The sequence below is a fragment of the Onychomys torridus genome, chromosome 6 (genome assembly GCF_903995425.1).
Source record: "Onychomys torridus chromosome 6, mOncTor1.1, whole genome shotgun sequence".
Taxonomy (NCBI): domain Eukaryota; kingdom Metazoa; phylum Chordata; class Mammalia; order Rodentia; family Cricetidae; genus Onychomys; species Onychomys torridus.
The window spans coordinates 58,108,105-58,396,462 of record NC_050448.1 but is presented as its reverse complement, the minus strand read 5'-3'; the positions used below and the strand labels follow the sequence as shown (position 1 = coordinate 58,396,462).

Below are 288,358 nucleotides of genomic sequence, written 5' to 3'. Positions count from 1 at the left end.
CACACAGTGGGATTCTATTTAGCACTAAAGAAAAGTGAAACTTACAGGAAACTGAGGAGAAGCAGAAAATATTATACTCATCAAGTAACCCATATCCAGAAGGGCAAATGCTGTATGCTTTTTTTTCCATAAGCAAATTTCAGCATTGAAATAAGATTGTGTTTAAGTTAGAATACGTAGTTGTCGAGACAAGAAAATAAGAAAGCAGCCACGAGAGGCAGAGGAGTGTTTTCATGAATGGTGAGAGCAAAACATATCTGCTGCAAAAGTAGGGGGAGGTACTAGGTGTGGAAACATTTTCATGGCGAAGGAAGCAGAGATTTCTGGGAAAGTAGGAAGTGAGCAAACAGCCACTCAATTTAAGGATGTATGGAAAAACCCAATGGGAAACTATTTATAAACTAAAATTATAATTCAAAATAAAAGCATGTGAACAGAGGTATACTCCCAGAATCCATAGAGTTTTTTGTGTTGTTGTTTTTTGTTTTTTTTTTAGTTAAAAGGGAGGTTTATTTTGTGGGGTAACTTACAAATGAAGGGATAGGTTGTAGGGTCTGGCAAAGGTATGGCGCAGTCTGGCGGTGTTCTCTGGAGAACTCTGCTCAGTCTACCTCCTGCGTCCAGCGTCCCAGAACCAAGAGAGAGCCCTTCTCCCAATCCTAGGTCTTCCGCTTCCTCCTCCGCCCCACCTTGTGGGAGTGACCATTACCGAAGCCTCAGTGGGGGTTGGAACTTCCGGCCAATGCTGGGATGGCTACCCACTACATCTCTCCCTTTTGTCTAAATAAGAAAGTTCTAACCTAATACAAGACTATATACAAAGAGATGGTTATCAAATATTGTCCAGGAGTAATGAGGGATAATGACCTAGATAAGTTGGAATTACAATAAGTGCAAACAATATCAAGCAAAAAACACATAGTAAAATCCAGGGAAGTCTAGAGCGTGGGTAGGTGGCATGTTACAAAGATCATTCCAAAAGGTGTCCTATCCTAAAGAACCTGAGTCTAATACTTAATATATTCTATCTAAGATATTATATATGTATATATACTAAGTTGTAACTATAACTGCTAGTCTTCAACCTCATCAAAGACCTGAGAAGGAATATAATAATACCTGAGAAATGGGAGAAGGATGCAAGCAACTTTCAGGAGTCTTTCAAGAGTAGACAGAGACAGCTGGCAGCCTGGACAGTCACCTAATGTTTCTCAGCATCATTGGTACATTCAAATTGGCTACAGGCCTAGAGTATCTGACAGACCTTTTTCAGAAGCAGGAATTCTGAAAGACCATCTTACCCTGTCTTGGCAAAGTATGGTGGTCGCTTTCCTTGTGTCCCACTTGTCCAAAAAGGACGGCATTTGTACTGTCAGCAGGATGTGAGGGTGATCTGGCTGCGACATCTGTCACCCCATTGATCGCCAGGGTTGATTCAGCTGATCTGGCTGGCTAGGCGGGTGTCCCCTTCCTCCCTCACCACTCCATGTGCGTCCCTCCCTAAGCTGCGCGCTTGGTTGAAGAGAACGACCTTCCCCAAATAGAGGAGGACCGGTCTTCGGTCAAGGGTATACGAGTAGCTGCGCTCCCCTGCTAGAACCTCCAAACAAGCTTTCCATAGAGATTTTTATCTTCCCTTATTTTAGAGATTATACTTTGATCATAATATTTTTCCCCACTAAACCCTCCCATATCCACTTCTCCTCTCTCCTTCAAATTCATGACTCTACTTTTTATAAATTGTTACTGTATGCATAGAATTATATGTCTAGAAACAAATATTCCTAAATATAACCTGTTAAGTCCATAGAATGCTGCCTGTATGAATGTTTACAGGACTAAAAATTTGGAACTGGACACCCAGTTGGTCTGCTCTTCCTTGGGGGAAGGCCACCTCTCCTAGTCCCAGCTCCTCTCAGTTGCCTATAGTTCTTTGGGTAGGGTTAGGTAAAACAAACAAACAAACAAACAAAAAACCTTACCGTGGGCATGGGGGGTTCTCAGTTCAGTTTGCTTGTGTCGTCCTTGTTCAGCTCATATTTGGGGGGTCATATAGGTGAGACTTTGTAAGTACTTCTTATATCTATATCTGTAGGAGATACAATCTCACAGCAAAGTCCCTGATCACAGATCCTTAAAATTTCTTTGTTCCTTCTTCTGCAATGTTCCCTGAGCCCTAAGTGTGGGAGTTTTCTGTAGATGTATCCATTGGGACTGTGTTTCACAACTCTGTATTTTGGTTCATTGTGGTTTTCTGTAATGATTCTTGTTTGTTGAAAAGAGAAGCTTCTTTTGTGAGCAGTGAAGACTATATTTATCTGTCTGTACAAAAGACAAATGTTTATAGATTGTTGTTAGGGATTATGCTGGTTTAGTAACTCAGGAGTTGGAGATTCTTCTCCAGTAATCATGACTTCACTAGCACTCAGTAGCCAGGTATTTGATACTTCCTTATAAGTTGGTGGCCAGAGGGCCCTCAGAGGCTCCCAGAGCAATGTAGAATATTACCATTGCTTTTGGTTTGGTATCAGAAATAGAGGGTAAGACCTTTTGCTGAAGACTACACAGCATTTGGAAAAAGGGCAAAGAGCTGGCATGCTGAAACTGAGCTAGAAGTTTCCTCCCTGCTGGCTACCATTTGTGATTTGGAAGATGCTATGCAGGCACTGAGGATCACATCAGTGATCCTTCCTGGCTATCAATTCTCAGTGCTGCAATTGCAACTTGACAGGAAGGATATGTCCACTGGTTCAATAATGCAAAATGTTTAAGAAATTAATTAAGCATTCCTTAATAACATTTGGGGGGCATTGTGGTGGTATTGTGTTCCCCAAAAGTATTGTGCACCCTAATAAACTTCTCTGGGGTCAGAGTACAGAACAGCCACAATATTAAACATAGAGGATAGGCAGTGGTAGCACACGCCTTTAATCCTAGCATTTCAGAGGCAGAAATCTATCTGTTCAAGGATACAACCAAGTGTGGCGACTCACTCCTTTAATCCCAGAAAATGAGCCTTTAATCCCAGGAAGCAATGGCAGGAGGCAGGAAGTATAAAAAGCATGAAAACCAGGAACCAGAGCTAGTTAAGCATTTGGCTGGTTAAGCTTTTAGGCTTTTGAGCAACAGTTCAGCTGAGACCCATTCTAGATGAGGACTCAGAGACTTCCAGTCTGAGGAAACAGGATCAGGTGAGGAACTGGCAAGGTGAGGTAGCTGTGGCTTATTCTGCTTCTCTGATCTTCCAGCATCCACCCCAAAAACTGGCCTCAGGTTTGATTTTATTAATAAGAACTGTTAAGATTCCTGCTACAGGGCATGCTCCATGAGAGTAGACACATACTTGGTCCTATAACATTTGGTAAAAGCCTATGACTCCAGATATCAAAGACCCTAGGGGAGTATACACTAGTGATATTTTTCTAAATGAAAAGATAGCCAAACTTTCTCCTAAACATTTATGTTTATGACCATAAACTTGTGCTTCTCTTAGCCTGAGTCAAAGGTGTGTTTAAAAATAGTAGAGGATGACAGTTAATGCAGAGTCTTACAGTGGTCAAAGTGATGAGAATTAGTGACTATTCGGTGTATATCCCTAAAGAAGGCATCTACATCAGTCCCTTCAAAGCCCAGGGAACATCATGAAAGAGGGGGCAGAAAAGTTATAAGAGCTGAGGGGTGGAGAACAGTGCTACACAATGCTATTTTTTGGTTATGGCATAGCTCTCACAGTTGCAAACCCACAAGTGTGGCTTCCGACATAAGACTGCCACACAGTCACAAAGAGCCATGGGAGAGAGAGGGAGAATAGTTTGGGAAGAGAACCCAGCAAGGATGGGGCACACATAAGAGAGGGTCATGGTTAATGTAATCAGAATATATTCTAGAAATGTATGGAGTCATAAAAAAATAAATTTTAGAAGAGAATCTTGTATCCTATCAGGACTTGCATTAGAAAGTGGTATTAACTTTATCCTGTTACATGAATTTGGCAATTTATGCAATAAATATAAAGATAGAAAATGCAATTATCACTTTTTATAATTTTATATAGTTAAGTATGTTGTGGGACAGTCTTTCTGTACGCTGTGAATATGTTTTGCTCTCATTGGTTGATAATTAAAGCTGATTTGGCCTATAGCCAGGCAGAGTATAGATAGGTGGGAAAGCCAAACAGAAGACAGGGAGAAAAAAGGATGGAGTCGAGGCAGACACCAGCCATCCATCCAAGAAGCAACATACCAGCAGACTGGTAATGTCACAGCCATGTGGCAATACATAGACTAATAGAAATGGGTTAATTTAAGAGGTAAGTGCTAGCCAGTAATAAGCCTGAGCTATTGGCCAAATCATTAATAATAATACTTATTACTACTTAATAAGTAATATTAAACCTTAGAGTCAATTATTTGGGAAGCAGCTATGGTATTTGGGAGTTGGTTGCTGGCAGGACAGAAACTTCCATCTACATAAACATTCTAGAATTATCCAACATCAATTCAAGTGTCAGATATTTTATTATATTTAACCAATCCAATTTTAAATATTCTTAGCTACTTTCAGGAAGTATGCAGTTTAAATCTAACTCTTTGATAAAAAGGAAAATGTCAGTACTATGTAAAGAAAGGGAGCATGATAATTCAGAACTGAGCTTGGTAGCACACACCTGTAATCCGGCACTTGGGAGACAGAGGCTTTATGTTACAGCTCCAGACTTGAAGTCCTCTGAGATGGTAGGTGGCCTATGGTGTTTATAACACACACACACACACACACACACACACACACACACACACACACACACTGAATAATTAATGCAGTAATGGATATGATAATTTATTTATAGCATCATTGCACATATCTGCATATCAAAACATCAAGGTACATACCTTGACTTACAAAATTTTATTTTGTTATTCATTACTCTATAAAACTAAAAAGGTAAAGTAAAAATAAAAGTAACAACACTCAGTCTCTTGATATGCTGCTGATAAAATGCCTATTAAAGAAAATAACTTATTTCAATGCTAACGTGAGTAGAATAAAATGTCCCAACACCTCCTCACAAAGGAAAAATAAATAAATAACAGTCAAAGAATCCTTATGTTCACAGCTTTTGCAGTTGAACATCAGCTTATAAGTGGTAAAATCCACAACACAACAGTCTAGAGAAGTTTAAAAGCTGAGGGCTAAAAAATTAAAGACTATGTCATGTTTGGAGACTCGGACTAAGTAGAATGTGAAGACAGGCCTTCTCTATGTACACAGCACCAGACAGGAGAGCAGTAGTCATGCAAACAACATGGTTTTTGTTATCCTTTCTTTCAAAAGCCTTGGTTACATGTATGAGAAAGAAAGAGTTTGATGATGAATCACTAACCAATTGATGTATCAATATCAATCCTTTCCATATAAATCTTGTAAATTTATATCAGTAATTCCTACAGAATAAAATATCCCTGCTAATGTATTTTATCTCCAAAAAAGAACTAGTCAAGGAAACAGATTTAGTACACTGTAGTAGTTAGTTTTCTAATAGGTACATCGATTTAGATTAACTGGTATTTGATTAAGGCAGTTACTAAAATACTAACAAAATACTCAAACAGCTAAAATATATTTATATGCTATTTTAAACTTAACATAAATTATTAGTATATGTTTATAAAAATGTAAATATGCAATAAACATACATTGTTCAATTTAAATCTATGATGATTAAATTAGCCTGTTGTTTCCAAAGAAAACTCTATACACATAATGACTTCATCAATGTTGTGTGACTGTGATACAGTGCTGTATGACTGTTATGTTCTCAGATGACCTAACAAAATACATCTTTTGGATCTAGGAAATAACAGGGATGTGTCAGAGGGAAACAAATTGTTTTATACGCTACTAGTCATTTTCTCATTTAAGATGGAGGCAGATGTTACTTGGGTAGTAGTCACTGTGAAGGCCTAAGTATTTTTTAACAACAAATAAAAACAAAAACAAAACAAACAAACAAACAAACAAACAAAAAACAATGACTCAGAGTTGCCTGATTCTGAGAACTAACAGCAAAGGTAAGTGCTATGCTCTTCCTCTCCATTACCTGACCCACGGAATACAGACATGTGACTGGCAAAGGGCTTGGGGGCTGTAAGAGGTTCCCTCTAGCTTTGCAGGCTCTATGTGTATACATAAATATTCTTCAAAAAATGATTTACTACTTAAAACATAAAATAAAAGAGATGTACATCTTGATGACTTAGAACTCTCTAGAGGTGCAACTTCCACAAAAAAATAGAACATTAATACCAGAATACAATATAACCAAAGACACACACTCTTTCTACATATGCACTTACATTATTTTGACTCTGCAGTGATTGCTATGGTTATCACATCTTAAGAAATCATCAAATGGAAAATCTTAGGTTCAAGCCACAGCAACTTGAACCCTATGCCATGTTTATGAACACCTGCAACTTATATGACATCACATCCATTTGAACCATTCTGATCCATCTATAATTTATTATAGTATGGTCTCAGGCTGTTGTCCCATGAGTACACATTTGATCTGGGTCCGTGGGGAACACTAATTTACGTGAACTGAAGCAACAGCTGTAAATGCACTGCTAATACTGTAAGAGTGTTGAATTTCCCTTTATTTTCTATCAGAATTCAGATGGTTTATTTGCCCTGTGCTTTGATGATTGTGAGGTTTCAGAGCCATCTTCTAAGGGTCACTCCCTGAAAGCCATGCCCATCAGGTTCTATGAGAATGAGAACAAATTCCTTGTTTTCAACTGATAAAGGGAATTGGATATTGCTAGTAAATCCATCTGTCTTTAATCTCTACACCAGTGGCTGTAACTCATAGCTGTTCAGAATTAATGAAGTGTGGAAAAAAGGATGAACTTGTCCCCAAAAGTAACTGTCTCCATAGCACTGAACAGGAAAATAAAGAGATACAGAGAAAGGACACTAAGTAGAAAACCAATGAATTGATCCATGGACTCGTGTACACACACACACACACACACACACACACACACACACACACACACACACGCTGGTGTCTTGGGGGTCAGGAGTGTATCTATGATGCTGTTTTTACACTCTCTCTCTCTCATCATTGCTCTTTTTCCAGAGTCCTCTAACTGGAGAGCCAGACATTTCTAGCTTCATGACTTATTCTTCACTGCCACTCTTCTGCTGCTGGTCTAACTAAATCTGTCAAACCAATATGTGTGCCTTCATTCTTTCCATCTTTCAGTCCACACACATTACTGTATAAGACGCTTCTGCCAATTCAGTTGAAATGTTCATATGTTGGACATGATGGTCCTCAAAACACAGGACATTTTAAAAAATTGTTTTCACAGCTAACCCATGGGAAATCAAGACTTAAGCTCATCGCCCTGTCTTGGGTTCTACAACATCATGCTTGAGCAAGTCACTACCTCTCTCCCTTTTTTTTTTGGTCAGACTCCTTAAACCCCTGGCAGGCTTTGCTGCTCAAAGTATGCATTGTGTATGTCACAGAAGGAACAGCATCAGTAGCAGGAGCAGCAACAATGTGTGGGAGCTTATGAGATTAGAAGAGTTCCAGACCCAACCCATATCTGCTGCATCCAGCAGCAGCTCTTTGTTTTCCATGCCTGTGATGCACATGCAAGCTCCAGAAGCACCAAGATAAAGGAAAGGTTCCCAGTCTTGCTCTTAATTTTGCTGTTACTGTACTGATTATCTCTGCCTCCTAGTCATCCACTATATTCTCATCAATTCACTATTACCCAAATCTCTAGCCAGCAACTGCCAATTCCTTATCATACATATAGGAGAGTGTTTTTCTAGAGAACGGGAGCAAAACACACTGATGGCTCAGTTTACACCCTTCTGAGAGAATGACTGGTCTCTAGAAATGAAAAACCCATCAACCAAACAAAAACAACAAGAAAAACAATAAGAAAATTACCTGAACAGGAGATATAGATGTAGGTGAAATTCAGTTGATGTTTCCTCTAAACCTTTGTAGACTTGCTCTTGCTTTTATCATTTCTTCTAATTGTTAATATGGAAAGGCTTCCATATTTTCTAGATTAACAGAGTGGTTTTGTGTATGCCCCAGTAAGGGACCCACAGAACCAGTCCCTATTCTTCCAATAGGGAAAATAACATAAGGATTGCCAGGGTAGTAGCAGAGATGTCCATTGAACTCTTAAGTGTTTGTCCTTGACATTTTCCAGACGGAAAACTCTTGGAGCTGAAAAACTAATAAGAACATCAGGATGTATTCCTTTAGTGACTATTTAAAGTTGATCCTTATTATAAAACATCTACTTGAGAATGCACTGCACTACAAAGCTAAGTGGTGTTGATATTTTTGCCATTGTAAAACTCATAGAGACATAGTCTGGTCAACCCTGAACATTATACCAAATTACTCACAGTGACCTGAGTCCTAGGTTTAATCACTAAAAGAAAAATAGAGAGAGAGAGTGATAAAAATATTTATATTACCAGAGTTGACATTAAACTTTTTCTATATAACTTGTGTGTAAAATATTGATGGTCAGCTCATGTCATTTAACACTTTTATTTCAGTAGAACTGATATCTAGTGAAACTTAGAGTTATTCAGTTTAGAAAAACCCCAATACCCAACAATTACCCCATAACATTTGAATTAGAATCTCTAGAGTTATGGGGAATTTATTTACTAAGTTCCCCAAGTGATTCTGAAGATATCAAGTTTGGAAGTCATAGCAAATGTATCAACAATTGACTAAGATAGTATAACAGGAGAGGATGATGAGTGGTATGGAAGGGGGTAATGTTGGTTTTCATTAGGATTTTAATAATTGAACATTTTCATTTTCCAGTACCACTTTGATTTAGAGTGTCTTAAAATTCATCTGTCTAGCCTCTGTGTCTTGAGGCCTCAAAGATGTCTGTAAATGTGGAAGAATACCTTTTATTTCTATTTGAGTAGGGTATATTCAGAATTTAAAACTAAGACTTTCCTTTCACCATAAATGTTTTAAGAAGAGCAGTGAAACATTAACTAGATTGAGTCAGACAAAACAGGAACTGCAGATGTTATGTGAGCAGCAGGAGGATGTGGGCCTCCCACAGCAGCTCACAATTCCCAGGCAAAAGCACGTTTGTGGCACATAATTATCATTGGTATATTAGTTTCTAACACATATGATATTACCAGAAAGAATTTACTGCAACTATGAGCCAGAAATTTCAGCCATAGAGATGCATGATAATGATATTTTGGTTTTGTATGAAGAATTATTTAAAGGGGGTGCATGGATTATGCTATGCATTTTAGAGAAAATAAGTGACTTACATCAAAAAAAGTTACAGTTTGAGTTAACATGTGTGAAAGATGGCAAGATTATACATTAATTTAGTTAATCACTCATCAACTAGCACAATCATTCCTAATATTATTCTGTAAGAGAGACAGGCTCATGGCAGTGTGTCTGCTTTCACTGTTAGTGAGAATGTCGTAGGTAGCAACATGGCTTCATAAATGAAATGTGACATCACCAATCTGTACGGACAGCTGGTTATTAAAAAATGGTCTTTGAAACTGTTACTGAACAGTGTATTTTTCTAGTCACATGAACAGATTATACCCTGTTCAAATTATGTAAGTACTCACTCATTTATAAATAGAGGAACCTGAGACTGGATAAAACTCAATAGTGCATGTATGAGCCCTGGATTCTACTCGCAGAACTAGAAGAGAAAGATGGGGCAGTGTGGTGGTAGTGTGTTCCCCGAAATATTGTGCACACTAATAAACTTATGTGGGGTCAGAGAACAGGATGACCACAATATTAAACATAGAGGATAGGCTGTGGTAGCACATGCCTTTAAACTTAGCATTCCAGAGGCAGAGATCTACCTGAATCTCTGTGTGTTCAAGGATACAGTCAAGCATGGTGACTTTAATCCCAGAAAGTGAGCCTTAAATTCCAGGGAGTGATGGCAGAAAGCAGAACGGTATATAAGGCATGAAGACGAGAAACTAGAAGCTTTTAGTTGGTTAAGCTTTCAGGCTTTGGAGCAGCAGTTCAGCTGAGATTCATTTGGATGAGGACTCAGAGGCTTCCAGTCTGAGGAAACAGGATCAGTTGAGGAACTGGCAAGGTGAGGTAGCTGTGGCTTGTTCTGCTTCTCTGATCTTCTAGCATTCTCCCCAATAAATGGCCTCAGGTTTGATTTTATTAATAAGAACTTTTAAGATTCCTGCTATGGGGTGGGGGGGATAGATGAGTAGTTACAGAAAGTTTTCATTTTACAGGATTCAAAATATGTGGTATGTGGCTCTAAGTTTATTGCTCAAAACCTTCTCCAAGTTATGCCAGCTAACTTGTCATAAAAGAGTCGAATGTTATCTCCACCTGCTTAAAATGAGGTCCGTGGAAACATTATCTGAGATGAAAGAAGATTGGTATTGGAGTGTAGTCTCAGCAAAGTACCCAGAAAACAGTGAGGAAGGCAGAAGCAGGAACAGAGAGGGGCTGAGTAACAAGCAGTGTTAAAGGGGACTTCAGACAACTCTACTCGGAATGCTGGGCCTTTAATTGACATTTTTGACTTGATCCAAATAAGCAGGAGCAGGCTTTGTCTGCACACTTAAGTCAGGCAACACCGAGCCACTGCCAAGATGGGGTAGGTTTAGGAGAAAAGCAGTTTCTCGAAAGATCTAATTGTGAGAACCCATCGGTGTACATACCAGTGTGTGCACTAGCCATAGTGAGAGAATCTGTACCACTCTCTTATGTACTGATCATCCCTCATCCCACTTCAAGGGAAGTGTAGAAAGACTGGCAGACCTTCCTAAAGTACTGAAAGGGTCAGTGGAGTAAATTTTTCTCAATGTTAGAGTTTATCTCAGGATTTAACTGCTGTTTAGACCATACAATTTCAATTATCTTCATGCTTAGCTTGTGATTTTTGTGTTCTTGTCAAGAGATATAACCCAGATCCTAATCTCAGTGAATACTAGTCCTTTTGTAAATCATGCCTATTCTACAATCTGTTTACTATTAAAATAATTTTAAAAATTAAAAGATGTAGCCTGAGAACCATCTGACAACAACTATATATTTATGGCTGTATACATATACATGAAAACACATACACATACATACACCCATATATATGTATATATCACTTAGTTTTTCATTATACTTGCATTGGATTGCCATTGCTACTAATATTAATTCACTCTGTTCCCGCTGATCTCTTGGCACAAGGAATTAGGCAGCATATGGGACTCTTACTGTGCTCTCTCACAAAAATGTTCGCCTTGGGAGCAAGAGTCTTTTTATCATAAATCACAAGGCTGCAAGATACAAATCATCACAAAACAATTCACTAAGAATCATACTAGTTATACATGCTTGTGGTGGTGGTGCACACGTTTAATCCCAGCACTTGGGAGGCAGAGCCAGGTGGATCTCTGAGTTCAAGGCCACTTTAGAAACAGCTAAGTGTGGTGACTCATGCCTTTAATCCCAGAAACCCAACCTTTAATCCCAGGGAGTGGAGGCAGAAAGGGAAAGATTATATAAGGCGTGAGGACCAGGAACTAAGTTAGTTAAGCATTTAGTCAGTTAAGCATTTGGCTGGTTTAGCATTCAGGCTTTGGAGCAGCACAGTTCAGCTGAGAGCCATCGGGATGAGGACTCAGAAGCTTCCAGTCTGAGGAAATAGGATCACCTGAGGAACTAGCAAGATGAGATAGCTGTGGTTTGTTCTGCTTCTCTGATCTTCCAGCATTCACCCCAATAACTGGCCTTGGGTTTGATTTTATTAATAAGAACTTCTAACAATTCTGCTATACATGCTAGGCTCATCTACTCACTGCTATAATTTCTTCACTAGTGTAAATTCCTTGTGTTATAAGCTTTATAGTGCTCCACTTTAATCCATATAGTAAATCCCTCACTACTAGTACTCAAACTTATGGTAATATATGGACTCAAGGCTTCAAAAAGGAGTTTAATTTAAAATGAAGTCATCTGGGTAGTTCTTAACCTAGTCAGATTGGTGACCTCATAAAAACAGGGACTGGATTACACACAGAAGTATCATGATGTGCATATACAGATAAAGAAAGGACTATGTGAGTATACAGGAGAAAAAAACCCTTCTACAAGGCAGTGAGAAGGTTCTCTGAAGACATGAACCTACGTGTTAGTTGATCTTGGAATTCTTATGTCTGCATTCCAGGCTGTCAGAAGATAAATTGTTATTGTTTTAGCCACTTAGTCATTATTATACAGAGCATTGCACACAAACTAATACACTTGTTATATTATACTGTTTTGATTATTCTTTTGCTTGATGTCTTGTTATACATCTTGGATAGTAGAGTCTACAAGCCCTCTAGTACTAGTGCTGGCAAAGACTTTATGTACAAAAGGCAAATGCACATACATAATGGGTGTCAATTCCACTTAAAATGGTCTGTGTTTAAGGATCCCTAATTTCTGTTGACATCACTTGCTATATGCTCAGGTGATTTTATGTTTGGTTATTCAGGATTGATGTCTGGTGCTAGCAAGATAATTGGATAAGCACCAGGACAACAGCTAGATAACATGTAATAAATAGGAGTCCATATTATAAAGCCCATTCATAGGCCCTTCCACATATCCTCATGTATTCAGAACTTTGACACTGGGCAGTCAGTATAGAGTCAAGCTGAGACATACTAGCCAAGTATACAAGCCAGTCTGTTCGAGATATATATATATATATATATATATATATATATATATATATATATATATATATTAGATGCAATAGATGCCTTTTGTTGGGAATTTACATACCATAGTACCAAAACAGCAATCTTTCAGTCTTTTGCCTTAAAGGTTGTGATTGGCAATAATAGCCATGAGTCAATGTATATTTTTATCCTGGTTTATTTTCCTACTTACACCAACTCTGATTAAGACTGATTGACAGTTCATCTTTATCTTTCATCAATGTCCTGGGCAAACCAACAAGCTGGCCTTTTATAGACCAGTATCTATTTTGTGTTAGAGAAGATGGTAGAGAGAAACTGTATCATCATTTACATAGGTTAGTAGTGCCCTCTGGTTCTGCCTGTACCTGGGATTACCTCTGCTTTATACAGTTTCACTGTTTGACCTGCCTGACATCTGGCATGACCTGTCAACAACACCGTTGCAGATGAATATTTATGAGCAACCAGGCTAATCATTTGGTGCTTCCTAGGCCTGTACAGAATAGCGGTTGCTGCTTTCTGAATTATGTGTCATTTGCTTCTAGAGCTTCTTTATCTTAATATAGCAGGTTTTGCTGTTCTAGGCCCAAATTAAATCAATCAGTCAGCCTTACACTCCACCAAGCACACAAGTTTGGAAAATCATTCATTTATACAATTAAAAGATATTTTCCCCATTACATGAAAAAAATCTCCTAAATTGAATTAATTTCATATGTAGAAGGCAATATATACTAGAATTTGTCTCTTACATTGGAGAAGGTATCTTGAAATTCCTCGGAACAGGACTTCCTCATTATTCTATTAATGAAAAAAAGCCCTCAGTGGGCTTTATGTTCCATTCTGTGTGATGCATGAATCTTGACACAGCATGTGCATCTATACCATTTAGTTATATTACCATGATGCCTTCAGTATTTCTGAACAATGTAACTTGTCAAATGGACAAATGCCTACAGAACAATCCACTGAGCTCTGACCACTTGATAGTGTTTCCAATTCAAAATTCAAATGCCACCACAATCCTCCTAAAAAAATACATGGTCAGGTCTATCATAGTAATACTCCAAGAAACTGGTACCAAGTCCTATCTTAGAGTTTCTGTGGCTGTAATAGGACATCAGGACAAAAGGCCACCTGAGGAGAAGGGGGTTTATTTCATCTTCCAATTCCATATCATGAATTTTCCTGTATTTCCAGTTAGCAGATGTTGAACCTTTGTGGTTTCCCATCTGAGGTCCCAGAAAGTATAGAGCAGAGACAAGGGAACCACTCTCCATAAGCAAATTTAAATACTTTCTTAAGTCTTTGATAATGCACGGCAGAGCAAATGTAAAGGAAATACAGATCCATAAGTGGAAAGTTTCAACAGCAAGACTTATAACACACATCTCTGACTGTGTACTTGTAATGACACTTCCTCCTTGCCAATAAAGGCTTCGTCTTTCTTAGAAATGGGATAGTCATTCATATGACCCAATAGCTGAGTAGCCCCCAACTGGATCAGGCCCTCTGGATAAGTCAGACAGTTGATTAGCTTGAACTATTTGGGAGGCCCCCAGTCAGTGGGACTGGGACCTGTCCTTAGTTCATGAGCTGTCTGTTTGGAGCCTGGGGCCTATGCAGGGACACTTTGCTCAGACTGGGTGAAGGGAGGAGGGGACTGGACCTGTCTCAACTGAATCTACCAGGCTGAGCTAAATCCCCAGGGGAGTCCTTGCCCTGGAAGAGATAGGAATGGGGGGTGGACTGAGGGGAGAGGGTGCGGGAGGAGGGAGGACAGGGGAATCTGTGGCTGATATGTAAAATTAAATTAAATTATAAAAGAAAAGAAAAGAAAAGAAATGGGATAGTCATTTGGTTGTGCTGTGGAACAGAGTTGCTTGGGAGGTATCCTCCGAGATATTTCAAATCATCTCGTGGATTTCAAGATTCTAGAAAAATCAAAAGCCAAACCTAAACCAAGTAGGCTGTAAGAAGTACAGAGAAATAAGAATTAGAACAGAAACTAATAAAACATAGATGTGAAGAATAATATATAGAAGCAATCAAAGAGTTGGTTCTTTATGAAGATAAACAAGCTTGACAATCTATAAATGTCTTAGTTAGGGTTTCTATTGCTGCGAAGAGACACCATAACCAAAGCAACTCTTATAAAGGAAACATTTAATTGAGGTGGCCGCATACAGTTCAGATGTTCAGTCTGTTATCATCACGGCAGGGAGCATGGCAGCTAGGAGCAAGGCATGCAGGCAGACATGGTGCTAGCTACATATTCATCAGCTGGCAACAGGAAGTGGACTCTGACACTGGCAGTAGCTTGAACATAGGAAAACCTCCTAATAGTGCTGTTCCCTTTGGGTTATTTCAAAACACCACATTCTACTACATGGTATCCAAGATCTTATAGACATATTATAATGTAAAAATGCACTCACTCCAACTTCAAAAGTCTCCACAGTCTGAAACAGTCTCAAACTTATTTCAAAGTCCAAAGTGCCTTCTGAGACTCATGGCAATCTCTTAACTGTAATCCCCTGTAAAATCAAAATAAAAAAGCAGATCACACACTTCCAACATTTAAGGGCATAGGATATACATCACCCTTCTAAAACATAGGGAAGGGAGTATAGTGAGGAATTATTGGATCAAAGCAAGACTAAAAACTAGCTGGGCAAACTGCAAACTCTGTGTCTTCATGTCTGATGTCAAAACACTCTTCAGCTCTCCAGCTCCTTTCAGCACTATTGGCTACAGTACACTTCTTTCTCTTGGACTGGTTCCACTTGCTGTTAGCCGCTCCCCATGGCAGGTATCCCACAGCTCTGGCATCTCTAACATTTTGGACTCTTCAAGGCAATCCAGGCTTCAGCTTCACAGCTTTATGCAATGGCATCTTTGGGCCTCCATTCAGGGACACCCTGATACATGCCCAGCCTCAGCAGCTTCCCTCATTCTCTGAGGCAAAGTCCACAGCCCCTATCTTCTACCCTAAACTTTAGAATCATGTGGTAGAAGCTACCAAGTTCTGCAGCTTACTGGGGCTGGAACATGGCCCCTTGTTCAGTTATATCTTTACCACCTTTCTGTCCTTCACTGCCCAGGTTTGGCTGTCCTGAAACTGGATCTGTAGACCAGGCTGACCTCAAATTCAGAGATGCACCAGCCTCTGTCTTCCCAGTGCTGGTATTAAAGGTGTGTACCATCATAACTGGCTTTAAGCTTAACTTTACTTACCTTTCACAAGTTGGAAATTTAGCTGGGTGGGATCTTGCCCAGAAGTTATTCCCCACTTTATTCCATTTCTTTTTTTTCTCCTTTTTTTATTTATTATATTTGTGTTTTAATTTTACACATCAGCCATGGGTTCCCCTGTCCTCCCCCCCCTGCCCCCACCCCCACCTTCCCCCCAGCCCCTCCCCTCCATTCCCATGTCCTCCAGGGCCAAGGGTGGATTCAGTACAGGCAGGTCCAGTCCCCTCCTTCCAGGCTGAGCAAAGTGTCCCTGTGTAAGCCCCAGGTTCCAAACAGCCAGTTCTTGCAAAAGATTCCATTTCTTAATCTGTTCATCTCCTTGAACACATGATTTAGCTCTGTTCCACTTCCTGGTGCCCCCTTTCTCAACCTGTACATTTTTAGTTTTATTTACTCAGCTTGCTCTTTTTCATTATAAATCTTCATTAGAGTTACCACTAATAACCACATAGCAGAGTCCACACTAGACTGTTCTGAGATTTCCTTTGCCAAAGGAAACTAATCCAAAACTTTGCACTTTAAGAGGTAAACCTCAGGCAGACTCTTCTGACATGGGCAAAAAGCCATTACATTCACCAATGTACCACAAGAATGATCTCAAGAAAACATACTAAAATTATTCTCCTCTGAAACCTCAAGTGAGCCCCTACAGTTCAAGTAAGTCTTAGCACCACTGTCTTGTATAGTCATTTAAGCAGTGCTTAAAGCATTCCACTGCTTTTATAATCCAAAGTGCTAAAGATTACATTCCTCCAAACAGTAACATGGTCAGGTATAACACAGCAATACCTCAGTCCCTGGTTCCAACTTCTGTTTTAGTTAGGGTTTCTTTTGCTGTGAAGAGACACCATGACTATGGCAACCCTTATAAGGAGATCATTTAATTGAGGCAGTAGCTTACAGTTTCAATGGTCTAGTCCATTATGTTCATGGCAGGGAGCATGGCAGTGTGTAGGCAGACAGGTGATGGCTACATCTTGGTCAGAAGGCGACAAGAAGTCAACTCTGATAATGGGAATATCTTTAGCATAGGAGAACTCAAAGCCCACCCTCCCCCCCACACAGTGATACACAGCATCCAACAAGGCCACACCTCTTAATACTGCTGTTCCCTTTGGGGGCCATTTTCTTTCAAACCACCACATTAAAGTATCAAATTAATGAAAAGATACAACATAAATAAATAAAATTAGAAATGAAACTACAGCTGTAACAACAGGCTCCAAAGAATTACAAAGAGGATATTTTAGAAATTTATATTTCAAGAACCTTGAAAATCTAGGAGAAATAGATAATTCCTATAGACATGTAATCTACAAAATCTAAATCAGGAAGAAATAAACAATGGAAGCAGACTCTTAACAAACAAACAAATGAAGGCAGTATTGAAATCTCCCGACAAAGGAAACACAGGGCTGAATGGATTCACTACTAAAGTCTACCAAACTTTTAAAGAAGACCTAAGTGATAAAAACTTACCAAATGCTTCCAAAGAGTAGAAGTAGAAGGAACACTAATAAACTCACTCTATGAAGCCATCATACGTTGGTACCAAAACTAGATAAGGATACAACAGGAAAATAAACCCTACAAATCAACTTTCCTGGTGAACATAGATGCAAAAATTCTAATGAAATGTTTGAAAAATGAATTCATTATCCCATTAGGATCATGCTGTCCATGGTTTCTTCCCAGGGATGTGAGGTTGGTCCAGTACACACCAATCAATAAACGTAGTACAACATATAAATATGTTAAGAACAGAATTCACATGTACATTTCAATAGATAAGGAAAATGCATTTAATAAAATTTGACATGATTTCATGAAAAAATTCTGAATAATCTAACAATAAAATAAAATATTTTAATAAATACCATCTATGACAATCCATTTGTCCACATTATACCAAATGGCTAAAACTGGGAGCTTTTTCTTCAAAATTTGGAACAATACAAGAATGCCCACTTTCTCTATTCTTATTTGACCTAGTATTAATATTAGTATTATTATTAATATTATTTGACATACTCTTAGTTCAATCAATTAGTAAGGAAACAGAAGGAACTATGAGAACACAAACCAGTGAGAAAGAAGTCATAGTACCTCTGTTTGTAGATGACAGGACCCAATACATAAGAGATTCTATTGGAAAAATCTTAGAACTAATAATCCCTTTCTGCAAAATACCAAGATCTAAAACTAACACATATAAATCAATAGTTTCTATGCATTTCAATAATGTACTTCACAATAAGTAAAGTTAGAAAATATCCCATTCATAAAAGATTTAAAAATCTAACAAGAGAGATGGAAATCTTTATAATATTTAATGCTGAAATAAAAGAAATTGAAGAAGTTATAGAAGCTGGAAAGACCTCTTCTCACCAATTGACAGAATTTATAATGAAAATAAATGGCTAAGTTATGAATTTAAACAAAATTGTCATCAAAGTTCCAATGATATTCTTCTTAACAGTAGAGAAAACAACTCTAAAATTAATTTGTAAATATGCTGATCGCCAAATCATTGCTAAAGACAGAGAGTAGTGCTGGATCACAGTGTCTGATCTCAAATTGGATGGCAGAACCACAGTAATCAAGATGGCACCACAAATGGAAAAACAAAAGGCATGTGGACCAATGGAATATAGTAGAAGACTTACAAATATCTCCACAAAACTATAGCCAACATTTTTTAAAAAAATAAAGTATGTAAAACATATATTGGTCAAAAGGTAATCTCTTCAACAAATGGCATAGGGAAATTGTATTCTCTTGTAGAATGATTTTTGTCCCATTTATAAAAATGGATGAAATACTTAATATAAGACTTGAAATTGAGGGCTTCACAGCTTTTGGTTCATAATTCATGTGTTTCTATTAGTTTGGCTATTTGTCCCTGTGCTTTTTCCAATCTTGGTCTCAACAATTCTCACTATTACAATCTCTCCTCTTTCTCACCAGTTGGACTCCTGGAGCTCCATCTGGGGCCTGGCCAAGGATCTCTGCATCCACTTCCATCAGTTATTGGATGAGAGTTCTAGCACGGCAGTTAGGAGGAAACTGGACCTGCCTGTACTGAAACTATCAGGTTGAGCTGAATCCCCAGGGGAATATTTGCCCTGGAGGAGATGGGAATGGGGGGGAGGGCCTGGGGTGAAGGCAGGAGCTGGGGCGGGAGTGGGGAGGACAGGGGAACCCATGGCTGATAAGTAAAATTGAAACACAAATATCTGTATAAAAAATAAAATTTGAAATAAAAAAAAGAAAGTTACCTTATTTTTTTAATATCACTGAGAACCATTTTAGTGGTTTATTTCCATAGTCTTGATGTTTAGTTTTTAAAATATATTTCAAATTGTGGTGACTTCATACTACCATTAGCCAAGTTCTAAGGGAGAAATACATTTTTGTGGTTAAATTAGTGGTTGGCAATAATGGATATTAAACCATTTTACCATCTTAAAAAAATGACTTCAAATTGAAATTACTAGAATAAAATATAGTGAGAAAAACCTTAAAATATATAAGCAAGAGCGTTCTTTAAAGGGGTTCCACAGCAGAGCAAATTACTCAAGAATGCGCACATGTGATTACATGAAAATAGTTTTTCACATGAAAGCCAGCTAAAAGAAGCATTTTTTTTGAGACAGGGTTTCTCTGTGTAGCTTTGCACCTTTCCTGGAACTCACATGGTAGCCCAGGCTGGCCATGAACTTACAGAGATCCACCTGGCTCTGCCACCCAAGTGCTGGGATTAAAGGCGTGCACTATCACCACCCAGCTGAAAGAAGCATTTTAAAGAATACAAGGGAAAAGTTTGCTATCTATATTTCAGAGAGCTCACTAATATTTAAAACTTGTGAAGAAATGAAAAAATTGATGCTAAAGAAACTAAATCTGCAATTATCAAATGAGCTGATGAGATGATCTGAACAGATGGCTCTCCAAAGGGAAAAAAAATTACAGATGGTGGCTAATGACTTTGAAAAAGTGTTCAGCATCCTTAGCGATAGGAAAAACAAAAACAAAACAAAACAAAACAAAAGCTAAAGCACTTTAAGATTCTATCCACCCCAGTGTGAATGACTAACACAAGCAAATGGAAGACCAGTGTTGACTAGAGTGTGGGAAAGAGAAATACACATTCCCTTCAGGGGTAATAAAAACTGATGTAGCCATTGAGGAGCTCAGTATGCAGATTCCTCAAGTCTAAACAGAACTACCCTGTAGAGTACTCTAAATCCTACCATACTTGCATACCTAAATTCATTGATGTTCAATTCACAATGGTATGAAAATAGCACTCAAATATGCACCTATCAACATGTGAATTAAAAAGGAAAATATGATACATATGCACAATTGAATTTTATTCTAGTTGTAAAAAAAACAACATGACATTTGCAGAAAATCAATGTAACTATCATATATGTTGGCACTCTATTTTAAAATTTATACATGTGCATAGAAGTTTGTATGTAGAGTAAACATAGGTCAGAGATAAAAGAGCACAATGGGAAATATCTTAAGGGAGGACTGGGGACAAAAAAGAGAGTAATAGGATCTGTTACACAAACACAGAAGGGACAGTCTTGTGGCAATAAATTGAGGGGTGAATGGAAGGGGTAATGGAGGAGAAGAATAAAAAATGCTGTGTATATGAAAATGCCATAATGAAACTCATTACTTTATATGCTAATCTAAAAACTTAAAGGAAGAACCTTAGTGTATTTCTAACTTATCTTTGTGAGTCTAAAGTTTTGTGCCTAATTTGCCTTTTATCATTACTAAGGAAAACTTTAATTATCTAGTCTTTAATTCCACCAAAGACCACAGAAGGATGTAATATTACCTAATGACAGGAATATCTAGCTGCCAGGAGTGTCACCAAAAGTTCTTCTGTAATGTTGGGGCATCCATCTTTGACAGGCAGTCCTAGTATATCTGACAGACATTTCTGAGCAACAAAAGATTTTGAAGGACTGTCCTACCTTGTCTTGGTGAAGTTTGGTAGTTGCTTTATTTTGCATCTTGATGGTCCAGTTTGGACAGTATACTGTCAGCAATTTGGGGAAAGGGCATATTCTTTACTCAGTACCTAGTTTTTGCCACAAAGAATGCAAACTCTATATGGTGTTTCTTTCATGCCTACCATCTTCTATGAAGTAAATTGGGTCTTCCAGGAGCCGACTAGTCATGAAAAGCCTTATGTTATTAAAGCATTCTAAATGCCATATTCTGTAGGTCTTTGAAGTGTTTGAAGACTATCTCTATCTATCTCTCTATCTTTCTCTATCTATCTATCTATTTATCTATCTATCTATCTATCTATCTATCTATCTAAATATATCTGTTTAACCTTGAAAACATACCTGATATGACTACAAATTTATAAGTGACTAATTATTAACCTATATTTCTTAATTATACATTACATTTTTCAATGAGCTTCATAAGCACAATGTGCCAAACAAGAGTAGAAACATACATACAGTATAACAAAAATAACTTTAAATTTATATCAATAAATCAAAATCCTTACCAATATAAAATATTTAAGATTAATAGTTGATATTTGGATTAAAGTAGAGTCAATAATCTACTCTTTTATCTCATCATTTCTATATTATATCGCCATTTTTTCCTTTAGAAAGAGATCTTTGGATTTAACTCCTTTGTTTAGCATTTTTTTTAGCATGACCAATAACAACTTGTAACCACCTCCCCTCCCCTAAATGATAACGAACATCCATAACCCATTTTGTGGGTTCCTTTGAGAAACACTAGGATAGGACACGTATACCAGATGAGTTAGCATTCCAATTGCTATTGGAAAACACCTGGTAGAAGCATCTTGAGAGAGGCAAAGTTAGTAGTCTTAAGGAAGCATCAAGACATCATGGCAGGGAAGGTGGATGATGGCTGGTCTGTCTATGTTGGGTCACATCTGTCATATCACCTCAGACGTAAGGAAGCAGCAAGAACAGAAAATGGGGTCTGGCTATCAGCCAGAAAGAAATCCACTCTCTCCAGCTAGGCCTCACCTTTTGAAGGTCTACAACCTCCTAAAACAGCACCCCCTGCTGAGAACCAAATGTTCAATCACATGAAAGTATGGAGGATGCCATATACTCAGACAAAAATTGTATCTGCTGACTTCAGGTTGAAAAGGAAGCTAAGGAGTTCAATTTTAAGTACTTTGAGGTGTTTTCTCTAACTTTTATCCAAGAAAATACCATCACATTGAAATTTCTTGTTTAAATCACAAAGTAAAACCAGTAGGGGAAAAGTATCAGTCAGTGGCAGAGCATACAACCACATTGCCTTCCCATTTCCAGTATTTAAAAAGGATAAATATTTTCCATTGCTAAAATTACTACAGAATTTTATAGAGAATAATTTCCTTGAAGAGCTCCTCAAGTTCTCAGATGTGCTGGAAAGGTAGCAAAATTTGACAGAGGGAATCTGCATTAGGGAAGGAAAGGCACTTTTATGGCAAGAGTTGAGGTACCCTTAAAATGAATGCATGCATTCAGAGAACAATAACATTAACAAGTACTGTATGTTGTGGGTAGAGTAATCATGGGTCTTTTTTTTTTTCTTGAGCTAAACATTTGGGGTATCATAGAAATTATAAGCTTAAGAATTTGCTTAGGTCATCTTTTCACTATGGCAGCTACTTTAAGTTTATTCTGAGTGGATTACAATACCAAATATTTCCCTGTTTTGAGTGTATGCTGTCAGTCTCATAGTAGAAGTATGGTAAAAGTCTGTAGAGTATTAGGGTATCACTGTAAAATGTAACTGTCTAAATCAACTAGGTGGGAATAGGATAAGTAACATCTTCTACAGAGTTGTTTTACGTTATCCCATAATAATGTAGCTAGAATTTTCTTGCCTGGCCAATAGTCAGGACAAATCTCTCTTACCCACCAGTCCCACAGTTGCTCAGATCCAACCAAGAAAGCACACAGAAACTTATATTGCTTATAAACTGTATGGCCATGGCAGGCTGTTTGTTATCTACCTTTTTATCTTAAATCAACCCATTTCTGTAAATCTATCAGTGTCTTTACATGTTGCTTCTCATAGCAGTGGCTGGCAGTGTCTCCTCCCAGCCTTCCTGTTCCCAGCCTCCTCCTCTGCCTTGTCCCGCCTACCCTATCCTTCCTGCCTGGTTACTGGCCAATCAGCACTTTATTTTAACCAATCAGAGCAACACATTTGACATACAGAACATCCCACAGCACTTCCCCTTTTCTTTTTTGTTAAAAAAGGAGGGTTAACTTTTACATAGTAAAATTCCATGCTCCAACTTTACAAAAGAACATTGGGTGACTGTCCAGGCTGCCAGCTGTCTCTGTCTACCCTGCAAGACTCCCGAAAGTTACTTACATCCTTCTCCTGTTTCTCAGGTAATAATATATCCTTCTGAGGTCTTTGATATGATTAAAGACTAGATATTTATAATTTATATTTATAATTTCCTCAGTTATGATAAAAGATAAGTTAGATATAAAAACCTTAGACTCACAAGTATATGATAGATAAAATATTTTGTTTAATTTTGCCAAAACAAATAGACTAAATATTGTAACTATAATTCTTGCTTGATAATTGTTTTGTTATATGTAATTTTACTATGTAAAAGTTAAAACCTTCCTTTAAAAAAAAAAAAGAAAAGGGGAAGTGCTGTGGATATCACTCTGTATAAATAAAATGCTGTTTGGCCAGTGGCCAGGCAGGAAGTATAGGTGGGACAAGAGAGAAGAGAATTCTGGAAGGTGGAAGGCTGGGGCAAAGAGACGCTGCCAACCACCACCATGACAAGATGTAAGGTACAGGTAAGTCACGAACCAAGTGGCAAAGTATAGATTAATAGAAATGGGCTAAATATAAAAGTAAGAGCTAGACAGTGGTAGGCCTGAGCTAATGGCCAAGCAGTTTAAATAATATGAATGTCTGTGTGTTTATTTTATAAATGGGTTGTTAGACTAATAGGGCTTGGCGGGGGCTGGAGAGAAGCTCTCCAACTACATAATAATGTAAATATGATAAGAAAAATTATTAGAAGCACCTTTGGTAAAAATCAGTAGACTCTGTTTGCTCAGTTTATTTTAGTTTTTGAGGTTGTAAAGAAATTACAATATATTGTCCCTCTCTGTCCACCCTCCAAACCCTCCCAGATACTATTTCCAGCTCTTTTTCAATTTCATGGCCTCTTTTTTCAGTATTTTTTTCTTGCATGCATGTATGTATTTTTATGTACATACATATTCCTAAATATAGACATGTAATGCTACTTGTATGTATATTTTCAGAGCCAACAGTTTAGCAATGAATAGTGTGTACTTATTTCATTTGCTTATTTTAGCTTGAACTTACCCCAAAATAAAAAGCACAGAGAGAGTTTAATTAAATTAACTTCATAAAGAAACTTGTGGCCCTCTCTAGCCAGGCAGGTTGAATGCAGAACTTCATCTCTCCCTCCATTCCTTCAAATCCAATCCCCCAGGCTAACTTATCCCAGCTCTACCACCTATGCCAACCTTCCCCCTTCAAAGCCCCCATCTCTACAGGGTCACACAGATCTTCTGCATATTTCTCCCCCAAAACTCATTGCTTTATCTATTGCCCAACCCCAATAATCATTCCCCGAGGACCCACTGACCACTCTGGCCAGTGAAGCAAGCAGACTAACAGCAGATCTTCACCTCTCCCTCCCTTCTTTCAAGCCCTTTCCAAGTTCTCACGCCCAGCTCTATAGCAGACCTTCTGCTGTGACTTCTTCTCACTCTCTAGCCTTATTCCCAATTGACTAAACAGGTATTTGTGGAACAACCTGCTTTCCTCCATTCTGTATGCTCTCTTAGTCCCTGCATCCTAGCACATCCCAATTCCTAAGTGTTAGCACTGAATACCTAGAAATTCATTTTACCTGGAGCCCCCAGTGGCCACACTTATCAGGATACCAGAAGAGTTTCCTACCAGGCAAGATATAGCCATGACACACTTGTAAGAACCAGAGAGAGTAATAAAAACCAAGGAAGAAATATCCATGCAACAAATATAAGACCATATGTCAGCACAGATAATTACAATCTTTTCAAGATTAGATGCCTAGACATCAGCATAAAACAACAATAAAAAACAAAACAAAACAAAAAAGAACATAAACAGACAGAATAATATGTCTCCACTCTAATAAAGTCCAGCAAGCCTACTGCAGTTGGTCTTGAGTGAGGCCATTAAGCGGCATACCTGAAATTTAAGACAAAGATCTTGACACCTTTTATGAATATGTTAGATTCTTAGAGGGAAACTGAATAAATCCCTTAAAGAAATCAAAACTAGCAGTGTAAAGAAATGAATAAAGTAGTCCAAGACCTGAAAGTGAAAATAGAATCAGTCCAGAAAACCCAGTATGAGGGAAATAAGAAAATGAAAACATAGGAACTTGAACAAGAACCTCAGAGGAAAGACTCACCAATCAAATAGAAGTGATGAAAGAAAGAATCTGAGGTACTGAAGACAAAATAGAAGAAATTGATACTTGGTTCAAAGAAAATGTTAAATCTGAAAAAAAAAAAGGGACACTATGAAAAGACCAAATCTAAGAATAATGGTAATAAGAGAAGAAGAAACTCAGGTCAAAGGCACACAAAATATTTTCAACAAAATCACGGGAGAAAAATTTCCTAAACTAAAAAAGGAGATGCCTATCAAGGTACGGGAAGCTTACATAACACCAAATAGATTAGAGCAGAAAGAAAAGCCCTTGGTACATAATAATAACAACACTAAACATATCAAAAAAACAATATTAATAACTGAAAGGAAAAAATATCAAATGATGTATAAAGGCAGAACTATTAAGATAGCACCTGACTTCTCAATGCAAACTCTGAAAGTTAGAAGGTCCTGGAAAGATGTTCTACATATTGTAAGAGAGTACTGACGTCAGTTCAGACCACTATACCCAGAAAAACTTTAAACACACTAGATGCAGAAAATTGACTTTTCATGAACAACCAAATGTAACCAGTATCTATCTATAAATCCATTCCTAACAGAAGACTTTAAAAGGAAAAGCCCAACATAAATAAGTTAATCATACCTAACAGAACATGAGGAATAAATAATCCCTGCCCAGCAAATCAAAAGAGGAAACACATACACACACACACACACACACACACACACACACACACACACACACACCAATAAAATGACAGGAATCAAAAAAGAAAACAGTGCATTTATATCTCCCAACATCAAGAATTTCAATGCCCCTATATAATGACACAGACTAAGAGGACAGATGCCAAAAACAGGATCCAAATTCTACTGCATCCAAGAAACACACCTTAGCATAAAGGATAGCTGTCACCTCCAAGTCAAAGGATGGAAGAAGATATTTCAAGCAAAAGGACCTAAGAAAGAAGCAGGTGCAGCCATTTTAATATCTGACAAAATAGACTTGAGACCAAACCAATCAGAAGGGAGAGAAAAGGACACTAAATACTTTTCAGATGAAAATACCACCAAGAGGACATTTCAACTCTTAACATCTATGCACCAAACACAAAGGCACTCAAGTTTATAAAATCAAAGCTAGTACAGTTTACAGCTTAAATCACATATTAACACCCACACAGTGATACTGGGGGATGTCAACACCCGGCTCTCACCAATAAACAAGTCATTCAGACAAAAACTAACCAGAGAAATGTGGGAGCCAACTCACATTATAAACCAAAGGGACTTAATAGATATTTACAGAATATTTCACCTAAACACACACACAAAAATACCTCTTCTAAGCACCTCATGGAACTTTCTCCAAAGTTGTTCACATACTTAGATACAAGGCAAGTCTCAACAGATACAAGGAAATTGACAAAACATGGAACACAAAGAAATGGTTCTATGAAGCAAGTTCATAGCACTAAGCACCTTCATAAAAGAACTGGAGAGACCTTGTATATCATATAATGTCACACCCAAAAGATCAAGAACAAAAAGCAGAAATTATGCCCCAAATGAGTAGACAGCAAACAAACAAAACAAAGCAAACAAAAAGAAAAAATAAAAGCATCAATAAAACAGAGGGTTTTTTTAATGAGAAAATCAATAACATTGACAAAACTGTATCCAAATTAACTAAAAGACAGAGAGAATACCCAAATTAACAAAATCAGAAATGAAGAGGGGGACGTAACAACAGGCCCTAAGGAAATCCAGAGAATTATAAGGACATAGTTTCAAAACCTTTATTCTTCCCAAATTGGAAAATCTAAAAGAAATGGATCATTTTTTCCATACCTACAACTTACCAAAGTTCAATCAAAATCATGTAAATAACTTAAACAGAATTATAAACTCCTAGTGAAATAGAAGCAATATTTTAAAGTATGCTAACAAAAAAGTCCTAGAGTAGTTGGCACAAAATCTGTCATATTTTCAAAAAGTTAATGCCAATACTTCTTAAAAATTATTTCACAAAACAGACACAGAAGGAACATTGGCCAATTTGTTTTTACAAAGCCAGCGTTACCAATACCCAAACCACATAAAGACTCACAAAGAGAGAAAATTACAGACCAATTTCCTTTATGACCATCGATGCAAAAATTATTAATAAAAACATTGTAACCTGAACCAATACTATACCAAAAAGATCATATACCATGAGCAAATGGGCTTCATCCTAGAGATGCAGAGATGGTTCAACACACATACAACAACAAATGTAATCCTTCATATAAACAAACTGAAAGACAAAATCCACAAGATCATCTCATTAGATACAGAAAGAGCCTTTAATAAAATCTAACTCCCTTTTACATTAAAAGTCCTGGAGTGATTACGGATCCAAGGAACCTACCTCAATTTACTAAAGGCAGTTTATTGCAAGGCATAGCCAATATCCACATAAATAGAGAGCAGCATATATCAATTCTAATAAAATTAGGAACAAAACAATGTTACCCACCCTTTTCATATCTGTTCATTATAGTACTTAAAGTCTTAGCTAGACCAATAAGATAGCTGAAGGAGATGAAGGAGATGCAATTTGGAAAGGAAAAAGTCAAAGTAACTTCATCTGCAGATTGTATGACCATATACATAAGTGATCCTAAATATTCCACTTGGCAAAGTGCTGAGATTAAAAGCATGCACTACCACTGCCTAGCCAAATAATATAAAATAAAATTATATATATTATTATTATTATTATTATTATTATTGTTATTATTATTATTATTATGTTTTCTCCTGAGCAATTTGCCCCACATTTATAATCAGTGGACATGCTTTTCCTACACACCTCTGACCTGAATTTTTAAAAAGCTGATCATTTGGACAAAGTAAGCAAGAATGTGGAGTTCTAGGGCAGCTGGGCAGCACTGACTGGGAGATTTCTTTCATCTCCTGGCATTTGTTTCTGTGATTTGGTAAATAAAGCAGTGAATTTAACAAAGGGCTTACTTACACTCAGGGTACTGGTGGTTTGTCAGCATACCTGTGTAAGGAGTCATCTCATAATTAGGTTTACATAGACTATCTAAATGTATATGCTCTCTGCTCTTGGTGCTCTGAGGGTATAAATACACCAGAGAACAGGTATGGCTCTTTAATTCTCTCCTTTGATGGAATTCCAGAGATTTGATGCAATCCCTGATGGAAAAGAAGGCTGAAGCTGGAGTATTCTTTTGTCTCTTTTTTGTTTTTGTTTCAAATGAATTTTTCTTTCAAAGTGTTGGTGGGGATTGAACCTAGAGGATAGGTTATGTATACTGTTTATGGATGCTTGTTAATGGATGCATTTTTCAAGTGTAGATCCGGGACAGAATTTGATCTGCAGTCCACACATAACAGTCTGAAAGCAGAATGGAACATCTGGCTTCTCCCATTTCAAAGTCACCTCTGGCTACTGCTGTCTACTGAGAACGCAGAAACGGGCTGAATCAACTCTTTGAATTTTGAATGGCAGGACAGGAGGCTAGTTTCAAATGAAGAAATTAACTGAATAAGAACACAGAGGGAAGTTAATAACAAACAGGTGGTTTGATGCAAAGGAGGTGGGAGATTCTCCAAGGAACAGGAAGAGTGTAGGATGAAAGTAGGGTGTTGCAGGGTTTTCCTCCCAGACCACGAGGGTCCAGATTGTAAAACAGCTAATTCAGTTATTTTCAGCTTGTGAAAACATCCACTCACTTTCTTTCTGTTTGAGGTAAAGTTTTTAGGGGTGTCTCTGAGAGAGTTATTTCCTTTTAAGACTCTGGTGACTGGATAGTTGCCAGAATGCCTTGTTTTCCCAGCTCATTTGAGGATCCCCGTTGCCTATCAGAGTTTGTCTCTGGCATAGCTCAGCCATCACCGTTTAAAGCAGCTGCTTCTCCATCTGCTTCATTGACTTTTTTTAGTAGCCAGAGAGTGAATGTTCCCTCAATCTGAAACCTGAGGTGTTTGAAGGGATCTCTTTGTCCACCCTAGTCTGCAGCAAGCTTATTTAAACAACATTCCCTTCTGCAGGGCATCTAAAGGCAGGTAACCACAGGGCGGTGTTAACCTTTCATCCTTCATTCAGATTTTTTTCTTTTAATGGGAAAAGTGACTCCTGAATGAATGAGAGTTCCTTTCTGTGACCTCAGTGGAGGAGGAATGTGGGCAGATTGTGGTTAGTTTTGAACATTAACGAGTTTAGACTTGATCCTGTGTAGCTGTAGATCTCCAGGGAGGGCTAGGAGCAAACACCCACTTCAGATAGTCACAGCCCTAGGACGGGTGTCTGGGGGAGCTGAAAAATGGAGAGGCCAGGGTTCTTTCAACAGTGATAGAGGCCTGAACAAGCACTACAGAAAATTCAAATGTGTGAGATTCATTTTCCAGTAGTCGCCCCTGGCTCTTCTTCTCACTGAAGTAGAACAGGAGAAGCCAGAGAATAGTGAAGTCGGGGACAGGAATGAGCCAGCTTCTTCTCTGCTGAGAAAGGGCCACAAATGACACATGTATGTGCAAAAACAGCCCTTGGTGTCTAGAAGTGCAGTTCTAGTTAAGTGGACAAGAGCTGAATTGAAGCAGAAGATGAATTTCTTTTCATTAAAACAATTATGTCCTATTCGGCTCAGAATAGAGTATTTTTATCTTAGGAATACTCAAGAAAGTCATCAAGCCAATCTTCCATGTTTTTAAATGTTTGTGTCAAATGTTGTAGAATGTCCCCTAGGAGTAAGGGAATGTCAGTCTGATCTTATCAGGGTCATTTACATTATTAAAATATTTAGGATAAAAATGTTTTTGAACCTAAGTAATGCTTTAGTATCAGAACTTTGAGCAAAACAAGCCAGCAGGATCAGACCTTTAATTCTCCTTGGTGGAATTTAATCATTCTCTACTTAACTTTTCTTATTTTTCATCACAGATAGGAAAAGCAATCTAAATTTCTTAGATTTCTTGGAAGATGTTTCATGACCTGCTTCCTGTCTATGGTTCTGATTTCTTCGCTCAGAAATTAACTGAATATTAATCACATACTCTCGTCTCAAATATGAAGTTGTCACACTCATTATAGGTTTTTACTTCTTCAGTGGCTTTTCTCAGCCTGAAAAGCATATTGAGAGAGAGGGGCTTTGAAAAAATGAAGGATGAAAGAAAATTCATCCAGAAAAATGGTGAAGTGTGATTGTATCACTCAGCTATCAACCAGCAAGAAGGAACTGAATTGTCACAACTGAAAAATGAGATTGGCCTCCAACAACTAAAGATAACCACCCCAGAATTACACTCCCTCACTCTGGACAGAAGGCACCATCTCTATTTCCACTCACTTCTATTGGAGAATATGAGAGTGTCAGCTGGAGAGATGGCTCAGAGGTTAAGAGCACTGGCTGCTCTTCCAGAGGTTCTGAGTTCAATTCCTATTTCATGCTGGTTCACAACCATTTATAACTGTAGTCCCATGGGATCTGATATCATTTTCTGGTGTGCAGACATACATGTAGACAAGACACATATACATAAAAAGTAAATACATACATCTTTTTTAAAAGATGAACAATTAGAAAAATCTCTAGTTCTGGCTCCACTCCTCATTTGCCATATGGAAGCCTGGTGGTGAAGAGAGCCCCCCACCACACACACACACTTTGCTCAATGCCTGAGGAGGGTGGGGAAGCTGGTCCTGAGGTCGTAAGAGCTGTAGAGCTGCTCCTGCCCCTCACCAGCTACGGCACTGGGGAAAGCAGGTCTTGCATCTCACTGGGGCAGCATAGTAGAGATGATGTGTTGGCAGAGGTATGTATGAGTCAGCAAGCTCTGAAGTTGAGAACATGGGAGACCAGTCCCCAGTACTATCTGTTATGGGAGGGAGAAAGATGTTCCTTTTTATTCATCTCTGCCTGTGACAGACAGGGCTAACCAGCTGCAGTACTCAGGAGAGCGAGCCCTGCTCCTCACCTGGGCAGCACAGTAGAACTGACTCTGTTGGTGGCGGTAGAGGTGAGCTAGCCCTCAGGGATTGAGAGCGGAATAGCTGGCCACACTACCCTCATCTGCCGTGTGGTGGAGAGGGCAAGGGAAAGATGCCCTCCCTGACTTGTCCCTTCCACCTGTGGTGAGGGAGCTGATGCCCCCCCCCCAACCAGCTGCAGCACAGCAGAGCTGACCCTATTGACAGGGGTACAGGTGAACCAACCCAGAGAATGTGAGCTTAGGAGATCTGGCCTGGCCTCTCATCTGCCATATGGTGGTGGGCAGGGGAGAGATGTCTGTGCAGGTCCTGCCTCCTCGCTCCCTCCCCCCACCCAGCTCCCTGTGGGTGGAAGAGCTGACCCTGAGATAAGAGCTGGAGAACTGTCCCTGCCCCTCAACAGCCACAGCACTCAGTAGAGTGGCCCCTATGCCTTGCCTGGGGAACACAGTAGAGCTGTCACTGATGGTATAGGTATGGGACAGCTGACCTCAGGGCCATGAAAGCAGGAGAACTGGTCATACCCATTGCTCATTTCTGCAAGGGGTGGACTAGCCTGTAGCCTGGGCAATGCTGGAGAATTCACTGGGGTGTTGTGGACAGGGGAGAGCTGGGAGGCTGACCAACTCTGCAACTACCCAGATCCAGAACCACGGTTATGAGTTGGCCCACCCCAATATCTACCTCATCTATGATATATGGGAGCACATGAAAAGGCCAGTCCTGCACGCCCAAAGCTACAGGATCTTTATGACACAGGGAAACAACAGGATGTCCAAGAGGAATCCCAGTGATGGCCCAGCACCGATAGTGTAGTAGAAACCAGAGGCTTTGAACTAGACCAATGACTCTTTGCAAAGAACATTTGCAAGTAAAGCTATATGGATAAAGGAGTTTACTGCATGACTCACTGTATCACACTACAGCTTCCATAATCATATTTTTCCTTTTCTTTTTTTCCCTTAAATTTTATTTTATTTGGTGGGAGGTGGTTTGCAAGAGCAGAGGGTGGATACAAGGGGACTGGAAATGAATGGGATTGAGATGTCCATTCTCTGGGGACACTGAGGAATTTAGGTGCAGACTCAGCTTCTCTCCATCCTGTGAATCTTCTCAACCCTCCCTTCTAGCCACTTCCATTGCTTTATGTCAGTTGCCAATACCTAGAAACATTCTCTGCCTGGCACCCAGTAGCCACACCCAGCTGGGACTCACATAGATAATTTTCATTTTCCTTTGTATCCTCCGTTACTATCTCTCCAGCCTCATCCTCAGCCCTGTAGCAGCCTACCTGCTGATGACTCTCCATTCACTGGAGACCCCAACCCTGGATTCAGACCTAGGGTCCCCCAAGGCCTTTCATTTCTGTCTCTCCAGATTATTCTTCATCTGAAACCTACTTGCAGGAGTATGTCCTCACACCACATCTTCAACTCCCTAGGAGTTTCGCCACTGTGTATGAACAGAATACTCTTACTTTTTCCCAAAGCCCCCTCAGCCTTTTGTCTGATCCCATCTCTATTACTTTCTGCTACACATTGACCTGCAAAAGCATAGGCTTCTACCAGGCAATGTACAAACATCACACACCGTTTTCTATGATCCAGAAAGGTAGACACCAGTATAACACACAAACATTAATACCAAAGACAATATGTCTGCACCAGAACCCAGTAACCCTACTGCAGTAGAACCCAAGAAATGCAATAGAGCTGCAGCACAAGAAATGGACTTCAGGGTTGGGGACTTAGCTCAGTGGGAGAGTGCTCACGTAGCAAGCACAAGGCCTGTAGATCCTCAGCTCCAAAAAAAAGGACTTCAAAATAACAAGTGTGGATGTGTCCAAAGATGATATGTAAGCTGTGGATAAATCCCTTAATTGTAGTTAGAGTTTTCCTGCCTGGCCCACAGTCAGGACAAATCTCTCTTACCCACCAGTCCCACAGTCGCTCAGACCCAAACAAGAAAGCACACAGAGACTTACATTGTTTACAAACTGTATGGCCGTGGCAGGCTGCTTGTTATCTACTTTTTCTATCTTAAATTAACCCATTTCTACTTATCTATACTTTGCCACATAGCTTTGTGGCTTACCAGTGTCTTTACATGTTGCTTTTCTTGGCGGCAGCTGGCAGTGTCTCCCCCCAGCCTTCTACTTCCCAGAATTCTCTTCTCTTTGTCCCGCCTATACTTCCTGCCTGGCCACTGGCCAATCAGAACTTTATTTACACAGAGGGATATCCACAGCACTTCCCCCTTTCTTTTTTTTTTTTTAAAGGAAGGTTTTAACTTTTACATAATAAAATTACATATAACAAAACAATTATCAAGCAAGAATTACAGTTATAATATTAAAGAAGATATCCTATCTATCTTATATTTGTGAGTTTAAGGTTTTATATCTAACTTATCTTGTATCATAACTGAGGAAATTATAACTATCTAGTCTTCAACCACATCAAAGACCTCAGAAGGATATAATATTACCTGAGAACCGGGAGAAGGATGCAAGCAGCTTTCGGGAGTCTTGCAGGGTAGACAGAGACAGCTGGCAGCCTGAACAGTCACCTAATGTTCCTTTGTAAAGTTGGGGCATTTGTCTTCAGCCCACAGGGCTAGAGTCTCTTGGTCACTTCTCTCAGTGTCCTGTAGAATGTCTGGCAGTTTCCTCTGCAAAGCAGGAACCTGAAGGACCATTTTGAAAGCAAAGTTCAGTGGTCACCTTTCTATGGGTCCTGCATGTCCAGGTGATCGAGCAGTCCAGGCAAGAACAGTTTCTTGCCCAAATGGCTATTTTTGCCAAGGTGAAAATAAATTCCATATGAAGTGTCTTCAATGCCCATCTTCCTCTCTGAAGTAAATCGGTGCTGCCAGGAGCAGACATGTCTCACTGTCCAGAAAGTCTAAATTTTAAAAGTATTTTAAATGCCATATTCTGTAGGTCTTTGAAGTATTTGAAGATTACCTATCTATCTGAAATATGTCTATGTATATCTAGAAGACTTAACTAACATGGCTACGAGTATGATTATCATAGATGACTAATTATTAATCTATTTTTTATTATCCATTTCAATTTAAAATGAACTATACAAACATAATACCTTAAACATGATTAGAAATATACACACAGTATAACAAAATTAACTTTAAGTTTATATCAATAGACTAAAATCTATACCAATGTAAAACATTTTAAATGAGTTGTTGTTCTTTAGAAGTAAGTTCATTAATCTACCCTTTTATCCTATCCTATCTATATCATATCCCCTTTTTATCTTTAGAAAGAGATTGCATTTATAATCAACCTGTTTTAAATAAAATAGTGTTTTTTCTCTGTCCCACATCAGAGGGCTCTTCTGATTTGGGACATAAGAAACACTTAACCTTTTCTTTTAACAATATGTCTGGGTTTAGAGAAGGAATGAGCCAATTCCATCTCCAAAGCCGGCTTGATAATTTTGGGAATGTGGGCGTAGTTTTTCTTACTACTTCCTGCTGGAGGGGGGTGCTGTATCTTATGGGGATACAAAGAAAATTTTAGGATTATAGAGTAGTTCATTAGGGTGAACCTCTGAGCCAGTTGCCTTGAAACCATTCTTGATGTCAGATCATCTGGGCCATGGTGTCATCGGACACCTTTCAGGTGGTCTTGGCTGATCAAACCTGATATATCTTAATCTGGAACAAATCCACAGCCTCTGGCTTTCTGTGGAAACAAAAGCAGAGACTCCTTTCCAAAGCAACATATCCTTATATCCAAATTTTGAAGTCAAGGTACCTTTAAAATTTACATATTTGTTTAACTCAACAGCTTTTACGATCAAATCTTTTTCTGCAGTTAAAAATCCCAAAGACAACATAAACCAGATTCTTTGTGTAATATCCATATTTGTAAGACTGAAACACTGCTGTGGCTGCTGGCTCCGCCCACCTCAGCTTCCCAACATGGCGGTGGTACAGTTTACCACCAGCTCTGACTCTGGAGCCATGTGTACCATCAACTATCAGAAGCAGTTCTATCAAAGCAGTGCATAGCCCAGAAACTTTTTTTTTTTTTTTTTAATTAGCAAAGGCTAATTCCACCATGCAGCAGAGTAAAGTGCTGCTTGTAGACTCCTCATTCCCGCCACACTGCAGGTCAGATGCACACACCAGGAACCCGCCATAGTAGCTCAAACCAGCAGGCTGCCGCTAACTTGAGAGAGACAACTAGGAAGCTGTTTTTAGCTCCGTTTTAGAATCTTTTTTCTCAGGTTTTAGGTAGAAACTCTTGCCAACACGTTGGGCGCCATTTGTAGTTGGAGTTTTCCTGCCTGGCCCACAGTCAGGACAAATCTCTCTTACCCGCCAGTCCCACAGTCGCTCAGACCCAACCAAAAAAGCACACAGAGACTTACATTGTTTACAAACAGTATGGCTGTGGCAGGCTTCTTGTTATCTACTTTTTCTATCTTAAATTAACCCATTTCTGCTTATCTATACTTTACCACATGGCTTTGTGGCTTACCGGTGTCTTTACATGTTGCTTTTCATGGCGGCTGCTGGCAGTGTCTCCCCCCAGCCTTCCACTTCCCAGAATTCTCTTCTCTTTGTCCCGCCTATACTTCCTGCCTGGCCACTGGCCAATCAGAACTTTATTTACACAGAGCGATATCCACAGCACTTAATGAAGTCTATGAAAACACAAACTGGGGAAAAGAGTTCAAGACATGAAAGTAGAAATAAAACCACTACAGAAAACCCAAACTGTGATAAAACTGGAAATGGAAGCTTCAGGAATACAAACAAAACCTCAGAGGCAAGTTTCACTTACAGATGTGGAAGATCGAATCTCAGGTAGTATTGGAAATGGTTGTCTCAGTCAAAGAAACTTAATCTAGAAAGAAAGATTAGGTGCAAAACATCCAGGTAATCTGACCACTATGAAAAGACCCAATCTCTGAATAAGACTAGAGTAAGGAGAAGAAACCCAGATCAAAGGCACAGGAAATATTTTCAAGAAAATCATAGAAGAAAAATTATTTAACCTAAAGAATGAGGTGTCCCCATACTACTGAACTAAGCCCTCTGAATAAGTGAGACAGTTGTTTAGCTTAAACTGTTTAGGGGGCTCCCAGGCAGTGTGATTGGGACCTGTCCTTAGTGCATGAGCCAGCCTTTTGGAACCTAGTGCCTATGCTGAGACATTTTGCACAGTGCAGGGAGGAGAAACTTGGACCTGCCTCAACTGAATGTACCAGGCCCTGCTGACTCCCCACGGGAGACCTTGCCTTGGAGGATGTGAGAATGGGGGATGGGTTAGGGAGGGAATGCTGGGGATTGAGAGGAGGGAGGACAGAGGAATCTGAGGTTGATAGGTAAAATGAATAGAAAATCTCTTAATTTAAAAAAATGAAAAAAAATGTGTCTATCAAGATACAAGGAGAATATAGATCACCAAATGGACTGGACAATGGTATATTATTCTGCTGTTTAAAAAAAGCAAAAATATCATGAAATTTGCAGGCAAATGGATGGAGCTAGAAAAAAGCCATTCTGAGTGAACCCATTAATCTCAAACCTCCAAAGACACATATGGTCTGTATTAGCTTATATGTAGATGTTAGTTGTTAGGCCTTTGATAGGCACACTACAATCCAAATAACCACAGAGGTTAGATATAGAATATGGGATTAGTGGAGAACGGAGGATCACCCAAGTAGAAAGAATAAGTATATTGAAGGAGAAATGGGGGCAAACTGAAACATGAGGGTTACACAGGGAGGAAGAGGAAAGAGGGGATTAAGGGAGGGGACATGGTGAGGAAAAACTAACACTGAAGGTCATTTGAGTGGGCAGATGGCCACTTACTACTATAGAAACTTCTCAATAGATAGATATGAATGAAATCTAAACAGAATCGGCAAGTAACAGGGTAAATAATGCCCCAAGTAGACATTTTTGCCATCAAATGAAACTTCCAGTGCCAGGAATGGGTTACATCTAATTGAGTTGCTGGAGGAGGGGCCCCATGGAAAGCCCCAAACAACTCAGGCTACTGCCGAGGATACCATTTGCACTTCACAAACTGATGGTAAGACCATATTGCTGAAGAAAACATTTATGTATTTCCTTGAACATTGAGAAGTCAAGATCCTACCTACCTAGAGCCTTCACCCCTACTGACGAGAGCTCATGACAGTGGAAAGTAATCTGCATGCTATCAAAGGAAGTAGGTAACTACTAACCTAGCTACAAACCTTGTGATCAATATTAGTGCTAGTGTAATGGTGACACAAATGTTGTAGAAGTAACCAGTCACTATCTGACTAGATTTCAGGCCTACTCCATGAGACAGAACCCATGCCTGTCACTGCTTAGATAGCCAAGAACCTGAGACTAGATATGCTATGAGGAAAACCAAATGCTAATATTCTGCTGAAGGAACACAATAATGCTAAGAACTCCTAATGACATTCTGCTATACCTGCAGATCAGTGTTCTCCTCAGCCATCTTCAGAGAAGCTTCTTCTTGCAGTAGATGGCAACTAACACAGAGACCCACAATGAAAAATGTATAGAGGCTGGGGAGGCTTTGGAACACTAAGTCCTAAATGGAATGCCTTCATAAAACTACTCAACTTGGGGCTTGGGGAGCTATCTATGTGAAAAAGGAGGTGCAGAGATTGTAAGAGCCAGCTGGGATGGAAGACATCAAGGAAACAATGCCTTCTAGATGGAACAGAACTGATGCACATATGAACCCACAGAGACTGTACAGACCCAAGCATGCCAGGGTCCCAGTGCTAAGAGCGGGGAGTGGACATGATTGCCCATCCCTGACTATGATGCTTTCTCAAACTGACATCTGCTTGCAAAGAAAAAAATTGTTTTTTTCCAGTGCAGTCTCACTGGGTAAACTACACTTAAAAGTAATCTCCACGTATAGCATTAGATGGCCAACACATAATGAAATTTAATGTTTTTGTAGATGTTTTGTCTCATATTGCTTGGACTTGTTTTTAATCTTACTCTCTTTTGTTTGTATATTATGGTCTTCTATTTTGTATTTTTATGGCATTCACACAAATATGTGTGTGCATATGTGTGTTTCTTATGATTTTTTTTAAATAAAAAGTCTGGTTTCTTTGGTTTTGTTTTGCCTATTTTCTAAAGAGAGAAAGAAAGCATGGTGTTGGATTGTAGAAGAAATCTCAGAAGAGATGGGACAGTGAAAGCCATGGTCAACATATATTGTATGAATTTTCAAAAGAAAAATTAAAGATGAATATAAAACTTATTGATTAAAGGAAGAAAATAACAAAATTATCCTAGAAAGTTCAACATTTAACTAACTCATAAAATGGTGTGCATGCATCTTGCTATTTATGTATTACTTATAATTTTTAAAAATAAGTTTACAAATCAAAAGATTGGAATTCGGCAGAAAAATATTTCAATCAGAGACTTGCATAGGTCCATCATTTTAAACCAAATAACTATGAATTACCAACACTTACTGGATTTTTACATGCCAGACCCTGTACAGCTTTACAATTATTATCTCTTTCTTTTATAATTTTTTTCTTGGTTTATCGAGACTAAGTTTCTCTGCATAACAGTCCTGACTGCCATGGAACTCACTTTGTTGACAAGGCTGGCCTTGAACTCACTGAGATTTGCCTGCCCATGCCTCCCAAGAGCTGGGATTATAGGCATTTATCAATAATTGAAATATTATAAGAATTATCTTAATCACTCATTATATCAACCCAACCACTTCAGGGCTACAGATATTCTGTAGGATGGAAAACTGAGACTCAGAAGGGTAAATATTTTGCCTAAAATCATATAATATTAGGAAACAATTCCCACATCTGTGAAGCAATCAAGCCTGGGGCCGCCTCTCCAGACTCCTCACTGTATCTTTTTCATAAAGAAAGAGATCACCAATCAATGACCCCTGCTTTTCATCCTATCCAGTCAAGGGAGTACCACAATCCTTTGGTTTTTTTCCCTCCACCTTAACTATTCAGTATCTTCAATTTATTTTATTAAATTATTTCATCCTTTGAATTTCATTTGACCCTTTCTACTCAATAAGAAAGTTTAGTCACTGTCCTTCACTGTCTCCTATATATGTCCCATCGTATCTAGTTCTTCCCATTAGCATGTGTATTCCCAAATGTTAGCTCCAGTTCCTTATCAAACAGTTTAAGCATTTAACAGAAAAGTTCCCAGCAATATGAAGTGAGGTGCAGTGCATTTGGTGATTACTTCCTATCCCCAGGATTTCTCTACGCCTTCCACCTTCCCACATGCATGTTATCAAGAAGCAAGGTCTTTAGCTGTTTTCTCAATAACATTTATTCATCTTATTCCTATTGTTATCACTAAAGTTTGATTAACTCAATATTGCTTTTACCATTAATCACCAATACACATCTATTCCTCATATCTTTCACTTTCCCCATAGACAGATTAATCCTTCTAAGGAATGTAATCTTCTAGAACAGTACTTTGATCATATATTTGCTCTTCATCTGAATTCTTGTGGCCTCAGGGTAAGGTAGAAACGCTTTCATTCAATTTTCTCAGGCTGTGCAAGTTTGAATTTCACTTCAAGTTACCTTCCCATCCCCACGCCTCTCTAAAATACATATGCCCAGATATTTCTTCCTTATACATTTTCATTCTACAATAGCATCCTTTGATCTTTCGATTGTAACTACTGTTTGTGTCTATGCATGGTACATTTTCAACATTGTTTATGTCACTCCCATTGTTTCCACTCCCTCTGATCCTCTACTAAGCACCCAGCTCAGTTGTATCAGTTTGTCAAACATTAGATGTCATGCTTTTATGTTCCATTTAATCTCTGTAATTTTTCTTTTATTTAAATAATGACTATTTGGCTTCTTTACCAAATTTATGTTCCCTTAAAATCTTATGGGAAGTATACTTCCTTCTATCGTCATAATTACTATCTTTATTATTCTTCCACTTCTGTCCTTACCACATACAATACATGGCATCAATACAATTTTTATGACAGGCCACTTTCACTAGAGTGGTCATCGTTTTAATGGCTGTCTCTGCTCCCCATCATACTATTATTGTTACTGTTTAAATAAAATAAATGTATTTAAACAAATGCTACATATTTGAAGTGTAATATTTAGTTAGGAATTATTTATGTAAGTTCAGTAGATTATTAACGGTGTATAAGTTCAGTAAAAATTAAAAATTGTGTTTTAATGCTGCCTTGTTAAAAGTAAATTAAGTTTCTTATTAGGATCTATTGCAGGACTCCATCTATTATACTTGCTTCCATTTTCATTGTTTCTACCCAATAGAATCCATTTCTGTCTTTCCCATGTATATACTTGAGCAGCTGAGTCTCTGGAAAATAGTCTACTGTAAATTCAAATTGCTAGAGCATTAAAATGTCTCAGCATACTTCAAAGAATACTCTACTCTGGTAATAAAAAGCTAAAATTAAATACATCAGTTTCCATGTAGCCCAAAACAAATAGTAGCAATAATCACCTGAATATAGTGATCTGCACCAGTTTCTCCAAAGGCAGGCTAGTAGAACTCCATCTCTGTTCATTCCTTTTTTATGTCATTCTCAACCTCATGACCCTGTCTGACCTCACAGAAAACATGTCAGTACCAACAAATTCTTGGCCCTTTTCATTTTGCATCCTCAATTTTGGAGGCTAACTTAGAAAAAAAAGTATGGCAAATATATAAAATACATGGTAAGCCAAGCAATACGTCCAGCTTTTAATGAACTGCTACTAACTCATAATTGTCTGCCTTTTAAATGAATTGAAATGTGTCAGAAGGTAGAATGCAGGGTGCAGTTCCTACCTGAGAATTAAGAATGTTTTTCTAGAACTTTAGTCTCTATGGGATAAAATGAAGGTGAAATCTGTGTAAATCACTGTGGGTGTGCAGATACAGGACCTGTCTCAAAACTAAAACAGTAGCAATAAAATAACAGAAAGAAAAAAAGCACAAGGACCCACCAAATTTCATTCAAATATGTTAAACTGCGGCAATGGGGCCTACTAAATGACAAGATGATCTCCATGGAGGCCACACATTATTACAAGCACTTTGGAAATTATTCATATTTTAATAGTAACTGTCACAAAATGAGACAACATAGCAAAAGATTTTGATTAAATAAATTTTGATTAGATAAATCTGCACTACTTTCATTAACCATCATTCTGATATTTCTTTTCTGGAATACAGGAATAAATATAATCCTCCCCATTCCTCTCCATAAATATAGTAACACTCTCAGTGTTACCTGTGAAATAAAATGAAGAATGTTCTGGAAAATGGAAAGGAAAAGAAGCCGAACAAGGATCACTGCTATATGAACTGGCTCCTGGCTTATATAGCCTAGAACAGGCAGAGCAGCTGCTAGATAAGGAAATGGCCTGGAAATGACAGTACATTGGGAGCACAACTTAAAACAACTCCAACAAAATACTTTTTTCTGTAATCAAATGACTAGGAAATGAGAAGCCTAGAAAACAGACAATTTTAGAACCTAGCTGCTGGAATTCAGCCAAAGATTACAGAAAAAGCTACAGTACTTCCTTTCCCTGCCAGCAAATTCCAAATGGAGAGCTCAGACCTGGTCCTCACAAGGCCACATCAAAGACTTCCTGCCCTTGGGTAGGGTAAGGGAAGCCTGGGTGGAGAGCCTTTCACTGATGAGATAGTATGACACATTCCTTTCTGCCTGACAATGCTGTAGAGAAGGCCAAGTGAAGACTCCATCCCATTGTGAGGGACATCACCATAGTGTGCTATGGGGAGAGGTAATGAGGAACCTCAGTGATATCAGCCATTGATTTCCGTAGCCTCAGTGTTCATACCTTCACCTAGCACTAAGAATCATGGAGCCTTTACTTACTTTGGCATATAGCAGTAAGGACCAAGTTGAAAGCCTGGCACTCTCTCCCTAGTGAAGTATTAAAACTAGGCTCTCTTCCATGGTCAAACAGACATTGAAAGAAACCTTCTAAAGGTGTTTAAAAATTAATTACTTTTCCCCTTTTTTTGAAATTATAATACAATTACATTTCTTGCTTCCCTTCCCCCCCCCCCAAACCCTCCCATATACTCTTCCCTAAGCTCTTTTGGATTCATGGCCTCTTTTTCCACTAATGATTTAAAGACAATCAGAGTCGCATTACATCAAAAGTATCTAACCCTTAAGGAATCTCGGGTACCAAGAAACAGGAAATTTTCAGACTCAATGAGAGAAGACAACCCCTGGATATAAATACAGATGCTGATGCATTATGTTCAAAGGTTGAAGCTAATGTAATATTTTCAGTATGTGTGAATACTCAAGGCTATTGTATTATATCCAGTGGAAGCTAGTAATGTCCACACCCCACTTGGAGTGCCAAGATACTGTTGTTAATATACTGTGTTAAGTTATGTATGTATAATGACCTAGAGCCAAAAACCTGAAGCAACTACAAAAAAAGTTATCCAAAAGGATGTGTTTAGAGACAGCATGGTGAACATAACAGAAATGCTCACTCTGAGGGAGCAAAGGAAAAAGGATTTCAAGTATAAGAACAGTTACATGGCAAGTTCCACATGAGCAATACCTTACTCAGAATAACTGCAAATGTAAATGTCAAGAATTAGAACTGATAACACTACAGAGATAGAAACTAGATCAATGGTGGGAGGAAATGAGATCAGGGATGGTGGAAGGGAGGTGGCTGATGATACAAAAGAGTAGTTAGCAACTCTTAAGTGGATGAAGCTGTTTTCTATGTGAATGCTACAGTGGTTGCATGCCTTCCCATATATAATAACATCACACATACACAAATGTGTAATTTTGGTATGCAATCATCATAGGAAACTGGGTGATGGGTATATGGTCCTCTAGTCTACTTTTGTACTTTCGATGTAGATTAAGGCAAAAGTATGCCTCTGAGTACTCATCCTTGTGAGAGAAAAACGTGAGAAACAAGCCACTCCAGAGTTCTGACTGCAGGCAAAAGCTGCCACTTGGTTCTGTTTAGGAGTACCACGAACATCTGTCCTTAAGCCTCCACAGTCTTGTACTGGATTTGGTTGTATGCCAATTGCTGTTGTCAAGAAAATGGAACAATCAGGGTGCTCCTTTGGATGGTGGTTGTTGCCACCAAACCTGTAAACATAGATAAGGAAGAATATGCTACAAATGGTTCCATGGTTTTCTTACCAGAAGAGAAGGGGAGATTAATTCACTGATACAAGTAATAGACAGTCACTACAGCAAACCATAATAACCCATAGAAAGCTGCTCCACTGCTGACTGATAGCATGTCAAATGGGCTATGTGCCTCTTTGCTCTTGAGCAATAATTGCTTATCTGACTACAGTCACAGAAATGACAATGTTCAATACAATCAGTTATCAGAATATTCTTCATTGACGAGCTGGCCTATTAAAGAAGGAAGAAACTTCTCACAGAAGAAAAAAACACATGGAGAGAATAACATGAATGAAATAGAAGAAATTCTTTTTTAAAAATTATCTGCTTTTTTTCATGTTGGTGTCTAATTTTATAAGGCAAAAAATATCAAAACACCAAAAAATAAGAAAATTTAAGAAATACAAAACCAAAACCTTAAAAATATTTATTTAAAACTAAGTGTTCCACAAAAAAACCTAACAATTGATAAGTCACACAATATTTTTAAGACAACAGCTATCTGTCCATAACACTGTTCATCTTAGATGATGAAAACATCTAGATGATGACAGCTATATATGATATGATATGATATGATATGATATGATAATGATATATAGACCTATACAGACAGGTAGACACAGATACATTCATACATATAGGCATAGATAAAAGATATATTGATTTATGCAGAAAAATTGGCATAGATACATATATATATACATATAGACAAATATAGATGCATACATACATGCAGAAAAACAGGTATATTTATCCATATAGACAGAAAGAGATCCATACAGATATACAGACAGATTCAATCATATATATATATATATATATATATATATAGAGAGAGAGAGAGAGAGAGACAGAGACAGAGACAGAGACATATACATATAGGCATATATATATATATATATATATATATATATATATATATATATATACACACACACACACATATATATATATATATATAGAGAGAGAGAGAGAGAGAGAGATTGACACACAGGAATCAATCCTGTGATTATAGAGAAATCCCTTTCCCATTTGAACGTACATAACTCTATTATAATGAAGTTAATGAAACATAGGTATGATACTCATAAAATTTTTAAATTGATGATACTACACTGCAGAGAGAAAATGTTAAACACAAGGACATAATACATGTACATCTGTACTGACATTTTATCTTTCACTTCTGGATTTGTGTGTGTGTGTGAGTGTACGTGTGTGTGTATGTGTGTGTGTGTGTGTGTGTGTGTGTGTGTGTGTATGTGTGTGTGTATGTATGTTTAGGTACATATGCACATATGTGCAACCTGCTTAGTCTGTATAATGTTACTTATATAAATTTAGAAAAGAGCAAGGAAGGATTACCTGGTAGGGTTTAAAGGGTAGACAGGGAAGGGGCACATTATATTATAATCTCAAAAAAGCAGTAATTTAAAAAACAAAACAAAACAAAAAACAAGGAAAGCAAGCAGAGAACAGATAAAATGGTTCTAACAGCATCACTCAGCAGTTTATCATTTCCTTCATCTCTTCCATTTCAGCTGGTCAAAAGGGTTCTCTAGCATGCAAGTTCAATCCCCAGCATGATGTAGTGCCCTGTGATCTCAGGCACTGGCCCAGCCCCTCAGAGTGTGGGTGGGCCAGTGTGGATGTGCATGTGGAAGTGTTTCATGTGCTTGTTTCTCTTCTTTCCCTTAGGAGTGAAGAGAATAAAGAAGGAAATAGATTAAAAGTATACCACCCAGACATCCTTCAGGGTGATTCCTTTGTGTTTACAAGAGTTTAAACCTCAGCTACTATATTTAAGACAGTGCCCAGACTCTGGCACCATGATTGAGTGTTGTTTTTATAGCCGTGATACGCTAATGCTAGTGCCACATAGCAAGATGTTTATACAATGGGCCTTGTTCATGGCTTTTCTACTGTAAGGAATGTTACACTTATTTCTTTAAGTGCCATCTTAAAATGATGGGAAAGGGAATTATAATGTACTTTAAACAAACATTTAGATTTACATTTTCAAAGGAACTAGCATATGCATTAGTGTGCTTTAAAGGAGCAAGAACCAGAAACTATTTTAAAGTAAAGATTAAAGAGTTTTCATCTCTGGTCAGGAAGTAAAGACACACATTGACTTGTGTAGATTTCACTCAAGTGTATTACTATGGTGTGATTAGTGTAGAAAGCTCATTTTGATCATCACAGCAGGCTACTGTTTCCAACTCCTAGGTTTCTAGAACTTTTAGATATGAATGATTTTTTGTTACATGAATACAGCAGCCTTTGAACCATATTATTAAAGCAGTTTGCATTTCCAAAGCCAGTATCTGAATCTCCATTATGCGCAAGTGCGTGCACACGTGTGTGTGTGTGTGTGTGTGTGTGTGTGTGTGTGTGTGTGTGTGTGTGTTTCTATACTACAGATAGAACTTAGGGTCTTATGCACTCTATCACCTATCTAAACCATATAGCAACCTTCTCTTCCTGGTTGGAGAACATTTTAATCTTCATGCATCTGACCTGCGTGTCCTCCTGGGATGTATCACAGAAGATAAGATTCTTGAGTGGGCAACAGGAATAGATCCATTAAATTCTCAGAATGGAAAAATTTGGGGAATTTTGTTTCACCTTGATATGTATTGTCCACAATTCTGTTACTTCTCTCTCTCAGAGATATTGATAGAGCTGAAGCTGGAGCAGTTGAAATGGAGAAGTATTACCTGATATGAATCTTTACTGGTTGATTTTGTGGCTCTAAACCAGCCCTTCAGGTCTGAACACTGGGGCTTCTAGGGTGTGTGTGTGTGAGTGTGTGTGTGTCTGAGAACTCCCTTGCAAGTTCTTTCTTATACTTAGTTAAAGAGAGCACACCTTTCCAAGATAACACCTCTTCCATGTCTTAAAATGGTTATATGCCCAGGGCAGCAAAGGTTCAGCATTCTGGTCCCAGTAGAGGACATCCATGAAGCATGAAGCTTATCCACTGTAGGGCCCAAGAGAGCTTGGCTCTCCTACTCACTCAGTTCAGTAGATTTGCTTTCACTGGTGATGAGCCTGCAAATGCTGGCAATAAACTACTTTCATAGAATACTGTGTTTCACTTGCTTTGTGAAATCCAGTGGTCTGATTTTTAGATGGGAACTTGCTTCATTCCAAGTTTGGAGCCATAAAATTTGATAACAAAAATGAAGTTAAGAATTAAGAAGTTGATGTAACAGGAGGATGTACAAAACTAAAGAACTGCATAAGGACAGCTACATTGGACCTCAATGGGGCAAAGAAGCCAACAAAGTCAACAGGGGAAAGGAGGATAAGAGAAAAGAGCTCCTGAAGGAATGACAGATCATGTGCTGCAGAGAGGGGTATCCTCTTTTTTACATTTTTTTCTTCTGAAAATTTCATGCATGTATCCAATGTATCGTGATCATATCTACCCTTTACTTCCCCCTTCAACTACTCCCAGGACCTACCTCAACATATCATCCTCAAAATTTCATGTCCTCCTTTAAAAATGAATTGTTGTTTTAAATCCATTATTTCAAATTAGTGCTGCCCATATACATGCATGGATGTATCCTGTGAAACATACATGTGATCACTACATTCCCCCAAAGAGGCCCTGAGCAGCCATCAACTACCAAAAGCTCCTCAGCCAGGGGTGGACTCTAGAGAGTCTCCCTCATCTATGTTAGACTTTTTAACTAGGTTCATTTTGTACAGGGCTTGTATATGTAACTAACACTTATGAATTCATGTAAGCAAAAGTCACATCATGAACCAAAGAAAGCATTTTACAGCTTTCATCCCCATTCTCAGATCTTACATTCTTTCAGCCCCCTCTTTCCATGATGTTCCATGAACATTGGAGGGGGTTGATATAATGTCATATATTGCTAAGCACTCAGTCACTTACTCTCAGCACTTTGAACTACCCCCTACTGCCATGAGAAACTTCTCTGACCAAAGTTTGGAGCTGCACAAATCTATGGATAAAAACATTAATACTTAGATGACTATTTAGAAGAACAGCATCAGAATGTTCCCTCTTGGGGCCTATGAGTTCTCTAGCCATATATCCCTAATCAAATTTTATAATTCAGTGGATAAATGCCAATTAAGACTTTGGAGATTCATTTTTCAGTATTTGCCAGCATTTTTATGCTCTATTACATATAACAAGATCTTGAAAGAAGATTTTCTGATTGCTTTCAAAAGACAACTGTCTAGTGGGAATGCTGCACAGGGTGGCAGCATAGAACATTGGAAAGAAATGTTATATAAATGTGTCCATGAGAGGTCAGGCAAGGTAAAACATACAATTTTCATTTCAACTCATATAGTTGGCTTTCAAATAATTTGCCATTTTTACATTTTCTTTTATATATCCTATTATTTATAATACTCTCTATTAGTAAAGTATTTAAGTTGAAATATTAAACCCATGATTTTTTTCCAGTAGATTCAAAAGTATGAGGAGGGTTCTCATAGTTGAAGGGAGCAATAGTTGAAGCAGTCAGTTGAGGATCTGCAAATGTTCAGGATAATACATTAAGAAATTAGTTATCTGGATGAAGATACAAATTTGAATATAACTAATTGATCAAAATACGTCTGTTCTAGAGCATCAGTTCTCAACCTTCCTAATGCTTCCTAATTAAAATCCTTTACTACTATTACTCATGTTGTGGTGACCCCCCAATCACAAAATTATTTTTGATGCTATTTTATAACTGTAATTTTGCTGTTATTATGAATCATATGTAAACATCTGTGTTTTCCAATGATCTTGGGACACTCCTGTGAATGGGCCCTTCAACTGCCAAAGAGTCGAGATCCATAAGTTGAGAACCACTGTTCTGGAGCCCAGCATACTGGCCCCAGGATAGCCCTGAATTTGAGACCAGGCCGAAATTCACAGAAGATAGTGAACTCTGGACCAGCCTGAGCTACTATAAAGAAAAAGAAAGTTTGTCCTAAATGCTGAGCTGACTCTTTTATGTTTTTTTTTTAAAGATGTTTTTGATTAGTTCTTCATGTAAGCATAATAGTTAGCTCTTTTTATGTCCCTATCATCTGTACCTGAGGTATGTGATATTTCCTGGCATTTGTCATGTTTCTCCAGGCAACAATGCTGATCCTTGGTGATGAAGGTTTCAACTGCATCTGCTCTCATCCTAGAGCTCCACCTATAACATGCATGGTTCATGAGTTTTCACCACATCTCTAAATGCTGTAACAGCAAATATCTTATTGAAACATATAAGAAACATATTTAAGTTCTACCAGTATGAGAATGGTGTAGACATACAAGAGACCCAGATTATATAGAAACTGTCATGTGTCAAGAAGGGAATGTGAATGAATTCATCCATGAAAATACAGTGGGTTCAAGACTACTTCCTACTTTCTCTTCGATCAGGTTCAGAGTAACTGGATTTATGTTGAGGTCTTTGATCCATTTGGACTTAGGTTTTGCGCACGGTGACGGATATGGATCTATTTGCAGCCTTCTACATGTTGACATCCAGTTATGCCAGCACCATTTGTTGAAGATGCTTTCTTTTTTCCATTGTACAGTTTTGACTTCTTTGTCAAAAATTATATGTTCATAGGTGTGCGGATTAATGTCAGTGTCTTCAATTTGATTCCATTGGTCCACATGTTGGTTTTTATGCCAGTACCAAGCTGGCTGTGGGGAAGACGGGGGGGGGGGGGAGAGGAGGGAGAGCAGGGGAATCTGTGGCTGATATGTAAAATTAAATCAAATTATTAAATTAAAAAAAGAGAAAGTACAGTGGGAAGGTGGCTATATAGCCAAAATGCTGCTCAAAAGTGTTTAGCAGAGGCTCCTCCTGGCTCTCTATGTCAAGGGACATGAAGCAATCCCACTTCTCATTTAGGTACAAATGAGAAAAGGATACACTCTTAGAAATGTAGCATTAGTGATTTGGCTCCCTAAGCCCGAAGGACGAGCTGTTAAATGAGGAAAGACATGGGGTGTTCCTAATGAGGATGTGTCTCTCCACCCAGCAGCACTCAGGGAGAAAAGAAGTTAAATGAATCAAAATTTTAAAAACAGGACTTGAGATATGCCTGCAGGATTTAGGGTATGATGCAAACAGTGGAGGAAGGAATGTTAGGTGGGGTAGGAGACATCATCATGAAAAACTGCCAGATGGATAAATCCTGAATGCAAAGCATCTTAAACACTTGATCTAATCTCTGTGTTTGATCTGAGCAAAATTGAATTATGTTAGATACAAAACAGATTCCACAGAGTCCGGGGAACACTAGGAGTGGAGGCATGAGAGTGTTGCAGTGCTTTGCCTTGGCTATTTACATTTCACATTCATATTTTTAACAGATTGGGCATCCATCACATGCTGCATTCAGCGCCAAAATTTACTTGATAGTTTTAGAAAGCAAAATTCAATATTTTATTCATTCATCTGAAACTTCCTATTTGGCATGTTTTGATATTGTTCATCTGTATGTACAGTTGTGCGTGTTGTGTGTTTGTCTCTATATATCCATTAGTGTTGGGAATGTGTCTGTGTGTGACAAATTGTATGAACTGGATAAAAGTTCACAGTCTCATAGGCAGGTTTTATTCTCATTGTTTCTGTGCGTTAAACATACAACTTTTTCAGCAGAGGTTTTAACTCAATAATGAACACATGACTGTCACCTGTGAGGTCATCCATTCGTGTGACGTCTAATACTAAAACAAAACAAAAGAAAACAAAACAAAACAAACAAACAAACAAAAAACAAACCCACAAATAATGTTATAATATGGGAATGCATAACTAAGGAGATTTGTGGACGGAGGTTTTCACTTGAGTAAACCTTGGTTCTTTCCCCTATTGTGTTGTAAGAGCCCTGTAAAGTTTATAGAGGCAACCTTCAAACTGTTAGCTAGGTCAGGTCTACTCAGTGCCATGAAGGCTCCATAAACATAGGAGCAACTCTAGCATGACTTAAAAGCATTCAGATCTAAAAGTCATCAGTAGGGAAAATACAGATAATTTTAGTGCTGTTGGAATGGCAAGAGCCTAACTACACAGGTGACAAAGGTCATCTGTGTCCAAATATATTCCACAATGATTAAAACATAGCAACGAAGTGTATCAAACCACCCAAGACAGCAAAATATTCCTGGAACTCATCCATTTCCTACTTGAACTAGAAGACACATTTAAAGGTGAATGGGAATTTTATTCATTATTTGATTATCAAATCACTGAATTTATATTTTTATAAATATGAGCAGGTAACAAGACTATTATTATTTTTCTAGTCACTTCATTATTATCTTTTAAAAGCATATATATGTATAACATATATATTATATATACACATATAATTTATATGTATTATAATCATATATATGTCTAGTTTTTATTGATTGAATATTATGTCCAGTGCAGGGTGGTAAGTCTTGAAAATATTTAAACATAAACAGCAAACAACAAAAACAGACTCAGTAGGTTATATTTTTATATATTTATGCATATACATGCATATATTTTCACACACACACATATGATAATTAAATAAAAACAAGCATCAATTGATATTGAGAGTGACGGAGTCATGAAAGTGAGAGTATCTGGGAAGGATGGAGGCAAGAAAGACGGCAGGGAAAGTGATGTAATTGAAGAAGGCATGTTTTAAAGAGACAAATGGAAAGAAAAACCATTTCTCCAGACTAATGATCTGTGTACAGGATAAGAAGAGCAGAAACTATGCACTAAGAGGAAATTTACTTTTAAAGAATTAACCTGCAATGTAGACAGAATTTTGATGAAATAGAGACTTTCAGAGAGCATCAAACAACTTAATTTCACTCCTGCCTTGACATCATCCCAATATTATACACAAATTAACATGTAGAAAATGTTTCTTGATGAGAAGAACAGGCCTGGATTCACAAACAGCCAGATGAAAAGAGAGACCCTTGCAAAGTTTGCTATTTGTATGCATTACAAACAAATAATGCACTTGTGTTCTGTTCCAATTTTCCATAGGGCCAACCTCATCTTGAATATCATGGAAAGCAACTCAGTAGTAGATTCAAAATAAGTTTTCCGAGTAACAGAATAACAGGAATAGAACTTTAACAGAAAGGGAAAATAGACATATATAGTTATATCTCAGGCATTATGATATTATGAAGCTATTCAACTAAGTTGTATGACTTTAATCTAATGGAAAAAGAGCTCATCCCAAATTACTAACCACAAAAATCAGGAATGGATATTAATATTTTGATTCAAGTTTATTAAAGGTGATTGGAAAGAATTATTCAAGTGTTAACATGAAGAAATATTTCATTGTTAGATATTCATTCAAGGTATGCTTCTCAAGTTTGTTTTATCAGAGAAGATTTTTCTTATTGTTTATTTTGCATTATCTGTTGAAAAAAAGGGTCTAACATAAATTGTCATCTGTGAGTTATTTGAAGATGGGATGGACCTTTGGAAACTAATATGAAACTAATTTTAAACAGAGAAATAACACAGAAGACAGCTAACAAATTGAAGGCCTACTGTGGCCATGATCCAGGCAAGAATTCTTTTTCTATTTTTGCTATCTAAATCAGGATAATATTTTCTAAGCCACATGGCTTTTTTTCTAGGCATGCAGAGAGGAGGTCTGCATTCTTAGGAACTAGGAGCTTGGTGCAGAAAGGTCCTCAGTTTTAAACATGTGAAAATCAGGTGGTCACTATGTCAGAGGCAAGTCCAAAACTGAGCAGAGGTTAATATGCTTAAGCCTTTGTTGTCTGCCCTGTCATCTCTCTCATAATTTCACCCAAGCAGGTTCTGTTTTCCTTCTGAGTAATTATCTCTGACATACATCTGGCAACTTAATCCTTGAGAATCTCTCTGCAGTTCTGCAAGGGATGGAGTTCCCTGAGTGCATCACAGCATCCTTGAACTGAACTGTGGTGAGAATGCTAGCCTGATTCCTACTCCCACGGACACTTAGAGTGGCATTGATTTGTAGGGCTGCTTTCAGGGGTACTAAAATAAAGTTCACTGCAGAGCAGATGAAAAAGATAATGTCTCAGAGAACCATGTTCCTTCCTGCTGTGTGGCCTCTTCCGATGGATCAGGTTCCCTCTAGCCCACAAAGTAAGCAGTCTTATTCCCATCACCTTTTTTCAGCAATGCAGACTTTAACAGATGTGACCACATGACCTTCTAGCTTCCTTTATTGGTCACGTTATTGATTCATAATGTTGTTTGCATAAACAATCCTTTAACAGCATTAGGAAAGTATCCCTGAGCAGTTTTACAAATGTTCCCTTGCCTCCTCTTGTAATCCACAGACACTGTGAAGTCTAGTGCACCCATGGGCCCTCATCTAGGAGTTCTTTTACAGGTACTAATGTATATAAACAGATTTATGTTGTAAAATTCTGTTTTTTTTTTTTTTTTTTTTTTTTTTTTTTTTTTTTTTGTGTGTGTGTGTGTGTGTGTGTGTTTGATATTTTGTGACCCCAGTACCTCATGCATTCTAGCCCAGAGGTGCATACATAGTAGTTATAATAGTATTTTAACATAAAAAAGGACCCTATTTGAGGTTGGTTTCCTAGAAAACTACATCATGGAATAATGATTTCTCTTACCATTTCTGAGATTAATTATTACTTATTGTTTAGGAAAGATATAATAAAATAATATTTTAATACAAAAAATCTTTGAAAAAAGTAATTTTCCAGTAGCCCTTTATCAATAAACCATACATTTTGAAATCTGAGAATGAAACATAAGTTACTGGATGGAAAAAAATTAACTTAATTGGATAAATACCTACAGATTTTTCTTGTAAATAAACCTACAGTGATTTGATTCATCATCTTTCTAGCTTCTATCAAAATCCATCTCCAACAGGTGAGCTGACAACATGGGTAAACTAGGTGATTAAGTGAAAACCTTTCAAAAGTAGACGATTCCCATGGGAAGAAGCGTGGTAGAGCAAATACCAGAGAAACAGTGGCAAGACTAACTTCCTGACTAAGCACCTGTATACAAATGCATAGAATATGCCCCATAAACAGCACAAATTAAAACAGTGAAGGGATGAAAGGTCTGTTTTTATGACCACAACACAAGTGAGTCAAACAATTGGCTGAGGACGCAACATGATTGATAAGAGGAACATGGGAATGCAAGCATAGCTTCTATTAAAACAAACACAAGAGTCTGAATCAAACCACCCTTGCTTGGTCTTCCAGCTACTTGAACGGCTGAGGCAGATTATTCAAACCCAAGAGTTCAAGACCAATTGGAGAAACATAGAGGGACCCACATATAAGAATAAAAATAAAGGAAGGAAGAAATGAAAGAGGGGATAAAGGAAGGGGAAAGGAAGGAGAGAGACAGGAAAAAAACAAACAAAAGAAGGAGAACCAAGAGAGTAATGTAGGAGTGCCCACGGTAAACAAATGACGATGAAGAGGAGCATGCTGGGACTAGAGAGATGGTTCAGTGGCTAAGGGCCAAGAGCACTTGGTGCACTTGCAGGAGACAGAGGTTCAGATTCTCAGCATCTACATGGCAAATGAAACCTGTTTGTAACTTCAGTATCATGATATCTGGTGCCTCTTCTGACCTCCACAGGCTCCCTCATGAGCCTGATACACATACACCAAGGCATACACACATGTGCATAAAATAAAATAAAATAGAGAATAATTAAAAGCAAAACAAGAGCAAAAGGAGCATGGGTGGAGCGATGAACAGATAACTGTGCCATCTAAATGGCTTTCCAATGTTGTTCCATTCCTGTTAGTGAACCAGCACCGAGACACAGCATAACACTGGTGAAGGCTCTCGGTGTAGCAATCATTTACCAGTGCCCATTCAATGATAAGATTAAGGCACTGAGTAAGAGTTCTCCCTCTTCAAAGACACTTTCACTACCTGTAGAGATGAGGACTTCCACAAGTCTCAAATCATAGGGAGGGAGGAAGCAAATAATCAGTAACAATTATTGAATACCAGCCACTTGGCTTAATACTATTCTTAATCTGTAGATGCCCCTTAATCTCTGTATGTTCATTAGCAATCTGAAATGTCAAAAAAACAAAAACGCTAAGAAATGGTTTCAGGTAATATTAGTATTAGAAATGGCTTGGCTGTGAAGTCACTACAGCATGGTTGTTTATAGGAGCCACTCTCTTCGGAAAGAAGCACCCACTTCATGGGAGCTTTCCAAATCAGAAGTTCGCAGGAAGTGAAAGTGCAGCTATTTGGAAGGACGAATAGGTTTTGGAAAGAAAAGAAAAGAGGAGAAGTGTATAAGGAAAGATGAGGTTGACCAAAGGCAGCATTAGGTTGGCTGAGTTCAGATGCATGATACATTATATGACATAAGAAAATCTGAAAAAGTAAATTCCTGTGCTTGAAATGTTTTTTTTTTTTGTTTGTTTTTTTGTTTTTTTGTTTTTGTTTTGTTTTTTTGTTTTCCTGCAAAGATGCTTTTTTGTTTGTTTGGTGGAAGACAGGCAGGACCCTGCAAAGACAGTGATTGACTGGAGAAGAGAGACCAAAGAAGACACTAATAGAACTTGGTAATGGTAATCTAAGCTGAAGCAGAAAAAAATGGGTATAGATCGGGGCCATTTCAGCAATGGAATTGTCCTGTGTAGGGGTGACTAGACCATAGGGACGCGGAAGAAAGCATTTAGAAGTGATAAAAGGTGATTACTGCTTGCTCACTAATCCACACTAGAGCAAGTGTGATAAAAGAGAACAGGTCAGAGTGATTCTGGGTAACCAGGACCCATAGGACAATTTGTTGCATAGATTTGTTGGACTTGTCTGGAACCAAGAAACAAGAACAGAAAATATTTTCAACAAAATCATAGAAGAAAATTTTCCTAACCTGAAAAGAGGAATAGTTTTCAAGGTACAAGAAACATACAGAACACCAAATAGACTGTACAGAGAGGAAGGTCCCCTTCCCACATAATAATTAAAACACAAAACATACAGAACCAAGAACAAATATTACCACCTTCTGAAAAAAAGTAAAATATAAAAGCTGACCCATCAGAATCACAACTGACTTCTTAATGGAGACTCTGAAAGCTAGAAGAGTCTGGGCAGATGGTCTACAGACCCTAGGAGGCCACAGATGTTGGCCAGATTACTATATCTAGCAAAACTTTCTAATACAACAGACAAGAAAAATAAGACATTCCATGATGAAACTAAATGTAAGCAAAATCTGTCTACAAATACAACCCCACAGAAGATACTAGTAGGAAATTTCCAACCTAAAAATGTTAACTACAACCTGAAAAACACAAGGAATAAATAATCCCAGATGAGCAAATCGAAAGAGGGGAATCACACACACACACACACACACACACACACACACACACACACACACACACCACACACACACACACACACACACACACACACACACACACACACACAACCCTGCTCATTGATATATCTCAACATCAAGAATCTTAACTCCTCCGTGTGTCTACAGACTAAGAGAATGGAATTGAAAACATCCATACTTCTGCTTCATCCAAGAAACACACTATAATATCAAGGATAGCTACCACCTCCAGATAATATAATAGAAAAAGAATATTTCGACCAAAGGGACCTAAGAAGCAAGTAGTGCAGCCATTTTAATATCGGACAAAATAGACTTGAAATCATAACTAATCAGAAGAGATATGGAATGACACTACATACTCATCAAAGGAAAAATCCACCAAGAGGATATTTCAATTCTTAACATCTGTGCACCAAACACAAAAGCACCCACATTTGTAAAAAGAAACCATATTGCAGATTATATTAAATCAAATATTGTCCATTACACACAGAAAATGGGAGACTTTAATACTCCATACTCACAATGAACAGGTTATCCAGATAAAATCCTAAACAGTTAGCTCCAGCATTTCTTGGCTTTATAAACTTTATAACTTGGCTTTACAAACCAAATGGATCTACAGATATTTACAGAACATATCACCCAAATATAGAAGAATATACTGTCTTCTCAGCACCTCAGAGAACTTTCTCCAATATTGAGCATATACATGGACACAAAGTAAATCTGAACATATATAAGAAAACTGGAATAACATCCTGCATTCTATTTGACAATCTTGGACTAAAGCTAGATACCAACAACAACAGTAAGTTTAAAAATTCATGGAAACGACCCATCCACCATTGAATAAAATGAGTTAAGACAAAAATTAATAAAAAAATAAACACATTCTAAAATTAAATGAAAACCAACAAACCCAAACTTATGGGACACAATGTAGACAGTTCTAGGAGAAAAAATTATAACACAACGTGCCTAGATTAAAAAATTAGAGATATCTCATGCCAGTAACACAACACACCTGTAAGCTGTAGTACAATAAGAAATCACACTCAAAAGGATTAGACATCAAGAAATAAACAAACTCAGGACTCAAAACAATAAAATAGAAACAAAAAACCCACAAACAAAAGTACAAAGAATCAATAAAACAAAGAGGTATATCTTTGAGAATGTCAGCATGATTGGCAAACCCCTATCCAAGTTAGATAAAGGGAGAGGAAGAATATCCAAATTAGCAAAATCAGAAATGAAAAGGGGGGGGGCGTAACAATAGACAATTAGAAAACACAGAGAATCTTAAGGATATACTTTAAAAAATTGTACTCCACCAAACTGGAAACTCTAAAAGAAATGGATTATTTTCTCAGTACATACCATTTACCTAAGGTAAGTCAAGGTCAGATAAACAATTTCAACAAACTGAGGACCCCAACTGAAATAGAAGTAGTAAAGTCTCCTAAACACAAAAATCCCAGGACCAGATGGTTTAAGCACAAAATTATACCAGACATTCAAAGAAGAGTTAATATCAATACTCCTCAAATTGTTCCATAAAATGGAAGCAGAAGGAACATTGTCCAATTCATTTTATGAAGCCACAGTTACCCTTAAGACCACACAAAGACCTATGAAGAAAGAGAATTACAGACCAATTTCCCTTATGAACATAGACACGAAACTTACCAATAAAATACTTTCAAACTTAATCTAAGAACACATGATAAAGATCATCTATCATGATCATGTTGGCTTTACTCTAGAAATGCAGGGATTGTTCAGCATGAGTAAATCAATAAATGTAACCCAGCATATAAACAAACTGAAAGACAAAATCACATGATCACCTCCTTAGATGCAGAAAATGCCTTTGACAAAATTCAACATCCCTTCTTGATAAAAGCCCTGGAGATATCAAGGATACAAGAGACATTCCTCAACATAATAAAGGCAGTTTACAGCAAGTCCAGAGCCAAACTCAAAACAACTTCACTAAAATCAGGAACAAGACAAGGTTATCTATTAACCCTAATATCTATTCACTATAGTAGTTGAAGTTTTAGATAAAGATATAAAACAAAAACAACAACAAAAGAAGGACATCAACAGGATACAAATTGGAAAGGAAGAATTAAAGGTATCATTATTTGCAGGTGATATAATAATATGTACAAGTGACCCTAAAAATTTACTTGGAAAATCCAACAGCTGTTCAATACTTTTAACAAAGTAGCTGGATTCAAAATTAACTCACAAAATTCAATAGCCCTCCTACATACAAATGACAAATGAACTGAGAAAGAAATTACAGAAACAACGCATTTTACCATAGCCTCAAATAACAAAATAATATCCTGTAGTAACTCAAACCAAGCATATGAAATACTTGTATGATGAAAACTTTAAGACATTGAAGAAAGAAATTTAAGAAGCTATCAGAAGATGGAAAGATCTTCCATGAGTGTAGATTTGTAGGATTAACATAGTGAAAAATGACCATCCTACCAAAAGCAATCTACAAATTCAATGCAATCTCCATCAATATTCTAACACAATTTTTTACAGATCTTGAATGAACAATCTTTAGTTTCTCATGGAAACCCAGAAACTCAGAATAGCTAAAGCAATCATGAATAACACAAAACTGCTAGAGATATCACCATCCCTTATCTCAAGTTGTACTACAGAACTGTAGTAATAGAAACAGCCTGGGTATTGGCACAAAAACAGACACATCTATCAATGGAATAAAATTGAAGACCCAGGCATAAATCCACACATCTATGGACAACTGGTAGACAATTGGTTTCTGTTATAGAAGCAAGAAATACACACTGGAAAAAAGACAGCCTCTACAACAAATTGTGCCGGTCAAACTGGATGGCTAAATGTACTAGAGTTCAAATAGGTCCATACTCATTAAGTAGAACAAAACTCAACTCCAAATTGTTCAAAGTCCTTGATGTAAAACCTGGTACACTGAATGATAGAAAGAAAGTAGAGAATAACCTTGAACTCATTGACACAAGAAAATGCTTTCTGAACAGAACTATGTTAGCTCAGGAACTAGGATCAGCCATAAATACATGGGACCTAAAGAAACTGAAAAGCTTCTGCAAGGCAAAGACGTTATCATTAAGACAAATTAGAAGCCTAAAGATTGGGGAATATATATATATATATATATATATATATATATATATATATATATTCCTGAATACAAGTCAGATAGAGAGCTAATATCAAAAATATAGAAAGAACCAAAAAGTAGATATGGAGAAAATAAATAAGCCAATTAAAAATGCTGTACAGATCTAAATAGAATTGTCAAAGGAAGAGACTCAACTTGCTGAGAAACACTTAAAGAAATGTTCAACATCTTTAGTCATCAGGGAAATATAAATTGCAACAACTTTGAGATTTCATCTTACCCCTGTCAGAATGGCCAAGACCAATAAAACAAAGGACAGCTCATTCTGACAAGAAGGTGGAGCAAGGGCAAGACTCGCCTGTTGCTTGTGGGAGTGCAAACTTGTACAGCCCCTGTGGATATCACCATGGCAGTTTCTCAGAAATCTGGGACTCAATCTAATTCAAGATCCAGCTATATCACTCTTGGGCATATATCCAAAGGACACTTCATCCTACAACAGAGACACTTGCTCAACCTTGTTCATTCTGCTCTCTTTCTAATAGCCAGAAAATTGAAACAATGTCATCCTCAACAGATGAGTGGATAAAGAAAATAAGGTACATTTACACAATGGAGTACTAAATTAGCTGATAAAAAATAACATCATGAAATTTTCAGGCAAATGGATGGAACTAGTAAAAAAAATTCATCTTGAGTGAGGTAACCCAGACCCAAAGGTAAACATAGCAGGAGCTGAGCATAATCATCATCAGAAAGGCTCCATCCAGCAACTGATGGAAACAGATGCAGAAACCCACAGAGAAACAATAAATGGGGCTTGGTGAATTTTGCAGAAGAGGCGTGGCAGGGGGGCGAAGGAAGGATTGTATAGCCAGAAGGGACAAGAACACCATTAGAAAACCATCAAAATCAACTAACGTGGACTCACAGTGGCTCACAGAGACAGAACCAACCATCAGGGAGCCTCTATGGGTTTGACCTAGGCCCTCCCAATGTATGCTTTAGTTGTGTAGTTTGGTCTTCTTGTGGGACTCCTATCACTTTTGCCTGCTTTTGGCATCATTTCCTCCTACTGGGTTGCCTAATCCAGCCTTAATATGACGGGAGGTGCCTAGTCTTATTGAGACTTTATATGTCATGTTGGATTAATCCCTGGTAGGCCTCCCCTTTTCTGGAGGGAAATGGAGGAAGAGTGGATGGGAGGAGGGAGGTTGTAGTTAGAGTTTTCCTGCCTGGCCCACAGTCAGGACAAATCTCTCTTACTCACCAGTCCCACAGATGCTCAGACCCAACCAAGAAAGCACACAGAGACTGATATTGTTTACAAACTGTATGGCCGTGGCAGGCTTCTTGTTATCTACTTCTTCTATCTTAAATTAACCAATTTCTGTTAGTCTATACTTTGCTACATGGCTTGTGGATTACTGGTGTCTTTACATGTTGCTTCCCATGGCAGCAGTTGGCAGTCTCTCCTCCCAGCCTTCCTGTTCCCAGCCTCTTCCTTTTCCTTGTCCCGCCTACCCTATCCTTCCTGTCTGGCTACTGGCCAATCAGCACTTTATTTATTTTAACCAATCAGAGCAACACATTTGACATACAGAACATCCCACAGCAGGAGATATTGGGAGAAGGGAAGGGAAATTGTAGTAGGGGTGTAATATATAGGAGAATAAATAAAAAAGAATGAAACCATAAAATCCACAAGTAAATGGATGAAACCAGAAAAAAGACACATATAGTATATATTCATTTACAAGTGAATATTAGTTGTTAAGTCAATGCTTTAAAAGGTACATTTTATAGAACCACAAAGGTTAGATATAGAGTAAGGGACTGAGTCGGGAAGATAGATCTCCCTAGAAATGAATAATAGAATAGATAGTGATAGATGGATGGGGGCTGGAACAGGATTAAATGGAGAGTGGGTGAAAAGAGGGGAATGAGAAAGGGAGTGGAGGGAGAGACAGCTAATATTAAGGGTCATTTGTGGTATAGTCTGTAGAGGCTTCCTAAAATATATAGATAGATGGAGGCAATCTAAATGAATTCACCAAATAGTGGGGGAGACAGAGACCCTAGTGGCCACCTCTTATCAGGAAATGAAGCTTCCAACACTGGGACTGTATTACAACTAATTAAGATGTTGGCCAAGGAAGTCCCATAGTTATCCCAAGAAACCCTGGCTGTTGCCAAGACTACAAGTTGTTCTTTACAAACCGTCTGTGAGCCCTCATTGCTGAAGACAATACTACACAACTCATTGAAAATGAAGAAGTCAAGTTGATGTCTGTACAAAGCCTTCACCCCTATGTTCTAACATCGCTGGTATAGGAAGGTACTCTGCAAGCTACCAAAGGAGAAACTTAAACACCAGCCCAGCCATAAATCCTTTGATCTACAACCATCTCTTGCCTGCAACATATGCTAGTGCAACTATGGCACAAAGTTTGTGGGAATAACCAACCAATATCTTATTTGATGGAAGGTCAACTCCACAGGGAACCAATATGCAAAACTGCTTGGCTGACCAAGTACCTGAGACTAGATAGTCCAGAAACCTAGGGTAATGTGGAATAGAATATTACTTTAACTACATAAATATGTGTTACATTTGTTTACATTGTGAAATATTACTTTAACTATTCAAAGGTATGTTGCACTTGTTTATGTTGCATTTGTTTGACTAGGCAAAGCTGTGTTACATTTGTTTATGCTGCATTTGTTTAACTATGTAAAGATGTGTTGCTATTTTACCTTGCCTGCCCAAGGCATCTAATTGATATAATAAAAAGCTAAATAGCCAATACCTAGGCAGTAGCTAGGGCTGGCAGGCAGAAAGAATAAGTAGGAGATATCTGAAGGAGAAATGGAGAAGAAGGCAATGAAGAAGAAAGAGAGGAAGATGCCCAGGGCTAGCCAGCTAGGCAGCAGCCAGCCAGCTAGATTCAGAGTAGAAAATATACAATGCAAGAAAGGAAAAAAGCCCTGAGGTACAATATAGATGAAAAGAAATAGGTTAAATTAAGTTGTAAGAGCTAGCAAAAGAGAAGACATATCAATCTTAAGCTAAGACTGACCATTCATAACTAATAAGTCTCCATGTCATGATTTGGGAGCTGGATGGTAGCCCATGAGAAAGCATTCTACAGGGTAAAACCAAAAGAAGCAATGAAATGACTCCTAATGTCACTCTGCTATATTCAAAGATCAGTGCCTTCCTCAGTCATCATTGGAGAAGCTCCCTCTTGCAGCAGATGGAAATAGGTACAGAGGTCCACAACTAGACATTATGCGGAGATTTAGATGTTGGAGCATTCAGTCCTAAGTGGTATGTCTGCATAAAATCCTTCTCCTTGGGGCCCAGGGAACCCTCCAGAAGAGGAGGCAGAAAGAGTTTAAGAGTCAAAGGAATGGAGGAAACCAAGGAAATGTGGCCCTATAAATCAACAGGATCAAATTACATATCAACTCATAAGAGTATGAGGCAGTGTGCCCAGGGCCTGCATGGGACTGCACCAGATGTGGTCCAAGAGCTGAAAGGACAAGTGAAGACATGTCCCCATCCTTAACCCATAAACAAGTTCCAGTTGATAACCACTTGCAAATAAATATTTAGTTTCCTCCAATGGAACATCATTAAAGCTAGGCTGCATACCCAAAAGTAGACAGCCAACAGAAAAACAAACTCAATGGCATCCTTGGAAGTTCCATGTCTCACATGTTGTGTCACAGCTTTTCCTTTCGTATATGTATTAGTCAGGGTTCTCTGGAGCCGCAGAACTTATGGAATGGTCCAGAGACAAATATGTGTTGCTCTATCCAGAATATCTCATTGGAGCTGGTTGTCTGTTCATATATTCCACAGGATAGTTTTATTAGCAACTAAATAAAAGTTTATTTTTGTTTCATCCCTGGGATATCTTTATTACTAACAGTAACCCTGACAGCAAGTAGTGGTCTGTCACTTAAAAAACAAGTCTTGGACATATACCAAAAGAACTCCATAGCCTACCACAAATATACTTGTACAATCTTTTGTTGATGTTCTACTCACAATAGCAAGGGAATGGGAATCAGCCTAAATGTATATCAAGAGACAAGCAGATCATAAAATGCAATGAAATTCAACTGAGCTATAAGGAAAATGTAAATTAAGAAATTTGCAAAAAATGATTAATATGAGAAATATAATGTTAAGAGAAGTGAACCAAATTCATAAAGACAAAAACTGCATGTTCTGTCTTATATATGAATCCTAGCCTGGACTGCAGGTTACACCCACCACAAACACACACATATACACACACACACACACACACACACACACACACACACACACACACACACACTAGTATAATATAGGTTAACGATCACTGTATGTAGATTAAATCCAAGAAACAGGAAGGAGACACAAAGAAAGTAAGAGAAGATGATAAGGAAGAATGGGGAGAAAAGAAGGAGACCTGGAATATAAAAGAGAGGAAAAAAGTTTTGGGGGAAATGGGTAGGAGGGGTGCAGAGTCAGGTAAGGTTTGTTTACTAAAATAGTCTTTGTAAACACCATAATAATATCTAATAACCTATATAGCTATTCTGAAAATTAAAAACATAAGGCCTTAATTGTTTTTATTTTTATTGAAGTATTTAATTATAAATTAGATCATTTAAGATTACTGCAAAACTTACGACGTGTTTTTCCCCAAGTATATGAAAATATACTTTTACAAGATTGTTTCAAATTTAGCTTAGGAAATTGTTATACATTTTGCCCAAAATATGTAGAACAATTTATCTTACAAATGAGAATGTATTGAAATCCCAGTAGTCCCTACAAATGGGCAGAGTAGCCATAACATTCTCAGTGCTAAGTAATATTAACAATGCTTTATAATAATTGTATTTTCAGGTGGAAATGCAGAGTACATGTGTTTTTACAGACATATATCCTATTTAATTCCTCATCATAAAATGGAAATAATTTATTTTAGTTTCAAAATAGATGTAGAAATAAAATTATTTTAGACTCATAACAATACATGTCAGTAAGTATTTTTCAACACCACAGTCATAGTTGTGAAAGGAAGCTGGACTGCAGAAACAACATCCTGATAGGAAACTGACAGTATCTAAGGAAGGGGCACCCCTTTGCTAGAAACTTCAAAATGAAATCACTTGGGAGGCTTATGGCAGCACACATCCTAACCTCTCCTTTCAGAAATAAACTCCAGTCCCTCACTGGTATGGCTGGCTTGAAAGAGCACATAGGATGTAGCATTCTTTTTTTTTTTTTTCCTACTTTGAGTGAAAGGAGAGGAAAGAGGATTCTGGGAAGCTGGCTTCAGATGTAACATGAAAATTGAGAAGTTGGAACTGTTGCTCTCAGATGAAAGCATAGCCTCCAGGTCTTCACACCAAGTTATGAATAAGATCTGACTTGTATTTTATCTGTCCTCTTTGGCTCTTGTGAGGAATGGGTGCGTTCCTCTGCCAGGGTTAATGCCAGCAAAACATCTTTTCTGAGGAAGCTGAGTGGAATTTCTCCATCAAAGGTCCTCTTTCAGCCAATAACTCTCAGCACCCTTGTCCCAAAAGAATTTCAAATTAAGTAGAGTATAACTAATCTTTTGTTGTTTTGTTTTTGTGTTTCATTTTTGTTTGGTTTTTTTTTTTGAGACAGGGTTTCTCTGTGTAACAGTCCTGGCTGTCCTGGAACTCACTTTGTAGACCAGGCTACCTCAAAGCCATAGAGATCTGACTGCTTCTACCTCCTGAGTGCTGAAGCCACTATCACCTGACAAGTATATATAATCCTTAAACTGTAGTTCATTTTGGAAAAGAAATATTAGAAATATGAAAATAGAGGCAAGAACTCCCTCTTTCTACAGAAGAGTAAATGTAGGTCTGGACAACTGTGCACCAGTTAATGATCAGGAGATTACTTAAAAGACTAGGGATTATTAAAAATAAATAATTAAATTTATTTAATTACTTAATTAAATACTTTACATAGAAAAAGAAGATAGAAGGGAAGGAAGGGAAATGATGAAGAAGAGAATGATAAAGAGGGCAGAAATGGTCAGATTTCTTTAGAGAAAAAAAATAGGCCAGGTGGTGGTGGTGGTGGTGGTGGTGGTGGTGGTGGTGGTGGTGCACACCTTTAATCCCAGCACACCTTTAATCGAGAGGCAGAGCCAGGTGGATCTTTGTGAGTTCGAGGCCAGCCTGGACTACCAAGTGAGCTCCAGGAAAGGCGCAAAGCTACACAGAGAAACCCTGTCTCTCGAAACACAAACAAACAAATACATACATAAATAAATATAATAAAAAAATAAAGACTAGAGTCTGAGTTCAGCTTAGTTGGTAGAGCACTAGGGAGAATTAATCTCTATATTTAACCTTCCTTGCCACATAACCTAAATGTGGTGAGGATGTACTTATAATCCATGCACTTGTGAGAAGAATGCTGGAATCATAAATTCAAGGTAATTCTTGGTTATATAGCAAGCTTGAGGCCAACCTGAGCCCCACAAGACCCCATCTAACCAAAAGAAGTTGAGAAATATAAAGACTGAGGACACTAGAAGAAAGTTGAGAGATGTAGTGTGGGTAAATATGAAGAAAATACATTGTGTAAATGAATAAAATTCAAAGAACAAATAACATGTATATAAAACAAAGCAGTAGGAAAAATAAAGTTGTGAGCATTTCACATTGTAGATATTTTTATTAACATATAAAATAGCATTGTGCTTCCTACATTCTTTTAACTAGTTTTAAATTTGTTAAATATTGGCATGTCCTTACTCATTAAATGGTAAAAACAAATACTATAATTAACAAAAGGAAGTTGATTATTTCAATGTTATATTGAACTGTCAGTTAACAAATTCCCCCTTCTTCACTAATGTAAGATCAGATGCTTTGTAACTTATTTTGTCTCTTTAGCATTTTAGTAACATTTTTGACATTCATTAAGATTGTTTCCAAAAGTTCTGTGTCTATGATTAAAACATTTCCCAAAATATATGGTGGCTGTTTTGTTGTTGCTGTTGTTATTTTGTCTTCTAGCTTATTTGAATATTTTTGTCTCTGAGTTTCAAGTGAAAATATCTACAGGACTGTATTACTACAAAAATAAAGTAGTGTATTAGGGTGGTTATGGTGCACACCTTTAATCCCAGCACTTGGGAAGGAGAGGAAGGTGGAGCTCTGTGAGTTTGAGGCCATCCTGATCTACAAATCGAGTTCTAGAACAGTCAGGGCTGTTACTCAGAGAAACACTGACTTGAAAATATTAAAATAGATAGATGATAGATAGATAGATAGATAGATAGATAGATAGATAGATAGATAGATAGAGTAGTGTGTTGGGACTAGAGATATGGTTGAGTGAGTAAGTGTGCAAGTGTGAAGAACTGAGCTTGAATACCAAGGACCCACATAGTGTACCATCATAGTAGTTACAGTAAGATGAGGGGTGAAAACCAGGATCCTCTGAGGCCTCTGACCAGTTATACTGAACTATAGCCACAAACAATAAAAGATACTGCCTCAAACAAGGTGGAAGTTTCAGGCTCACAGTACAGATTGGTCTCTGACCTGCACACACTCACAGCTGCATACACGGGCCCACATTCACAAAAACAACTATGTAAATAAGTGCACAGATACACACTAAGTAGTATGCACAATTTGGTCCCATTTTTAATGAAATACCCTTGGTGGATACCTGCCATATTAATGGACAACAGATACTTCCTAACATTTTGGTGACTCCCAACCCAAGGTGCTATCTTCTGACATAAGCCTCTTCAGGCTGCTTATACTAAACTGAAGTTGATTCCAGGGCAAGGATTAGACTCAGATGTGCACCTGGTGTTTGTGACAGCAGCATAACCTGCTTGTGATGATGACATGTGTGAAAGTGAAAATGTGTACCCATTTAAGTGTGGACTGTAGTCTTTGTATAGAGCACATAGGCTCTGCATGTGCTTTGACTAAACAAGATGGGGGCAAAGAAAGCAGGAAATTAACTGCCACCTGTGTTCAGCCTGTTTTTAGCAAAAGCAGATATGAGTGTGAAACAATACCAAATGGGGAGCAACAAGACAAGTGATGACATCTTGCCCTCTAGCTTTTTAGGCTGCATACCGAGAGCAGGGAGCTAGAAGCTATACTTTTAGATGATCTTTGTCTTATTTTATTCCTTGCTTCTGGGAAGGCATTGTATCTTAAATTTCACACTTTCAAAAAAAAAAAAAAGACAAAATAACAAAAAACAATTACTTAGGTTAAAGTAAATGGGTCTCAAAACAAACCCAAAATTCATGAACCTGGAAAAGCGACTGGTATGACTGAGTGGGTGCGAAGAAGAATGGGAAGGAGATAAGAAAAGATGAGGAGAGAGTAATAAGAATATATTACATGTAAGTATGGAATTTTCAAATAACAAAAGCAACCAATAAAATATGTAAAAACAGTAAAATGCAGTTCTATTAGGATATATTCCACACACCCAAATCACTTAGATTCTTATATCATCATTGTTATCTGATTTCAGAAGACTTCCACCACTCTAAAAAGAAATTGTCATTACCAACCACCTCCAATGATCCCTTCCCCATACCCTTGCAAACTAATATACTATCTCTATGTATCAATTTATTGTGTTTTTAATTTATCTACAAATGAACTTACATGGTATATCATCTTTTATGAATGGTTACTTCTATGTAGCATGTTTTCAGGGGGTTTTCACTCTGCTGCACTTACTGATATGTCATTATTCTTTCTTATAGCCTAATAATATCTCATTGTTGCAACATGACAAGTTGTTTTCTTTATCATTGGATGGATATTGGATATTTTCTACTTTTTGAGTATTCTCAAAAATCTTCTATGTACTTTCTTGCTTAGGCATTTTGGTCCTTTTGGATTTTATTAGGAAAGAACTGTTGAGTCATATTTAAGCTCAGATGGTCATAGTGTTTGGTTACACAGTTCCAATTTCTTTACACCTTCACAGAATGTGTAACTGTCTTTTCAATTCTAGCTAAGTCAGTGAGTGGAAGCATCTTATTGTGAATTTAATGTCCACTGTCCTGATCAATGATGGTCTTTTTATGTGTTTATTGGTTATTTGTATATTATTGTGTGAAGTGTTTGTTCAAGGCATTTTCTCACTTTCAAATTAATTGTCTATCATTAAGCTGTAAGAATTATGTGTTCCGATAGAAGACCCTACTTTAACATATAACTTACACATATTTTATTGCACTGCATGAATCACTTCATTTTATTATCATGTCAATTGAAACACAAAGGTTTTTCATTATTTCTCTGTTTATCTTTTATCTACATTTCACCTCTTAACATTTTTGTAAGTATGCCTTAGAACCAGTTCCATGTCATAATATCTTTCTTTGGTTTACTTTCAGTTTGTCTCATCTTTGATATGAAAGACATACCTCAGCTTTGAGATTCTGAGTTTGGTGAGAAAAGGTTCCACATTCTTTTGCATGTGGCATCTATTTGGCCCAGAACAGTGAGCCTACTTTTTCACTACCTAACTGGATTTTTATTCCTGTCAAAAATCAACTGATGACAACTGCAAAGGTTTATTTTTGGATTCTCAGTTCTATCACATTGATCCATATGTCTAACATTGTTAACCACGTCATAGCATTTCTGTGACTTGGCAGCAAGCTCTAAAATCCTGAATCTGAATCTGCTCATCTTGCACTCCTATATTTAAGATTTATCTGTGAGCTTGGCTTCCCCACACTCCTCTATGAATATTAGGAGTATCTTATCAGTTTCTATAAATGAACCAGCTGGTATTAGATTGATAATTTAAAAAATAATAAAGGTATTAATCTTAAAACATAATCTTAGGAAAGGGATATGTCTCATCTTTAAATGTTTCATTTCTTTTTTTTTTCTTTTTCTTTTTGACTAAACAAGTTTATTTGTAAATTTAGTCAACATTCAGAATTGACCTAAAAACTTCAATAGGATACTTTTAAAAACCACTTGAAGGCCATCTCTATAAAAAGTATTTTGCCAGGACAGTAACCAGGGGTAATCTAACCCATCTTGATTGGCAGAGGTCCAGTAAGCTGAAGCTGTACTCTCTTACCCCCATGTTTAAACTCCACAAGGAAAAAACAAACCTTGGAGTGTTTTTCCCCTTAAAGATTAAAAAAGAAACAAAACCAAACTCAATCTAGGTGTAAGACCAAACAACACAATGAAAAGCTGCACTATCTAGATTTGTAACAGGTGATGCTGGTGTGAATAACTTGTTATTGTACTCTAGAGCCCTTATAAATAAAATCCCCGTTAGTGTATGTGTTATCGGGTAGAGGGGTAGTTAATATGTGGTAGAATGAGGACTTAGGCAAGGTTTAATACACATAGCACTTTTCTACTTTGTTAAACAAATGCAGTCTAGTCAGGAAATACCAACTGGACTAAATTACACGCACCTTAATGACAAGGCTCCCCACCACTTGTGAATGTAAAACATTTAATTTAAAAATGTTCAACACTACAATATATAAAATAGCTATTATAAATGCACATAGTGTAGTCTATAGCTGCCATGTTTACTTTCTTCATTTCTTAAAGACTTATACTGGGCAAGATTTCCTGTACTGAGTTACATAACAAATTGGATCTGGTGTGGATATAGTTGCTTGCCGAGGCAGTGCTTCAAAGATGAATCAACATTTTAGTAAGTGCACAGGGAGTGACTTAGGTAAATGCAGGAATGGAGCTGAGCTTGGGCCTCTAGACGAATACCAGTATGTTCAGGAAACTGAGTGTTTGCTGGAACTGAGTGTCTCAATGTTGATGAGTCATAATAATTGAAAAAGATAAACTATTAGATTACAGGTCATTAGCACAGACATGCTTTCTTGTTCAGAGTTTAAAGATTGTTTTATTCTGACAACAGTTTGTCATAAGTAACTGAGGTAAGAATAGTACATGAAGGAACTATGAATCTTGACTTGAAAAATAGTATGAACCTTATGTTGGTGTGTCAATAGTCAACCAGAAAACCAATGTTAAAAATCTCAAAATAGAAAAATAATTTTTACATTCATTTGTTCTCTCTCTCTCTCTCTCTCTCTCTCTCTCTCTCTCTCTGTGTGTGTGTGTGTGTGTGTGTGTGTGTGTGTATGTGAGTGTGTGTGTATGTGTGTGTGTGAAATAGTGCACATATGGTGGTCATAGGACAACTTGTGGGAGTTGGTTCTCTTTCATCTTGTGGAGCATGGGACTTGAACTCAGGTAGTCAAGTTTGGTAGCAAGCAACTTTACATACTGTGTAATCTCTCAGGCCAAGAAAAAAGAAATCTTATAACCTTGCATCATGAGCAGCAGACAAAAGTCTCCCTGCTGTACTGACATTGGCAGCATCTCTGCCAAAATAGTAGCCTCAACTGTGGAGAGCTGAAAAGTCGCAGCTTCCATCTCTTGTGTCCTTCATCTCACAGCTGAAGGAAAAAGTATCTAACAGCCCCTGGGTTTCCATGTCCCAGTCTGTGCTCCACTTAACATCATTTACCCTAGTGTACACTCATCTATTTATTGATGCAGATTGTTAACTGACTCCCAGTTTAATTCAATGCCTCATTAGGCATTGGTGAAAAAATAATAATATAAATCTTGCTAAGAGTCTCATTAATGAAAAATCAAAACAAGGTAATTATAACTCAGTACAATAATATTTATAGTTGAACTATCTTTGTGAGTCTGTGTATGTGGAGAGACGGGAACCAAGCTTGAGGGACTAATGGTGTTTGACGGGGCACTTGGCAGGAAGCTACTGAGAAGGGTATGTGTAGGGGCTGTGCTCCTAAGAGAATGCAGTACACACTAGCACACATGTGAGGGAATGCTGGCATTTTTAGAAAACCACAAATATCCACTACAGCTGCATCAGGCTTGACGGTGTAAAATGAACAGAAAGTGGTAAACAGTGAGATTAGGAGGGATTTGGTGTGCCATACGATGATTAAAACAGTCTTGTGGAGTCTATTGGGGAAATTCTACCCATCATACATCATCAACTTTGTTGAAAGGCCATGTTATTAGTGGTGTGGAGGATGGATCAGAGAGGAGAGAGGCCAAAGACAGAAGACTGGGGGAATTGAGACTGTTACACTAGATGGAGTGAGCCATGAGGCAAGGCCAGAAAGAAGGAAGCTGCAGAAATGGGGCTGTAGATACAAATGTGAGAGAGAGAAAGGCAGACAATGAGATCTGCTGATAGCACAGGAAGCAGAAAAAATAAAATAAATGCTGGGCTCTCAGAAATAGAATGGTACATTATAAACAAACAAACAAACAAACAAAAGGCTTCTGAGAGTTCACTCAGCCTCGATATCAAGTGTGAGAAGAAAGTGAATCACTGAGGAAACCTGTTCAGACAGTATGATTTTCTGAGTGCTCACTGTTTTGTCCTTTGCTCATTTCCAAAATACATATAAGGAATATTTTATGAGAAGGAGAAAGTAATAATGAAATGCAAAAATAACAAAATGTGGTCAGTAACACTGCTTCAAATAACTAACTGTTATTCTTTTTTTTTTTTAATACACATCACTATGAAAAATGGGCCTTTGCTCAGAAACAGAAGTATGAGCCATGGATATGACATACTGAAAATATTTGTGGTCAATAAAGTCAACATATCACAGACTTATGAGAAACTGCAGTCACCTAATGTACAAATGTGTTAGCTTCTGTTGGCCTTGGTAAACACAGTGTTATGAGAGTAATTGATCATCGGCCGTTAGTCTTGACACTTACCCCTCATTCACCAGTGGTAGGGAATGGACTACTATCTTTTTGACCACTTTTGGCCACCAAACAAAACAACAAATATTTTAAAACATACATGAAAATGATAGAAATACCAAGGTAAACACATCGAGTAGGTAATTCACTGCAATTCCTTATAGTCCTTGCTTTGCCACCTTATAAACTACCAGCTGCTTTGCACTTTCTATGAAGCTTGGTGAAATTATTTCTGAGCCTTTACATGGATGGGACAAAAGGGCAAAATATTTAAAGAAATGAGGTAGAGAACAAGTTTATTTTGTGAACTTGTTTCTCATGTGGCAGGAAGCAGGGCAGGGCAGTCAGCAGGAGGAGAACAGACAATGGGTGATATTTGGAAGCTCAGCCTGGAGATGCTAGGTCTGGACATGTGGTAATTCCATCAAGCCTAGGGCCAAGTGCTGAAGAAACCAGATCCCAAGAGATCTGTGCCTGGAATGGAAGGACTCTACTTTGAAATACCCTGGGTAATTCACAGACCAGCCACTACTCGGTCCAGGCAGTTGATGCCATGTTAAATAAAGACAGGAATAGAGGCTTATGAAACCCATCCCACTTTCATCTCATCACATAGTATATCACTAAACAGTTTACAAAGTGCATGTAACTGTCAGGTTCCATGCAATTTAATTAGTCTGGAATTACTATTAATACCCCTGAAAAAAGGAACATCATTACATCATTGCAAAAAGGCAATGAGAAGAGAAAGCCAGGGGAGGCTCACCTGAAATGCTTTCTCTTCCGTGTATTCTGAACAGATAGATACTTTTGTACAACACAAATGAAGGCAACATTGGACTTTATAATTTTCATTTTCTTAGAATCCCGAGACCAACATGTTCACACACATGTTCATGGGAACACACTTGTGCGTGAGCGCGCACACACACACACACACACACACAGACCAATACCTCCACTTGTCCCCAAAATAGCCAGATTCTTTTATTTGATGATTCAATACATTTTAATTCAAATAGTCACCACATAACCTAGGCACAGTATTTAGCATTTACAAGCAATGTATTATGCTGATTTTCTTTTCAATTGCCAAAGAGTAGAGTAAGCGAACTCCTTAAATGATATACTTCTGTACATAAAAATATCCATGTATTTATACAAGTGTATGGAGCAGAGTTTAAAGGTAAGAAAACCCTAGCCTCACAATAAATAGGATGTGTCCATACAGTGCAGCACACCACAGAGCGCTGTCAGGAAGTGGTTGTTTCAGGAAGATGCCTCTGTGTTTCTCTGAGCTCTGCTCCCATTTCCCACAGAAAGTGTGAAATTAGCAATGACTCCATGTGAGTGTATACACATCTTCTGTTTTATTTGTATCGCTAAGAATAAAAGTGGGAATTGATAATAATCAGTTGTTATCAAAATGTTTCTGCAACCTATCAATTTTATTGACTTCACCATTCCATCTTTTCAAATTCAGATGACTCTAAACTCTAGCACCATACAAGAAAGAAATACATGTTTTTCTGTCAGAGAAGTAAGATTTTATATCATCTTTGTTCCTCTGGCTATAGCAATTCTGTTTAGAAAAATTTTATCAAGCTAAAAATAATTGATCTAGGTTGTCATAAAAAAGAATATTAAATACCTTTGGTAAAAATAGAAATATTTAACAAGATTAGAAAAGCCAACAGTTATAATGTCAAAAGGAGAATATAAAAATGTACACAATGAAACACATAAACCACCTCAGAGGAAAGGGAAAGGGAGGGAAGGGAAGGGAAGGGGAGGGAAGGGGAGGGGAGGGGAGGGGAGGGGAGGGGAGGGAAGGGGAGGGAAGGGAAGGGAAGGGAAGGGAAGGGAAGGGAAGGGAAGGGAAGGGAAGGGAAGGGAAAGCCACTCTTCTGTGCAGGTGTGTTTCCTCCAAACCAGGACTGTATTTCTCTTCTTCCAAATGGCAAAGAAGTAACCAAGCATGAAAAATCCCAGTCTTTTCTATCAACACATGTAATCAATAGCAACATGGCTGCTATCTAAAAGCTGAGTTTGTAGAACATAGACCATTAGGATTTGTATATGCAAACATTAGGAGAAAATCCAAGTTTTTCTGCATTGTTCACAATCAACTGTGCGTTTTCACCATTTTCTGGTGTTCACATCACTTGCCCATATCAAGACAACTAAATTATAGCATGCTGTCAGTGGAAAAGAAATGCTGTCACTCTGGAGCTTGCTAGGGATCTACAAACACTTGATTTGTTTCTGTGCTTGAAGACCTTTTCCATCCATTGGCCTTCCTCTAAAAAGCACTGCTGTGGAACTCCTGACTCCTTCTGGTGTCTCTTCTTTCAGAACACTTTAAAATCCTGCAAGTGGAAGACTGTTGAAGCAAACAACTGAGATTTTTGGATGGAGACAATGAGTAAGATCTTTACCACAGCCAATGGCAGCATCTGACAGCCCTGTGGCAGATGCTGGTGAGGATGTGGGAATCTAGTGGGGGATTCAGGATGCCAGTGGGGATGTGGGCTGCTGTGGAGGATGCAGTTTACCCTCCTGTGTTTCCTTTACACACACAGTCACATTCCTCATGGTGTTCCAGGGCAACATCAGTGAGTGACTTATGCAATCCTTTGACTCCAAGTTTCGGTCTCAACTGAAGGACCTATAAGGAAATACACATGCCACTTTTAAAAATCATTTTTTTCCATGTTTGACATCAAGGACAAGTAACACGTCAAACAAAACAAAATGGAACCTTAAGACCTAAGAAAGACTTATATGCTCTAGTGTCTCATAAAGAAGTTGTAGATACCGTCCTCTACTCTAGCCCCCAAGTCATCCACTACTGTTGTTTCATAAAAGAAAGGGTGTGTAAATGGCAAAAGTTTCAGGGTGCACTCCTCCAAGAATACAGAACAGCTCTCAAATGAAAAGACTCACCTTGTGCCTATTACTTCTATATGTAATCATAGGAGAGACAATTTCACCTCAAGTATATTGAAACCACTGATGCACAACTTGCTTTTCTGTTGTTTTAGCTCCTTATTCTAATACCTTTATTTACAGGCTGCACAGATATTTATACTTGATACAGTACACTCAACCACTGATACAGTTTGGAAAGGAACTTGATCGTTCCACAGCTGAGCCTGCCCAATTATGCCACTCATTAATTTTCTTGGCTACATTTCAAGTCTTCTATAAACTTGATGAGATGGATTAGATGTACTTCATAGACATCACCCTCAGCCACAGCTAAGTTTCTGCAGCTGAATCTTACTGGGCATCTCTAAGGAGGCTTAGCAGTAACAATGATGCCTTTATTAAATGAACTTATTCACAGTTTAGAGTGTTCAGGTTTCAAATAAAAAATATGGGCACGAAATTTAGAAGTGTATCTTTGGAGTGCTGTGACTAAAGGATCTAGTTGTATATTCTATTAGAAGTATCTGAAGTATTAGACAGTCAATATTTCCTATAACAGAAACTCTAAATTCTAGGAATTATGTTATTTGGTTTATGAGCAAAGACCAGAGCACATAATAACATAAAAATGTTCATTTTCTCTGCTTTCCATGGATAACACAGAGAACTCCATGAAGTGACTATGGAAATTTCCCATTCCTGTAAGTTGCCATTAATCCACAGAGACCCAACTTGTCTTTTGTGTGTCTGAAGACTTATGAAATAAACCTGGGAAATGTGTACATAACTTTTGGAGCACATGATTCTATCAGAGTTTAATTAGCTCACATTTTTTGAATACTTACTGTGTGCCAGGCACTATAATAATGTGTTTACATACCTTAATTCACAATAATCCTATGAGGTAATCTATGGTTATTACTTTTCTTTACACATGAGTGAGCAGATTTAGACACAGTTTGAGAAATAGTTGTTATTTGCACCTAGGCCAAAAGATGAGTTATTAAAAGTAGAACAATAAATAATAATTGGAAGATGCTTCAATACCATTAATCATCAGTTTATTTAGCAGCAACTTACTTTCTTGAAAAATAGACTTCAAAGTCTTATAGTAAGTGTCAGAAATGCTGAGCTATGAAAGCAATTTTCTCATTCTATTACATTTCATCATTCTGGAGCACAAGTCGGTATATTTGTATTTTTCTAATTGCAATACTGACTAATTAGATAATTGGGTATTATTTTACATCACTAGTGACTGTTTTAAATTAGCTGGGGTGTCATGAATTAAAAAGTTTACAGTGGTGTTATTCCTTATCATATTCTTGTTTCATGTTTGTTTTCTTTTTCTGGAATAAGGTTTTTAATGTAAATCAGTATAGTATCGGTATAATGTAGCGTCAGTATAGTCAATGTCATCAATCCCCACCTCCACCTCCACATGTTTCTCTATCCAGCAGGAAAGAAACAGTACAACAGGTGAAGTTCCTCTACAGGCTAGAGGGTTGCCCCAACGTGCACTTCTACCTCCTGCCTGGCTCTCCTAAGATGCATCTACTAAATATCTTCAAAAGGAGCAGAAGGCTCTTCCTCCAGTCCCTTTAAAGAGCAGGTTAAGAAACTCTATTATGTTCCTTTCCACCTAGTGAAATAGTCTGGCAGTTACCTACTTCCATGTCACTAGAAATGGTTCAGTACAAATACTCTATATTGGCAACTGAGACTACATGATGCAGTGCCTGGGTTTGTCTGTAATGAGTCCCTTTGCCAAATGCAGTTGAGAGAGGAGTGAAACAGATAATGAGGGAAGCCCTCCTCGCTTGAGAATGTCTTGCAGTTCAGTGAGTGAGTGCAGCGGAGGTGCAGGTCAGTGTTTCCTGACCAGACTGCATGCTATTCTGGGCAATAATGTTGGCGTGATCTGAGCTAGCCAGGAGCACGTTGGGTGATTAGAAGTTTGAGATTTTCGGTCAAACTGAAGACTTATTTGGGCACCAGAAACCTTAACAAGTAATCTCCCCCCAATAAGTTTGGGGTTAGGGTTTGAGAAGTGAACAGAGGCATGTGAAGAGGTGTGTTTAATGGCATACTGTACTGGAACACTGAAGACCTGCAGCAGATGCAAATTCCAAGTCTTGTTATAAATTTTTAAGATTGTGAAATTATCAAAATGCACACGAATCAAGTTTTAATAAACTGTCTGGGTGGAGGAGGCTATCCATTGCACCATTTCTTTCTTTGGGTTCTCAGGCATGGTTCTGCAGTGTAAGAACTCTGTAACATTAACATTGAAGAAAGAGTAAATCTATGGAGAAAAAAAAAGAAAGAAAAGAAACTCTAGTATGAGGAGGGGGTATTCTGGAGGCAGAGACAGGCGGATCTTTGTGATTTTGAGGCCAGCCTGGTCTACAGAGTCGGTTCCAGTACAGCCAAGGCTACACAAAGAAACCCTGTTTGAAAAACAAAACAAAACAAATGAACTATTTGAAGGAGCTCTTGAGGTGGGCCTTAGTTGTATTGTATGGTGTTTAGCAAGAATGCGTGAAACAGGGTTCACTCCTGTTTTGGTCTAATAAAAAATGTCACCTGCAGACTCCTGTATTGGGCATTTAGCAACTAATGGAGCTATTTTAGGAAGTGACTGAAACTTTAAGTGGCGTGATCTAACTTGAGGAGGCGGGTACAAAGGGTCACACATGCTCATCCTCTCTTGTTTTCTATCCTCCATTTTCTCCTTTCACCAGGATGTAACACAAGTAATTAAATTTATGAAGTTATAAATAAGGAGAAATCATTGGGTCAGTTATGAAAATACAAAAGCAAGAAATAGGTGCCTGCTATCAGAGTATCATATAGATTCTTTAGTCTCAGATATCTGCTGTTCCCCAGTGTGAGTTCACTCCTTCAATAACAAATCATTACAATAAAAAATCAGACACAGAAGAAGATATCTAATAACGAGACAACTTGAAGTGTGCTGCATCTCATTCAAGTGTTTTGTACAAACTAACTCATTGACTCTCCAATACAAAGTGTATGGGTATGTGGGTTAGCAACCAACAGATAAGGAAAACGAGGTCCAGGGGATTAAATAACTTTCTCAAAATCACAGGGCTGAGAAATGTGAGAGGCCGTGAGGCATGACTGGCACTGAAGTTTGTATTTTTCAGTACTACACTGTAATGAGACTTACTTTCCATACATTTCCACTTGGCAGAAGCAAGAAAACATACGAATTTTTTTAAAAATTTCATTTCTATTTATTTGTGTGCAGGGTGTGCGTGTGTGTGTGTGTGTGTGTGGTGTGTGTGGGTGGGGTGGGGTGGGGGGTGTATGTGCCACAGTGTCTACAGAGTTCAGAGGACGATCAGCAGGGGTCGGTTCTCTCCTTCTGCTTGGTGAATAAAGCTCAGGTTTTAGTCGTGGAGGAACTAGCCCTTTCATGATGATCCATCTTGCTAGCCCATAAACACTGATTTTAGAGTATTAAACTTCTCCCTGACGCAGTCACCTCTTAAAGTCCTGTACATAAGGGGATGCAGTGCCAGACAGTGGATACTAGCATTGACTGCTTTTGCAGAAGTCCTGGGTTCGGTACCCAGCACTCACATGGCAGCTTAGAACTGTCATTAACACCATTTCCAGAAGAGTTGATGTTCTCTCTGGCTTCTGTGGCATGAAATACCCATGCCATGCTTACATAGATGCACACAAAACAAGCATGCATATTATAAAATGTCCTGTACAAATCTAAAAGATGACTTGATTAGATATAATATGACTGACAGGGCACTAAAACATGTTTCCATAAAGATGTGATGTGCAAGTTTATGGGCTTGTAAAGTTCCTGATGCTATTTTCAGAAAAGTTTTACTTATGAAATAGAGAAATTGTGAAGGAGTTATGTTTACTTTCTAACACATTTTCTAACAAAGGGATCTGGTGTCTGATACAAAAGCATTAAGAATCATTTAAAAAGTTTAACATATCTATCTATCTATCTGTGTGTGTGTGTGTGTGTGTGTGTGTGTGTGTGTGTGTGTGTGTGCGCGCGCGCGCCTGCACACATGCCAGCGCACAAGCACATGTGGTGTGATTGAAGGTACCCTTGGAGTTCAGATGTGACCAGTCTTCCTGGACATTGATTGACAGGTGGTTATGGTCCACCTGACATGGGTGCTGGTAATTGTAGTTGGGTCCTCTGCAAGAGTAGTTCATGCTCTTAACCATTGAACCGTCTTTTCAGCCACAAGGATCTTATTAACAATATTGTATTTAGCCGGGCAGTGGTGGTGCACGCCTTTAATCCCAGCACTCGGGAGGCAGGCAGATCTTTGTGAGTTCGAGGACAGTCTGGGCTACAGAGTGAGTTCCAGGACAGGCTCCAAAGCTACATAGAGAAACCCTGTCTCGAGAAACAAACAAACAAAAAACAAAATCAAAACAAACAAACAAAAAAACAAAAAAAAAAAAATTGTAGATTATCAGTAGCGTGATGGCAACAATTTTATTTTATAATTTATTTATCTATCATTCATTCTTTGAGAAATGGTCTCATTTTCCCAAGCTGGCACTGACAGAGGAAAAAAGACAGGAAGGTCAAGTGTTATTTTCATTGCTGAAACTCTAGGCTAGAGGACTATTATAAAGGCTGGGCTATTGACATAGCCTTCCTGGAGCCCCAAGGACCAGGTGCTACTGACAGTCTACAATTAACCTGGAAGAGATATTCTGTTGCTGGCAAGGGGACATCTGGAAGCAGAAGGTGTGGGCACACATGTAGAAGAGGTAAAATGGCTTGTAAATATAGTCCTACTGTAATTACTGGATGCCAATTTTAGACAGTGCCTTCTAATAGGAAGGTAACTACCTTCAAATATGATGCCTAAGAAAGGGCTAGCTGACTACCAGATTTTGATAGAGATTATGTATCTTGTTGGAAGCTACAATAAGCTAATGGTAGATCTGAGTGGAAATAGGGTTGCTTATCTCCTGCGGCCTCCTGCTTTCTCCTGAGCTTCCTCAAACAGTAACATAGTATTACTGAAAAGCATGAAATTGTGTCAGAGGAAGTACAGTTTACGACATGACTCTATGTAGAATCAAGGGTAGATGGTTTCACTGGTATCATCAAGTACATGAAAAACCATCCTTTGGGGTGCAAATAACAATTATCAAGTTAAACAAAAGTCAAATCAGAGGATCAGACTTAATCAAGTGCCATCTGAAAAACTGTAACAATTAAATCTGAATGACCAATAAAGTATCTTCTCTGGATACACACACACACACACACACACACACACACACACACACACACACACACACTGGTAGACAAAGTGGGATATACTCAGGGTATTCAGCATGAATGAGTCTGAGTTTTTCTGTGTTGCCCAGGTTAGCCTTACTTCTGGGCTCAAGTGGTTCTCTTTCACAGCCTCCAAGTAGCTGGGACTGCAGGTGTATGACACTAAGCCTGCCTCCACCCATGAAGATTTTGAATGTGATGGATCCCAAGGCTCTGAGCTGCAGTAATTGCTAATAGTTCAGATTATGTTTTTATGAAGTAAAATATCAAAGAATTCATAAAATGTGGAACATGTTATTTGAGGCAACAAGTGTAATAATGAATATCAGCCTAACTCTAACTATGCCCTCACAGTATTTATGTTCTGACACTGGACCATATGTAAACACAATTATTAAAGGTCTCACTGCTCAAAATTAGACAGTGAATTGTTTCCCCGCTTGTCTTTCAACTGATCTCCTTTAATAGTTTGAAAATAAATTATAGTTGAAAAGCTTCACTCTCTCTCTCTCTTTTTTTTTTCCTCAGAAAAGATGCTTTGTGCTCGATATAAGAAATAAAAATCTTGTATCATTGGGGGTGGGGTGGTAATTCAGTAATGGTGCACTTGATAAGCATACACAAATCCTGAGATACAAACCCAGTATCACAGAAAACAACAACAACAGAAACACAGAAAAAAAACAAAACAAAAACAAAAACAGTTCAAAAACAAACAAAAGAACCAAAGCTTTCCTGATCAGCTACAATCCACCACTACAAGTACTTTCTAAATTTTCAATGTCTGTGTCTTAAAATTAAAGGCCTTGATTTTAAAAATGAAAATAGGAGCACTTTGTAGACCTGGTGCTTAGTTTTTCAGTGATGGGAACATGTCCTTCTCAAACACCTATGCATTTTAGATCTAGTCTTTTGTTTTTAGGAAACAAAATGTCACATGAAACCACAAAGAAAATGATCTACTTACCTCGTGGTACTTTTTTGTAACTTTACGTGGGACACACTGACATTCATTGCAATTATGGATGCAACAGGCACAATTTCCTCCACAGCGCTTAACCAGTAGGCAACCTGGCCAGAAAATGGTATCTGTCCTCTTTAGCTCTTCCCGAATGGACACTGAGAAGTTCCGAGGCGTGCAGCTGTAGAGTCGTACCTCCTCTTTGAGAAGGTTCAGGTTCACCACTGTGGGGCATAAAGAAAAGCAAGAGGGAAAAAAATGACGCTCAAGCTTTGAGCCTGCTTCCATTTCTTTAAGCTCTTTTTATAAAAGAGATCTGGTTATTCCATGAATGATCACCCTAACAATATCCCTTCTCATTTGAACTAGGTTGTATGGTTCTACGGCTCACAAACTGAACTTTCTGTGTCACAGTAAACAAAGCTTCTTTATGACTTAGTGACCAATGAAGAGGTGGCATTGTGCAATATGAAGAAAAGAGCCAAGGAAAAGTGAAGAACTATAAATAGGAAACTTTATATAGAGAAAAGGGGCTACACCTTTTAACCTTAGTCAAACAGCAGACAACGAGAGCATTGCAGGGAAGAATAGCATGCAAGAGTATGAATGCTTTGATTAAAAAGCCAGTGTAATTTAAAAAAGGATTACAAGCTCTTACAATTAGTGCAGAAGAGCTTTTTGATACCCTTCCACAGACAGCACTTCTACAACCTCTGTGGCTGTCAGCAACACAACATATAAAGAGTATGAAGAAAATGTGGTATTAGAAACAGCTAAATGGACAACACATGAAAGAAACGACACATTGGTCAGACCAAGAGCACTTGCTGGAAAGCTGGTCTTCAGTGTATTAGGAACTGGTGTTCTCTGAAATGTGGAGCAATTGGCTTCCTTTGGATTTCTATTGTTCCCTTGTTGAAAGATGGAGAAATGTCTAATAATAGCCATAGACTCTATTCTTTCTAGGAAGTTGTTTAATTACACTATCCTTTAATTAAAAACAAAAACAGAAACAAAAAAACATACCTGCTTTTAGCCGGGCGGTGGTGGCACATGCCTTTAATCCCAGCACTCGGGAGGCAGAGGCAGGCAGATCTCTGTGAGTCTGAGGCCAGCCTGGTCTACAGAGCAAGTTCCAGGACAGGCTCCAAAACTACACAGAGAAATCCTGTCTCAAAAAACAAAAACAAAAACAAAAACAAAAAAAACCCAAAAAAACCTGCTTTTGATGAACAAGCAAAATATCCTTTCATTAGATGCACAAAGAAATTTCCCACAGGACCATAGTATTTATCTACATGAATACTGCCTCAGGAAAGCTATATTAAAACAATGCCATGTATACTGTGCACGTATACAGAAAAAGGAATTATAGGATATATATTCTAATTTTGTTTTAGTTTGTGCCTCATGGCTTTGCCTATCTTATTTCTTCGAAATATTCCAAGTGTAATACAATTTAAATGTTTCAGACCCATCTATTTATTCAAATTCTTTTTTCAAATTTAGTAACTATCTAAAGTATATTGTTATAGAAAATATAAAGAATTGGGTTAAATATCTTTAAATTAATACTGGAAAATTATAAAATAAAAATAAAAGTGTTTTATTTTGAGCAAAAGATGATTTAAATTGTAACAATCATTGTGAAATTCTAATTCTGAAACATAACAGTGACAGTTTTTAATAGTTTTAACATGTGATGTAAATATGAATAAAACACTTGTTTTCTTGACTTTATTAAACTAAGTTTGTTGAAGGGGAGCTTTTAAAAATTCTAAGGAATATATTATATTATGAGTATTTAATTGCAAGTTATAACCATATTCTACTATAGGAGTGACCAAAAACCTCAGTCAAGTGTATGAATGTCCAAAGGGTCAATTATTTTCTCAGCTGAGAATGTATTTATTAATTCAATAGGAAATCATAGTTTTGATTATTAAAGGATTTCATCTGAAAATGATCCCATGAAAGCAAAACATTTTTAAAACTCAAAGCAAATGAGTCAATTGCTTCAAAGACCCTGTACAGACTTATTATCCATTATTAGTAAAGTTAATAGGATCTCTATGTTAATGGGGCCACCGAGTCTACAGCATTCCATCTTGCTGAATGGTTCAAATACAGATACAATACCTTTTTTAGTTTAAGGCTATATGTGATTTGATTTAGTTCTTATCTCTGGAAAGATGAAATCTGGACTGGGAGGGGAAAACTTTTAAAAGTGGACAATGCAAAGACTCACTGCCACAGTCTGTATGGTCTATCTAAATCTTCGGAATGTGGATGAAGCGCCCAGCTTTTAAAGGGCGCTCACCTACCACACACACACACACACACACACACACACACACACACACACACACACACACACATTTAAACATGCCATTTCACAAAGCTAGAAAGGGGACTGCACATGTTCTGCTGAAAATGTTTACTTAATCACAATAAAAGGCTAGGGTAGATTTCCCAAGTGTGCTCTTGTACCTGCTACAATGTGAAATTTTAAACACACTTTCAACTCCATTTCCACTCATTTATCATGCTTGACTCACAAGTCAAAAGGCCCCTTTGAAAGTGCTGTTAAGCATGACTTAGAAAACACCTTATTTAAGTTTTCTTTTCTTTTCTTTCTTTCTATTTTTTTTTTTTTTTTTTTTTTTTTTTTTTGTAGCCACACAATATGAATGAAAACTCTTGAGTTAGAGGAAGGGCTATAAAGAAAATAAGTCCAAACACTAAGTTTTTCCAGAGAGGATAATACTGACAAAAATATGGGCACATTCTACTTTGTTAGCTGTTCCTTCTTTTGCAGATATTCAATCCTAGGCTATCATATTACAGTAGTGCAATCTGAGGGTGGTCTTTCCATAACGAGTGTGGTAACATTGTGATATGTTTATTCTTGGAAAAACTCTATTTCAAGGTCTAATTAGACACTTTAAAAATTATTTCTCTGTTCCTTTGTAGAAAGGCTCTTGTGGGGAAACTGATTTTTCTTGAGATCTTAGCCGAAACTTGCATTTTAGTGTGTAAAGTCCTAAACGTATGCAGGACTTTTCTCACACTTACTGTATGCTTAAAAATCTAATGTTTTCAGCCCACTGCAAAGAGTTTCGATAGCGACGGTGTTAAATGAATATGTAAAAGACCTGGATCAACACCAGATTCTTTTCAGTATAAGCTAGAATGTGGTCAAATCTATGATCAGTGGGCATGGGGATCCAGGGTTAACGATATGACTCAAAGGAAAGTTCATAGGCTGAAATCCAGAATCACTTCTCCAAAACTCTATGTATGCTTAAAACCAATTTCTCAGTCCTGCTTCTTATGGATGCACCTCATCATCTAATTTGTATTGCTAAGAAAGGTACAATTCATGGGATGTTCGGCTGCTCATGCAGAGCTTCACCTTCCTGTTCCTAAGTGCAGAAAAGGGAAGTAAGTGCCTTTGTAATTTATTCATCAAGATCAGATCTGCTAAACATGTAACAGCATCCAGCATGTGGAAAGGATTCAGCTACCCATGCCCTTGAACATAGCCATGTTCAAACACTTTTAAAAGGAAACCATGTCTGTCAGCACACTGAAATACCACGCCTGGGCAGGTCCAAACGTGACCTGCTGAGATGAAAGCTCATGATCAGGAAGGGTGCAAGGGCGTGAAGGAAAGGCGGGAATCAAGTTTCTTCTTACAGGGTTTAGAAAAAGACTGGTGCAATCTGCTACGGTGAACGGCTCAAATGAACCAAACACTGTTCCTTCCACATAAATTCTTACTGTCGTCCTAGTCTCTGAAGTATTCCTGAGTAGATTTCTGACAGACTGCCACCATGTTTTCTGAGTGCAGTCTAATTTTCCTGCTACTTCTCTCCATTGTCATTTGTGTGATACAGCTCTTTCACAATCCCAATGTCCTCGTGAGAACTAGCTAACTTCATTGGAAACTTGGTTAATATCATAACTTTAGCTCTTAAAAGAAGATAGACCAATTTGGTCAAAAGCGATGGTTTCAAAGGAAATTCACCAGGAGAAAAATCCCCATTGTATGTTCCCCTGTAGGCTGCTGTCTTCTTGCTGTGAAGCCTACCTTGGAAACTTTTATCTCATCAAGTTGAACAATTACAATTTTCCCTACTCTTTAGAACTTTGTAAATTTACAAAATGGATGCTCCCTTGACCCAGGGAATACATAGTAAAAATGACTTCTATAAAATATCGCCATTTTTTTTTAAACCCTAAACCTGATTTTTTATCTCTAATCTTTTCTCTTGAATCTCAAAATGTAGATTAGCTTATTAACAATGATTTTCATCAAACCCAATGGAGTGCTCAATCAAAACGATGTTTGATGAGACAGGAAGAGACTTGGATTTTCAACAGAAGTGTCTTGATTTTCCTCTTGTTTATATTCTCATTTAATACATTCCTGTGCTTAAATGAAAATAAGATGGGTTGTTTTAGCATATCACCAAAGGCATTTAAACTCTCCTTTTTAGAAACTGTGGCAAATGAATCGGAAAACATCAGTCACTAAAAGACATTCTAATCTGAAGAGGAAGTTTACCTTTGTTTTTTTTTCCATAAAGAAACGCTTTGCCCACAATCTGCCATGCTGGTTTGTACAGGCTGTCCAAGTCCATCTGCCATCGGTCGGGCTCTAGATACCGAATCAGCTCTTCCAAGGTACTGAAGGCAGTCACGGCATTATTGAGCAGGTCCAGAGACAATGCTGAAGGGGGCAACACTGAAGGACTTGTGGTTTCGGGGACTTGCTGAAAGTAAAAGAAATCCCTCATTAACTGTTTTAAAAATGACAATATATTCCTTCTCCATATGTATACCAAGATAGTCAGACTAATACTGGAAAAACATGGAAAGCAAAACTACTTTCAACTCAAGTCAGGCATAATCATTCTGAAGCAGGGTCTAATGGTATATAACTGAAATACCATAACACAGAAGAAGGCTGAGACAGGAGGATTGCAAGTTTGAGGCCAATCTAGGATTCATTTATGATATTTTATCTATTAAAAAAGGAGAAGAAAAGCAAAGCAAAAAGTAATTGTTTTACAAAACTCTATGTAGATGAATTTTGAGCAATGGCCTGTAAGGAGTAAGACCCATATTTCCATCATCATAAACGAAGGTTGATGTGAATATTATTTATCCATTCTAGACAATTAAAAGTACATGCTCTATATGCTCATCCACGGCTCCCCTGGAGCCCAGTGCCAGGTATGAGTTATGAGTTTAAAAATTCAAAGAGATAAAAAGATGAAAGATCTAAAGGTCTAAATTCAGGTCTAATAAACATTAAATCTTTAGAAGAGAAAAGCAGAATTTCCACATTTCCATAACTAATGAAAGTCATCAGTTCTCTGATTCAGAAAGCACAATGAGTCCAAAAGTATTACAAATAAAGCTTTACATGCTCACCTGAAAATAAAGGAAGTAAAAAGCAACTAAGCCATGAATGGCCAACTTGAAAAAATTTCTTCTACAGTTTTATTTTTAAAAATTCAAATTTATGATTAAGGTAAGAAAGAAATACCATGAAAATACCTTGTTGATCTACATAAAGGTTACAAAATTTCTAACCAATGCCTCCTTTTGGTCAGTGGGGTCTCATAGATCCTTCAACAATGCAAGGTATTCTCTCTTGGTTATCCTCCAGAATCTTATGATATGACTCTGCTGCTGAAGATACCTTATGATTTGATCACAGGACATGGGGAAATCAAGCTGATACTGGCATAGAGCGTTCATCCCTACTGTCTCCTTTTCACAGTGGGGGAAGATGATCTGCACACTACTTGGGACAAAATAATCAACAGTCTTGCCCAGCTATAAACACAGTGACCAACAATAACAACTGACCTACCTTACGCCCCGTAGTGCAATAATGGCACAAATATTATGTAGGTAACCATTCTCTGATTGGATTTAAGTCCCATTGCACAAAAGAAACCAAAACCTGGTAGCATCATTTGTTCAAGAATCTGTGGCTAGACAAGTAGGTTGTAGAGGACAATCTGCAAGTAATAATCTGCCAATAATAATAACACAGACCCTAAGTTCTTATCTTTACACATACAGATTAGGGTACCTCTCAAGCCTCATCACTGAAACATTTTTGTTGTTGTTACAGATGGAGATTAATGCAGAGTGGTCAAAATATAGAGAATAAGATACTATGGAGTGCTCAGTTCTAAATGTAACAGCTCTATCAGACACCCTCCTCACAAATCTCATGATCATCAAGGAGGTGGCAGAAAGACTATAAGAGCCAGTGATACGAGGCATATACAGTAAAACATATTTGATAGCCATGAGAAGGCTATTGCACACATGAGCTCACAGTGGGTGTGACTACACTCACAAGGATCAAACCAGCCCAAATGCGAGCATGGATGAATGATTTACTCATGAAGTTCCATTGCTAACTGAGGAGCTGTTTACAACTGATGGCTGTTGAGAGGGGAACAGTCAGTTTCCTTCAGGGATGAGGTCCCATAGAGGCTACTTACGCTCCAGTAGATGTACATATAGAAAGCAATAAGTGTGCTTGTGTGTGTATGCATGTGTGTGTGTGTATCTCTCTATCTATATCTATGAATATATATATATATATATATATATATATATATATATGAAGTTAGGAGGAAAAAATAGGAGGAGAAATAGGAGAATTAGAGGGGAGGGATAGAGGTGAATTTTATCAAAGCACATTACTTTAATGTATGAAATTCTAGAATAATAACATTAATACTCTCTCCACAGTTCAAAAGTAGACTCACAATGAAAACTCTTGTACATTGTATCAAGTTTCCTCTTATTTTCTACTCTTCACTTCCCATAACATAGAAAATGGCCTTTTAGTTAATGCATAATCACCTCAGAAGAACTTAAATTTAACTCTGAGGTTAGGAGTATCTACTGCTCTTACAGAGGACCAGAGTTTGGTTCCCAATACCCATATTGGGTAGTTCACAACTATATACAACTCCAGCTCCAGGGAATTTATCATCCTCTTACAGCTTCTAAGACAAATGCACTCAGGTAGCCATGCACACAAGGACAGAGGAGGGAAAGCAGTGCAAACATATATTTAAAAATTATAAAACTTAAAAATAAACTATTACAATCTAAATCACTGAAGATCAGTGTCAGAAATTACCCTATATTCTTTCAATTTAATAGAGTTATCACACAGAATTAAGGCACAAGGCAGTCACTTGGAGCATACTACCATGGATATCTGTATTGATTGATAAATAAAATGCTAATTGGCTAGTAGCCAGGCAGGAAGTATAGTATAGGCAGGATAAGCAGAGGAGAGAATTCTGAGAAGTGGAAGGTTGAGTCAGGAGATGCTGCCAGCAGCTGCCAGGAGAAGGAACATGTAAAGATACCAGTAAGTTATGAGCCACGTGGCAAGATGTAGATTAATGGAAATGAGTTAATTTAAGATATAAGAACTAGATAGCAAGAAACCTGCCACCGCCATACAGTTTATAAGTAATATAAGTCTCTGTGTGTTTACTTGGGTCTGAGCGGGACTGGAGAAAACTCCAGCTACAGCATGCCTTATCAAATCAAGACTGTCAGTAGGCTAGTATCTAGCCTATATCAAAAGAGAAATAATCGGATAGAAGAAATGAGCAACCTACAGATAAAACATTGAATAATCTGTAACTTAAGAAAATACAACAAAATCCATTAATTCATGCAGAACAAAGCAAGGCCATGTTTTCATACTAAGGGAGACATACTACTTCATATACATGGTTTAGAAAAAGTTACAAATGTGTTATTGATGGAGTGAGTGAACTGGAATTCCTGAACTGTGCCTAGAATGAATGTATGAGAGCATGCCTCTTCAGAACTGAAGCTGAATTCAGTGGAGACCAGAGACTGACATGTATCATGTCCCTATAATTAAAATAAGTGCAAACACATTCAACACAATGTTACTTGAAACAGAGAAACAATGGAGGTAACCTACATGTAGAGGAGAATTCATTAGAGCGCCATAAAAGGAAAAACAAGAAACAAAATAAGTTGGTAATTTCAGGGAAGGTGGGGAAGTTTGAATTTTTTTTTTTTAATTATCAGAAGCAGTAAAGTTCACCATTTTGTTCAATTTTTAATGTTGACTCAAGGTAAGATGTGCCATACCACAGTTAAAGTGAACATTAGGCCAAAATAAGTGCATGAAAAAATGCAGGGTTTTCTACAATGTAAATGATATCACTTGTCCAAATAAAAGCAAGAGGAAGAATATCTAATAAGACACTGTTGTTTGATGTTGATTTATAATGATATTTAAAATAATAAAAATGTGAAAAATATAAGCTTATAATATTAGAATAATCTGCATTCAAACTGCAGATTGATGGAAAGCCAATAAAATGACATCCTTCAAGAACTTATATTAAAAGAACAATACAAATTATTCTTAAAATATCCTTAGTAAATGGTGATTTTAACAGGCATAAGTTAAAACAAAATAAAAATTTAACAATAATGTCAAAGAATTCGAATGGGTGTTTTTCATTGTTTTCTCTTATCTTCATTTTTTTTTTCTATTGCAACCATGAATTTCTTTGGGAAATCCAATGAAAACAGCAACATCTATTATAATAAAGCACCACTGTATCAGCTCTTCTTTCTCATTGGTAGTATTTGTGTACACCAACTCTGAGCCTTGTAACCTGGAGTTGCTTCACACTGCTTTTGCCCTATGTTACTGAAATGTGGCTTAATTCACCAAAAATAAGGTATCCCTGACTGTGTGATTTCTCCTCTGAACCATAAAATCTAAATCCTCACCCAGTATCCAGGCCCCACAATTAGCCCTTTTCCTAATCCCTGCTTATCAAAGACATAGACACTTTGTTCCCTTCATCCAGTCTCTTCCTAGCACAAACTGTACTCACCCCAGGCTCTGCCCATGAGAACTGTGCTCATGCCCTCCACACTCATTTCCTCCTCCTATTGATGGATATAGACTCATAACAGCTTCTCAAAGAGCACTCCATCCAAGCATCCATCTGCAGTAGCCTGGACTTCCCTAACATTAGTATTTCCCAACAATTGTGTTCATTTCAGAGTCTCTCTATAAGTACCTTATTGGCCCCTTGGTTGAAAGGCAGAGTCTGTTCTAGACATTGAAAACAAGCAGCACTCTTCCTGGGGCAGAAGTAGCCCTTCCAGGAACACCAGGCTTTGTGAGTTCAGACCCTACCCACAATTACCAGGAGATGATGTCACATAGTATAACTATCAGCAGTGCATTTGACAGCCTTGAATAAGACTTTTGGACATATTTTAAGGCCTAATTTCAACAATTCAGGAATTGGTTAAAATATTAGGATTGATATGTTCTTCAGTTATTTTATGATACTTTTGGTTTGTCAATTATATTATTAAACTTTTTTTTTTCAAGACAGGGTTTCTCTGTAGCTTTGGAGCCTGTCCTGGAACTCACTGTGTAGACCAGTTTGGCCTCAAACTCACAGAGATCCACCTGCCTCTGCCTCCCAATTGCTGGGATCATAGGCGTGCACCACCATAGCCTGGTTTATTAAACTTTTTATGTGTATGCTTGAACATTGTTGCATACATACACATATACAAACTCATCTCTGTGTGTGAATGCTTGTCCACATGCATTTTCAAGGTGAGAGGTCATGTTGAATGTCTTTACTCAGGTGCCATTTACCTTGTTTGTATGTGAAAGGGTCTCTCATTGGCCTGGAGTTCACTGATTATGCTAAGGACCTCAGAAATTGGATTTCTTTTGCTTTCCAAGCCCTGGATAATAGAACTTACTACAAAGTGGATTTTTCCAAGAGATATGATAAATGAACTCAGGTATTTATACATGCAAAGCAAGTACTTCAAAAACTTAACTGTCACTCCAGACCGTTCCCCCCCCCCCCCCCCCCATACTGCTAAAGTTTTGAGTGTAGAAATCCAATCTGATATGTTTCTTTATGTTTTTTTTTAAATACATATACTCTGTGTTTTCTCATTGCCCAGGTAACACATTTCTTTTAGTAGAATGCACACAATGACCAGGAAGTATGTTAAGGATAAAATCAATGACCTAGGAAAGGTTTTGTTTTTCATTTAACCACTTTGACTTTGATTAATTAATTACCCACTATGAAAGCACAGTGAAAAACATTTTTCAAATTTTAACAATAAAAAGAAAAATGTATATACTTATCTGAAACATAAGTTGAGACTCTTCAAAAATTAATAGCACATATTTCATGATTATGAAAATTCAAAATTTTATAATCTGTGTACAAAAAATAACACAATGTTTTGAAAAGTCAGGTGAAATGCATATATTAAAGTGCCAGATGGAAGACGGGGTGTGAACAGTGATTTAAGGATATACAGCTGACTGCCATCCCAGTTTGTCAGCTGTCTCGGCTGCTTTCAGGTCTGTTGGAGTCTGAGTAGAAAGGCTACAGTTGGAACCAAGGTGACAGTGTAGTCAATAACATCAATACAAAAGAAAACATCAAAAACAGGCCTAGGGCCAGCAAAATGGATGCCTCTTGGTTTCAATGAAGTCTCCATGTGAAAGCCTTTCAAAATGAGGAAAGTTGGAAGTAAAGCCTCTTGCCGTGTGTATGTGTAGATTGACTGATTCCTCTGAAAAATGCTTCAGCTTTTCAGAGGGTTAAATTGGACAGAATAAATGAAAATTACGCCCTCCCTAGAAGATTCCCCACCAATAATAAAGCATGGAAAAATTAACAGTGTACTTTTCTCTGGATGCAGTGAACAGTCTGTGGGCAGAACAGAGGAATGTCTGCATTTTCCGAATTTTGCTTCTCCTGTGTTGCTTGTGTGGATTTTCAGAATGAGCAGACAATGGAAAACAGAAGTTAGAGAAAAGAACACCTTCTAATTTCTTTCCTATTGCAAAAGGCCATTGTTCAGACCAGACTTTCAGACTTTTCCTTTTATATTTAGCTCAGGAAAAACTCAAACAAGATGTTTGATATTTCCAAGTATTTAAGGACCAGCAAGATGGCTCTCCAGCTGTAAAAGGCACCCACAGACCAGCCTAATGACTCAAATTGATCATCAGATCTCATGTACTGGAAAGAGAAAAGCAGCTCCACAAATTATTCCTTGACCTCTACAAGTGTGCTTCTGCATGCACAACATACCAAACAAACAAACACAAAATAAATATTTTTAAAATCTTTAAATATTTATGATTGGGTTGTTAATCTTGAAAGACATAGAGGGCCCCTTGGACTTTCTATCCTCTGCTTTTTATTACCTTTACCTCATAGATGGCCATATTCTGGAATGTCAACAAATAAATGAACATCCCCACCTCTATGGTCCACAGCATGGTTTTCAGCTCTTCCCTTCAGGAGAGCCACAGCATGATTTTCAGCTCTTCCCTTCAGGAGAGTGATGTCACCAGTCTTACTATTATCCATCTATGGACTCATTTAGCAAGCATTCTCCAGAAGCCTACAGGGTGGGCATTATGCACCAGAGGGTAGAAGGTTTAGCCCTTATGAAGCTCATGTATCCTAAGACAAATATCCTGCAGTCTTCTTTCACCTGGAGATAACCAACTGGACAGTTTTCTGCTGGGCATCATGTAAATGTCCAGACAAGTATTATACAAACCTTGGTAGGTGCAGATCACAAAAAGTGAACTTGATATAAAAGAGGAGCTGTGAGACAAATGTATTTTCATTTCTATTATTGAAGAGTATCTGGCAGCCAATGAGGTCAAACAAAGTACCAGGAGTCAAATGGAGTGAGTTGGTGTTACTGGAGCCAGGCAGCAAGCCTGGTTAGGAAAGCAAATCTCCTCAATGGATTCTCCAGTGAGACATTTGACAGCCAGTGTTTTAGTGCTTGGTGTTTATTGTGGTTATATTAAGTGTTTGATGCACTTATTACCATCTTTACCTCTTCTTTAGAAAAAAGAAAAGCTGCCTCCCTGCTTAGAAAAGTACAATCTGAACTGCTCATAAATTCACAATAAATACTTTCTAAAAGACTCTAGCTTGTCCTTTCATTGGGGTTTGCCTGGTGAGCGCTATTTTAAAAACATGGCATTTACAATGAGGCTTCTCTGAACAAATACACACAAATATTTATCTTGAGTAGCATAGCAACTGCAAAATTATAATGTCAATTATGATTTATGGTACAGTGTTCTCAGTCAACTGCATGCAACATATTTTAGACTGATAAGGGTTACACTTCATTCATGCTTAACACAGTTAAGAATGTATATTGGACTCTATTATTGTAGTTAAAAGTAAAACAATCAAATAAAAAAAGTTCAAAGTCAGGTATGTGCCTGTACTCCCTGCTACTCAAGAGACTGAGCCCAGGAGTTCAAGGCCAGCCCAGGTAGCATGGAGAAGATTCATCTCAGAAAGAAATGAAAAGGATTTCAAAAGTCAAACCTTGTGTAACAGCCTTCACAGAGGTGTCTCCAGCCCCATTTATATAATGTCAAGCTGATATATTGCACATAGCTTTGATGTTAAGAGTTTAAGCTGCAGACAGAGCATGCAGACAAAACTGCCTGCCAGGAACAACTGACAGGCAGTTCACTAAATACACAAGAATGCCCTGGAACAATCCATTTCAGCGTGCTTCTTTTACTTTCCTCTGGCTCTTATCTAAATTCATGCAAAAAACTAATCTGGGTTTTGTTTTTAAATTATTTCTAAGCCAGCAAAGAAAAGCCAATGCTTGCATTCCAACAGAGGAACAGATGTTTAATACTGTGTGGGTGATGGAGATTATATATGTAAGTGAAAATTCCTAGGGAAGATAGCCAGTTGTGGTATATTATGACTCTAGAGAGAGAGTCTCATAGAAAAAGAGCACTGTGATTGAATTTACCTTGATGTGTCTCCATCAGACTCTGAGACCCTAAGAGTAACAGTGGGTTTAAGCCAACACTTAAAAATAGTGACTTCCCCTTTGAAGGCTGAGATGGATGTTTGGAGGCCATGAACTTCACAGCTCCATAAAATTCCCAAAGCAGTAAGATCTCGCCTAGTCTCATGTATTAAAAACAATAAGATGGCAAGGTTGACCAAAATTAGCTTAAATAAAGTGCTGCTCATGTTCCTAAGTACGATATCTTCCTAACTTGGTGGTTAACAATTACAAGGGGCTCCTGTTTTCTCATCCCATGATACTTGAACCACAGGCTCTAGCTACATTTGTAAAAACCAGGCAGCTGTACCTTTTAATCCTCTCTCCCCAACTTGTTTGCAGTGCAAGATAAAGAAGGAACTGCACCACAGTGTTTGCACCTGAGATTTAAGCCCCAGGGAAGCGCTCCATGGAAGCAGATTAAGCACAAGGTAGGATAGCTGGCTGCTGGTGAGTGTGAGTCAACTATTTTCACTTTTTAGGTAAAACTGTACCACAGGAGTAACAATCCCCCAAAGCACTTTCCACAGTGGCATCTGTGGGAAGTCAAGTTAAGTTTGTTTTGTTTTGTGCTAAGCTCTGAAAATTTTTTCCTCCAAGTTAAAAACAATGACTTGCAAAAAACAAAACAAAACAAAACAATAACAACAACAAAACACTGAATAGCTTTTGATAGCTGCAAACACTTATGAGCAAAGTGTCATGTGACCTTTACCTTATCACACTGAACACTCATGAAATTGCTCTTTATAGTGCTTAAGAAATGACAGATAGTAAGAAAGAATATGAAGTAAAAACAGTTAGAAAAAAAAAACTAACACCCCCCTGCAAAGCTCAAAATGGTGTTCACTTCACCCCAGAATGCTAGAGAATGCATTCTCACAGAGATCTCTCCTCATTCAGCATTTCACTCAGCAGCCATTGAGGAGAGCTGTGCAATGTGTAGAGGGGATCCTAGCACAGAGAGGTCGCTTTATTTGATAGATGTTCTTAATTTTGTGTTCAATATATTTAACAGTCAGAGAAGAGACACAACTTCATTTTAATGTTGTATGGGTCTTGAATGAAGGAGGTTATTCTGGGTATTTTTATTTAAAATAGACCAACCCGGGAGCTGGGGACAGGCCTTAGTAGTTTAAAACACTTTTGTTCTTGCAAAGGACCTGGGTTCCATGTCTAGCAGCTCACAACCATCTGTAACACCAGTTATAGGGAATCCAGCACCCTTTTTTGACCTCCAAGACCACTAGGTACCCATGCAGTGTACACAGATACACTCAGACAAAACATTCAGACACATAAAATAAAATAAATTTAAAATAATTTAAAGGGACCAGCAGTCCAGGATATAGCTAATGAAAATTTAGATAGTAACAATTCAGGCCTGGGGAATTGCCTGCAGAGGTGGTTGAAATGTCCATGAGAGTCACATGTGACACATATGTGGCCGACTCTCATGGTCTCACATGGGTGCAGTGCATTGTGCTTTATGGGTTTGCTTTCTGCCTGTCCGACTGCTGCTCACCGGCTCTGTTGCCTGGTTCCCCACAATTCTTCCTGCCTGGATGGCACTTGTCTGTAGTTTGCTTTCCTTCTTTCCTTTGGTAATATCTGAATTCTCAAAGCACTGGATGTGATTTACATGCGGACTTCATGCTGCATGCGCTACTGCCTCAGTTTACAGCCACCCTTTTCTCCTTTCTCTACCTGACACGCAAAGTCCCACAAAAGGTCACTGTGGTCCTATGCTCAGACAATGCCTACATTTTGACAATTTCCCATCTAGGCCATCCTCTAAAGCGATCTTCTAATTGGCCCTTCTTTTAGTTTTATTGGCAATTAAGCAAGATAATTCTACACATCCTATCACAAGTGGTAAAGGGGTATTAATAAAATCCCCTTTTAAATTTTTCTAGAGATATATATCTGGTTTTAAAAATTAAACCTCAGAATTATCCTTTATTTTTAATACTGTTGAGATGGTTTACTGTGTAAGGTGTGTGCACAGCTTCCAGAAATTTCAGTTTTCCCAAAGTACTTCTGAAACCTGTTGCTTATGCCCCAGGAGGTACATTCTTTCTTGACTAAAGGTGTTCACTAACTCTGCTATGGGCTGCTGCAAGATGTGAACAATGCTCGCTTCTTTAGATTGGAAGACCAAGTCCCACTAACCCTGATGATGAAATAGCACTCTAGATTACACTGTAATGCCTTATTTTTGTGTGCATCTACCGGGATATAGTTTCCCAGCAAGGTTGAAACAACTAGCCTAAGAAAATTGTTATAAAGTAAAGCAAAATAATAGTTATAAATTTTAACAAATAAGCCTTCTCTATGCTTAGAAATTTCCATATACACAATGTTTATTGTACTTAATTATCTACATTGTAATATTTTAGCAAAGGAAAATAATTATTGAAACATGATTTGATAACTTACGCTGGTCTGTGCTGTGTAAAGTGGCATTACCTATGTGTGTGCCTTGGCATCTCTGTCCAGACAGGTTTACAGACAGGGCAATCCATAGCTTATCCGACTCCACAGAGGAGATCTATACACCAACTTCCCACTCTTCTAACTGAGATTTACATTCATTAGCTGTTCTGTCAAAGAGGGACTTAGTGTTTCACAATAGTGAGCCCTAACATGAAATTTGAGTCTGTTTATGGCTATGATGACCTCTATGCAAAGGAACTTTAAAAATAATTGGAATCTGTTTAGTTCACATCTCCTATATCAGTTTCTAAATTCATACTCACCGTCTTTCTTTATATGAAATAAGATAAAATCCCAGCAAAAACAATTTCATTGATCATGTCCACTGGACATGATTACCTTAATTACAAAGAATTGTATTTTAATAGATGCCCATAATGTAACAAATAAGCATGAACTTCTCATGTCACCAGAAGGTAAAGTACCAGTGGCAAATATTATCATTTATCTTCACAGCCTTTTGATATCACTCTATGACATTCCTATTCTGCTATGATGTCTTTAGAGTTTTTTTTTTTTTTTTTTTTCCAGATTTGAGCACCTCACAAATTGTAGAATAAACAACATTTTGTTCTTGGATTGTGTTTTCTCATGTTGGACACACCACTAAAATGAACATATATTACATAGTCAGAATTTACACAGGTCACAAAAATCACCTATGGCAACAAAGAACACAAAGATTCCTATGAAACATTACTGTACCACCCCACACTCCTGAGAGTGTCTACCATCTGTTGATATAGTATGATATGGCCTTCAAAGGGAGTAAGAAAGAGGGTAATTTGTTCAACAGACTGTTCTGTGTAACTGGTACATTCCACACTAGGATACTGATGATGAATTCCAGAGCTGCTGTAATGTTCTCATCTCTCTATGGACAAATTATGACCTTTAGGTAAGAACCACAACACAGAGAAGGGGCCAAGTGCTGTGAGAGCAGTTGCAGCATGCCAAAACCATTCCGAGAGTAAAGCAGAATGGTGTCGTATGTATGGGTATTACAGAACTTGGGATACTGAGGCAGGATCACTGTGAATACGAAGCCAATCTGGGCCAATCGAGACATGCAGTCAGGAAAAACAAGGAAGCAAGCAAAATCCATCAGATTTTGAGAGAGAGAAATAGAGAGAGATAGGAAGTAAGGAAGGAAGGAAGGAAGGAAGGAAGGAAGGAAGGAAGGAAAAAAGAAGAGACGGAGGGAAGCCAATAAACCCCAAACCCAATGAAAACACATGCATGTGTGTGCACACACACATACAAACACACACACACACACACACACACACACACACACACACACACACACACAAGTAGTTTGGGTAGTCGGGTAGGGTGGGAGATGCATGTTTTAAGAGTACAAAGTCACTTGCATAGATTAGAAGTACTGCAGACACTTATAAGGGCTTGATAGGGGTGGGGATGCTTTTGACCCGGCAGCATATACAAGAATATTGCTCTTGGTTGGGGAAAGGATGCAGGCTGTGAGGCTACAGCAAACAGGAATGGTCTGAGTTGAAGGCTGCTGTGTGTTTAATTATGGAATCTGGACATAAATGGAGTCAAGAATTTAAGAATAGTGAGATGATCTGAAGCCTGGATGGTCCGCTTTCTAGCTATGCTCTGTGGGGGAGGGAAATAGCACTCTGGTGGGAGCCACAGAATCTCCCTCTGTGGGTCATCTCCTTCCTCTCTGTCACTTAGGAATCATCACACACAATGGAGAAACCTGCTTTTGCAGCAGGCTCTACTAGTACCTTTGTTTTCCTCTTCAGACTTGATCAGGATAGTCCACATTAAGAGTCTACTTTAAAGGCAAACTAACAATAGTTTGAGTTAAACTTCTGTATCAGAAACACAGAAGAGTGAAAAACACATACTTGATTTGAGCACTCATTTGCTTTTATGGTGAAATTAAGAGGCTTTTCTTTTTTTTAAATAACACATGTATGTGTGTGTGTGTGTGTGTGTGTGTGTGTGTGTGTGTGTGTGTGTGTGTGTTATGTATGGGTATAAAGACCCAAGGAAAACATGAGGAAATCAATGCTCTCCTTACACCATGTGTGACGCAGGCATTGAACTTAATTCATTAGGATTGGGAGAAAATATCTTTACCTGTTGAGATGTCTCATGACTTCCCAATGGGCTACTTATCCAAGTAGAAAACAATAATGGCAAATTGTATTTGGAGCATTCATTACTGCTAATTAATTCATTTACACAAAGCCTATTTGGTTAAAATGATTAAAATGCATGAGAGCTTTGAGACTTTTGTTCTTTCAGATTTTAAAGAGGGTGATCTAAGACGGATAATGGAAATGCACATGCAATGAGTATTGTAAAGTCCTTGTCAAAAACAGTTATTTTTAATTATCTCAGTAAGGATTCCATGGTTTTGTATAGATTATTATGGAAATTATTATACTGGTACCAAGAAGACAGTTTTTTTCTGCGTGCCCACCCACCATGAATACATTCTGTGCTCCTGATGCTGCTCCTGATAGTCTGGGAAGTGGTTCATTCTATTCCTTTGATTTAGAGTTCAAGATGATATAATTGCTGACACTGGGATAAACTCATTCTTTGAGAGTCAGAACACGATATAATCTTTTATCAAATGGGTAAAACAGTTTCTTGGTGAACTTTGGACACACTTTAGTTTAGTCTACACCCTGAAAGCATGTACTTCCCATGCAGGCCAGAATGACTCAAACTCTAGGACGTGAGGTTCCTTATGTCCTTAATCAGATATAGAGTACAAGGAAAAAAAAATGTATGACCCTTACACAGATTTCCAGAAAAATAAAATATCTAATTGTGCTGAGTTGAGATGTACAAAATAAAAACAAGGTTTATAATTCTTCACATGACAACTCAGGACTCAACTGTAAATGATATATGCTTTTAAAACTGGGAGAAAGTCAGGGTTTTATGTCTATCAATGTGTATGCATGCATGCATGTGCACACACACAGAGGAATGCATGCACACATGGAACATACAGCAATGGAAGGACAAGCTGACAAAACAAGGTAACATAGGAACAGTGGAAATGGAGTGCAGAAGACTGACCTATATTCAGAACATCACTGGGAAGAACTTGGGATTTTAAGAGTCATAGGAAGGCATGAAATTTTGAGTCAGGGAACCCAGGGATGAACCCATTGTCTCCATTTCCTATTTGCCTGTGTGATTATTGGAAAAAGCACTATTTTTCCTGTACTTTAGAGTTCTTGGTTGTGGATAAAATAATAATAATAATATAGAATAAACATCTTTCTGTGGATTGCAGATGATATATTATGTCTATTTTGTAAGGCACCCATAAACAAAAACCTAGCAAGTTCATTTGTTTGAAATTGTAGTGGCTGTCCTATGTGCCAGGTGCTCTGTTATAAAACAAAAGAAAGTAGTAGATCTCTGATTTGAAAGCATTTAAACTCTGGTCATTCCTGAAAATGTATAATTTTTATGGTTTGTGTTCAGCTTATCATGCTTTACTATGAGCTAGATATAAAATAGGACTGTGTTGAGGCTGATATACCTCGAGTCCTAATAAAACACATTTCTTTTGATGAAGACTATAATAACAGCTTTAGTAAATAAAGAAGAAAAAAATAATGTAAATTATATCCCCAAAGGCCTAATACAGAATCAAAAAGAAGCATGGGACTCCAAACTATTGATTGCCATGTGAACTAAAGGAAAAAAAATTCTGAAAAATAAAATCTTACAGAGTGTGACTTAAAACAAAACTCAACATGATTATTTACCTCTTTATTATGGTAATTATTTAGCTTCAGTTAATTAGTGTTAATCCAATTGCTCTCGGATTATGCAAAAGTTAGTTGAAGTAACCTTGCAGAGATAAAATTCTAAAGCAAGTCTTAAAACATTAACAGGTCTCAGTGAGTAATGCGTAGATGCATGCCAGCAGCAATATAATTTCCTGACTATCCTGCACATGGGAACTTCATATCTATTTGACACTGAACATTCCAGTATGCTTTCACAGTAGAAACTTTGACATATCTAGTGAAATCCCCGTTTATTATTAATTGAGAGAATAAAGGGAATGGGGGAAGCAGTCACAGAGCTTTTAAGGTGGGTAATCTTTTTCTTTCAACTCAAAGAGTCAAAGAGGAAAACTTGTCATCTTTATGCTTAAATAAATGTGACAACAGATTAGACTTGTTCTCAGGGACATAGTTTTGGGGATGGGTAACTGGGTAAGAAATCATTTAAATAAATACTACTGTTATTATGATTCACAATTTGATGAAAAAATGAAGCATGGATTTCACTGGAGCTATGTTCTAAATATAGGGAGGAAAATGTAAACATATGAGTAAAATTCATTCAGAATACACATTCAATGAGCAGTGTGAATGACTGGAAAAGTTGAACCAGAATGGAAGTGAGTTAAAACCCAAAACCACATTCCATGAAAAATGAGACAGCAGATGATTAAAAACAAATCATGTCAAGATCAGAATTCAAAAGAGAAAGAAACCAGTTGACATGAATGAGGAGAGAACTGTTTGGAAATTCCAGAATCTTTGAAACAATATGTCTCCCATAAATGACAAGCTCTTCCTATACCCCCCCCCCAAAAAAAAAAAGAGAAAGAAAGAAAGAAAGAAAAGAAAAGAAAAGAAAAAAAGAGAAGAGAAAAAAGAAAAGCAAAAAGAAAAGAAACAAACAAAAAAAGAAAAAAACATTATCTTCGGATAGAAATATGATAAACAAACAGAGCAGAAGCTACTAAAGGGCCCAATGTTGTGATGAGTGCATAGTTCAGGAAGCAAGCAGACCTGTCCAAACTCTCCAATATCTTTTGTCTGTTTCTTCAGTTTCACCAAGAACAAGAGAAGAATAACGATCTCCTGCATTTCTAAGCACTTGAAAGGGATAGTTCACCTTGAGTCATAGCTCCAGTCTTCTCTTTGATTTCACTGAAAACTTAAGAAGAGCTGTGAGATGTACAGGAAACTCTTTCTTTGACCTGGATCTGTTGTCACTGACTGAATATGATGGGGGAACTGACTGGTTGCTAAGCTGTTCTGTAACTAAACCCTGAATTCCTGTGTCAAAGGGTGAAGAGTTCACCAAAACAAGTGGGGAAGCAGTCTAATCCAACAGGACCTACACAACAAGCTGTCTATGGCAGGGTGAGCAGGTGATCAATAGTTCCTATTATCACTAAAGGTATTAGTACAATTCTTAAAAATCATCCAGGTTAAGTTCATAAAAGTTGTAATGGCTGCTGATGGAAATTTTGAACCTAGACTTTCAGGAATTCCTCCTGGGTTTTCCAGGTTAGAATAAAAAAGTATTTTTGATTTCAAGTTGGGGATTTTTAGAAGGAATTTGTTTTGTTAGAGAATGAAAATAAAGAAAAATGGCCAAAGAACATGGTGTTTTGCAAGGTCAAAGGTGAATTCACAGCCACTTGTGTGCTAAGAACCCACTTGACCAAAAGTTCCAGCTGCTCCAGGGAATGTGCTTCTCACAGTCAATGTCAATGTGTTTTCCAACTCCAGTGGTGAGGACTTGAAAGTATGTAAAGCTGCAAATGACAAACACAGAGGCAGCACAAATCATTTATACACTAAGGTTAACTTTTTCTTCCTCCCTTCCTTCCTTAATTCCTTCTTTTTTTCCTTAGCAGCCTAGGTAAGCATTTTACCCCTGAGCTACAGACCTCAGTCCTTTTTAGTTTTTCAGTGGTGAGAACGGGGTCTAGTCACACTGTAACCGCTAGCCTCCATGACTTGAGGTGTTGGCGATTACAGTCATAGGCTACTGCTGCAAACATGACATTTCAAAAAACGTGGTCTCATGCATATATACATACAGCATGATGACACTTTTCAAATTTTCCTTATTGTAGGTCTTGGTCAACAAGTACAAGAAATACCCATTTAGAAGAACAGTATCTTCAGATCAAAACTTGCCAGTGTTGACCTGAAATGAAACTAATAAATACTTCCTGCCCCATGTATGCCAAACATTGAGCTAAGAATTTTATAATGAGTTCTCACAACAATGTTGGCAGAAACTTTCATTCTCTATGTTTTGTGTATAAGCCAATTTGCTGGGAGAACTATGCATTGTACAGAGGACAGAAAAATCAAGCTAGATCAGGAACATTCAGAACCACAGAAACAAAGCAGACACCACAGCGTGGGCTGAGGGGCTTCACTGCTATGGCTTCAGGTGCTTCCTTGTGCTGTGACTCAAGCTCTGCACTGCATTTGATAGAATGTCTGGAAAAATAATCAGGGGATTATAGTAAACCATGTCCCTTGCTTGATCAGCATGCATGTAGCCTTGGTGTAAAGACACAATTGAGAAGTTAAGTGATGAAGGAGCTTGGTTGACATATTCTACTGTCTTTTTCCTTACTCCTTAAAATAGAGCACACCTATGTTGGAAGAGTGTGTTATACATTAGGAAGCAGAAACATTAACAAAATAGAACTTGGCTTTTTCATAAAGAAGTACTGTTACGGTGAAGTACTGATAAAAGTTTTAAAAGAACTTTCAAAATAATGCAAGTAGATCATAAGTGTATGTTTACAAGGAGAGAGAGAAGAGGAGAAGAAGGAGGAGAATGAGGAAGAAGAGGGAGGAGAAGAAAGAGGAGGAGGAACAAATGTTGGAAGATAGAGTGAGAAGAAAAGTGGGAAGAGAGAAGGAAGACATTTCTCCATCTGGAGCTCTATGCACATTATCATTACTTTAGTAGGAAAGTCAATCCTTCCCGTGCCAAGAAGCCTCCAGTGAACTAGTCTATCATAGATGGATTGAAAAATACTGAAGTTAAACCACAGGAAAATTATGTAAAGGAACAAAGATGCATAACATATATACACTGAAAGAGATGTCTTCAGCTACCTTAATGCCCTAGGAAGACCCAACTGCCAATTACCTTTGTACTGACTGCATGCACTGAACTGCACCTTCCAGTGACACTGGGCCAGGCAAAGTCTGTGTGGAAACTGCACAAAGGACAAATGCTACGTGCATTATCTGAAAGGTCCTTCACCTGGCAAATTGTCATAATCATCTCCCCAATGGTAGAAGAGCTTGATTGATGATACCCATAACTCACTTAGCACTGCCTACCAATACTCTGTTCCTCCAACCACTTGAACTAACACTCACTGATTCACATTTTGTTCCCAAGTATTTATATCAGTAGTACTATCTACTACAATTGTTAAGCTAGTCAAACACTGTAAACCCAATCAAATGAACTTGCTGTGAATGCTTTGGAAGTACTCCATATAAATGAGCTGCTATAAAATTTGGTATTAAATTAGGTATGCAAGATACAACTGTAGAATGTAGGAGGGAAAGCACTCATAAAACACTAGAAGGGTCCACACACAGATTGCTTTTAAATATTTTGGAGTTCTCATTTGTACTGAAAGAAAACCAAGATGAAAGCCATAACTGAAGCATTATGACTGTGATGTTTTTTGAAGAAAGAGGACAGTATTTAGGTTAACAAATTATGCTTCTAAAAAATAAAGTCCCTGAACCTAACTGCAGAGGAGTAAATGGAAGCTCAGTGTTCATGATATGTATCTCATTTTAATGATTTTCCTCTTGAACAATCAAGTCACCTCATGCACCAGTCTCCAAAGGCATTCCTGAATTGGCTTCCACTCAATTCTAAAATGAAGAAACACCTTGAGAGCGTCATAGACTATATTGTCTTTTACTTTGAAAATGCTTTGATTTTCAGTTATTATATAGTTACATTGAATATGTAAATACTACCACATACCATACCTGTTGAAACTAAATTATATATATATTTGCATGAGAAGTGATTTAGTAAAACTAAAGTCATCAATCTCTTCTGGAGAAATGAAGGCATTTTAAGCAATCAGTTCTGAATCTTGACATTAGTTTAAAGCTATAGATTATATCTTGAGCTCTTAGCATCCTGAAACTTCATTAATCTCTGTCTTGCAGGCAGAAAGGGCTCATTCATGGATTTATGTATTGTGACTATTTATGTTTCACACATTCACTTTGGATCCAACATCAAGAGGAATGCTTTATGGTATTACTTTTATTTTGTAATCATTAATCTATGATAGGTGTTCCATTCTAAGCTGCTAAAAAAAAAAAAAAATGCTTCCATACCACACCACAGACTTTTAGATGAAAATGTTTATGAAGGCACCAAATTGAGGATAAAATTGATATTTTGAAGGACTCTTTTGAACCAAAACACATGTTCTCTATTTTAGATTGAACCACTGATCAGATATATTTTCACTCTTATTTATGAAATATTTTTCATGTACTTCTTACCTGGTAGGGTGCTTTGAACTGTTTTTCATTCAGAGAAAAAGAATAAGATGTGGAGGGTGGGGGTGTTGCTCTGACATCTCAATGTCTATTTCAAGGTTGTACTATGCTACACCAGTACTCTTCAGTGCAGAACTGTTCCATGCTAACAGAGCAATTCTAAGTGGGGAATATCCAGTTTATGAAGCTCACAGTGCACCTAGCTTACTCAGTTGCCAGGCTAAGCAGTAAACTATACAGTGGAGTTTGCCAGCTGGCCTACATGACTGTCTGGGTGCTGTGGTTGGCTACCATGGTTCAGCACCTCAAGGAAAGGTCTATAGATGGATCATATCAACAGGCTTTGGAAAGATCAAAATGAGTATAAGCTGAGAACCACCTATGTACACCTAAGCAAGATGGTAGTGTCTTTTGGGGAAAATAGATGAAGGGTAAATGGAATCTATGGTTTCTTGCAAATTAGAAATAATCTCAAAATAACTAATTTTTTACATAACAAAAGTTATTTGGAAACATGACATTATGGCTGAAATTGGAAGTTTTACTACAGCATTCTGCATTTATTTGTGATGGAACTTGGCAAGAAGTAGTCTCTGTGGAAATTCTTTCTCTTACATGAAAGGATGATTTTTCTATGGTTTCTGCCAAAACTAAATGAGATAACTTATAGAAAGAGTCTAATAGAACAGTAAGTGTTCAGGAAATGCCATAGGCATGCCCTCACTGATAGCACTAAATAGGTGAAGTGGGTTTTTTAAAGAACACATGAGGTTGGAAGGAAAAAGAGGTAGGGAGGAACTAGGGAGTATATTTGTGTAAAAAAAGTGAAAATAAGTACAAATATTAAAATAAAACCATATAATGGTATACTATAGTTGTTTCTGGAATATGGCTCAGTAGTAGGGTCATTGCTTAGTGGATACCTGGTTTCCAGACTCTGAAGAAGACAAACATAGCTCTAATGAATGAATCCTTTCCTTAAGCAATACTGCACCTTACCACATACTAATAAGTTAAATAAGGAAGAGAAAAGTCAGGAACAAAGGCCATTAGGAGGGAAATGTCTAAGGACTATACGCCACTCTGTGACTACATCTGTGTGACTGTGTGACTGTGTATATGTACATGTATGTCCATGTGTATCTGTATGTCCCTGTGTGTGTGGTGTCAGGGTTTCAAGCTGTAGCCCCAGCTATCTGAGAACTTACTGTATAGTCATGGTTGGCTCCAAACTTAGGCTCCTATGTGCTGGGAGGACAGGTCTGTGTCAATATCATGCTGCTTTTTTAAAAGTTGAGTGTGTTTTCTTTTTTATTAATTTTTCCATGTGTATGGGTGTCTTGTCTGAATATATGTATGTGTAACACCAATGTGCCTGGTGCTGCAGAGGGTAGAAGACAGCATCAGATCCCCTGGAACCGAGGTGACAGCTGGTTGGGAGCTGCTATGCAGATGCTGATAACCAAACTCAGGGAGAGTAGTGATGCTTCTCAGTGCTGAACCACCTCGCCTGTTTCAAAAGGTGAGACTCTTACATTATAAGTTGAGATTCTTAAATTAATGCCAAATGGAATTTGAGGTGAGGCAGAAGAAACAGTGACAAATGCCTAAAGCCCTTGCAGCGGAATTAACAAGTCCATTATGTGAGGAGACACACAGGATCCCATGACTTTGGGGAAACAGTTTAAACACATGGTAATTACACCGATCTTATCAAGGTGTTTCAATTACACACTTTAGTGAGGTGACATTTAATGGCAAATATTCAGCTTCTTTTAGCATTCTAAAGGTGACTCTAAGGGACACAGAGCACTTCAGTTAGACATAAATCCATTCTCTGCAAAAGAGTAAGTCAGAAGGGGTCCCAGAAAGTAAAATGAAAATAAGTCTCTGGTAGACTTGGGAATTCTTTGTGTTACATTTATCAGTAATAGATTAGTACATCCCAGGGCTTTGTCACTCATCATACCCCACAGAGAAAGGAAAATACTTATGTCAGAACATTGGATATGTTTTTTAAGGACTTCATCCAGAGTATGTGTCATCTACTTTAATACATCCCCATTCAGGTGTTGGAAGTCAAGCCTGGGCATGCAATGTACCTCATTCTTCAAGGTCTCACACAGTTGCTTCCCTACAACAATTAATTACATTTAATGCTATTTCAGTGCCTTACAACAGCAGGAAAGTGAATTTTCCTTTTACCCCATCAAAACATTCCTCTACTAGAAAAAGTATTTCCTCCATAGCAGTGCAAAATAATATCAAAGCACAATTTCAGAGGTGGTAATAAACACTGCATAGATTGATTTGGAGATGCATTTCCAATTCCTACTTCAGATGTTGTTTTAAAGTCTTGGATAATTGCCACTTTAATGGGTTTCTATTATTCTTTCATTTAAAAAAGAAAAAGAAGCCAGGCCTGGTGGCATCCTTTAATCCGAGCACTCAAGAGGCAGAAGCAGGAGGATCCTTAGAGTTCGAGGCCAGCCTGGTCTACAAATCAAGTTCCAAGACAGCTGGGGCTGTTACACAGAGAAATCCAGTCTTGTAAAACAAAACAAGGTAAGAAAAAAGTTTTTAGCACAAATCCGGCTTTCTTAAGGAAAGTTCCTTGGAAATACTTAGTATAGTTCATACAGCCTTTTTATGTCAAGACATGACAGCCTTAATGTTCCACCTGCAAAACTAGCTGCAATGGAGAAGTACAGGGAAGAACTTTAGGCAGACACTCACCATCTCACTATGACATTGGCCTACATGGAAACAAAGCTAGGCTTAACAAGAATGCTAGTACCTATGTGCAGATAGGAACTCAGGACCTGGGGCCTACAGCTTTGGCACAAGGCATCCTGCTGACAGAATTTCCCTTCTGGATTCTCTGGGAACCTTAGTGGCCTAGAGTCAAACACTGATTATAGAAGCAGCTACACAATGAGGCTCATCCATATATTAGTCTTCTAATTTCATTTCCTTTTTTATTTATTTTAAACATGTATTGAGTGCATGTTCTACTTTAGACATTGTGCATAAAGCGCCTCTTTTCAAGCTAAAATGCTATGAGTCTTTTGCAGTTTAAGGCATTTTATTAAGTAGGTACTTAACAAAAGATGATTTCATTTGTTTATTATTTTAGGATATTTTAAATACAGTGTGTGTGTGTGTGTGTGTGTGTGTGTGTGTGTGTGTGTGTGTGTATCTATCTGTGTGGGCATATGCACACTAGTACAAATGTTTTCGAAAGTGGTGAAATGCCTTGGGATCAGAGTTACAGGATGTTGTAAGACATTATACTGAGTGCTAGGACTCAAACTCAGGGCCTCTGTGAGAATAACACTTCCCAAGAACTTCTGTCTTCCTTGCCTGTGCATCGTAAAGCTACTCTAAGCAGACTACACAATTTAAACCCCATTATTCACCACTTTGCTATTTACCATAACAGCTGTCGTATTAATAACTTCCAAACTGTGCACAATAGCAGAGCCAATAGTATGTCGTGTGTTTTGAGATGGTCACAGAGGTTCAGTTTGCTTTTATTTCCTGAATGATTATTCTCTGACTTCCAAAACCAGTCTTTAGAAATATCCTGAGCTCTAAAATTGATTAAAAAGAAACTAATTAGTACATTCATTTCTAAAATGTTACCTTCTCTGGATTTTAAATTTCAAATAATTGTGTATCATTACATCATTAGATGACATGAAGTTGGGTGTGGTGGCGCACCCCTATAATCTCAGCAATCTGAAGGATGAGGCAAGAGGATCTTGTATGCAAAGCCCAGACTTCTCAACAAAATGAGTTTAACAGAAATCTGTCATTAAATAAAAAAAATTAAAAATTAAAAATAAGAGTAAATAAGTAAGAAAAAGGATGACAGATGAAAAAATAGAAGAAGGGAAGGAGAGAAGGATGGAGGAAAGGAAAGGAGGAGTAAGGTAGGAAGAGTGGAAAGGCAATGAGAAAGACACCGGAGTAGCCATTACAAGACCTGGCATTCGTTTCATTTTGTGTCATTCTTTTCCACATGACACCAAAATACATACTCATTGTTATATAAGGTCATTCTATCTAGACACACTGCAGGTGGATTGAAAATAATAGAATTAAAAATGTATTTAATGTTTGTGATACATGTTAGCTTACAACATAGACCTGCTTACTAGGAACTGGTCCATTGCCCTGGCCACCAAACCTCAGGAGCATTGTGTCATCTGTCACACTGCCAGTTAAGAAAAGGATCAGAACCTAAAATTTCAAGCAGAAATCCCGATGAAAGAATGCTGCTGAGCACCATGCTGGAGATGAAATCAAATTGGAAGTAGAGTGGAGGACCTTGAAGTTTTAAGAACTTCTTTGATGAGCATTTACAATACGTTCACATGCCAATGTTGATCTCTTTATGAGTATGAAATGCTAATTGTACTTACTTTTTAATTTTCATCAAAAACTAAAGGAAGACATAAAACATGAGTTTATCCTGATCCCACCACCAGGGGCCCCTTAAACAGACCAAACTATACAACTGTCTTGCTTATGGTTCATGAGCTGACTTTTTGGAGCCTATTACCTATGGTGGGACACCTTGCACAGCCTTGATGCGGGGAGGAGAGGCTTGGACCTGCCTCACCTGACTGTACCAGGCTCTGCTGACTCCCCATGAGAGACCTTGCCTTGGAGGAGAGGATGGGGGACTTGGGGGGAAAACTGGGGTGAGGGAGTAGGAGGAGGTATGAGAGGGGAATCTGTGATTTGTATAGAAAATGAATAAAAAATTTCTTAATAAAGAAAAATTGAGTTTATGTGTATGTGTGAATCCATGTGAATTCAATGTAATCTTAACACATAAACAGTATTATTGAAATAGACAAATACTTGTAGAATAAAAGCCAAGAAGGCTTTTCAATTGCATAGATCACATAGGTCACAGAAGATGGAACATTAGGGCTTGAAGACAAAATAAAGGAATTGTATCAATTATATAAAGTGATAATTGTTTACAGTCCTTCTGCCTCATGAACAGAATATTCAGGAATACTGGATGCCAGGGTAAATCCACCAAGAAGGAACATATAACTCCCAAAGAGACATGATAATACATCTATACACAAATTTTTATATTCCTCAATTTTTATCACCCAGTAAAAAAGCAGCTTTCCCCATCTCTATTCCTACCAATTCCCTCCCTATGAACTCAAAAGAAATGCACTTCAACAAGATTATTGTCTCACTAGTTACAGGGGGACATGCTTATAAGTCTACGAAAATACAAACAAATGGCTGGATGAAATAATACAGGATATGAAAATTGAATTCAATAAAAAGGAAGACTAAAGAAAATTCAAATCAAAATGAAATTAGAAATGAAACATTCAATAAGTCTAATTAAAACGCTCAATGGGAAGGAAGCCTTGGCAACACAATGACTCACACAGAAGATGGAACATTAGGGCTTGAAGATGAAATAAAGGAAATGGACCAATTACATAAAATGACAATGGTTAATAGCCCTTATTCAGGGACACTAGGACATCATGAATAAACAAAATCTATAAGTTGTGGGAATAGATGAAAAAAAAAATTCCAGGTCAAAGGCATAGAACTCAACTTCAATGAAATTATAGAAAACTTCCAAACTTCAGGGAAAGAGATGCCCAGTCAGGTACTAGAGTAATATGACTCACACAAAGGTAAATCCATCAGTGTAACAGCTCAGTGGAACTTTAAAACCCAGGAGAAGTTGGAGCCATGTGATGGATTTAAGTTCTGAAAGATGCTAACCATACTATTGATCTGACAAAACCATTGGTTATAAATGAACAATAAAGAAAATCTTCTCATGATAGCAACAGGCAAAGAAATTTATAATCACCAAAATATCTCTACAAAGAGTACCAGAAGGAATATCTCTGATGAGAGAACAATGTAGATACTATGGGGGAAAAATAAACGATGCTAGGATAGGGGTTATGTGAAGTAAGTCAAAGAAAATAAATATCATAAAACTATAGCAATTGCATAATTAATTATAGTGATATTTTATTTGTATTGAAATGTGAGTTTAAACTGGATGGTCATGTTGGTTGATGAACTATCACCTCTTCTAATTAAGAGGTCTCTCTTGTTCAACAACAGCTGCAGAGAGACATTGGTTAACAGAAAAAACAACAGAATTAAATCAGCCTATAGACTTCAAGGATGTGCTGACCTCAGAATGGAAACCAGGGTATGTGTTATGTTGGGGACGAGGTTTTGCTTTTGTTTCTGCAGGAGAAGATAAGCTGTGGGTACCATCAAAACTGATAAAGGTTGGATGTGAACAAGAGAGACCTCTTAATTAGAGGAGGTGATAGTTCATCAACCAACATGACCATCCAGTTTAAACTCACATTTCAATACAAATAAAATATCACTATAATTAATCTTTCAATAATAATTCTATCAGTGCTCTCGAACTCACAATCAAAAGACACAAGCTTATTGGCTGAATCAGAAAGCAAGATGCATCGTTTTGCTATTTGCTATCTCCAAGGGAAAAAAAATCAAACCTTCAAAAACAGATACTAACTTGTACTAAAAGGTATACAAACTTCGGAATTAAATGACATTGTAGACTAAATAGACCTAAGAGACATCTACAAAATATTCTAGCCAAATATGACAGTATATAAGTTTTCTTGTTTTTGTAAAATAGGCCATGTATTAGAACATACTGTAATAAAATGAGGTAAATACCAGAAGAAACTATAAATTGCACAAACTCACTCAGCGTGAACAATGCACTATTGAATGATGAAAGGGTCATCGGAGAAATAAACAAACAAACAAATTCTTGAAATTAAATGAGATAAAGAACAGAAAGTCAGAAGGGTGAATGTGTAGTGCCAACTGCCCACATCAAAACACCAGAAAGAGCAGACTGATTGATTTACCTCAAGAATTTGAAAAAAAGAAAAAAACAATAACAACAACAACAACAACAAAAAAAACCCAACAGAACAAATAAAAACAATATCAATGCATTTGAAGAAATTGTCAAAACATGGGCAGAAATCGGTGAAAAAACCCCACAAAGGATCAATGAAACATAGAGTTTGTTCCTTTTAAAAGATAATCAAAATGTATAAGATGTATAAGCTCTTAACCAGGTTAGCTAAAAGAAAGATAAAGGAGACTGTCAATAACTACCAAGAGAGGAATAAGCAGTTTCCTTCGGGGATAAAAACCCTTGATAGATTATCAATCCCACGAGGTCAGCACTAATCACTCTTACATACAAGAAACACTAAATGGGCTCTGTAGGGTGTGTGTGTGTGTGCGTGTGCATGTGCGTGTGCGTGTGCGTGTGCGTGTGTGTGTGTGTGTGTGTGTGTGTGTGAAGAGGTCATGACAGGGAGTTCAATGAAATGAAGGGACTCAGAGGGGAGTGAGGGAGAGGAGGAGCAGAAATGATGTAAATACAGTAACTGCTAATTTCTCAAAAAACAAAAAATAAGCAAAAATAGTACGTTAAACAAAAGTTAAATGCAATTACAAAGTATGAAGAAATGAAAACATATTTATATTTTATCGAAGTGTTTCTTCACGCAGTGGAATGAAAGAGTATCTGGTCTAGAACCATGCTGTGTGCTGGAATCACAACATCTGTGAAGAACCAGATAAGGCTAGTGCTGAGCAAGAACAAAAACAGAGGGTAATCCATCATAGCATTATGACTAACAAATACTGATGGTTGACAAGTTGATAGTCCTACATATGCATCTTAGGAAAGCTAGAGCAAGCAGGCAAGTGCTATGATCTGAAACACGTCCATACAAACTCTATGAGAAATTCCTACCACTCTTTCTGAACGCTGAGGAGTAACGAAGGAATACATGACACACTGGCTATCAAATATGCACACAGACTCCAAGTCCAGCCATGAAATAAGCTTATTTGTTTGAGCATAAAAATTTTCTCCAATGTTGTAATAAAACTCTTGCCCAATTTATATTTTACAGCCATTGCCATTGCCCCATGCTTCCACCCAACGCAATGGCCTTGCATCAGTATCTCTAAATAAGACTGATGAAAAAACAACTGGTATCATCCCAGAACAAAAGTGACAATAGGCATTTACAATATGCTCTTTGAGTTGTTTATATCATATTTGATATCAAATTCATGCTGAATTATTGTTTAAGGTTTTATTTGTGTGACTCTTTAGTTTTTCTTTAAGAATTATGACATTCTTTTCTTCTCAACAATTCCTCTACTATTTCTTAAAAATGTTTCAGAGGAATAACAGACCATGATAAGTGAAGACCACATGAGAACAGGAATAGGCAGAGTGCTCAAGAGGTCCCTGGAAATCCACAATGATACATCCTCTGTAGACTGTTGGCAATGGCCGAGAGAAAGCCTGATCTGACCTAGTCTGGTGATCAGATGACTAAACACCCTAACAGTCGTCTTGGAACTCTCATCCAATAACTGATGGAAGTGGATGCAGAGATCCTCAGCCAGGCCCCAGGTGGAGCTCCAGGTGTCCAACTGTCAAGAAAGAGGAGGGACTGTAAGAGCATGAATTGTTGAACCCAAGATTGCAAAAAGCACAGGGACAAATAACCAATCGAATGGAAGCACATGAATTATGAACCAATGGCTGAGGAGCCCCCAGCTAGATCAGGCCCTCTGGATAAGTGAGACAATTGAATAGCTTGATCTGTTTGGGAGGCATCCAGGCTGTGGGACCAGGACCTGTTCTTAGTGCATGAGCTGGCTGTTTGGAACCTTGGGCTTACACAGGGACACATGCTCAATCTGGAAGGAGGGGACTGGACCTGCCTGTACTGATTCCACCAGGTTTGAATGAATCTCCTTGGGTGCCTTGATTCTGGAGGACATGGGAATGGAGGGAAGGGGTTGGGGGGAAGGTGGGGACGGGGGTGGGAGGGGGGAGGACAGGGGAACCCATGGCTGATGTATAAAATTTAAAACACATAATTTAAAAAAAAGAAAGAAAGAAAAGGCCTCTTACAGCCTTGATTTTGCTTACAGCCTTGATTTTGAGGTTGTGGGAAATAGGGGCATATGGGATATGGGATCAATCTGACTGCTAAGAGAATGGGGAAACTAAGTAATACAACTACTTGTTTTCTTGTTTCAGGTTTAAATGAATCCCCAGGGGTGTCTTGGTCCTGGAGGACATGGGAATGGAGGGGAGGGTCTGGGGGGAAGGTGGGGGTGGTGGCAGGAGGGGGGAGGACAGGGGAACCCATGGCTGATGTATAAAATTAAAACACATAATAATAATAATAATAATAATAATAATAATAATAAAATGAATAAATAAATAAATGAAAGAAAGAAAGCAAAAAAAATGTTTCAAATCACTCACATGACTGACTGTATATTTATATGGATTTTTTTAAATTAAAGCAAAATAGAGTCAAAGTACTAGAGATTTGGGGAAATATTAGCATACCTACTTAAATTTTCTCAAAATAATTTATTCAACAATGTTTATTGAAATAATTTATGTGAGGGTTGGAGAGTTAACAAAGCAGGTGAAGTGTTTACCTGCATTCTATTCCCAGAACCATCATTATCAACAACAAAACACAATATTCCACCAGGCACAGTGGCATGCCTGGAATATGACTCCTGGAGAAGTGCAGAGGAGAATGGCTAGGGCTCTCTAGCTGGCCCGCCAGGTCTACCTGGTAAATTTCAGGTACATGAAAGACCACCTTGCCGGGCAATGGCGGCACACGCTTTTCATCCCAGCACTCAGGAGGCAGAGGCAGGCAGATCTCTGTGAGTTGGAGGCCAGCTTGGGCTACAGAGTGACTTCCAGGACAGGCTCCAAAGCTACACAGAGAAATACTGTCTTGAAAAACCAAAAAAAAAAAAAAAGAAAGAAAGAAAGAAAGAAAGACCATCTCAGGGAACAGGGGGTGTCATTCCTGAGTTTGTACTTTGGTCTTTACATGCAAGGCAGACACACACACATACAGTGTGTGTTTTCTTGTGGGTATATAACAAAGGGTATATAACCCAGATAATACAAGGGATGTCAGATGCTGCGGGGGCTGACTCATAAGTTACTACTGAACCATGAATATCAGGGACTGAAAGACAATGGAGGAAGGATAGGAATTCGAAAAGGATGAGGAGCTTGTTGCTTTTATTCTAAGTCAAATAGTGAAAACTGAATTTGAAGGCTTCCTTAAAGAGTCGTTTGGAATGTTTCTTCACCTGATCAAATCAATGAATTTTGCCTTCAGACTGGAGACGTCTTTCTTCAGGACACTGACATGAAATGTCTACTAGCACAGCCAGAAGGAAGGGACAACAGCCTCCCTCCTTCCTCTCTCCAACTCCAGTATCCACTGAAGTGCTTTGTTCTCTGTCTGCATAATTAATAACTGTCCTGGCAATCAGTCATGCATTCCTCACTGGCACCTCAGGCACCAAGTGTCCTTCTAACCCCTCCCCACAGAAGAAACCACCACAATGGCTGCACACTGATTTAACTCAGAAGAAGTCATTTACAAACTTGGTGTGAAAAAATACAACTGGGTTCTGACATAGTTACAGCAGAGAACCAGGGCTGCATTCTCCCTGTACAGCACTGCAGGGTTTTGTTTTGTTTTTTTTTTTTTTAATTTATTGAGAGTTACATTAGTTTGTTTTCTTTTTATATAATTCTACTAACAAAGATAACAAAAACTTCTATAGCCAAGCAGGTGTCATTGAATACACATACTTAGAAAGAAGTAAAACATTTAAAAAAAAAATAGGACAGACTTGGTAGAATCTTAAAGGTCAATGGTCTGGAGTGGACATGAGTGATATGCCCCATTCATCCTTTCCCTAACTGCCATCCACATGCCCCATCAATAAATAAAATGGTGCCGATACATGGGAGTCAAATGCTATGGTAGCTGCAGGATCTAGTTCTCTCAATAAAGACCAATGCCCATCAAATGGTAAAACAGAGTAAATAAACTGCTAAAAGTATTTATTATCTTATTACTTCTTAATAACTTCAAAACTGTTAAGTGAGATTCAATAACATTATCTAAGAAAATATAATATGAGTGCAATAATTAATCAAAATTTTCACCCTATTGGAAGGAGAAAAACTAAAACCCTCACATTTCATAAACATTAAAAATAGCATTTTATATGCAGCATTACATTAAAGAAAAATTGTTCTATACATTAAGGAAAACCCCTGAAAAGGTGCAGACCCAAATTTATACATTTTTACTAAAAACTCAGATATATTTTTTTGAAACAGTTTCCTAACAGAAAGTTTCCTAAAAAAAATTGTTCTGTTTAGTCTTTGTTTTGTTTTTTTTTTTTGTTTTGTTTTTTTAACCATTTTAAATAATGGTGTTGATACCACACTATAGAGCATGGTGTATATAACCTAATACACATCACTCCAACATTAAACAAGAACTTTTCTTTCTAAGAGATTTGACTTATGTTCCGGCTTTCACTGTGTGTGGGCTTCGAAGGGAAACAAGGTTCCAATGTTTTCATTTTTCTTAAACAATCTCTCACTACTAATCTACCAGGCTGTGTGTGTGAGTAGTCTACCCTCCCCTCTTTCTCCTTCCCTCTCTCCCCTCTCATCATAAAGGGGGAAAATACCAATGACATTATTAACTTCTTGTGACCAATCATAAAACTTAATATATCATTTACTATAAAACTGACAGATTTATCTTTCATTATTTATCAATGATGCATGACTAGGGAATTATATTTCCATAATATTTTATTTGAAATAGCATTAAGATGTTAAAATTTTAAACCTACGTAGTATTTTTTTAAGCTATAACTAATTATGACATTACATCAACATCTCATAGTGGTAGTTTTAAAACTAAGCCTAGCTAATGACACCAATATAACATAGAAAAATAGAGAGACACATTTAATTGGTCTTATTCCAAGTTACTTGGTAATCCAAAAAAGTCTGTTTCAACATTTCAGCAATATAAAGAAAACTATATTTATAAGCCATGAAATATTCATTCAACTTGTGTTATTCAAAATAATCCAGAACTCCTTTCTAGGCTGTAGGGTAAATCATTTTATAACAGTAGACATAATTACTTAATTGGCATGCACAGCCAAAAAAAAAAAAAATACTTGTAACAAAAATAGATCTTTGTATACTTTTCTTCTATGACATGGTAATTTGAACCACAGAGCGTTCATGGCAGACCAGAGTCTGATGTCCATTTCTTTTCACAAATAAAACTACAGAGCAAGCTCCTTACTTTTAAAACATAACTCAATTTAACGTACATTATTTTCCTGTAGTTTGAGATTTAAAAATCACTCACTGACTAAAATTTTCTGTGTCAAGTTGATGTAAAATATTCATATCAAGTTATATCAATTACATATTCATATCAATTTAGATAACCAAAAGCAGGGAAGGCTGATTATATGGATGCTTTTATAAATAATAAAATGTTTAAAATGGATAGCGTGTCCTAAGTTCATTGACTGTAGTGGATACATCATTAACGGCGCTACTCAGGCCTCTCCTTACCTGAACAAGGGAACCCAGACAACAATTACACCACAGTCCAGCTGTATCCTTGGTGCCACAGACTAACACATGAGCATCTGGAGAATAAATGGCATCATTGTTGTAACTGGGGTTCTCTAATGTGTCTCCTCTGTCCTTCAGTGACAACAAAGGTAGCACACAACACCAGAGACGTTAGGATATCCCATTCAGGTCTTAGACAAGTCTATAGGAAAACAGCTGAATTTCTAGAAAAGCTCAGTGCTGTGGGACTGTATGAAGCTAGGCCTGTGCAGCACACCTTAGTACAGAAATCTAACCATCTACCGAGGCCTGTGGTCAGCAGTACAGCAGGTCCTGCTTTGCAGCTAGGACTCTGAGGTCAGTCTGGTCACTGCTTGTAGGGAAGTGGGGATGTCAATAAGAAAGTTCATCCATGACAGAGGGAAAGAAATGCATGAGGGATAATGCAGGGACAACTGCCCCTGAGCAAATACCACACGATCCTTTAAGTCGGCTCTCCACGAAGTATGCTTTCTTCCTTTAGGCTTTCATTTATCTGATCCATGGCTAAGACTGATGAATCTTGCCTGGCCAGGGTTAGCACAGGGGTGGGTGAGGGGAGGGAGGGTGACATCTAGCAACACACAGTGATAATTCAAAAACATTCTGCCAGGCTTAAAAGCATAATCACCTGTCACATTGTCACTCATCAAATCCCACTATTCGGCAGACAGTTACTGAAAATGGAATGGATGTATTTCTAAGAAAGTAGTGAGGGTTTCATGAAGCCGAAATGGTAGGGTAAGGAGTGGCAGGTTAGCTACCAAAGGAAATGTGAACACAAAGGAGCCAAAGTTTGTGAAAGTGGAAGGAAAAAATAGTAATTTTCTAACATCACCACATTACCCTTCTTAGGAAATGTAGGATCTGACCTTTATATTCTCAGCCCATAGCCTGCTGTTTCCCTAAAGATGATCAGAATAATTACAACATCTTCATCTACTCACACAGTTCCATCTGCTACAGCCCAGTTCCGGGCAGTTCAGTGGCCAGAGTAGAGCATCCTGGTTGAGAGATGCTAGAGGAACTGAAGACGGAATACAAACTCTGCATGGATAGCTCATCAGACTCAATGCCACTTAAACATGCACGGAATATGATTTTCATGTTGGAAATACTGACACAAACAGGACCTAGCCCCTCAGGTGCAGTGTGGACACATTACTTGTAAGTTTCAAGTAATGAATCCAAGTGAGATCTCAGGACCTTGAGTTTTTGAGGCAGGATCTCTGACCGGGCAGGAGTTCACTACCTAGGCTAGATTGGTGGTGGCCAGAGAGTCCCAGGCATATGTCTTTCTCTGAATCCCCAGAGCAGAATTATATGCGACCATGCTTGGCTTCTTAAAATGAGTTCTGGGGATCAAAATCCAAGCTTCATTTGTTCAGGGTAAACATTTTACCAACTGAGCCATCTCCCCAGTCTGCTATCTTGCTGTAACTATAAAAAAAATCACATATTTAATTTTACTACATCTTTAAGGCACTTAGCATTTCTAATCATCTACAGAGAAAATGCTAAAGTTGATTATAGCAACTATAGTGAGACCATTGTGATTAAAAATAAAAAAAAGCTAGAGAATGGTTTTGGACGTTTGGTGTTCTGATTCCCATTTTAAAATGAGAAATTCAAGTTAAAAATAGCTGACTCATTCAAGTAAGGATAATTTCAAAGTAGTACTTACTGGCATGACAATACTGTAGTGGATGCAGAATCCAGGTTCAGATGGAAAATATTCATCGGATACGAATCTTATCCTGATTTGATTTCCTTTAGAAGTCTGCTTTCCTGGCACAGTCCCAGAACCACACCAGCATCCTAAAATACTTCCATCACTGGGCTCCTCAACTTCTACAAAATCATACCTGTGAGGAGGCAAAGGGGGCAGAGACATCATTGCTTATCTCTAGGCAATGGAAATTTTATATGTGCAAAACATCTATGGAGCAGATCAGTGTGTTGTTTCCAAATAGGCCTGAATGAGAGCTCATTGCATCCGAAAGTTAAAGAGAACAAGAAGTGAAAACCAGTTGGAAAAGTATGGAATACTTTTCAAAGCCTTCAGATATGCTGTTAACAAACTCAAGATTGATCAGACACTTAAAATTTAAATATTTTGCATAGAACAAAATTATATGACATTCAATCCATGAATAATTCAATTCTAGTTAATTCCCATCATCATTGTTCAATTTTCCTAGTTAGGGAAGATGTGTTTTACTTAGAACTTTCCCAACAGTTACTAATTTAGAAAAGCATAGTTCCAAACGAATACTGAGAATTCTACTAATACTTTCCATGTAGAAGCAAACTACCAATTACTTTTTTTTTTAATTTTTAGGGTAGTTGATAATATGCATTTAGGTAGTAGCACACATTATTTTTTTTTTTTTATAAAATCACTTTGCTATTATTCCAGCTTTCTCTTTGACTTCTGGACATTGGATCTAACACTTGCTAAGAAAATGCTCAACTACTAAGGAATACATCCCAAGCTTTACCTAACACAGAGACCATTTTTTTAAAACAATTACACACATAAATAAATGATGGCTTCTCTAGATTGAATATAAGATAATAAAGAGAAAGTTACAAAACTTTTAAGAAGAGAGAAGTCTGACAGGCTTGAAAAATGATTGATAGATTTTAAAATACAATGTACTATGAATACACTAGATAGATTCAAACCCAACATTTTATATAGTATTAGATTTAAAGAAAAAAGTATTAATAAAAAGACAATGTATGGACCAACTATAGTTATGAATCTTCCCCTTAAGTACTGTAACAACATTCTTTAGCTTCATTTTTCTCACATAATCTTAGGAACTAAGAGATTTTTAAATGGAAAAGCATAATACATTTAAAGCTAGTTATTTTCTCTAACGATTTACATGAGGTTATGTTTCTTACTTTGTTTTCCCTGACCAGATGCCTTCATCTGGAATTCATATGTGAATATGTTTGTTTAATGTTTACTAATATAGGTCAAAATATCATGAAGAAAAGGAAGAGAGAAACAAATGAAAAAAAAAACATATGTTGTTTGTACTGACTGGTTTTGTGTGTCAGCTTGATACAAGTTAGAGTCCTTGGAGGAAGAAAACTCAGTCTAGGAAATACCTCCTTGAGATCTAGGTGCTGTACTGTTGGTCCTGGGTTCTATAAGAAGGTAGGTTGAGCAAGCCATGGGAAGAAAGTCAGTAAGCATCTCCCCTCCATAGCCGCTGTGTGAGTTCTTGCTTCCAGTATCTTGTCTTGTTTGAGTTCCTTTCCTGACTTCCTTCAGTGATGAACAAGAATGCTGAAATATAATCCTAATAAACCCTTTTCTCCCCAACTTGCTTTTTGGTCATGGCATTTCATCATAATGATAGAAACCCTAACTAAGACATAGGGCATAGCGAAAGGAATGGGAAATTTAAAGTAAGCCATTTCTACCTGCTCAGTTGACCATACTGGAGACATGGTAATCCTTACAATACACTCCCAGGTATTAATTTTCAAGGTGAACAATTGCCCATACCACTATTTAAAGGATTTACTAAGTGTATTTTATGAGCCAATCAAACACCACATTCCCAGGGCAACATGATGCAGTACACACAGCGCAAAGTGGCTGGTAATGATCACTCCCTGTCTCTGCCATACTCCTGGGACCCTGGGAGGATTTATGTTCTTTTATGTTTAACAAACAAGTCTAATGTTGTAGACAAAATTTTCATTCTCCTGTGGGAATGTAGAAACTGTGAGGATATGGGAGCTATTTCCTTACTCCTAAGAATTTAAGGAGTATACCAGAGAAATAAATTCACTGGTAAACATAATTGTCAGACACCCAGCTTCTTTCAACAAAAAATAAACCAACCTTGCAGAACAGGCTGTCTCTAGTTCATACTGACTAAAACCCTGTCAACTAAACCTGTCCCATGAATTATCAAGCCTGACAGTGGTGAGAAACGATGCCAAATGAGTGTGGATTATAGAAAGTCTGGCTCTGCAAGTGTCAACTGGATCAGGAGCAGGTTGGGATAGGTAATAAAAATAATAAGATGGCAATTACTGTACAGAGCTTATCGGCTTATACTTTTGCTACCCAAACACAAACAGAATCTTCAGACTCCTATTCAAAGACCAGATATTCTTCTAGAGTCTAATTAATACTGAAAAGGCTTTGAAATAATTATCTACTTATGAGGTGATTACAATGTGTCAGGCACTTTTTTTTAAGTGCTTCTGAATATTAACCCAATAGATCCTCTTAGCAAGCCTAACTGGAAGGCTCTGATTATGCCCAGTTTATGAGTTACTAAATATAGAGAAGTTAAATAATTTTGGCTAAGCTTACAATGTAACTAATTGTAATGCTGCAGCTTCAGTGTCAAGGGCCAAATCCCAGACTCCAAGGTCTTAGAACAGCTGTTCTCAACCTGTGGGTCCAAACCATTGGGGACCAAACAACCCACTTGCAGGGTATGCCTAAGACCATATAAAAACACATATTTACATGATATTTCATAACAACAGCAAAATTACAGTTATGAAGTAGCAATAAAAATAATTTTATGGTTGGGGTCACCGCAGCATGAAGAACTGTATTAAAGGGTTGAAGCATTAGAAAGGGTGAGAACCACAGTCTTAAAAGATAAGACCTGCTGGGTGATGGTGGTGCATGCCTTTAATCCCTGCTCTCAAGAGGCACAATCAGATGGATCACTGTGAGTTCAGGGCCAACCTGGTCTACAGAGTGAGTTTAGGACAGCCAGGGGGGTTACTCAGAGAAATGCTGTCTTGAAAACAAAACAGAGCTAAAGTAAAGAAATATAAAAGAAAAAGAAGGAGGGGGAGGAAGAAGAGGAGAAGAAGTATCAGCTAAGATTCTACTCATTATATTTAAAATACATCTTTATAATTAAATTTATTCTATTTGGCTAACTAACTACAGAGAAATTGTAGGTTTCTACACAAAAGCTGACCATAAAGTCATGTTTAAGGGCTGGAAAACACAGACTATAATGCTATAATGAATGTAACTGAACATGTACCTTGATAATTTTGATATTTACTATAATTAATTTGATAAAGTTTATTATGAGTGACTCTAAAATCTTTGTAGAGAATTTTAAAACAATGTAGACTGTGGAAGCCAAACACACAAAATCATACTTCCCAGGACTAACACCAAATAATGGAGAGATTCTCACAGGAACAAGAAAGTGCTGTGGGATGTCTTTCTGCATGCTGTGAATATGTGTTGCTCTTATTGGTTGATAAATAAAATGCTGATTGGCCAGTAGCCAGACAGGAAGTATAGGCAAGGCAAGTAGATGAGGAGAATTCTGGGAAGAGGAGGGCTGAGTCAGGAGTCACCAGCCAGACACAGAGGAAGCAAGATGTCAAGGCAGAACTGAGAAAAGGTACCAAGCCACATGGCCAAACATAGATAAGAATTATGGGTTAATTTAAGTGTAAGAGCTAGTCAGTAATAAGCCTGAGCTAATGGCCAAGCAGTTATAATTAATATAAGCTCCTGATTATTTTATAAGCGGGCCACAGGACTGCAAGGGCCTGGCAGACTAGAGAAACCTTCTGGCTACAGGACAGCTCACCCTATGAGAAGTCGTTCAAGTTGCCATGGTATGAGGTTAAGATTTTAAATTCATCTTATTATTAAATAAAAGTAATGTAACTGTATAAGCCAACAATTCAACTTACAAAACTAAGAATAATTAAGGACAAGAGAACAAGTAAAAAAAGGACAACTACTAGAAATAAATCTGTTAAGAAATATAATCAAAGACAAAGTTAATATTCATAATTAAAAACAAAAACTGGCAGTAAAAGAATAATAAAAGAAAGAAATGACAATTAACACAGCCACTAAGCTAGGAAAAAGATATAATAATACTTAAGAATGTCTAGCTGGGTGGCATTGGCACACACCTTTAATCCCAGCACTTGGGAGGCAGACACAGGAAGATCTCTGTGAGTTCGAGGCCAGCCTGGTCTACAGAATGAGATCCAGGACAGGCACCAAAACTACATGGAGAAACCCTGTCTCAAACAACAACAACAACAACAAAATCTAAATTTTATAGTTTATGCAATTTTTTCAATGAATATATTTGGAAAATTGTATGAAATATGTGGCTAAAATGTGACCTATCAACTTAGTAAAAACAGTTAAAGTAAATAACAACTCTTAGAGAAATTTCAAAGTTGTTCAAGATTTATGAGTAGAAAGGATGAAATGAAATGAGGTTTTATGAGATCTCTATTAAACTATAAACAAATATAAATTCCAATTTCTCATATGTAGTCACAAAACATTGAAAATAAATATCTTCCCAATTAATAGCAAAAAAAAAAAAACTAACTTAAACCTTGTATTGAATTCTCTGAAATGGCAATGTTAGCATACAAAAATATGGCCCATTTCACTCATGTAGGCTATTGCAAAAAAAAATTGTTATCAACCAGCCATGAATAGATTACATGATTAGAATAATTGGCCCAGTGTGAGATTTATCCATACATAAAAAAGAATGTAAAAAATGTTCCACAAGAATATTAAAAGGAATAACAACAATATGATCAAAGTAGTAAGTGAATCGCTAATATGGCTTAATTACCTGCTTATTAAAAATAACAGCAGAAAACTTTCAATTTTGGATGAAAATTTTCCTAACAGAAACTATAGGTATGTATTATGTGAAATGAAGCTAGCAAACTTGATCATCACAGCAGAGCAGACTGAGGGTTCTCATTACTACCTTGGGGTTTCAGAGGAGTATAGATAAATCTGAAATGGAAGAATCAAAAGTGTTGTGATAAGAACAGAGAAAATAAACAAACATCCTTGGTTGCTGATAGATTGTGTGTGTGTGTGTGTGTGTGTGTGAGAGAGAGAGAGAGAGAGAGAGAGAGAGAGAGAGAGAGAGAGAGAGAGAGAGCGCTAGTGCATGTTTGTGCATATTTGCACCTGTTTGAGGCCAGAGATAAACTTCTGGTGAGACTCTCAGGAATGCTACTCACTTCCTTTGAAATGAGGTCTCTCATTGTCCTGAAACTCCACTGAGGAGCCTAGAGGTTGACATCATGATGCTTTCCTCAAGGGCTTCTCCACCTTAGTTTTTGAGTCAAGGTCTCCTGCTGAAGCAAGTGTTTGCTATTTCTGCTAGACTGGCTACCCAGCAAGCCCACAGACATCCTGACACTTCCTTCCCCAGTACTATAAGAATATGTCACACTTGGTGTTTTTGCATCCATTCTGGGGACCAAGTAGATCCTCACCACTGCAAGCAAGCATTTTACCAGGAGAACCTTCCCTACTCCCAGCTAATAGATTTTGAGAACAAACTTCAGTAGGGTTAGTAGAGAGGCTGAAAAGCATAGGCAGGGGGCAGCAGGATTAAAATGTGCTATGGAGGTAACTGTTATATATCATCTCTATTGAAGTAGATTTAACAAGAGTTGGTGTGGGTCAGGAAAGACAGGAATCAATTTACTTTAAACTTTGAGCTTTGAAAAGAATCGAGAATGAATATGATAATTCAGTAAATGTGATATACAAAGATGAATATGTTTTGTTTATGACCTAAGACTCAGAAATTTCATGGGGGAAAAATGTAGGTCACAGCAGATGGCCAAACAACAAAGAAATACATTTAGCCAATAATGAATGACCACCTACTGTCTGAGAAAATGTATTACTGAATGACAAAAAGTCATGGACTTCTTTAAAAATCAAAATCTTGATAAGGTTTCTAGAATATTTGTGTAAAATACTAATTACCCTAACACAGAAAACATGATGAGGTACATACAAGAAACTAGTGCTTCACAAATAACAGCTGCATCGCCAAACAAAACTCATCTGGTTACTCCAACTATGTCCATGGCAGGAACACAAACAGGTTATGAAATAAAACAGTTATACAGGCAAGACTGAAAAAGGCAGAGGTTAGGAGCCTGGCTATAGGGTAGGAGTCCATGTTTGAAAGAACCATGCTGTTTCTGATTAAACAAGACACAGTGAAGAATCATTCTACCCATACTAAATGGTACTATTTATCACTAACTCTCTACAAGTCTCTTTTGAACACTCCAGAGGCTCTTTTACAAAAGGAAGATAACAGTCATTAACTCAGAAAAGGTTTTGTGAGGATTAAATGAAAGTACTTATACATAGTATTACCATAGCATCTAACAATAAACTATTTAATAAACACTATTGTTTGCTTTTTAGGGGGTAGGCATATATGACTGTGTCTCGCATACATGTGCAGATATAAGTGTACTACAGCTTGCTCTCTAAACTGGACTGGCTGGCTAGCAAACTTCAAGGATCCCACTATCTGTGCCTCCCCAGCACTGGGGATACAATGGGCACTGCCATACCTGGCTTCTTATGTGAAATCTGGGATATCTGAACTTGAATCATTGTGCTTGTACTGAAAACATTTAATACACTGACCGTATCCCCAACCCAGCACATACCAGTTCTTAAAGACAATAATTGCCTTAATGTGACACACAAACTCTAATGAAAGACCAGCCATGAGGAAGAACAGGCCCTAGAATTCTTTATGCATTTATAAGCTAAGTGGATATCTTGCCTTTAATTAAAATGTTGGATTTATTTTCAAAGCACCAGGATATAGTTTCAAGCACACAATATGATAATTTATACAACACTGGTATGTAGACAAACTAATACAGTTAATTTAGGAGGTAATATGGAGACTTCTCAAAAAACATCACAGAATTATTTATATCACAATTTAGATACAAGTATTATATATGAACGTAAACTAGTATATCAGGAAGACTTCTGTATTCTCATCCTCACTTTGGTCTTACTCACAATAGCAAAAGCATTGAATAAATTTAGTTATTATATATAGATAAGTAAATAAAATGTGGGGTGTGTGAAAAAATGATTTACACATTTAAAAGGGAAAATGCTTAAAGTTCTGTCATTTACTACAATATGTGAAGACATTATGATAAATAAGTCAGGTACACAGAAAAATACTGCTTAGTCCCACATATACCTGTTATCAAAAAAAAAAAAAAAGTCTACCTCAAAAAGAAACAGAGTAAAAAGATGGCAATCAGAGTCAGAGCAAAGAGAGAGGTGATGAAAATGGTAATCGTTGACCACAAGGCGATGTTTCCTTTAAGGTAAAGGGATAGGTTACTAATCATGGTACTGCACAGTAAATATAAGCCACAGCCACTGCCTGGCAATAGAGACCAGGCCCAACTCCCCTTATCATTTTCTCTGTGGAAGCAGTTGTCTTGAATCTAGCCTGCCTAGAGTAAGATCAGAATGTAGATATATTCTTTCAACAGTTGCTCCTCTTGTAGTAAAAGGCAGATTCATTGGTCGCTTACAAAATCTCTGAGGACTTTCCTTTGTTTCTTTGAGTGTCTGTCATACTCAATGCGGGGATTACCAGATGAAAGGGTAAAGAAGCACTCATCAAGAGGCTCAGAACTCATGTCTAAGGTGGAACAGTTTCTGAACTACATAGTTACCTATCCTTACCCAGCGAATCCTAGGTATTTCCACTTTCAATGAAGTTCACTTCGTTTCAGGGTACTCTTATTCTGGTACTATTATTGACAGGAAGCCATGATTTGGACAGCAGTTGTAAGTATCGACTCAAGATGGTTCCCAAGAAAGCACACAAAGCATGCTTCTAATAAGATGAGGTGCAGCGTACTCAGTCCCCTCTCCTCTAAGGAGCATGTCCTTTACTCTCTGACACAATCTCACTTGTGAGGAGTTTTACAAAAGCATCACACTAACATGTGCTGTGATGTGTGTGTGTGTGTGTGTGTGTGTGTGTGTGTGTGTGTGTGTGTGTACAGCTGCTCATTGCACCCAGGTTGTGTGAGTCACTAATAAATCAGTCACAACTAAATAACAGTTTATATTTGATAGACTACCTTTACGTATGTGGTGATAACTATATTGGTCATTAGTAAGGTCAAGTCGAGGAGGAGCCACATTTAAGAAATGAAACCATCATTCTGCAGAGGACCTAGATCCCAGCCATAGGGCAGTCTATGACTCCAGTTCCAGGGGTTATGACACTTTCTTCGGTCCTGTGGGCAGCAGCATGCACATGTGCAAGCACTCACACAGAACATCAATGATAAAATGGACTTGGCTACAGAAGGATAGCTCATCCCCACTGGATGGAGACTGAAATCAGCAAAGGAGACTTGGTGTGCACACAGTCGTTACACTTTCTGGACCACAATCTTGACAGAGGACAATAATTGATAATTTTCAGTAAAAGACTTGAATCTCAGAAAGCAGATAAATAAAATATCCTAATTCTACCTCACATGAAAAGCATAGAAACAGGGCTTTTGTTTGTTTGTTTGTTTTGTTTTGTGTATTTTCTGGCATTGCCCCTTGGCTTTGTTTACTAGGACAAGGGACGAATGAGATCTGTGGGAATCTGTTTTTCACTGAAACCAGTGATTGAATAACGAGTGGTTATCCATCAAATATTTTTCATTTCCAAGAAAGGAAACAAAGCAATAAGCTTTATCTCAAAGGGGCCAGTCCAGTTGTCAGGTGATGCAATCAGGGCTGTAAGTCCTGCTAAGGCGATTACTTCTTATTCCATGGTGTGAAAAGGGAAATGAGAAACACCAGGCTAAGTGCCCACTTGGATAATTCACCGCCAGGCAAGGTCCCAAGGCAGGGGTTATTTGCCAATAGTTTTATTTTATTTTCTTCTTGTTCCATTTCAAATACTCTTTCATCTTTGCTCTCTATTTCCTCACTCTCTAGTCACCCCTTCCTGTTGCTTTTACACCAAAGACTCTACCATATAGTCTTTCACAGGTCTTCACATTGCCAGAAAACCTAGCAGTTTTAAACCATTTCCCACAGGACACTGCAGTGGCTTCTGAATCTCATTAGTCTTATATATATGATGTAAGTCATCAGTATGAATCCCAAAGCCATTTGTAGTAGGACAGCCCTCCATTAGTAAGACTTCAGCGATGTTTATAAAAGCAAACAGAAATTAAACTCTATTATTTCAGATATAAATATGAAAAACTGTGCTAATTATCATACATATAGGTAAGGATGGGAGACAATAAATGGCCATTCCTGACAATTTATGTATTCTAATTTCAATTGTTGAATTGTTTATATTTTTGTTTAAGCTAGAGCTTAAATATGGAAACTTCACTTTAGTGTTAAAAAGAGAATAGACCAAAGACAATTCTAAAGATACTCTTGGGTATTATCTTCATGACTCCTGTTCCATCAGTTGTTTACCACTACAGTGTGAGCATCAAAGACTCCATTAGACTGATCTGAGAATGAAGGTCTTCAAGTTATCCAAGAAAAAGGCGTGCGCGCACGCACACACACACACACACACACACACACACACACACACACACACACACACACACACACACACACATCTGCTCTCTTTTGTACCGCCACCTTCAGTCAGAAAACCTATGAAACTTTGCAGACAGCTCCTCCGTCTACTTGAGGGCTTTTGGGCAACTGAGTCATTGTGAGCTACTTAAGGCTTTCATCATTATGAACCTCAACCTTGGCGAGACAGCATATTTCATCAGATGGTAAATATGACCACATGTTTTGGTATGGTGATTCCAGCAATAATGGCCCTGTCATAGGTCAAACACTTTATGTCACCAGAGTATTACTCAGGGGTTCCAAGCTACACAGCATTACATTTCTTTGGATATACTGAGAAGATGCCAAATAGTAACTTTCAAGGATTACATGTCAATATATTAAAAGTTAGGTATCAAGTCCCCTAATGCAAGGTTACCTGCCCAGTTCACTTGATATGCTTCCACTGCCTCAAACTTCATCCACATAGGAGTTTCTCAGGCAAAGCCTTCTGGGAGTTCCAGAGGCAGAGGCAGTGAGTTCTTTGCAACATGGTCCATACCACACACATTACAATTTTGAATTTTATTTTGCTTTTGTTTTTCAGTGCTTCCTGGAGGCTAAAGGGCCATTGAATCATCTTTGCAGGCCTCATACTTAGCATGATACTTGGTTGATGCATAGCAGGGTACATGACTCTAGCAGAATGAAAGGATGAGTGAGTACACACACAGCCAATAAGGCAACAGATTTATAGCCAAATATAAAGAGACAACGTTGCCAAAAATCTAATTCTACATATGGGGTTGCCATAGAAATACCTCATATTTTTTTTCTCTTAAACATTTCACTCATTCTTTTACTCTTAATTCTGGATATTTACATTAAATGCAAGCTGACTTTTTTTTCAGATGTAACTACATTTTTCATAGTAATGAATTGGATATAGTAATTGAAATTTGTTTTTTTTCAAATGTAACTACATTTTTCATAGTAATGAACTGGATATAGTCATTGAAATTTGTTTTGATGTTAATAGTCTTCCATTGCTCTCTTGCTCAAGATGGCCATGGTAAGCACTGAGCTCTGTGTGCATATCTCCCACTCTGGTTTAATAACTAGCTGTAAGATTTGCTATATTTTAATCCATGGTCTAGGTTTCCATATCTTTATCCTTATATGTTTTCAAGGCAGTACATTGTCAAACAGTACTGGACACACAGCTAATTGAGAGTATACTTATGCTTATACATTTCACCTAGATAGTCCTTCCTATACTGGATACAGTACTGGGAATGAAGCATTAACCACAAATTCACAAGTGATTGAAAACTTGTGTTCCAGGTTAATCATTTTTCTCTGACCAAGTATTTCCGCTTTATTGATTGATTGATTGATTGATTGATTTACAGGAAGAAACTGGAGAGACTGAAGTTAAATATTCTGACTTACCTCATTTACTTTTAAAATAGGAGATGAAGGAATTCTAAAGAAGAATGTGACTAATCTCCAACCTTCTTCAAACAGTCGTGTTAGGAACAGTTATTTCAAATGGTTTTATTTAAAACACTTTGTCTCTCTTCTCCCTGTGTATTAGAAACCTACAATACAAGGTCCTTGCCAGCTCACTACAGACGGACCCTCATAAGAACTCTGAAGTCTCCTCCTCATGCACACTCCTCTCCAATATCACCAAGGGCTCACCTTCCTTCACAACATGCCTTAATTGGTCATGCTACCTTCTTAAAATACAAATCTGGGTGTCAACCATAGCTATTTTCTTTCAAATCTGGATCTCTAGGGTCACCCTTTTATCAATATGTGTTGCATTTCTTTCTGTTTTCTACACTGATATTTCCTAGGAGCCTGTTATTAAGCAACTCAATAACAGTTTGTTGGGTGGTGCCAAGCTGATGTTGAGTCATCCCTGCTAAAGGCTATATCTAAGTGCAGGAATTCATGAAGGTGAACGCCAATGTTTGATGTTTCTTTACAGCCAGCTTGCTGATTATCTGCAAATCTCTTCAGATTGCATTTCTGTTTGCACTTCTCTACTAGTCAGTGCTGTTTTGGCCCCCAGCTTTGGAGGCTTCTGTTCATGAATGGTTGTGCCTCATTGTCCAGCATGTAATGAGGCAAAACAGCGTAGAAGGAGAGCAGAGTCCAGCAAAAACCTCTCCTATCATGGACCAAGGAGGAAATGCACAGGACGTCTGGAGACACACAATCCCCCTTAAGGGTAGACAAATATGTCCTAATGACCTCCTACTAAACCCTACCTTTCAGAGGTTCTACTACCTCCCAGTAGTGTCATCTGCTTATCAAACTTTAGCATAAACATCACTGGAAGATATTCATCATCCAAACCACAGAATACACTTTCTTTTTGTTACTATTATGATGATGATGATGATGATGATGATGATGATTAAGAAATTTTCTGTTCATTGTACATACCAACCACAGGTGCCCCTCTCCTCCCTTCTCCCACCCCCAAGCCTTCCCCTCAACCCACCCACCCCCATTCCCATCTCCTCCAAGGCAAGGACTCCCAAGGGGAATCAGAAGAGCCTGGTACATTCAGTCTAGGCAGGTCAAAGCCCCTCCCCCTGAACCAAGTTTGTGTAAGGTGTCCCACCATAGGCACTAAGCTTCAAAAAGCCCACTCATGTAGCAGGGATGGATCCTGATTCCACCGCCAGGGTCTTCTTAAGCAGTTCAAGCTAAACAACTGTCTTGCCTATGTCCAGTGCCATAGAATCTACAGCTATTGGTCCCAGTTCATGAGTCCCCACCAGTTTGATTTGGTTGTCTCTGTACATTTCCCCATCATGATCTTGATGCTCTTGCTCATAGAATCCCTCTTCTCTCTCCTCGACTGGACTCCTGGAGCTCAGCCTGGTGCTTGGCTGTGGATCTCTGCATCTGCTTCCATCAGTTACTGGATGGAGGCTTTATGATGACAGGGTATTCACCAAGCTGATTACCAGAGTAGGCCAATTCAGGTACCTTCTTTACTATTGCTAGTAGTCTAAGAATACACTTTCAAATCTAAATGATACTATATACTTCATCTACTCTGTAAGTATATGGATTCTTTTCAAAACAGCCTCTTATTTCATACTTCCTTGCTTCTGTTTTTGTTTGACAGGCCTAGTAAGTATTCTTCTGAGGACACAGATTATACTGATGCTTCTTGCCTGCCACTCAAGCTTACCTACTCGAGGTGTGCAGTAAGCATATATTAATGCTGGTGTAGAACAGGGACTTCCACCTGATCTGCATGCAGCAAACTGGAGCATAACACCCATATTAACAGACGGAACATGTAATGAAATATTCTAAACATGAGTCTGCTTCACTGTTATAATGACCCCATAGGAAGGCAACAGTTCATGCGATGATTGTCCATTAGCAGATAATCTGTAGTATCTAACAGATTTTGTTTTTATTTAGTTCTGGGATCAAGGGAAAAGACAGAATGGATTTTGTTTGACATGGCAAATATTAAAGCCATGAATAATAAATAGAGAGAGTGATTACAGATTTATAGTCCATATTATTATTGTCATTATCATTATTATGTAACCAGCATGAGTGTTTAGCCTATACATATGTGTGTTTACATACGCACATGCCAGAGGAAGTTATTACATCCCTTGAATCTGGACTTATACTCCGCTTTTAACTGTCATGTTGTTACTGGGAAGAAAACAAAGGTCATTCTCTGCTTGAGTAGTGAGTGTTCTTGATTGCTAAGCCCCAAATGTTTGACAGCTGTGTGCTGACACACTTATAGCTGTGGAGCCATCTCTACTAGCTCTGCAAGCACAGGCATATTTCTTTCACCTCTGAATTTGGTCTGAACCTTTATTGGATGAGCAGATAACAGTAGGACTACATGACGTTACTTCCATGTGGATTCTCAAAGATTTTTTCCTAGATGTAGAGAAGAGACTAGGATAGGGAAAGGGAGACAGGTTACTCAGGGAGTGCATAGGATAACTAGATGGGAAGGATAGTTTCTCATGTTTTATTATATAGTAGTGTGACCATAGCTAATCATAACATAATGTATATTTCTACATAGGCAAAAGAGGAATTTACAAGTGGTCTCACCACAAAGGAAGGATACATGTTAGAGGTGACAGATATGCTGAATGTCCTGATTTGATCACTGATGTGGTCCACTGCTCCCATACATACATGCAATAATAATTGAATTTAAAATAAAAGCCATCTCTACCACCATAAAAGATCCCTGAAAGTGTGGAGGTGCTATAGATAACCATGATAATTCATGCCACAGTTGCCTGATAAATAGTGGGAAAGCATGTCTGGTTGCCTTGGTTTCTCTAACCCAGCTCCCAAAAACTTGAAAGCATCAGAAAGATATACAATGTGCAAGCACAAGCGGTTTCAACCTACACATGTTATGTGTTACCTTTTCCCATTCTCCCTCCCTCCTCTTCTCTTTTGCTTTCTTTCTTTTCTGTCTCAATATGTTACATGGAAACTTAGCATATAGTTTTGGATGTTCCTTTTCATCATGTGAGAAAGACAAACAAGGGTCTAAATTTTGCTTAACGTAACAGAGAATGACCACAATCAGCAACCTGTTTTCAAATTACTGCAGACACTTTTTGGAAGTTCTTAATCAAGATAAATAGCAGGAGAACTGAAATGAAAGAATTTTTCTCCTCAAAAATCACTGTAATAACATAGAGTGAAAGCCTCATTTCCACTGGGATGATCCCCAATGCCTCAGCACAAACAAAGCCTACCACAATCCCATGAAATAATTTTAGAAGCAATAAATTATAGTTCATTCCATTCACACAAATATTTTGATATCGTGAACTGGCTTGCTTGTTTAAACCGACCAACTGAGATTGAGAACTACAGAGAGAGAGAATAAACAAAGAAACTGTTTTTTTCAGTCAATACGGGGATTTCTGGTGAGAATTGGTCAGGAGCCTAAATTAGTTGCTGCCTGGAACGTCAACTGTCTCTCCTCTGACTGGGAATAAAGTTTACTTGAAGACAGAAAATTTACCTAGACATTCCCCAAGTTATTCTAAAAGCTATGAAGAATTCCTTCCCAGGGCAAAAACATTTCAAAATCTGCTGAGGGTGACAGGTGACATGGTAGCATTTCATAAACATAAGCAGCATGCTGAAATGGAAGATTTCTTGGGTTCATGGGTTCAAATCCGATGGTGAAAAGCCAGGTAAGATGCACACTGGCTGCTGCCTGAGCAGAGGTGTGTAGTGGGGAAATATGTCAGGAACTTGTCACAACGGATTCACTGCAAGGAAATTCTATTCACTGAACTGACTCCAATGTGGATTTTGCTGGTAATTTAAGCATTTTCCATTTAAAAAACAATGTTGGATGAGATATTAATTTTAATGTGAAGAATCATCAATGCATCAAATTGCTTTAGAAACCCAAGTAAAATATCTTCAATTCTAGTCCTCTCAAAGCCTTTTTAATAAAAAAAAACTTTAATATATTGAAAGCAGATTCATAAAATATTGTTTACAGGGAGACAAAATTCTTTGTATTTTATTATATATGTAAAACCTTCAAAAAGACAAAATAATAGAAATCTACCCAGTGCTAAAAAGAACTGTCTCCTCTATGCAAATATAATCTACTTGTTTTAGTGTATTCTAAGAATTTGTTGTTGTGGCTGGATATGTTTAAGAGGAAGAGTGCTTGCCTAGTATATTACCTTAGTCTATTGATGTGAAGAGAGACCATGACCACAGCAACTCTTACAAAGGAAAGCATATTAATGACATAAGTGTGTTCCCAACAAAAACTAATGATTAGTTCTAGAGATGATGTGTGCCCATTCACACATGCACACATGTTCATGCCCACGCAAACACATGTATACATCCTCTCTCTCTCTCTCTCTCTCTCTCTCTCTCTCTCTCTCTCTCTCTCACACACACACACACACACACACACACACACATACACACACACACAAACACACATACACACATCCTCACATATACACACAAAACATACACACACACACACACACACACACACACACATACTTTTTCTCTCTTTCATTTGCAGTACTGAAGACTAAGCACAGATGCTCAAGCACTCTACCATGGAGCAACAATATTAACCTGAGAAGTGCACATTTACATAACTGAAAATTAAAGGAGGTATTCTATTTTGGGCAAATTTTAGTATCTACATACAAAGAAGGGCACCCTTATATTGTCTATTATGTTTATACTCTAAAACTAAGTTTACAGAGAGCTCTGTCTAGGAGGAAAAGGCCATCTGGCCATCTGGCCTCCTACACTGCCCACCTTTGAGTAAATGTCTGTGAGAAAGGCAGGGCATGGCTTATACAAGCATGTACCATGACCACCACTTAATAAATCTTAAGCAAGCCATAACCACTATATATCTTTAGTTCAGCACACTGCACAGAGATTCCCCTTTGAAGTGAATTAATGAAATGTTACATTTAAATGAGGCTTTCTCTGTAACAGTTGTACTCACAAAGTTTTGATCTAATCCTGAATACTGTCTTTAATTCCGTGTCTATATAACGATAGAAAACTTTTCTTCATTTTCAACATTTATTTTTCAATAGACACATGGGGGCTGTAATTTTATGGAGGGGCATTATTGCAATGTGATACACATCAACAGTGTGGAATGTGAAACTCAGGAACAGTGGTACTTCTGTCTCCTCAAATATGAGTGCCTGTCTACCAGGCGTGGAACAACACTCCTGTAAGCTGTTGTCTGTCGTTGAACGATCTGGAGGGTTTCCTAACAATGCAGGTTACTGCCATCTTTAAATTTATTAAAAATTGAGAAAATCCTGGTTTTGTTTTGTTTTGTTTTGTTTTTTGGTTTTTTCAAGACAGGGTTTCTCTGCGGTAGCTTTGCACCTTTTCGTGGAACTCACTTGGTAGCCCAGGCTGGCCTCGAACTCACAGAGATCTGCCTGCCTCTACCTCCCAAGTGCTGGGATTAAAGGCGTGCACTACCACCGCCCGGCATGTTTTTATCCAATATACTATGATCATATTTCCCCAACTATCCTCTACCATGCCCCTGCTCCTAGTCACCCTATCTTTTTCCAACTACTCCCCACGTAGTCTTATGTCCATCATTCATATTATTTCTCAGTCTCTCTGATTCTCTGTCTCTGTCTCTCTGTTTCTCTCTGTCTCTCTGTTTCTCTCTCTCTCTCTCTCTCTCTCTCTCTCTCTCTCTCTCTCTCTGTGTGTGTGTGTGTGTGTGTGTGTGTGTGTGTCTGTCTGTCTTCTTCCTCCCTCCCTCCCTCCCTCCCTCCCTCCCTCCCTCCCTTCCTTCCTTCCTGCCCTCCTAGACACTGGATGCAAGGCTGTGGCTGCTGGACACTGTGATCTTCTTTGCTGCCACCCCTGGCTTCCCTGTCTTATGGAACTTGTATCTTTCTCTGGCTGACATCCAAAGCCCTTCCACAGCATTCACTTCAAAACACAGTTATAAATTTGTTGTTTTGGTATTTTGGTTTAGGGGAAGAGAGGTGGACACAACTATTCAGCCATCTTGAAATCTTTCCAGGTTTTCTGCTTTTTTTGTTTTTGTTTTTGTTTTGTTTTAACTAATTGTCAATAGTCCTAGCAGCTGCTTCTGACTCACTGGTATATTAGATTGTAGTAACTGTAACCACAGCAGGAACACAAATCTCTGTGTACTAATGACCTAAGTGTGCTCCTGACAAAAACTAATGATTAGGTCTCGAGCTGATGTGTGCTCACTTACACATGCACATGTGTGCATGCCCATGCACACACACAAACACCACACCACATGCATTCATTACACATTCCTACATTCTCTCTCTCTCTCTCTCTCTCTCTCTCTCTCTCCCTCTCTTTCAGTACTGAGGACTTATACATAGATGCTTAAGCATTCTACCATAGAGCAACAACACTAATCTAAAAAGGTGCATACTTACTACAACCGAAAATTAAAGGACGTGTTCAAGTTTGGGTAAATCTTAATATCTACAGAGGGTTCTGTCTGCACACAGACGGCAGTGTGCAGATGCTCTCTGCTACCCCTGATGAGAATAAATGCCCTGCCCTCTGTGAAAATGGTGGCATGAAGATGCATCTTGGGTAAGTCACTTCCGTCAACTTCTCTCACACCCAATCAAATGCAGTGAAGAGGCCCTCAGTGCCAGTGCTGTGTCCATCTGTTCATTTAACCCTGATCAATTGCACATAAACACCAATCCTTTTGCACAAGTTAACTTTCTTTTCCATCCTGTCATTTTTCAAAGAAGAAAACCAAATGACTTAGAAATAAATCCATTTAATAATGAGAAGTATATCTTAACCAGCATCTATCTGGATTATAAAAGACTGGGGAAGCAGGCTACCAAAAGACTTACTTTATTAAAAGGGAGCCTTTTCCTTTTAGACAGGTGGGACTTCAATGGAATCTAGTTTCCAGAAGGCAGGTAATTGAAATGCCAGGTTAGGTCAAGAATGTGTTAGATGTGAGCCTCAAGGTTTCTCAGGAGATGAAGTCCTAATCATTCTAGTCCATCCCTGGGAACAGCACAGTAGAAGGAGAGAACCAACTCTGGAATGTTGCTCTCTGATTTCTACGTGTGCCAGGCAAGTGTGCCACCCTCCCCACCCCCACACACAAAGCATTTGTTAAGGAAAATGTGTTATTTCAAAGATCATATGGCAAAGCGAAACAAATGCTTTAATATCAGAGACATAATTGCATTACACACACCATGGAAAGAGAAGCTGAGATAGAGTCCTTTCTTAGCCAGCCATGATCCTGGCTTCTGCTAGTGCTTTCTTTCTGATTACACAATCCAGGTGGATAGTTAATCAGTGAAACAATGAACTTACATTTCTTCAATCCCATATTGTTGTTGTCCATATACAAGCCAATATGCCACTTAAATAGCATAAGTAAGTGGCTTCATCATGACCCCCCCCCCCCCCCCAGTAAGACAATGTAAAGTAACTGCATGTCACAAAAAAAACTTACAACAGCACAGAACTTCATCGTCTACGAACCACAAGGCTCTGCCTGGGTCAGTGAAAGAAAGTGGCCTCTGGGTAGCACAGTCACCTGGAAGGTGGACAGGGAAGACTAGCAGAAGGAAATGCTGGGAGATAAGAAGAAGGTGTAGGGAAAATATCAGATTCTACTGAGAGACAAATACTAGGGTAGACAGACAGGAGTGTGGGGCATTACAAACACTTACTTTTTTCTACTTGGAATGTTGATTTTGAACTTTTCAAAACATAAAACCAAAACATTTCATTAGCCAACAGCATAGCCTTTTGATCTGAGCCTATTCGAATCCCCACCCATCATTTTAAGTCCTCTAAGGAATGTTTTTTGTTTTGTTTTGCTGATTTTTTTAAACTATGAAAGTACATTCTACAGAGGTCAAAGGAAAACAAAGCTATAAATTATGCTACTGAGCTAACTATACTCAAAAGAGTTGCTGGAAATGGCAATTGCCTTCCAAAAGGAGCTTTATTCTGTGGCCAAAAGTACAGGTGGGAAAACAGTAACTGGGAATTTGAAAGCTGCATGGCAGTCCTGACTGCCCTTAGCACCAAGAAGAGACACTACTATTTTTGTACCACCTCTTCCTCTTTGAGTGCAGAGATAGGTTTGCTTTCAGGAACCCAAATCACAGTGCATCACCTTGACTTGGGGAATGGGCATGAACCGGAAGCTTGCCAATCACAGTAGCACAGTTTCCAGTTCTAGCTGCTGCATCTCTCTCTCTCTCTCTCTCTCTCTCTCTCTCTCTCTCTCTCTCTCTCTCTCTCTCTCTCCCTCTATTTATTTAGGCTCTAGTACTCCATTCATATCCTTCCACACCAAAATCCCTCCCAGAGCAATTACAAAAATAGCTCCTTTCCCCATAGCTTAATTGGCATCTGAAAAGAACAGGGATCTAGAGAAGAAAGTCACCTAGAGTGGGAGACAGAGGCAAAAGAGAGTAGCAGGCACCCATCCTGTTAATTCAGCAGCTGGATAAAGTCACCACTGACCTGATCCAAACTGGTTGTCTTCCCAAGAAAGCTTTTGCGGCTGCTTGAAAAATAATCCCAACACTCCTTGAATAGATCTCACTATCTTTCCGGTCAGGCCACTGACTATCGAGGGAAATGTATTTTAGTACTGCACAGCTCCAGCAGCATGTAAGATTATTCCCAAACACCCAGACAGCAAGGGCTCTGGGCCTGCTCCAGTGTTTTCTTGCTGCTTCCACACTGTAGAAGGCAGAGAGAGAAGGAAGACTTCTCACAAGACTGTAGAACGGCACGATCTCAGTGGATTTTCTCTAGTGAAAATTCTAGCAGTGTTGACAATATGCAAATAGCTATTTTGTCTTGAAGCAAAAGATAACAGTTTTTAAACAGAAAACACCGAAGTCCTGTCAATTCTCATCGCACCCAAATGCATGGGTACCCCAGCTCCTAGTGCATCAATGGAAAAAGTATAAAGCAGTAGAAGCATGTTCTTTATTTTTGGAGCAATTGAAAAAGAATCCGCAGAAGTGCAAGACTGAAGAGTTACAGTCATGTAAGTTTGGAGCTAGGAAAGTAGAAACTGAAAATCCTCCAAGAACTCTGAGCACCTGCAGTCTCTCTTCGGGTGCATACATCCCAGAACTGTCCTCCTATGGGTCAGAGCAGGATTCTTTAGCAACAGTAGCTTTGTCTTCATACAGCATGAGAAAAGATGCTCATAACCAGCTCAGAATTTAGCACTCTTCACATCGAGGCCCCAGCCAGCACTTCAGATTCTCCACTCACTACCTCCAAGGCATTTCCCACTCCAGCCCAAGCCCTTGCTCTCACAGTTCCTGCATTTTCCAGTTCTGGCAAACTGAGCCTTCACTTCTCCATCATGCAGCCGTCAGGTGACTTTGAGGAACTTTGACGGAGCCTGCCTCATGCACACAGTATTTTGGAGCTGTTCTCATAGAACTTGTCCTCCTAAATTTTAGTGCATGAGTCTCTTTTTTGTCACACCAAAACAATGTCCAGGGACCACTGCTGCTTCCTCCCTTTCTTCTTCACAGCTGCAGTGATATGTTTTTGGGAGTGTGAGTGATGTGAATTCGTGTAACTTCTCAACAGTCCTGTACTAATCAGTAACTCCTAGGCTGTGAGGGTGTGTTAAGACACAGGGCCTTGGGTGGTGATGAGATTATGAATGTCATTGTTATCCTCACAAAAATTAAAATAAATCCCTCATTCCTGTGCCATGTGGAGAGAGAGCAAGAAGACAACATCTGTGGCCAGGCTGCCCTCACCCTCCCACCCCTGAGATCTCTTGGCACCTCAAACCTGGACTTTCATTGAGAACTGAGAAATAAAATTCTGTAGTTTAGAAGCTACCTGTCTAGGGCATTGTGTTACACTAGGCTAACTGAACAGAGACAACAACGAGCAACTTAATACCTCAGCACAGGGTGTCTCCTAAAGCAAGGTCTGGAGAGGTCAGGGATGCAGGCACTCCGACTGCCCCTGAGAAGACAAGCTAGCCACAGAGTTCCCATGACATCTAGGGCCCAGAAACACAACCATTTCTGTCTTCTAGCAGAGTGTCCAAAGCTGCCCTCCAGAAGCACTGCTTTGCTTGCCCCATCTGTCCTGTGTGTGCATCAACATAAAAGTGAAGTAATGAGTTACAGTATACCCTGATACCGAATCTTGGTCTCAGGTAGGGAGAGAAGCTGGACATAGGGTATCTAAAAAGATACATGGGGTGGCTTTGGCTTTCTCCAGTATCAAATATGGAATTATTTAAACCAAATACTATCTATTAATAGTATGACCTTCTTTCCCTCAGTCCTTTTAAGGATCCCCAAAAACCATTTTGCTTGGGAAGTCCTTGTGATGCACTTAAATGACTCCATGGTTAGTATCAGCCACATAAACAACACTGTCTTTATTTAAGCTGTATGGCCACCAACTAAGGCACGTTTTATTGTTTGCATAAAGAGACATCTCCTTAAAAATTTTATGTTGCACAACTTGCAAAGGTTTTATTAAACTGGTGTAAGAAATCTACAGTATTCTCAAGTACAGAAGTCAGGGTGATACACACACACACACACACACACACACACACACACACACACACACACAAACTGATGTTTCGATGTAAGGTCCATGTGGCAAGTTTAGTCTATCCATCCTATGTAGAATTGATATTTATTTATTTGTTAGCCCAAATGCCCAATTATGGTATTATTTATAAAATGGACAGCAAAGCAGTGTAAACCCTATCTATTAAAGTAACTACTGTTCTGTCTGTGCACTGGGTGGATAACATTTTATCTTGTCTGTTTACTAGCCTTTACCCTAACTATGGACTATGTGAGGGCATAGACATCTCCTACACACTGCTATCATCATATTACCCAACACAGTGCTCAATAAATATTTGTTGAATGTGGGAATAAATAAATGAGTAAATAATAAGGCCACATTAATTCTACTATAAACAGGAGGAAGACAAGCAAATGTCTAAAGGGAATGTTTTACTTTTAGAGAAAGGCTATAAATATTTGATAATCTTAAATCCTAAATATTAAAAAATCTCCATTTAATTCAGCAAATTTATCATTTCCATAATCCACTAAGTTCCCTTCACAGCTGGTCCCTACTGGTTTGTTCCAGTTTTCCTACCTGAAAAAGCCAAATGTGATGAAGAAGAGGCATTATTGTCAGTCAGATTGGCAATTAATAAACCCTTCTCAAGTACCATCTCTTATCATCTTTCTTACTGAATCTTATATGCAATGAAGATATTATTTATACCAGAAAAAGTGACAAACAAAGAGAAATGTTATAAAAGGTTTCCTACTAAATTCTCCTTGGCACATTACATCTCTCTAACATCAAAAGACATGGAAGAACAGGGTCAGTAAATAATACATTAAATATGACTGTGTAGAGTGGAGGACCATAAGCCTCTTGATATAATCATCTTTCTCCATATCAGCCCACCTATTCAGATGGATAGGGACAGAGACAGAAAGACAGTTAAAAGAGAGAAAAACTGAAAAACAAAACATCTCCTGTTCATAGAAAGGCAGTAGATGTATGCATGTGTGTGTTTATAATATTCATCTGCCCTATTTCTGCATGACCCTCCCAAATCCTACCCCACTGGCTGCATAACGTATTGGCTGAAGCCAGTGGTTTAGTCCTGCTCACTGTGTATATGAACATACTATCACCACAATGCTGCCTTCCATGGAGCCCAGAGAGTCTCTAGTACCCAAGTAAACAATGCTACTTTTGATTCATAGATCATACTTGTCAAAAGCATGATCTATTTTCTTTTCTTCATGAAAAGCAGCAGCAGTTGACATTGACAAACCCTCACAGCCAGCCCCTTAGGTCACTGATTCAATGCTGCTACATCTAGGCCCTTATGTAATGGTAACTATGAATTTTAATTGGCAACTTGACATTGTCTAGAAAGAAGAGAATATCAGTTAGGGACTGTCTGGACCAGGTGAGCCTGAGTTCATGTCTGTTAGACACAGTCTTGATTATTAAATCTTAACTGATGTAAAAAGTCTTAGCCCACTGTGTTCACAACCATTACCTGGACAGAGGCTCCTGAAATGCCTAAGTGTAGACAGTGGGCAGAACGCTAACAGGAACATGTTTATTTCTCTCTGCTCGTCACTGTGCATGTGGTATGCTGTTTTAAGTCTTTACCTTGTCTTCTCAACAAAGATGGACTATCACCTGGAGAAACCCTTTCTCCCTAAAGTTGCTCTGGCAGGGTATTTTACTGCAAAACCAATCAAAAGCAATCCAGCTCCCATAACCATATCCCCACAATGAAAGAGCCATTTGAAGTTCAATTTAAGAATATCACGAGTTTGAGGATGACCTGAGTCACATATCAAGTATCTATCTCAAAACCTCAAAAAAATTCAAAATGAACAAAAAAAATTAGTAATAAATGCAAATTACATATATAATATAATATATATATGAAATGCTTTTAAATGTATGAACACGAAAGGAGAGCACAATAAACACAGAAACATGGCGTTCCTAAAGTCGAGCCTCTATGATCACAATGTCAGTTTTTTTAAAAAATTCTAGAGATTATAGAAAAATAGGCTAAAAATTTGATTAGTTTATATGATTTACAACCTGTTTCCAAAGAATATATCAAAAAGCAACTGGAGTGGCTGCATGAGCCTGTAATTGCAACTACTAAAGCAGGACTATCATGGATCAAGTCTTGCAAGAGTGACAGAGCTCAATAACAGTCTTGGTAACTTACTCAGATTCTGTCTCCAAATAAAAAGAGATCAGGAGCCAGGCAGTGGAGGCGCATTAGGGAGGGAGAGCCAGGTGGATCTCTGTGAGTTTGAGGCCAGCCTGGTCTACAGAGTGAGTTCCAGGACAGGCAACTAAATCTACACAAAGAAACCCTGTCAAGAGAGAGAGAGAGAGAGAGAGAGAGAGAGAGAGAGAGAGAGAGAGAGAGAGAGCGGGAATGCAGCTCAGTGGCAGAGTGATTGCCTAGCATGTGAGAGGTTCTGGGAGCATTCCCTACGTGAAGGCTCTTCTTAGTTGTCAACTTGATTACATCTAGAATTAACTAAAACCCAAGGTGCTGAGTCCACCCGTGAGAACTATTTTCTTAGCTAAATCTTTTGAAGTGGGAAGACTCACTAATAAGCTAGATCTTTTGAGGTGGGAAGACACATTTTTAATCTGCACCACACCTTCTTCTGGCAGTCTATATAAAGGACATGGAAGAAGGAAGCTTAGTTTCCTTGCCTGCTTGCCCTCACTCTTGCTGGCCTATCCATTCTCTCACTGTCGTTAGAGCCTAGTTTGGGATTCTGGAATATACTGAAGAACAGCCGAGACATCCAGCCTCATGGACCAAACAACTAGAGTATTCTTGAGCTTTCTGTTGGTAGACAGCCATTGTTGTACTAGCTGAAGCATAGTCTATAAGCCATTCTGATATATCCCCTATCAACCAATCTATGGTTCTATCTGTCTGTCTATCATCTATATATCCATTCTAAAAGTTCTGTTCCTCTAGAAAACTTTGACTAATATACTTTCATATTAGTATTGTAATTTTTAAAAGAGTATATTAAAAATATATTGAAAACTAAAGTAACCATGATGGTTCCAAGGGAAGAAAACAAGGTAAGTCACCCTTAACAGAAATGTCCATAATGGGAAAAGTTATTAAGACAATACTGTTCAGTAAGATAGATACAGCTGACCAAAAGCCTCAAGTATTCTAGAAATAGCAGATCCTTAGAAGAAGCCTACAATGCTACTATGCTGCCCATCCCTGGTGAAATCCATTGCCCACTCAATGAGGAGCATGTGCTATCACATGCCCTGGTAAAAATCTGCACAGCCACAGAAACACATGCTGGCAGAGCCAAGGCCAAAATATGAGACACAAGATTCGCATAGGAAATGAGACCAGAGACATGAGCAGGCATTTCAAAGACCAGGAAGCAAAGGTGGCAAGTAGTAACTATGAAATGTCTCAATTTCATCAGAATTGAAATTTATCAGAAAACAAAACTCAAGTTAATGAACATGTGCAATTTTGTACTTGTTGTATTATCAAAAATTGAAAGACAAAGAAAAATTCAATAAGAATACTACAAAACAGAGATCATTGTATATCAATAGTAGATGTTTAAAATGGGCACTTTTAAAGGTAATTTAATTCCACTTAGTCAAGTTGGGAATATAGTATGTTAGGTCTGCATTCTGACCATTCTTAGACATAAGTGCAAAAATTCATTTTGTGTTGTAGAAGAATGCCAGATATTCCAATGATTCACTGCAGTGGTGGGGACAGGGGAAGGTTGGCTAGCCTGGGGGTGTCATTCAGGGGTAGAGCACTGGTAGGAACAAGATAGTGCAATCAGGGAGGAATATCAAAGCATGGGAAGAGCGGCTTCTTAAAGTTGAGCTCCATGCTGGATGAAATCTTATCACACACTGCTTATGGCAGGTAAGGTGACAGTTATCTTCTAGTTGTTATCTAAAAGCGTGTTACTTAGGCAGCATATTATGCCTTCTCTATGATCTGCCCATCAGTTATACCAATGTTTCTGGGGTCCCTTCTACTGATCAAAGTTGGGCTTTTCAACTCACTGGGGTAGACCTCAGTCTCTTTATGTGCTTCACAAGACTTGGAATTCTTATTCCCAACCAAATTATCTAAACAGAAATGAAGAAACACAAGTTTTTATTTGTGTTTAGGTACAGAATATGCGTCAGCTCCCAGGCAGTCGCTCACTCCTCTCACTTGCACAATACCCTGTAGAATGTGGGATTGAATCCTGGTCATCTCAGGAGAGCTCCTATTTCTGATGGTCTACATTACAAATAGAAGGGAAAACACAGTGCAAACCTCAATCATAGACAGAAGAAATTCAGGGAAATGATGCTAAAGCTAAGAGCTAACTACAAAGTATGAAGTTTACTTGACATGCACGTCAATATTTATCTGTAATACATGACAAAAAGGAAATTCTCTTTCAACTCACTTAGTAAAGAAGACACAAGATATCCAGCAAAGACCATCAAGTAAAATGTTTTCATGATACACAAATGGCACTGAAATGAAAATTCTTAAGATCACCCAACCTTACAGGCATAGTCACATGGGATTGAAAGAGGAACATTGTAAATGAGTATGGCAGTTTCTCAGAAAATTGGGGAATCAATCTACCTCAAGACCCAGCCATACCACTCTTGGGCATATACCCAAGGAATGCTCAATCATACCACAAAGATACATGATCAACTATGTTCATAGCAGCACTATTCATAATAGCCAGAACCTTGAAACAACCTAGATGCCCCTCAAGTGAAGAATGGATTAAGAAAATGAGTGCATATACACAGTGGAGTATTGCTCAGTAGAGAAAAACAATGACAGCATGAAATTTGCAGGCAAATGGATGGAACTAGAAAATATCATTGAGTTAGGTAACCCAAACCCAGAAGGACAAACATGGTATATACTCACTCATAAGTGGATACTAGATATAAAGCAAAGAACAATCAGACTGCAACCCACAGAAGCAGGCTACATAATGGGGGGGGGCTAAGATAACTGTGGCTTATAATAAGTTCTGGTTTTACTCAATCACTGGGCAAGCCTCAGTGAAACATTTCACTATTAGGATAAGAATTTGTACTATATTGAGCTGTTAATAGAAAAAAATAAAATAAAAAGGAAAAAAAAAAGAAAGAAAGAAAGAGGAGCATTGGTCTGATTTAAAGCAGTGCTTCCAAGAGGATAAACTATCCCACCTGACCAGATCTTGAATGCTGCTGAGAACCATGGTGCATTCCTACCATTCATTTTTATCCTGAATATCAAATTCTGCTCTTCAAACTGTATGCCTTCCTCCTGATGAGACTTCCGCTTCTTAGTTCCTCATGCATGTAGCAAGGTATCAGTGTATCATTTTAATAATGTACACCTTTAGATACAGCATTTGCTTGTGCACATTCATGTATGTGAGTGAGTGAGTGTATATATATATTTGTGTGTGTGTGTGTGTGTGTGTGTGTGTGTGTGTGTGTGTATGTTAAGCATGTGTAAGTGACTTGTGGGTATATATGTGTGTGCATGTCATGGAAGCCAAAACCTGATACAGGGTGACTTACTTAGCAGCTACTTCAATACCTTAATATTTTGAGACAGGATATTGTTGGTTGGACCTGGAGCTCACAGCTTCAGATATGTAGACTGGCCAGAGAGTTGCACAGTTCTGTCTCTGCCTACCCCAGCTTGAGATTTTACACCAGCTACAGGGGTGCTAGAGATGTGAAATCAGGCACTCATGCTTGAATGGCAAATTTACCCAATGAGCCATTATCCCAACTCTCTTTAAATATCTTCCTCATCTCAAATCTTCCTGATTTGACTTTCAGGAAGCTCAAATATAAAATTAATGCTAATGGTAATTCAGACTGTCTGATGGAAGTACAATCCTTTAAATAGCTTTTATTATCTATTTCCTCTTATAAGCAGTTGTACTCAGATATGGTTTTCACAAATTATTTCGAGGTAGATAGAAAGACAGAAAGCAATCACTGAGTTTGTGCATGCCTGGGGATTCTGATTTTTTTACAAGAAGACCTTAGTTGAAATAAAATTTGAAGTGTTTGTAAACTTGGGTTCATCAAAAACATAACTAAGTTTCCATTTAAAACCATATCATGGAAGCAGCTTGAAAAACACAGAGCTCCATGCTGCTGGACTTGCGAATGTGTTACTCACTTGCATATATCCTCTTCAGGGTCTTCCAGCCCAAATCTCTCATCAAACGTCAGCTGGATCCGCATGTTTTCATCAGCTGCAACTAATCTCCACACCAGCACTGTATTTCTTGGGTAAGTGTGTGGAAACTTCGGGCTGTGGATGGTCCCATTATCAGAGACAGTAACAACTCTCTCATGCTGGGGATCTTGCACTCCTAAAGCAAAGAGACAGGCACAGGGACACTATTAGAACAAGTGTCTCCAAAACCACAGGTTTCAAAACAATGGACTACTTTTATTATTCACATTTGTTTCCAGGTGTTGTAGTCAAGCATGCCCTATACAATATAAATCAAGTGTCAATCATTTCAATATGTATTATTTCTTTTAAAGCTATGTATTTTACTATGGAAGGAAAATGGAAAATCAGTCTTTTTAATATAGTTACTGAACTGTAAATTACTAACTTTTTGGATTCTAAATGAGTTTGACATAATTCTATAATTTTATAACTTTTTTTTGAAACAGGATCCCATGTAGCCCACGTTATGCGCACACTCACTATGTAGCTGGGTTTGAACTCCTGATTATCCTGTGTCCACTTTCCAAGCGTTTGGATGATAGACTTGAGCCATCAAGCCCAACAATATTACATTTATAAAATTTATATTACATTTATGTAAAATATTATACAATGTAAAATAATACATTTATAAAATTACATTTTAAACAATACAAATAATTATTAGCTTTCTAAATAATTATTGCCTTGGCTGGTTAGAGTGTACTTATTTCATAGTTTACATAAATTTTATTTATGATAAAATATGAAATGCTTGGAGAAAAAGAATTTGAGGCTACATAAATGAAATGGAACATGATAGAAAGAGGTCATCAGTATCTCCCATATCTGATGGAATTGTCAACAGCAGACCACACCACAAGCTTGCAGACCTCTCTGTCTGCTCTAATTTTCAGTGCCTGAGAAACTGAACCAACAAAACCAAAACGATGCCAATAGGAGCTTATTATACAAGTTTCTACCTAGCTGTATCCAGTTGAAGCTTATAATTTCAGAGGAGCTGGAATTGCTGACTCCATGTCTTAGATGACCTTCCAAAGTAGAGTTTCTCAACTTGTGAGTAGTGACCCCTTTGGGAGTTACACATCAGATATCATGCATATCAGATATTTACATTACAATTCATAACAGTAGCAAAACTGCAGTTATGAAGTAGCAATGAAAATAATTTTATGGTTGGAGGTCATCATAACCTGAGGAACTGTATTAAATAGTTGCAGTATTAGGAAAGTTGAGAATCATTGTTCTAAAGTAAAATAAGAGTAAAGATGGCCTTGGTTTTTGTTACAAGAGAATTTTGTGACCAAATAAAGACAACAAAATAGAGCCAAGCTTGCAGCATTTCTCAATGCTTTAGCTGGTTACCATGGATTTGAATTTCTAAAAGAAGAATGTATTGTAAAATATGATACCTGAGATCCCCTGGTTGGAGTATTTTTCTATTGGTAAAATGAGATATTCATGTATCTCTCAAACTATATGGCTAATGATATCTTCTTTTTGTTTTAATGTGTTTGTAATTACATAAAAAAAAGCAGACTTTTACCCACTTAGAATAAAGAACTAAGATAATGAAGTCTTCAGGCCATTAAAATATATTCATAGAGGAAAACCAACCAACCAAACAAACAAAACTAACAAACTTTTAAACCATCCTTTATTCAATTCCTCATATAATGCTATGATTACAAAGGCTCAATGTACCTGAGCACATAAAGGAAGGAGGTTGGCAGGATATGTGACAAGATGAGGTGGCAGTTCTATTCTCACAGTAGAGCATCAGGCCACTTATGATGACAGGTCCTGAGGATCACATATCTAGAGACATACTACAGCACAGTGGGCCCTCTTTGCAGTTGGATTCCAGAGAGCTTAAAGCACCACATTGGAGCCTATATTTCATTGACTAGGTGCTTAGATGTGTGGTTACCTACAGTAATGGAGTAAGTTCTTGATACCAACGTTTGGCTATGTCTGTGGTGGTGTTGTGTTCCACAAAATATTGTGTGTTCCCTGAAATAAACATATCTGGGGTCAGAGAACAGACAGCCACTAGAACAAACCCAAAAATGGTGGCTAGAAAATGGGAAGAGTAAGCTATAGCAGAAGTTGGGCGGCGGTGGTACACACCTTTAATCCCAGCACTTGGGAGATAGAGCTAGCTGGATCTCTGAGTTCAAGGCCACTTTAGAAACAGCTAAACGTGGTGACCCATGCCTTTAATCCCAGATACACAACCTTTAATCCCAGGGAGTGGGGGCAGAAAGAGAAAAGTATATAAGGCGTGAGGACCAGGAATTGGAAAAAAAAAGCATGTAGTTAAGCATAACTGGAGAAGTATTCAGGCTTTGGAGCAGCACAGTTCAGCTGAGAGCCATTGGGATGAAGACTCAGAAGCTTCCAGCCTGAGGAAACAGGATCACCTGAGGAAATAGCAAGGTGAGGTAGCCGTGGCTTGTTCTGTGTCTCTGATCTTCCAGCAATCACCCCAATAACTGGCCTCAGGTTTGACTTCATTAATAAGAACTCTTTAAGATTCATACTACATATGTCCCTTCAGTCTACAGCAGTGTTAGAACCTGTTATACTGTCACATGTCAGATGAGGCTAGGAACTTTCCTTTTCTTTTTGTATTTTGATTGTCTGGCATTTACTTTTCTCAAGCTTTCTTTCACTTCCTATAACTTTTTAGTAAATTAATTTCCTAGTCTTCTTATTCTCAAGTCATTCTCCTTTTTTAAATTTAATTTTATTATTTTATAGGTATGGGTATTTTGCCTAAGTCTGTTTACCTGGTGCCCATGGAGAGCAAAAAAAAGATGTCAGATGCCTTGGAACTGTAGTAACCGATAGTAGTTAGCCACCATTTGGTTCTGGGAATCAAACCTGGGCCCTCTAGCAGATTAGCTGATGATCTTTCTTAAAATTACAGATTTCACACTAGTAACCTCACTTACTTAGTGATAGGAAGGAGTCTCACATGTCCATCAAGCTCTCCTGGCCTTGTTGAACTCTGCTTAAATGTAGGGCCTGCTGACTCAGATCAACCAAGAGGCCGATTTCTTGGGAGGCCATAACCCAAGTATACGGAGCCCGTAGAGGAAGTTGGGTTCATCTTAATATGAGAGAAATCAGTGTGCAGTGTGAGAGATTCAGTGGGACAGGGATTCTTGCTTTGACCATGTAAGATGTTTTAAACTTTGAGCACAGGACCAGAGATGCTAGGCAGTAGGGAAATATGATCTTATTCTGTAACATCAAGAAACATGACGGCATTGAAAGCAATTTCCTTTCAGCTACTCTCAGAAACAATTATAATCTAGTAGACTGGTTTAGGTCTCATGAGACCATGAGCAGGAACTCTGTTACATAGACCTTGCACTGGCCACATGAAAAAGTACGAATGAATATACAGACATTCTTATGTTACTAAATTTGTGTCAATTTCCTACATACTGTTAGAAAACTAACAAACATTCTATTGTACAAAAAGCTTGGATTGCAAACATTTCTTTTTGTCCCAAATCTTCAACAATACTTACAGCAATTACATCAAAGTTTTGCTTAAAGCTTTGTTACTAAAACCAAGTTGATAAAATAAAATTTAGGCATAATGAATTTTTAAAGAGAGAGGGATGAATGATACAAGGCAATATTGTTAAGTTGAAAGAGCAAACTGTTTCACCTTTAAACTACTCAGAGTGAATTGTTATTGTTCATGGTATTAAATAATGTAATGCCGTATTTTTCCTCCATACTTTGACTAGTCCTTGGAAGCAAGCCTTTGTTCAGAAAGTTTTCCTCTTCCTGGGTGCTAATGATGGATACTGCTTTTGACTATCCTTACTTACATGAAATAACCATGGCTCGAGGCTAGCTCTTGTGGTGGAACACTGGCCTAGCAGATGCGATGACCTAGATAGATTCCATCCCCAGTAGCACACATACAAGAATAAATAAATAAGTAAATAAGTATATGAATAAATAAATAAATATAAATATATGAGTAAATAAAACCACTATTTCTCCAAAGAAAATAGCTTGACACCAGTATATTTCTGAGGATCAGAGAGGGATCTAGCCTCATAAATTTAATTTAAAAAATGACTATGAGCTATTAAAATATTCACAGATTATTTAAATTTTTATTAATTAATTTATTTATTTTACATCCTAACCACAGCCTCCCCTCCCTCCTTTCCTCCTACCCATCCCCTCCCTCATCCCTTTCACACTCCCCTATCCATGCCTCTTCTGTAATCACTCAGAAAGGGGCAGGCCTCCCATGGACTTCAGCAAAGCATGGTATATCAATTTGCTATAAGATTTCCCCCTGTATTCAGGCTGGGCAAGGCAATCCATTGTGAGAAATGGGTTCCCAAGAGCCAGTCAATTGACTGAGGTCAGCCCATTGTCCCATTGCTGAGAGTGCCACATGTAGACCAAGCCACACAAATGTCACATATATGCAGAGGGCCTAGGTCTGTCCCATGCATGCTCCTTGGTTGATTCAGACTCTGAGGTCCCATAAGCCAGGCTCATGGTTTCTGTGTGTTTTCCTGCATTGTTCCTGACACCCCTGTTTCCCACAATTCCTTCTTCCTCTCCTCAACAGGATTTCCTGAGTGAGTGCCAATGTTTGGCCTGAATCTGCCTCCATTAGTCACTGGATGAAGGCTTTCAGATAACAGCCAGGGTAGTCACCAGTGTGATCATAAGGGATATCTAGTTCAGGTTATGTATCCTCTGCTGCTTGGTGTCTAACCTGGGGCCACCCTTGTAGACTCATGGAAGTTTCCCTTGTATCAGGCTTCTACCCAACTCCATAAACCCTCTTTCCAGTCATCTCTCTTAACACTGTTCCCTTTTGTCTACACCCTCCAACCTGATCTCTCAAGTTCCCATGCCCATCCCCACCAAGTGCAATCAGATATCCTCTACTTCCCCTTCCAGGAAGATCCATATATCCCACCTTGGGCCCTCCTTGTTACCTAGCCTCCGTGTGTCTGTAGATTGTAGCATGATTACCCTATACTTTACAGTTAATATCCAATTATGAATATGTGCATATCATGTTTGTCTTTCTGGGTCTGGGTTACCTCACTCAGAATTATTTTTTTCCATCCATTTGCCTTCAAACGTGCTCTTATATTAGGATGGCACATCCTTTGGATATATGACCAAGAGTAGTATAGCTAGGTCTTGAAATACATCAATTCCCAATTTCCTGAATAATCACCATATTGATTTCCAAGGTGGCTGTCTAAGTTTGCACTTTCATCAGAAATGGAGAAGTATTTCCCCTGCTCCACATCCTCTCCAGCATAGGCTATCATTTGTGGTTTTGGTCTTAGCCATTCTGACAAGTGTCAAGATGGAATCTCAGAGTTATTTTGATTTGTACTTCTCTGATGACTAAGGATGATGAATATTTCTTTTTTTTTTTTGTTTGTTTTGTTTTGTTTTGTTTTGTTTTGTTTTTTGAGACAGGGTTTCTCTGTGTAGCTTTGCACCTTTCTTGGAACTCACTTGGTAGCCCAGGTTGGCCTCGAACTCACAGAGATCATCTAACTGGCTCTGCCTCCCAAGTGCTGGGTTTAAAGGCATGTGCCACCACCGCCCGGCCTGATGAATATTTCTGTGCCATTTGAGATTCTTCTGTTGAGAATTCTCTATTTAGGTCAGTACCCCGTTTTAAATTGTATTATTTGTTTTTTTAATATCTAGTTTCTTGAGTTCTTTCTACATTTTGAATATCAGTCCTCTGTCGGATTGGTAAAGATCTTTTCAGAAGACTGCAATTTTGTCATATTAAAAGTATCCTTTGAGGTACAGAGGCTTTTCAGTTTTGTGAGATCCCATTTATTAATCCTTGCCCTCAGTCTGTGCTACTGGTGTTCTATTCAGGAAGTTGTCTCCTGTGCCAACACATTCAAAGTTCTTTCATACTTTCTCTTCTATCAGGTTCAGTGTGACTGGATTTATGTTGAGGTTTTTTATCCACTTGGACTTGGGTTTGTGCAGGTTGATAGATATGATCTATTTGCATTCTTCTACATGCCAACAGGGTTTCAAGACAGGGTTTCTCTATGTATAGTCTTGGTCATCCTGAAACTCACTCTGTAGACCCAGCTGGCCTTGAACTCAGAGACCCAGCTGCCTCTGCCTATTGAGTACTGGGACTAAAGGCATGCACCACCAGTGCCTGGTTATATTTAAGTATTTTAAAGTGAGCTATCTTTCTATGTTTCAGTTTTTTTGATAGCCCCCTACATGTGTCAGATAAATACAGCAATAACTTACATAGCAGCTAATACTTTAATGAGCTATTTTTCTAAACACATCTATTAGTAATCATTATATATCCTACTATATTTCAAAACACATCCCTTATATGCAATATATACTTGATAAATTTAGCAACCAATGTCATATACAATTTTGAATAGTGATTCTCAATTTGTAGGTCACAACCCACTTGAGGTAAAAGAAAACCCTTCAACAGTGGCCTTTGTCCATCAGAAAACACAGATATTTACATTATGATACACAATGGTAGTACAATTACAGTTATGAAGTAAAAACAAAAATAATTTTATGGCTGTGATCATCACAACTCTATTTAAGGGCTGCAGCATTAGAAAAGCTGAGGACCACTGATATAGAACAAAACCACTGGCTATTAAAAGATTACAACTCTATTTTCATATACACAATCAAAAGTTCATGACTAAAGTACATATACTTAGCTCTTTGTTTATATTTTTTGCCTTTATAGTTTATGATTTCAATTTGAAGAAAAAATTTTAGCCTCTCTTTATGGTAATATGAATTGTAAATTTTAATTTAAGTCAAAATTTCAGATTCCAAAATCCACATCAAAAGGTGAGGTAAATGAGGTACGCCACCAACCTATGTGATTTGCAGGTGACAGTCAATGTTTCATGTAGATCTCAAGCAACTAGGCCTATCATCAAAAAGGAAAAAAAAGATAGAAAGAGGGTGGAGACAACAACAAGCATTACACTCTACCAAATTCAGACTCGGCACTACAATTCTGTGGTCTTTACAGCCATAACTCCAAAATATAACTTGACTGGGAATGTAAGCATAAACACTTCTACAGTATTGTACAGAATATGTGCCTAGTTTAATGAACATTTGCTTTGCTCAAAGCCAGTGACAAACACACCCAAACTCCCAATAAAACACATGCTTGTAGTTAAATGATTCAGCTACCAACATAAAGGCTTGCACTGTGTATGAAATAACAATCCTGTATATCATAGACAAAAAGGAAAGACTACATGAAAGACGCAGATTTTTTAGAATTTGTAATTATAGTCAATGCCATATTATCTGGCTAAAACCCTCTTAAGGGAACAGCATTCAAAACTAAAATGTGTCAAAAGCAGAAAAAAGGGAAAGAGAAGAGATTAATAATATAAATACTGCAAAAGTTCTGGCTACATATGTACAACTGAACTCAATTAATTACACATTAAAACAGTTTAGTATTCAAGTAAAAGAGATTCCTTATTATTATCTTCCATGCATTACATATCAATGATTCTTTTAAAGACATATTTGCTATGGTTGACAGGGAGTAGTACAGTAGGAAGATAATAAAACCATTAAAATTTGTAGTATTTCAACATCTATTATTGGTAAAATAATGTTTAAATGGTTTATTGACAATATTTAACTCATGAAGAAAGACAAATCATCCAGTCTCTTTGCCCACACATACCCCAAGTGCTGGGATTACAGAAGTGTGCCACCATACCAGTTCTAATACATTAATATTTTACCCTGATATTAGCAAAAAAAGAACTCCATAAATTAAAGTTTGATAAATAAAATCTGGCTTTGTCTATGAACTCTAGCACATTCTGTGTCTGTCTGGCAGAATCAAGGCAGTTATCAGCAGTGTGTCACCACTCACAGGCTGGCAGACTTCACAGATGGCCTGTGAGATGTGCAACATCCTTCCTTCCAAGTACATGTTATTTTTAAATGTTCAAAAACATTTCTTTATGAATCAGAGCATCAATTGCTAATCTTTATTTGACAAACTCATGTAGTCACTAGTCCCATTTATGCTTTCGTTTGCTTGTCTTTTCATTATATATTTATTTATCTATTATTTTGCCTTATTATCATCCTTCCTTATCTTCACCTTGATAATTTGTTTACGTGGCTAATTAATAAATTTCATTTTAAGAATAGTGACAATCCTTTGGCATACAACATGGATGTTTGTACATATATATTCATTTAGGCCAACAACAGAAACTAGTTTTTCTAGAAATGTCAGAACGATGTTACCATCCTTTTATTTGTTTCTTCAGAGAAAAGGCAAACTTGAACTTCACACCAGAACAAACACTCACTATCCATTCTGTCTATATAGAAGATCCCCACAAGCACTCTGATGTCTTAACATTCTGCATAAAAGTAAATGAGGAAGATAATATAAGAGCTAGGAACCCTGGATTTTGGCTTTTGCCTTACCATTGTTTTAAGCATTGTTTTACCAAAATCTACTATTTCCAGTGTCTTTAATACTGTAGCAGAACAACAGAAAGATAATCAACAAGCCTAGAGCCTGCTCTCTATCATAGTTTACTTTTTAGGAGAGCAAACAACTTCTAACAGAGAGTGAAAGAAGGGATTGCTGAACTAACTGTACAACAAAAACTAATATAATTATTTAAGATATGCCCAATTAAGGTTCTTGGACTTACTCTAGCTGATACAAATTTGTTCCCCCTAAAAGGAGTAAACAACCAAAAAAATTGTTTAACAGCTTTGAAACATCAGAAACTAAACAGAGCCCAGTCCTCTTAACATAGTAATTAGTAGGGCTAACTTAGTGTCATGCTTGGCAGTCCAACCAAGGAATATTCAGCTACCAAAACTGACGGCAAATGTAACCTTTCTTCAATGCACTCAGTGTTTTCCACTATCTGCTACTTTAGACTTGCAAATGTAGAGTATAACAGACATTCTGTTGCTTATTTTTTTCTTTTCTGCTATACTATGACTTTCAGAAGGTAAACAGTTTTATAGAATTATGTAAATGTTATCTAGTCTGTTTCTTACAGGTGTCACTTACTCTCATATGCTGATATAATAAAGAAATGTATATCCCAGAACATAGCAGAAGAGTGCTATACATTATTTCAGCATTTAAAGACTTTGCCCTCAAATCCTGAGTTTACAAAGATTATTCCTGATAAGGATACTAATGGTTCACTCAGCACTGTTAAATTCCATCATTTACATTATATTAATTCTTGGTTAAATTCCATCATTTGTATTAGAGATCTTGGAGGAAGTTCATCTACATAATGTTCACATATGCGAGCCAAGAACCTACATTGGAGAGTACTCATTATTGAGATTCAACAGTTTCTTAATATGAATGCTTATTTCAAAAAAATAAAACATGCTCAGTAGTAATGTTTCATACTCTGGGAATGTATAACACTGTATCATAGTACTTATTTTACTTAAGTTCTAAATATGAATCAATCAGAGACAAAAATTCTGATATGTGGGGAAAGTCATTTGGTACTTGCTTTTTATTAACTGGGGATAATCATATACTATTTAAAATTTATAATATTAAAAAATTACATAGCTATATATGAATGAATGAGAAAAGCTTCTCATAACACTCTAATTCAAACAGAATGAGGAAACCATTAGACAATTATCCAGTTTCTTGATGCCATTAATCAGGAGAATGTTATGTGAAGCATAACGCATTATATATATCATCCCCATTTCCCAAGAGCAAGACCACGGAGCTGTAGCTGTGACTTCTAGGCAGTGGTTTAGGAGTTTGATGAGGAGAAGCACCACTTTCTCAGAAACACCATCATTCACAAAAGTTTACAATTCCCTTGAATCTAAAGACATTGTAATAGCGAAGGTGCTAGGTTCTTGGCAGACGCTTATACTAGGAAGTGTTGTTCATGCACAGTGACGAAAAGTTAAGCATGGAGAGTCTCCCTATTTGTTACTCTGAAGAAGTAGGGGTTAAGGGTTGTTCTGGTCCTACTCACAATAATGGTGGAAGATTATTAATATAAATTGAATTTTGTCATTGTCCAGATCTCATTATGGTGCCATTTGGAATGAACTCATTGGTCTCTTCTCAGTATTTGAGAACCGGAAATTTGAGGGTAACAATGAGATCCTGAGCTATGCTGACTCTTCAACTATGATAACAGAATATATAAATGTGATTATTTTAAGAGAACAGAGACCATAAGTGAATAATAAAATTTTCATAAGTTGATGGAAAATGGGGTGCTTCGGCTATGCTTCTTGAGTTATATATATATATAGTAATAACAAGAAAGTACCCAGTTGCAGCAAGCTATTTAATCACAGCTTATTTTACCGTCTCCAGGGGCCGTGGGAGAAGAGTGAAGATGTGTAAATATGAAGACTTCCCTTCATTCCAGAACAAATTTGCATCTATCCATTCTCTGGCAACAGCTATCTTTGAAAGATAATTTTTAAGATAGAGTCAAAGATAAAAAGACATTCATCCTAAGATGAGGAGAGGGAGGCTTAGCGTCCAAAACATCAGCAATTTTGTTTCAAAGAGCAACTGAATCTGACTTTCCCAAGTCCACAAGAATGTCCATCTGTGAAGGGAGGCTTTCCTCCGATGCTCTTGTTATCACTCCTCCTTTGATCATTATTGAAAACTCCATATCGTCTCATCTCAGACAGACATGGGGGCTATTTCTGTCGAGCTGGATGCTGTTAGATCTAGATCTTCTGCTGGAAGACCTGAGATCTCTCTTTGTGATATTATTGCTGTTTATGTTAGGCTAATCCCTTAGCCAACAAATGGACCAGCTGCATTCATGACCTCCCAGGATGTGAGCAGACCTGTTTGAACAGAGCACTTCCTTGCAAATTCTTGTCTAATTCTAAAGTTGAAAACTATCCACTCATATTCCTTATAAATTTAAATGAAACTTCTTGGAGATTTTGAACAACCTGGTGAGCAAATCTGGGGGAGGGGAGACAAGGAAAAGAGAATGGATAGGAAAATTCTTTGAACCATGCTTAATTTAGTAGCAGCAAATGTAGTAGTACCAATTATCTTGACAAATGGCTGTTACTCCAAATCTCAAGTTGAGATAAAGATTTGTAAAGAAAGCTGTGCATGGGAAAAGCCTAAGAACATTTATTCCTAACATTTTTAAATACATATGGAGGTCTTATACAGATTCTGCTATAAACCACACCAAGAAAAAACTATTTCATTGCAGCTACATTTTATATATTTTATAGCAGAGCAGTATAGATTATATATTGCAGTTTCATTACAATGATGCAACCTTGATAACAGAAAGCCAATACATTTCCAAAAAGTTTCTTAAGGGATAACAAAAACCAAAATATGAAATCCTTCATGCCCCTCCTCCTCTCTCCCTCCCTCCCCCCCCCCACCAACATGTATTTGCTAAGACTGACTTGTTAATTAACTAGGAAGCTTGATTCATTTCTTTCTACAGAAGAAAATACTAATAAGTGAAGGCTCAGGAAAAATTCTAAGAATTCTAAGAAACACCAGAGGGAAAACGTATATCCTAGAAAGAAACATATTTTTACTCTCTCTAAATCCTTACACTTCAAATAATTAATTCAGATAATGTTCTCTTTACCATATCAGAGAGTCTACAGAAATGAGTATATTCTATATGCATTTATGTGATGACCGGAAGACAAGACTCAATCATTAGAATGACCAGACAGGAACTCAGAGTTTTCCAGACATGAAAGACTGTCATGATGAAAGAAAAGCCTTCAAGTCTACATCTGTTCACGTGGGAGGACCAGCCAAGTGCACTCCATCACCTGAACACCTCTCATTCCATGATGGATCATTGAAGCAACCATCAGCACTGGGACATACAACACAGTGTGTGACAGAAAAGTGTACAAATTCAGAGGAAATAAGAATGTACATTCAGCTTACCTTTTAATGTTCTTTCTCCTCTTTTCTATGCCAGTCCAGATGCTGGGGTATAGTTCCTCCCTGCCAGTAGATGGAGATAGTAAAATTGAGTCTTGGTGACCTCAAATCCTAATCTAGGTGGTTCAGAATTTTTAATTGTGGATTTTGGAAGTTAAAAAAAAATTGAATAATTGAAAAACACAAAGTTTGTCAAACTGTCTGAGTCAGTCAAATGAACTTTCATTTGTGGGTATTAGTGCTAATTTTTATGGGAGAGGGTCTTGGCTGGCATAGAAAAAATATAAGAAAGAGCATTATTTGGTAGAATATATAACTTACACACTTCAATTCTCTCAAAACTCTCTCATTCACTCAACTAAATACCCATATTTACTCTGAATATGTTACTGGCCAAATGTTTAATATACATTATTCAGTTAACATTTTAATAATCCTGTGAAGTTATTCTTCCCTGAATCCATGCTGTCCCAGAAACTGAATTTGTTTAAGTCCCATGTGGTGATTCTTGCACACCACTATTCTCAGTTCCCCTAAGTATTTAAAGTGTCCTTTACTTTAGGCTACGAGGCTCTTCTTACTACTGATAAAGGGGCCTTCGCATTACAAACCCCTTTGTTAGGGTTAAAAACTGGTTTTGGATTTTTGTTTTGTTTCAAATCAGCATATCTTTTCACAACTATCCAGAGAGAAATTTATAAAGCCAAAATGTCATCATTTGTAGAGATTTGATGGATTAGCTTTAAAAGAACAAGAGGAGTCAATGAACAAGGTACATAACTTTGTTTGAGGACTGCATTTTTGAGACCAAGCTCAAAGGGAAAACCATAAAAGTCTGTGCTTGTTGGCAACATGTTATGGAAACAATATGGATACTGTCACCTTTGATAGCTAATGAAGTACCCTTCTATGATGATTAGGAAGCTAACTGGAGGCTGTTGTAAACTGAATTTAACACTATGGAATGACGAAATCACTGGTCCTCCTTTCCTCACTCAATGTATACACCCACTGAACCACTGTGAATGGACATCACTCCTCTTCAATGTCCCAAGCAGAGCATAAGTGCCAATGGTTAGTTGTGGACATGATCTACCCCTTACTTTCAATAAAACACATGGTGAGAAAACAGCATTGTACAGTTAATCAAATAAAAATATTACAAATTTATTCAAAAATGGCATGCCTAAAATAGAAGTATATCCTTTTAAAGAGTTACCACATCACTTTCTCCAAATGGGGACACTATTTTTAACAGTGCTTTATAGTTCTTACGATTTTTAAGTCGCAAAATTATTTTCCAGAGAGGACAATGACCTTAAATGATAATCACATCAAGAAGGGTTTTCCTGCGGAAATAGCATTATGTTTCCTAACATAGGTGGTCATAGAAGATTTGTTTAAAGCAGTAAGTTCATTTTTCTATATTTTAATTGTGTGTGTGAGTGAGTGTGTGCTGTATGCACATATGTGTGTAAATGTACTTGTCAATGCAAGCATGAAGAGACCAGAATAGAATGCCAGATATCTTCTCTCTGTCACTGTGTGGCTTATTTTTTGAGACAAGGTCTCATACTTAACCCTGTGCTAAACTGAAGAGCACTGTGCACAATGATCCTCTGGTCTCCAATCCCATCACATTTCAGTAACAGGCATGTACACATCAGCACCCAGCTTTATACAAGTCCTGGGCATTTGATCTTGGGTCCTTATGCTCTTACATGCTGAGACATCTTTAAAGCCCACACCAATACATTTTTTTTAAAATAAAAGAGAGTAACAATGTCATGCCAGATACACAGATATAAACCATAAAATGGTTCCAGAAAACTTCAATATATGGTTATTTTAATAACAAAATACAGCACCAACCTTCAATCCAAATCACTCTAGTATAATGGCTATCAACTCCCTTTCCATCATATTAAATGTCACAGATCATGCCTACAAGTAACACTCGCACTTACAGTATACTTGAGACAGTGAAGAGACAGGAAACTCTTTCACAGTGAGTTGGGTAGATGTCCTGCATTGAGTAAGAAAAGGAGGACCACTGATTCCATCATTCCATGAGAGGAAAATTCAGGTTCCCAAAGAATGCAGGTTTTCCTATTTGCATCCTCTTCAATTTAGCTCATTGAATAAAACTTTTTGTTTTTACAAATTTGGTAATATCTCTTATAGTTATGGTATTTTACTCAAATAGGTTAAAACAACAATAAAATGACCCTACAACATTCTCTGTGTGATTGACTCTACTAAAATTGTGATCTGGAAACATTGTTGCCAGTCATTACTGATCTGCTAATTTCTGGAGTCTTTTCAATGCAATGACCCTAATTCCACCTCTGAAAGTAGAGATCATTCTGGAACTTAATATTCCTTAAAAGGTGTCAGATTTCAGAGATTACTTAAAGGGTGGTAAATGATCATGTGTTGGGGAAAACAGAGAGAGTAAAACTGCCCAAATTAGTGAATTTCTGTACTTCAATTGATCATTTGGTTATTTGATTATTTCATTTTAAGAACGTGTGTGACTTTTGTAACAACTTAAAAGACCCTAGGTTTGGCAAATATTTTTTGTTTACCCTTGAATCACCCAAAATTCATCACAGTTACGCATACGACATAGTCAACACATGTGTATAAACTGGTTAGCTGTCTAAGATAACACCACCTGCAAACACATTTACAAAGAAAATTTAGTAAATGAAAAGAATGACATATGAGTTGATTTGGGGATTTTCATTGATATCTGAAAGTTGCTTTTAGAGAAGTGTTTTTTTATCTCTGCTTAAGTAGGGGTCATGCCTTACACATGAAATGACACCAGCATCCCTTCCAATGACTGAAAAATCTGTTCCTGTAGAGTAAAGTTGTATTCAATTAATGTTTGCAAGTAGACTCCTGTGTTTTTCAGGATCTCTAATAAAGCTTCCAAGATATAACAAATATTACATTCTAAAATCAAAAGGTACACATTTATTTAAAAAATGGAGTCTTTGTGCTCTCGGCAAGACCTGTGAAGCAAGTAAATAATAATAACCTGCAATAGGGTTCTTGAATGTTTGTTACTCCACAATTCCAAGATCAAAATGTATCTTAGATAGGCTGATTTTTTTTTCTGTGCCAGATGAGGTGAGGTGTTAATAAGTGATCTAAAACATGTGGTAGGGCAGGATAATGAGGCTTCACCCTCATGGTAAAGTACTTGGCTGCAGGATGACCTAGACAAAGGAACATAGGGATGTTCAGAAGCTTTTGAAATAACAATACAAATGCCCACAATCTTTCTTGCCTTTGTAATTGCTCTCATCACAAAAGCATCCTTTAAAATCCCTCCAGGATGTCAAACTTCGAAATAAGTCTACTGAAAAGAAAAGCCATGTTTAAATTTTTATATCATAAGTTTGAGGAACTTTGGGAACTTATAAAGGTCTAGATGCTCAAACCAGAAGATTATACATCTAATTATGTATTCTAAAATAGTTTTCACACAAAAGAATGTAGAGTTTTCATTCTATCCTTGGAAGGTACCCTATAACTTTTTGTTGGCCAAATAAAAGTAAAGATTAATTAATGATTAATTTCTCTAAAAATAACATTGTCACCATAAAACAAAAACCAATCTATTTTTCATTTCAGTATGGGAACACATAAGCAGTATTTGAGTCATTTGGTTTTTGTAGCTCTGGGAATGGTACACTCTCCTTGTACTGGGCATGCATCAATGTGGGACACAGACATACATGCAGGCAAAATATTCATAAAAATAAAATAGAAAAAAAATTTAAAACTATTGAGGCTGAGAATTCAGCTCATTGATAAAGTACAGGAATGCAAGGCCGTAAGTTCCATTCCAAGCAACTAGTAACCCTCTAATACTAAGTTTTCAGAAGAAACTCTAGAGGTCTGTCATTTAAAAAAAAAAATGTATGCTTACTAAATAAAGAACATTAGAGTAGAAAGTTCAACTCCCATGACTTTTTTCCAACAAGAAGGAATATTTTTTGAAAACTCTTTCCCCATCGGAAGCCTGGCATCTTTTGAGTATAACTAAAAAAGTCAGTGATGAACACATCCTAACTGACTATTTGCACTATTGTTTTCTATTAATAAACCACCAAATGCAAATTAAGAAATAGCAGTGGCTGGCTAATCATTGAGTGGATTTATTTTCCTGTGTTGTGTGGCCCTACTTTATGTTTATTTTCCTATTGTGGGGTATTCTTTTGAAGTGCTTCCTCCTAAATAAATATGGTACTAGTTCTTCCCCAAGCTGTCTTCAGCCATCCATCCATAATCCCAAATCCCTACTGACCTCAAGCACTTATTAGACTTAGATAAACACTATCCCTAAGTACAGATCCTTTGAATCTGCATCAGAAGCTCAGGGCACTCTTCTAAGTCACAAACTCACATTCACAAATGCATTTCCGCATTTAGATCCAATACACCCACTCCAGATGCATGCACAATTTATGAGCTCTATTTCTTTCCCACTTCCTAATCCCCAGGATTGGACTCGCCATTTCACCAAGCAGGCCACCATAAACATCTCATTATTCATTTATAACACTGTTCAACTGACCGTGGTTGAGATAATGTTTAAGTGAAACATCACTAAGCATATGCTCAATATTCTACATTTTAGTTGTTTCTGCCATTGTCTTCAACAGAAATTATCCTCCCTTTCCTTAATAAAAGGTGAGTGTTCCATACTCCTGACAATTTTGTTGCCTTAAACAAACTTTGTATTTTTATACCAGTTGGACATATTAATTAGTTTAAAATGATGTGTAAATTAAGAGTTAATCTCATACTTTCTAAAATAATCAATTTAAGAAGTAAAATTATTTCAACAAGTAGGCCTATTCATGTCTGTTCTTATTAAACTAAATGATTAAATAGGTCAGCAAGAAAGCTTAGACACTGAGGGATCTTACCATCAAGGCTAATAAACTGAGTTTGATATCAGGAACCCCTGAAGACAAAGGAGAAAATTGATTTCTCATAAATTTCTTCTGACCTCCAAATGTGTGTCATGGCGTTAGAAGACATGTGCACTCATGCACACACACACACACACACACACACACACACACACACACACACACACACATGTATGCATGCAGAATAACAGGCAAGCTGACAGACAGACAAACACATACCTTTAAAACAAATGACTGAATAAATAATTTTAGTATGGAACTAGTTCTAAATTAAGTTGTTCTTCAAACTTTGTTAATGTTTTAATCCCTTATACCCAAAGGCTTAACTTTTATATAAAAGAATTGTGATTTTTATTTCTAATTTAAGATATACCTTTCATAATAAGAAAAAACATTCCGCTTTCACTTCTTAATATTTTAACTATTTCTGTATATTATGGATTGTGTGCAAAGCTGTGCAGCATTCTAAAAACCATTCATTGCACAATTCAGACTTCCCATTTTGTCTCCTTTCATATTACTTTGAAGAAACATATTGCAAGTGTCTAACAGTTCTCATTAATAGCTCAGCTAACATTGACCCTTCATTCTTCTTTATTCTCCTAGTTGAACCCAGAATCTCATACATACTAAACAAGTACTCTACCATTACTCAATTCAAACACTTACTGATCTAGTTCCCCAAGAAACTCATAGTAATACGTTTATTTCATAAAATTATTTGGGCAATTTCATGTAACAATGTTATTAAGTTTACACACCAATAAACATAGCTTCTCTGTCTCCATTTACTCTGACTTCCTGTGTCCTTTCCTTTTTAATACTAGCTAAATAACTGGGTATACAGATACTGGAAATAAAAGGGCCCAAAATAACCAATGAGTAAAGGCTATGTTCTGGATTCCTTGTTTCCTGGGAAATTGCCAAGCCACACTGGATCACAATCCATTAAACTGATCACTGATCCAAGATAGGAAATATTAACAATGAGACAGTAGAAGTTAACCACTTCTTTATCCCTCAGTAATCCCTGTCAATATATTCTAAATATTAGCCATACCTCTTCCCAATTTAAAGATATTAATCCTAGGTTAAGCCACAGCTACCACTTTAATAATTCTGTAGCTGCTGTTAACTTCTAAATAGTCCCACATCTTATTTTAACAGATCAGTGGGATTTTTATTCATTGTTTTTATCATCAAATTCTTTGTCACATTAAGTTAAGTTTTATGGTCTTGAGTATATAGGCATCTCTGATATTATCTTGTTTAACAGAACTGACTTTGTCATCCTCTCTGCAGAGGCGCATTATTTAAAGGCAAGAGATGCAGTCTGTTTTGTTTAGTGCTAAATCTCCAGCAACTAGAAAACTATAGGGGTGCACAAAACATATGTTTAATTAATAGACTAGTGTTTATATAATGACATGGTTTACATGTATATAGTCAGAATTTGTCAGAACAGCTATACAAAAATCTTAATCCTCTCATCTATGAAAGAACACCAAAGAAACTCAAGATCGCCAATCAGTCAGAAGAATCAACTTTCCCAAGATGACTGTCTTTCTTAGCCATGTCTTTCCCAATTTACCATTACCTTTATTTCTTTCTACATTCTTACTGACCTTCAATAAATCTGACTTTTTTCTGTTATTCAGTTGGGTTGAGGTTTTTCTCTTTCTTCTCCTCTCCTCTGATATTTGTCATATATCTCATGCATAGGAATTTCTCTAGATTATTAACTACTGAGTGATTTAGGACAGAGATTATTGCCCAGTATTATGAAGCTACAAGTATGTGTCTTGAATGAAAAGATGAGCACCCAACATAGTACGTGGTATTTCTAAGAATATTTCCTTTAAGGCATACAGCATCTGTGAAATATGTTCTTCTTTAGAGACTTGAACTAGGAATTATCCCTGCTCTGCTCAGTAGCCACTCCCCTATAAACAAATTGATACTGTAAACTCACTTCAACATGATTGTTAATTCAGTCATGTAATTCATAAAATATAGATTGAGTGCCTCAAAAAAATGTTCAGTCTCATGAAGTTGATACAAAAATACCCAGAAGATTAAGAACACTTTTTAATACAAAACCACTTCCTAAAACTAACGGGGGGACCCTCCAGCCATTGGAGGCACAGCTGTGTCTTCCTTTAGCGGCCCTGAAAACAGGGATTGAACCAATTGACAATGGAAAGTGCATAAGAAACTCCTGGAAAACATTAGAAACAAAATATAGTCCTGGTAAATACTGCAGACCAAGCAAATGAAGGCTTAATGAGAAGAAATCCATGAGTCTAAGCGAAGTGTCCATGTGCTGCTCTGAGGGTTTGACTGAGAGAAGAAAAGCTTCCCTTAGTTACAGGGAGTGGAGAGGCACACTGACGGGCAAGTGAGCCCTCTGCCGAGCCCCCTTCTCTCACTGCTCTAGGGTGTGTCAAGACCTTCAGTCATTGTGCTGGGTATGTACATATGGGTATTGTTTTTTACATATGGATTAAATATTAAGTATCCTTAAAACACTTTCTGCAAATGAAAACTAGATAAGACTCATGTTATGAAATTAATTTTGTGTTCAGATTATTTTATTCTGCATTATTTTTCTGTCTGATTAGATTTTTGTTATGTGACAAAAAATGTAATATATGGTGAAATGGTGGAAAAGCTCAAAGAAACTATACCAAGGTTAATTTATATTGAAAACAATAATACAATTTCATAGACTAGCTGTGAACACCTGCTTTAGCTCCCTGAGGGCTGACATCACAGACATGCACAAACACACCCAGTGAACATGGCGTGTTAAACAGAAAGCATGTCTGACAATAAACTGCTAACACAATTCAGGATGGACTTCAAACTGATTGTTTTAAAAACAGTATTTCAGATTAAACTGGATTTTTGAGTGATACATGGGTAAAAGGATCCATACAAGTGTTTTTTTTTTTTTTCTTACAAATGAACTTTAGAATATCCCTCATATTTGTCCATGAGAAGACAGGTCTTTTTCATATTTTAAGACATCTATACATTTTTAGGCTTCCAAGAATTTAATGGAAAACTTCAAAGAAAAGATAAGTAAATATTAATAATGTAAATATCCTATTTATAAAAAGAACACTCTTAATAAAATGTTGGGCACATGGAAGTGAGCTCTCATTTACCCCTATAGACAAAAAATAATAATAATAACATTGTCTACTCTGACTAAATCATGACAGCCACAGCTGCTCCAAAATTTTATGCTTGTTCATTTTATGTGTCATAATATGGTGATAAAATGAAATGTATGTGTATGGGTACATACACATTTATGCACAATTGAATGCACATAGGCAAACACACACACACACACACACACACACACACACACACACACATCACTAAACCTGAATGGTTTATCCAGCAATGGAGGAAACAAAAACAGGACTAGATCTTCCAATCCAAAAATCTGACTAAGGATTTCTTATTTCTAACAAATCCATCAGCAAACATTGCAAATGCACTCCGACTGGGATACCTTGTTGACTCAAGACTTCAAAGGACCAGTGAGTCTGATGTGTTGCACAAAGCCTGGGATACACAGCATACAATGATCTCATCCCCTCTGAATGCCCAAGGCACATCTTTTAGACTCACATTGAGCAAGTGAAGCTTGTAGGCCCAACTGCTCTATAATTGCCAGATATGTTTAGGTTTTCCCCCTTCTTAACTAGACTGGAAATAACTTAAGGCTACAAAACATGTCTTAGTATTATATTGTTCTAGTGTTCCTGGTACTGCTACTGGGTACAACATTTCAACTTGATCTTGCACAAAATAAACACTTAACTATAGTCATTTTAGAAAGGCTGTGGGGAAAAACAAAACAACAATACCACCACCACCACCACCAACAACAACAATTTCCCTTCCAGGCTTCGGCTGGGAATTATTTCAGTGAAAAAAAAAAAAAAAGCACATAAATAATACTGACTGCATAAGGAGATCAGAGACATGTGAAAAACATACTGTTTATTACAAATTCTACACTTCAGGTAAGTGTTTTCATTACTCATCAGTGTCAGTAGCTCATCAGGTACTGATTTGGGTTTAAGAGAAAGTTTAACAGTAGCACTAATCCCCTACCAATCAATTCCTAAAGGGGCCATGACAGCCAACATTCTCCCAGTTTCAAAACTGCCCAACAACCTAATGGACTTCCCAAAAGAATACCTACTTTTAGTCACTGCCCCATGGCATTATAAAGGCATGAGACTATGAAGGTGAGGATCCTCCAAGATTCTCCTCATGGAGCCAATCACACACCAATAACAGGGTTTTAATGACTCAAGAATATTCTTATGAACAGACATTACGTTCTTCCGCAATGAGCAAATTTCACCACCAGCAATACTGCTTATAGGGACTGAGTGTTCCTCGGGGACTAGACACGCTCTAAGTCGGTGTTGTTTCTTCTGTCTGACACTCACAATACACTTTCGAGCAGGTACTATTTAATCCTCCATTACCCAGATGAGAAAACCGATCTGTAGAGGATTACTAGGGAGCAGGTCGGCAGAATAGGTGCGCTGCCAAACAAGAAAGAAAGGTCGTGGACAGGAAAGACAATAAAGACATCATTCATGGGTTGGAGAGGTGGGGTAGCTTCTACGTGCTCATCATGAAAGGCTGAGAACCTGAGTTCACCTCCCCAGGACCCATGGAAAAAGTCAGGCTCGGCTCCATTCTCTCCCTATGCTAGCACTGGGCAGGTGGACACATGAGGACTCTGGAGCTCACAGGCAGCCAGTCTACCCAAATGGATAGATCTGTCCCAAAATATAGATAGGAGAAGAGACTGGAGAAAACATCTGACATTGACCTATGCCTCTACATTGATATGCAGACATGTCCATATAGACACACATGTGAACATGAACACGCACACATACACTCCCCTTAAGTCACCTTTATACATTGCTCAAGGTCTTTGTCATCACAACTTCCCTATAATATAACTCCTGTATGCTTCCTACAACAGAAGATGGTAACAGCAATCGTTTCCTTGAGAGGTAAAACTTCTAATGAGGACCTTAGCAAATACTTGAACTCTATAACCACAAGTTGTCTTTTGGACAATGGAGTAGGGTGAGTGTCTTTATCAAAGTTGTGGAACTTAGAAGCTTTTCATATTGTTTAGCACATTTTTAAATTTTTGAAACAAGAAAACAATTTCATCACAGTTCCAAAGCACAAAGAACTGTGTCCTCTTTCAAAATAGTGTAAGTGCTGAAGCACATCTTAACAAATCTATGAGTGTGTTGCTTCAACAATCAAGGACAATCCAGAATGCCAGAAGAATCAGCCCATCTCTTTGATCATCTCAACATCAGCAAAAAGACTAGCAATTTATGTGTCTAGCCTCATTTTCAACATTATTGTTCTTTAATATAAAATTTATCTGTGAAAAATGGGTAATTTTGTTTTCATAAAAATTACTTCTTGGCTGGGCGGTGGTGGCTCACACCTGTAATCCCAGCACTCGGGAGGTAGAGGCAGGTGGATCTCTCTGAGTTCGAGGCCAGCCTGGTCTACAGCTTGAGATCCAGGACAGGCACCAAAGCTATACAGAGAAACCTTGTCTCGAAAAACAAAACAAAACAAAAATTACTTCTTTATCCTCAACTCTGTTTTTTTTGTTTGTTTGTGTGTGTGTGTGTGTGTGTGTGTGTGTGTGTGTGTGTGAACTGTACCTAATGTTATCTTCTAAATGTTTATGTCAACTGACTAGAAGTACAGCTAACTATATCATCTTAACTGGAATGAATATTTCAGGGACTTTGTACTACTTCACAGCTTTCTGCCACTTTTGCTTTGCATTTTTGGTCCATCCTGGATGCATTTCCACCCATGGGTGTGAGCTGACTGGCAAATTGTTCCTGTGTTAATCTTGCAAAGGAAGTTAAATTCTGTCTGTCTCCATTGAGCATTAGGAATTTTCTAAGGACTCTGCTTTTAGTAGAAGGTTTAAGATCAGGTAACTGCCTGTGGATCATGAATACTTCTTCCATTCTGTAAGGTCCTGTCCTCCAAGAAGGAGAGCTAAGGCTGATCAGGAGGGAAACAAGGACAACATAGGCAGAGGCGAGGAAAGCTGTGCTTCCTCTGTGTTTGGTATAGGCATTTCCAATCTTTGTGCAGTAATTCTCTCTGTTGTTGCTAAAATGTTAAAAATTTCTAAGGTCTGGCTTAGGGTGGTTTCCTAGTCAAAAAAAAAAAAAAGATAAGAAGGAGAGCTAGTGTGGAAGGCATTTCATGGTTTCCAAGGTCAGTCCACAGAAATTCAGTGGGGAGGTAATAAATCAGATCCCTTCTTCCTGGAAGGCATGCTTCTATCTTAATACCCAGATTCCAGCCTGGCAGAAGTTACATATTGCTCACTAGAAGAAAGCTAGCCTTTCACAAATAAGTGATCCTTTCCAACAGGTAAAACCTTAAACAGTGAAGTATCTGGGTCAAAATAAATAAAATAATGGTTGGATCATGCTTCTTCATGACACAAAACACACAGTTGAGCTGGAACTGAAGGTAAGTAACTGCAATCTCAGCACTTGGAAGGTAAAGGCAGGAGAAATTTCCGTATTTTAGTGTTTTATTTGGTGATATTAAGTACCTTCTAAACATTTTTATTCTTACGTTCAAAGGAAAAAGAGAAAGTTTAATGTTTAATTCAAAACACATTACAAAATTCAATTTGTTAATATCTAAATACACCCACACTCCATAAATGTTAAGAAACTAGCTCAATAAAAGTGCTATAGTGAATTATAAATTAATAAATATGTGACTCTATCCTATGATAGATCATGTGTGATAGTAAATTTTCATTGGCAACTTGACTAGACTTAGAATCACCATGGAAACAGGCTGCTGGTATGCCAACAGAAATGTTTCCAGAAATGAAGAAATATGACCCAACCTGGATGTAAGCAGCTCTGTAAATGGGTTAGAGTTTTGGAACTATGATAAAGGAAAAATAGAGACAAGAACCAGTGTTCACCTCTCGCTGCTCTCTGGTTATGGATGCAACATGAACATGGTACCTGGTCTATTAAGGCCTCTGTTGCTAATTCCATAAAGAGAACAAATTAAGAAACTCAGTTACTATACTGGTGTATGCCTCATATCTATCCTTTGACTTTGTTCTCTTATTTTTATTTTATAAAGTAATTTACATGGCCAGGTGCAGCCATAGCCACCTGTAATCCCAGTACTTGGAAGGCTGGGGCAGGAGGATCCTGAGTCAAAACCAGCCTGGACTACATAGCCAGACTATGTCTCTTTATTTGTGCCAATACATAAATAAAGTTATATAAGAAATGCAATAGCTGTGAGTTGCTCCAAGAGTTGTTGGATGCTTATTGTTTATGCCAATTATGGCGGTATTCTTTTAACCGCTGAGGTCTTGGTTCTCATTAAAATTCAGCCTTGGCATCCTTAGAGAAATGTGGATGCAGACTCTGTATAGAAGCAGCAGCAAACGCAATGGTTGCAGGGTTCAGCGAGTGCTGCCCAGCTCTCACATACTGCTTTTGCATTTAAATCTATTTAGAGTCCACAACAAACATCAGATTCTTTTGCTTTATATTCAATAACCTCTGTTGAATTCAGTTAATATGCAACATTTGTAAAATGTGAAGAGTTCTTATCCTTCTTGTCTCTTAAGAGAAATAGATTATAAAATCAAGCATATGCAAGGACAGTATGCTACAATATACAGAGTTTATAATTTGTTTCTGTGACTGCAATAGATGTGGCTGAGTGGGCAGAACGTTTAGGGTCAAGTGTCTGACACCAACAGAAAGAAACTTCACTCACTTGACAGGTGAGTACAGCAGATGACTTTGTTCTGTCCCCAAGGTCAAATATCCCAAATCAATTCAAATCTTCCTACTCTCCTAAAATATGAGAGAAAATTTACTGATACAAGCTAGAGTCAAGATGAGCATTTTTTTAGGAATTCCCAGGAGCAAAAGAGACACTTCAGGTCCAAACCTCAAGCACAAGCACAGTATAACTAATCCTACAGTAATCTGAAGATACAGTTTAGAGACTAGCATTGCCAATAAACTGTAAACAAACACAGACTACTTCACAATGCGTGGAATGCTCACAGAGACAAAATAATCAGCTGCTGTAGCACCCTGCTTCTTGTAATAAGACTTGTGCATCTAGTGGAGATTTTTTTAACTCTATATTTTTGGGAAGATTTTATTGTCTAGCAAGTTATAGAAAACATTTTAAATTAATATGTTTCAGACACAATTTTATCACCAACTCAACTCTCTATATCAGTTGACAAAATCTCAATTTTATGTCTTGTCTTCAAAGGATCATGTCTTAAGAAATGCTAAACACCACTCCAGGTCCAGTGGTGAAGTACAATTACATAACATACAGCTATGGCAAATACAATTAGTCCAAGTCTCCTCAGGGAGTGTTGCTCTGAGTGAAGCCATGGGATCCTGTCCTCGCCAATGACAGAGTAGTTGCTTTACAAAGACACAAAGATGTGGTTGTAGAAAAGCTCAATTTTTCCAGTCTGGACTTGGCTGGGACAAGCCTGAGTCTTCAAGGTAGAAAAAGATGAGAGGAAAAGTTTCATGAGCCCAACGATGCCATCATTATGTCCTCAAATTGACCCTTTATCTTAATTCTAGTCTTCTTATTTTATGAGACACACATTTGGGATCTCTTATCATCTGCAGCTAGAATCATTGTAAGTTATAATCCTCTGTTAGAGTTTCTGTCGGTATGTGCACACGCATACAAATATGTACCCTAAAACAGAGCCATATTACTTACTGATAGAGAACCAACCATTTATGTATTTACACATTTTATCATACATCCACCAGGTTAGGAGAAAATGTCTATGACCACCCATGAGCATCATTCTCTAGTGTTAATGTAAAAAGTTGATAGAGATGTATAAATTATTCATGTATTTATAGGCTAGAAACCCATTAACCTAACAAATGTGAGATTTCCTTTCATTTTGCTTATTTTACAAGTGATGCATGGAGCACAGGTCTGCCGTATCTCTCTGCCATTGTCCATCTGCAACAATATTGATGTTCACAGAATGACATGTCATGAATTTGATTAGATATTAATGTTTCTATAGTTTGCCAGAAATCACATGGTTTTCATTAGTTCTAGCTAATAAGTAAATTGGTATTATCAAAGATTATTAATGTTTTTCAAAAATCAAGCCTCCATCAATTAAGAAAAACTTAAGTACCCATTCTTATATCAAGAAAAAAGAGACATGTGCATTTGAGAGAAAACTGATAAAGGAAAAATAGAAAAAAATTGGTTTTCTATGATGCTTTGAAACAGTTTAGAGTAAAACAAATGTTTATATACCAATCACTTTTAGAAAACATTTTCTTAATAAATATCAACAGGATGTTTAAATATGTCCAAAGGTCATACACACAATTCCCCAAGGCTGTAGTCATTCAAATTCATGCCAGTTGTGACAGAGCTCCTGTGGCCCCTAGGGTCTATACAGTAGAGCTTGCTTGCTGCCAGGGATTAAGTAATGAGATCTCAACTCTGCTCTAGTGCTAACATTGGACAGACACTCTTATCTTCATTTCATATTTACTTGAAATATCACATGCATCTTGCTAAAGAATAAAATGTGGGCGAAGAAAACTTCGTATCTCAAAATATAAGCTTTATCTTGTTATAATTAATCAATTACCACTACACACACATTGCTATGTAGCTCAACTTGGTGCACACGTTTGTGCTATCTAAACATTTGCAATTTGACTTAGATTCATCAAGCCCTAAAGAAATGGGGTTTCAGGCCAACCAGGAACTTCCGCTTGTAGGCAAAGCTCGGACCCTGGCTCCCACCACATCCAGAAGCATTTTTCTGCTTGTGCATCATCCAGAAGTCTTTATTTGGAATTTCCTCACTTTAAAAACTAACCTTTTTATTGACACTTTTAACTGTTAAGTTGCTCTCACTCTTCCTATAGCATTTTCATTTTCCAGATTTGCATTAATTGCAATTCAGGTTTTCACTCAGTTTTATTCTCATGCCCTTGGATGTATCAACATATCCTTTTTATATTTATCATTTGTCATTTTAACATTTCTTCCCCATTAGTTTATTGGCCTCTGGTTGGTGCGTATGTTAAGCATTTAAAGTGCTGTAGAGGAAAACCAGACACATGTAACTTTCACACAATTAGTGAAGGTATTGCTTAACCAAGAACTATATGCTCAGGGAATGAGAAATAGGAAAACAAAACAAAACAAAACAAAAACAACGTTAAAAGTCTGTCCATTACCTTGACACTGCAAGTTACTCCTATGGAGTGGTCTAATGTTGAATTTCACCTCATGCTAATGATTCCTCTGTGAGTGCCCCTCAGAACTTTGAAAGAATAAGCATTCTATGTGTCTCCTACTGAGTGATAAGGAACTCAGAAAAGGATGCAGACTCCATCCTGGAGGATTACAAACTTCCCGTCTTTCACTCAAAGCTGTTATCCTCAGAAATCTAATTTTCATGCCCAGATGGAGGCCTAGCCTCCCCTTAGCTGTGATTTCTTAACACTGTCCATTGTTACTTTCCTCTCATCCTTTTAGGTAACCAATTACCCATTGTGACTACAACATCTCCCACACAGGTGTGGTAACATCCCTAAGCTTCAAATCTGCATATCAATCCCCCCTCTGATTATAGCACATTTTGTCCTTTCTAACATAAATACCTATGTAAGGTGTCAGGCATCTCTTAGAGTATGCCAGAATTACTCAGAAAGAAAGGATGTTATTGTCATGATACATGGAAGCAAAAAGTCCTTAGCCTGCCTGTTAAAACTGGGTTTCAAGTCAGTTCTTTAAGCTCCAGGTACTTAATAGCTATTTTCCACATGTACAGGTAATGATGAAGTACATAGGGTTTATATTTTACAAATGTGAGCCTGTAATGCAGGTTTTGTTTTTGTTTTTTTGTTTTTTGTTTTGTTTGTTTGTTTGTTTGTTTTTGAAGTTCTTAAGCCAGTAGAGCTCCATGCAACTCACTTCCCCAGAACCTTTCAGGGCAGCCAAGCTTAGACATCTCAGAACTCAAAGCAGACCTGTAGCTGGCCAGCACCATTCTGTTTTAATTTCTGATCTTGAGGTTTGCTCAATTTTTAATAGCAGTCAGTTTTCTTTCATGAGGAAGAGATTCTAGGGCAAGTGTACATCTAAATGGCAACTTTGCAGGTTTGTTTATGTAGGATTGACTATAGCTGAAATTGTGTGCTTACAGGTTTTAACTATAATATTATTTTGAGATTAATATAATTACAGCATTTCCTTCCCCTTTCTTCCTTCCAAGCCCTCCCATACACCCCTCCTTGCTCTCTTTCAAATTCTTGACATCTTTTTCATCATTTGTTGTTACATACATATATGTGTGTTTTTAAAATGTACAAAGCTCCAAATGTTGGATGACAGAAAAAAATGGTGAATTTTTAAATTTATATATAAATATTTACATATAAATTAAATTAATTTGTAATTTATTGCGTGTAATAGAATTTGTGTCATTTTATTGGTTATTTGGTTAATTGCTTAATGGTATTTTTATTCATCAATCCTTAAGCAGGTCTTCTAAATTAAGGCACGATGCCAGTTATCTGGGTTCATACGTGCAGTCTGACTGCATTTTCCCAGTCCTTGGTCTGGAACCCGTGTGTGTCAGGTGTGGTGACAGAAGCAGTGGGAAGAGGGATGAGTTGGAAGCAATATTCAGAGGATAGAATGGCCAGGACGGAAAAGGTCCAACTGCTATTTGGCACACTGTGTTCCTCCCCGTACTCTGAGTCTTGGTAATCCATAAATAATGATCCACCAACTATAGCCCCCATCTACTTGAGTCAAGTGACTATCTATCAAAAATCCCAGGACCCGCTGCTTCAGCATTTGGCACACACTGCTGCCAAATGTACTTTTCTGCCTGGCCCATGCCTTCCATCTTTCAGACCCAGGAAAAGCCTTTCTGGTGACTTCAGGAGCTCCTGTGGCCTGCCACCACCAAGACTCTTGACTTACTGGAGGTTCAGACTTATTTCCCATGCATCCAAAGGACATGTGCAATGTTTTGGTGGGTTTATTTGTCACTAAACTGGGAAACCCTAGACACAGAAACAAGATTTCTTGCTCTTGTACCAAGAACTTAGCACACAATAAAATGAAAAATAAATGAAAGTGTTGCTAAAATGCCACTATAGAACTACACTAGTAAACTATACACTGTGTACCTAAATATTGCCACAATAACATAAAATTATAAAAGCATCTTATACAATGCAATATTTCTTAAAAAGTATTATTTTAGTATTGCTACTCCTATCCCCAAATTTATACATTTGGTAAAGTGTATATGTTTGTATATATGTGTGTGTATGTATATATACTATATATTCATTTGGTAAATTATATATATATATATATATATATATATATATATATATATATATGTACATATATGTGGCAAAAGCACAGTGATCTGATGAAAATATATGCTAAACTCTACTTGCAAACTAATTCAGAAGATTAAAAGATCAGAACAAAGTTTTTAAGACAAGCATCAGTTATCTTCAGTTAATATTCAAACCTTTTTCAGTGAGGACTGCCAAAGCCAAGGCCAGTCTCCAGTCTGATGGAGTGTTTAGGAATAGTGACTCTCACCCAGCTAGTACCAACAGATAAACTGAGACGACTTCAGATTAAACTTTTATCAAACTTTTACAGTGCTCAGATATATAAGTTGAGTGCAGATTCAGCAATCCAATATGAGTCATGCCCCTCCTTAATCTGTGCTGAGAAATGGTGGCAACTGAGTAAACCACCAGCCATTAATGTCAAAGACAAAGTATTAGCTGTGGGGGTTCATTTTCCACTAAAAATGAGCTCTCCACTGATGTTGCTGAATATTAAAAATTTTTATGATTGAAAAACTCAGAAAAAACTTAAATCAGAACTCATATTGCAAATGACACTATAAAAATGAGAAAGGGAGAACAAGGAATAACAGACCATGATAAATGATGACATGAGAACAGGAATAGGCAGAGTGCTGGAGAGGTCCCCAGAAATCCACAATGATACATCCTCTGAAGACTGCTGGCAATGGTCGAGAGAGAGAAAGCCTGATCTGACCTAGTCTGGTGATCAGATGACCAAACACCCTAACAGTCGAGCTGGAACTCTCATCCAATAACTGATGGAAGTAGATACAGAGATCCTCAGCCTGGCCTCAGGTGGAGCTCCAGGAGTTCAATTGTTGAGAAAGAGGAGGGACTATAAGAGTGTGAATTGTTGAGACCAAGATTGGAAAAGCACAGGGACAAATAGCCAAACAAATGGAAGCACATGAACTATGAACCAAAGGCTGTGGAGCCCCCAGCTGGATCAGGCCCTCTGAATAAGTGAGACAATTGAATAGCTTGAATTGTTTGGGAGGCACCCAGTCTGTGGGACCAGGACCTGTCCTTAGTACATGAGCTGGCTGTTTGGAACCTGGGGCTTACACAGGGACACTTTGCTCAACCTGGAAGGAGGGGACTGGACCTGCCTGTACTGAATCCACCAGGTTTAAATGAATCCCCAGGAGAGTCTTGGCCCTGGAGGAGATAGGAATGGAGGGGAGGGGCTGGGGGTAAGGTGAGAGTGGGGGCGGGAGCGGGGAGGATAGGGGAACCCATGGCTGATGTGTAAAATTAAAACACAAATATAATGTATTAAAAAATGAGCAGAGATTTTATTTTATTTGGATACAATGGACAAAGTGGTCTTGTATTTACTCATCTCTCAGTGGGAGTTTTGGAAAGGATTAAAGCGAGCTCTGAAAACCATCCTGAGTAGACACAGATGCTGTGGTACCAACTATCTAAGCGCACAACTGAACTCTGACCTGGAAGCTTTATCTGTAGAACTTGGTAAATAATACCTTCCTCATAGGGTAAAGAAAAGAATAGGTAAAAAGATCAGTAAGTGATAGAAAATGATAGTGGCAGATGTCACAACAACAAAGGTACTCAATCACCTTTCTAGATGGCAGTCTAGTTCAGGTATCATTAACAAAAGTGTTACATGTTTCACAGTTCAGGTATTAAAGCTCACAGGCAGCAAAAATTCAATGAATCCCAGAAAGAATTAATGATTCCTTCCCCCATAAACAGTTCTGAGGGTTTATATTTTTGATGTTGTGATTCTTCAATTTTTATTTTTTTTCTGACAGTACCATCTCTCTTATCCAAACTCTCAACTAGAAATGAAATTACATGATAAAACATTCTCCTAATTCATAAAAAGTATAAACTGAGAAACCCCATAATATGAATATCTACAGGGATAACTATGGTGGGAATAGTTCAGGGGTAAAAAGACTACTATACATAATAAATTTTAAAAGAGATAAAAATGTAAAAATATAGCTAGTCATCATGGCACACAGCACCATTAGTCCCAGCACTTGGGAGGCAGAGACAGGCAGATCTCTGAGTTTGAAGCCATCTGGGTCTACAGAGCTAGTTCCAGGACAACCAGGGCTACACAAAGAAACCTTGTCTCAAAAGAAGGTAGAAAAGGAAAGACACTGTTCTTAGAGAAAACTACAATAACTGAGCCATTCAGACAAAGGATTTCTGCTGACCTTGTAATTTCTCAGCAAGAGCTGGTGACATCATTCCCATTGCTCAGGTATGTGTGCCCCATTGCTATTGTCTACAGGTGGAGCACTAGGTAGCTGGCACTCAGGCTATTTCCTCCTGCGTCAGCCTGCGGGTTCTCACGACTATGTCCTTGCTGGTATTTTAAAGGACTAAATCCTCTTAGTTAATGCTTTGGTTTAAAAACTGCACAACTTGACACCTATCGGATGAAGTCCTCACCAACTGCTGCCCACACCACAACGGTTCATTACCTAACACCTCACAACCTTCTTGCCTACTGGCCTAAACCGTGTACTTGGTACTCTAACACCCAATATTTAGAAAAAGAAAAGCCATAGGCTCTTGTCTGAAAGTGGCTCACATGGTGAATGCTTGGCCCCTAGCTACGATGTTATTTCAAAGGCTGTAAAGCCTTTATGACATGGTACCCGGCTAGTGGAAGCAGATCTCCATCAGGCCTCAGGAGACTATCTCTGCCCCCTTCCCAGCTTGTTACTCTGCTTTGCACTACATGTTAGAGAGGCATCTGCCTTGCTCTCAGGCCACCGTGAATGCTGACATGGTAAGCTGAAACACCTCTAAGACCCTCAACACAAACAAACATCCTTCCCTTCTTTCTGTCAGATTTTGTCGCTGTATGGCAAAAATAGCTAACGCACCATATCTGCTATAATTTTTTTTAAATTTTTTCTTTGTAAATAGTTAAAAAAATAGTTAACAGAAAATTTTAAGATACAATTAAAATGTTGTTTTTAATGCAAAAATGACTACTTTTATTTATTACATGAAGTGAGAACCATACACTTTAACTTTCAGTCCTGTGAGCAAAACAAGGCAGACTCCATACGTACAATAAATAAAAAAAGCCCCGCTACATTTACTTATGAGATCGCTCATCACCATTAGAAATAAATTTTGCAAGGCAGTGGTGGTGCACACCTTTAATCCCAGCACTTGGGAGGCAGAGGCAGGCAGATCTCTGAATGGGCCAGCCTGTTTTACAGAGTGGTTTACCCAGGATAGACAGGGCTATACAGAGAAACCCTGTGTCAAACAAACCAGATAAATAAATCAATAATTTATTAATTTTACTGAAGCCATAACAGGGACCTAAGTGCGTCAGTTTCTATGCTTAGCTGATCAGTAATGAGCTGAATAAATGAATGCCATAGTGGCAAAAATGAACACTTTATATACTCAAATTCAACTGACATCGTAATGGGGAAATATCAGTTATATCTATATTTACATAGACACATCCTATTTTTAAAATCATCCTTGAAAATCATACTGACTGTTGCATTTTCTCTCACAGGAAAGTTAATGGCCTTGATTTACATGGCATTTTCCTTGATGTTCACCATAATGTAAAATGTACCTTTTAGTACTGCCAAGGTGCTTAAGATGTAGCAGGAACTGAGAAACCATTGTTGAGCTAGCTTATCCATTGCTTAACCTATGGCTGACAGGACAGTTATACCTAAATTCATCCCTACATCAGCAAAGGCACACTAATTAGCAACAAGCATGTTGAATTAGTAACCTCCTCTGGACAATTCTAAGTAATTGTTTTGTTTTCCTAATCTTGACCTATTGTTGGGCTATTTTGAAGCCTTTGGAGGAATAAATAATCTAATTATAGTCCAAATTGAATAACATAGTACATTATACCCTGTATTATTACATTACTTTTCTAACTGGACAAACTAATTATTCAGTTACACACACACTCACAAATGCTGGGCATAAGCAAGTGAATCTTTCCACAAACAACACTGCATCATTACCTCTGTGTGTTTGTTGCTGTGAATGACCCATGTCAGCAAGGCTGATCCTCCACTGGTGGATGCAATAGGCATAGAAACTAATTAATCATATCCTAAAAAACATTTTAATTTCCAAAACAATGCATTCAAAGCCAATTAATCTTATTTATAGGCAGTATGTGCAAACATGAAATTGATAGCATGAAGTTGGGGCATAATTGAAATTCTATCAAAAAGGAAATTAAAAGGACTGGTTAATAAATCATTAGCCTTTTTTCTAAAATATTAATGCTGAAAGTGAAATAAAAAGCAACAGGCTCTTAGTCACTTTGGATACATTGATTCAGGCACAGATTCTTTCTAATTTTCTGTATTTAGATCCAGCATAATATTTATCAATGAACCTTGTCTAGTTGTTACTACCCTCAAGATTTTCACAGCCCCTTCTTACAGTCTACTAATTCTGCAAACACACTAGTATGCCATCATATGATGCTATTTCCATTTCTTCTTTGTTACTATAGTGTCCTTGAGTAAAGTATACGTTCTTTGAATTTAGACAATATAGCACATTTTTCTTGTTCCTTTCGCAGATTCCACTACCTTTTAAATGATATAGGAGACGCCCCCAGTGCAGCCATAGACATCATCATGCTTACATGCATTAGGTACTACATAGGATCTCTACTAGTAATGATGTAAGATAAAAACAGGCAAAAGTAGCATGTGTTGCTCACTTAATTCTCAAAATATTCTATAGCTACATAATCTCAAATTTTAGTACAATCCAAAACATGTAAAATAGTTTAAATACTTTCTTACAATTCTACTTTATTTTACTTTTTATTTTTAAGATTATAGTATGATTATTACATGTCTCCCTTCCCTTTTATCCCTTCAAACCTTCTCACACACTCCTCCCCACTCTCCTTCAAATTCACTGCTTCTTTTTATTCATTATTTGTTATTCTATGCATTTACATATACACATATATCTTCCTCAATACACATGCTCAGTCTGTATAAAGTACTTGTTCAGGTCTGACCATTTGGTATTGAAACACCTCTCCTGCTTTCAGCCTTCTTCAGTTTCCTTTAGGTTTTTCTATAAGGTTTGGGCCTTGTGGTCTTGCCCCATCCATTTTGACATGTCCATTGGTATTGTCCTTGGTATTATTATTATTATTATTATTATTATTATTATTATTATTTTACCATTTTACATTTAAATAACAATTTGCAGGAATTGTTTCTCTCCTTCAACCATGTGAGTTCCAGGGACTGAACTCAAGTCCTTAGACTTGGCAGTAAACAATCTTACCCCGAGCCATCTCACCTACCCCTCAAATCTAAGTATATTTACATGCACAATATATAACAACCAATAGGAAAGAACCTCTATGCCCGGCACTGTTGCCAAAAACGATAGATTCTACCTGTTCCTCAAAGAGATTAACAAACATGTGGCCTGAACTGAGACGATAGACCAGTAAAACTGCTTGTCATGAGAACATGAACATCAGAGTTCAGACACTCAACACCAACACAGAAGCTGAAATGAGCAACTTGAGACTGTAATCTCAGCTCTGGGGAACTGGGGTGCCTGAAGTTCACTGGCCAAGCGGTCTACTCAAATTAACACGCTCCAAGGTGAGTGAGAGATCTTGTCCCAAAAAATAAAATATTGTAGACGAGAAGTGAGAATGGCCGCCAGCATCGACCTCTGGCACCCTTGTGCAACCTGCACACGTTTGCACACCCAGGACCACGCACAGACACCACACATATGCACAATGTATTTCCACGTGTGTGTATATCTGTGTATATGGCACATAAGTGACTTTGAACAAAGCATGAGATTAGACTCACAGGAAGACCTAGAGTAAGCAGGAAAGAAGAGAGAAACAGAAAAGTTAATAAGGCCACAAAAGAGCTGAGTGATGATTCACTGAGACAGCAAACCTATTAAAGGTTAGCTCTGCTGTATTAATAATTAATCCATTTTCATTAGAGTGAATCAAAACAAGCTAATGTAGCCAAACTTGCACAGAAATCAAGTGAGATTAGATGACTGTAATATTTTAACTACAAACTTCAAAGAAAGAGATACCAGGATTAAGGGATCCTGGTTAATTAAATATTATTGAAAGCAACAAACACATCAAGTCTAATAAACTTTTACCATCTACATTGTTTAAAAACATACAGGGAGTAATTGAGGATTTTGTAAAGGATAATTCAACAATTCTTAGCAGTCTAAAGCATAAAGTTTGTAGAATTACATCTAGAAATCATTGTCATGGAGTTTGTTTATGAGGACCATCAGCTCTCAGTGAGTCTCTGTAAATATATCATTCACAGTTATAGGCATACTAGATGTGTTCATACACTGACTCACATCCTCACTTATTCTCCTGGACTAAGTGTTAACAGTATTATCAGTTTACAGAAGCTGCACCTGTGGATCAAGGGACCCCCTTGCTCTTGAGCACACAGCTGTCAAGACTAGATTGTAAAGGAAAATATCCTCTGTGCTGGGTTCCTCCATCCCATACCAGTTACCACTGTCAACAAAATGATGACAACTGTTATTACGAATTATGATGAATTTAAACATAAAGCTTTATTTAGTATATCAATAAGTATTTAATGTAAACAAATTGAGTTTAAGTTGCATGATTAGAAAATTCATGCATAAAACATTAATTGTACATTAAAAGCTCAAAATGGACAAGGGGGTAACTCTGGCCTAATGTGTATACACGAAAGGGCCTGAGCGCCACGCTGGCTTTGCAAATAAAACAAAGGTAAAAATAGAGGAAAACATTGCAGACACCACTGTGCTCTCTTAACAGCAAGTAACTGTCTTTATCAACTGAAAGGAAGAGAACAGAGAATGTCACTCAGTCTTTCAGGCACTAGAAGCCCAGGATAAGCACAGGCAGCCCCCACCACACTCAGCCCCTGACACACAAAGCTGATGCTTACTGAGCAGTTATAGATGTGGACTTTCACTTTTCTTTTTTTTTTTTTTTTTAAGAGGAAAAGTTCAAGACTTGAAATTGATCCAAGAAGAGAATGTATGTTGACCATTTGCTGAGAAGGTGGCATGGTTTGGGACAGAAATGGTTTCTTTATAAGAATCTTATACTGTTGGTAAAGAAGGCCCATCAATATCTGCTGTCATATTGAGAATTTCTTTTTCTTCTTTGTTTTTCAAGACAAGGTTTCTCTTAGTAGCCCTGGCTGTCCTTGAACTCACTGCATAGACCAGGCTGGCCTTGAACTCAGAGATCCCCTGCCTCTGCCTCCCTACTGCTACGATTTAAGGTATAAGTCATTCACCACCACTACCCAGCTATGAAGAAATCTTAAAAAGGTTGGGGGTGTACATAAAGTAGGAAGCAAGAGAAATTTAATTTAGCATTTTAACCACTGGTATCAATTTTTAGGTACAAATGAGATGAACAGAAAAGCCTTTGACTTAAACTAAACTAAAGTGGTCTCATATTCTTTTCAGTGACAAAAAAGCTGGCTCCACCATAAATCTATCAGAGGATATTCGAATTCATTCTGTCTGTAGTGACAACCACTCTTTAGAACTCAACATTCTTTAGACTCTCCTTCTTTGATCCCCCTTCCTCCTTCTCTCAGATATATGTAGACACAAGACTTTGCCTGCAGTAGACTGGCAAAAAAAATGGCCATACCATGAAATTCTATGTCCTTTCCCCTACGTAAAACATGAGTAAAGATATGATAAAATACACATCATTCCAAATTTAATCGTGCAGGAATATTCTCCCAAAGTTAACCTTTAATTTTTGCATGAATGTATATTAGCACTTTTGCACATATAAGCTATGTACATTTTTAGTGGTTTCAGTAAGCAGGGTGAGGAGATTGTTTAAAGAATAAGATATGTAAAAAGCCATTAATTTGATTTGTCTTTGTGAATCTGACCTTGAGTAATTAATGTTGTTAGTAGCTTTTTCTCGTTGTTTCAGAAGCATCACGAGCTTGGCCCCTTAAAGCTCTTCCTGTGATTTGTGACTAAGATAGGAGGGATGACATGCTGTGTATTCATAAGCTGAAAAGAAAGAAATGCATGCACGTGTCTCATACCTGCAATCCCAACATGGAGGTTGAGATAGAACTCACCAGATATCCAAGCCAGCCTAGGCTTCATAGCAAGTATAAATCTATCCTATAGAGTGAGGAAGTGAGGATCCTTTCTCAAAAATCTCAAAATGATAAACACACTGTCTTTGATGGCCCAAACTCTAATCTCAGCGTTTGGAAGGCTGAGGCAGAAGGACTGTTGAGAATTCTAAGCTAGCATGATTAACATTGTTCAAGGTTAGAGTGGTCTGTACAGCAAGACCCTCTGTGTAAAGAAATAAAGCATGGCATTTTCCATGAAGATATGAATGGCAAAGTCTGTACAATGCCCTCTCTTAAATGTTTGTGTGGAAACTATTTTGTGTGATAGCATTAGGAGGTAGACCCTTTGAGAGACCTCTTAAGGCAAATCTGGAAAGCTATCTGACCCTTGTACCAAATACAAAAGATGCAGAAGGAAGCCTGGCCCAATCCAGACATAGAATCTGCCAGCCCTTTAATCAAAAGCTTCACAGCCTCCCAAAAAGCAAGAAACACATTTCTACTGTTTATAACCTCTTATAGTTTGTGACTGTAATATGGAAAAACTAAGGCAAAATACAAGTAAAGTAGACTATTGAAACCTACAAGGATCCATAACTAAGACTAGGCTAGCCCAGCCTGGTATGACTGACCTCACAGGCCTGGGTTCCTTGCTCTCTCATTTTCACTTGTACACAGCCTGTCTGCGATGGCAGTTCCAACTTCCTCTCCTTCACATTCCATAGGAAGAGGCCCTCTTCCTTCTACCTAAGGTGTAGTCCCACAACTTAAAACTGAAGATAATCCACACTCCTATCCTTTTGGATACTGGGGATGCTAGTTCTAAATGCTAAAAGAAGCTGTGTTTTTCTAGGAATTCCATCTCATTGGTATGTATGCATGTTTGAGTTAAATATTTCATAATTAAAACCAATGAAAGAAATAGGGTCCAGCACTGCTGTAGGACACTACAGCTCTCTGCTAAGCTTCTGGAATGCAGAGGGAATGCAATCAATGCACCTTCATTGGCTATGCATATCCTAAGTTAATAGCATCTATTCCCAAGGCCCTATTAATTATCTTTTAATGTTACTCACTGAAGTTCTAACTGCAACATCCAAAAGAACTTCTGATCTTTATTTTATGTCACTGTTCTGCACCATGTGACATTGTATGCCACCTCCTCTCTCAATAAAAGCATGACTCTTCTGGTACTACCTCTTGTCTGACTGATGTATCCCTAAGTTCAGTTCTCAGCTTCTCTTTAAATAGTTGCATTTACAGTACTTCATACTGTAAACTTTCCATTTCTCACTTTAGATGACAGTCGAACCCCATCATTTCAGGGATTCCAGTTGACTGCCATCTTCCAAATACTTCATTTTTATACCTAAGGCCATAAGCTACATCCCTAAATAAATATGTCTATGCCTATTAAATTAATAAATGAAAAACATAGACCAAAGGAACACAATTGTTAAAAGATTCAACTCCTCCGTCTGCTCTATTCTAGGATGGCCATCACCTCTCTTTTCATTGAATCCTCATCTCCAATCTTGACCTCTAAACATCTAATTTATAATTCTTGTTGAAATTCTCTGTGCCCAAGTTTGATCTTCATTTTCTATCAGAAATAAAAATGCAATCATCAAAAGAGCAAGGTCATTTCTTTAAATGTTTTAAAGACCCACTGCCTGTCAGGAACTGTGTCATATGTAACACTAAAAGTCTCCTGAGCTCAGAAGCATCATCACTAAAAAGGACCACACTGCATCAAAGCTTTAAATAGACAAAGCATGCAGTATGTGAAGTATGTGAAGTCTGGAAGTGACAGGTGTTACTTTAAAATGAAATGTTGCCATATTATAGTCCTAAAGGATGAACAAGAGTAACTCGGCTAGCCAGAGGGAAGGGGATGAATACAGAATTAGTCTTCCCTACCAGTGCAAAGACATGTGCTTTCTGTGACCAATGGAAAGTTCTCAAATTATACTAAGCACCTAGCTTATCTGGGTGTTTCTTAACAATACAGTCACTGCTAGAGTTCTAATCCAACAGCTCTGAAGAAATATCGAGAATCCACACTCTTCCCTCTTATTGGCTTTTATTTATTTACCTTGGAGTGGTGAGCATTCCATGGCACATCTGTGGAGGCCTATAGAAATTGGTTCTCTCCTTCCACAGTGTAGGAGAAGAGGGATCTACCTCAGGGCATCAGGCTTGTGGACAAGCCTCAGTATTGGCTGAGCCATTTCCCAGACCTAGAATCCATATTCTTACCAGGGATCCCAGGTGCCTTAGACATTAGAGCTATTCAGAAATCCCACAAAATGCTCCTGCAGATGAAGAAAGTCATAAAAGGCACTCAGCATGCCCCTGTAATGATCAGGATCACTGATGGAACCAGCTGACTGATCATAGGAAGTCTGTAAGTTCAAGGGGGAGCTACCAAAGGGCAGGAAAGAGGGACTAAAGATCTCAGCCCAAGGGAAAGATACTGAAAGGCACTACAGAAGAGCAGGAAAGAGAGACAAAAGTTATTGGCCCAAGTGATAGCAAGGGCTTCAAGAGAGGACATGACATGAAGCTGTACAGATGTGAAAGGAGAGGGGCATGGAAGATAACTAACCTTGCATTGATTGTTAGACCAAATAAGATACTGAAATTAATATAAAAGATGTTTCTTTTTGGACATGTTGCATTCACAGTGACACCAGAATAACTTCATTAGGACAGAGAAAGCTCACACTGGGAGAAGCAAGAGGCATGAGATTGCTCTACTGGATGTGGAATCAACATAACCATGAGTCACAAGGTGGGTCCTAGCAGAAACACTCTTACAAGAAACCCCAAAGCTTAGCAAGCCACAACCAATATCTACACTCTGGTTCCTGCCTACCTCAACTTATTTTTACATAGCTACAGACAGTTTATGCTGTGATTATATGTGTGACATCAGTCACTAACTACTTTAGACATACAGTTCCAAAAGTAACATAAGCAGTATCTTCTGTGCCGTTCAGCAAATCTTAGTATTCTGTGAAATCTGCTTCAGAATTTTTTAAAGAAATTAATCCATGCACATAGAGAATGAAAGTGATGTAAGTAATCCCATAATGAAAGAATGAAGTTTGAGGCCGGGCAGTGGTGGCGCATGCCTTTAATCCCAGCACTCAGGAGGCAGAGGCAGGCAGATCTCTGTGAGTTCAAGACCAGCCTGGTCTCCAAAGCGAGTTCCAGGAAAGGCGCAAAGCTACACAGAGAAACCCTGTCTCGAAAACAAAAAGATGAAGTTTGATTTATGAGTCTGATCAGTGGAAAAATTCAGATAGCACACATGCCAAGAAAATGATTAAAAGAGAAATAAGCCCACTTATGCAAAGTGCGTGACCTCAAACAATAGCAAACAGAATATACAACCAATTTTTGCTAAACCAGCAATTCAGTACAAGTTGTGCTATAATCCAGACTAACTTTAAATACAAGAAAAAAGTACAAGTAGAACAGATAAAGTCTTACATAGCTTGCAGGACTGAGGGAAACAGCACTGACATGACATCTGCCTTTAAGAAGGCTGACTGAAAAATGTCTTGCTAGTGACTCAAAGCCAGGTTTTCAATGAACTTTAAACAGCAAAAATAACAAAAAATAAAAATGTGGGAATTGACTATGTAAATTAAAATGGACACAGCTAACATACTGGTGTAATGAGACTACAGAATAATTTAAAAGAAAATTGGAATTAAATGTAATTAAAACTAGATACATGCTGCTAATGGGTAACTTTCAGGTATGTAATAGCACAGCGAACTAAAGTCCTTAGCAACCACCTTGGATTTTCATCTTTTCAGTGCCCTACTTTCTCATGAAAGTCCTGGGTGAAAGGGAAAGAGATTGGGACTGAAAGTCCCTCCATTAGTCATTAACTGTGCCTTTAGGCAAATTAGTAAATTTTACAGAACTCCTAACACCTCTGAGACAAGGGCTAACAATACTTCCTTAAACCACTGTGAACATTGAACAGCTTTTGAGAAGAGTTACAGAAACCCATCATTCACTTACCACAACTAACTACCATTTATCAATCACACACGACACCACTTCCTCATTTATGAGATCTAAATAAGAATTCATATACAGCACAATTAAAAAACTTCTGATATAAACTTGGACAGAAAAATTTAAAAACATTAAGAAAATGTCTTGCATTTGGGGATAATAGTGCTTGTGTGTGACAGGGAAGCTCACTATGTAGTCTCAAATGTCACACAGCTATTTCCTCTGGGTTGAAAGAAGCCAGGGTAGGGGGTAGAGCTCATGAGGCTCATGAAGCTCCTAAGAACCTCACAAGATTTACAAACTCCTCCTGGAGAATATATAAGCATTTTGCAAGTGCTGGGGATTGGAGATTCTTTGGTCTGCCACTGTCATGCAAAGCACTCCAACCATGTCTTCATGGTGTTGTCTCTCAGTCTGGGATGGGATTTTCAATAATACATGTGCCCAAGCCACAGCCACCCATGCTGCCATGAATAACCTCTCACCCATGCTTCTCTGAGGAACTCCAACAAATCCATTGGTTCTCTGAGCCTCATTAGACAAAACCTTTCTTTCATCTTGCGTTGCTCAAACATGCTCTCTATGTGAACAAAAACATACTCTAGAAAATCCAACCCATCACTTGAAGCTCAAATGCATCTCTTCAACAAAGTCTTCCCTGGCTACTAAATCATAGCTGCTAACCAGGGCTAAGGATTTCCAGGCCTGAATCATGGTTTAATTTTCTGCTTGGCATGTGTGCATCACCTTTGTCTCTGTTGCTGGAAGGTAAGCTCTATAAGATCAAATATATATGCTGTACTGACTAACAGGTGGTGTATAGCAGGTACTTAATAAATATCTGCTTAATAAAATTAAGAGTTAAAAAGAAAACCATGTGGAGGCTATCTTTAAAAAATTTAATCTGAAAGAAAATGGAACAAGGAAACTTATGCTAGTTTTAATCTGCATGGCATTGCAAATCTCCTCTGGGAATGATGCAGTGGCCTGAATCAAAGTCTGCCACACAAAAAGGATGAAGACAACAAGGACTGGATATGGCTAGGTGTAGGCTTGTAACTAGAAGTACATGCCAATTTCAAATAGAGCCATCAAGTTTGTTGAATTACTCAATCTTGCTCAATGGCTAAGAGTGTGGCAATCTGCAGATGCCTGTTAAGCAATGAATGATGCTACATCTGTGTAGGCCAGACATTGTTTTGATGCCCCCTGTTAATGAGCAAAAGCCTATGGGTAGCTGCAAAATGATACTTTAATACTGTATACCAGATGCCCTGGTAAGGTATTTCATGCAATTGTTTTGTGCTGATTTTCATATTCAAAGGTGGTTATTCTTAATTTGCAGCTGTGTACTGAAATGTGACTCCAGGTTGCTGACCAAATTTAAATAACACAGACTGAAGGACTAAAGGCAAGATTTGTATATAACCCGTGACTGCAAATCTCCTGTTTTGTCTATGATATTCTTACCCTCTGAGATTTTCTCACCATCTGACTCAACTGTACAGAATCTCCCTTCCACAGTAACCATTTGCACTATGCGTTCAATCTCCGATTCAATCCCCAAGAAATACTACTTACCCAGACACTAAAGTAAATCCACTTTAAAAGTTAAGAGCTCAGCCTCACTACTAGAGAGGCCATTCTGGGTGACCCACAGGGCACCTGAGGCCTGCACTACATACTTGAAGCAACAGACATATGCACTAGCCCACTCTGAATAAGTTTCAGATACATGGATCTCATTGCTTACAAGTTAATCATGCAAAACACCACAAAACAAATGATAATTCATGCTACCCAGAACAAGTACAATTTGTGTGGGCAAGCAAAGGATATATGCACTTACTAGCTACACATTTGCATATATATATATATATATATATATATATATATATATATATGTGTGTGTGTGTGTGTGTGTGTGTGTGTGTGTGTGTGTGTGTGTGTATGTCTACAAGGATAAGTGTGGTATATATATAATATACAGTTTTCATGTTACTACTTCTGGAGTTATCAAGTTGGAAATGTGAAAATTTTAACAGTGTTTCATAAGCTCAGTATATTCAACAAGACATGTCACTTAAAAATATGACCTGTTTATGCTTCTTAAGGTCCTACATTTTAAGTATTTCATGATCTTTAAAATTGTATCCATTGCTAAAGATAGTAAATACAATTTCATTTCATTGTTTATAATTCTCAAATAGTTGCTGCTTAAGGGGGGAAAGGGATGGCTTTTCTCTTTTATTTAACATAAACTGGGAATAATCGCTTTAAGTTGATTTACAGCATTGTTTTCTACCACTTGTGAAACATGTGATATAATGGAATGTAAAGCTATCATTTTAAGAGCAGGCAGGTGAATAATAGCCGTTGACTTCCTGGTTTTTCACTTCGTCGTAATTAGAATTCTTGGAAAGTAGCTTAGGGGGATAGGATTTTTTTTTTCTAAGATTTATGATGTACTTTTAAAAATTCCTGAGCATGGGCAAACGTTTATCTTTGAAGTTCTGGGATATAATTAAAGGTAAATAGACTTTCGAGTCCTACTGAGGCTATGAGAGCATTTTTTTTCTTTTTTTTCAGACCCAGGGTTCTGGTTATTCGGCATTGTTCTGAGGAAGGTTAGGTTAGATGAGGGGAAAGAGGAGAGGTGGCGGCTAAACTTGGCATCTGTCTTGTTCTTCTCAATTATGTGTCATTATGTACAACCTTAATATTTCATTGAGAGAAATTAGAGTTCTTACAAAAACTGTGGAGATAGTCCAAAGCACTCCTCTGACCTGTTCTGCTTTTGTCTCTCATTAGTGAGTTAACATTCAGCTGTTTCCACTGCTTTGTTAATGAACCAGTGTTACCATTATTAACCAATGCCAGGATCTTAGTCAAATTTCCTTAGTTTTGGCAAAAGGCCTTCTGTTCCAAGATACCGTATTTATACCTAGCCAATGTGTTGGTTGCTCTGAGTTTCTCTTGTGGATTTTTTTCTCAGGGTTTTTATTATTTTTCCTTTTGTTTGTTTCTGGTTGTCTCTTTCTTGTTTGTGGATAGCATAACAGTACAGGAAAGTTCTGGACTAAAGTTTTGTAAAAGGTATCTCTGTTTAAAGTTTGCTGTTCCCTTACAATCAGACTGTGACTACCAGGACACAGAATAAACTTCTATTATCATCATGTCATATTAAAAGAATATGCTATCCAAAAAAAACCCGGCGTTGTTAGTGGTGCTCCTAATCAGGATGCTAAAAGAGTCAGCATTCTCTTGTTTGATTGCTGTCTAGGTCTCATTTCGATATTTTTTAAGAAAGAAAAATTCAACCCTATTTCTTCCATGATGGAGAATCTGAACAAAATTTGGATTTCTTTTACTGGAGAAATTTGTCCTTTTCTCCCTCATTTCTATTCAAATATTTATTCATATGAGTATGTGTACTAATTTACATGGAGGATTTGATATACACTTTCTGTAGTTACTGTGCTTCAGGCTACATTACAGGGGACAGCAGCTTTACAGTAAAAAGGACAACAGCAATCAAAAAATGTTCAGTGTTATCCCTCATCTACTTTGTATTTTTAAAAATATGATAAACAAAGACCCACCAGCTTGCACAGAAAACAAACAAACAAACAAGCAAACAAACTGGCGGTAGTTAGAATTATATCACTTAAATCAGTCACTTGCTAGATTGTTCCATAGAATAATGACACAAATACCCTTAATTTGGTTTACAATTTGAGCATTAGTGGCTTCTATTCTAATTTGTGCTGATAGCATCTATCTAATACAAATTAAATATTAAAATTAGCAAAAATATATTTCCATAAGATCATGAAACTTGTGAGTTTAAACTTTTCTCAAATATAATACAGAAATGAAGACAGGAAGAGAAAATATTTATGATGTTAACTATTAAAGTTATATTTTAAAAAAGAGTCTCTGAATTATATGAAATGACAAAATAAGCCAGTGAAGTTTCACAATCATAAGTTTTTAGGTCTTCCATAAGTAATTTCACATGTACATATGCATCCATATCTTTTAAAGTAATCTTTTGGAAATAACAATTAAGAGTTGAAAACCAAAGCTTATGAAAGAAATGTTTTGGACATACAAATGGTATTTTAATGCTGTGCACTTATTTTTAAATGACTCTAAGGAACAAGCAAAATTGAGTAGAGGTGACAGAATTCAAAACAAGTCACTGTAGAGGTCAGTAATGACTGGATACTTGGAACCATGCAGCCCTCACCAAGCTGTGCACTTAAGATCAGCACATTGTCACACTTTATTGCATCTGTTACCATGCACTGCATATAGTTACACAGCAACTGGATTGGAATGAAGAAATATTCCCAGAGCTGGGTAGACATTACTAGTGGGTGTTGGTGGCAAAAATTAATTAACATTCACATCAACAGACTAAAACACTAATATTTTTGTTGCTCAAAAACTAAAATCATTTTATGTTATTATTTTGTGCCATATTTTCATAAAAGTAGCCCCAAATTCAATTCATAAACTACACATTCTCCAGCACATGGGTGCTATATATAAAATAGAAACTACTTTATATAAAATACTTGCCTAAAGGGTAAACAAAAGAAAACCAAAATGAGTTTAAAGATGACTAATAGCTAACTGTGGCTGAACAATAAATACAAAATTAGATGGTTTGATTGAGATTCTATCTTAAAATGATGAAAGGGTAGAGCCACAATTTGAGGGTCAAGGAAAGTTTTGTTGTGATGTAGACAAAAAACAAAGAAAACACTAAGAACAAATCTAGTCCAGAACTTGGAAACGGAAGTGTTTTTATTTTGTTTTGTATTGTTTTGTTTTGTTTCTGGGAATCAGAAGAAAAGCCTGTATTACAGGTAGGGATACTCAAACCTTTAGGACAGAAGAAGGAAAACTCAATTATCTTCAAAACTGAAAGTACTTGGACTTCTTTTATTTTATTTACCTCCGTTCACCTTTAAGAAGTTGAAAGCTCAAAGCCAAGAGTTCTGCCTTTTTCAACATTGAGTCAGCTACCAGAACTCACTAGACAGTAGGTGCTAAAATACACAAATGTCTGTCAATAAGATCTTTATATGTTCCTTGGGCACCAACTACCAGTACAGCAAAGATTCCCCAGTATGGAATCCCATTTCTTCCTTCAGCTAGAATAGACAATTTTTAACCAAAACCTCCAGTAGAATAGGTCAATAATTTTGTTTGCTTTGTTTTGTTTAAACCATTTTATTGATAGGCAAATGCATCCATAATAATTCATCCATTGAAAATGTACAATGCATAAATTTTAGTGCTATGAAACTAAGCACTAATTTTCCAGAGCTATGAAACTAAGATGTTTTAACTAGATAATTAAATTGACATTAATAGAGTTACCATTTCTTTAATTTATCCTTTAATAACTACCTTTAGAGCTGGGCAGTGGTGGTGCATGCCTTTAATCAATCCCAGCACTCAAGAGGCAGAGGCAGGTGGATCTCTGTGAGTTTGAGGCCAGTCTGGCTATATAGAGAAACCCTGTCTCAAAAAACCAAAAAAAAAAAAAAAAAAAAAAACCTATGTTTATTCTTATTCTTATCATAATTTTGTGAAACATCGACTTAGCACATTGTCAATATAACATCTGTACTTCCCTAACTTTTAAAGAAGTTAATGCCTGTCACCCACATACAACACTAACTTCTAATTTTTTTCTTTGAACTTGAGTTTATGAAGTACCCTTTGTGTGAGTCATTAAGGGAGCTGAAGCTGAAGGAAGGGTAGAGAGAGTTGAGGAATTCTATACTCCTTAACTTCCCTTTTGTATCCAGACAGGTAGAGAGTGTACTCCCCAACAAAAGTCACTGGCAAAGAGATACATGTCCAATACAAAGTCTCGTACTTAATACACAGCATGAAAATTATGGACACAGAATAAAACTGGCAAATGGTCTACATTCAGAGTCAATTGGATATTAATATAATTGAAAAATCACAATAAAATCATCCAAATGCTGTCACACTTGAACATACATTATGCTCAAATTTAAAACCTAAAGCGATTTTCATTTCTATCTTGAATCTGACCTATTTCTTTTACTTATTTTTAAATTAATGTAATGAAAGACCTTCCTAAACATGGTCTTTGAATTGGAGCTTCAAAACACTTATCTTGCAAAACCTTTAAGAAATTAATTTAATAATTTAATCCAACTTTAATCTAGCATTTGTAGTCAAATGCTCAATGTTAAAAGAAAATTCTGTACTAACTACAAAAAAAAAAAAAAATGACTTTTGTTTTCCTAAGTTGCTCAAGTTGGTCCAGAATCAACAGCGCTTGTGTCTTCCAACACAGAGAGACATTTCAGTTTGTTCCAAATCAAATTAAACTCCATCTTTCCATCATTGGAGGGGAAGCCGTTAGAGTGAGAATTCAGCTGTATGCTAAAGCACATTACCTTTGGAGCAAGAGAGACACAGGAAGCTGACATTGCTGAGATCAAACGCTTCTAACCATGTAAACCTTAAGCCATAATTGAGCACATTTCCTTCTTTTCTACTTTGCCTTGGGGCGCTAATTAAATTTAGTTTTTCCAAGTGTACCAGTTACTTTTTGTTGCTGTGATAAAACAACATGATCTAAAGAGACTCACTGAACAACAACAACACAAAGTTTATGGTTCCAAAGGCATTATAGCAAGGAGACATGGCAAGCAGCAGACATGGAGGCAGGAGCAGGAAGCTGAGAGGTCACACTTTCAAACAAAACATACAGCAGAGAGAGAACACTGGGAGTGGGGTAAGGCTATGAACTCTCAAAGCCAATTCCTAGTGACAAGCTACCCCTAGCAAACGTGCACCAATTCTCCAAACAGCACCACCAACTGGAAACCAAGTGCACAGATATCTGAGCCTAGGTGGGACACTCTTCTCCAGACAACCAGATACAACTTTATGTATCTATTTACAAAAAAAACAAAACAACAACAACAAAAAAACATTCTTAAAGAGTTTATTCCAAGTTATCATCATTTTAATACTACAACTATACAAAAGGATTGGGTATAGCTCAGTGGTAAACTGCTTAGCTTACAGCCATGAGGTCCTGGATTTAGATCACAGAGTCACAAAGCAGAGGGGGAAGCCGGCCAAAACAGAATGAACTCAATGGCATCTCTGGAGGTTTCTTGTCTCATAATGTCATGACAGGGCTTTGCCATATATATCTGTGTGTATGTATATGTATATGTATATGTATATGTATATGTATATATATATATATGTATATGTATGTATGTATGTGTGTATGTTACTCTTTTTTCTCCTTTCTTTTTACCCTACAGGTGCTTTATATAGGTATTATGGCTTCCAGTTTAGTGTTTTTATGTTATTCCTTAGTGTGCAAACAAATGGGTTTCCATCTAATCTGTCTTCTCTTAGGCTCTTCTCCTTCTGTTTGTTTGCTTTATCAGATTTTAATGTGTTTTGTTTCATCTTATTATGTGTCATTTTACTATATTGCATTGTTATCCCTTAAAAAATCTCCTTGTTTTCTAAGACAGAAAAGGGGTAGATCCAGATGGAAAGGAAGGTGAGGAGGAATTAGGAGGACTACAGGGAGGGGAAACCATAGTCAGGATCTACTGTATGAGAAAAAAAATCTATTTTAATAATATAATATATATTATAATTAATTATATTATAAATAATATATTTAATAATTATATTAAAATAAAATATAATTAATTAATTGAAACAGAACTGGATTAAATATTGTATAGCATGTTAGAGCTACTAGGACATAGACTATTCAATAAAAGGCTATCTACTGTTTTGGTTTTTTTTTAAGGCCCAATTTAATTAAAGTGACATATAGGAAAAAAGTGTCAGGTAAAATTGGATATAGTAGCAACACATTATGTCAGTCAGCAAGTATTTCTCCATGGTTTACTAACACAGACAACAGAGTTGAAAGAAGTAGCTTGTCACCCTGTCTGGCCACCCCTTGTGGGTAGTGGTGAGAAGGCGTGGCATCAATGACACAGACTCCAGGAGTCAGATAGGAAGCAAGCAGTGGACTCATTTAGTGTGGATATGGATATGGGGCAATATATATATATATATATATATATCTCCCATGAGAATTCGAATACACACACACACACACACACACATACACACACACATATATATATATCCCCTCTCGAATTCTCATTGGCAGCCAGGCAGCCAGAGCCCCTTTTAGCTGTGTTGTCTCTTTCTCATTTTGGCCCCAGCATTCTGATGGCCTTGCATCACAATCACCAAGTGCAGTAACAGACTCCAAGTTGGGTCAGCAGGAAGTAACTAGCATGCATGCCTATATACAGTACATGGGCAGCTAACTAACAGGGCAGCTGCAGTTTAATCAGGCTAACTGGCTGCATTCCTCCTATAGTAGCTGATATACTCACATTCTAACAATTTACAGGAAATCACAAACAGATACTAGCAAAGATGATAGAGGTAGATGGGCTAGAGCAAAGAAAACACAGGCAGCTACATGATGGAGAAAGGAAAGGTTTATGATTGGGAATTGTTGATGCTTAAGCACCAAAGTTGGAAACTGCTGATTTATTCCCTGACAATATTATTCTTTCAAAGACTTGCTTACTGTGTCACTCTGGTTAAACAGCATTGTCTAAACTACATAAAAGAGCTACTCAATAAATGTTGGCCCAATGGATGGCTAAAACTTTGTGCTCTTTGTAAATCTGCTCCATATTGATTTCAAGACTCATTAAATGCAATCAAGTGTTTACTGATGGGTAGTTGAACACCTTCATCCTACAAAGTCCGTTCTTGAAACTAGGCCTTTTTACATATACATAAAACCATTACCTATTTAATTACCAATCATTTATTTAGGTCACGTATTTATTCTGATTTAATGAAATGAAGAAATGCTCACAAAAATCTAATGGAGCCTTTAAATAAAGATGTCTAAAGTATAACAGAAAATGTTAGAGTAACAAGTATTATTCAGAGAATTAAAATGACTGGACATGAACAAGTCAAGATAACACAAAGTGTCTTAAATTTGATTTCCTGAGACCTGAACTTTGGGATGGAGATTCAAATGCAAATAATATATTAAAATGGTTGAAGAAAACTTAGTGGGAAACCATGACAAGGAAATGAAATAGCCAAGGGACAGGTCCCCATGAGAACAACTGCCATAGTCAGCAATGTCTGTCATTCATGGTGGGGATGTACTTGGTCCATGCATCTGAGGAACAGACAGATCACTAATGTTTATATACCAAGTCCTATGAGCCACTGGAGGAGAGAATTCCCTTGTTCTGTTCTGCTGAGCTGCAAGGAGAGAGCTTGCAGGAGGAAGACAGTGAGTAGACTTAGAAGGCAGGTGCTTCTAGGTGCAATGCAAAGAAGAAGCCAGGAAGCCAAGGGGGCCTACAGGGCTACTTATGGAGACCTGAATGCTGGAATCTGAATGCAAAGCTGGTGAATGACTCCATGGAGAAGCAATCATCAGGGCAGGATAAAGCTCAGTATACTTGCCACAAGGGAAGGTTAGTCAGACTAGATGGTCAGAGTAGATGTCCATGTAAAATCAGGTGAAGAGAACAGGCAAAGATCTGATTACAAAGGCTCCATGAACCAGAATTAAATACTTGGCAGGATCGGGTTGGGTTTGCATTTTTAACAGATTACACTAGTGCAAATGATTGTAGGTGACCATAATATCAAAGAAAAAAACCTCAGGAAGTCATCACATTGGAGCAGGTGAGAGTAGCATGTATGCAGAAATCTGACTTGTTCACAAACCCATGAATCAATAATAAGAGGTAGCAGAGAGACAGACTGGAGTTGTGCCTTCTTTGTTCATCAGCAACTCTATGAGGTAAAGACAATGGTCTCTTCTCAGAAGAGGAGAAGGGGGAAGGCATAGGTGTAAGAAAAAATTTAATATTTGTTTGGATTGTTAGAATTAACATGTGTATTAGGTTACAGAGATTGGGAATCAGAGACAAACAGCAAAACACACACACACACACACGTATGTACGTACATACTTACATGCACATTTGAGAGTTGCACACTACATTGCCTTTGAAGTCAAGAGATAGTTGAGTTATAATATAAAAACAAGAGAGGGGGAAAGCACAAGATTAGCTTGTATTCATAATCTTTTATTATGTTATAAATCATTAAATGGTCAGTTCAATGTTTCACTTATTCATTCTATAAATATTGAACATCAAAGAAATTATGACCAAATGTGGAGAGCTGTGAGACAGTAATGATATCTCCTGTATCAATCCTCATTTTCAAGTGCTGAGACCCCAAAACGATCAAAGAGTTTCCTAGCAGATAAAGGCCCATGTGCATTTCAGGAAAAGGTGATTCTCACAAGGTGCAAACACAGGCAGTTTTGAGAATTAAAAGACACTGAAACTATTTAAAGAAATAGAACATTTTAAAATCTGACTTGTAAGTGCTTAATATGTGAACCTCTTCTCAATGAAAAATGCAAAGAAACAACTTTGGAGCTGAGACACTCATAAAAGTCTAATTCAGAGTTCACTAAATAATTGAATCTGTTCTGTGGTAAAGTACTTAAGTAGGGTGATCAGGCACTCTTCGTACAACATTAAGATCATTAAATATACTTCCAAGTAATTAAATATTAAATAGTGATTTATTTCATGCAGGGTGCCGAAATATTAGTTTGGGCTCAAAGAAACAAAAACAAACAAACGAACATGCCTGCACTTCCACTTTATACCATACGATTTTCCTTAATACAAATGAACTATGAACAATGATAATGACTTTATTTTCTCACATTGTCTGTTCTGTTTTTATTCGGCCAGTCTACAGGTCACTTCCTAGTACATTTTCATCTATGTATGCATCTAGTACTATTCTTAAAGACTGAAATCTCATGAATTACACATAGATCCATACTATGCAGCCAAAGATGAAATTACTGGATTTGGATAAAAGAAAAGGAAAATGTTTTCCTTGAGTAGGGAAAAGATGAAAGCCAGGCTCAGAATAGCTATCCGAACAGTAAAAGACAAGGGTCAAAATTGCGCAGAAGAATGCATGATGCTCAAATGGTCAAGGAGGGGCCAGGTCAATGCACAGACCACTAAAGGACTTTACACCCTGTGGCCTGCTCTGCACTTGTCTCTGCATCCTCATGTTCAAACTCACTGATTTGGTTTCGTTTTTTCCCTCCTACAAAAGACTCTAAGAAACATCCTTATGTAGTTGCTTTTGAAGAATTTGTAGTACACAACACCTGAAGAACAGAATTTAACATCATAAACTTCTTGTAAAACACTACATAAGCCACATTCCCTTTTTTTTCTCATAACCAAGAAGTTCATAGTTACTAAGTGTGGATATTTTTGGTGGTTCATATTTTTTATTATTTGTTAGTTTTGGGACATGTGGATGTAAGAAGATGTTCTTGTGCCTGTACTCATGCATGTGAACATATTTGTACATGTAGTGGCCAAGAGTTGACATGAGATGTCTTCTCAATTTCTTTCCAACTTATTTCTTTAAAATAGCTTCTCTCACTGTACCTGGAGCTTACCAGCTCATCTAGACTTGAAAAACAGTGAATCTTTGAAAGCCTCCTGTCTCTACTTCCCTGTACTAGGATTACAGGTACTTGCTACTACATTGGCCTTTTTAACACAAGTCCTTAGTGCATCAAACTAAGATTCCTCTACTTGTTCTGCAAGCACTTTACTGACAGAGTGGTCTTCCCAGCTCTTCCAGGGTGATTCTAAAGAGGGCAGCCATACAAACAATACATGAGCACATGTCTAGGAGAGCCAAGCATATCGTGAAAGGAAATGTAATAGAGGAAAAAAATACAAATCCAAAGCATGTGCCTGGTATCCAAAACACACAAGGAATAACAAAAAAAATTATTGATCAATGTCTGCGAGATGCCACTTAAGAGAGCTGGCAACAGACAAGGACACAGTGACAACTATACTAATGAAGTCCTCTGTGACACATCCATCATTTAGGAATCTGCAGAAGAAAGAGAAGCCTGTGAAATGGCATGCAAATCAGTTGGCCTTTGGAAAGTAATGGCATAAAAATAAAAACACCATAATTTGTAAAAGCAATGCTACAGCATCTGTGTATGCTCAGAGAGTATTTATTATCATCTCTTATATACCTACACATTGTGAGAAAAGTAGCTTTGCTCAGCTATCCAAGGTAGATACCAGTTGGAGAAGAAATAGAAGAAAATGGAAATAGAAGAAATACAAAGTAATTATCGTATCTTTTTTAAAAAAAATGTCTTAGGAATCATAAAATCAGTTTTTAATTTAATAAGCAATAAAATAACAATTCTCAGTTCCACAAAACAAAACTGGTTTTGCTCCATCAAATCAGAACATGAAATTTATAGGCTTTCATCTCTCCAAAAGCATCATAAGACAAAGGAATTAGCCCCAAAGAAAAAATATTTCCGCTTCTTCCTAGCCCTCCATCCATTAATGGCTTGAGGTTCAGCAAGAGTTAGCTCTGGTCCACTAACAAAGTGGGAGTCCCTCTTCCCTCTCAGTACAGAGAAGAATGGAAAAGAGTCCCCACTCTCTCCTCTGCCCTGTACTTATGACATCAGGAATCATTGATAACACTTTAAAATTGGGGATTTCAAAAGTTTATTCTCCTACATTTCAAATGGTCCTTTGAAGATACCAGTGTTGACAAGCCAGAGCTTGCAATGTCTTGAGAAGCATAAAGCCCTGCTCCAAAGCCCACACAAGTAGAAATGTTTAAAAAAATTTCTCAGGTCACAGATGGTGATATGCCAGATGTTAGAACACAAAATAGGCAGTCACTAAATCTAAACCAATGGACCTGGTTTGCTCATTCAATTAGTTTGCCACTATATTGATGTGTCTCTGTAACCTCTCAAAAGCACATTACTCCAACATTCCTAGGTAATGTTGTGTGAATACCAGTTAACCTGCACACACTGTGTGCAAAATACAAATATTTCTTAAAATTATAATTGTAGGAGGTAATCTAATTCAAAAGTCAATTTATTTCACAGAATTCTGTATAGCTCACCCTTATTGACATGCATATTTTTACAAGTACACAGGTGGAGCAATTTCAGATAGCAGGAAAACCACACATATAAAAACTATGGAAAATCACCGCCAAAACCTAGAGCTCAGAGACCTGGGAAATATACCTAAGGTGGAAAGGTGGATACTTGACCCGATCAGTGGAAGATCTGTGCAACACACCCAAATGTGAATGATTTTTGGAGGTAGGAAAAAACGTACAGTGTAAACTCCTTATGGAATCTTAAAAAGGCATTGCATATGGCCTTGTGATGACAGCTATATAATTGTGAAGAAAAATAAAAATTTCTTGTAAAAGTGAAACACTGTTTCCAAATTATTAGCTTATGATAATTAGGAACCACGATTACAGCTTTATAGTTTTAATACATATAAACTTCAGTCTGCATTCATATCCTTTTTATTCTGGTTTAATTTCCTCACAGAGTAATCCCAGAACTGACTTTAACACACACACACACACACACACACACACACACACACACACACACACACTTTTTTTGCCTTTCCTTTCCCAGACTAATCGTGGAACATCTAAAAAGATACCAGTGACACCGCAGAACCAGCTAGATGCCTTGGAGCTATAGAAAAAGGAGTGTAATATTTCTACTGATAAGGAACTTAAAATTATTGGCAAAGATCCAGGGAGGCTTCTGAGCTCCTAGATGATACTCAATGATACTCACCTCTGCTTAGTGCCTTGGCTTCAGGATGTCTGCGGGGGGTGGGGGGGGGTATCAGGAGTTATTATTTTCTCCCAGTTTAAACACACAAGCGCGCACGCACGTGTGCGCGCGCACACACACACACACACACACACACACACACACACAGAGAGAGAGAGAGAGAGAGAGAGAGAGAGAGAGAGAGAGAGAGAGAGAGAGAGAGAAGCCCTGACATCCATCCTACCTTAACTGTTTATGAGCACTGCATGGCCAAGATCTCAGGAGTGGGCAAACTTGCAAGGCTCCTCTGTTAAGAGAGGAAGCCTGCTGGCCCTGATGCCCCAACATGCTCCAGTCTCAGAAGCTTTGGACCACCCAGACGTTAGCTATGCTAACTATCCTCTTAAACTAAAAAGGAGATATTTATTCAGCATTATGGTTTATACTTACACCAGGACAGATATTTGTATGGATTTTTAAACATTACATTTATAGGATTTTTAAACATTACATTTATAGGAGGTTTTTTTTTTCCTGTTTTAATATCTGTTGAACAGAAAACTCTCACGTATCAAAGTGTTCTTCAATGCTTTATTTTAGAATTTTCTTCCTCTTGAAGATTGCTCTGAACATCCCTCACAAAAAAACATGCATTTCATAACCATTTTAAAGCACCCATAACACCTGTCCATGATGTTTATACTGTTTTTAAAATAGCTTCAAGTTTTAGAAAATATATAAATAAGAGAGATAAGACAGGGATGTTTACTCCCCAAAATAAAACCAATTTAATCTATTATTAGTAACATTAGTAAGCTTTGTTTTGATTAGGGCCCACTTGGTAGAGATTATTTTCACATATCCTATGTATGTCTTACATTGTTTTCAATTATTTTCACTTCTGTTTTTACTTACATTTGTGCGTGTGCATGAATCCACATGTGTGCATGCCCAGAGAGGCCTTGAGGCCTTAAGAGAGCCTCAGATCCCCTGGAGCTGGAGTTACAGGTATTTGTGAGCCACTGACCTGCAAGAAACAAACTCTGGTCCTCGACACAAGCAGCAAGGGCTCTTAACCTCTTAGCCACCTCTCCAGGTTTGTTATATGTATATGACTGTCTTGTCTGCATGTGTGTATGTGTGTCGCATAGTTCCTGACACTCAGGGAAGTCAGAAGCCATCAGGTCCCCTGAAACAAGAATTATAGATAGTTGTAACTCAGCATGTGGGTGATGAGAACCAAGCCCAGACCCTCTGCAAGATCATCAGTGCTCTTAACCACTAAGCTGTCTCTCTAGCCCCATTTTCTTTGCTTTTGGAACAAGGTCTCCTATATGTTGTACTAACTGGTTGCTAACTATGTAACCCAAGATGACCTTGAACTTCTGATCCTGCTGCCTCCACTCCCCAAAGTCTGCATTACAGGTGTGCACCACTGCCAACTAAGCTACGATCCCTTACAACTTAAATTCTGCAGGGCATTTTCTTTAATTTTATAAATTAATGCCTTTAAATCTAACATTCACAAATCAAAATAGGCATGTTTACCTTACCTAGATAAAGGAAGTAAGCCTAAACCAAACATAGTATATTTATCTCAAATTGCTAAGAAAGGGTTTGGAATGAGAACCATGGCAGCCATTATGGCAGAGCCAGTCTAGCTTTTAGAGAATCTTGGCCCGGGCACTTCACACTGAACTATGGACCAGGGCCAGTTTCCATAGCTAGCATCCCTGCCTTTGTGCTTCCTCACCCTCAGAAGGACACCAGAAATCCACATGGCTTTTAATGACTTTGGTGAAATAATGCTAATGAAATTTTGGCCTGTAGTAGTTAGAGCTAGCTAAAGCTTTGTCACCAAATAACAAGGAAAGAAATATGGTTCAAATACAGTCTGTACAATTTTGACAGTTGATAATAAACTGATTTATATAATTGCAATATTTTATCTTACTGTAGACCATACTCTTCCTATATACAGACCAGTTTAGCACAAATCACTGTATGGTCCTACACCAGCAGCAGCCTCAAGTATCTCTTAATGGTATCAAGAGACCATATGATGCCACTGACTTATGCCATGCAGGTTTACACCTGAACCCTATAAAAGTTCAAGTTGAAATCATCCAAAAATACATTACTCAGAACTGGCCTCATCCTTAGGGAATGTGTTACTACATTTATTAATGTATCTGGATTAACTGAAATAAAGTCTCTTTATTCAAAATCAGTGTCAATGAATTTGCCTACTCACTAAAAATTATTTGTAAGAGGAAAACCAGTACCTACTAGGTAACACCATTCTTGATCCTGAAAACACTAGCAGATGCTATAGTGAGTAACACAGGGGCATTGGTTTTCCCAGCTGATGTTTCCAGGCTCTGTTCAGCTCAAATATGTTATAAACATTTCTCTTTTTGAAGGACATTTCATCCTAGGTTTTGTATTTTTGTGCTTTCTATCAATAGATGAGCTTTACAGACAAAATGTATGTGTTCGGCAAGCTTCATTCATAGAGGAGGAACAGTAGTGTTGGCCAAGAGGAGTGCCATATAAAATATGTAAAGGTAAACCTCCTTAGAAAATACCAGTGGCAACAGAAATGTGGTGTTTTCAAACAGAAACACATGGGAACCAAGGGTCTTCGATGATCAGCTGATGAAAGGGACCAGAAACCTTCACAAGAGACTTTCTTCCATCCTCATCCTCCTGCTTTCTCTCTTCCACAGGGCCTCCACTCCCTCTCCAGGCTCCACAACTATGCCTCATGCTTCCTGCTACTCGGGAGAGGAGAGGAGCAAGCACAGTCTCCTGGAATATTTGAAAAGGTAAACTGTATTAACTGTATTAGCAGCTTATCTTTTCAAAGGTAAATGCAGAGGGGGGTAAAAACTAACACTTTTTTTTTTCTTCTCTACGTATTTTTAAGCAAGAAGTCCATCCCATCATGGATAGATTGTGGAAGAAGACTCTTGTGAGAGGTAACTGGTAAACTGGAAGAGAAAAAAGACATACTAAGGAACTGAACTTAGATTTCATACAAAAAGGCACAGAAAAACTGGAGGAATTTCAGAGGTGATAAGGCTGGCCATAGGGCTGATGTGAGGGACAGACTGCACTCATTAAAGAGAAGCTTGAATTAGAGGTTACCATGGTGTTCCAGGAATACTGACTTCCTGAACTAAGCAATAGAGGGGATTAATAGAATACTTTGCAAGCCCAATAGAATACAACTCTGCAAACCAGCATAACAATGCTGGAAGAATCCAGGAAACAATTCATATAAGCATGAACAGGAAACTCCTATACATCTGCATGAACACAGAAAGCAAAATAGTTTTTATAATCTAAGCTTTCTCAACAATATCTCTAAAGTGCATAACCAAATGTTTTCTAGTATTTGTTGAAATAAACATGTCTTTAGCAACACCTTAATTACTAGAATGAAGAAAACCTACCGACAGGTAAATTCTTTAGCAAATATCAAAGAAATGCTAAAAACAGGAAAGCAGAGCCTGCACATTCTTTTCCATTTTAATCATTTAGAAATTATTATTTTAATGTCATTTTATATCTACTACTTAATCCATACATTAAACTTAACAAGCAGTAAATGATTTTAAAATCACTGGTAATGGAAAATGACTATCATGTAGTTCTCATGGTTTTAAGGGAGTTTTACATAATCTCTCAAATGTATCAAATATTAGGTAAAAATAAGGTTTTAATTTATAGGAAGTCGTGTAGTGAAATACACAGGAAAACACGTAAAAAGAAGAGAATTGCCTGAGTGATAATTGAAGGGCTGTTATAATGTCCAAATTTAATATAGCCTTAGAGCCTAGCCACAAGGGGCTGAGTGAACAAAATTTAAGTTGTTATCAGAGGCAGGAATCCTGTGGAGCAATAAAGAATGGAACAGGTCTAGGGCTACCTGAAGAGATTTACTGTCCAGATACCCTGAGCACTTCATATAATATTCTCTCTTGTATAAATTTTTATTTGAGAAAGTAATGTTTCATGTATTATTTTTGGCGTATGCAATGACTTCAGAGAGTTGAAGAGCCACTGACAATAACAAGTATTTATAGAGGAAAAACATTGACAAAAGCTTGTACTGTGAATGAAGCATCTATAAATAATACCCATGAAACCTTGCTTCTATGAAAACAATGACTTAAATGAATACTCACATGTAGAAAACTAAGTGTTATGCAAGTGTTATGTTAAATGGTTTTTGCAAGCAAATGTTAGGCATTTTTATTGAGAAGGAAAATCTGAAAATTGTCAATGAGCATGACAAATCATGCTGCCTCTATGAGTATAGTACTTACGTAACAGCATGACATGCCTACAAATACACTAAGAAACTGTTAACATATTACTGTTAACTATATGACTATTGACATGCTACCATTAGCATATGGCATAAACTATAATCGATTTTGAAAGTGAAACTTACTTAACATTTTTCAATACTAAGAAAATAATCTTGATAGTGACTAGATGCAATAATTTAAAATTCTTCAGATCATATTGATTTGAGATAAAGACTGGCTTAGTATAAAATAATAGAATAGAATCTCCTGTAAGTAGGTAATAAAGCCAATGTAAATTTCTGGTTGAGTAACAGAATGTGGTGGCTTCTCTCTCAGCTTCTCGATGAATAACATCTATGTCCATATTATCAATTAACTAATTTTTTTGTTGTTCAATCTATGTATCGCTAGATAGTCTAAAGGTTGTTCAGTTATACCCTCACACCACCCAACCTCTACTGTAGAAATCACTACTTTTATTTAGATTGTGAGTGTGTGTCTTTTTTTTCCGGTTCCAAGTATCATCTTAAATGGAATAACAACATATTGTGTTGTAAACTTGTACTACTGATATTATGAACAATGTGAACTCATTAAAAAAATAATAACTTGCAGGTTATCTATTCCATGAGCGATAATCTGCCAGTCTTCAGGGACCAAGTTAGAAGTGTCTGAATTTTCTTTCAAAAACCTAATTAATAAAGCCAGGCTCATCAAGGGGAACTTGGAAAGATGATCCATACAACCTGAGTTGTTAAGAAAACATCTGATTCATTTCAGTAGCAATGGAAAATTAACAAAAGACTTGTCCTTGGTGCAAATGAAATCTAAGAAAAAAATGTTTGACATTGTATATACAAATCATGGTTTATGTACAAAAGATACCTCTTGACATTGTTGCTGATATAAAGTGTCTTCCAATGAAATTGAGTGAACATATCATTCTGCAAATGCTTCATTCCAAACATGTGTTACACAATCCTTTCAAGTCGAACTCTGACGCTTCTGTAAGCTTTACTCCCTAAATATTATCCCTACTATACAGAAATGCTAGAAAGGATCCAGTTCAGTAAAGACAAAAGGCAGAATGGACTGGGAATGTAATTACTTGGGTTTATCACATGCAAAGCTGTTAGGGGCTAACTGGAGAGGAAGTCATGTGGTTGCTATGCAACGCAACTTTCTAGACTCACTCTTTCCAACTCACAATCCTATGCCAGGGAGAAAGAGTCAATGCTGCCATACTGTAGCAAATAATGATCAAGGTAGGCTATCAACGTACCAAAGGTCTTTATGTTACTTAACAATGTGCACTATAAAAGTACATATTTAGGGCCAGCAAGATGGCTCAGTGAGTATAGACACTTGACACCAAGCCGGACAACCCGAGTTTCATCTCTGGGACTGACATGGAGGAATAAGAGAATAACATCTGCAAGCTGACTTCTGGCTTGTGTAAGTGTGCTATGGGAAGTGTACACACACACACACACACACACACACACACACACACACAAAATCAATAAATAATTACAAATGTCGTTTCAAATTTGTAAATGCATACCTACTATACCTATTGAAAGGTAATAAAAACTGCCTTGCAGCCAAAGAACTGTAAAGAAACTGTCTGGCTGTTATATTGAGTCAGCTATGCTCTCTTGTCAGCACAGACTTGCCTCTGAGGACTTCAGTCAGTTTCTAAGTGTCTGGAGAAAATTCAGAAGTTGAAACCCATGAGACTGCTGTGAGATCATGGGATTGTGTCTAATAAGCAAAGCCAGTGCCACTTAGGCTACACCCTGAATGGCTCCCTAGCCTGCAAGCTTGCACCACAAGCTGGGGACTGAAGGTTAAAAACATGAGCTCATGGAGGACATTTCAAATTCAAACCAGACATTACTTGAGTGATAAGTAAGACAGAGTGCAGTCCTTGACAGAACATGAACTATGCCGGTCAATGGAGAGCATGCCCCACTCAAAAAAAAAAAAGAGTTCCTGCTTTGAAAATAGACCCTATTAGCAAAACTAAAGAGAAACATGGGTGGATTAAAAAGAAGAATTAAAAGGGTGACATTTTCGCCTATAAAACATTTTATAAGTTCCCGAACGATCTTTTAGGGAATAAAGGCAAATATCTGAAAAATACATCTAAGATTTCACAAAAGGGAGTCAAACCATGAATCCACTCCTAGAGATGCTATCAAAAATATACTAAAACACACAGTCCTGTGGTCTGCCTGAGGGCCAGAGGGGAGCCCGGTTGACCATAAAAGGGCTGTCTGCATGTTCTCAGCGGACCGCACACAGGATCATATTTACTATGCAATCCATTCCTTTGTGCTCACAGGAGCTCCTGAGGGCTGCCAGCACAGGACTGTCTCAGGACTCAAAGCAAACAGGATTCAAAAACCTAGCACGTTCCTCCCAATATGTAATGTATTTTGTGTTTCTTGCTTAGCTTCTTTACACACACACACACACACACACACACACACACACACACATACACACACACACACACACACACACACACACACACACACACACACATACAGCATAATAGTCACGATAATTTAACAGGTGAAAATTTTAGAAATACTCAAAAAGAAGCCTTTAAGCCTTTTCAGGAGAATGGAAAATACACCTCTTATAGATAGAAAGCCCCTTCCAGTAATGTCAAAGTTGCTGGAAAAGTGAGGAATGAAGAAGAAATTATTTGTATCAGCAGTTACACCACTTAGCAACTTAAAAGACTGTTCTGAAAGTTCTTAGAAACAGTTAGTATATAAATCACTGAAAGAAGCAAAATGGAAAAATCAAAATCAAAATGAACACAAGGGATCGAAGGCACTGCACCCTGGAGGCACACTGAGTGGGCACGTATGAATGCACAGCGGCTGGGCAGGGATGCTATGACCGCAGGGCGCTCCAGAGAATGGGTGCAAAAATAAGCTGGGCTTCTATCTCAGCTGCCGAAAGAATTCTGAGATCTCTGTTCACTGATGGATGTTGAGCGACAGCAACCACCTAGGACCCGGGTTGTGATTCTCAGCTAGTTAGCATTTGATTTCATCATGGCACAACATCCAGACGGTTTCTGATAGTTGGTCATCTACATGATCGATCACCTCTTGTGGAGGGAGAGAATTCCCTCTAAAACACATAAGCTCTTTATGTGGGGCCCCAAAACAGATGCAGAGCTCATAAACAAGTGGGCAGTATTAATGGGTTCTGAAAACAGTACACGCAAAAAAATATAATTTAAAACCAAACCTGACACACACACAGGCCTAAGAGCATGCACACAATTCTTTTTCTTGAACAGATTAATTTCAACTTATTTTCATTACCATCTAATTTGTTTTTAAAAAATTCTATATTTATTTATAGTCTAGCTAGCCAGGAAGATGGAAAAAGAAATTAATATGTATTTATTAATCAGGCCAAGGATTTTGCTGAGAGCCCTCATTGAAGTAGTCCTTACTCTTTAAGTTTTACAAATTAAGAAATTAAGTGCCGAGAAGGACTGAGTACAGATCGTGTGACTGCGAAGTGGATCAGCCAGAACTTACATACTGTTTGACATCTGCTTTCAGATATCCATATTTACCTCTTATCCCACCAAAGGGTTTTCATATCCCAAATATCTGGGCTTTTCTTTAAAATAACTGTAGAATATCAATAAGAATCAACAAATGAATCACTGGGGCAATTGACTGGCATTTGTCCATCAGGTTGGGGTGGCGGCTATAAGTTCAAAACCTTGCAGAAAGCACCTTGGGAATTTTAGTGGCCACACAGACACTGCAGTCTGGTTTCAATTCTCTTCTGAAGTCAGCCACAGTTGTGCCAGTCCCTGTCTGTGACCCGGCTCACCCATGAGCCCCCCCCCCACACACACACACACCTCAGTCACTAGGCTTCTGGCATAAAGATTCCGGCTCTTTTCTTTCAATGCCAATTAGACCTTCCACTATACATGAACCGCAAGAAATCACAACTCAAAATTCATATTCTACTCTCTACTGGGTTTGACATTTGTCTTTTCAACAACTACATGCTTAGTCTGAAGCCTGTAAACCGTATATACATAAATCCTCCGAGGCATGATTGCTTTTTATGTCACTGTGATAAATAACCTAAAGAAACAGCTTAAAGGGAAGAAGGAATTCTCACTCACGGTTTCAGAAATTTCAGGCCACGGTTGGCAATCTCAATGGATTGTCACCACATGTCTGGGCAAAAGCATCCTCCTAATTTGTGGGGAGTTTGGAGTGAACATTCTTCATCCCATGGAAAACACAGGCAAGAGAGAGAGGAAGGGACTGGGAAGTAGACATCACCTCAAAGTTCTATCTCAGTGCCTACATCCAGGAGCTTCTTAAGTTTCCAGAACCTCCCAAAAAATACTGTTACCAGCTGGGAACCAACCACTCAGTATATGAGCCTTTAGGAAGGAAACTTCATATCTCCATGGCAGAGTTACATACTCCTTTTAAAGGTCTACAGAAAATGGCAGAGTTATATACTCCTTTTAAAGGTCTACAGAAAATGGCAGAGTTATATACTCCTTTTAAAGGTCTACTGAAAACACAAAAGAAGGAGCAAAACTAACAATGACCTCCTAATGCCTGGCGCAGAAGCCATGGAGTGAAATCTTTCCATACGTGGGATACTGAATCTGTCCTTATCTGTCACCTACAATATGGGATACTCGATCACACTGAGGAAAAGCTGGCTCTGTCTCCGCAGCATCTAGTGAACCAGTAAGCAGAATTGCCAAAGCCTGTAAACCCAAATGTGCAAACACTGCAGTCCCACGGGGTAGTCCACTCACTCCAGCTGACTTTCATTAACAATGAAACTGTAAGCAAATATTCTAGGTAACAAGGTTCTTGCCTCTGAGGTAAAAGAAAGGCTTTGGTTTATTTTTCATTTACTTCACGTGATATCTGAAGTTATTTGCTTACAAACAACTCCTTTTCCTGAAGGAGGTCAAATCTGCCAAGGTCACTAAAGGAAGGGCTATAGCATTCTCTCACCAAATGGAGTAACTTGGTTTTTTTTTATTTATTTTTAATTAAATCTTTTTTTCATGAAAAAGGTATTTATTTTTTATTTTATTTGTATTTACTTGTAATACTTTTCTATGAAAGGGGACTTTTAATTTTCAATGTATCATGTGGTCCATACAAACTAAAAGGCATAACAGGAGAAAATAGTCAGGCACAGGCCAGCCTCATTTTCCAGCCCTTCCTACAGCCACCTAAATGAGTAAGACAGTGACCTCACACAGTGACCTCACTGCTTCCAGAATGACCTCACTTCTACAAGGCAGAACTGGACAAGCAGCTGTGCCATCAAAGTCACTCCTGGCCTGTGTCTTTGTATTTTTAAAGATTTTCTTGATCTGAACAAGTCCAATGTACAAGCAGTTAAAAATGTACCTTTTGGCTTAAAAATACAGGAGACTGTCGGACATCACTTAAGCAAGAATGGAAAAGACCCCCAGCTTTCATTTGAGAAGCTGGGGGGCGGGCAGCACCTGGACCTGTTCCTATGGTCAGAGGCCAGGAGAGCAGTCTCCATGAGTGAGTCAGCTGAGTCACCAATACCAGTACAGTGAAAAGGAGGCACAGTGGTCCCAGTCAGTAGGAACTAAAGAGGACTGAAGACCAAAGGCAGGAGGGCCGGAAGTGCCAGGCTGCTCATCTGCTTTTTTTCTTTGGATGAATGAGCAAATGACACATTAATGAGTGATTGCATTGCCAAATAACTGCTTGCACTGAGGTATAGCTGCATTCACAGGCATAAAGCAAACAAACAAAAACCACACCACTAACAGGGGGATTTGTATCATAAATGCAAATTATAGTGCTCCCTTCATAAAGCAAGACAGTATAATACTCTGGAGCTGAATTTTCACCATTCTTTTTTTTTTTGTTACATTTTTAAATTTGTTTTACATACCAACCACAGTTTGCCCTCCTCCCTCCTCTCTTCCCGTTCCTGCCTCCCCCCGCTCCTTTCTATGCCCACCCATCCACCCCTCAGAAGGGCTAAGGCCTCCCAGGGGAGTCAACAAAGCATGGCATACCAAGTTAAGGCAGGAACAAGTTCCTCCCCCGTGCATCAAGGCTGAGCAAGGTGTCCATCACAGGGAATAGATTCCAAAAAGCCAGCTCACGCACCAGATACAGACGTTGGTCCCACTGCTAGGGGCCACAAACAGACCAAGCTACACAACTATCACTCATATGCAGAGGGCTTAGGTTGGTCCCATGCAGGCCCGTAGCTGTCAGTCTAGTGTCCCAGACCTCCTAGGAGGTCAGGTCGGCTGTGTCTGTGGGATGAAGAAAACAGTTCAAGACTTGAAAATTGAAATAGAGGCAATACAGAAAACACAAACAGGGAATTCTGGAAATGGAAAATCTGAGTAAATGAAAAGGAACTACAGATGCAAGTATAATCATAAGAATACAAGAAACAGAAGAGACCCAGGCAGTGGTGGTACATGCCTTTAATCCCAGCACTGGGGAGGCAGAGGCAGGTTCATCTCCAAGAGTTTGAGGTCGGCCTGGGCTACAGAGTGAGTTCCAGGAAAGGCTCCAAAGCTACACAAAGAAACCCTGTCTCAAAAAGAGAAAAATGATGAAAGAGAGAATCTTAGGCGTTGAAGATACCATAGAGGAAGTAGATGCATTGGTCAAAGAAAATGTGAAAGCCAACTAATTCTTAATTTTCACTGTTCTTTATACCTGCCGTCTGAAAGAGCTTTCCCTTGGTTGGAAGTCACAAATAGGTAAGTATAGATGTTCAGGTAGGAAAGCATGAACAGGCATTGTTCAGATCAAATATAAGCAGCTTGCTTCCATTAGATGCAGGTGCAGGTGTGCTTGAGAGATTTATCATGTTTAGAAGTTAATTTATAGTTCTCCAGTCCATCAGTACAGGCTTTGGATGGTATGCTAGAAGTAAGCTGTAAACACAGTAATTTCTCATATGGTTTATATACTCCCATACATATTTGTCTATAAAGACCATGAATGGTGTGCAACCATATGGTATATTCCCAATGCTTCCAACAAGTGTCCAGGAAAAAGCAAAACAAACAACAGCAAAAGAAAGAAATGATACAAATTAATAAAAGAAGGAAACAAAGAAAAACAATGAGAGGACTTTATGTTGGCAGCTATCTTTTTTTAGCAGAAAAACCCTTAGAACTTAGGAAAAACAGCTTTTCTTGTGAGGTGCCAACAACAAAGATAACTGTTACTACGACTCTGCTGTGGACATGGGGCATGCACTCTCATGCACTGACTGCAGCCATGTAGCTTCTAGGATAAAGTGCCAAGTTTAAAGTCTTAACCCTAAAGGGCCACCTTTGCCATGACCTGGTTAGTCACACCAAAACCTTGTACTTTAGATACCATCTTTAGGGTGAAATAAAGTGCTGTTTGCATATGCTCTCACTCAAGCCTCTGGATTAGGCTCAGCAATGAACACAGAACTTTTTCCAGTATATTGTGGGTTCACTGGAAAACATTTCCAAAAGAGAAAATGTATTTTAGGAAGTGCTTTCCTAATATCTCTACTGCTTCCTATCCTGGCTCTAATCAATAAAATATTTATATTTACAATATAGTAGCCTGTATCACTGTAGTGTTTATACACTCCTGGAAATACTTATGAAGACATGTAAAAATATTTAAGGTGTTAGTATGAGCAATGAGGATTTTCCAGTGGGGAGGGGCTATTGGTACTTTCCTCTGAATCCCACAAGTAGTGTCAGCACAGTATAATTCACAGATTTTCTCATAAGAGATTTATTGTCAGGCTGGGGAGATGGTTCAGCAATTAAGAACACTGGCTGCTCTTCCAAAGGGCCTGAGTAAATTCCCAGCAACCACATGGTGGCTCACAACCATCTATAATGAGATCTGATGCCTTCTTCTGGCCCGCAGGCAAAACATGTAGACATTGTAGACATAATAAATAAATAAATCTGTGTGTGTGTGTGTGTGTGAGAGAGAGAGAGAGAGAGAGAGAGAATGAGAGAGAGAGAGAGATTGATTTACTGCCCTGGGGCCCAGCCATCTAAGCAGGGTTACATCATTCAGGGTTGGCATGTGTAGTACCAGTATGAGAAAGGTAGGAAAGAATTATAGTTCATGGGGTACCCAGCTCCAGCATCCTCTCCAAATTCACCTACACTCTCAGTGATTGCGTTCTTCCTGAAAAGACCTTCCTTCCTTCCTTTGTTTCTTCCTCCCTTCTTCTTTCCCTCCCTACCTTCTTTTTCTTCTTTCTTTCTTTTTCAATTAAGAACCAAAAAAGAAAAAAAAAAAAAAAAGAACAATTTATTCTGTGGTTTCCTAATAACTGCAAAGCTTAGGAAGAATGCTTAATTATTCCTTTAAATACTCAAATGGTTCAAAGACAAACAAAGCAGAAACTAAAGCCACTTGGTTGGAAAAGCATGCAGAACTTTCCTCCTAAGAGTTTGATGTCCTTGATTAGCATTCGAAGTAATGGGGGATTTGATGTTCACTCTCTTCTCTAGAGCTTTAATATCATTCTGGTTGGTCATTAAGGAAAACACACACACACACACACACACACACACACACACTCACACACACACACACACTCATACACACACTATCACACTCACATACATACTCACATTCTCCCAGACACACACATACACACACTCATACACATATTATCACACTCACACCCACACACACTCACACTGTCTGCAAGGCAATGTGTAATGTTTCCTTATAACAAACTGGCCTCCGGGAATTATTAATGAGAGGTGAGGCGGTTACAGAGCAGCTGAGCCCACAAGAACGCCTATGCAAAGAAAACTGCCTATTCAGACAGGAGCTGAGAGCTGCGTGGGGAAACACTGACACTTTGAAAGGAATTCCTTCCTAGGCAAGACATTTTCTATACTGTGCACAGCCAAAACAGAATGAGTCACAACACTCCAGGTTTCCTAACTGTGTGCAAATGGGATTTCCTCTGATGCCTAAGGAAGTCAAGGGCAGCCGTAATTAAAAAGCAGTCCTGTCCATCTTCCCTTTCTCCACACGTAAGGAGCCATCTGAGATGACACAGGTTTGGTCCTGACAGATGTTTATACTATTACACACTGGATGACACAGTATTTGTAACTCTTGGCTTTATTTTCAGGAAAGGAAGCAAGAAAATCCATGCCAGGAAACAGGGCAGTTGTACTCTTTGGACAAGCCCAGGCATGCCCCAGTGACACCAGCACGGCTGAACCCTGTCTTCCTAGAGAAAGTTTGCCTGCTGCTAGAAAAGCTTGAACATTTTAAGCAATGATTTCGAAGGCTCCGGAATAGAATCTTTGGTCACTCCACATGAGCAGGAGGCTTGTTTAGGGCCAAAGACAGCTAAGAATCAACAATAAAGAAAACTGTTTTAGCTCATTATGCACCTACAAGCATGAGGCACATCTTTTCTCTGTGAAGATGGCCTGAAATCACCTGTCCGCAAATGAGGATAGAGAACTCAATCCTTATGATTTGGAAAAGAGAGATGGTACCAAGGGGAGTCCTATAAACATACCTTATTATAGCAGTCTTCATGTAACACTGCTACTTCCACGGGTTTTCGCAAGCCACTTTTTTTACCCAAATCTCATTCCCTTTATCTGATCCTTCTCTACAATTTATCATCTACGGTAAAAATGGCACACAAAGTCCCATGTCTAACTACTTCCTCAGGTTTCTACATCTTTCTGTGAAGACCCAGAGCCTATAAAATTATAAAACCCCTATCTCTTTTCTGTTCCTACACTGTCATCTTCAGCTCAACTTGCACACCTCAGCTCCAAACGCTAAGGTGTAAAGCTGTTACTCCCTCCTGAGGCAAAATAAGTTATTATAAATAAGTATATTATTAAAAAAAAACCAACAACAAACGTACATTTATACTTGTAATTACAAAATTTTCTAAAATGCTTCTAAGTACTCTATTGCTAAGTAAGTATATTTATGAAATAAAAAATAAAACATGCCAATAATTATCAAATATATCGAAACAAATTGTATAAGAAATCAGATTTTCATAGATTTAACTGTTTACTTTTTAAATGTCCAAATGCCTACTAACGCCTGAACATGATGACATTGTGGGTGTGATGGTTTATATTCTAAACATGGAGGGGAGAGGTGGACAATTTTCCTTTTTCTCTGAGTCTTTTGTCTTTGTACTGTGAGTACTTACTGCCTGTAGTGAGGGTCTAGGTTCAACAAACAAAACAGGGAAAGGAGGAAACAGACGTACCTTGCTAACAACAGCCTCAGCCTCCACCGTAGTAGAGGTCCAGGAACTTCGTTCATGAGGGTGCCTTCAAAAATGCAACACAGCTTATTGCTAAATTAAATCAGATTTCATCCCAGGATGCTACTCCTACAATCTGTAGTTAGGGAGTGAGGGATACATGTGTTCAGGTATTTACATGCTTATGAATATGAGACTAGATTTTGTTAAGTTTTGAAATCTCCATTAGCATGAAAGTTCTAATAATTAAATTGTAACATTACTGAATGAGTCCAGAAATGTTTCCACTCTACATTGTCACAAAGCAGCAAATAAATTAGCAAGACTCCTGAATGGTCTCCAGTTTAAGACAGATATTACAGGTCCTGGAAAAAGTTCAGCTGCTGACTGGCTGCTTTATACACATGTGGTCTTGAATTCGGTTACCAAAACCCATGCAAAAGTAATGCATAAGTAAATTACTGAAATTAAACAAAGCAAGGTGTGGTAGATGCCCCAGCGCTGGGAGGTGGAGACAGGCAGATGCCTGAGATTTGCCATCCACCCAATCCTACCTAACTGGTTGGTTACAGGACTGTGAAACACCTTGTCTTGTAAAAATGTGGATGGCACTTGAGGAACTGTACTAGAGATTGAATTCAGCATCCTTCCCTCAACACACACACACACACACACACACACACACACACACACACACACACACACGCACGCGCACTCCTATACACAGAGAGACAGATACTACTGTGTTGAGAACAGTATCCATGGCATGCAAATAAGGAAAGAAGGTGCTTCCCACCTCTATTCCAGAGTCAGCTTAGCATTTGGATTTTATTGTAGACAGAGGAAAAGAAGGTATTTCTCAATTAGACAAGATTTGAGCCTGATGGTCTACTCTCCATCTTGTTAGAAATAGTTGAATCCTTGCTTCCTACAAAATGTGTGGCAGAAGAGATTAAATCAAATCCTTCCTAGAGCCAAAGATACACTCACACAACAACATAGTCCACATCGAAAATTTCTAGATGTTTCCAAGTATGGATTTTAGGAGCAATGAAATTGCTAGTAACTTGCTTACATTCAAAGGGGGAAAAAAATGTTCTTCTCCCTGTAATATTGTCTTGCTTTAGACTTAAATTTCCAAAACTGAGTAAAATAACAATATATGTCATATTGCTGTCTGTATGTTATTATTTGTTTGAACATGAAGGCTGAAATAAAATAAGTATGACCTATCTACAGGAGTACAAAATACTCACCAAAAGGGAGAATCTTCCCAATCTCACTATCTTTAAAATAAGCAAAACTTTATTCTGAAGCTTTGTCTAAATCTCTGGTTTGACCAACACTCTCCCTTCACATGAGAATTGAAGTCACAGAAGAGTCAGCAACAGGAACTTGAAGTCACAGAGTAACAGGAGAGCCTATGTTACAGGTCAGCTATTATCGAGATATTCAAAGACACCCCCAAGCTTCTTAAGAAACACTGTACCAGTATTATGTCACTTGGGAAAATACTAAGAGTTAACCACTACCTAGAACTCAGATTCCTTTCAAATTGTTTCATTACAACTGTACTTTCATGACTCAGTGGCAATATTGATCACACTAAAACTAAGTCTATTAATGTTTTAAAATACTAAGTATCCTTTAACCTGCTATCAGTTCCAGTACAAAGACCCTGGTGACACACAAAATGTGGAAATCAATTTTGGTGGCTAGATGAGCATGAGAATAGGAGAGGCCAGTTCTCTCCCAAGACTCGGGAGGCTCCTTGTATTAAATACTTAACAAATTGATTTATTAAAGGTCTACGAAAAGCTAGCACCATTCTTCAACTTGCTAATCACCACTAAAGAAACACAGTTGTGTTTATTAGCCTCTAATTGACTTAAATTATCAGAAAAAAAAACTATAGAGAAACTTTCTTTGATTTGATTTGGGTTGTGATTTCCTCTTCTTTTCTAGTACCAAAATTAGACATAAAAAGCTCAGGGAAAACCTATAATCATTTTCAAATTTTTGAGCATAAAAAATATTGACGAATTAGCAGGAAAATAGCAGTTCAGGAAAGTTTATTGTTCCTTTAATCTATGTTGAAGAAAATTGTTTACAAAATAGACATACTAAATTTTGTCTTTTTATGGAAACACTGAAGGAAATCTTAAGAATAAAATGTTTGAAATACAAACAAAAAGCTAAAACACAATGTTTAAATTACAGAGCTTAAAACATAAGATAACTTCTTAAATATGTTGGGCTCTGTCCCTTGAGTAGAAGGATTTACACAGTCAAGCTCCACTGGTTCATATGGGAGTTACTCCTTACATTATTTTTTTCTTACATCCTTCACAAGGGAAGCCCTCTCCCTCCTCACCAAAGATCACCGCTTTCTATCAACAATTGTGTTGAGAAACATTCTTTTGACACTGAGTCACAGGAACATTTCTCAAAGGGCAGAATCAGACAAAATGTTTAAAATGCTCTGTAAGTTGGATACTTGCCAGACAGTATTCTAGACTTGAGTCAACTAAGGGGTAAGTAGAAGGAATTTAAGAAGAACATGGAACTTTGAAAAGAATGGGTCAGGATTCACATCTGATGTCACATCACCCCAGCAGATGTAACACACCATTTTCTACAGAACTCATTTCTAATACCACTATATTCTCACATTTTTACTACAGTTCCTGCAAAACAGTATTATCACTGAATTATTTCATGTATTTGTCTTGTGAAAGTAGAGAAAGGAGAATGACTCCCATCAATGCCTCTGATAGTTTATTGTCCTTACAAATCAAGTACATAGTAGCTTATAAGGATATTTGCCATAAAGAAAAGGAGCAAATATGTTTTCTTATCAAAAGTCTGCATGTCAATTTTTTTTCAAGGAGATGGAATACAAGCCAAGACCCTGAATAAGATGCAACTACAAAAATAACAAAGATCATCCATGTGTCCATGAAGAAGTTCATGTTCAGTTGGACAATCAGCACACCTAAGTACTTAGCCCAGGAGTGAAGGGTGCCAGTATGACACTGCCTACTCACAATACCCATAGCACAAGGCTAATTTGCATTTCTGCTAAATGTCACCACTTCTGATTGCAGCTGACTTCAAGTCTAAACATATATAATAAAGAAAATAATTAAGTAATTATTAACTCTCCCTCATAGAGAAAGAAATCTAATGTGAAATAAATGCCAGGTTTTATGTGTCCCAAACATTGTATTGCCTTCCACACAGCACACGCCTATGCAGTCTAGGCACCACACTTATGTAAATAGCAGTGTGTGGTTTTAGTTTGCTTGTGACACCATAAATATTGGCATACTGAACATGTGCTTCCTGCCATGAATTCTGAACTCTCTCTCCAGGGTCTGCTTCTGTTTTGTCCACACGCCAGAGCAACAGAAGACTTGCCCATAATCTCATATGTTCAGAGCTGAGAAAATCAACTTCATTTCCAAGGAAGAAGAAAACATATCCTTTGAGTGACTATAAAACAACAACAACAACAAAACCCCCACCTTTTTAGTATTTTTCCTTCCAGTGGACAAATTAGAAATAGAAATCTCAAAACCCCAAGGCACAAAGAGAAAATTGAAAACAAGGAGAAAACACCTGAGCTGCATCTTAGGTTAACTGGAAAATGCAGAAGGGGATGAGAATCCTAAAGTTAAAGTTTTTTGCAAAGAAACTTTTGGTAGGTCATGATCTTCTCTGAAGGAATCAACTGCAATGAAGTATTTTCACAAAGTTCACAGTTTAAAAGCCTTTTTTTTTTTTCCTGTAAATGATACATTTCTGTTTTCTGGTTGAGGAAATAACATTCTAAGCAGTCATCATTATAATCTGCCCATCAGGTTCTTGGTTCATCAATTTTATTCAGTCTAAGCAGAAAGACTGAGGCCATCCTGTGTGTCCCCTTTTAGTTCCTCAAAATGAAGCCAGACGTTAGTTACATCTCTCGGTTGTGAAATAAGGCATATGACTCACTTAAAGATCTTAGAAGTTGGTTTAGGATCCCAGAAGTGGACAGCACAGCAGGACAAGCTGTGCTGGGTCCAAGTGTGCTGTTTATATTTCTCTCAAGACCTACCATCTGAGGCCCTATGCTAAAGACTATTCAACATTTTATTGACTGACACTTAAAAGTTATGGAAGATAAGACACATTGGTAACTGGAATCCACAATAACACGTGGTGGCCACTGGAGCACTCTGGCAGCTTGGAGAATGAGAACAGCAAACTGGGAAACTGAAAAGGGTTTTAGGGAGCAGGGGAAGGATGGGCCCTAAATGTCAGTTTGCTTTGTGTAAAGAACTCCTGCTCCACTCACAAGCACTTACTAAATGGCAGTCTCGTCAGCCCCTGGCAGGTCAAATACAGTATACACCTTCTAAATAAACCCTCTGTCCTTCACAATAACACTGACAGATCCTCTAGCAAATAAAAGCCAAACAAGTGTGTATTAAAGAAATATAGCTTTGAAAAATAACATCATGTCCACAAAAAGATAACCATGTGAGGTTACAGACGATTAGTTGATTTGTGGTAGTGATTTTCCAGTAAAAACGTGTATCAAAACATTTAATTAAATATGGTTGACACAGATTTTTTATTTGTCAATTATATTTGATAAAGTTGGGGAAATGTAGGATACTAAAATAATGGTATAAAAATATTAAGCATATATTTTAAAAGAAAGCAAAATCAAGCATTAGGAACCTAATCTAAATCTAACAGCAAAAACACTTGCTGGCTTTTTAAGGTCTTATCAATAACATTCACATAGTTCTATAGTATGTCAGATACAGACCTTCATCATTAACAAATAACTTCTCAGTTCTATTGTTTTTCCACAACAAAGAGTTGAACTGTGACATGCTCTCTTGTAAGTTCTTCATGGAACTCTTCCTTTCTTTCTACATCCTTTATCCTTCAAGATCTCCCTTGGATAATGACTACGGGGTCAGCAGGATGACTGGGCATTGGGAAAATGAAGATGTTCCTGGTGCATACAGGTCAGCTGTGGGGCGTCTTGTGTAAGAAGGAAGAAGGAAAGAGTCTCAGTAGCCCTTGAGAGCCATAGAGGTTTGGACCTTAGTCCTTAGCCCAGCACCACCACCACCACCACCACCACCACCACCTATGAGCTTGTTCAAATGCAGACTCTTGGGATCCACTCAGGGCCTACTAACTCAGAATGTGAACTTCAATCTGATCCCCAGGTCATGTGCATCCATCCACACCTGACTAGAGTAAAATCACTCACAGCTCTACTGTGGGGAAGTTATCTGGTATTTACCCTCAAGGCCAAGGGGAGCAGCTAAAACCTAGATCACAGAGTAATAAGGGCACTTTGGCACAGTTTGTGCCATCAGTAACCCTCACCCCACTTTGGATAATGACAGAGTGCAGAAAATGCAAATGCAACTATAAATACTTTACCTGCAAATAGAAATGTCAATATTCACTCACTACCCTGAAAATCATTCTGGCCTTCTTTAATGAATTGTGTTATACATTTGGAGTCTTTGTGTTGGAATGCAGAAGAGAAACTGTGTCTTTGAAGTTGCAATTTCACATTGGAGTGCTAAGACCAAGACACCCCCATGAGACTTTGAAAGTACTCTAAACGTCTGTGAAATTGGATCACTGGATGGCAATGAGGTATCTATAAGATGGGAACTAGGATATCAAAGTAACAGCAAAACAGATGTGTTCAGTGTTCCAATTTTCAGAGGAAATGATATGATGTTCGGTGAATGCTGAATTTCTGAGAGGAATGAAGACTCAAAGTCTTTCTGACCCTCCAGTGAGAAGCAGGTATGTGTCAGACATGAGGAGACCTACTCAGAGTATGGCAAGGCCAGTGATTTGACTCATTGGGTTTGGACTTGCTGCTCAAGCCTGGCAACATGAATTTGATCCTCAGGACTCCTGTCAATTCTCCTGCCTCAGTCTCCCTAGTGCTGGAATTAGAGGTAAATGACATTATGTCTGGCCCTCAGAACCTACACAAAAGGGAAAGGAGATAATTGACTCCACAAAGTTGTTCTTTGACCTCTGTGCATGCACATGCATGTACACACACACACACACACACACACACACACACACACACACACACATGGTTTACACAATAATAAAAACATGTGTCGCTTAAGAGTGAGCTAGAAAATCAGTATCAGGAAGAACGCACAGTCTCTGTGCATTTCACCTGCATTTCCTGATACACAAGGACTATGGGAGCCTGGATCATGTTCTTTACTATGTATGCAACCCATCCCCTTCCTCTGCCTGTCTCCCATGTCCTAAAAGCATGCCAGTATAGAAACAAATCATTGCTTCACCTCTGTACTTCTCCTCTGGGACCACTCTGATGCCTGTTTCCGCCTTAACGCTCCAGATCTCATATCCTTACTTAGCCATTCTTCCATACCTCTTGTTGCATTGAAGTATTCAAATTTCTGTTTTCATTTTCACTGGTCACTCTATTATGATTCTGTTGTTCTTCAAACTTCTCTATTGACCCTTGGTGTCTTGTACTTTCTGTTTCAAGGCCAGCGCCCCCTTGCCTGGACTGCGACCCCTTCATGGGGATTTCTTCATGCAGTTTCTTATTCCTTTAACTGCAATCTTCACTGATGAGCAGTGTTCATATGCCTCCACCTCTACTCAGGAGCAGTTGGATATAGCTCATAATTTGACTTACCAGGGATGTTAGTCCCTGGGCTTTTTTTTTCTGAAGTCAGTAAAATATTCTTCCTTTCATGCCTCCAACTTGCAGTGACCATTCCTTTATATTTATTTCATTTTTCTCCTTTTAAAAGAACTTTTCAGCTCATTCTACATGCCCCTACATATCAGTCACAGATGCCCCTCTTATCCCTCCTTCTGCTTCCCCCAACTGCCACCCTCTTCTTATGTCACCATCAAGACAAGTTATAATTTAGACAAAGTGTCTTCCCATTATTCAAATCTCCCTTTACCTCTGATTCTGCAAGGTACTGGCACTGTCTATATTCTCAATCCCTCTGCTCACAGCCTACTCCAACAACTTCTCTCAATGTCTTTTAATAACTCCCTTGCTATTTTTTCAAATATGCCCAACAGTAAGTATGGCATTTTTTTACCTTGGATAAGTGCTAATGATAATTTTCTCCTCTCTCTCTTCTCTCTCTCTCTCTCTCTCTCTCTCTCTCTCTCTCTCTCTCTCTCTCATGTTTTTCTTTTTTGTTGGTCATTTTGTGTTTTGAAGCAGGGTCTCACCCTGCAGCCTGGGTAGCCTTAAACTTACATCAATATTTTGCTTCAGCTGCATTAGTCCTGACATTATATCTGTGTACTGTCATGACTGGCCTTAGATGTATATTTCACACTCTCCTTTCAGTATAAATGACTTGGAGGCAACAAGCAGTACTGATCCTGGGAGTCCATCAAGGGCCCATGTGATGATGGCTGGGTACCACCTTTGGAAAGTGGTAGAACTTTTAAATGGCCAGAGTTGAATAGGAGATTTTTTGTATCACTGGGACTATGCCCTTGAAGGGCACAGCAGGAAACCTTCACTTTCCTCTCTTCTGCTTCCCAGCCATACACTTGCAGCATGATGCACCGTCCCCAACCAATGGCTCAAAGAAGTGGGTTATCTCAGTTTTGGGGGAGAAATCCTACATCCATGAGCCAAAGATAACCTGAACCTCAGCTTCTGTGTGCAAAATCACAGAGAATTCATTTTAAGAGAAAAAATCTTAGATATTTTTGCTCTTGTTGTTTTCAGACTTAAGGCCATCATTAAAAAGAGATTGAAAGAGAAAGGAAGCAAGGAAGAAGGAAAGGCAAGTCACACATCACACAGAAATTGTAGCATCTACCATTGTCTGCCGTTTAAACCTGGGTGTCAGAGGACTTACTTCCTCTGCCAAACTTCCAACAGCAACACATCAGACTTGCCAGCATGGTATGACACTATCACTTATTAAAAGCTAGAAAGGATCATTGATTCCTTAATGAGTACTGTGGAGTACTTACACACTCATTTCCTTTAAAGCCATGCAAACCAAGCAGAGCTGAGGGACCAGAGAATTAAGATATGCTACAGACTCAATGTAGAAGTTATTTACCATCTTCTGCTCACTTTGATGCTCACAAAGGATGCTTGGCTTCTGCTGTCCATCTAATGTGCACGGTTTATGCCCCTAGCTCTCCAGGCTCTATGTTGTGGATCAGTGTGACACAATCCTCCTGCTCAATTTCAGAGAAGGGAAAGGATTTTCTAATGCAGTGTGGAGGCTCTACTGAGAGGAAGAAAACTGGGGACTGGATTTAAGATCTAACTCTCCAGGAAGATGAACTGATGTCATATGAGGTTTGTCATAAGAAGATTAATTCCAAGACAATCAGAGTTCCAATGACCATAAGTCATAACTGCTGTTTGGATTTTTACTTTTACATGGCTATAGTTGAAGGTCTCCTTTTGTGAGCCAGAACAATTATTTTACAATTAGTTTAGACGTGTCTGAGCCTAGAAGGAAAATTTCAATTTCAATCACCATATTTTCCTTTAATAGAACCCAGTGCTACCAAAAAGTAGGCCAATTCAACTTTTCATATAAAGTGGAATGGACAGACAAAAGACAAATATATATGGACTAAATCTTAGGTATTTTCAAATTATACAATAAAATAACAATGATGGGATTTCACGTGCTAGACAAAAACAAACACACAAACAGCCAAATTTATCCCCTTACGCTCAAGTCAGAATATAGGCATGACCCTATAAAACATCACATGCAGCCCTAAATTTGGACTGCAAATCTATCACTTAAACATCTAGTAAATGACCCAATTTGTTTACACGGCCCTCTAGCTTTTTATGGACTTTCCATAAAGAAGTTATTACATCCATTCCCTTTATTTGGTTTAAGAGTGTTTGAATGAGCCCCAGAACCACAAGCTAGTTAAACAAGCCTTGCTTAGATGGACGTGGTCTCATATAATCCACCACTCCCGGGAAACTTTGCAGTACAGCGTTTGTAGTTTGGAAACACCGCACATTCCCACATGCCAAAAGTATTTCCTGTGCTTTATGAAGTTTTGAATGTTCAGCAGATATAGCATAAGAGGCCCGTTTCCCGGGTTTTTCCAATGCAAAATATGGCATTTGCACTTCTTCCCGAAGGTCTGCACCTCCAAGGGCTTGGCTTTGGTGGGCTAACCATTCTGAACAGGCTGCAGAGGAACACTGCAAAGGAAATGGGAAATCCAGTCAAGCTAATTGGTTTCCTAAGATATAAATGCAGGCTCTAGAAGGAAATCATTTTAAAGCAGTTAGCTTAATGGGGTGCCCAACTGATGTCTATTAAAAGTTATCGGTACAGATTAAAAATGAATTTCCACCAGGAAAGACAAACTCTTTTTTTTAAGAAGCAGAGAGATTATTTGATTCCTTATTCCATGTGCTTAATCATGCCTTTAAACCTCAAGTCTGCAAATATCCTAAAAATAAATAAATAAATAAATAAATAAATAAATAAATAAATAAATAAAATTAAAAAAATAAACAGAAATGAAAATTACTCTTTAATGGTTTAGTGTCACCAATTAAGTTCCTAGAGGAGCCTCTCAATATCCTGGCCAGATCTCAACCTGCAAAGCTATGCTATTCTTAGATGGCTGTTTCATGTGCAAATAATTAAGACAGTTTTGACCACAATGAGCAACACAGTGCAAGATTCTGTTGCAATCATCATCTATGTCTCTAATGGGTAGAAAATTGCATCAAAGGCTATGAAAATATTACTGTGCTATGACATGTGGTCTTGGTACTATGAGGCGCTCCACATACTTGTAGAGTGCCAGCAATAGCACACTAAACTGCACACATAGTTTGAGACATTGCTGCATCCAAATTAATTAGCTATTATTACTATTATTATTATTATTATCATCATCATCATCATCATCATCATCATCATCAACACACCCAGCTTGGACCCCAGGTTGCCCCCCTTTGACTATGTATGTACAGATCCATGCTTTTCAAATATATCAAATTTTAAAATTTTTAGCCTGTTTAAAAATTGCTATAATAAATTCAGATCAATTTATTAGTGAATCTATTTTTATTGTTATTGATAGAAACTGGAGCCTTACACATGCTAAGTCTGTTCTCCAGTGATCTGATGGCAGGTCACATTTTACCAAGCATTACTATTGATTTATGGTGTCTCCCAAGTTCTTAAACAATGTGAACCTCAGTCTGCATAATCATGTCTTGGTTTAAAATAGGACAAGTCAGAAATAAACACTTTGAATTGTTCCAGTTTCCAAAACCAACTGAGAAAGCACCCACCAATAAGAAAATTGAAATTTCTGGCTAGGCATGGTGGCACACACACCTTTAATCCCAGCATTTGGGAGGCAGAGGCAGACAGATCTTTGTGAGTTTGAGGCTACAATAAGGAGTTCCAGGACAGCCAGGGCTGTGTAGAAAGATGCTGTTCAAAGAGAGAGAGAGACAGAGAGAGAGAGAGAGAGAGAGAGAGAGGGAGAGAGAGAGAGAGAGAAGGAAGGAAGGAAGGAAAGAGAGAGAAAGAAAAAGAAAAGTTGAATATTTCTTTCATTTCATCTATTCACATCTTGCTCACATCTCAAGCAAATGCACTGATTATAAACACACTCTGCTGGCATTGAAAGGGAAATTATAGCATTTTAATGCCTCCCAATTTACATTTCTAATCACTCTAGCTATGAATATGTGTGGCAATATGGGATATAAGCTGTGATTTATCCCTCAGTAGAGAGAAAAGATAAATGATATGACTGTTTAAAAAACAGATGTCCTTCTAAATAGCCAGAAAAAAGAACTGCCAGAAACAACATAAGTGTTGTGGAAATGTAACTTCTGCTGATGGTTTCTCATGTGTTTTGTGAACTAAGGACAGGTACAGTGGGCTGGGCATTCTTAAGCCAGAGGCCTAGCTCTATTTTACAAACACTGAAATGCTTAAAATAGCATCCACCTAGCAACAAGGATTTCCTGGAGTGCGAAGAGTATATCCTCAAATAATGACAACACATCTACACAGAATACTCACCATAATTGAGTCATTTCTGATCTTTCACTACCTTAAGATACTGTAGGCGTTGTTATATATACAGGGGCCAGAGGTAACCTCAACAGGGAACTGACGACGCAGTTTCTCAGCAAAAGCATCTCATGAGGATTAATAACCTACTATACTTGAATTCGTCTTCCCTTAAAAATGTTAAAGCTGTTGTCCATGTTTAAGTAATAGCTTCATTATACTAAAGCCCTGTAACAGAAGCTGCCTCTTGTCAACCTCTGGAACCCTCCCCCAGCCTCCTTCTGCATACCATCTCTTTCATGAATGAAGTGTGAAAATAGCTCTTTGTTTATATAAAGGAGGCATAACAGAAGAGTGTGAACATGGGTAGGGCTTGGGAACTGGTACAGAGATTATGCAGTTTGCTCATCTAGCCAATTCAGAATATGCTTAAATACTGAAGGAAAAGAAAGGCTCAAGCAACGAGTAATTAACCATGGGCATCAAAGACGAACTCTTTCTCTGTATACTTGTTTAGAAAATACCTTTAAAAAAGGTGGTTTTGAGATGAATTTTAAACGTGAAGACAATTTTGTCTTTCATTGTGTTGATGCCCACGCTGCAGGAAGCAGACACTGAAAATAGCCTCAAGACTTCAAATCCACGAGTTCAGGACAACTTTCCACTTTTCCTGATTTTGCTCTAGAGTCTAGACTGTTCTTGCCTCTGTTGTTTTGTTCAGGCTGTTCCCCGCTTCTGTACAATGTTTCTCTTTATCTCAAACACTCATTTCCAATCAAATCAGCTTAGCCTTAAAGGAGCATTTCTCCTTGAACCTGCTATTTAGGCCAAATCAGCCATCCAGACCCAGAAACTATCCAAGTGTGGTCAGTCCTTTTCATCCTTGTGGTTATTGTTGACCCAGAACTGATAGCACATGATGTAAAGGATGGTTTTGTCAGCTTCTGTAGCAGATTTCCAAGGGCAATAATTGCCCTAGTACTCAGAAAGACGAAGCAGGAGAATGGTGAGTTTTAAAACCAGCCTGAGCTACAATAGTGTGATCAAGACCAGCTTGATCTACAAAGTAAGACCAGATGTTTAAAATGGAAGAGGAGGAGAAAAAGGAGGAGGGGGAAATAACAAGTTCTTCTTCATGTACCCAGCAGAGCCCTAGCATTTAGGACAGAGCTAAGCATAGAGCACATGCTCATTATGTTTGCTGATTGAAAGCAATGTCCTAATAAAGCATTCAAGATCTGTTTCATAAAGACTCGGCACATGACTACAAGCCTGTCTTGGAGGCAGACTTCAGTAGAATATTTCACCAGCTGTGGGAACTCCACTAAGCTGCTTGTTTATCTGAATACCTCATGCGATGCTCACAGGTGAACTGTGTGCTTTCTGCAAACAAGGAGCATGAATATGCTCCCTGACAGGCACACCTAAAACTCATAACGCTTTTCAAAATGAGAGACTCATAGGGAGCCTCCCAAGAAACATCCCTATACTGTGGGTTCTATGTTTTCCTGGTGGCCCTTCTTGTCTTATCAGTGCACAATGGACACTGCAGAAATGGAAATACATGTCCTTAAACTTAAATTAGTGTGACTTTTGGAACTAGGAGGCTGGCTTCTTTCAAGGGAACACAATATTCCTCAGGAGGTGTTCAGCAACACACCTCATCTCTCTGGGAAATGACTCAACTCAACTGGAAAGGGATGAAGCCAAGTACAAAAGCATCATCGTTTGAAAGTTAGAGGAATTACCACGGAACAGGAAAAAAGCAAAAGCAAAAAACTAGCCTTAGAAAGACAACTGGTGACAACCAAGACTAATGTCCCAAAGGAGGCAATGCCACCTCTAACAGACAAGAATAACATCTATGAGGTTTAGAGATACAATGAAAAGAAAGTGTAATGTCATCAGTGAAGGAGACATGAGCTTAGAATATACAAAAGTATCACATTTGAGGACTTAGCTTACAGTTCCAGATCATTTGTGCTCAGATTTAATCATTTCAACAAACAAGCTTTTAATAAACTAAACCTATGCTATTTTAGGCAAGTAATTGATCTATTGTTGAGAGTTTATTTTCTGATGTTCTTGGCTTTGTTAAAAACAAAAACAATGAACTTCTGAATAGGACTGACCATGTAACATTTGTAAAATCAGACTTCCCTCATAAAATCTTCAATAGAACAACACACGGTGCTTTTTCTTGTTCACCACATAGTCATTCATCTGTTTCTATGAAACATTTAGTGAAAAATATTTCTATATACAAGATTGACATTTAAAAATTATATACAACTCCCTTTTAGAAGCAACCTTGCAAATGTCAACCATCCATTTTATCACTGTCCACTGTTGGACTGAATTATTAATTAAAATAACTCATCAAGCAATTGACCTGTTTGCTGTGAAGCTATAAAACTGAATGGTAAGAAATCTAAAGGCAGCCTTTGTAGTCATTGGCCAAACTGTCTCATGTTTATACTGTAGAATTATCACAGTATGCATTAGCCAGACAAACTGATCTATGACATGAATGTGCCCCTTATGAAGTTGTTTGCTTTAATGTTCATGCAGATAGTGTTTTATCCTTTAGGCAAGCAAAGTATACAACCTTCTTATATAAAAAACATGCTTCAAAAATTGTTTCATTCTGAAACATAATGTCACTGGCTTATTTGATTCTAGTATAAGGAAAATTATATCATATTAGCAATTGACTACTGATATCCTATCCCATGCCTTTACAAGGGATGTTTTCTCTCTAATGCCTCATCCAGTTTTCTTATTAGTGGATCCTAAGATCTTCCCAAGTCAAACATCATCAGCATAGTTGCTGATTTCTAGCATCTTTGTTGTTATTTATTGTTTGTCTGTTTTGTTTTTCGAGATAAGGTTTCCCTGTGTAGTTTTGGTGCCTGTCCTGGATCTCTCTCTGTAGACCAGGCTGGCCTCGAACTCACAGAGATCCACCTGCCTCTGCCTCCCGAGTGCTGGGATTAAAGGCGTGTGCCACCAACACCAGTGATTTCTAGCATCTTAAGATACAAGCTGTCCATTAGTCAAAGCACAAAATGAAAATCATCTCGATTTTGTAGGCTTCTCATCCACTTACCATTCTCAACAGTCTTAATTAGCATAAAATCCCCATCCTCAGAAAACACATGTATACAAGCAAACAGCACTTTTAAGAAAGTAGCCAGCATCACATCATACCTAGGAAACCTGCCCATTGCTTGGTACCCACACACTTGGGAATTTGGTATGTTCACCAAAATTGTCAAGTAGTATTCTGATCTGTCCTACCATTCCCAAGTTTATCTTCCTATGAAAAGGACCAAACACTGTGAACTATATCTTTAAAGAGGGCCTGATTCTGGAGGAAATACCACTGTCTTGGTATAAAAAAAAATAAATCTCACATCCATAATATTTCACAGATATTGAGTGGGAACACAGTATTTGCCACACCATGATCCAGGGGCTATAACTCCTACAGAGAACAAATCAGACTAGGCCCGTGTACTCAAAGGATTCAGACTCCATAGTAAGAGCTAAGAAGAACAGACCACCAATTAAAAGAAGAGAAAAAAGAATCAAGGAACAAGAGGAATATAACAAAGCACGGAAAATTCTATGTAGCTAATTATCCTTGATGATACAGGAAGGTTGGATAGCTTGGACTAAAAGGTCAGCAAAACCTTTCCTGAGAGAAGATATGTCTACTATCCATGACAGGAAGGTACAACGTATGCAAAGGCATACTAGTCAGTATTAGCCAGGGAAGCAGGGACAGTCAGCTAAGCCACTGGACCTTCTGTTTTTGCCTCCATACCTCTTCCAGGTACAACTCTTAAAAGTTAAGCCAAAAAGCTGCAAGGAGGTAAGGTGTAGCCAAAAGAAGCCAACCCCTTCTTCACTCCAGGTCCCTCCAGTGAGTTTACCTGAAATCTGAGCTAAGTTGTCCACAGTGTCACAAGGCTTTGCTGTTGGGAGGATAGGAACCCTAACCAATCAGTTCTGAGACTCAGGGGTTGAAGAAGGTTTTCTCAGGCTTGGGGCTGTACCAGGAAGCTTTTAATGGCTGCTCCCTTTGTGCTGGTGGAAGAGTGGACCCACTGCAAACATTTCCCCCATTTTAACAGTATAGCATAAGCACTATGGCACAGCAACTGGAAATCAACCTCTAGATAGACGCACAGGAGAAAGGAAAGGGCTATTTCTTACTCACAGGTAAGTGGAGACAAATGCACAGCACAGAATTTTCAAAACTGAATTAGCAATTTCATGAATAGTACAAAGATATTTTGGTCACAGATAATAGTTTCAAATAAATGATCCAAAATATTAAAATGAGAATAATCCAGTGAAGGAACTTTGATTATGACACAGTATTTTGACACAACACAAAGCCTATGGAGACAACTTTAGTGGTCTCAGAAATACTTGATTTGTGGGTGTTTTATATAAATGAACATAGATTATCCTCCGGGTTTTTAAATGAAAGACCCGGAAGTTTATAGAGTTGAGAATCTTGACACTGCAGAAGTTCCAAGCACAAAGGCAGAAGTGAGCAAAAGACAGGTGAGAAGACAGGAGGGCTACTCTGACCAGGCACAGCTAAGGCTTAGCTGAGTGAGAGAGCTATACCACTCAGGCTACAGCTAGAGAGACAGCTCAGTCCAATACCAGCATCAGTTTACAAGGATAACAAATCCCATGCCCATCTGCAGAGCTTCTGCAGGACCTTTACACGTTTTGAATACCCTTTCAATTTAATGTCAAGTATGTCTGATTCAGTACAAACTATCAATGTTGTTACAGGACTTTTGAAACCCACCTATTGGAAGGAAAAGGCAGGGCTCATCATTACATAAGAGTTCTTTCCTTAGTCAGCTGCCTCCGCTCTCTCATACAGAACAAAACCATAGGAGGAAGTTTCTTTTTAAAGCCCCTAAATGACAAAAAAAATAAATGTGACAAAGGTCACACACTAAAATTTAAGGGCTGCCTTGCAGGAATGCCCTTCTAGCCCTCACTCAGACCCTGTGTACTGCTGGGAACCTTCCTAAAGCCTCGGATAAGTTTGTTCACAATAGAACTTCCAGACTACACCAAAATGGGTAAGAGGCGGGCACAGCTTGATTAGGTGCAGGCATGTGTCAGCCATAAGAAGAAGGAGTGAGCACTAAAAGGGGGCCAAAAACTCAAAAGCATGCCTAGTGGACCATTCTCCCGGAGCTAAGTGGTCCCCAGAACTATGAAGGACCCCATAGGAAGGAGGATATGCAATAACTGATGGTCATAAGTGAGCCCTAATACAGGCAAACTCTTAAGTCAAAACTCAAAGTGGTTAGGGAGAATGAAGAGAGTAAGAAGCAATTTCAGATTACGGGTCAATTAAATCCACTGACACACATAGGTGAAGCATCACTCCCCCGACAGCTTTGCAACTGCTATCTATGAGGGTTCCGTTCAGTGCACAAAGTAAGCCTTTCTTCTTGTTGTTTCTGAACATATATGTGATTTCACCTGCTGCAACTCAGGAGCACTCAGGAAGGACTTCCACACCCCACAGTAGGCCTTCTCATCCCAAATACTTATGTCATACCTAGTTTAACAGCCAGAAATCCTCCAAGTAGGTCAGTGTTATTTTTCAATTCATTTCCTCAAGGAAAATCTAGACAGCTTTGCTTCATACAGGAGCCTCAGGGTATGAAATAAGCCTTCAGGGATGAAGAAGGGCTGGGGATAAGATTCAGTGGTATAAGGCTTATCTCACATGTGTGAGTTCTGGTTCCATTACTGACAGTGCTGGGTGTGTGTGGGGGGGGAGGGGGTAGATCAAAGTGTTTTTCATTTAAATCACAAGAGCAATAATCTTACAATAGGAAACAGACAAACAAACAAGTAGCTGGTAACCGGGCAAATGATGCCCATCCCTAAGTTCCAGTCATGCCCACATGCTCCAGTCTAAGTGTGTATGTATATCTTGCTCAAACATGGAACAGACATTTTCCCACTTATGACATCAAAGCAATACTAAAACTAATAAGGAATATCAGCACTATGGGGAGGGGCCTTGAAAACAGAGCCAAACTCTTTCTGCCATCTTTCCACATGGGCCCTGCTCCAAAGTCATCATTAGGTTCCTAACTGTGATGATGAAGCATGGTTACAATGGTGAGTTTGAAATCATGGACGATCACAGAGCTGGGAAAATTGCCATGAACCTCACAGGCAGGCTGAGCAAGTGTGGAGTGATAAGCCCTAGATTTGATGTGCAACTCAAAGACCTAGAAAAACAGCAGAACAATCTGCTCCCATCCCATCAGTTTGGCTTCATATACTGACAACCTCAGCTGGCATCATGGACCATGAAGAAGCAAGATGAAAACACACAGGAGGAAAAGTCCTGTGCTTCTTTTTCTAGAGATGTAAAACACATTAATAAAAAGCCTCCATGGACTGTGAAAAAAGAAAGAAAGAAAAGAAAAGAAATAGAGCCAAGTGCCTATTATCACAAAGCAAGATCAATTTGGACAATGCATTTGGCCTTTGGAAAGCCTTTGCATACAATACATCAAGTGGGCCCCTGACATTCTCTAGGTGGAATTGTTAGGAGGGATCACATCTACAGAACTGAACAATCATCAACACAATGAGCAATGGGGCAATCAAAACTCAAACACATCCCAATAGGAGGGTGAAAAATAACCCAAATAGGGAAGTGGCAATTTTGAAAGTCAAAGAGGAGGAAGGAGTAGTTGTTATTCCAGGAAATCTGGTCACATTCCGGAGGGATCTTCTTCCACACCCACCTGTTAGCTTCAAATCCTGAAACCCCCATGAACTGGAAAATTCAACCTGAGCATGTGCAGAAAAATAGCTCTATATTGCCCCCTAGTGCTGGCCAGTCCTACCTCTCGTGAGGCTGGAAACTATAAGGTGAGTAGTTCCTCTGCTCTCTGCTTACTTCCTGCTGCCAACACTCCAAGAGCTAAACATAGCCAGATCCTCTGCCCACAGATTAGGAAACGACCAGGCTATTTTTAGCATCGTGCATCTTAGGAATGAGAATGGCCCAGCCTCAGATGGCACCAGAATGTGTGTGGCCTGGCTTACTGAACTCACATCTCCTGAGGATGTGAAGCTACCCAGTGGCTGCAGGCAACTGAAAGCTCTAGGGCTCATTACAAAGTGGTGATAGCACATGGATCACAAGAAAGGACTGCAAGAAAAGAGCAAGGGCATGCACACACGCACATGCTGAGGAGTCTGGGAGGTGCGGAGCACAGCAATTAGAGATCAGGGACTGGGAAGAGAGAGAAGAGAGAAGTACTATGCACTGGTGTCCTGAAGAAGCTGATCCAGTAAGAAGTGATAATTTGAACTGGACATTTATTTTGCATTAGAAAGAACAAAGGTTGGTTGGCACTGCTTCCTGCCTGGGTATAGCTGGTGTTGTGCCTCCTTTGACCCCTTAGCCCTCTGTAAGTCCTATGATTATAGACAGATCACTAGACTGCCCTTTGATCAGTCGTTCAAGAGCCTGCAGATGCCTCATGCCATCACATTAGCTAGGGGTAAGGAGCAAGCATGACAATAAATGTGATACCATATCCTGGCACAGTGAGGGGTAATGAAGAGTACTTATGTATTTGGGGGCTTCGTTTTAAGATGAACATTTTATAGAGTTGAAATCCAGATGTGGAGCCTTGAAGCATCCCCTATTATAGAAAATGTCACTTTGAGTTAAACAATGCTTGCCACTTGATTCTCGTTCTCCAAATGCCACTCACAGACTTCTTACCTGGTTAGTGAACTTGCATTGTAAACAGATGACAAAGTAGAAAAACATGTACATTTCTTTTCAAATAGCAGCAAAAACCACCACTTGTAAACAGAGTGTTTAATATTCCAGTTTCAGACAGCCTACATTAACATTGTGGTTCCATGTGCAGTATAAAATTTCTATTTACAAAAGAGTCTCAAAAATTACTTCATAATGGCAGATCAAGAGCAAAAGAGTTTAGAAATGGAATGATGTAAATCATATGGGGTTCAGAGGCTAAGCAAATTACACACCCGAAGCTTCCCTGGCCTTATGAAAGGAGCCTTTCTCCAGCTCCGTGCGATCCCAGCCCAGGGGAACTTGCATCTGAAAGTTTTCTAAACATTTCAGGTACACTTGAAAGCTGAAAGTAATTCTCATTTCCTATGCGGGATTAACTCGTTTCCAACACACACAAAATAGTCATTCACGAACACACACAAAAAAACACACCACCAAAAGGTGAGGACTTCAGGTCACAAAGGCAAGTTTTTAAGAAAAAAAAAAAGTACATGAGAAAAACCATCACTGATTCCCTTGAAAATGTTCAAGTAACCTCTCGACCCCCATAGTCTCACCTATTTCTTAATTGGTGCCTGCCTTCCCATATACAGTGTTTCAATTAAGGACACTGATACCTTTCCTGAACTTTTCATTCTACCCGGCGACCCCCTATACCTGTGTAAAGTCAAACTTGCCAAGGCTCATTCATTTTTTATTTCTTCTTAAAAGTGTTCTTTTACTTGTAACTCTGGCCATATGCCACCCTGCAGTGCGGTTATAGCTGACTTTTCCAATCCTTCCCACAGCCCAAGCGTCCTCTTCAAGCTGAGGTTGTGGGGCACTCCCGCTCCGGCTGCCCAGTCAGTTTTGGAAGTTGCAAACTCCCGGAATCCCCACCACCCCCCTAAAGTGCACGCGGACTCACAGGACTTCATCTGCAGCGCCAAAGACGCGACCATCAGCTCCAAGGCTGGAGGACCCCACACGCCACCGCACAATGCCAACGGGAACGCACCGAGAGAAGCGGGAAGGGGGAGGATGGGGCGAGCGAGACTCACCGTTCTGCTCCTTGTCGCTGGAGAGCTGCAACTTGCTGCTCAGGTTGGACTCAGCCCGAGTCCCGGTTCTCTGGCCGGCCAGGGCAGATGTCAGCAGGAGGAGGCCGAGGAGGAGCATTTGGCTGACTGGGGCGAGGGCTCACTCGCGGCGGGCACTAGGGAAGCGGCGACTCCGAGGCTCAGCCCAGCCTGGGGAAGGCTGCGCTGCGGTGGAAGCGCCTGGCCGGCTCTGGCAGCGGAGAATCGCAGGGTAGTTTCCACATAATCCCATCCAAAACTTTTTCCTAGAGCCCTCTTCTGTGTCTCCAGTTTTTGAAAAGGATCAAAGCAAAACCTGGACCTGAACCAGTTTCCCAAGGTTTAAACAAATCCTGAGCTGTGCCGAAGTGCCGGGGGTGGGGGGAGGCGAGGGAGGAAAGAGGGGGGGGGGACGCGGGGGAGCGGCGATGAGTCGTGGCGACTCGTAGGGAGCACCTGTCAGTTTGGGGGGCAGGACGCAGGCGAGGACTCCAAGTCCCGCCGAGCCAGTCTGGAAGCCAGGTCGGCAGCGAGGCGAGCACCTTGGGATCAATGACAAAGCTGCGGAACGGGGCGGCCGGCGGCGCCCCACCCCCACCTGGGGGGAGGGGACCGTGCCCGGCGAGCGCCGCGCGGGTCCCGGGCGGGCAGGGAGGCCGCGTGGGCGACTCGGGACCGGCCCCGATCCAACGCGGAGCCGCCGCTCAGCTGCAGTCGACGGCCACCGAAGTCCTCCCGGGTACACGCTAGGCTCTTGCAGGAAGCCGGGAGACTTAAGGCAGCTTGGAGTCCCGCGCGCTCGCGTGCCGGAGCTGCCTGCAGGGCTAGACGCACGGCTGGGGAGCGGTGGCCGCTTTGCACTGGCTGCGCTGAGAAGGCCTGGCGGGCCGGGAGGACCGCGTTTGTCCCCTCCCCGTCTCCACCTTCCCCCAGCGGGCGGCGCGCGGGGCGCGAGGCGGGCGGCCCGGCGGGCGCGGGGGGCGCGGGGGGCGCGGGCCGCCAGCTGGCGGGCCAACAGGTGCTGGCGCAGACAGGGGGTGCTGCGGGGCCCGCGGCAGACGGAGCCCACACTGTGGCGCGGAATGCCGCCAGGCAGCCCCCGGCTTCCTTTCCCCTGGGCGCCCCTAACCCCAAATAAGGAGGCTGCGGGCTGCTCAAGGGTGCGGCAAAGGCAGAAAGCAAAGTAGGATAGGACAGCCACTCCTCCTCTGGCTCTCCCTGGCTGTGACTTGTCTTTCATTTCTAAGGAGATTCCCCACTCCCAAAGAGCTTTGCCGGGACTCTTGGCCAGAGTTCTGAATGAACTCAAGATCCCTCTACAATGACTCTGTCTGAAGGAGGATGAAGAAAACAAAAGTGACGATAGAGTCCAAGTTGTCACATGAGTTGAAGCCATGCATCACTGTATCCAAATGCACCCTGTCAGGGAAGGAACTGGGGGTGGAGGATAGCATGGAACACAAGAGTCCCTGCAGTGTGCAACTGGGTGCTTCATGACACTTTACGTGAAATCCAGCTCCTGGGGTGTCTGGGGACACAGCGTGGCGATTTGCACACTGTCCTAGGCTGCCCTGGAGCCCAGATGTTTGAACAGGTTGCCTTCATGCAAGAAGTGCTTCCTGCTGAGACCTAAATGGGTTTGTTGTTATGGGTTTGTGAGCAGGGCCTAAGGTGGTTTCATGTACAATGCATGTGTGGCAGGATGTAACATGCTTTCCTTATCAAAGGGCAGGAAAATTCTCAGGAAAGTGTTGAAGGCACAAGCAAAGTTTGAAAGCTAAAGGATGTATCTTCTTGGGCAATAAAAAAAAAAAAAGAGAGAGAGAATGAAACTAAGAAAAATGTAAATAGCATATCAAACAAACACCTTGATGTGCAGTCCGGTGTGTCTGTGGAACCTTTTGTGGAATCAGTGCAAGCACTTCAACCACAGAACCAAGGTATCAATAGTCCTGAAATTCAGGCATTATGCGGAGCCAGGAACAGACTACTGGTCCAGTTCTTATGCTAAAATGTCCAGTCTTTTTTTTTTTTTTTTTTCTGTCCTTGGACACCATTGGGGCCTACCCAGCAGCCCTTTCTACTGCCCAGGTCCCAGACCTCTTCTCCCCTCTTCCAACTGGGTACTGGACAGATTGTTTCTTAGGGTAACTCCTGTTGGCATCCACGTGGTCCTGAGTTCCATCCCCAGCACCAAATAAATAAATGTATGGCTCTCCCATCAAATCTTTACAAGCATGTCTCATTCACTCATCCTTATTCTGTGGTTCCTACTTCCAAGGTGCTGGATATAAAGACAAGTCAGTACCTCACTTAGACCCTAAGAATATGCATGTTAATGATACAAGTCTTGTGACTTGATCAAGTTAGCAGCACCTCAGCTTCAGTGCAATTCCGTAACGGCACACAGGCACTCCAAATCCATTTTGTACATTTTTGAATGTGCAAAGGAGAATTCCCAACTTTAGTCAGAGTTAGTCCCAGAAAAGACATGCCTTATGAATGGATCTATTTGCAATCCAATCCATTGCTGTCCAGCCTTCTTAATTTTCTTGACCACCCACATAGGGTGTGTGTGTGTGTGTGTGTGTGTGTGTGTGTGTGTGTGTGTGTGTGTGTGTGTGTGTGTGTGTGTGTGTGTGTGTGGGGGTGTGTGTGTGTGTGTGTGTGTGTGTGTGTGTGTGTGTGTGTGTGTGTGTGTGTGTGTGTGTGTGTGTGTGTGTGTGTGTGGGTGTGTGTGTGTGTGTGTGTGTGTGGGTGTGTGTGTGTGTGTGTGTGTGGGTGTGGGTGTGCATGCGTGCTCAGATTTAATCCATTTGCACTCAAGACTGCAAGGGTGATGACTAAGCTTTATTTTGCATCACTTCAGAATGGCTAGAGCAGTGCCTGGCACACCGGGATCATAAATAAACACACAGGACTGACTGACAGCTTACTTTATCGGACTCACATTCTCCCTAGAATTTCAGAGAAGGTTGTATTTGAAAAGTTACAGATGATCCACAACAAGACCCCACCTCTGTGTTTTACCTCATCCATATTCTACAGAATGATTTGACAATTGCCTTACAAATAAAGCCAGGAAGGTTCTCCTGAATGACCCCAGGACAAAATCACATCCACATTGGCCAGTGTCTTTTCAGTGTGCTCACATGGTTGTTGTTTGAACTGCCCTTGCCCTTGGCAAAGTTCTTTTTAACACTTTGTCCTCTGCTGGTGTGCTGTTCCCTTTTGCTTTTAAACTTTCCTCCAGGAAAGTAAAACCCTTGCACTGGAAGTCAGTTTTACAAAATCCAGAGTCCTGCAATTACTAAACAATCTATTTTGAATGAATATGGCTTTGTTTTAGCCCGAGGCATTTTCCTTGAGGAACGACATCCATGCCGCCAACCAATTTAAAAAAAAAAAATCATTTCAAACATTCTTTGTGGTTTTCATTTTTTTTTTTTTTTTTTTTTTAAGTAGGAAGCCATGGGCACGGCAATCCTGCTGGATGCATTGGGAGTGAGTGCAACCTATAAATTATTACTGGGAACTATGGCAGGATGTGTTTGACTTCCAAATGGCCATAGGGATGCGGGGAGGAGGAGCTTTTTTTTCTGAAGCTGAAATAGACTTCTTAACAAGATATTACACCAGTTAGTCCTAAAATAATGGGAAGGAAAGAAGGGCAAGGACCATGGAAATGTGTTTTTCACCCAGAAAATCAAATAATATAAATTGTATTGTTCTTTCTCAGTACATCACACACACACACACACACACACACACACACACACACACACACACACACTATTGTTTTATGACATTTCACAGAACTTTTCAGCATTTTAGCAGTAGGTAATTGAAAATGAGTTCTCGAAATTCTGAAACTTTTATTCTGCCTAAACGTCCATCCATCCTGTTTTCAAAATGCTAGCAAGCAACAATTATACCCACATATGGAAAAGGCTAGGCCCAGGAAATCATTACTAAGCAAAGCAAATGCCACAGACCACAGAGAAATAATGTCTGCTCATGGGGAAAAAATAGCAGTAAATAAATGAAGCACTCTGTCTGAAAGCTTTTCTCACTTCCATCTATTTTCTTCAACCACACATATTGGTGTTAGAAACTCTTTAGTAATTGATGATGATGATGATGATGATGATGATGATGATAGTGATGGTGATGATGGTGTTGATGATGGCGATGGTGATGATGGTAAATTATGAGGCTAGATACCCAATGTAGAAATAGTGAAGCCCACTTGTTCTTATACTGCCCTCTCTTGGCCTCAGGTATTGCTTCCTCGCAGTGCAATCCAGAAACAGCTTACCTTCTATGGCAGATGGGAGACAAATTTGCTAAGGCCCTTCTCTCCAAGGAATGGAAATGTGTTCATTTTGACTTGAAAGTTGGGTAAGAGAGTAAAAGGTAGGGAGCTAGATGTGTGTGGTCCAAGACAGGATACAAGGGTGACAATGACAGTCGTGGAGGAGGCCCTCTGTGGCCTTTCTCACTGAAGGAAAGCTGCTGTTTCCTCTTGGAAATCATAGTGAGTATGCACAGATTTTTGCAAACTCTCAGAAGTGCTTGTCTGACTCAGACTTCAGAGAAAGTAAGCAGTCAGGAACCAGTCCCATGAAAGAGGAAGCGGGATAACCTCTGGCCCATGGCAATACAAGCTCACTTCACAAGGAACTGGGAGACCATGGGCTGAGTCTGCCTGTACCTCCAACAAACAACACTCCTCTCTCCACCTCCTGTTCTTTTTCCTTGGAAATCAGTCCTGGATGCTGTCCCAGACCCCTGACTTTTCTCAAATTCTTTGATTCTTTGAGCAATTGTATATAATGATGGCAATGTATTTTTCAACCTTGTGTGCCTTTGTTTTAATGACTAGCACAGAGATTTGCTAGCCATAGCCTCAGATGTCTTCATGGCTGGCTAGAAAATAGCTAAATAGATGCTGCTGCTTAAACTTACCCAGCCAAAACAAGTCCCATTGAATGTACTATTATGATGATGATTATGCTTGAGAAGTTTAGAACACATTCTACTGAAAGTGCAAAAGAAGGGAGAGAGAATGGAATTTGGAAATAACTGGCTAGAGCAAGAATCACAAATTTTATTGCATCCAAAGACACTAATAAACTACGGGTGCTGACCACATTTTAATTTTTAATATTTGGCTGCTTTGACAAGAAGTCCAAGAGGAAGCCTGGTCCCAAGTCTATATCACATTAAAGTGAAATAGCTAGTGTAAAAACTGACTTGGAAATAATATTGTTGTCAGCCAAGAACAGAAGGTTGATCTCATACTGTTCTATAGAGTCACACTGGTGGAATGTGAAGCAATCCACAGAGCAAGGAGTAGCCCATAAAAGCATGGACTACAACCCATCACTGCTCTTGGCCCCACCGTGGAGTCAGTATGATGTCAGTTTTCTCTCCCTAGCGATCATTTGTAGACTATGAAAGCCGTTATCTCATCGTGACAAATCATAGTAAAGAGGTCAAGTCACAACCACAGACCCTCTGTTCTCAAGACAGTGACCCTCTTATTTCAAGGGTCATGGGAGAAGAGTCCTTTTACTTTGTGATCATTGTTTCAAGCACAGACCTTTTCTTGGCTACAAGCCTTTGTAGAGGACATAATCTCAGGTCATTACTTCACAGTAAACATTTTAAAAGTGCTATTAAATTTGTGTACATTTTAAGTTATCACATCATATCCCATAAATGCATACAATGACTAGGAGAAAATTTAAATGTATATATGTGTTTGTGGGGTGTGTGTGTGTGTGTGTGTGTGTGTGTGTGTGTGTGTGGTGTATGTGTGTGTGTGTTGAAAGGGCGTTGGCTACCCAACACACATGGCAATTTTCACAGTATTGAAAGTACCGTGGCTCACTTCTGAAGTTCAGGACAGAACAACAAATCTTCATCTCCAGGCCTGGGATCACTTCCATTTCCTTCTTTGTCATCCTTGTGGTGATAAACATGCTTCTTCTCTTCCCCCTTAAAACAGAGCAATACTTTTGAGGCCTGACTTCAAAAAGTTTTACTTCTGTTGGCAAAATTTGGGCCTACGCTTCTCTTGCCTTTTTCCATTCCTTACCCCTGTAAATGAAAGCTCCTGGGGAAAAAAGATAGCTGCCACAGAACCCTCTGCAAGACTGAACGTCAAACTAGAACTTCACGGACTGTGGGGAGGTTGGAATGCTGCGAGTCCAGAGCCCACATGCAGTTTGTCCGGAACGATTGTTGGCCTCTTGAGTGGCCGTCCTTTGGCCAACTCTGATTCTGACAACATTCCTGTGACCAACAAATAGAACTTTTAGAATTCATTAACTTAAAAGACCACTAACACTTGCCGAACAAAAACCTAAGAATCTTACTAGTAGCATCTGAGGCCTATGATGGAGATGTCCTCACTTTTCTATAACCCATCTACCTAATGTTTCTACGATGTATTTGAAAAGTGCCTTTATTTATTCTTTTCTTTGTTCTGCTATTATACAAGCTTCATCAAACGATTGTCCCATTTGAACTTGGAGGGTGGGGTAACCAAATCTGTCTCTGTCCATGGTCACTCATGCTTGGATCCAAAATTACATTATTTTATTGCCTTTGTCGTCAGAGCTGTGCTTATATAAGTCATCTCGTCTCTCTTCAGCTGCCTCTTCTTTGAATTACCTTCCTGGAAAATAGGGGGAAATGTTTTCCTCTTGAAGATCACTGAAAAGCAAGTCAAAGAAATAAAATGAGAGAATCATTCACTTTCAATCCCATTTTTTGAAAATTTTACCATAGCATAGGAACTGTAGATGTATTCAGAAACATATTATCACTTAATCTTCCCACCAATCCTTTGAGTGAGGGCATAGCTTCCCTCTCTTCTTTAAGACAGATTTCACTGTGTAGCTCTGGCTGTCCTGGAACTCTCTATGTAGACCAAGTTGGACTTGAACTCACAGACATTTGCCTGCCAGTCTCCTGAGTACTGAGATTGAAGGTATGCACCACTATGCCTGACTAGCTTCCCCTTTTTACTCTATAAATAAAACAAAGTGAAATAAAACCAAGACAGTAGTGTTAATATTCTCAGAGGGATGTAATAATAACAGTTTGTTTTGTGTATACTTTCCTGGTGACTTCAGTGTGACACCTTTAGGCCCTGGACCTTGGACAAAAGCCCCCTTACTTGAAGATTTCTTAGAGTCTCCTTCTTGCTTTTCTTCTTCATAACTTCATATCTTCTTCTACAGTGAATGCTACAGGCCTGGAAGACAAACTCTCCCATAAGTTTAGGAACGCTAATAGAGCATAAGACGGTTTAACTTAATTGAAAATCCAAAAGAGAGGAACAAATGTAGATCGTTTGAGGCAGTGATGGTGACTAAGGCCTCAAGCAGCCAGTCTCTTGGTGCAGCCCACCCAAAATGTGGGCTGGCTAGAATTGTTTGCTTGCTGGCCAGCCTTAGTCATCTAGTGACTGCCTGAGTTGAGCCCATCTGCGGGCAGTTATGTCACAAATTCGGACTCCCGCACTTTAAGGAAAAAGGGAACGAATTATCATTCCTCTTTTGCTACTCATGATTGCCACTGAATTGAAGCATCACAACTGGGAAGAAGTCTTTTCTCTTACCCCTTATTCCTTCTGAGGAATAGACATATGATTATCTATGGATGTCAAAATCACTCATGCACTCCTGTAGACATGGCTCTTCCCCTCAGCCATAAGTTTCTAATTTAACGTTCTGGGTGGAGGGTTTTCTTAAACTGTAAGGCAAATTTGCATCACCATTGATACCTTTACAAAGGTATTTTAGATTACTTGGAGGGATTCCAAGCACAAAGATCGCTGCATGCATGGACTGGTTAAGCCCTCAGGCAAGCAAGTCTCCAGTTGAAGTTCTGACTTCAGAGATAATTTCTATTGGGGTCTGAGGGCATACAACTTATAAAATGTCCCTGGTAGTGCCAATTTTGTCTCACCCCACAGCTCTTGGGGGGAATATATATATATAAGTATATATATCACATATTACTTAAGACATGAAACTAAACAGAAAAATGCAAGAATCAGCAGTTTATTTTAATCACTCTTTTTCATACTCAATGATGGAAATGATTGCACTCTGCCTCTACAAAAAACTATCTTAAGAATTCAGAGCACTTCAAAATAACCTTTCCTTTATGCCCGTCTAGATCTGTTTCTTGCTGTTTGTGTAGACTTCTGTTTAAAGATTATTATCATGGTGTACAACTGCATTCAGCTCTGTCAGCACCACTAAGAAACAGAAACTTCTCACGCCTCAAGGCCAAGTTAGTCTGGTACAAAAATTCACGGTGCCTGGCATGGAGCCAAGGTGCACTGCTTCTTTTCATTTTGTATTGTATAAAGTTGGTATCACTTTATTGTGTTTTTGTCTGTTCACTTATTTGTTTATTTGTGTGATGCTGGGGATCACACCTGAGCCTCATTCCTGGTAGGCATACATTCCACCCCTGAACTCCATCCCTGGCTCTTACATTCTTTCTTTATCATAAATTGACAGCATACCTTGCATAAGTTTGGAGAACTCAAAGTGAAAGCATGACTTATGAATTCCATGCATAATAGGTAACTCTAGCTAGTTAATGGATTAATTTTAAATATTTAACCTCATGAGAAGAAAATTTGAATTCACTTTCATAGCAGTTTGAAAGTATTGAAGTCCCTGTTTTTAACTTTTTGTCACCTTGTAAACTATAACTTTCTCCTTACATAAACTTACTCCTCCTGGAGCCTTAAAGCCCCCAGACCTCACCTCCCCATTTCCTGTCTCTAGCCCGGTGAAATCACCATGTCCCTCTTTGTAACTATGTGCCCATTGCTTTAGATTCTGCCTATGTGGAGTGTGGAGTATTTCTATCTATGCCTTGCTTGTTCCAGTCCACATACATTCTCCTGTCCCCTCTATATTGGCACAAAAGACAGAAGCTAACATTTTAAAGACCACAAAGTACTTAACTTAGCACATAGGCCACATTTGCCTTGTGCTCTTTTTGCTTCTGGGCCCTTTCATCATTTGGATACTGTGCCTCAGTGAAAGTGAGGGTCCTTGACATCTCTTTGACAAATTGATTTCAATTCTTTTGGGTAAAATAGCCATAGAAGTACGGCTGGATCAAATGGAAATGCCATTTTGAGGGGGTTTCATTCAGCTTTCCATATGGCTCCACTGGTTGACGTTCCACTGGGCATTGTGAGCCTTCCCTTTTCTCCGAGTCCTCCTTGCCAGCACCTTTTATCCTCTCCCTTTCTGATAAGGACCCCAGAACCACAGAACCACAGAACCACAGAGAGATTTTGTAGCCGAGGTCACAGGGAGCTTAAGTCTTGAAGGCGGGTTTGAAGTGGTTCTAGAGAAGACGAGCTTCATCGTCTTCTCATCGATGTCCCCCAACATCTCCTCGGTGAAATGTAGACAATGCCTCAGGAAAATGTTTCAAACTTAGTAAGCATACATTTATATTAAGCATGTGGTGTTTATTTTGTAACTCTCCATAATTTTAGTAATAAATAGGTAACTTCAAATTCCGTTGCCCCAACAAAATATCAACTATCCCGATTTTGCCTGGTTATCCAAAGGATAATGACTCGGGCATAACAGGAAGCAGGTGGATGAAAAATGTCAGTATCTTGGTGGAATGCTCGGTTAGTGGGACGAGAAGGAAGACATGAATCTTCTGAAACAATGCAAAAGATTAAGAACTAGTGTTCATTTATTCACAATAAAACTCAGCAATAACTCCTCCCCCCCCCCCCCCCCCCCCCGCCCCCAGACCTGTGTCCAGTTCTGACAACGGAAACGAAGGGAGAGCAGGGGTTAGATTCAACCAAGCTCTGAAGGGCTGTCCTGTGAAAAGCAGCTGCTGCGAGGACTTTATGGAAGTGGAGGTTACAGGTGGGAGAGACGCGTTTGCTGTTACCACCGAGATTATCACGGACTTTACGAAAATAGCTATCTATCAGGAACGTTAATAGCAAGCAGTTGGACCAAAGAAGTTACAATGTGAGTAAAAAGACATTATTGCAGCCTTCAACTGCTCTCTGGGAGCAGCCAATCTCTCCGCATGTGCTTGAGTTTCCACCTCAAGCCTAACCCCTGTCTTCTCGAATTATCTACTCCCCGACAGAGGCCTCCCACCTGCTCTAGGCTGGGTGCACTCTTCCACCCCTCCACAGTCAGAGGACCAGCTTGATCTAGTTAGATCTAGATCCCCTGTGTTAAAGGTTTCAGGCCACCTTGCCTGCAAGATCAAAGCTGTCTGGCCTCTGATCAATGATCTGTTTTTCTTTATGTGCCCTAGCCTCCAGCTTCCTGTGCCTTGCAGTTTCCAGACACAGTATGTTGTGTGTGCTCATATCATTTTCAGTGGGGTTTACGTCTTCTCTTATACTCTCTCCACAGCTGTATCTAGTACAGGTTATTATTTTGTTTGGCTTTTATATTTTCTCCCCAGTACGTGACATACAACACCTACTAGCGATAACTACGTCTTCCCATGTGAGAGTCACTTTTGTGAGAATTTCCTGTGTGTTTATCCTCACAAGAAAATACAGTATCTACAGTATAAAACCATAATGATCCCCCGAAGACATTGGTGGGTTAAAGAGTGGCTGCAGCTCTCCCTATCACCCACTACCACTCAGTAACTCAGTAACTCCCAGGTGTTAGGCTGTGGCCCAGCTGGGGTTTGGGTTAACATTTTCAAGTGCTTTTTAAAGGCTAACTCTAAACTCCATACATGTATCCTTTTCGTCAGTCTTTTTCATTTAATAGAGGATGCTGAACTATTCCAAGAAATAGAATCAGGGTGAAAACTTCTTGAACATTTAACCATCTGAGAAAACATAGACAGAAACCTAGTAGTCCCAACATCTACTGCGCTATCATTGCATATAAATAACAGAGGGATCTTGGAAGTCCACAGGACTAAATAGGATAAGGTAGGAAAAGTGTTTGGTGAAGCGCCCTGCATGTTTTAAATATGCAGCCTATACAATCAGTTCTATAGATACATTTTGAAATTATAAGATGATCACTTTCTATTTTATTATCTATGGAACTGAAGGCAGGACATCTCAATTAATTAGTAGGATACTTGGAAGCCATTTCTTTTCTCTTCTCTCTAGAGTGTTATTGCTAACTTGATATCCCATTTTATGATCCGTGGAGACAAAGTCAAGAAAATACTAATACATGTGCTTAACCAGAGAAACTTTTTTCTTATGTTTTGTCAGTTTTTGCCCATCACTACAATACCAGAGTGAGAGTCTCTCATCTTCTAAAAGCTTTGCAGAATGAATCCACAGACTTGCCACACCCAACATTAATGGGTTTATTTTCTAGTTTTATTGGCATATTCTCCTGGGTATTGGTTGCAAACTTCTGATGAAAGAAGTTTTATATTTTGCTTTTATATTTCTCTCTGTTAGCCATGTGTGTTCCAACACCTGTTCCACTATGTAGCCCTATCTGTGTTGGGAGTGGTAGCATGTGGCACTTCACACATGTTTAACACATGTTTTAATACTTGTTGAGGGGAATTTTAAAAAGTCATAAGGTTACTAGAGGCAGATGCATCCATGTTCATGTTTAGGAAGAAACAAAGACAGAAAACCAGCCACTTCTGACACTGCTAGGGTGACTGGAGCATGTGGAGTTCATTTTCTCTCTTGGCTGTCAGTCAAAGTGGGGATCTAGGAAAGGAAGTGGTAAGTTACAGAAAACAGCAGTCAAACTGTGTGATTCCCCAAGTTCTCACCTACGTCTAAGTGAAAATTGCACAGATAAATGGAAGTGACAATGTGCATGTCTTTTTGCAAATATGGTGCTAAATTCCATTCCAACATCACTGGGCTGTCTCTAAGGCCTGGCAAACAGCCTGTGCCCATATTGTCTGACTGGATTAGGTAGAGTTAATTCTTTCTGATAGAGAAGTTGTACACAACATATGGTTTACAAGTGTCTGTCTACTTAATAACCAAGCCATTTCATCCAAGATGTCATCATTTTGGCAAATAATTCATAAGAAAGTATTGTTGCTTCGTGATAAGAAGATACTGAATGTAATTCTCTTTTTATTTTAAGTTTGTATGATATAGTCGAAAATGTATGTTATATGTGAACATGTATGCTTATTAAATATTAATTAAACTGCTACTGCTTCAATAGAAGGTATTTTAAGACTTAGGAAGCTATATAAAATATGGGATGTTATGATCTTATGAATTGTCATCTCTATAATAAGTTACCTAAACAATAATTTGTTTGAATTTTATGTGCTTTGGGGAACCTAATTTATTACAAAAGTTTATGCTGCAGCCCTGGGTTAGTAGCATAAAAGACACAGTACTATAGAAGGAAACAAATATGACTTTTTAATTCCCTATCAAGAACAAGTTCATTATTTTAAGAAATGCATTTGTATTGATTGATACTTTATTCCAAGAAATAAATTTATTAATAGCATTGTGACAACAAACTGTCTTAATGATCTAATAACATGTAATTATGCATGTTATTTCAAATTCATAGATATGTATTATCCTTAATGTTAGACTCTCAAAACCTGCTCAGGATTATTTTAAATTCTTCTATGGGTATGTCCAGATACATGCTGTATACTAAGTGAGTCATTTGTAACTCAGGTGTGGGTGTGGAGTTTTCAACCACTGCTCCACCTAAATGTGCCTGCAAAACTCATGGGCAAAAGATTAGAGGACAAAGGTCACATGTGCTCTTGAAGCCAGCAATGAATTTGCAGTTGTAATTTAGTTTTGAAAGGTTTGAAAAATGATTCAAAATAAAGTAACTGTTGGTCCAGGATATTGATTTGTTATAGGATGCCATCATATAACAAAAAGTGTTCAATAACAGGAATATGCATTTTTTTTCTCCAGATAATGAGAGAAAGAAGCAAGCAAGCAAGCAAACAGACTAACTAGCTAACTAACTTATTTCTCTAGTCCTGAGTTTTTATAACTAGGAAAGTGAAGTATACCTGGCTGAGTTTTCATTTTCCTCATTTTTCAGTTCACTCTACAATAGTTTGATCTTCAACCAAACTCTTTGTTCTCTTTCTCTGTTTGGATTGATAAATGATTGATGGAGAGGTAGTAAGACAGATGATGACTGGGAGATGATAGAGGACCGATAGATAAGCCTTCATGGGTGTCAGGATAATTCCTAAAGGTCATCATGTCTGCGAATGTGAAATCGTTTTGGCCTAACAAACATAAATCTGAAAACATTAACATTGGTTTAAAACAATCAAACAAACAAACAAAAGCTTATCCAGAAATGAGAAAAATAAAATAGAAATACAAGAATTTGAGACAGAATGGAAGTGAGGTCAAAAGTAGGAAGACTGAGATCTTCACTAGAATATCCATTTATAGAGAAAAGTCTATTAATCCTAATATTCAAAATTTAGGACTCATGTTATAAATCACTTGTGTAAGTGTAAGTGTGTTTATGTGTGTGTGTGTGTGTGTGTGTGTGTGTGTATGTGTGTACTTAAGTATTACAAAATGTTAATGGTCAGTTTCTACTTTGGTTGTGCAAATACTAACAAGGCCATGTTGTTTGGACTCCAGAGAGCATGGTAAAACTATATTGATTGAGAATTCTGTGTATTCTATCATACATATGCAAATTATGAACATTAATATTAATATTTTAACTACAAGTTACAGAAGAAATACTTCCATTATCATTGCATAATTATATAATAATGCATTTTAATATTGTATAGGTTAAATATAAATTAAGACCACTACAGCTATTAAAACTTTTCTCACTATGTGTGGTTGTGAATTTGTTCTTTGATTTTCTGTGAGTGTAATATTGTGCAGTTATTCACACTGATAACACCAGGAGGCACGTAGAGGAGGCACTGCATTTGTTACTATGGTGACTGGTATGCATATTTTAAAAGGAGATGAGCCATCATGGGTGCACAAATTTATAACATTACTGTCCACCTACTTTCAAGCTGTTGAGGAGTAGGCATTACTTCATTTAAGATCATTTGCTCTCCATTTTTCTTCTTAAGGAAGGCAGTTTATGTCAAAGATACAAGTAAATCGGATTGCTAGTAATAAGTTAAAATTTTCATTTTCTTCTGAAAAGTCCCAAGTCATTATGAAATGAGCTGTTTGGAAAAAACAAAACAAAACAGATCTAGCTTGAATCATGAACTTCAACACATATTCAATCTTTATCACCACCCGTGACATAGAAGAGTCACAGAGAAGAGCTACAATAAGTAAGATGTAGTTTAGTGCACACAATTTTTTTGAGAATGAACGGACAGAGAAATTTAATAATTCATTTGCTCAGTTGAAAGTGCTATTGTTAACTTGTCTTTTGGGGTGTGTGTGTGTGTGTGTGTGTGTGTGTGTGTGTGTGTGTGTGTTGTACATGTCCATACATGCATTTTGTATGAGCGCTTCTGTATGGTTACACGTGTATGTACATGATACACATGCATGTGGAGGGACTGCATCAAGGGTCTTCTTCAGTCATTTTCAACTTCATTCATTCATTCATTCATTCATTAGTCATTTATTTATTCAGAGGCTTGAGGCTCACGGACTAAGACTTGCTGGCCATTGAGTTGCAGTCTGCCTGTCGTGGTCTGCCTAGCCCTGCTGTTTCACATGGGTGCAGGGCATCAGCACTCAAGACTTCCTGCTTGTACACAAAGGGCTTTACTCACCAACAGTCTCCCAGCCTCATTTTAACTTAGCAAGAGCTATTTCTTTTCAGGTAGTGAGTCAGAATACCCAGTGAGGCTTTGCTTTCATTCTCAGTCTCTCCCTCTGTCTGTGTCTCTGTCTGTCTGTCTGTCTGTGTGTCTTTCTCTCTGTTTCTGCCTCTGTCTCTCTCCTTCTCTCTCTTTCTGTGTCTTCCTACCGTGTGTGTGTGTGTGTGTGTGTGTGTGTGTGTGTGTGTGTGTGTATGTGTGAGAGAGAGAGAGAGACAGAGAGAGAGACAGAGAGAGACAGAGAGAGAGACAGAGAGAGAGACAGAGAGAGACAGAGAGAGAGACAGAGAGAGAGACAGAGAGAGACAGAGAGACAGAGAGAGACAGAGAGACAGAGAGAGACAGAGAGAGAGACAGAGAGAGAGACAGAGAGAGACAGAGAGAGAGACTTCTGGGGCTCAAACCCAGGCCAATCACTCGGTTATTGAGCTACATTCTTTACCCTTCAATCACTCCATTTAAAAACACTATTAACTATGGTTATCAGGTACAGTGCTAGACCCTTAGAGACAGTGGAGAAAGTAGAAAGTGAAAGTAAAAGAAACCCAGTTAAACCTTGAAAACTTGGGTAGAGAAAAACTACATGGGAAGAGTTGCAAAGTGAATTACAAATTCGATTTAAAAAAAAAAATGTTCACTCAAGTATGGGAATTTGGATTTGCAATTCTAGCGTCTGGGAGAATGAGACAGGAGGATTGTGAGTTCCAGACTAGCCTGGGAGACCTAAGGAGACATCATCTCCAAAAAATTCTCTTAATTTTCATTCCTATTCAAGCAAATGCTTGCACTTACAGGGTACCTTTTGAAGTTTTATCAGATGTACACACTGAGGACCTAGAACATATTTGTCATTCTTTGTACCACTGCCCTTTTTGCTCTCTTCTACCCTAGTCCTGATGGCCACACTCCTGCTTTCCATCACTACTAAAAAGCTCACATTGTTAGAATGATACAGAAGGAGGAGCATGCCATGTATCTTCTGTTTATGGCTTCTGTCACTGGCCTTGACTCTTCCTTTCAAGCAAGTTACTGGGGTAGTGACTTATTCCTTCTTATTACTGATAATTATTCTGTTTTACCATTCTGTGTTGCTCATCTAGTAATGGACACTTTGGCAAGTTCCAGGATTCTTGGTATTACCCTCTCTCAACATTTAATGTAAATGCCATAACAATTTGTCTTATTTGTAATTCTTAGCATACGTTGTGTACTAGATGTACATTTTAATTTTTATTAGTTTTCTGGGTGAGAAAGTAGCTCAGCAGCCTGAGAGTACTTGCTGCTCTTGCAGAGGGCCTAGGTTCGGTTCCCTCGACCTACATGGTGGCCACAGCCATGTGAAACTCCAGTTCTAGAGGATCTGGTGCTGTCTTTTGCAGACATCAAACATTAATGCCCATAAAATAAAATAAATCCTTAAATTAGTATCAACAGATTTGTGACATTTTTACATTTATATTGACATTTTATAAGATTTCTCTTTGTCCTACAATTGGTAATGTCAGTAATTTTTAACTTTATACATCCAAAACATTGTGATTTTAATTTGTGTCATTGATGGGCAATGTCTACATTCTTTCCATGCTCTTGCTGGACACTGAAAACTCTTGGTTCTGTATATCTAGCATTTGAAAATATTTTAAAGTGTGTGTGTGTGTGTGTGTGTGTGTGTGTGAAGGTGTATGGGTATGTGTATGTGATTTTAGGTGTCCAAGGAGGCCAGCAGATTTGCACTGTCCTGGAACTGGAGTTATAGACAATTGTATTACCTCATGTAACCCACATCTGTTGCCTAGGAACTGCAAACAGGTTCTCTGTACTTCACAGCAGTCTCTCCAGCCTCATGGTTAGTTTCAGTGTGAGCCTCTTTTTCTGGTTTTCTCTGTTGGGTGTTCTAAATGCTTCCTATAATCAAATGAGCATCTCTTCTCTTTCCCTAGAGGTGGGGAATCTTCTGATATTATTTCTTATGCCTTTAGGATGAAATTCTTCTCTAGCTTCCATGTCCACAATTCATATATTTTGGTTTTTTTTCATAGTTTCCCATAGATCTGAAATGTTCTAAACATAATTTCATATTAATTTACCTGTGTTATTGGAATGTTCCAATTCTTCTACCTTGTCTTCAGACCCTTATGTCCTGACATCCTCTCAATCCATTATCCTGATGGGGCTTTCTACAAAGCTTTTTATTTGACTCACTGAATTTTTTATTTACAGTATTCAGCTTCTTTTATCTTCATTGTTTCAAGGGCTTTGTTGAATGACACTTTCATATCCCTTTGACTCCTTTATTCTATTAAGTTGCTTATAGTGTTTTCTTGGAATTCATTAGGAGTTTATTTGTGTGCTCTTTGATTTGTTTGAACATACATCACTCTTTTGCATTCTTTGTCTGGAATTTGATTTTATTGACTTCATTTTATTGGAGGCCAGTAGTATGGGATCAGGAATTTTTGGAGGATTTGTGTTGCCTTTTTTTCTTTTTTAAATGATTCTTGTCTTTATATGTTGGGACCTAGCCTCTCAGGTTACTTTTTCGGTGAAGTTTGCTTTTTTTGGTTTATTTATTTTTAAATCACTCATTCTTTCAGTGGAAGTGATACAATGTTCATAAAGGACTAAGTTGTTATAGGGCTAAAGTGTCACCTTTTTTGTTGTTGGTTTGGTTTCTTGTTTGTTTTTCCTGCTAGATTACTCTTTGGGACACCAGGCTTGATTCCTAGTAATTACCTGAGAGCAGAATACTGTTAGCAAAAGTAACCACTATCAAAGGCTAGGTCCACTATAAAAGTGGAACACAGTCGAATAAAAAGCAAGGCTTTATGTTTGGTATTTAAATGCCTCCTACCCTCATGTAATTAAGAGCCATTGCTTTAGGAGATAGAGAAACACTGATAGTACTGCATGCACAAATATATTATATATTATATTAGTGTCGTGAGCATGAATGGAAAGGGAAAGAGGAAGAGTAACATTAGTGATTACTATTGAGTTGAAATAGTGAAATAGGGGAAGTAGAAATGTAAACTGAAGGAAGAGCAGGGACATGATGAGGAAGTTTGGCTAAATGTAGAATAAAAAGGAAAACACCAATAAATAAACCAAATAACCCAAAACAGCTCGCAGGAAGATGAGACACAGCTCACCAACAAGGCTGTTCTAATGCCCTTTGGGTAAGCCTATGAAAAGGGAGATGTAAAAGGAGAAAATATAGGTAGGAAGCAGAAAAAGAAACTGGAGAGAGGACAGGAACAGAACAAGAGAGGTACATGTGAAGAAACAAGGTGGTTGCAGGGGCAGAGTATGGAGAGCCTGTCCTCTTGTTGGTTCCAGTCTGAGTAGCTCAGCATTCCATCCTGGGCTTGCAGATGCCTATCAAAACCCTAGGTATTCCTTTGGAAGGGTGAGTCACAGATGCTATTCACACCTCCGGGCGGTCATGATTTGAGCTGAGAATGTTGTTTCTATGTTCAGCCATCCTTTGGGATTACATGTTAAGAATACTTCTCTCGTCAGCGTGCTGTACTTTTGTATGTGAAGTTGTGGATGCTGATCATGCTTCTGGGTGATCCTTTAGAAATCCAGTTACAAATACTAAATACTGGCCCTGCCTAGGTTGCTATTTATACTGGTTAGTTTTTATTGTCAACTTGACACAAACTGGAGTTACCTGGCAAGAAAGAACTTCTGTTGAGCAATTGTCTCACAATACCCTGTGGGCAAGTCTGTTGGGAATTTTCACGATTGACGACTGATTTGGGAGGGTCCAGCCCATGGCTGGCAGCACCATTCCTAAGTAGATGGGCTTTGGCTGTACACAAAAGCAAGCAGAACCAGCCAGAGGGAGTAAGCTCTTAGGTTGAGTCCTCCACAGTTTCTGCTCTAGTTCCTACCTCCAAGGTTCTCTCTCTGCTCTGCTTCAGGTTCTGCATTTGCTCCCCACCACCAGGATCTGGAAAGAGCTAAGGCCCACCTTCCCCTGGAACTCTCAGAGAGCTCTTGGCCCCATCAACACTTTCATTTTGGACCACAAGCATCTGCAACTTTTCCTGTTGTAGGTTTTTTTTTTTTTGTCATAGAAGCCCGGGGAAACATACACATTATAAATAAAGAAGATTTTATTTATTTCTCCTCCATTTTTTAGGCATTTCTTTTCTTTTCCACCTGTATCCTTACAGTGGCCAAAGTATACAATGTCATGAAGTCAAAGTAAAAGTGAGATGTTGGTCACTGGGTGGATCCTGGTCTCAGAGAACATGCATTTAATGTTGTGTCAGAACCTGTTTGTCTCAGGCCTAGGAGGTAGCAAGAAAGGAGCTGGAGTCCGAATAGTACCCCTAGGGCATGCCCCCAATGATTTCCCACTGCCCTGACCCCTCAGTAGCTCCATCACCTCAAAATAGCATGATTAAAAGGACTACATCTTTGGTACATGGACCTCTAGGTACAGTCCAGTTCCAAACTTTAGCAACAACTGTATATGTCAAGCTTGTAAAATAGGAGTACTTATGTCCAAAAAAATCAGGCGTAAGGTACTGTAGCCCTTCCATAAACATTTGCTAAATAGATAAACATATTAGCGCACTACAAATTTGAAAATAGTTTAAAATGGAGGAGCCCATTTGGGCATCGTGGCTCATGCTTGTATTCCTGAATTCTAGAGTCTAAGGCAGGAAGATTGCTGTGTTTGAGGCCATCCTGTGCTACAAAGTACTTTAAAATAAATGTTTGTTGAAGCCAAATTTAGTCATCTTAGTTTATGGACATAGTTCTAGGAGAGACATAAATTTAAATGATGATTTTTGTTACCTCATGAACTCACTAGAAAGACATCTCATGAAAGCTCTCCTTGTAACAAATGTGTACAGCAGAGATTTGTTACCCTGTTTATCTCTATGTAGACAATGCAAGAACTGCTCAGTATGTTTTTGATCAAGTGAGTTTCACCAAATGTTAGACTATACAAACATGAACAAGAAAAGATGTAAGATGTTTGCTTAGAAGATTGTGGCATTGAATCTGGTGTTGAGAGGTGATTCCTATTCATGTTTCAATAATTTAATCAAGTCCAGAAAGGAAATAAGTCTCATGAAGCAATTATATGCATCATTGTCATATGTGTGGCAGTGTAGGAAAACAAGATATTACTTAATGCTTTGAAAGTGTTCATTAACAGATTACTAATTTTTATAAGGAGTATTAGAAACTTAATAAAGAGTAGAATGCAATGAATTCACATATGTAAATCATCACTAATAACTTCTTTATTCCACATCTCCCTTTTAATTGACTGAAAGGTACACAGAAGACAAGTATAATTGCTAATATATAGCCAGATTTATATGGAGCAAAATGTAATTCTTACTTCTTTTCAAAGTGGTAGTTCCTATTGTAAGTATGCCTTCAGGAGGAATGTAGTGCTGTAGATTAGCCACCAGGGGTTCTGCTTTTTCTGAAAGGATTATCCATGTTGAATTTGTCTGCTCAGCAAGTACTTACTGCATGAATGCTTGACACTTGACTACTCAAATATAAAATGAGGAGACATAAGTAGTTTTTAGTTGGTCTATTGAGAACTCATATTCATAATTAATTCTACAACAAAGTGTAGATATTCTGGCAAAAAGAGAGAGAGTTACAAGCATACAGAATCATAAATAAAGTTCTTCCTGTATTCTGCCTAATTAACTGTAAACCAAGGCTGGGTGTTGGAAAATTGATGCTAACTGTCTTTTACTAGAAGGCACAGAACTCTGTTCAGTTCAAAGGTCACCACTTGTACTGTTTCTGTCCTTGCTCTGCCTGTCTCTCTCTGCTTTCCCGCCCTTACCAGCAAGCCTCTGGACTAAGACAATGAAAATCGTTCAGCTGCAGCTGGTCTAGGACCCAGCTATATTTATTTTTTTAAGATCTCTTATTTATGATATTAATACTTCTCCCCACCTCTTATTTGACCAGGCTGGGAATCGAGAAGTAGCCAGCCAGAAATAGTCAGTGATGAATTAGGTAGTTAAAGAGAGGAAATAAGATTCAAATCCTCTAGCCATATGTCAATAAATAAATTAATTGCTATAGTACATCTTCATTATCAACTTTACAGTCATTGTGAACACACCTTTGCACATGTCTATGACAAGGATGTGTCCAGAAAGACTTAACTGGTAAGGGAAGACCCACCTTGAATCTGTACCTAGATTAGAGATGCAGACTGAATGAAAAAGAGATAGTGAGTGGAGCACCAGCATTCACACTGATTCCTCATTGTGGGGAAGAGTTGACCAACCATTCTACACTCTTCCTGCTCTGTCTTCCTCACTATGATCTGTACCCTCAAACTGTGTGTCCAAGTAAATCCTTCCCTCTATAATCTGCTTTGGTCACATATTTTGCTAAAGAAATGAGAAGAGTAATTAATACATTAGTGTTCTCACATAACTAATGAATAAAGTTGATTGTATCTTCTCTTTCAAAGGAAAGAAAAGACAGAGACAGAAAAAAAAACTTCAATATTACACTAGAAAATACATGGAGAAACTTCTCTCCTATAAAGCAGTGATCATAAGGCAGCTAAAAGCAAGACAAAGAGCCTTGTATCCAGTCATTGTCCTAAACCTTGTATTTCAGGAACAACAGAGACAGATTGGAGCCTAGATGAGGGCAAGTATCCAGGACCAAGCAGCTGCACTCTGAATAAGACTTATCTCCCTTAGAGCTAACTTATCCACTCAAGAAGTAAGGACTTCTAGGACCACTCTGAGAAAGCAGAACAGGGCCAATGGACCACACCATGGCCAACACTGTTTAGTTATGCATACCTCTTTCCCTGTGCCCCAGTTGTGCCTTTATTTAAGCCTAAATTTCATGCATTGCCCTTAAGATGGACTTGAGGACAAGGGACTTTTTTATTTACTCCTTTCAACATGTCACATTGATTACATATTCTCTCCCTGCCTCTCTGTCTCTAGTTGGGATGGTGGCTGAGCCTGGACTCTTGGGACCTGTGGATGCATGATGGGGGTGATTTTTATAATCAGCTTTGGGTATGACTTCTGAAGAGTGAGCTTATGTTTGGACATGAAGGGTTACTGTGACAACTAAAGCCAGTTGCTAAAGTTAGCTACATTTGCTTTTGTGCAATCCAAAAATAATCACCCCTTAGCCCACCCGCTCTACAAATCTGCCTTTTGGGGTCCTTCCTTTGGTGTCTCCCAAATGCAATGGACTTATACTACACTCTACCAGTGCCTTTTGGATATTAGCATAGTTTCATGTAGAGTTATTGAACCATGGCTTCCACCTAATGTCATGACTCCAATTTCACAAAGATTCTCCAGGTCCTGAGTCACCCACGTTTTCGAATCACCCACATTTTCTACAGTTTGGCAAAGGAGACCGGCAATCTGACTATATCCCCTGCCCCGCTTGCTCCTCCTCTGCTCTCCTCTGCCACTCCTCCCCCCATCATGTTGATGCTAGATGCAAGAACGACAGGGAAAGGACAAGTCCTTATGGGACTGGTGCTCTTGCAATAATGAATGTGGGCCTTCTGTCAGGGCAAGTGACCAAACAGTTTCTCCCAGGCTGGCTCTGGACACTCCTCATGCTCCTCTCCCTCCCCACAGCTCTAACACTGTTCTATTTCCTAACCCAGGCAGTAAAGTATTGCTATCCCTTCACAATGGCCACTCAGGTCTTGCCCCAGCTGTAATCCTAGTGCTCCTGGGCTGAGTTCTTTCCTGATGACTCCTACCTGATGACTCATACCTGGCCAGCTTCCAAGGCTGTTGCCTCCAGCTTTGGGAAACAGTCCCATTTCTTCAAGGACTGGGCCCTCCCCTAGCAGCTGCAATCTTTGATCTGATTGTCAAGCAGCCTCAGCAATAGACTTTGACTCTTCTAGAAAAGAACCTATCCCCAGTGGCCCAACAACCATTCCCTAGTGCCCCAGAGATCACACACTCCCCAGTGTCAGCGACTGCTGGGAGAGACCTGAGTTAAGTGCCCATCTGGGTGTATGTCGACTTCTACATTTCTGGGAACTTGACAAGCACTCTACTCTTCTTCCTAAACCATCCACTTCAAGGGTTCTTGTCATGCCTTGTCCTCATCTTTGAAGCCTGGCCCAAACTCACAGACAACAGGAACAGTCTCACCAGACCATCCTACAAAACAGGCATTTCAGTAACTCTATAGTTACTATGGCACCCAAAGCATGGACACTCCATGCTAACACCACAGCATCACCTAAGTGGTTTGGAAATAGTCCTGCTAACAAAGGTTCATGGCAAAACCCCTGTTCCCTAAGTGCTCTGCTTCTCCAGAGGTGGATTAAAGGGACAGGAACAGAGAACACAGAAAGGAGAATTAGTCAGTGTCCAGTGGTCACTGAAGAGTTGGAAAATCAGCCCATTCCTTGGGTGAGGGCACTAAAGTAGCCTTAGAGGCCTTTTTTTTTTTCTTTATGAAGTCTTTTGTAGTGGATTTAATAAGAAATGTCCTATGTGAGATCAGATATTTAAGTACTCAGTGCCTAGTTGGTGGCACTGTTTGGGATGCTATGGGAAGGTTTGGGAGGTACGGCCTCACTGGGGGAAGTACATCACTAGGGGCAGGCTTTGAGGGTTTATAACTCTCCCCAATTCTTCACAATTTCTGCTTTCTGCCAGAAGGTTGAAGATATGCTTTCTCAGCTTCCTCATATAGCTGCTTGCTGTTGCCACTTAGAATTATGGACTCTCCCTCTGGAACCATAAACCAGAAATCAACTCTTTTTCTTTTGTAAATCTATTTGATCATGGTGTTTCACCACAGTAGCAAAAGGTAACTAAGCCACACATTAAGACAAAGTTACTTCCTCCTTGTCAAAAGAATAAATCTAAGGTCTACCTGTGGTCCAAAGTGGAGACCCAAGGTATTATAGGTCTTCTTCTTCTTCTTCTTCTTCTTCTTCTTCTTCTTCTTCTTCTTCTTCTTCTTCTTCTTCTTCTTCTTCTTCTTCCTCCTCCTCCTCCTCCTCCTCCTCCTCCTCTTCCTCCTCCTCCTCCTCCTCCTCCTCCTCCTCCTCCTCCTCCTTCTTTAATTTAATCTATCTGTGTCTGTCAATCACCTAACACCTAACCAGGAGTATAGTCAGCTGAAGGTATCCTAAAGCAGAGGAAGGACTAAGTATGGCCTTAATTAGATAATGTCTTGGCCTTTCCCTAAGGCCCCTTCCTTGGAACAGATGCTTATAGGGCTCCCACTGCATAGCCATACATCTCTGAGTTATTAAAAAGGGTAAGTTCTTCCTATCTCTTTGTTTTGCATCAGTACCAAAGCCTAGGATGCTTTCCCATGCACTCTAAACTTTGGCTCTCTTTTCTTCTGAAGCTACCCTCCGTTTGCCATATAGCCACTTGGGCTTCCCACCTTCTTCCTGAGAAAGCCATCTTGATGTTTTCCCGTTGACTCTAATAAGATTGCCCCTTCTTTTCAAATCCATTTGTGTGAATTCTTTTGCTTAAGAAAGTATAAAAGGGAACCTCAGTTTCCCCAGTAGCAAAGGGGATCTAAAGTTAGAAATTTCTCATCTAAAACATCTTCCCAGAAAATAGGTTAAAGAAAATTTAAGTGAAACTAGAGTTCAGGTGAGGAATAGGATGCTTGGTAAGAAGGTAGTCTGATTGAGGACAGAAAGAACCATTTGTATCATATCTTTATGCACTGAGGGTTTTTTGTTTTTTTGTTTTTTGTTTTTTTTTGGTTTTTCAGGCAGATCTCTGAGTTCTTCAAACCTATCCTAGTCTACAGTTTCAGGACAGCCAGTACTACATAGGGAAACCCTGCCTCATAAAAACCAAAAAGAACCCCCCCAAAAAAATCAAAATCAATTGTGGTTTTAAGTGCAGTGTGGCATGGCATGGAAAATATGTTGTACTCAGGGCGGTGTGAACCTTGGATACAAAAACTGTGCTGCACCTCCTTTGATCAATAAAGGAAGAAATAATTAACCACATCATTACTAATGGTCGAGATTTTTAATTAATTGAATAATGTTCTATATGTCCCAATACTCAGGCTGGGTATTTGAAATGCAAACAGATTCATTACTATGAATCTATCTATGGCTATTGTTAGCTTTAGGCAAGGAAGGCACAGTACATATGGAAAACAGGCTTTTTTGTTTTGTTTGTTTGTTTAATGGTTTCTTGCTGCTTAGGGATCCTCAGTAGTTCTTCTGGTTAATTTTCCATTAAAGGAGTGAGACACAGTTTGGGAACATTTTTAATGAAATGTAAACTATTGAAATTTTAACCTGACTCGGAATCTACCTCTTCCCATTTTTCCTACTTGTTGCCTACTCTGACATAGTGAGCCTAAAATCCCATCATTGGGTCACTAGCAGGAGCTTTAGGTTTGAACAGAGGGAAACTGTGGCAAGCGGTTTGCACAATTAATCAGTCTTAATTGTTTTCTCAGTTCTGTCCCTATAAGGTGGTGGAAGGTGATCGCTTGAGGGAACAAACTGTTTCTCAGGAGGTGATTACTGCTGGCCCAGCCTTGCCAGCTTTTAGAATTGACCTCATTTTAGGTGGAGACATGAATTCTATAATAGCTTGGGGGGTAGGTAGTTTTGGACTCCTACATAAAGGTATTTCTCAATCAGTCTTACTCTTCCTGAAACCTGAGGTGACTGTAGGCTTAGGGCAATGGCTATCCCCCAAGCTTTAATAGTGCTTTTCATTAACTTCTGGCCCAAAGTAGGTCAGTACTATTCGGCAAGAACAGTTTCTAAGTGACACTTATATCTCTTTAGAGGCAAATTACCAGAATACCTGGTCAAATTCCGTAGTGTGGATTGAAGTTCTCCAAAGGAGAAATATTAAAAGAAGAAAAAAAAAAGTCATAAAGCAACACCTACATTAAAGATGCTACAAGGCTCAAAAGAGTAAACTTCAGGATTGTGGAGAGTCAGATTGGAAAGATGCCTCAGTGGTTAAAAGCACACTAAATGTTCTTGCAAAGGACACAGGTTCAGTTACAAGCACCCACACTGGGCAGCTCATACATACCTGTAACTTCTGTTTCAGGTGATTTGATACCTTCTGTACCAGACAGGTTCCTGCATGTATATGGCACATATATGCTCATGCAGGCATACACACATACACTTACATATCAAATTTAAAGCAGCAATTAAAAAAGAAATCTTAAAGATTTTGGAGAATTAAAATGTTACATGCCAGAGACAAATTATCTTGGGCTGTTTTATCCCATTAAAAGTCATCCATTATGCACACCTGTGCCTGACCCTACAGCCTGTGACTACCCAAATCCTACAAAGTGTTCTTTTTTTTAAAAAAAAAAAAGATGTATTTATTATGTATACAGCATGTATGACTGCAGGCCAGAAGATGACACTAGATCTCACTACAGATGGTTGTGAGCCACCATGTGGTTGCTGGGAATTGAACTCAGGACCTCTGGAAGAGCAGTCAGTGCTCTTAACCTTTGAGCCATCTCTCCAGCCACAAAATACTCTTAACAGATCCCAAGCTTTCCTCAAACCAAAGCTAAGAATGTCATCTGATAACATCTAAAGTTCTAACAGATATTTCTCTCTGCTCTGTGTTACTATAATCCACTTACCTGTGACACTCACCAACATATTTAGTAAATATTTTCCTATATGACTTTCTTTATTTTTTAAACCAATATAAAGCTCATACACCCAATTAAACAGTGGAACATAATCTTTAAGGAAATCTGAATCTGTATTCCAGTGCCATGTTCACTCACGTTTGGCCCCAGAATAAATGATCCCATGTTCCCTTTGAGGCAAGAATTGTGGTTTTGGCACATTGACCAATACACCAAACAAAAACAGCTAGACATAGAATTTTAAAAGATTTCATAAAAATTTCACTTGCATTCTTCCACTTCTTTTGGTAAATTTGGGAACTTTTCTGTGAAATTGATTGAATAAACTTTCTGAGACCAGTTCATCAGAGTGCTTCATTCTGTCCCATGAATTCTGAGGTTCAGAGTCATTGTCACAGACCAGAGTTCTTGGAGGTTGTGGGCATGGTTGTTTATTTACTTTCCTTATTGATGTTTGACTATAATATTTCCTTCATCATAGCCTTTATTCCTTTTTTCTTCTTAATCTGTTAGTTGTGATTCCATATGTTGTCATATAACTGAATGTGAGATTGTGGGGAAAAACAAAAACAAAAAACACCTAACAATAGTGTCAGTTTTCTGAATATGAAATGACCCAGAATTACTTCAAAATCAAACTTGTAATGAGTGCCAAGTATTTCTGACATCCCTTTCCCATGTTGTATCACATGACTTCACTGCACCCCTTAGCTCTGAATGTATAACAAGCAGCCTCACATTGTACCTGGTGTTATATTACACATCACCAGTAAGTACTGCCTCAAACACTTGGGGCTGGACTCCAGATTTATGGCAGGAATTTCACAGGTTTTTCTTTGTTTGGTTGGTTTGGCTTGTTGGTTGTTTTTTCTGGTTTAATTATAAAATACAAAGTGTTTTAGTTTTCTTTATGTCATTCCTGAACATGTAAGTATCAAAATGATACATATTTATATTGCATTGTTTTAGAATGGTTGTTTTTACAAAAAGGTTTAAATTGCTAAGTTATATAAAAATGTTAAGCCAGGCGATGATGGTGCACGCCTTTAATCCCAGCAATCGGGAGGCAGAGGCAGGCAGATCTCTGTGAGTTTGAGGCCAGCCTGGACTACAGAGGGAGTTCCAGGAAAGGCACAAAACTACACGGAGAAACCCAGTCTTGAAAAGCCCCCCCCCCAAAAAAAGTTAAATACATTTTAGCTTGATAGAAGGACAAAAATCTCAATGATTTTTGAAATAGCCCTAAAAATGTTTCTGCTATTTTGCACTAAGTATATATGTGAGACAGAATTCTCACAAAATCCAACATTGATGACATCTGAAAAGCTTTGAAGATGATCTATATACTGCAGTATCATATATTCATCCATGATATAATCATTTATACACAACAAATAATTACATAAATCTCATTAGTATGTACATTTGTTTTTGTCATTAAAAAGTAGTAAAATTATAATTAAACACAGCATATCTTTAAAATATTTTTTCATGATTATTAACAAATGATTGATTTTCATACCTACTTTATATAATTTATATATCAGATTCATATCATATAAAAAATTCTCAGGTTTAAATGTATTATAAGTTGAAAAAATTTAAGAAGCCTTGTCATAGAATTTTGATGTTGTTTTCTTGATTCTCTGAACTTTTCATCCTTTTTTAATCCCATTTCCGTGCTGTGTGTCTCGTCCATTTTGCTTTCATAGCACATTATTTACTTATTTATGTAATATATATATATATATATATATATATATATATATATATATATATATATAATTTATATATTTTTATGTTTCTATTTATTTATATTCCTGATCATTGTTTTCTTCTCTCTTTCCTGAGTTGATTTCCTTGCTTCATTCATCATCCTTTTTGTAACATCTTTGAAGTCACTGACCATTTTTACAATTAACCTTTTTAATTCTCTATTTGACATTTTACCCATTTCAGTATCTGTGAATTTAGTTACGGATGCATTACAATCCTTTTGAGGCTTTGTGTAGCTTTGTTCTTCTTGTCTCTTTAATTTCTTTAGTAAGATGTGCTTATCAATTGGCTTGGGTATCAATTGATTTGGGTAAAGCCAGAGGGCTTTACTTAGGAATATCTTTTGGGAGCAGTCCACCCATGTGATCTTGATCTCCAGGGCCATTCAGGAAGGAGATTACCAACTACTGTAATAGCGGCACCAACAAATGCAGCAAGATTAAGAAATATACTTTAAATCAATTAAAGCCAATGAATATACCAGCAACATAACCACCATAAAATACAACATGGGAAAGCTAACACCTAATGTGCTATAAAATTAAATATAAAAAAAAATTATTTAGGGCAAACACTGTAACAGTAAATGAGCAAGATAACAGAAGGAGGCAGGGCAAGGGAAAGCATGGAGAAGAGACAGGGCTAAAAAAAGAAAAGGAAAAGAGAAGTACAGAGAAGAAGAAAGAGGAAGAAATAAAAGCAAATGATTAAAGACATTCCAATAATTAAAAAAAAATACACAAAGTTTAAGTAAATGTAAAGAGAGGAATACAAATTAAAGTACTGGCATTTGAAACAGTGAAATAAAGTGCTACTAAATGTCTAGTAAAAAGAGGTGGGAAAACAGGGGCAATAGAACACAAATGAAAAGCAACATCATGAAGCGTTAGAAGTCCATAAAAATTAAAGAGATTGGTGGATGCAGGGAGGGTCAGCTGTGTTCTTTGTTTATGCTGGTACTAACCCTACACTGGAGAGGTGCCAGCTCTCACCAGAGCTTCCTTCACTTTCTGCTGCTATATAAAGACAGCTTTACAGTCTGTGGACTGGACAGGCTCTCCCGCCCTCCCTAGATTCACCAGTCCATGTGCCTCTGGATGGCTATTGTTGACCAGTGACTTACCTGTGATGCTTGAGGGGCTACTGTCTGACCAAATCCTACAGCTGGACTCCAGGTTTGTGAGAACCATGGACTTGCCCTGTTTCCAGGTCTGTTTGACTTGCCTTTTCCATGAAATGTCCACAGCCCCTGTTCCTGCTGGGGAGAACTAGACTGGAACTTAGTGCTACTTATCTTCACCAAGTTTTCCCTCTATTTCTCCACTCCTTTTATCTGTCCTTTCACTCTCTTTGTGAACTCTGGGGCTCTTCTTCTCTTTCTGCAATACAGTCAATTCTTTGCTATCCTGACTGTTCTCATCACCTCATCACATGGAAGCAGCTTCTAATCACCGATCTTACCTGGGAAACTTTATTCATTCATCAACTAGGTCAATTTCTTCTTATAGTTAACCAGATCTTCTAGCAGTTTAATAGGAAATGAAATAGGAGGCTCATTTTTTTTGTAGAAACTTAGTTATAAGCATAATTAAAGCAGATATAAAAATAAATAAATGCCGAGGATGAAGCTCAGCAGGAGAACACTCACTTGGCACATGTGTAGAGCTAAGCCCTTTTCCCAGTAACACACAAAGACAAAAAACTATATCTTAAAGATTTGATTAAGTGTATCAAGTTAGAAATCAGGCAGCATAATAATTGGTTCAAATGAATCTAAACAGTGGACAGAGAGTACAACTTTCAATCATATCAGGGAAGATCTGTAGAACTTCTACAGGACAAAGAAAATTTTACACACACACACACACACACACACACACACACACACACACACAAATAGGTTCACATTGTTATTCTTTATCTACAACTAACAAGGTTATGAAGTAAAGAAAATCTCCTACACACTTCTTGAGCATTTTCTTTTCCCATTGCTGTGACTGTGGAGGCCAAAGATGGACATATTCTGGAGACACAGAGAACCCCAGGCTAGACTAGAGCCCTTACTGTCTTTGAAGGGAGATGCCTACAGACGTCCCACAGATGTGAAGTGTGAGCCTCCTTGCACACATTTGTGCATACACATACCAAGGAAACCACTAAACTTTCAGAATTCCCCCCACAACATAGGTTATTCTAGTACTTGTGGAAATCCCATATGTGAAGTTGTTAGAGTGTCAGAAACCACATGGCAAAGAAATCAAATGAAAAATACAGATTATTGCTAAACAGAACTATGGTAGTAGAGAGAAAAGAAAGGAATGAATAAAATTTTCAGTCCCAAAGAAGAGGATCTTCTTTGGTGTTCTATTTAATTTTGTAAAATCTAGGACAAGATTAAGTTTTTCCAAAATGACTTGTTAGATTTTCAGATGATGAATTTAACACTGTTTCTTGGGTAATGACCACTCTTTGACATGTTATTTCCGAGTTTGATTGGAAATTCATCACAGAGTTTACATGTTTGGAGATTTGAGAAGAACTTGACCTCATCGCCTTAGATTGGATCTCCTGAAGCTAAGGAGTGCATTGGGTCACTTTTATTCTTTCCAGTAAATATTCTCTGTCATTGTATAATCTGGATTATGGAAGCTTATTTAGATAGAGTTTGGCTTTTAAATTCATCATAGACTATTTTCTTGGGAATTTGTTTTTTAAATTTCTTCCACAAATTACCAGCTAAGAACAATGTGTTCTAATTCCAGGAAGTTGTGTTACAGCTGTCAAAAAATGATGGGCTGCACAATCAGCAGCAGTTGATAGAATACTTCTTTGAAGCCATTCCTGCTGGAAGGTGTGTAGACTATCCACTGGAGAGTGCCAAAGAACACGTGCCAAGAAGTGAAACCCAGCAGTTGAAAGTCAGTGATAAATAAGGAAATATGCTATAACTGTCATGAAATCCTGAAATATTAGACCGGGAAGGCATTGGGAAAGTACATGGTGATCCCCTGTTTTATGTGATGAAGTGTTCTGGAGGGAAAGGAGTTATCTCTGAGTAACCCACTTTCACTGCTAGGTCTTGAGAATGTGCAATTATGTCAATGCAAAGGAAAAGGAGCCCTTTACTCCTCAAAGCAAAGAGCAAGGAGGGTGCTCTGCACATTTGGAATATCACAAGGATGAACACAACCGTGAGGCCACTGAGCAATAGGTCTAGAAAAAAAAAGAAAAAGAAAAAGTATTTCGTAGCAAAGTTTAAGAATGGTTTGTGCTGAGGCTTGTCACTAAAGCTTAAATGACTGTCCAAGTTGGGAAAATGATTGGAGAGATACTGTTGGAAAGAAGTCAAACAGAGAAGCAAGAGTGATGTCCAAATCACCAGCTGTTTTCCTTGGAAGAGAAAATTAGATTCATGCCAGGGCACAGAAAACAGGGGGGAAAAAGATAAGAGCTGACTGAGGTCAAAGAGTCAAACTTAAACAAATCCTTGGAAACAGAGTCACAGTGGTAACAAATTCTTAGAAGACAAGACAAGTGCACGGAAGTACAGAAGGGTCTCTACATCCTGCTTCCTACGTCCCCTTTCTATCCCAGAGCAGCAGCTTTGATGCTCAGCAGACATACTGCATTCCAGGGAAAATGAGTACTTTCCCCTATCTCTTCTCTAGTTAGTTATGGCCAAGAAACCATGTGCTAGCAAAAGTACTGTATCAAAAGTGTTCAAGGCTATCTCTAGGAAATACACTTTAAAGAACATATGCTGACAGGTACTACAGCACTGTTTTTAAGTTATGTCTGTTTTCTACGACCATGCTATTTGGCTGGCTGGTGATCCAGAAGGTATTGTTGGGCTTTAGTTTCATGCTAGAGAAAGTACACTATACTAGACAATAGGTGGGAGCTGGGTGTCTGTAAGAACTTCATGAGACTTTTATATTAACTGTTCACCTATGCTATGTTGTTTGTGAGTAAAAATGGCCATTCTTTCCAATTTTTGACTTTGTGTCTACTACAATAGAGTCCAGCCAGCCTAAGCATTTGTAATTATCTTTTATTGTGATGACATTTTGTTTGTGATCTAACAAGTAAAGCTTACCTGAATATCAGAGTGCAAGCAAGCTAAGTCACTAGTTAGCCATACAGGCCAGACAGTGGTGGCACACACCTTTAATCCCAGCTCTCAGAAGGCAGAGGCAGGTGAATCTCTGTGAGTTCAAGACCACTCTGGGATTCACAAGATTGATCCAGTCTAAAAGGGAAACAGAGCCAGGCAGTGGTGGCACACACCTTTGATCCCAGCACTTGAGATCTCATGCCTTTATTCCCAACACTAGGGAGGCAGAGACAGGAAGTGATGTGGCTGGACAGAGAGAGGAATACAAAGCAGGTGTAGACAGGAACTCAGTTTCTTTGAGACTGAGGAGTTGTCAAGGTAAGAGGTGGTGGCTGTGACTTGCTCCTTTGTCTGCCTGATCTTTCAGCATTTACCCCAATGTCTGACTCCGGGTTTTTATTATGAAGACCAATTAGGATTGGAGCTACATTTTATGTTCTTGCTAAGAATGGGATAACATTAAGTATAATAAAATCATGTATAACTAAATATGAACTTGATAAGCATTGATAGTAACAGATAATACTAAGCACTGAGTAGCCCATTGCAATGCTTTCATAGGTTTTGGATCACTGTAAAAGCAGAATATGTTTATGATCTAATGATGGTTTCCATTTATTGGCTGAATTAATAGTAATTGTCATATAATTTTAAAATAGTGAGAAACCTAGCCTAATCCTCTGAACATCCAGAGAAAAATACTGATTTAGGGTTATGACAAAAATGTGAAATTCTTTTAAAAAAACAAAACAAAACAAAACCTCCCTAATTTGTTGTAGAAATTGAAAGAGCTCCTAACTGTGCTGACTTTTTCCAGTGTGGTGTGTTCTGCTCAGCTGTAATGTCAGCCTTTCCAGCAGGAGAAGTGTCTGCAGGGCAGGAGCTACTGTTGGGTACACGTTGAAAGTCTAAACAATTTCCATAAAAATACTGAGAGCCATCTGAAAATTTTAATTTTTATTCCAACAAGTTCATTTCAGTTTACAATACCATTCCATCTATATTCTTGTATTGGGATTTTAAAAGTCAACAGTGCATTCAAATATTTCAAGTATTTTCACTCCCATGTATACAATATCTAAACGAAAATAATATACCTGTAGCCTTGTAGAAATCTGTGAAAGTGATTTTAAACTCTGTGCAGACATAGCTTTTGCTAATCAAAAATAAAACAAAATTATAAAAATGAGAGAAGATAACAGTGCAATTTTTAATTAGGATGACAAACTAAATAATATTTTAATAACAAATTTCACAAATATGGCTGAGGGAATTGGTACAATATTTTAATAAATTAAGTGCCAAATATGTCCCTGTATTGTTTTGCCTACAGTGTATCAATACATATTTTAATCTATTTTTCAATATTTTAACATCAATTGCTAGAACAGAGAGATAATTTAATCATTTTTATGACATGGTAAGTCAGTTTTATTTCTTTTCCTTTTATTTGGCAGCAGAAGTAGGGACAGTTTTTTAGAAAATGATATATATCACCAAGAAAGGAAACTGAGCAGTCAGTGCTGGAGAGTGAGGAAGAAAATTTAGAAGCTCAAATGGCCACAGCCATGGCCACACTGTACACAAGATGGGGCATTATAATAATTTGGGCTTCGGGGGTCATCTACATTAGAGTGGGCTTTCTCAAACATACTGTGACATGTATTTCTTATAACATTTTTTAAATTGAATCTTTGGGTATTTCATATCATGTATCCCAAACCCATGAATTTCCCGGTCTTTCAATATCTGCCCTCCACCCTGTAGGTTCCCCAGGGGGAGAAATAATAAAAAATAAAAATTAGGAAAGAAAAAAAGAAAAGGGAAAAAAGAAAAACAAACAACAAAAACAATCTTGTTGACCCCTCTGGGCAATGACCTGCTCCTCTATCAACTGCAGCATTCTGTGCATATACCATTCTGCTCTTCATCTTACCTACATCCACACCACATAATCACCCCTCATTTCGTCAACAGAAGTTGCAGTCTGTTACACAGTACACCCTTTTGCCCAATCATCCCAAACAGCTTGACTTGTGAACGTTCATTGCAAGTCATCAGGATGGTTCAAGGCCTCTGACTTCTGCTGCAATGTCAATCCTGGACTCGCATAGAGATGCTCAGATAGCCTGCTATTGCTTTGATCTGTGGATCCTCAGGGGTGGCCCCTTCACAAACTCCAGCAATGACTAGATGGGGAAGGTGTTGAAATGGGCCAACTTAAAGCCCTGGATCTGGGCCTAGGGAGTAGTTAAGTTGGTCAGCCTGACAGCTTTCTCTCATCCATGTCACCAGAGCCAGCTCCCCTTCTAGCCAGGTGAGAGACTGGGATATCTCTCCCGCTCTGCTATGTCCAAGCCTCTGGGGCCAGCTCTCCCACACTTGAGCCCCCAGGACCAGCTTTCCTACTCTGGCCAGGTGAGGGGCAGATCCAGCTGTCCTGAAACCGTACCACTCTGGGTGAGAGATAAAGCCAATTCTCCCACACCCATGCCCAGGAAGCCAGCTCTCAGGTACTGCCTAGACAGTTCTCCCACACCACCCAGGCAAGGGGTGGGGCCAGTTTTCTGGAGTCTGTAGAACTGATCAGCTGGCAAGAGAAAGGGACAGCTCTCCAGTGCTCATGCCATTGGGGCCACTGAGGCCAGCTTTCCCACATCCTTGACACTAGGACCTACCAGATTTATTTCTTGTTAACAATAGTTTATAAATGATTGTTTCAAATTTCCAACTCATTCTTAACAGTATGTTTTATACCTTTATGACTGTGGTTATATCTAAGTAGGCTTCTATTTGGTTTATTTCAACTTTGAACTAGGTGCTTTCATTACATTTCAAGTGGGTTTTTTGTTTTGTTTTGTTATTCCAGGATTCATCTGATTGAGAATGCCAAAGCCATCCATTGAATTACCAATAAACATTGCATTTACACACATACATGTGATGTAAATATGACTAATATCAATGATGATAGTGTTTCATATTAAATCAGCTATAATGTCCTGAATAGTAAATGAGCAAGCCTATTGCAGATGTAGGAATGAATATTGACAAAGACATGGTCTGGCCACTGTGAGGCATCCAATTTATGATGACATACAATGATCTGGTCAGAAATGTGGTAATACCAGGAGAGAACCATGAAGTCTTGATAAGTAGCTGTGGAAAACTACTTTCTGTAAAAGAAGTTCCCACCTATTCAGTAGTTCACAAAGTCAATATAAGGCAGCAAATGCATTGTGAATATTATCACCTGTTGATGGGGGCTGGGGCAGGGGGCTCTTCCTATGGAATGTCTATAGTCCCACTGGCCAGAATTGGAATTTTTCTCATAGCACACAGCAGTCTCTGCCCACCCCCACACCTTTCTCTTCTCACAGGCTATATAGACTGACATAGTGGTCAGTTGACTCTCGTGCTTACTTCTTCCTTCTCTTCTACTTATTCTGTACATGTGTTTTCACTGATAGCACCCTTGCATTGCTAACAACAGTTTAATGTCAGTTTCTGAAGGTTCTACTTCCTCTGAATAGTTGACATTACCAGTGGACAGCAGTATGAAGGTGGATGGGACTTCTGGGTTGCATCCTTCACTGTTCCACATGGGGCGATTGCCAGAAAGAGTTTCTAGAATAAGGTGTCAGTCCAGTGGCTGAGGGTTCCCTGAAATGGCCTGGGAAGATGCTTTGGTGCTGGGAAAGCCTCATGTCAGATAGCGGCTGTGCAAATTAAATGGACTGTGGCAGCAGCTTCTATGTGAACAGATGTGGAGATGCTCCAATAAGTGTGGCAGAGAGCCCTAAAGACAGATCACATAGCACAAGGGGAATTAGTTCACAAGCTTTGAGGTGGGAGCTGATGTCGCAGTCACTTGACCAGGGGCTTAGGAAGAAAACTCCTAAAAGTTTCAAGACAGAGAAATGGGAGAGGGAGACATACATATAAGGGTATATTTTAGGTGGAGGCATGTTTTAATGCATACTCACAGAACAAAAGCAATTCCACTATGGAAAATGCACTGAAAAATTATTGCAAAAATAGAGGAAACTCAAATGGCTGAGAAACACTTAAACATATTTAACATCCTTAGCCATACAAATTAAAACTATTTTGAAATTTCATCTTACACCATCCAAATGGCTAAGATGAATAAACAAATGGCAGCTCATGTTGGTGAGCATGTGGAGTAAGGGAAATAATTGTTCATTGCTGGTGGGACTGCAAACTTGTACAGCTACTTTGGAAATAACTGTGGCGATTCCTCAGGAAGATGGGAATTGATCTACCTCTAGTTCCAGCTATACCACTCTTGGGCATATACCCAAAGGATGCTTCATACTACCACATAGACACTTGATCAACCATGTTCATTGCTGCTCTATTCAAAATAGCCAGAAATTGGAAACAACCTAGATGTCCTGCAATAGATGGATAAAGAAAATGGGTTACATTTATACAACGGAATATTACTCAGCTATTATAAAATGCAATCATGAAATTTGCAGGGAAATGGACAGAACCAAAAAAAAAAAAAAAAAAAGCATCCCAAGGGATGTAACCCGAACCCAGAAAGACAAATATGCTACATATTAACTATATGTGGATATTAGCTAGCAAGTCAATATTAACCAAGCTGCAATACTTAGACTCACAGAGGTTATGTATAGAGTAAGGGACAGGAAGGGGGCAGAGAGATTGATCTCCCTAGGAAAGGGAAATAGAATAGACAATTAAGCATGGATGGGGTGGTACTAGGGTGGGAGGATCAATTAGGGAAGAGGCATGAAGAGAGGGATCAGGGCGAGACTATACAATTAAGGGCCAATTATTTGCTGTATTATCTAATACAGTAAAATCTTCCTAAAATATATACATAAATGAAGGCAATTTAAATGACCTTGCAAAATAATGGGAGAGACAGAGTCCCAAAGGAGCCATTTCTTGTTACCAAATAAAGCTGGATTACATATAGTAGAGATATTGGCCAAAGGAATCTCATAGAAATCATCTAGCAACTCAGGCTGTTGCCCCGTCTATAGGTGGCTCTCCACAAACTGCCAGAAAAGCCCTACTGCTGAAGACAACACCAAGGCAACACATTAAACATGGGAAAGTCTGGCTGCTGCCTACATATAGCATTTGTCCTTACAGGCTAATGTTCTCGGTACTGTAAAGTACTCTGCATGCTACCAAAGGAGAAACATAAACAAAACATCAACCCAGCCACATACCCTTCAGTCTCCCACAGTGTCTTGTCTACAAGATATGCTAGTGCAATAGTGGCACGAGTCTTGTGGGAGTCACCAACCAATATCTGATTTGACTTAACACCCACAGCATGACAAGGAACCCATACTTGATGTTGCCTGGGTGACCAAGAACCTGAGACTAGACAGCCCAGGGTCCTAGAGTAAAACCAAATACTAATATTCTACTAAAGGGAATGTAGCAAGAAAACGACTCCCAATGGCATTCTGCTATACTCCTATCAGTGCCTTGCTCAGCCATCATCAGAGAAGATTCCTCCTATAGCAAATGGAAACAAATACAGAGCCCCACAGCCAGACAATATCTGAGTGAGACCTTAGAAGACTCAGCCCTAAATGGGGTGTAACCATCAAATCCCTCTCCTCCGAGCTCAAGGAATCCTGGAAAAGAATGTAAGAGCAGGACACAAAGCCTTCTAAATAAGGATCGTCATAATATGAGCTCGTAGACACTGAGGCCGTGAGCACAGGGGCCTGCATGGGTCTGCACCAGGTGGGATCCCGGTATTGAAAGAAGAAGTGGACACATAATTCCACCCACACCCAAAAGCTATTTCCAATTGGAAACCACTTGGAAATGAAAATTTTATTTCTCCAGGGGTGGGGAAACAAATTACTCTTCAAGGTATGCATGCCTAGCAGTAGATGGCCAACAGAAAATCAACTCACCAATGTCTTTGGATGTTTCTTGTCTCATAATATTGTGTAAGAGGTTTTCCATTTTCCTTGATTTTCTAAAATTATCTCTTTGTTTATTATTATTAATTATTTATTGTTATTGTAATTATTCTCTTTTGTCCTGCAAGTTCTTTCATACATATATTATGACTTCTGGTTTCTGTTTTTATGCAATTCCTGAGTCTGGAGCTAGTAGATAAATGTGTCTCTATTTCTTGTGTCTCTTCTTGGGCTCTCTTCCTCCTATTTCTTTGTTTTGCCCTATTCTGGTTTTCTTCTAGAGTATTTTATTATATTATTATACCTTAGAAGTTTGTTTGCTTGTTAATGAGAGACAGAGGGGGGGGTAGATGTAGATGGGAGAGGAGATGGTGAGGAACTGAAAGAAGCAGAGGGAGGGGAAACTATAGTCACGACAAATTACACGGAAAAATATTTTAAATAAAAGAAAAGGTACTAACATATGTTATAATGTAAAAGTTTTCTTGACTTCTTGAAAAAAATAACTTTTCCCATGAGTGATACTTTAATCCTTCTAGAAATTTTAGTATTATTAACATTCAAACTTGGTCTATTTATTTTACATTGAGTTGTTACTAAAATCAAAACAACCTCATTATAAACTTTTGGCACATTCTCAATCTTATTTGGGACATTCTGAGAAATAAATGGGATGTTTGTTGCTGAAAAGATCTTTGAAGTTTACATCTAAGATGTAGAAACAGATTTAGGAAAGACAAATAGTACATGTTATCTCTAATATACAGATCCTCCAGATCTTCTACTTATTCTGTCTGTGTTAGTGCAGGAATGAGTGTGAATATAGGTCATGAAACTAAAAATGGAATCATGAGATTGGTTGGAAACAGGCTGTAGGAGGGAGGGGAAACAATTGGTATGTAAAATAAATGAAAATAATTAATAAAAAACAGGCTTTTTGGGGAGATGGCATGGGAGATGAACAGACCACATGTGAAAAGAAAATGTAGGGGAATGTGAGGGGTGAGAAGGTGCAGCTGAGGAAGAGAGACAGGAAGAGAAGGAGAGGAGCCAGAGATGAGAGCAGCCAAAATAAAGTCTATATAAAGATGTCATAAGGAAACATGCTATTTTGCGTGCCAATTAAAAATAATAATCCAAAATCCCAAATCCTAAATGAAAAACACCACAAATAAATCCATGTTTTCCATTTATTCCTTAAGTAAATAAAATTCTACATAGACTATGCATTTTATCTGATCTCACACTTGCAGGATTAAAGTTAAAAGTTATCATCTATTAAGTGACTTACCTTTTCACATTCTCTCCCACCCTCACTCTGGATCCCTCCTTCTATGTCACCAGCCCTGCTCAAAGTTTACTCATTATATTTCACTTTTAAAGTAGCCTTGCCTAATGTTCCTTATTTTATATTTCATAATTTTTTTGCTACTGTCATTGTTTTTTCTTACCTTTCTTTTCCTTGAGAACTTCCTCGTTGTACTTTTTTTTAACCTTTTGAGTGAATAACTCATTCATATCTAATGTTGCTCCTGCTACTGGAATCTACTGATTTGCCTTAACTAGTTATTTTTTTTGAATCCTTAAATTATCATTTCTGATGATCTTACTGTTACTGTTACTATTGTTCCTTCTGAGCCATGAATTAACCTAGTATGTGCACATAAATGCATGTATAGATTTGATTTTCCAAATGCATACTTTGCTTTTTCAGTCATTTTTATAATTAATTTGTAATTTTAATATATTGTGATTAAATAAAAACCAATGAAAATTCATGTTTTTCTATTGATTCACAAAAGAGAAGGGCTCCCATGCTTCCAAGGCCCCTGCAGTGTTCCCTCCTTTGAGGAAGCTGTTTGTTGTCCACAAAGACCATTAGGACAGTTTCTCTCCCACATGTTCAGGCTGTGTACAAGTTTGCTTCAGTCATACAACACTCGTTTCCTTTCCTTTACCCCAACTCAAGGCACATGGGTTTCTTCTGGCCTCGTTATTGCAGTGTGGGGCAAATAAAGTCATAAACCTGGATCAAGAAAACCATGATACCCAGGTTGTTGCTATTGCTGTGTGAGCATTGGTCAGGTGTCTGTCACTGTGACAAAATACCTCTGATAACCAGCTTTTAAGGAGGATAGGTTTCTGTGGGGTAATAATTTCAGAGGCCATGGTCACTTAGCTTTGTTGATTTTCGGCTAGGGCAAAGTAGTAAATTCTACAGGAGCATGTGTTAGACTAAAGTTCATCACTAGTTGTCAGTGGGGAGCAAAAGGGACTGGAAGGGAATAGAGCCCTAATATCTCTCTCAAGGACATACCTCCAAGGATCTGCACATCCATGAAACCATGCCAGTCTAACTCAGCTTACAAACTGCATGATGACAAAGCCTTCAGAATTTAGCACCTTCCATGGCAATGGAGGGTATGCAGTCCTAGCTAGTGGAAAGCAGTGAAACACTTTCACATAACCAGAGAGCATGCCAGTTAGCCAGGAAGAAGTTTCTGACTGCCTAAGGCTCCTAAGAAATTATCTTCCCATAGATTTGTAAGGAGTCCCCAGATCTTCATTACTTAAATTGTTGTTAGTTACAATTGAAAGGAAAGCTGAGTGGAATGGTATTATTATATGTATAGGTCTGTCATGAACATTTCTCATGATACAGCATTCATTGTGAAGCCAGAGGAGCTGGACACTATGGCCTTGCCCTTAAGATTTGTGTATTTGCTATTGACTTGCTATGAGCAAATACATAACAGTAACATCTCAGAGGAGGAAATATGGATCAGCATTTCAAGGAGCTTTGGTCTATCATGGGGGCGGAGGGGGCGGGAGAGTTATGGCAGAGTTCATAGAAGCAGGGGCATGGGCTTGAGGATCCTCACATCACAGTATATCAGAAAGCAGAGGATGGGTATCACCTTCAAAGTCCCACCATATTTATGGTGGTTTGAATAAGAAATGTTCTTCAAAGCCTCATGTGTTTGTACACTTGACCCCTGGTTGATGTTTCTGGTTATGGGAGGTTATGGGAGTTTATGAAACTTTTAGGATAGGAGGCTGGCTGGAGAAAAAAACATCACAGTTGATGGGCTTTGGGGATTTTCCATTATTCCTAATAACTATACCCTAGATGCAACGAACTTTATGGTAATTAAATTGGTGGGAAAACTGAAATGTATATATGTGGTGAGAAATCATGTCTCTGCTCCCCTCTAACCTTTTGAGACAGAGTCTTGCTGTGTATCCCATTCTGACCTTGAAACTTATCATAATCCCTCTGCCGCATCCTCTTCAGTGCTATATTTATAGACATATGCTGCCATGCCCAGCTGTTGATGCTATTTTAACAATACCACATAGATGGTAGAATTTAAATGTAGTTGTGGCAGTGAGACCTTCCTATTACTGTAACTACTACATACATAGACAGTGAAAGCAATTACTGAAGCCCACCTACCTATGTCAGGCTGTTGCAGGGTTCCTCAATACAGTAGCAGCCCCACAACCTCTGCCCTTCTAGCTGTCTAATCAGTTGATAAGCATGCACATTTCTACTTCTAATACATATGTGTCGCACAAAACCATAGTGAAACAGGGTTCTTAAAAGCAAACACACACACACACACACACACACACACACACATCTTCATGCTTTATTAAGCATATTAGTAACAAGACAGTAGTAGAAAATGTAGATGGAAAAGCAAACTATGCAGAATTTGTAGAGATTTTCAGTTCCTTTTGGTTCAAACACTGTCCATCTCAGAGTTTGCATTCAATACATTGTCCTATAGGGTTGCAGAGTTGGCTCAGTAGTTAGTACTTACTGCTTTTCATGGGATGTAAGCTCAGTTCCCAGCACCCATATTGGATGGTTTATAACTGCCATAGATGCTCTAGTGCATCTGACATCTTCTTCTGGCCTCCATGGTTACCTGCACTTACATACACACACACACACACACACACACACACACACACACACACACACACATGCACATGCACACACACACACATACACACAGGCACATACAGGCATGTACACACGCATGTACACACACACACACACTAAAATGGAACCTTTTAAATATACATTATTATATAAAATTGCACTTTAAATATGTTTTTCTTTTTCTAGTGGGTGACAGTGCATAAGGATTTTATTTAAGTGGGCACTATGACATTTTTGCTTTTTATCATTTCTTATGAACACCATAGGACAGAAGATGAAGACAGCTAAGGACAGAACAATTCTCACTAACTGGCTTGTAGCTTATTGTAAAAGCAACATGCAAATTTAGTGTAATTGCATGTAAAGTTTATTGTATACAGCTTAATTGATATATTCAAAACATTTTAATAAGATTTTAAGTTAAAAATACTAATAAGTAAAAGCATCAAAAACCAAAATTAACCAGACCCAAAGTCTATATAATTTAAAGAAATTATATACAGTTAGAGTTGGCATTTCAAATGGAAGAAATGAAGCTTTACAATGCATTTTACACTTTCAGTATTCAATATATTTTATGCATTTATCCATCACAAAAATTCAAAATTCCATGGCATAATTAGAACTAGAAAAACAATGAGCTTTGTAATCTCTTTCATAACTCGTGTCTTGCCCCACACCACTCTTTCCTTGTTACTTGTTCTCCTCATAGTACACTGTATCCACATACACATTTGTTTACATACCTGTATATTGGTCTATTTGTCTGTCTGTCTCTGTTAAATCCCACATATGGGAGAGAACATGCAGTTTCATTTTGAGAATGTGTGATGTCACTCCATATTATAAGTCTAGTTAATTTATTTCCTTACAGCTTTTAAACTTCAGTATTATTTTTTTATTTTCTCAATTATTAAATGATTTATATTTGTGGTTGTAGAGTTTCTTTTTTGATGACACTACATAACCTACATTTCTGTTCTTTCTTGTTCAGTATAGCTGCTTTGTAAGTTCTTTATCTTATAATTTAAAAAAAAAGGTCTATAGTAGATTTACATCTGGGTTTGGACTTAGCATCTCAGTCCATATCCAGTTCTTTGCTTTTATGGCTGATGAATATTTGTTGCTTTATCTGTCAAATATTATTCTTTCAAATCTGTTAACTTCATTCTTATTTAGAGCTGAGTAGTGTTCCACTATTATTACACCATGAAATAGCAAGAATCTGATAACAATTTAAAAATATCCATTAAGATTATATATATATATGCTTTCATGAAAGAGATATCTTGATAGAGGGAGACATGATGGGGATAGGGAGAAACTTGGTGCTAGGGAAATCCAGGAATTCACAGGGATGATCCCAGATTAGACAACTAGCAATTGTGAAGAGGGTGCCTGAACTGGCTGGCCTATGCCAGTAATCAGATTGATGAATACTGTCATCATAAAGCCTTCATCTGGTAACTGATGGAAGCAGATGCAGACATCCTCAGTCAAGCACCAGGCTGAGCTCCAGGAGTCCAGTTGAAGACAGGGAAGAGAGATTCTGTGAGCAAGGGCATCAACATCATGATGGGGAAACTTACAGTGACAACTGAACCCAAGCTAGTGGGAACTCGTGAACATTAGACCAACGGCTGTGGAGCTTGCATGGGACTAGACTAGGCCCTCTGTGTAAGTGAGACAGTTGTGTAGCTTGGTCTGCTTATGGTGCTACTAGCAGTGGGATCAGGATCTATCCCTGGTACATGAACTGGCTTTTTGAGGCCCATTACCTATGATGGGATACCTTGCACAGTCTTGATGCGCGAGGGGGTGGGGTGGGGGGGGTGGGGGGTGGGGGTGTGGGGGGTGTTAGTGTGGGGGACTAGCCCCCACTTTTATGGCCAGGGTACTCTTGAAAAGGGAGAAGTGAGGAATATTTAGATAGAAAGAGACACCTAGATGATGAGAAGGAAGACAGAAACATAGTATAGCCTCGGAAGGGTATGAATTAAAACCCATCAGCCCCTTCTGTCTCTACTAAATGGCCTTTAAAGGAATGCCAAAGGGTGGAGCAAAAGACCTCCCCTGAGCACAGCCAAGGGCAGACCATCCCAGACACCTGGTGACCATGCACATGGTCAAGCCATCCTCTAATGCAGCTCGGCTGTGTAAAGCAAGCTCAGATCTAACTAGGAAACCTTTGTGTACTCCCGCAGGGGAGGGGCTTGGACCTGCTTCAACTGAATGTACCAGGCTTTGCCGATTCTTGGAGGAGGGGATGAGATGTGGGTTGGGGGGAGGGAGCTGAGGGGGAGCTGCAGGAGGGATGATAGGCAGATCTGTGGTTGGTATGGAAAATGAATAATTTTTTTTTTAAATAATAAAAGAGAAAAGGATTATATCCTTTCAGAGCCATTAAGCAAAGGACACATTGTAAACTGTGTGGGCATTACTGCCTCATGCTGTGGTTTGGATCTGGAATGTGCTCCAAGCTCACATGGGTTGGAAGCTTGTTTCAGGAGGAGCTGGAACTGTAAGAGACAGGGCCATGGTGATTGTAAAGCAGGTTACTTGCCCTGCCCTGTAAGGGGTATTAGCTCTGGTCAGCCTTTGTTTCCTTTGTCTTAGCCTCTGGACTGCTGTGGGGTAAGCTACTCTGTGTACCTTAGTGCTTCCCACCATGGCATATGCCTATTATAGTCCAGAAGTAACAAGCTATAATCCCCAAACCTTTTCCACTGTCTACGTTCTTTCCTTCCCGCAGTTTATCAAAGTAATGGCTGACAAATGCCACCCACTATCACCAAGGAGGCTGGTGAACAGAGGTACTCAGAACTCACAGTGAGTGAGAACTATGTGAACCTGCTCATGGTTTCAGACTATGGGTGAGTGATTTGGCATTACTGGGCTGTATCTATCATTATTCAGGAAATTTTGATGCTTTTACTAGTTAATCTGGAGATATATAGGGCTAGAATTACTACAGTTGATAAACATCCACAAGGCATTTATTGCTAATTCATCCAGAAAAGCAAACAAAAATATTAACCTCCTCTACCGATGCTTGCTTGTATGGAAAAATAAATTGTATTTTTTGAAATTGATTTTAGGAAGTCCCTTCTGTGTCAAAATAAACTACCTACATTTAATTGTTACATCCTCAACCACAAACATGGCAAATGTATTCCTATTGCCAGCACAACACAAACACTCCTTTCCTAATTCACTTCTCTGCCATGACTCTTCCTTATCTGCTTTATGGTTAGCTTGGGACCATATGATATACCTGCTTACAGATAAAAGCTGTACACACTGTTCTAACTTCTTTCCAGTTAATAAATATTTTAGGAAAGCTTCTAGATTCAATTGAAAAAAAAGCCTGAGTTTGTGAGTCACTGTCTGGGACATTTTCCACCTCACCCATTCTGCCTCCTATCATGTGCCCATCCGTCCACAACGGACTGTGGCAGACGTTGACAACAGCCTTTACTTATGATTCTGAAATCTCAACATTGTTTATTGCAGCATTGACCCCCACCTTGAATTAAACAATACATTGCTCTGTTTCATTATACAGTGTGTCCTGAGGTCATAGGACCTGCTAGATTTACCTCTTTTCTAGTACAAAATTTCCTCAACTCATAGTAAGTACTGAATAAATGTTGAACAAGTGAATGAATATTCTAAACAAGAGATATTAGACATTCTAACTAAAGCAATGGCATACATCAATATAAAAGTAATACTTAAAGAAGTTTATAGGGACTGGGTATATAGCTAGGTGGTAGAGCATTTGCCTAATTTACCGAGGGTCCTAGGCCTGATCAATTGCTCCATTAAAAGAAAAGAACATCAAAAATGTCTTCAACTTAAACATTATTCTAGAAGAGAATAAAAAAGTAAATACTTTTTTAGTATTTAAAATTATGAATATTTTCATAGTATGATCATTTACTATTTCCATACTTAAATTAATATTGATTACAGAATATAGCTCATTTTTTAAAATATCAAACTTTCGGGCTGTAGTGTTACCTTAGCAGTTATGAACATTTGTTGAGCTAGGCAGTGGTGGTACACGCCTTTAATAACAGCACTCACAAGGCAGAGGCAGGGGGATCTCTGTGAGTTTGAGGCCAGTCAGGTCTACAAGGCAGTAGTTCCAAGACAGCCAAAACTGTTACACAGAGAAATCTTGTCTTGTAAAAGCAAACAAACAAACAAAACACACAAAAATGAAAGAGAACTTGTTCTTGCAGAGGTCCTGGGTTCTATAACTTTAGTCCCAGAGGGGTCAGGGCAGATGATCTGTTCTGACATTGGTCTTGGTGAATACCAGATACATATGTGGTGCACATACATGCATGTAGACAAAACATTCATACACATAAAAATAATAAAAGCTAACAATACAAAGCTTTTAAACTGATAGTAAATATGTGTTAGCATTTATACAGCATTCAAACACTGTTTTCCAAATCTCTGTAGAGAGGAAAATATTCCCTTCCTCTAAGCATTTCTTCATGTTAGAATCTTCTATCAGTGTACTGAATGTTTCAATTGATGAGCAAATACCATTCAATAGAAAAATAATGAACGCATGCATTATTATTATCTAAACTTCACTGTTTGCATTAGGGATCACTCTGTGTATATTGTTTGGTTTGCAATGTATGATGACAAACTTCCACACTTATATACAGAATAATTTTCTTTCACTCAAAATCCCACATGCTATAGATTGGTCGCTTATTCAGACATCAACAGAGAGGCTTACTTCTGCAGCAGATGGGAACAAATACAGAGACCCACAGCCAGACATTTACAGAGAGAGAGTCATAGGAACATACAGTTTATATGAAATATCTCCATCAAATCTCTCCCCTCAGGCTCAAGGAACTTTGCAGAAGAAAAGGCAGAAGGAGTGTGTGAGCCAGAAAGGACAGAGAACACTAAGAGAACAAGGCCCTCTGAACAAACTGAGCAAAGCTCATATGAACTCAGAGACTGAAGCAGCACGCACAGGGCCTATATGGGTCTGTAGCACATCCTCTGTGAATATATCATAGCTTTCAGTTTACTACACTTATGAGACTCCCAAGTGTGTGAACGAGTGAGTCTCTGAGTCTTGTGCCTTCTCTTGGGTTCTTTTCCTTCTGTTACTTTGTGTTATTCAACTTTGAGGTGGTGGGTTTTGTTTTATCTTGTGTAAAAAAAAAAAAAAACCACCATTAAAAAAAAGTTCAGGATATCAGAGAATAGAATAGAATACATGTTGACAAATTATCTTAATTCCACAACAAAATTTCATATTATAAAAACATACTGCTGTTCTGATACACACTGTACAAGGTTTTCATTGTATTTCATATAAACCTTGTTGAAAAATCACATCATAATTATAATAAATAACGCTTTATAATCATTAAAAGGAAATCCCACCTGATCTTTCCCTTCACCTGAAGCCCTGGCAGCCACTGATCCTTTACTATGCCCACACTTTTGTCTTCTCCATTATTAAAGAGAACCGAATAACATATGTAGCCCTTTTTAGATTGGATACTTTCACATTTAAGTTCTCTCTAGTTTGTTCCATACCCTGGCAGCACATCCTTTTTCCTATCACTGAATATATCTACCATACCAATCCTTCCATTGAAGGGTATCTCAGTTTCTTTCACATTCAGGCAAATGAGTAAAGCTGCTGTAAATTTCCATATGCTGATGTGGACATAGGCACTGGTAACTTTGTGACATACCAAGCAAGATGAGATACATCACGTGATATGAATATGTTTTGTTTCATCCAAAGCTGCCAAAGTATCTTCAAGTGTGGTTGATCCATTTCAGGTAATCTCAGCAGGAGTTATGTGACCTGTCTCTGTTCCACATTCTCATCTGCAGTCAGCTCTGTCAGCACTTTGGATTTGTGAGGTTCTGATCTCAAGGCTGTAGTCATTCTTCTCAAAGTCTGATTTCATGGCATTTCATTCTGTCATTTGTTTTCAGACAGATGTTCTCCTTATTGTGTGTGAAAACTGGAAGGTACTAATAAAGAGCTGAGATTCACCTTGGATAATCAGGTTTTTTTTTGTTTTGTTTTGTTTTGTTTTTTTGTTTTGTTTTTTGTTTTGTTTTTTTGTTTTTTTAACCTAAGACCCAAATTAATGTATGAAGTGAAGACTTTCAGGTGAAGAACTTGCTGCTGAAAGTCCTAATGGCCCTGCAATCAACTCTATCCTTCACTCACTCCATGTTTTTGGGATAACATCTAAGTGCAGGGAAGACTGTTGTGGTGACTAACTAGAACGGATTATATAGTGCCCCTATAGAACCAGGGAGAGTGCCTGGCTGTCCCAGCCTTAGCTTCTGTGCAATTCTGTCTCCGTATGAAATCGGAACTCATTATAAGATGAACAGGTGGGGCACTGACATCAGCAGCTGGTACAAGGTTTCTTCGGAAGCACTGAATCCCTCACCCTCATCCCCACAGTTGTGAAGTCTGACAGATGGATGACATAGCAGCCACAGGATGGCTGGTGATGAGGATGCATTCATGGAGTGGCTGCTCTGGTGGAGTGGTTTTTTTTGCAGAGTGCCAGAAATCTGTTAGCACATAGAAATGACTATCAGGTGCAAAGTGCAGTCTCTAAAGGTTCTGAAAATGGATAAGCTGGATTCTTCATCAGAGAAATACAGCCTGTCTTTGTTCACACTTCCCTCTTGGCAGTCAGCTTCAAGATGATTGCTCTAAGCCTGACCCTTGAACGTAAATATTATCTAAAGGATGAAAGCTACAATTTCACATAATTCAAAAGAATGCCAAACCCTTCCCCAGCGATGATGAGAGGAAGGGCTGCGGGGCTGGAAATGGGAGATGTTTTACTTTGTGCCTCGTTTATATTGGAAGCAAGCATCTTTTCAAGTGAAAAGCCACGCTGAGTTTTTCTTTACAATGCTATCTTCAGAATGAAAGGGAGTTTACTTGTCAAACATAGTTCAGTGTAGCTGTAGAGTTATTAAGTAAGATATACATTTGTCCAGAAGAGTAATAAATGCATACTGATACATTTGGGTTTCCATGTAAAAAGGTTCTGCAATTTGTTTGTGCTATTCTTTAAAAAAAATTATTAAGAAAAATATTTTATTCATTTTACATACCAATCAAAGATCCCCCTCTTCCCTCCTCCTACCCTTGCAGCCTCCCCTTCCCAACCCACCCCCCATTCCCTCCTACAAGAAGGTAAGGCCTCCTATTGGGAGGTACATTTAGTAGAGGCAGGTCCAAGCTCCTCCCCCTGCCTCAAGGCTGTGAGAGGTGTCCCATCATAGGCAGTGGGCTCCAAAAAACCTGCTCATGCACCAAGGATGAATAAACTGGGGATGAGGGGTGGGCAATGAAGGGTAGGGGATGGGGGATGAGAACATGAGGGAATGGGATGATTCAGCTGGAACAGAGATGGGATGGAGTGGGAGAGCAATGAAAGAGATACCATGATAGAGGGAGATATCATGGGGATAGGGAAAAGCCACATGCTGGGGAGGTTCCCAGGAGTCCCCAAAGAAGACCCCAGCTTGGAATATCAGCAATAGTGGAGAGGGTGCCTGAACTGGCTTACTCCAGTAATCAGATTGGTGAATACCCTAACTGTCATTAAAGAACCTTTCTCCAGTGGCTGATGGAGGCAGATACAGAGATCCACAGCCAAGTACTAGTCCTTCTGCATAGGAAGACAGTTGTGTAGCTTGATTTGCTTAAGTGGCCCCTTGGCAGTGGAATCAGAATCCACGTTGGTGCTATTTTAATCATATGTCACATGTAACTTGTGTAGTACCATATCTAACTCTCATTTCTGTGTGCCATGCACTCCAGGGTCTGTGTTAACACTAGGAAGGTGAGCCCACAATTTCAGCAGAGGCATGTATAGAGAACAAAGGAGTAAATATGCTCATTATTTTCAAAATAACAAGGATAATAATTAAGACATTATTAAAACTAGTTACCCTAAAAATACCTGAGAGATTGAGGCATCTGGTGGATAATCCTTACTTCTTCACCCCCATTACCTTCAATGAACCTCACCATCATAAGATGTGGGCCAATACTGCTTAGCCAGACTCATAAACTATGCTTCAACAAATACTCTATTCTTTTGTCTGACACTTAACAATGTCAGGAGGGGTCATAAGACTCAATATGACCAATGGAATATGGGCAGAGGGAACACTTGGACAACTGTGCAGTTTACACATTACTTACCAGCATCCACGAATCAGTAAGGCACACTTGACTGGAAGTCACATCCTGGTCACAACTGCATCACACAAGTGGCAGTGTGAACAAGTGGCAGGTACTACCAAAATCTGTCACCATTATTTGAATATTTAAAAAAAATCTCCTTAGTTATGAAAAATAATCTTTTAAAGCTGATAAAGAGAGATATTGGAACATAGAAGCAAAAACATGTTCACAATGACAAGAAATAAAAGAAATGACTGAAAGTGATTGTTTTGTATGAGGCAATGAAACTTAG

The 288,358-nt window shown here is 38.4% G+C and overlaps 1 protein-coding gene across 1 annotated transcript; it reads right to left on the bottom strand.

Annotated features, from left to right (window-relative positions):
* Window positions 1-73,937: 73,937 nt before the first annotated feature.
* On the bottom strand, window positions 73,938-238,517 carry Pdgfc (platelet derived growth factor C). Its single transcript, XM_036190469.1, has 6 exons — window positions 237,581-238,517; window positions 147,431-147,626; window positions 119,350-119,530; window positions 85,855-86,062; window positions 81,291-81,508; window positions 73,938-74,752 (listed from the first exon to the last, which is right to left on the bottom strand). Exons 1-6 carry the CDS (start codon window positions 237,696-237,698, stop codon window positions 74,636-74,638), a joined length of 1,038 nt encoding a protein of 345 aa, XP_036046362.1. The 5' UTR covers window positions 237,699-238,517; the 3' UTR covers window positions 73,938-74,635.
* Window positions 238,518-288,358: the final 49,841 nt, after the last annotated feature.

Excerpts from the sequence above, each read along its gene's own strand:
- Pdgfc (XM_036190469.1), bottom strand. The coding sequence starts at position 237,698 with ATGCTCCTCCTCGGCCTCCTCCTGCTGACATCTGCCCTGGCCGGCCAG. Across the intron at positions 119,531-147,430 it reads CCTGAAGAGGATATATGCAA|GTATGATTTTGTAGAAGTTG; the intron begins GTGAGTAACACA and ends GCCTCCTCACAG. Across the intron at positions 74,753-81,290 it reads TTACAAAAAAGTACCACGAG|GTCCTTCAGTTGAGACCGAA; the intron begins GTAAGTAGATCA and ends ATTTCCTTATAG.